This window comes from Myotis nattereri (genome assembly GCF_964212035.1).
Source record: "Myotis nattereri genome assembly, chromosome: 6".
In the NCBI taxonomy this organism is placed as follows: domain Eukaryota; kingdom Metazoa; phylum Chordata; class Mammalia; order Chiroptera; family Vespertilionidae; genus Myotis; species Myotis nattereri.
The window spans coordinates 47,251,083-47,526,699 of NC_138081.1; the positions used below are offsets into that span (position 1 = coordinate 47,251,083).

A 275,617-nucleotide genomic window follows, 5' to 3' on the forward strand; every position below is an offset into this window, starting at 1 on the left:
AGCCAATGCCCCCCCCATGGGGCCCGGCGGCCGGCCCACACAGGCCCTGGTCCCCCCGACCGGGCCCCAAGGGCCGCATGGACCCCCGGCCCCAGCGCGGGCAAGCGGGGAGCCGACCACGGGGGGAGGGAGGAAAGAGCCAGGCGGTGAGGCCTTCCGCTCCCATGACCTCCCCCGTGGTCGGTTGCCGCCCGGCCCCACCCCTCGGCCTGCTCCGGGGAGGCCAGGCCCTATGGCGGCGCGGAGGGATTTCAGAGCCAAGCGGCCAGACTCCTCCTCCCGCACCGCCCGGAGAGGCGGGCGGCGCACCTTTCAAGAGCTGGGCTGTCTGGGTCCAGGCCCCGAACCTGAAATGGGCATTAACCAGCGGGCCTCTTGATGGCAGCTGTCCAAAGAAGGACTGAACCACAATGAGCAGGGAGCTCTGGGCAGCCCCACTCTCCTCTCCCTCCCGCCTCACCAGAGAGTTCTGTGGGGTGGACTAGCTCCTCCCCCATACTTCCTCCAGGGAATGTTCCCTTGTTGGCATATGCCTGGAAGAACCTGCTTCCTGGCTCTGAGCTGGCAGGTAAGGTGGGCGTGAGTACCCTGGGGCTCAATCACGGAGTCCCACAGGGGCCTTCTGGGGAGGGGCTCCCACCGGTTGGCTTCTCTTATCTACCTCCTCTTTACAGTTCCCCAACTGTATGCTGTTAGGACATGCGCACTTGTCCTAATCTCTTCCTTCTTCTCAGCCTTGGCATGTCTGCTGGATTGTGGGGGCCCAGGAAAACCTTCCCTAGTTATCTGCCCCCGCACTCACCCCTCCAGCTCCCCGCACATCCTGGGGCTGCTGGGGCCCAGATCCCCTGATGCTGACTGAGCTGCCTTCCAGCCCTAGTGCTTTCCTTTCCTAGTGGAGTGCGTGTAGCTATTCTCTTCCTCAGATTCCCCAGAGCAGCCGTCCAGCTCCTCGCCCCTTCTGGGCCCACTGAAGACCCAGGACTGGAACCAGAACAATGGGCTCAGCCGCAGCCTCCACCTGCCCCGTCCAGTTCCACAGAAGCCACTGGCCTCCAAAGTAATGTTAAAAACACTTCTAGTTGGTTTGTTTATTTTGTTCATTAGAGTCTATATATAAGTAAAATCATATATTTGTCTTTGTCCAAATGACTCATTTCATTTAGCAAATACTCACCAGGCCCATCCATGCTGTGGAAAAGGTAAGATTTTCTTTCTTTATTTTTGTTCTTTTTGATCAGCTAGCTACAGAGAACAGACTGATAGCTGTCAGAGGGGAGGGTGGTTGGAGGACTGGGTGGAACCCGAGTCCCTGTGCACACACACAAGGGACACAAGAGGCACCACTTGTCCTTGACCTCAAGGCATCAAGCATCCAGAAGGAGGGGCAAGACCCGCCAACCAGCAGGCACACGAGAGACAGGTGGACCTGCGGTGGCCTTCTTTATACCTGCTCCCCGCCCCCCCCCCCCCCCGGCTCTGTCCCTACACTGCCCAGCAGGGGCTCAGCTGTCTATGAATGTAGGACCCTCCCAAGTGAGTCTGGTCATCTGGGCCATTCCTTCCCTTTCAAACTCTTCCCATGATGGGTGTATGGGCTGCAGACCTTTCCCACCTGGTTCTCCCCCTGCCGGGAGAACTCACCTTCTCCTTCTTGCTTAAAAGCACCTCTGCCTCACTTGGTCCTTAGATGTTGCAGGTCCTGCCTTCCCGCCTAGACTCCCGTCTTTCTCTCTATTTGTCTTTTGCTCATTGCTTTCCACTTGCTATTGTTGAATGTATTCTCCTTGCTGTCCATGGTCTGGGAGCCTGGCCCACACAGGCTGCATTCCTGCCTCCCTTGCCCTCTGGCTGCAGCTGGGATAGCCAATGGGGGGCACTGGCAGGAGAGGGGAGAACCAGAGGAGAGTGGGGGGCATGTATGACCCTTGTTGAGATTCTAGTGGACCTCATTTTTTTTTCCTGAGCCCCTCTTTCATTTTTGCCATGGCCACCAGGCTCCAGTAACACTGCCCCTCCCCCCCTCTGTCTCTTCATGTCTAGAGACAGGAATGGCTCCTCCTGCTGCTATTGCCCAAGGACTTTACCATCTTTTATTGGTTAACGCTGCCCTGTCCACGCCTCTGTAAACAGCCACTTCTAAAAACTCTCTCCTTTTAGCTCTCTTGCATGAACCACCTGTGTTTTGCCAAGACCGCATGACCTAGCACTCTTCTTATCTGGAGCAGGTTCTGCTTATCTATTGCTGCATAACAAGCCAGCCCAAACATGGTGACATAACACAACAGTGGTCATGTATTACTGCTCTTTCTCATGGTTTTGGATATTGATTCGGCCCAAGTAGGTGGTTCTCACTCTAAGCCTCCCATGAGGCTGTGGTCAGATGGTGGTGTAGGCTGGAGACATCTCAAAGTCTTCCTCATTTGCCTGGTCCAACCATCCACTGGGACCTCAGCTGGGGCACCCACCTATGGCCGTCCCATTTGGCCAAGGCTTCCCCACAGAATGGGTGCTGGGTTCCAAGGGCAGAGACTAAAAAGGAGCCCTGCAGAAGCTGAATGTTTTATGGCCTGGTCTTAAAAGCCACACAGCACTACTTCTGTGGCATTGATTCATGAGAAGTCAGTCACTAAAGCAAATCCACATTCAAGATGGGAATAGTATTCAAGAATTTGGGGGCATGTTTCAAAATCAGCACAAATGGTAAATTCCAAATCCGACACATTCTCCTCCCGTTGCGATCTTGATCTCTGTCCTCCACACATCCTGGGTCCGCAGGGCTGAAATGAAAGCATGTCCCCAGACTCTTGTCTCCTCACCCCACACCCACTGGGTGACAGGCTCCATTGACTCACCTCCCAGGTTTCTCTTGGACCCCTCAACTTCTCTCCCTCTCTCCGCCATTGCTTTGGTTGGACATCCATCATGTCCATCCTGTTCTCTGGGTCACCACCAACCTCCTTCCCTTCCCCAGGGGTACTTTGGTCACCATTGAAATGTGCCTCAGACCCCACTACAGCCCTTCACTTTCCTGAGCAAGAACCTGAGTACCAGAGACGGGAAAAGCTTTGCCCAAAGTCACAGAACTGACCAGAGCAGAGGCAGGTACCTTCCAGTGCCCTTACCGCCTGAGGTCAATCGTTATATGTTCTTGGAAGGCATTCTCCCAAGAGAGGCCTGAGACAATTTCTCTGCCTCTTCATTCCAAGCCCAAAATATGGTCTCTATTGCTGGATTTTGCAACAAAATGATTGCTAAAGAAACAAATGTCCACTTTCATTATTTTCTTTACTCCATTTTACCAATTTGCCATTAAAATAGGCATTTCCAGATTTCTGAGTGCCATCATCTCATGAAAGAACTATTCTTGATCTTAAGGAACTTCCATTCTAAAATTATACATGATACAGGCAGAAGGGATAGACACACACAGAGACACTATGCTCTTCTTTTTTTTTTTTGGTAAGAGTAGGGAATGCGCAAGAAGGGAGAGAAAATAGAAAAGGATAGAGAGGAGAAACCAAGATGGCGGCGTAAGTAAACACTGGAGTTTGCTGCCTCGAACAACCACTTCAAAAATACAACTAAAAGACAGAACAGACATCATCCAGAACCACAGGAAGGCTGGCTGAGTGGAAGTTCTACAACTAGGAGGAAAGAGAAAAACATACCGAGACTCAGAGGAGGCGCAGTGCTGAAGTAAAATACTAAGGTGCGGAGTGCATGTGGAGCGGGCTGGCGGCTGAGAGCACGGTTGTCGTTTTCAATCGGGAGGGAGTCTCAGGCTCTGAGCTCCAGTTCCCGGCGAGTCTCTAGGGACCCAGACTCATACGGGAGAAGCGGGACTGTCTGTCATTGCTCAGAACCCTAGGGAAGCTTTCTCTCCGCGGGGCTTGCAGTGATTACTGGGACACTGAGAAGTAGAGCCTCTGAGGGCAAGACTGAGAGCAGCCATAATTGCTAACCCCGCCCTGTTGATCCCGTGGGACCCGCCCCGCCCAAGCCCTGCAGGGAGGCTTTTGCTGGATAGCCTCAGGCAAAGGCTAGATTAGCACCTCCCTAGAGATCCAGGAGCCATGAAGCCCAGAGGTCAGAGTGGGACCATCCAGTTTGCAGCTCCATGGAACCATAAAAGACTCACTCAGGGGGCAGACTCAGTGAGCACCAAAGCCCCATCGAAGCAAGTCTAGCCCCAGAGGGGTGTCTCCAGCACAGAAGCTCTCCCACTGCAGACACAGCTGATTCTCACAGCCAATTGGCCTGGAGGTCAATTCCTCACAGTGATAACTACAACAATCAAGGCTTAACTACAAGACTGTGCACAAAGCCCACAAGGGGGTGCAACAAGAGTGTCTACCTCAGGTAATTGGGACACTTAGCACAAAGGCACTCTATCGACACAGCGAAGCATAAAAAATGCCGAGACAAAGAAACAGGACACAAACGACAGAATTGGAGGAAAGCAAACTGTTGGATATAGAGTTCAAAACCACACTTTTAAGGTCTTTAAAGAGCTGTCTAGAAGCCACTGATAAATTTAATAAGGCCCTCAAAAAGACTGGTGAGACCGCCGATAAATGTAGTGAGATCCTCAAGAAATCTAATGAGACCCTCGATGTTGTGATAAAGAACCAACTAGAAATTAAGCATACACTGACTGAAATAAAGAATATTATACAGACTCCCAACAGCAGACCAGAGGGTCGCAAGAATCAAGTCAAAGATTTGAAATATGAAGAAGCAAAAAACACCCAACCGGAAAAGCAAAATGAAAAAAGAATCCAAAAATACGAAGATAGTATAAGGAGCCTCTGGGACAGCTTCAAGCATACCAACATCCAAATTATAGGGGTGCCAGAAGATGAGAGAGAGCAAGATATCGAAAACCTGTTTGAAGAAATCATGACAGAAAACTTCCCCTACCTGGTGAAAGAAATAGACTTACAACTCCAGGAAGCGCAGAGAACCCCAAACAAAAGGAATCCAAAGAGGACCACACCAAGATGCATCATAATTAAAATGCCAAGAGCAAAAGACAAAGAGAGAATCTTAAAAGCAGCAAGAAAAAGAAAATCAGTTACCTACAAGGGAGTACCCATACGACTGTCAACTGATTTCTCAACAGAAACTTTGCAGGCCAGAAGGGAGTGGCAAGAAATATTCAAAGTGATGAATACCAAGAACCTACAACCAAGACTACTTTATCCAGCAAAGCTATCATTCAGAAGTGAAGGCCAGATAAAGAGCTTCACAGATTAAGAAAAAGCTAAAGGAGTTCATCACCACCAAACCAGCATTATATGAAATGCTGAAAGGTATTCTTTAAGAAGAGGAAGAAGAAGAAAAAGGTAAAGATACAAATTATGAACAACAAATACACATCTATCAACAAGTGAATCTAAAAATCAAGCGAATAAATAATCTGATGAACAGTATGAACTGGTGATTGTAATAGAATCAGGGACATAGAAAGGGAATGGACTGACTATTCTTGGGGGGCGGGGTGTGGGGGTGAGGGAAGAGATTGGACAATAATCGTGCACCTATGGATGAGGACAGTGGGTGGGGAGTGAGGGCAGAGGGTGGGGTGGGAACTTGGTGGAGGGGAGTTATGGTGGGAAAAAAGAGTAACTAATGTAATAATCTGAACAATAAAGATTTAATTGAAGAAAAAAAGAGAAAAGGATAGAGAAAGATCAGCACTGTTTGGTGCGTGAAAATAGCTAGAGAGAGCAGGAAACTTGATGGGGTCAATCCCCAAGAAGAAGGAATTGTGAACCTCTGCAACTATTTATTTATTATTGCATATGAAACCAGCCATTTTATGCAACTGACAAAATCAAGGACAATTAGACCAAATTGAGCTTTAATTTTGGATTGAAAGTGTGATGCTTCCACCAAGAACTCCCTCCCACAACGTCTGAAATTACTCACTGGCTGCGGAAGGAGGCACCCGGAGCCATCAGCCTAGATAAGTGTGAGTTTATTGCTTGTCAAAAATGTAGACACTGATAAGATCCCTGCTCCTGCAGGGGCATTAGAAAGTCTAGACGAGATGCAGATTAAGGTCGCACCTCAGGGAGCATTATTCAAAGCATTAGCTTGTTTCCAGATGATTCAACTTTAGACCTGAGGAAGAAAGAGGGACCCCACAACCCTTGAAGTGCTGGCTTGGTTTGGGAGAAATGAGGGTGGGAGATGTTGGTGGGACACCCTCCTCTCAAGAGCTAGATTTCCCTCACAATCTAACTCCCCTTGCCTTTATAAACAATTATCTATCACCTTTTCTCTTCTCTATTTCTCCCTTCCTTTGCCAACCTGGTCCATAGCAGTGGAACAGCCAAGTTCAAAGTTCAGACTCTGAGTCCAGACAGTCCTGGAATGGGAGCCCTTTTCATCTTATACCTCCATGCATCCTGGACAATGAATTCTCTCTGAGCCTCTGGGCAGTGCGGCATCTACTTCACCGAGTGTTGACGAGACAAGTGAGGTGATGTGTGCAAGGCATTTGGCGCTGTGCTGGCCCAAAGTCAGAGCTCAAAACTGCTTGCCAACATTTTACTCCCAACATCACTGGCCTGCCCTGCAGGTAGGCCCCTTTCTCCAGGCGCCTGCTGCTGCCGACAAGATACCCTTCTCTCTCGCCGCTCTTCCCTTTGGAAGGCTCCCTCCCTCTCAGGAAGCTTTTCCGAGAGGCAACAGGGCTGTGTCCAGCTGAGGTCAGGGAGGGGTCGAGGGCAGAAAACCAAGCTTGTTGGTCAGGAGATGTCATGGGTGAGATGTAAGACTTGTCGCTTCCTGGAAAGGCTCAGGGAACACGAGGCTCTGCTTAATGAGAGACCACCACGCTGGGTGAGCACCTGAACGTGACCAGGCCTTCCCTCCGGGCTCTAGGTTAGTGTCTGGGCTCAAAAGTCATGACAAAGCCTCGCATTGCAGGCCTTTCCCTCCATCCTGAGTCTCCCTCCCTCAGGGACCTGATTTCTCTTTCCTGCCGGGGAGGGAGAGCCAAAGGCCAAGTGGGCTCTGAGGACAATGCCTTGTTGGCAAGTGGAACTGGACGGAGGAGGGAGAGTAGGGTGCGGTGAAGGACTTGCTCTCAGCCGTTAGATAGCTTCTGGAGCAGCCATACTCATTTGTGCAACTCGCACTGGGCACAGTTCCTGCTCGAAGGGGCTCATGAGATGGGGAGAGAGGGACTGCTCATAGGTAATGTGCGATGTGCACAGGGTGTGCTGGCCACCCACCGGATAGGTCAGTAAAGGCTTTCAGGAGAAGGATAGGTCTGGACTAGGACGTCAAGACTACCTGCGCAGGAGTTAGGGGTTAGCTAGGTTATAGGGTGATGGAAGGACAGTGTAGCATGGTATGGGGGTGTGTACTACATACAGTGCACCAGCCGTTAGGGTGGCTGGAGCTGCAAGTGGAGGGGGGAGTGGGAATGTTAGGAAGGGGAGAGGTTTTGGGGGCCATAACACAGACGCCCTGAAAATCGATGTTACAGAATTGGGATTTTCTCAGGTGAGCGATGTGTAGCCCCTGAAGATGCTGAGAGAGGTGAGTGCCACTGTAGACCGTATTTTACATCAGCCAAGACTTTCCCAGCAACACATGCTTGGGTCTCGGATGGTCACACACTCAGCTGCTACATTTCTGCTTTGCTGAGCTAAAGAGACTGGAGGCAACATTATTTGCTCATGCCTTTGCTTAGCAATGGAAGAAAACTAGTCAGCAGAGGCCCTTTAAATGATCTTTAGCCCAGCCTGTGTGGCTCAGTGGTAGAGCATTGACCCATGAACCAGGAGGTCGTGGTTTGATTCCGGGTCAGGGCACGTGCTCAGGTTGCGGGCTCTATCCTCAGCAGGATGTGCAGGAAGCAGCCAATCAATGAGTCTCTCTCATGATTGATGTTTCTCTCTCTCTCCCTCTCCCTTCCCCTTTGAAATTAATAAAATATACTAATAAAAAAGATAAAGTAAAATGCATTTTTTTTTTTATCAAAGTGGCATATGGGTTAAAAAAGTCAAACATGACTACAAAGTGTAAAATAGAACACACTGCCCTGGCCCGTCTGTCTCCCTCCAGTTCTCACTCCCCAGACAGTGTCTTCCTTCTGGCGTCCCCTCCGCACGTGCAGGCAGCACGCATGGAATGCTTCTCGCTTCAGATCTGCCGTGGAAGGCCAAGCCGTCTCTACTATACACGCACCCTCGTCTCCTCTCCATTTTCTCAACACGGTACCTCTTCTACACAGTAGGACAGCATTTTCTCTTGGTTTGCTTTTTGTTTTCCTAGAGTTAGTAATTGTGGGTTGGCTTGGTTTCTCCATGGCTGTCACTGACTGGTTCCTGTAGCCTGTCCAGCTGAGCCCACAAGCTCCTCTCACACCGTGGAGCACAGCAAACCCTCCGCGATTCCTTTCTGTCCCGAGACGTTCATTCCCCCTGCGCCGCCTCCTCTCCAGGCAGCTGCAGGCGGGCAAGGGAGGTTTCTTCTTGCTCTCAACCTGGAGAATCACTTTACTTTCAGAGGCCTTATTTGGGGACCCTGAGTTTTCATGTAGAAGACGCTATACAAAACTTTATTTAAAAAGCTAGAATAATTTTGGATTTTCTTTTTAATTATTGGGCCATATGCGAGCCTTGGCTTTCTGGGGGTGCAGTCAAATCCCCTCTTTGGTTTTAAGCCACCGAAGCCTCTATACTGCCAGGCGATGATACAATGGCTCACAAGGAGCGCAGCTGTTCTCGCTTCCAGGTGCACACACAGCAATTTAAACTATCAAAGCCTTTCTAAGTAAAAAAAAGCCTCCCGGGCTTGTTTTAATGAATAGATAAAGCTAATTTGTAATTAGTCCATTTAGTTGTTAATATGCAAATGAGGCCTGTTGTTATCTGTAATTAGCACCAAACATTTGATTGCGAAGGATATTGCTAAAATACATAGGAAAGGCTGTAACCCTCACTCAGGTCTCCGCCTACCCGAGGGCCTCCCAGACCTCACCTCCAGCCCAGACTCCCCACTCTATGGTTTTCTCAGGTGTTCCCGGCCTGCTGGACCCCTCTTCTCTGTTCCGGAAGCACCTTGAACTAGTCCACACCGAACCCATCAGGTCTGTTCCCTCCCTGTACTTGCAGTGCTTTCTAAGAAACCCACTCCTCAGACATGGCCATTGCCTTCCCTCCCTCCCCTCCTCCCCCTCCTTCTCCAGCTTGAGTCCTTTAACCCAGAAACAGGGGCCTCCACAGGAACACACTCCTGCCCGCCTCCCCCTCCCTCCCCCTATTCCCTGGAGAGCCGCAGTGGCCTTCCCTTTCTCAGCAGCCCCTTCCCTCCCCACGTAGCAGCCAGCACGATTTCTCCAAACCAGCCCTTCACTTCACAGCTTTCGGGGCTCAGTTCCCACACAGCATCCACTGGGAAGAGGTAGAGGTCCCGGTTCCCTCAGTCCTCCATAAGCACCCTTCACAGCCACCCTTACGATCTCGGGGAGCATTTCGGCTCCCAGCATAGTATCTGCCGGCTGTCTGCGTCACTCCTTAATAACAGAGATCGGTGCTGCAATCCTCATAACTGCCAACTGTGGACCATCAGCACATACGTGTCAAAAGGATGACTGAGTCATGTCCTGGCCAGGTGGCTCCACTGGTTGGAGCATCATCGCACGTACCACAGGCTGCGGTTCAATTCCGGTCTAGGCACACATCTAGGTTGCAGGTTCCGGACGCGTATGGATCGATGCTTCTCTCTCCCCCTTCCTCTATCACTAAAAATCAATAAACATATCCTCGGGTGGGGATTTAAAAACCTTTGAGTATTAATTAGGCAGTCTCGTTGCTGCCCCAGGTAAATGCACAGTCCACTCTGGGAGGGCTGGGTAGCAGAGGGACTGGGGCCCTGCCCTGGGAGTGGGGAGGTTGGGATCGTCCCACTGCTGGGCTGTGACCCCTTGGACAGAGGGCCTCCACTGTTTGGCCTGGGTGTCGTCAGTGGTGTGGGTAGGGTCAGCAGTGTGGGTGGGGTCAGCGGTGTGGGTGGGGTCAGTGGTGTGGGTAGGAGATGAGGAGATGGGTGAGGAAGGGGAGAACCCACCCGCTCTGCCATCTCGTGTGTGTGTGTGTGTGTGTGTGTGTGTGTGTGTGTGTGTGAGATTCTCCAGGCTCCAGCGCTCACATCTGCAGCCACAGACCCCCAAATGCAGATGACGTCCTTTGATGGCAGGCTCTAAAATCACCAGGGAGATTTTCTCTTTGGTAGGAACATTTGAAGTAACATCTTTTCAAGTGTGTGGAAGATCACGATATGAATAGGATGGGGGTGTGGTTGGAAGGGGCTGTGAAAGGAGGAGGCTGGGTCTCTTCTGAAAGGGGTGGTGGTGAAGCTGGCTTTCTTTTCTCCACCAAGTGACAAAAATCACTGTGGGGACATTTACAGCCGGAATCTCTCTGACATTTTTAAATCTCCGAAATCATCAAAAATAAAGCGCGATGCCGTGCGCGTTGGCGAGGGAAATGCTCCAGGCCGCGGGGTTGTCTAAAAGACAGCGAGCCCTGTGAGCTCCGTCAAGATCGCGCTCTGAGTGTCTGGACCAGGGAGACCTCAGTTACGGTTTCCAGCGGCACTTAGGGGTGGGGAAGGTGGGGAGAGAGGTCTAAGCTCTTCCTTACAAATCCCTGGGGCCGGGCCAGCATGCTAGGCCCGCCCTCCCTCTCAGAATGGCAGGAAGGGACGGAGGGAAATCACTCCAGGTGGAGCGCTGTCCAGCCACCACTCAGACCTACAGCAGCCCCCACGGTGGGGTTGGAGGCCAGTTCCGGACCCACAGCTCACCCCTAAGGGTCGAGGGACATGGAGGAGCCTCGGCTCTTCCTTCCCGAGGACGAGGAACAGAGCCCAGCATCCCTGGGAGGTCCCAGAGCATTCGGCTCCCCCCACACACACGCTTGGGGGGGTGAGTCATTGGGCAAAGCCCTGGAGGCAAAGAAATACTGACCCTGAAGTCCCGGCGAGGGGCAGGCCTGGAGCCTCCTAGGGCCCAGAGCAGGGACGGCGAACCATGACACGTGTGTCAGAGGTGACACGCGAACTCACTTTTTTGGTTGCTTTTTCTTTGTTAAATGGCATTTAAATATATAAAATAAATATCAAAAATGTAAGTCTTTGTTTTACTATGGTTGCAAATATCAAAAAATTTCTATATGTGACACGGCACCAGATTTTAGTTAGGGTTTTTCAAAATGCTGGCACGCCGAGCTCAGAAGGTTCGCCATCACTGGCCTAGAGCCTTCGCCGTCTGTAAAGAATGGCCCACTTGCCCTGTTCTCCACCTGCCCTTCCATCGTGGTATGGGCCTCAACCGTTGTTCCCGTTAGTTGTCCTTCAGGACCCGTATGATGCAAACAGCCAGCAACCCAGCAGCACTTAGAGCAGCGGTTCTCAACCTGTGGGTCGCGACCCCTTTGGTGGTCAAACGACCCTTTCATAGGGGTCGCCTAAGACCATCCTGCATATCAGATATTTACATTTCGATTCATAACAGTAGCAACATTACAGTTATGAAGTAGCAACGAAAATAATTTTATGGTTGGGTCACAACATGAGGAACTGGATTTAAAGGGCCAGAAGGTTGAGAGCCACTGACTTAGAGGCAGCTGCCAGCAAAGGTGCTGACCTCAGGGGCACCTCCCACACTGTGGAAGATGCTACTCCTCATGAAAGAGGCGACAGGGAGGGCGAAGGGGCTGGGGCCAGGTGGGCGGTGCAGCTGGGGCCTGAAACAGACTCTTCGGCACAGCGTACCCTGGGCCATGACCTTCTAGGAAGCTCAGGACACACGGCTGGTTCGGAGGCAGCGATGTTGAACCAGCAACGCTGTAACTTCCTACTGAGAGAAGCATGACCTCCACACCCAACCGGGGCCCTGAGTGGTGGAACCCTACGCGATGAGTGCGGGTTGGTCCTTTCATTTGGCAACAGGAGATGAGGTCAGCTGGGTGTCTGGGATTCCTTCTCTGTAGTCTTTACAAGTGCACACAGAAAGGCCTGATAACTCGTCAGGTGTCATGAGTAAGGAAGTCGCCAGCCCGGACTCATCTTACGGCCGTGGCTCATGTGAGGGGCAGTCCCGCGCTGCTGGACAGGTGTGCACACAAACCTCAGCCCAAATGTGTCCAAAAAACTGTGTTTGGTTCTTAAACTTTTGGGATTGTAAAAACCTTTGAGTATTAATTAGGCAGAAGCTCTGAACCTGAAGTTTCAGGAATGAGGATTCCAGAAACGATGTACATATACAGCAATTTTGCCTGTAACTTCCCCTAAAAGCAGACACCTTCGGAGCCCATTCACAGGAAGGTCATTTACTGAACACAGTATGAATTATTGATTTTACCAAAATTTGAATTATTTACAGCTTTTCAGGAATGCCTCTGCAGATAAAGCAAATGCCCCTGTGGCCTGGGGGAGAAGGTGGTCCTGGGGGGGGGGGGAGGTGCCTGGGAGGAGCAGGCTTCCCTGGAACACACATCGGCCTCGTCCCCATCGCCTCGAGGTCGAGGTCGTCTGAGTTGCAGTGCATCACTGAGGTTTTCTTGGGCGTCTCGCCTGCTTCTGATAATTTATCTGAGCGGCGACTGTCTAGGGTGCGCTTTGGGGCAGGTTGGCAATGAATTCTGCGCAGGCTTGCTGGCCCTGGAGTGATTTATTGCCCACCGGCTGAGCTGTGACGGGTGCGGCTGCAGCGTGCATTCCCCCACTGCAGACCGGCTCCTCATTTCCATCCCTGCACTGCCGTTTCCTCCCCAACGCCCTACGTGCACGCTCTGGGGTGGTCATCAGAGCCAGAGGAATCACTGTGCAAACCAAATTCTTAGCTGCGATCATGGAAGTGCTGGGTGTTGGGAAAACACTTCTCCAGGCGCAGCTGAAAGGGTGTGAGCTGCCTGGCTGGGTATAGGCTGGCCCGGGAGGAGCCCTGAGGATGACCGGGCACCGGGCTCACCCCTCCTGATGCAGTCAGTGCCCTGCTGCAGGGGGGGGGGGGCGGGGGAGGAGGGGGAGGGGGAAGGCTGAGAGCCATCTCTCTCTCTCTCTCTCTCTCTCTCTCTCTCTCTCTCTCTCTCTCTCTCTCTCTCAGCTGAGGAAGCTACGCAAGGAGGCGGTTTTCCTCATTCCGGCAGACACTGTCTGGGTGCGCAGGGCCCGGGAATGACCCCTCCTGGCGGGGTGATGAAGGGCCAGGTCAGAGGGAGAAAAGGAGGGCCCTAGGAGTGCATCCCTGTCCGACAGCTGTCCAGCCCGGAGGCTCTCCAGTGAGGACAAACAGGACAGGGCCGCCATCTGTGTGCATTAGTATTTGGGACAGGGGTTCGCTGTCGCATCAAAGAACTCTCAGGGGAAGCTCTGCTCCCTGCCAGGAACACTCGAGTCGGTGGCAGATGGGACTCAATATTCTTCCTGCTCACCAGTTGCCACAAATCATTTTCCAGGGTTTTCACACTGGGCACATCATCCTCTCAACCTTGCGGCAAGTTCCGGGAGAGGAACTGGGTCTTTTATTTTTTCATTGTCCACACAGGACACCAAACCTGGCCCTGAGCTTGTAGAATTCAGTGTCTCTGGGCTCAGGAAATGTGTGTCTGACCACCAGTCAAATGTGAAATGATCAGAACACTCCCCACCCTGCAGACCCACATGGAACGCTACCACGGGGCCACCTGAAGGAAGTCCCAGCTCCACCTCTTCCCGGCCACAGGGCCGTGGCCGTGGCCGAGCCACCTGCCCTCTGGGCTCCGCGTCCTCCTCCGACAGGATGCTCACCAGCTCGTCCCAGAGCTGCTGTGAGGTTCAGTCGTGGGCTAGACGTGCCGGGTTCACTATCACGTTCTCAGCAGTTTGCCAGGATCATGGCCCTTCCTCCAGAAAGCAGCTTCCTGAGGCCACCCCGCCGGCCATCTTCCCGGCCTTCTGCGCCCCCAGAGCAAGGTGTCCCCTCACAGCTCATTCTTCCTCTGCCTGGTGTCAGTTAGCACTCACCTGGCAGCATCTACTTGCTGTCTACCCCACCCCTCACCCTTGGCCCTAACACGCATTCACATTTTTGTAACCTGAGGGCCCAAACCTCCCGCTCACATTAGGTTTAAACAAATACGCTTGGATTGAAACCCTCACTGTTGTGGGACAAATATCCAAGTTCTAAGAAGAAGAGTCCCAGAGACACACACAGTGGCGAGGTTCAGACTTGAAGATTTCCTCCGCAAAGAGGCTGTTTTTCTGTCAGCAGCAGGCTTAGCCAGTCATGTGAGTAATTTTAAACAGCCTGAAAAATTACCATTGATTTCAAAGCATTGATTTTCTGCACAGCAGTAATACATTAAATCTCTTTTTGGGAAGAGACAAGAGAGAACTAAAAGGATAAAGTTTCACTCCAAACGGTGGGGGTAAGGGGCTGATTATACAGCAAAATTAATTAAGTTGCCTATTTTTATAGCGGATGACCTGTGAAGGGCATTTCCCTCCAGAAAACCCTGTTCTGTAAGTGAAAGCTCAGCTGTGCCCCAAAGAGAGGAGTGATGTGTCTCTGGCTCCCAGAGTGGATGGCTTTGTCGCAGGGGCCACAGGGCGCCTCCCCGAGGCCCTGGGACCTGAAGGCCGGTGGGAAGAGTGAGGGACTAATCCCCCCAATGGCTATCCGGGGTAGGCGGATGTTGCCTCTCCAAATCTGAGTCCTAGGAGTCGGGTCATCCCGGGGTTTGACTTGTTTTGTTATTAAAACTAAAGGTTTCAAAAGAATGTTGATTCTTCAACTCCTCGGGCATGTCTGTGATGACTTAAATGTATAAGCACCATTCATAATTTTTTCCCAGGCAACCTTGTTTCTGTGACCTTCAGGAATCTTGCTATTCCCAGTAGAAAATGCTCAGAGCTAAATCAGCCCGGTACGATTTTGTCTTTACATTGAAAAAAAAAAAAAGTTTTTTCTCACTGTCCTTTATTTCCCCTTTCCCTGACTGTTCCACCACCCAAGGAAGGAAGACCCTGAAACGTCAAGCTCAAAGCAGATTTTATTTATTTATTTTTAGAACACATCGGTTAAATCTGTTCATCTTTTTTTGAGTTGAGGGACTGGAAGAAATCACACATCGTTTCTGATGTGATATACCCATGGGCGGTTTTGCATCCTACCCAAAGATAGCTCCACTTCATTTTAAGATGTTTTGCCTTCTATGGCAATCAAAATCAAACTTGCCTAAGTAGACGAGTGTGGGTTATGCAATTGCGAGCACCCAGGAGCGGTGCCTCTGGTCTTTGCCTCCCCCTGGATAACCTCCTCAGCCCTGGAGTGCTGCGATGCTCCCAGGGCAACCGAGCTCCCCAGGAGGCAGAAGGTAAAGGGCAGTCACCTCTGGGACACGATGGGCTTTGTCAAAGTTCAAATTGTCTCCCTAATTGGAGGCAATTTTTTCTTCACTCCCACTTTTATCTCCACAGGGAATAATGCCAAATGAGCTGGGAGCCAGAGTCAGGGGACTAGCCGTGTTTCCTTATTAACGTCACCTAGTACTTCTGGGTCTCACTTTGCTTGCCTCTAAAATGGGACGAGAAGCTCTCAAAGGCGGCTTCCAGCTCGAACTCAGTCTCCTGCTTTTCTTCTCTGGGAAGATCCCAGGAGGCATAGTGTCCAGAAAGTAGCTTCCTCCTCTTCACACCTCCCCCATCCATCGAGTCCCCTGCTGGTTGTAACTCCTGTTCTGCACCATGAACAGCAGCTCTGCTTGTGTCCCCAGGGCACTGGCGTCCCTTCTGCCCAAGCCGCTAGCCCTGGCCACCCAACAAACACCCTCCACTGGGTCCCATCAACAGTACACCTGAGGTAACACACTTGTAACCAGGACAAACTTTAGCTAAACCTTGGTCAGTGCTCATGGCCAATTTGATTGTGTCTATTATCATAAACTCCCTAGAGCAGCGGTTCTCAACCTGTGGGTCGCGACGACTTTGGGGGTCGAACGACCCTTTCACAGGGGTCGCCTAAGACCATCGGAAAACACATATATAATTACATATTGTTTTTGTGATTAATCACTATGCTTTAATTAGGTTCAATTTGTAACAATGAAAATACATCCTGCATATCAGGTATTTATATTACTATTCATAACAGTAGCAAAATTATAGTTATGAAGTAGCAACGAAAATAATTTTATGGTTGGGGGGTCACCACAACATGAGGAACTGTATTAAAGGGTCGCGGCATTAGGAAGGTTGAGAACCACTGCCCTAGAGTCTTATCAGTTTCCTCAAACTCGCTGCTTACCTCTCGTCCTTAAATGAAATTTCATCTTTCTCCAACTTTATGCTTCCTTTGCAATCTTTTTAAAGTAAACCATTTTATTCATTCATGTAGAATTATTCAGGAACTTCTATTTCTGGGCTCAAAAAATTCTTGTTAAATGAATAAGTGAATGCACAAATGCCTTGTTAGGTGATACAGGAGATTCAGAAACAAACAGGCTTAGGACAATGGTCCATCTATGGTGGTGGAAAGGATTAAACATGCAAAAACAGCTGGATTACAAGCAGTGTCGATATGCATGACATAGCAATACTACTTGTGAATACTGGAAGACCATAATGATTGGATACTAGTTGGGAACACTAGGATTTGAGAGATGGGAAGTCCCCGGATCAAGTCATTCCTGAAGTCACTTCTGCTTTCTGGGCTATTCAGTTATCTAAAGTAGGTGAGTTTGTGTTTCTGTCATTTTATAGCAAAAAAGTCCTGATACTGGGATGACGTAGCAAAGGAAATACAAGTATAAGGGAGGGATGGAAAACGCCACCTACCATTCCCAGTTGCCCCTCTCTCCGCTGGTTGGAACTAGCTCTACACTCTGATCCTAGGATCCGGTCCCCTTCCTCTTTCCCATTCACCCAGGCCATCATCCCTTCTGAATTATCCTGGGCCATCGGAACAATGCTCCCAGCCATGGCAAACACAGAAAATGTCAGTCTTTGAAGGACACCTTGGGGGAAACTAAAGTATAAGAGTGGCTCTATGGGTCTTGGGGATAAAAAGTCAATTACATTTTCTTTATATTATAAAATTATAAGAAAAAGTAAAATACAAATTCCCAGAAAAGATATAGCTTTGTAAGAAACTTCAAAATAACATCTTTTCAAAATGTGAAATGAGAAACTTGAGCCTGCTTCCATGAACTTGCCCTTTTTTATATCAGATTTTCATGCTTCAAATGTGTCCTTAAATCCTGATAGAACATTTTAATGATAATCTCTTTTAATGCTTGGGAGTCACTATCAATAAGAAACCTTGTACATGTTAGGAATAAAAAATTGGGACCTTTTTTTTGCAACCTTTCAAAAATGTCAATAGTAGAAATTATACAGAATTAAAAGTTTTCTTTTTCATTTCTATGTACAAATTTCTTGTGATATCTTGCTGACATCTCTTGTGCTGAAGCAAATGGACTTCTAAGTCCAATAGGATTATTTTTACATCAATTATTTCCAAATAATGATGACGCTCTAACGTGCACAATGCATGTTGTGCATTACTAACGCAGTCTCCTTGTACCGAAAATGATTACCACCACACAGTTCGTCAGCCATCACGGACACGAATATCTGACATGCATGAAGGCGGAGCCTTAGCCCTCAGCAGCCTCCCAGAAGCTCAGCAGCTCCAGGGGCAGCGTGTCTGGGCCGGGCAGTGTGCGTCTCCGTGGTGGAGCAGCTGATGCTGGTCCTTGTGCTTTCCCTGCGGGAACCCAGAGCTGCTGCTTCTCATGAGTTCAGGAGCATCATCTCTCCGCGGGAGGCCACAGTCCAGGCCCCACCCGCTGAGACGATCCCTGGCCACACAGCAGGGTGGCTTGCAACAGCGGCTGGGAAGATCCCTGGACAGCTCAAAGGTGTGCCGTCAGAATGAACACGCCTGTGTCATCATTACACTTGGGAATGTCAACTCATCTGTTGACACAGATTAAACCCCAAACTGCACCACCTTCATCCCCTCCTATTTTCTCTTGTTTTTCCCTTGACTCCAGCCATCCCCACAGTGCTTTTGAAAGTTACTGACAAACCAAATTCAAGGCCCTTTTCTCAGTCCTTGGCTCTGTGCCTCCCAGGAGCAGCCAAAACTATTCTCTGCTTCTTCCTTCAAGAAGCATCTCTCTCTCAGCTCCTGTGGGCTCTACCCTCATAGGCCTCTTCCTACTTCTTGGCCTTCCTTTCTTTACTGGTTATTTTTTCTTTCCATGCATGGAAACCCCTGACCCTCTTGTTTATTCTATACCTTCTACTCACCCGTTTTTGGATGCAGAAGGCACTGGAAGGTTTGGAGTACTTGAGTGACATGTTCTAAAATATATTACACACCAGTTTTTACGATCACTGGTGTGTGGTCTGTCTGAGCATCAGTCCTAAATCCCTGCCTTCTCTTCCGATGGCTCCACCTGAATCTCCTGAGAGCACCTCCAGCTCATCGTGCTGGGAAGCTCCTTCTTCAACCCAGCTTCAAACCAGCTGCTCATTTCTGTGAAGGGCACCGCCATTCATTCCCTCACCGAGGCTCCAACCCTTGAAAGTACTTAGCTTTTTAACTGATTATTGAATCTTGATAATTCTGCCTCCTAAATGCCTGTCACATCCATCTCCTGTATTTTTTAGATACCACCTTGTCCTAGCTTCTTTACTCTGACCTGGATTATCACAAGAACCTCCCAACTAGTCTATTAATTTTCTTCTTCTGCCACCTTAGACAAATTAGAGTTTATTCTTGCAAAGAACTCCCTTGTTTAAAAGCTTTCAATAGCTCTTTGTTGTTAATTAAATTTAGCCTAACTTCTTAGGCAGACATTCACGATCTGTCCCCAGCTTAATTATGTAACCTTAGTTCACTTATAGATTCTAGACATATTTGTTGAATTCCTACACTTTGTGCCAGACTGGCCTAGATGCTGAAAATACAGCAATGAATGAAATCAAATTCTCAGTTCTCACAGAACTTACATTCTAGAAAAGAGAGCCAGACAACAGGTAAACAAATAAACGTATGTTAGCGCATAAGCACTCGTAGAGAAATTATGCAGGGTAAGCGCATAGGTGGTGATGGGAGTGGCATTTTAGATGAGATGTTCAGGAACTCCTTTCCGATAAGGTTGCATTTGTCTGGAGACTTCAATGAAATGAGTGAGCCTTGTGGATGGGTATCCAGGGGAAGAGCATTTCCAGAGAGAGAGAAGAGAAAGTTCAAAGTCCTTAAAGTGGGAATCACTTTTTAGAATCAAGGATGATTCTAAAGCAACTGGAAACAATGCAATTGCCATTAACTAAGCTCCATAAGAAGAGTGTGGGAAGGGAAGGGAGTCTACAGGAGGAGGAAAGTGCAGTTTTCAACGTATCAAGTTTGAGATGACAGACATCCAAGTGAAGATGTCAGGTTGTCAGCTGGATGTTTGAGTCTAGAATTCACAAGAAAAACCCAGGCTAGAAATAAATTTGGAAATTGTGTGTAGATGATATTAGTGCTCAGAGATCAGGAGAGGCTGCTGAGAGACAGTGCAGACAAGGCCAGTGGACTGGCCCAGGCCACTACAACACGGAGAGGTTGAGAAGGTGAAGAGGGCTCAGCAAGAGAGACCAACAGGTATAAGGAAAGAAAACCAAGAGACTGTAGTGGTCTGGAAGCCAAGTGCAAAAAGGGTTCAACAAGGAGAGAGTAGCTTGTGATCTGTTTTAAATCAGTGTGTGTGTGTGTGTGTGTGTGTGTGTGTGTGTGTGTGTGTGTAGGAGAGTCGGGGATTAGTTGGTGTATAAATAAACAAGAACTACCACAGATTGATCACTGCTAAATCTGGGTAGACAGGAGTTCATGCTATCATTTTCCTTACTTTTGTGTGTTTGAAATTTCTCATTAAAAAGAGCAAAAACAAAAGCAAAGAATCAACAACAAAACACAGGGAATGAGAAACTTGTCAAATCTGATGGTGCTGACAGATTAATTAGGAGAGTGGATCTGACCCTGTAGAGGGCACTGGTGGCAGTGACAAGAGCAATCTCAGCAGAGAGGAGTGCCAGCTGGCAGTGGGTTCGAGAGAGAATGAGAGGAAAGGGTATGGCTTGAACACGTGAAATCATCCTCTTCTAGGAATTTTGCAGGAAAGGGGAAAGAGGAATGGGTCAGTAACTAGAAGACCAAATGGCCAAGGATGGTTGCTTGGTTGAAGAGGGAGTGATTACAGTCATATTTCCTACCACTGTCCTTCACACAAACTCTAAACCAGTGATGGCGAACCTATGACACGCGTGTCAGAGGTGACACGCGAACTCATTTTTTTGGTTGATTTTTCTTTGTTAAATGGCATTTAAATATATAAAATAAATATCAAAAATATGTCTTTGTTTTACTATGGTTGCAAATATCAAAAAATTTCTCTATGTGACACGGCACCAGAGTTAAGTTAGGGTTTTTCAAAATGCTGACACGCCGAGCTCAAAAGGTTCGCCATCACTGGTCTAGACCAACCCTCCAAGGCACCCTTCCCCAGGGTTTCTGTCCGCACCACCCCTTCCCCATCCAACCCACCATCCACCAAGGCCTAGGGCACTCCCCACCCCCTGCATCAGCCCAGCTGTATATGTCGCCAGGTGTGCAATTTCTACCTACATGCAGTTTTTTCAAGACATTTTTGTAGCAGAATTTTGATTGTGGTGCGGCTTAACTGGGGTCTCTGTAGCCCTCATCTTCATTGTGTATCAGAGCACACTGTGTGTTTAAACTGTAGAGCAAAACTATGCAATGTTTCCCTGGCAGCTTTCAGGAGGGAAGCAGAACTTCTACAGAAACTGTACAGTTTCTTATTCCTTTAGATCCTGGAAAGCAGCATTCTTTAGTAGCAACAAGAACATCATCTTTCACTTGCCTTCTCCACTCCACTAGTAAAGACATGGCTAGAAGCACCAACTCACACCAAGTATTTATTTTTAAAAGTAACAAAGGCCTCAGCAGTTATCAAAGGACTTCTCTAGAGCAACATCAGAAACTGGGCGGGAGCAGGTGGCTAAGGGAGAAGCAGCCTTCTAGTTTAAGATGCGGCAAGCTCAGTGAAGCGGTGTTAAAAAATGAGACGTGATTAGAAACACCCCTTGCCCACACCTCCCTCGGTGTATCACAGGCACCACCTGCTTCTGATTCTTCTGTGAGACGTTTCCCTCTGATGTACTCATTTTCAGTGCAAAAGGCAAGGGAAGACTGGATGCTTCTAATCAGGATTAAATACAAATGCATCAGCGATGGCCTCTGAAGAAGTCAGAACTGTGATTGGTACTTCAAGTGTGATGAGGCTACAACTGAGGGAGACAACAGCAAACACATCTGGACTGAGTCTCAACAGCACGTACAAAAGGGCATTTGAACTTACTGCCCTAGTGACGACCGAGTGCCCAACATTGTCAAACCCCGTGCTCTGGGTCACAGAGATGATACAGTCCCTTGTCTGGAGGGGAAACTGGGGGAGACCATCACAAGTCAGTAGGGGATTTAGGAGGGGATCTATGATAGGAAGGCCCCCTTGATCCTGAGGTTAAAGGAGGTTGAGGGTTTCTGGGTATAGAGAGTAGGCATTTTGGAAAATCAAGGAGTCACACAGCTGTATCACAAAGCAGACATGAGATCGACATCTGCACATACAGGCTGAGGCCTTTTAAAAAAAATGTTTCCATTGATTTTAGAGAGAGAGGAAGGAAGAAGAGAGGGAAGGAGGGAGAGTGGGAAACCTTGATTGGTCGCCTGCATGCACCCCTGCCAGGGACTGAACCCGCAACCTGGCCATGTGCCCCAACCAGGGATCGAAGAGGCGACCGTTCAGTGCAGGGGACACCACTCAACCAACTGAGCCACCTGGCCAGGGCTCGAAGGGCCTCTGCTGTCATGGGCCGGGACCTCTCCCTAGGGAGGAAGGCAGGAGCAGGTTTGCAGTGTTAAAGGATCATTGGGTGGCAGGGTCTAAGGCAGGGGTGGGCAAACTTTTTGACTCGAGGGCCACAGTGGGTTCTTAAACTGGACCGGAGGGCCGGAACAAAAGCATGGATGGAGTGTTTGTGTGAACTAATATAAATTCAAAGTAAACATCATTACATAAAAGGGTACGGTCTTTTTTTTCAATAGTTTTATTCATTTCAAGCGGGCCGAATCTGGCCCGCGGGCTGTAGTTTGCCCACGCTGGCTAAGGCAACGGTTCTCAACCTGTCGGTTGCGACCCCTTTGAGGGTTGAACGACCCTTTCACAGGGGTCACCTAAGACCATCAGAAAACACATATATAATTACATATTGTTTTTGTAATTATATATTACATAATGATAGTTCATGCTATCATTTATATATATGTAACATATAATTACATATTTTGTAATTATATATTACTATGCTTTAATTATGTTCAATTTGTAACAATGAAATTGAGGGTCACCACAACACGAGGAACTATATTAAAGGGTCGTGGCATTAGGAAGGTTGAGAACCACTGGTCTAAGGGAAAAACAGTCTGTCTGCCAACCTCAAAGTTATGAAGACGAGTGACTCTCTTGGTGTGATGTGTTGTCAAATTCTGATTTTCTGTGTTGTATTTGGCTATGCGTATTTCGGTACCTCGCACAGCTGAGGGTTTCATTCTATTTGGGTAGCTTTAAGCATTCGGACCATTTCATTTTTCACCTACACACCTTCTCTCACAGGAGCACAATGTGATCACGTTTTGTGAGGTAATCTTACTGTGGTCACCTCTGGCTATAAATGTGACCTGCGGCTATGGGACCAGGGCGGCTTCTTCCCTGAGGGTCTTCCTGCCCCGCTCCTCTTGCAAGCCACTGCCCGGAATTTCAGCTACGCAGTGATCCCGAACGCTGGCCCATGACAAAGTTTCCACCTGTTTTGGGGGAAATGCAGCTGCAAAGGACAGTGTAGCAAGTCTTTCTTAAATCAAAATTTGTTCTGTGTAAAGGTGTGTCCTTCTAAATTACGCCCTCCTTCCTCTTTGGTGTTAAGATTACCTTTATTTTATGAAATGATGGCAACGGAATTTTTGGTAATATCCTTTAACAGAATAGCAAAACAGCTGCAATCCCAGATCTGTGCACCGATTTTTGGAAATGTGAACTCTCTGAACACCCTCCCACGAGTGCCCACCACCACCTCCCTCCCAGTGCACAGCGGTCACCTGACACCAGAGTCCAGCCAGCGGAGGGTACACCCGGTTCACCTAGACTGACACTGCCTGCCAGAGCGGGCCGCTAACTATGCAACGACCAGGACAATGCTGGCCCAGTGTGTAATTTTATCACTTGTTTCATCCTCATTACATCTTTGGAATTTAGCATGAAAATTTTACATCTTTCATGGCCTCCACATCATTCAGATTTAAATATTGTTAAGAAGGTAGTTAGGTAAGGTCCTAAAAATGTAGTTACTTCCCGTTTCCCAACTTCATCTCCTTATTTGGGAGAGAGGCGTTAGGTGCCTATTACCCAAGAAACAACTCCAACAGGCAGGGACCCTGGCCTGAAAGATCCTCACGCAGGGGCCGGAAGGAGCCTTAGGTGAGTCCTGTGTGATTCATCAGGCGCTGGAGGCAGGAAGACCTGTGCTTGTGTCTCATGCACAACTTACTAGCTGTTGCCTTATGTAACCCTCTGAATCTCAGGTTCCTCAACTACAAAATGAGGTTTATAACAGTACCTACCTGCAAGGGGGGGTTGTATTTAGGGTAGTCTTGGTGCTTGGTAAATATTCAATAACGGCAATATTGCTTTAATCGTGAATATAGGCACTTAAAAAGCACTGTCTTTTACACAATCATGTTAGACCTGAAAAGGCTCTTTTGGATCATCTGGCCCAATCTTGGCATCCTGTAGCTGGGGGAGGGAGAAACGAGGTCTGGAGAAAACACAGAGCCAATGCGAGTCACAGCCTAGACCTGGTCTCTGGGTCTAGCCCAGGGTTTTCTCCACCACATTCATTTTCTCCACCTGAAAGTATTTGGTCTTTGACTTTCCAGGTTTTTTGGCCAGAAAGAACTACATATGTGGTTCAAAACAGTGGCATCATTTAAACATTTAAAAAATGACAAATATGATACTACAAAAATGCACAGTCAACAATACAAATTGGTAGGTCATTACTTCATCATTTTAGAATATTCATTGCTGAGCGTTCTGAAAGAATTAAATGCATTAAAAAAATAATGTAACAGAATATCTACCATATAACAGAGTGCTAAAATAAGGTGGATGAACAGATTACACTTAAAACCACATAAAGATGAGTTTTCCCACACTCCCCCACACTCCAAAAACAAAAGATGCAAACTATATCCCCCAATGCCCTTCAAATTTCTTGGTCTCTCAGAAAGGAAAATAGAGGATTTTCCAAGTCTTATGCTAATTTTTAGAATGTGACACAACCACATAGATTATGTTGGGTCTGGCTGACAGCAGCAGAATCTGATGCCAGTAATAGAAGGGGCATAAAAGCATCAGTTAAATAAAAAGATACAAAGACATCATCACAAGTAACACAAAGTAGATACACTTTCTGTTATTTTAAGTCAGTAGTTTTATTACAATTCACACTGACACACATCAGAGAAGGAATGTCCTGACATTTTCTGAGCATTTCACAGAAAGCAAATGTAACCATCCAGGTAGTCGAGTCATCCACATCTTTCCAAACACAATGCAAAAGCTTTTATATGTGATAACTCAGAAAAGCAAAATTCTCTTATTCTTATCTACAAAACTTCAGTGTCAAAAATGGGTACTGTGAAGTGAGCTGAGAAGGGAAGTGTTTCCCTCCTGATGTTCCAAATCCTGGCTCCAGGTCCTACCACTCCCCTCCACGCTGACTTTCTAGATGACTCTTTATGATACTGCAGGTGGTAGTGTGTTCAGGGGCCACATGGGTTTACGTATACGGCCAACTACTACATTTCACTATCACTGAAAAGAAAGGAAAGACTAAGGGAGTTAACTGCGGGAAAATGCACAAAGGCAAGGAGAAAATATCTGGGTGTATTAAAAATGAGATGCTCTTTTCACATAACTCATTTAAAAGGTTACAATTACCATAAACATTTAACTCCATTAAAGATCACTGGCAAAAGTTTGCTCTTACATCAGCAGAAGGGCTCTGCATTTACCCAGGCTCGGGAGAAAGCAACATATGATGTGAAAAGTCACTGATCCTGGTGAAGGAGCCATCAGATTATTTGGAGTTGCATAGGCGTTTTTTAGATCCGTTTTGTAGAAGACACTATGGAACCTTGACAAATTTCCATCTTTCTAGTCATGTGACAGTTGGGTGTTTTAATCCCTTTAGCACCCAAACACACAAGAGCATACCTAAAATGACATTTTGGATAAATTCACTATACATTACATAACTCGGGGACAACAAAGGAGAACACCCGAGCATGACGCTGCTACTTCACACAGAAAAGCACTGCAGAGAAAACTTCGTTTAAAAACATTTAAACCCAGGTGAATGTAAATACATTTTTGGTTAACCTGTGCTATCACATATACAAATCCTGTCAGATATTCAGTCTACTAGGTCAGTCATTTGGATTTTCATTTCTGACTGCATTAGTAGAAGAATATACACTGCTGCATATACTCACATATATATATACATGCAGAGACATGTATAAAATTCAGGTCATGAAAAAAATTTAAAATACACATACTTAAAACCTGTATCTCTAAAAATAAATACATTAGCCTCTAATCGGCTAATTCTCAGTTCCTTCACAAACCAATCAGAACATGGTTTCTCAACAATGGCAGATGACCAATTAGCTGCTCTTTAAATCCATTATCTACCAGTAAACGTTTTAAAATTCAGACATACAACAGAAATAACATTCCCAGAAGAAAATGTACATAGAATCCTGGCTTCAAAAAGAAATGTCTTTGCTTCCTTGATGTTTAGTTCCTACAGGTGCCTGCTCTGTGCCTCTGCGTTACATGGCTGTGGGAGAGGAATTGTGGTGACAGCATGCTCCCTTCTCCACTCACACCACTTCCTAATCATGGGAGTCAGCTGGCATTTCTTTTGCTGTTCTGATCGCGGGAACTCACACAGCATTGCTTGTGTTTGATATCACTCCTATAATCACAGTGAGTTTCGTGTGTTCATGTAATTTACAATGTGCTGAAACCACTGAGGTAAAGCAGTAGCCCTGGCGTTTAAAAAAATGTCTCCCAGGGAACAACAGGTAAAGGGTCTGGTGGTGTAGACCTAGGTTCTATGAAGAGACTCAAAGCCACCGCCAGAACGGACACACTGGCGCTCTGACACTGCAGCTCAAACAGAGGCAAATGCAGAGAGATACCCAGTGCTCTTCCTTAGAGAGGACGCAGTTCACAGAACGGAGCTTTCCTTTTTCCTTCTACATGTCCACAAACAATTCTTAAAACGATAAAGCCAGACCACGTTGTTTAATGTATGCATTACCTAACAACCTTGTCATTTGTATCTGAATACAAGAATGTCAGATATGGAGAAAATCCATGATACAGGATAGGAAGAATGTTAAATGCCACTGCCTAAATTTTTTAAAAGGAAAATTTACCATAGCTGAAATACAACTTCTAAAAAATACAGTGTTCTAGGCGCTCACAGTTCCAGATTGATAACTTTATAAGTTAAAGGTAGAAGTTATCCATATATAAACAAGGCCTCTTTTTCACTGATTTCAAACTTGTTCAAACCTTTGGATATTTCAATCTTCAGATTCCACAAGGTAAGGCTGGGTTTATCAAATATAAATAAAATGTTTAAATCCATGATGTATTTATTGTAGCACTAAGAAAACAAATGAGTCGAATATTTACAGCCTGGCTACAATACTTTTCTTTAAAAAAAAAATAAATTCAAATGTGTATCAACATCAAGCCACACTGTTTGCTGAATTTCTCTGGCTGCAAATGGGGCGACAGCATTTTTCCTCATTCATCTCTCCTCTCAATCCTGAAGTCAGAGGCAGGACTTAGGTCAAAGGGCGTGGTCTTTTGGGAGGTGGTGGAGGCATGAGCTCCGTGTCAGGATCCAGATGATGCTTTCGTTTCTGTCCCTGAGAAGCTGCACATCTGTCAATGAACTCAAACAGAATCTCCTTGGTGACAGGGTTTGAGATGCTGTTGCACACAGCTGTGGACAAAGGGAGACACATCTCATGTGAGGGTTAATTAAGGCAGTGGACTCACCACAGGGAGATGAGAAAGGGGACAGGTTTCCCTCCCATTATGCTAAACACCTCCACTTTACTGACTTGAGTGGCATGCTTCGGATTAAACTATTCTCCTCCCTCTCCCACCCTCCAAAAGAGTTTTTCCAGTAGCTATTCATTACTATACTATTAATTTTAAACCAAAACTTTAAGTACTTGGGTTATAAGCATGTATTCACTATAGTTTTCTGTCCCCCCAAATAGTTCTTACAGGATCTTAACCTAGCATAGTGCATCACATTATAGACCATACTCAACTAAAATTTCTACAAAAAATATGTTTTCTCATAAGCTTATCGTTAATCATCACCACCACTGACTGAGCACTCTAGAAGTACTCGATTCTACTGACCTTTAATCTTGGTTTTTATATTTTTTTCCAACTCCATTAAAAATGCAATACAGGGCAACAACAGCCACTACTAGTTTACCTAATGAAGTTGTGTTGTTGCCCACGACAGAAACTCACTATTCTTAATTCCCAAAGCATTCATACTGTGCCCAAAGAACATTCTAAATGATCGCAGCGCAGGTGCAGCGGTTGCCAACTGGTTGGTGACTGCTGGTTTAGGGTGTTGTTTTTTTTAGCAGCTTTCATTTACTTTGTTCTCCATTGTTTGTAGAGCTATTTTAGGAGCTGGAAATTACTTTTCCCCTTGCTGATTTAGTCTTTTACCATCTGGTAAACAATGGTTATAGTTTTGAATAGAACTGAAATTATCATGACTCTTGTTGTTGTTGTTGTTCAATAAATTCAACTTGTATACAGCCCATTATCCTGCCCTTTAAACTTCCCTCTTGGACACATGGCACAAGCCCACAAGTCTATCTAAAGAGGAGAACCTACAAACCAACCAGAGCCGACCAGGGGGCAGGCCTGGCACAACCTGATCCCAGCGAGCAAGGACAGGATCCAATGATTCTGCCCATCAAGAACAAGAGAGACAGCGCATTTTGTTGGTAATGTAACAAGCATTGGTAGGTTGCCACACTCACCCATGGCAGTGTTGTAGGCATTAGGAAAACTTTTGTCTGTTCTCTGTCTCATGAAGACCCAGCTGTTGTTCTCAAATTTGCATTCTATAATTTTGTTGTCATACTGTTTTAGGTCTTTTGTCACCTGTTTTAAAAGAGAATTGAGGATAATATTTAAAACGTTTGAAAGGATTTTAGCTTCCACTATGTGACAGGCACATTAGGAAATGCCAAAAAATCTCAGGAACTCTCCATGCAGACCTCTTCGTCATCTGAGAAGTCTAACCAAACCTAAGGCTATGGTACATACTCCCTTGTACATATGCTCATTAATCCGACATTTTATAAATAAGTGTGAAAAACAGCTGTCAATATATAGTAATTAAAGGAAGCTAAGCAAAAACCAGCCACTTTGGGGACAAAGGCAAATGTGTTACCATAGAAATCAATGTCTTCAATATTGTCTGTTTCCCTATGGCTTTCAGAAATTGAATCTGTTGCTTACATTTCATCAACTTTCAGAAAGGTCTTACCATCTAAATTCCTATGTCAAAACCTAAAAAATGCCATTTAAAAGGAAAAGTTACACATAAAAAGTAGCACTGGAATCACATTCAGGCAATGTGCATCCTAAATATCTTGCTTTTCAAGCAGCGGTAATTAACCAAAAATCTAATCTTTAGGCTATTTATTACCCTTTCCAAACTAGTATGAGGTTAGAGATGAAGCTACTTTTGATTTTACTTGGTAGATTTTTTGGCTACTTCACCTCAGATGATTAAATATGGATTACAACTTACTCCATCAAAGCTAACAAGTATCCATGGTAACTATAAAACCTTTTAAAAGATATTTCATCAGGCTGTGAGGATGGTTTTCATAAATAGGAACCTAAGCTTATCTTTGCAGTTTTCAAATCAAATGCCAGTCATGGTAATATTTTAATTCTGTCCTCATCTTTCCCAGCTAACAACTTTTCCTCACAATATGGTAGATTGCAATCATTTAACTTCATTAGCATTATTTGAAATGCTCTCATTTTTCTACCCACATATTCACTACCACCTAGGAATATGAAGGGAAGCAAATTTAAAAGATGCTTTCAATTCACAGATTAGGCAGTGCATGTCTTCATAAAAGCTTTCAAGTTGTATTCTTCTTCCCTTAATGAGTATTACACTTGATTGGACTATTTGCATTTTCAACAAATCCAACAGGTCCAGTACATTCAGTGGCTCTGGAACCAGACCTGCCCAAAACAGTGATATTCCACTTAACAAACTTGCTAAATTAATTCTCAAATATTCATTGTTCTAGTCTCAATTCTCCCCTGGTCCTTTGTAGGGATCCATCTCTTTTAATTTGATACATTATCTATTTCAAGTATTAGGCAACTAATTCAGTGAGGAAACCCAGTTATGTTAAACCATATGCAGGATCAAACAGAAATAAGTTTCTAAACATTTCATAGTTTCCATTTTCTAATTTCTAAAATGGGCAAAGGATTCCTAATTTACTGAGATTCTGGAAAAATAGTAAGTGAAAGTGCCTGGCACAGAGTAGCCAACCGGTCAACTTCATCATTGAATATGAAATCGGGAAGTGAAACATTGCTTACTTTAAAAAACTACCTTACAAGGGAATGCATGAAAGAAACCAGGATGACATGGAAAAGTACACTTTGGAAACAGCTGTCAAGAACACTGTACCATATGCATTCTATAAGAATGGTTTACTACCCACAATATGCAGTCTGTACTTTTACTGACTAGCAATTTCAGTCAGTCTTTATCATTGGCTAATCATTCTTGTGTTCCTGGTTTCAGAACTGCTACAAATTATGTGTTGCTCAATCTGACTACAGCAATTAAGCACTATTATTAAGTGTCTGTGTATGTACTTGGGCATGCAGTAGAAAACAGAGCTTTTCAGAAAATGCGTACACCTCCACTACAGTAACCTAACCTTATTTCCATGTTCAAGAACAGCACATTGTCCTTCATGATCACACCAGTGATATTGCCAAGACAAACACACTGCAAGGTACTCAATTGGTCAGGTGGTAAAATATATTTACCTGGTAAAAGTAATACCTCCCGTAGGTGCACAAATTAAGCCAGTTTTCACTAATGGTCAGATCAAGACAATAATTGGCATACAGAGGAGGAGCTTAACTTTACTATCCAAATTCTAATTTGTTACTATGACAATAATCATCCTCAGCCTATTACATATTATTATTTACTAAAACAGAACTCCATTAGGACTTCTATAATAAACTCTGGTTATCCTAGTCTGAGTTAATAAGAAATTGGAAATAATAAGAATAAAATATTTATAAATCAGGATTTCATATCTGTACCTATAATCACATCTAACTAATTATATTTTATTGTTGTTTTAAAAAAGAAGAGCAATAGACAGTGTATTTTATATTGAAAAATGTTTTTTCATGTGCCCATTTTATTGAGTACCACACTTTTAATACTATTTGAATCTACCAATAACCTGGGGTTAATAGACAGTCAGATGAAAGTGAATCTAATACCTCTCAAGATTTTAAATTAGCAGCCCAATGATAATACCTAGAATGCAGGGTCTAAGGCAGGTAGAATCACAGTTGCTCCACTCTGCACTGTTTTACAGAATACTTTTTGTAGTCTAGGTGGCTGGGCACACTACCAAGTCACAAAAGGCAAACTATCAGTGTGGGCTACACTGACCTGTGTGGATCCTGAGAAAGAAAACACCTACTAACAAGGGCTCCCGGTAGCTAGATAACTGGGCTGAAATAAAAATAAATAAATAAATAACCCCCCCCCCCCCCCCCCCCCCCCCGCGTGCTAGCCATTTCCACACAGGGGCCTTTCATGCAAACAGCACTTTAGGGAGAAGGCTGCACTGAACTGCCCACCTGCAGTGTTTCTGCCATCTGATTCCGCCCTTATAAAGAAGTTCTGGAATCCTTTTTCAACCAATAAGACTGAGGCTTTTGCTATCCATCAAAGCTACACAACTCCCACCAGCTTCTTCACTGACCAATCAGAGTGCCTCCTTTCTGACCAATCAAACTGTGAGAATTTGGAGAACTCATTTGCATGAGGACAGACCAATCAGGGACCAGGGTTGGGGACTTCTGTGTATATATGTCAGCTCCCCTTTGGCTCTGGGAGCATACTTTCCCTTTCCACTGAAGACTGCATTTCCCTGGCTGGAGCTGAAACACCAAAGATGTCTCACTGAAGCAGGGCAGAGCAGACGAGCATCGAGCAGAGTAGAGCTGTCTAGCTCAGTGATTTTTAGTCATTTTCATCTCATGACATATATAAACTACTAAAATTCTGTGGCACACCAAAAAAAATGTATTTTTTTGCCAATCTAACAAAAACAATAGGTATAATTTTGATTGTGTTGGTTGTTGCCTTTTTTTAATTTGATAATCTAAGGGAAAAGAGGTCAGTGCCCCTGACTAAATAGCCAGGTTTTACATGTTTTAAAAATTCCTGGGGCACACAAGTTGAAAATTGCTAGTTTAGCTAGAGAGGGGCCTAGCCACAGGGTTATCTCACATGTATCACAATTGATCTGCTTGCACTGAATAAAGTTTCCTTCTTCACTGCACCCCAAATTGGGGATTCTTGTTGGTGCTGAATTGGTGCCAACAACCATGGGTTGGCACCTGCACAGAGCAGGCAAAGACACGTTGCTATTTCTAGTGGGACAGAAGCCTCTGGAACTTACTGCCCTTGCTCTGCGCCAGCTGTTTTCTTATCAAGAGCTCATCCTTCTTTTAGAGAAACTGCACAGAGGCTTGAGGGGAGGGAGATTTCTCTGAACTAATTTGCTCTGGAGACACTTTAAAATAATAAAAATCCTTAGAATTGGAAAGGCACCAGTAAGTTGTGGTTGTTGTTTTTTTACTTTCAATTTTGAAATAATTTTAGAGTCACAGAAACGTTGTCAAGGTAGTACAGAGTTCCAGTATTTCAGTCACACCTAATGTTCATATTTTACAACACTATTAACTAAACTACAGATTTTATTCAGACTTCATCAGTTTGTCCATTAATGCCTTTACTTGTTCAAGAATTCAGCCCAAGAAACCTCATTGCATTTAAGTGATATGTCTCCATGTTCTCTTCTAATCTGTGATAGCTTTTCAGACTGTCCTTGACGCTCTAGGAGAGTACTACTCAGATATTTGTAGGATGTTCCTCAATTTGGGGTTTTCTGATGATTAGACTGAGGTTATGGATTTTGGGAGAAAATGCGAGAGAGGTGAAGTGCCCTTCTCATTGCATAATATCTGGGGGTATAGGTATCAACATTGTTTATTACTGGTGATGTTTATCCTGATCACTTTGTTAAGATGGTATCTGCCAGGTTTCTCTACTGTAAAGTGACTATTTTTCTCCCTTCCACACTCTATTGGTTAATTACTAGTCACCATGCCCAGCCCCACTCAACAAAAAGGGAAGTAAGCTCCACCTCCTGGAAGGAAGGGTATTAATAAGTTTCTCTAGAGCTATTTTAAGGCTATACAAATATCCTGTTTCTCCTTAAAGTTTCACTCATTAATTTGAGCATTCATCCGTGAATCCTGCCTACAGCAGTCTTTACTGTGGTATCCTAATGGAATATTCTCCTTTATCCATTCCTTATACATATTTTACCTAGACTTTCTGTAAGGAAGATCTATCTCTTCTCCCTCATTTATCTGCTTATCTATATCATTACTGACTCATAGATATTTATTTTATTCTTTAGTTTATAATTAAATACTATTGTCATTTATTTTGTTGCTCAAATTGTTCCAGTTTTGGCCCTGGCTACTCTCTCAGGTTGACTCCTGTGTCCTTTTAACTTGCTTCCACTTTCACTTACAAAATAAATATGTTTTTGGCATTTACTTTCTGTCAACACAAGATATTACTCCAGGCTCATCTGGTGTTTTCTCTGCTCCCAGGTCTAGAGTCAGGCCTGGGGTCCTCTGCCAGAATTTTATAGTCCACTACAAAACAGTCCACTACAAAAGTATTGCCACTACTTGTTTTAATCAGAATTTAAAATTATTTTTGAGAGAAAGAGAGGGAGGGAAAAAAGAAGGGATGAAAGTGAGAATGAGAAGAGAGAGAGATGGGGGGAATGACAATGAAACATATGATAGATATGATATGTTTGTATTTAGAGGTTTCCAACTCATCTTCTGTGAACTGCTCTCTGGAGCTAAGTTACATTGGCCATTTCTTTCTTTTCTGAAGTTATAATTTTACATTTTGATAATTCAAGTTCTACCTCTATAGTGTGACAGGAAGTATATTTTTTAAATGTATCCTGATTAGATGAACTCAAACAAAACTCTTATTTTTATGTAAATAACTTCAATTTCTAGTACTAACGAAGGCAGAGAAAATAAAACAAGTGAGTCAGAAATAAAATGGAATTATATGTTTTCCTTATGGTATAAGACTAATACAAACAGATTAAATGTGAATTATTAGACAAATAATCTTTTACAAAATTAGGGTCATGATATATTATGTTTAGAAAGTGTATCCATTTACTGGAAAAAGTAGAGCATTTGACTAGTTGCCCTTTAAAAATATGCCAGACTCGATCCATCACTTAAAACACAAGTCCCTCCGCTAAAATGTAGTTACGCTTGTGCCTCCAAATGAAAAGGTACTGTGTAAACAACACACCTTGCGTTTGCTAAGTTAGAAACACAGCAGCAGGGCGTCTCTACCTCATGTATGGAGGGAGTCTTCAAGCAAGTGTTCAACTAATGAAAATAGCCAATAAAAAGAAAGCAGCTAAAACTCTGTCTTTTTTAAATCCTAAAAATAAGTCATAACTTCTGGATATGAAACTTCGAGTAAGCTACAGGTTATTACCTTCTAATAAAATCAGTTAGTCACAGTTATTCAAAAATATAATAAATCTTCATATAAAATAACTGGACAGCCCTGGCCGAAGTGGCTCAGTTGGTTGGGCATTGTCCTGTGCACTGAAAAGTTGCTAGTTTGATTCCCGTCAGGGCACATGCCTGGGTTTGGGGCTCGATCCCTGGTGGAGGGTGTGCAGGAGACAGCCGATTGATGTTTCACTTTCACATCAATGTTTCTTTCTCTCTCCCCCTCTTCCTTCCTCTCTCTCTAAAAATCAATGAAAAAATATTTTTTAAATCCTATATAATAAAGAGCTAATATGCCAATTAGACCGAACAGGAGAACAACCGTCCGGATGAAGCCAGGGCTGCGAGGGCCGGCCAAGGTCGGCCCCCTGCATGAATTTCGTGCATTGGACCTCTAGTAGACAGATAAAACAACACGTTAGTAGTGGTTATTAGCGGATGATGGAATGAGGAATGACTTATTTTCTTCTTTGTATTTTGTTGTGTTTTCTAAACTTCCAAAAGTATACATATTTAACGTTAAATTTTTTAATAATAAACTATTCCTAAGATAAATCATTTCAATAAAAATGATAAACATAAGGTTGGCCTTCTTCCTCCTTTTTTATTAAATTTATTGGGGGGATATTGGTTAATATGATCATATAGGTTTCAGGTGTGGGTTTCTATGTTACAAGATCTGTATATTGCACCAGGTGCCCACCATTCAAAGTCAATCTTCTCTAATCACCATGTATTAGGACCTACCTTTAGCCCCTACCCTCTTCCCTCTAGCAACCATTACACTGCATTTGTCTTTTAATATCCTAGATAATAAAGAGCTAATATGCTAATTAGACCAGATGGCAGAAGGACCAGTGGGCAGAGGTCGGGGTCGCGGGGCCGCAAGGCAGCTGGGGCTGTGAAGGCCTACTCTTGCACGAATTTCGTGCATCAGGCCTCTAGTAGAGGTATAAAACAATAAGAAGAGATAAACATTTAAATAGAAACAAAAAAGTCTTGGGAAAAGGGTCTAAGTCCACAGTTCACAAACTGTGCAATGAGAATGCAAGGCGCTGCAACAAACTCACAGAGGCACTGTGGGGTATTTTAAATTTTTAGAGAAAGATGCGTTGGACACCATGCAAACTACTAGCTGAAAAGAGTTCACAGTTTTTATGTGAGATTCCTTTAGATGGCACTATATCTTTACAAAGCTGAGTGTTTGACATTTATTGTGATAAAAATCAAGTATCACAAAAGTCAGTGTGGAACAGTAAATGAGACTGGTGGTGTAGGTTCTGATCCCAAGGTTTGAGAAGTTATGCAGTCCTTAACATGTGCTAAATAGTTAGGACATAAACACAAGCGGATTGGATCTATCCACTTCATAAATGGCACCTGTTAGGTATTTCTTGTGGTTTGAGGTGCTGTGTATGAGGCAAAATCAAGAAAGTTTGACAACCTCTGACCTAAATTCTCTTCATTCATCCTTTTCCAGATCCTAGTCTCTAAACTCACACATAGCCTTCTAGCACTTAGTAGAAACCAAACAGAGTAGTAAAAAACCCTGCTTAAGGTACAGAAAATAGAACTAGTACAGAATGAGAACTTCAAGTTAATTTCATTAGTTTTAGATCACTAAAATATGTGCACCTCATTGATCTCCCCATTATCAGCACAGCACCCAGTCCAGGGTAGATCCTCAGGGAGAGTGTTTACTGAATTCAAGAGAATCATGAGCCTCTGGTTTACCAACCAGTTTTCCTGTCGACGGCTGGTTAAGTAAAGTAAGCTAGCACTAGCTCTGGCCTTACTTTACCTCCTTCCTTCTTTCTACTCCTCCCCTACCCCCGCCACCCCCCAACAAACAAAAAAAAGGTTTAAATATCTTAAATATCCTCAATTTGTCATTTGAATAAACACAATGCATTTGTACTCTCTATTTCTGGTGCCTAAGGTTGAGGTGATGCCATGACCACTCTTTGCTATCATGGTATTAAAGGCAGCATATCCCCTTTGGCAGTGAAGAACAAGTAGAAGAAAGGGAAAGATAAAGGAGGATTTCGTGTCCTCATCCCTTTATTGGTCAGGCAATATCAACTATGTCTAGAACTGTATGATTCATCTTTATATATGTGAATATTAATAGCTTACTTATTGAGCACTTAGTATGTGCAAAGCATTATAAATCCGTGATCAACACACATATAATCTCATTTAATTTGTACCACAACCTTATGAGGTAGGAATTATATTGCTGCCCTTCGAAAGGTATGGAGACTAAAAGCTTAAAGTAGTTAAATATCTCACTGAGAGTCATAGACCTAAAAAATGAAAACAGACAAGTCTCAAATATAGGTCTTCCTGTCCAATGTCAAAATGCCATTTTACATCCCACTAGCTATTACAGAACCTGGCACTCTGTGGACAATAAATACAGAATGAAACAAACAGGGTTATTTTCCTATCCAGATTTTGTCTGATATTGGGTACAGAAACTTCTGCACATATAAGCTTAAAAACAGTCATGTGAAAACACAAGACACTGGACCTAACTCAGCCACCATACTAAGTTGTAAAACTATCCTTCCTGCCATGTGATAAATACTGAGCAGCCATGTGCCAGGCACAGGTTTGCAGACTGGTGATACAGACATAGTCCCTACTCTTTAAATGCATAGTCTAGGAATTAGTAAATAATTACGAATTATGATAAAGGCTATGAAAAATAGGCTATATAATAGAGACTGCTGCAGGGGGAAAGGTACTTGATTTTAAGCAGAGTAGTCTTGAGGAGATGATATTAAGGTTGAGATTTACAGGATGATAAGAAGCCAGTTTATAGGAAGAATGAAGGTAGGGAGAAAGAAGGGAGGAAGAGGGGGAGGGAAATAAGTAGGAGTGAGTGGAGGGATACACACACTTCAAGAAGTGATTAACAGGATGTCTGAAAGCCTGAGGTGAAACCGTTCTTAAGATATTAAAGAAATAAAAAATAATATTCTGTAGAAGCCTTTGAAAGGTGTCCCATATAAGCCTCACTCATTCCCAAACTATCTTATACCCTTTTATATCACACTAGGGGCCTGGTGCACAAAATTTGTGCATGGGCAAGGTCCCCAGGCCTGGCTGGCGATCAGGGCCGATCAGGACCTTTTGGATGCGGGCCGGGGCCTCGCTTCCCTGGCTGCTGGCTGCCGGCCGCCGGCCGGGGCCTTCCTTCATTCTGCGCCACTCCCTGGTGGTCAGCGCATGTCACAGCGAGCAATTGAACTATTGGTCTCCCGATCAAACTCCCAAGGGGACACTTTGCATATTAGCCTTTTATATAAATAGATGTATAGAGTCTAGCTGCCTATATGTCATCTTTATTTGAATGTCTCATAGACTTCTCAAGCCCGACATGTTCAAAACTCAACTCCCCATCTTTCCCCAAATCTATTTCTTCTCTTGTCTTCTCTACCTTAATAAACGGTAGCTCCACTCACTCAGCTTCTCATGACAAAAACTTTGGTGTTTGGCTGATCCCTTCCCTTTTATTTTTCCTCATATTCAATCCATTACACGAGCCTACCAATTCAACCTCCAAAATTTATTCTGCATGTGTCTTTATGTCCCCTCTCATACTGCCATTATCATAGTCCAAGCCATCACTGTCTCTCAAACTCCTGCAAAAGCTTCCACATGAGTCTCTTCTACATTTTCCCATCCTGTCTATTCAAATTCTAGGCTTTTGTGAATCAAAAACCTGTGTTCTCCTTTTTCCTAAGAATCCAGGCTCTAAGTTGAAAAAATATAAAAGGAGGCAAAAGCAGACTACACTTGTGGATGCGTTTACTTCTTGTGTAATAAACTGTAATTAAGGAATTACTTCCATGGATTGCATTCCACTTGGGAGTCGGTGAGTGGAAGATGAAGTGATATGTGATAGGTGAAGGACAGAAGGGCATAACATATTAGGACAAGCACAATGTCTATCAAGTTTCTTTTCCTTCACTTTCCAAAGGCACTCCATTCTGACCTGCATCATCACTGCTGTTTACTATTCTTGTTGCAGCACAAACCACAAATTATAGCAAATTGCAGAATTTCTCAATCATTAAGGATTTACAATAGGTTAATTTTAAAATGGGCTGCACTTCACAGCTGCAAAGCTTTTGTCTGATTTCTAGACCAAATGAGAAGTCATTATTGGATTGAACAATCTTACCATGGACATGACTTACAAAAGGAAAAGGCCATGTGGACAAAACAGGTAACTCTGCCAGGTAAGGTGAGGTAATGGTAATGGCTTACTAAATAGACTATCAAACAATGGCACAATGCACCGCTCCCTGTCTGTTTAGTACTGAGCATGATGAGAATTACAAGTAGATCATGGATTCAGTGCGTGCCTGGGATAACAAAAACAATACAGAACCAAGGAAAGCTTTACAATCTACAATTAACACGGAGAGATTAATGTGCAATATGTATATCTAACACTTTTTTTTTCTTTCCAGATGGTTTTAAGTGTGATGCCAAACTTCCTGATGTTGCTTGTTTTTTTAAGATTTTTTTAAAGGTTTTTTGCCACAACCAAAGCAAATAAATAAGTCATAAAGTGTATCTGTCAGATTGAATTTGATAAATGTTCTATCTACCTTTGGGAGTAACAAACACCTATCTTAAAGTCATTTCAATGATCATGAAATAGCCAGCTTAAAGTTCACAATATACTGAATCTAATTTTTGAGCTAGGCAATTCATTAAGATATCAATGCATAGTTCAAATTTACCTCACTGAGTCCTTCATTTACTTTCTCAGGACTTGCTAACAATTTGAATCCAATAATGTTAATTTTTAAATTTCTTTAGCAATGTGCCCAGTTATATATAACTTTATCTCCTTCCTCTCACCCATTTTAAACCCAACTATTCAACTAGGCCCCTGTTAAGAGACCTCAAGAGAACTGTCCTCTAGATAGATCTACATGGTATGTGGCAATAAACCAAATGCTACAATAGTAAGTGAAGATTTCTTTCCTGTTCTGCCTACCACTTAGAACACCAACAAAAATGCTGAAGTTCTTCCCTTCTGATCAACGACTCTACAAGATGACTCAGTTTGCTCTAGCAGCACTAACAGGCACCAAAGCCCACAGACCCATTCACCTTTGAATCTTAGTGTGGATACACAGAACTGCTTGGTTTAGTAATAAAGCTCTGGTGGTGACTAGGACCTCCCAGGATTCCTTTCTCTCAGGTCAATACAGGCTCCCACTGTGATCTTCTAAACACAGTGACCTGACTATGTTATGTCCAATTGGCAATTTAGTCATTCTTTTACTCTTTGCCATGCACAATGCATTGTAGTTTCAGATATGCTTTCTCAACAACTATATTTCTCCTTCTTTGAGAAAGAAGTCCTGGAGTTATTGACAAAGTCATTACATAAATACAGAGTGATAATAGCACTGCTCAGAACCCTAGGAGACCCTATTTTCTGTCTCCATGTACTCTTTGAAAGACATTCACAATGGGATTTATTTAAATCTGCCTCATCAGCTTCAGGTATTGAGGATGTCAAAAACCATTCAGAAGATGTTGAAAGTTTGAAAATGATTATAATAAATTATCTGCATCAAGTTTCACACTCCCTAAATGCCTTCTTCAAAAAAAATTTTTTTCCAAAGCACATCACAGTTGCCCTTCTAAAAATTCAGTATTTCAGAGCTGATAAAAAAACTTTGAACTCATCAAATCAAACACTTCTACTCAGAAATATTCAAGTACTAAATGTATCTCCCATTATCTTTATTAATTAGTGTATCTTTATTGGTGAACATTCATGCACTGAGAAGATATAAAACCAGGGGGAAGGAGCAAATTCATTATTTTGGTGACTTGTACTCAAAACAAACTTAATGTTTTTACCCAAGCTATTTATTTTCATCCTTTTAAAAGAAAATACTTACTTTTAAAATTATTGACTGAGGGGTTTTTTTCCTTCATGGGAAACGGAAGGGGAGAGAAGTGACATTTATTAACTATCTGCCATGTAGCCTGCACTGTGCAGGGCACTTTTATATACATTATGCTTTTTCTAATAATGAGGAAATTAAGGATCAAAGTATTTAATTGTTTCAAGGCTGTGTTTGGATCTAGAACTCTAAATCATACTACCTCTTGGTAATATCTAGGAAATCAACATACTAGGGGAAAAGGAAAATTTTATTACTGTTCACTCCTAATCAAGAAATTACTAAATAGTTACACCAAAGAGATAATGGAGTTAGCAGTCACCATAATGTAAAACAGATATGTGGACTCTAGAGGTCACATTAAGTTTAATGCAATATAATCTTCTAAAACAGAAATGAGCAGAAATATAGGCTGCATGTGAGAAAAACAAGCAGACAAAAAACAAACAAACAAACACACACACACCAGTCTAAAGTGCCACAGGTTTGCTAATACAGTCTGAAGAAAGAGGTCTGGAAAGAAGTTAGGAGGAACAAAGTGAGAGAAATCTCAGAATTGGGCAGGAGAAGACAAAGGAAGTGAGCTCTAAGTGTCCTACACAGAGCCTGTGAAATGGAGATAGAGAGCTTTTCAGCTGAGTAATAGTCAACAAAGAAAGATACCCAGTGATGATTAGAGCTGTGTAATTTTTTAGTATGCTCTAGCAATTTGTAAGTCTTTTCTGTCCTGGTTTATCTGCTTTTACTTCCAAATTTGGGGGGGAAAAGGCATCTTTGCAAAGAATTATGTATGTATCTAACATGAAAACAAAACAAAACTGGCTATTATCTAAAGATTTCTACATTCAAATACCTGATTGCCCAATTTTTGAGAAATCAGAATTGTCCTAATTCCCAACTCCTGGAGATTTCATTGGAAACCAGCTTAAATTTCTCATTTGGTTTCCTCCCTCGCCCACCCCCCACACTCCCTTAGATTATTGTCCTATCTTTGGTGAGGATAATGAGAATGTCTCCTAGTGGGAATAAAGAACAAAAATCAAAATAACATGGGCAAAAAGTCCTCCTATCTTTGCATGTTCACCACTCAACTGTTCTTATCAAGCCTTCTGAAAGTCTATTTTAATAAGGTGGCTGTGGTTACCTATCAGGAAGGAAATTATTTTCTAGACTATAGTGCTAAAGGACTTGGAATTAAGTCTGAGGATAAATAAGGTAGGTAGCTTTACATCTTTTCTCTAAAAATAATCTAACACAATCTTGGTGCTTAATAAAAATAATATATCAAGTAAGCAGTATGCTTGGCAGGGATGCTTTTAAATCATCAGTATTTTATGAGACATTTTCACACTAGCATGTCTCCCTCTAATGTTTAAAAGTCAGCTCAGTTCCATGACCATCAGAAATCACTGCGTGGATCTTTGAAAAGTGCTCCTCTCACCAATGCCTTTGCTGTCTGTGCCTTTGCCGACTTTTAGGCCAGTACACCTGTGACCCTGAGCTCCTGTATTTTCCACTGTGGTGGCTGTCGTGCCAGCAGCGCACTAGCTACACAAGGGTCTGCTCTCACCAAATGACAGTACAGGAAGGATGTTTGTTTTCGAGTTTATTTAAAATCGGAGAGAGCGTTGGACAGTAACAAGCTGGGAACAGTACAGCATCTCCTCTGCTCGCCAGCTGCCACCAGAAGACCTGGTGATCACCTCTCGGTACTGCGCTGGGCCCAGAGGCTCCAAATTATCACGGCTTTAACTGTCTTGCCACCACACTTCAGATGTTACCACTATCATTTCCATTTTTGCTTTTGGAATATTCTAGGAACAACAGTCTTTCGAATCCTACCATCTAATTGGTGCTAAGTTTACATGTGGTCATGCTTCCCCAACTTTGGTGTTAAATGGGTATTCTAGTCCTTTTCTGTCCTTAGGAAAGGGGTTGGGGTAAGTCCCTGTTTTAACTATCACTAGCACTTGATAGCTGTGTAGCCCCACTCCATAGCCTACTGATACCAGAGAAAGAGCTGGATGTAATCCCAAATTAAATCATGAAATATGAACTCAAGTTACACTGGTTGATAATGGTTTGGCAAGTTAGAGAACATGGCAGAATGAACATTGGGACTTTTTTTTTCTTTTTTAATCTGCCATGAAAAAAGGAAAAGTAGCTTATTCTTAGTTGCATTTCTTTTTGCTGGTTTTGTTTTGTACCGACTTGGTTTTTTGTGCTTAACTAACTCTTTAGAAACCAAAACCCAACAGTTGAGAACAATTATGTTGATAATGCCAGGAAATTTGTTTGCTTTGTTAAATTGAGCTTCAAAAGCACTTCAATTGAACATACATTTGTGATCACAAGTAAGGCCTATTCTTATGTCCATTTAAAATGTTTACTTTATTACAGCTTATTATAAATGTGAGTCTGAAATGCAGCACCATGACTGCTCAATTTCCAGGCCACAATTTTATGATAATCATATGAAATGTATTCATGTGTCAACAGACGGCCTAACAATGCCCAAATGGGGTTGTTCTCAGCTCTGTATTTCCAAAGGCCGCACAGTTCTATGCTCCATAGCATTAAGACACTGCTATAAGCAGCACTCTGAGAATTTTAACTTAGTTTATAACATGTACTATTTGGCTATACTTACTCAGTTTAATTGTTACTATCTCAGAATACAGGTGAACTTCTACAAGAAAACAGATCCTAAATACCCAAACGTGAATGGGATAAATTAGTTCATGACTTTACTTTATGGTTGGATTTATCTTTTTAAGGCAGCCTTCAAGAACCAGAGGGAATGACATTGGAGAACTCCTCTCTACTTGATGTTACTACTGTACGTGTAAATACTGGAAAATACCTTCTGTCCCCCTGGCCCCTCACAAGAGTAAGCGAGCACAGATGCAGATCCAATAAGGGAAATGGATAATGCATCTAGAGGTGCCCTGGCTCTTAAGTACTGGTTTCTCTGTAGCTCTCATGAGGAGGCTGCCCTGGGGCAGGCAAACCCACTCATCTATCTCTTCCATAGTCCCCCTTAGGCACCACATGCTGGCAGAGAAAAGCTTAGGCTTGATTTAGTAATTTCAGGTGACATATTTCTCTAGAGAACTGAGTCTATTTTTCCAGCTCCTGAAATATCAAGATACATTGTTTTAGAGTATAATTCCTTCCTCTTACCTTACATGATAAGCTCCTTGAACAAACAAAACAGGGGCCCTTGTTTTGTTCACTGCCACATCCCACTGAACACATAATAGGTGCTCAATAAATAAGTGTTGAAAGAAAAAGCTTTGGTGAACAGTACACAGATAAATTATTAGAATGACATCAAGATTTCAAAACATTCCAGCCACTATTAAATTATTTTCATCTCCTGGACTGACCAGGCTCTCTTGCTACACACCTCTAATGGCAGGTATGTCATCTTCTCTTCCCTTCTGGCTAGCCACTTCTTTTTACCAGGGCCACTCTCTCTGGGAGGCCCTCTCTAATGCCACCGATTCTTATGCTTCTTTGAGACACTTTCATACTACCTTATTGTTTCATTATCTTAGAGGGATGACCTATTGAAATGTCTCCTGCTTGACAATAAAGCTCAATCAAAATGAACTTTAGTAGTGTAGCATATAGTATTAAAATTGAAATTTTCATATGCAAATACATGTAAAATTATGTACTTTGAGCCTGAAAACCAAGCCAAACCAAAAATAGAATAAGCCCAAACTAATTACATAGTCATATGGGTAATTAGTAGTTGAATCAATCACAGCTCTCTGAGTAGAAGTCCCTCTAAACCAGTGGTTCTCAACCTGTGGGCCGCGACCCCTTTGGGGGTCGAACGACCCTTTCACAGGGGTTGCCTAAGACTATCGGAAAACACATATATAATTACATATTGTTTTTGTGATTCATCACTATGCTTTAATTATGTTCAATTTGTAACAATGAAATTGGGGGTCACCACAACATGAGGAACTGTATTAAGGGGTCACAGCGTTAGGAAGGTTGAGAACCACTGCTCTAGACCATGCTGCCACATAAAATTAGGCTCCTCCTACCTTTTTGGATGTGGTTATGATTTCCAGTAAAAAAAGGACCAGGATGTTAGCAATTGGTGGAAATGAAAGGGGAAATAGGGAGCAGAGAGAAAGCAACTAAACTGTCTACCAAGCACTTTTATGTCAGACAGGACATACAAATGGACAGATGAAATAGTTAATGCATGCTACTGCATCATCTATACTAATAATAGAGGAATATGCAAATTGTCCAGGACACGGTCACTGTAACAGTAATGACCGAACAGCAGGCTGCATGGGGCAACAAGGCTGGCGGGGGTGGGGCTTGGGGGGGTGGGGTTAGTGAGGGACAACTAAACGACTGAATAGCAGGTTGCAATGGGGTGACCAGGCTGGCAGGGGGGCCATTAGGGGCGACCAGGCTGGCAGGGGGGGCAGTAAGGGGTGACCAGGCTGGCGGGGGGCTAGGGGAAGGGAAGCACTTAGGGGTGATCAGGCCAGCAGTCAGAGGTGGTTAGGGGTGATCAGGCTGGCAGGTGAGCAGTTAGGAGCTAGCAGTCCCAGACTGTGAGATGGATGTCCGACTGCCAGTTTAGGCCCGATGCCCAGGATCGGGCCTAAACTGGCAGTCGGACATCCCCCCAAGGGGTCCTGGATTGGAAAGCGTGCAGGCTGGGCTGAGGGGACCCCCACCCCCTGCATGAATTTCGTGCACCGGACCTCTAGTATTCATTATAAACCAAGAATTTTATGCTTCCTAAAACATAAAAGATAATGACTCATTCACCCAGCATTTATCAATACTGTTCACAGTAAGAAAAAGAGATAAATGTGTTATTCCCTTTTGCATCAAGTGTCCAAGAAGAAGCACTATAAATATGCAAATTTTAAATGTCATTCATTTACATAGTTCCACAGATAGGAACTCAAAGGTCTTTATAAGCATTAACCCTTCACATTCTTGTGAGATATCTGCGCAAAATTCCTATTTTAAACAGTGACTTAGGACCCTATAAATAAAAGTGAAAATATGATAGGTTCCAACCTTCCTGTCTGCCACTCTAAAATGAGCCTATATTTCCTTCTTAAACAACTGTCCATATATTTTCCACAAAACAAATCTTAAGAAATATCTCCATCAAAATTTCCCACCAAATTTGCAAATAGAATTGGCAAACTGTCTCAGGAAATATGATTTGCTAAATCAGTTCAAAGTGACCTCAATAAAAATATTCTATAGGACTGCACAAAGCTGAAAGGCTACAGACCAAGCAAAGTCATATGACATGCCATTGAGAGTCTGCCCTGAGCGTACAAAAGGTAGGCTACAAGTCTCTAATAATTTACCATTTTATTAATGATCCAACAGATGGCTTAATGAATAGCCTACTAATAAGATGTAAATTCAAATTTGGAGGTTCTTTTGAAAACCCATTAGGGAAAGTAATATAATGCAACAATTACAGAGGAGGTATTTTTGCAAAAAAAATTTCAGAAAATAAAATATAACTTGGAAATACATAAAAGATTAACTCCTGATCAATATTTAATATGTAAGGGAAATGAAAAGCTATAATCACCATGAAGAGGAAAATGACAGTAGACAGATTATCAGGACAAGAATTAAAATGAGACATTCTACTACATTTATATATTATTGTTATTATTAATAGTTCTCACCCCTTTTAAGAGGGAGGGGGGTGCATATATTACTGTAGCAAGGGTAGAATTTGAGTAAGACACTTGACAGAAGAAAAATATATTACTGAAAAAAAAAAAAAAGAAAAAAAAAAGAAAAATATATTACTGGTGGATGTAGAACTGGGGTTAAGTTTGAGTAGTAGTTTACTAGGCTCACTTATTTTTTCCCCATCCTTTCTCTCTACCTTCACCCAGAAAACTATAAAATGCCTAAATAAAATAATAGGGATGAAATAAACACAGAAGCAATAAATTCATTTGTATTTGTTTTCTGTGTTTGGGTGATGAATGGGCTTACAAGTATCTTTATTTATATGATACAATTGTATATAATGTATACATTTTTTTCAGGTTTTAAATATCAAATCCAGAGCTTGTAGAAGCACGTAGAAAGTAGAGCGAGGAATAAATCAACCCCTCCAACTGAGGTTAGGATAGGAACAGAAAGCTTGTCTTTCATTTTCGAACCTTCCAAGGCCTAGGAAGATGAACCCTCAATGCACACATACACAACTGCCTGTGTGATTAGAAAATGACAGATTCAGGAACAGAACCCTACAGCTTGATGATCAGTTCTCCAATCTTTCCTCTATATTACACTGCCCAACATATACTTTAATTCAGCATTTGGATGTTAAGTGATTATTTTTATTTAAAGCCTCCATATCTGTTAATATAGGACTTGTGGTTTCTAGTACCCACTCTGGTACCTAAAAATGTATCATTGATTCAACCTTCTCCTGCTCCTGGTATAGAAATGGGGTCATATTCTACTTTTTAAGAGATATAGGTCATATATACAATAAAATATTCTTCAGCTCATATTATTGTGCGGTCGTATTCTGATGAATTTTCCGGAAAAGGTCTCTCTACCACCACCTGGGGGGAGTTAGAAGTATATTTGTATCAGAAAGAAACCAATCGCAGTGCTTTTATGGTCAGGGCCATCTCTGCCCTGCCCAATGAGGAGGAAGGCCTCATCTGACCTCTCTGATAGACACCTTTGATGACTATTTTGGAGTGAATCCAGTTCTTTAGGAAAGCAGTATGGTTGCAGCCTCTGATAGGCCTAACTTATTCTGAATTCTGCTTTATGAGAAAGGCATGTTTTAGAGTAGTTTCAATTCATTATTGCTAATTAATTTATCATCATGCTTTGGTAAACTACATACAAATTTATGAGGAGCAGATATAGGTTACTATGAGGTCACAGTGTTTAAAATTCAGACAGCTAGTCACTGAAGGTTTCAAATTTCCTTTCCTCTCACTCAAAAGATCTTACCCATATTATCTAAATAAAATTCTCAAAGCATTTACTATTTTGACTCTGAATATTTTCACCTTTGTTTTAGAAATCCTTAAAAGTCAAATAATCATAAATAATTATATTTTAAATTTTGGTTAAAAAAACAAAACTAGAAATGATCTTGAATATGAGTTAATAAAAAATTACATTTTTAATTTTTAAAAAATCTGTTTAAAAAAAAAATCTGTTTTAAGACAAAGATGAGAACCCCAAATCTCACACCCAACATATCTCCTTCCCACACACCCACTGCTTCCTTTTTACTTCTTCACATATAATTACATGGCATACAATTCAAAGACAATTTGATATAGCATCTTTCTCATTTTGCTAGACAATTGAGACAACTTAGGAAAGAGCACTACAAGAGAATACAAAGAACTCCGGAGTAGGCAGAACTGGATTAAAATCCTGACATAAGTGCTTTTAAACATGTGCATTGTGCTCCATGCTCCACAGTCATGGGGCCCTATGCTATGCAGTTTGTAAGCTATGTAGCCTGGAGCACAAGGCTGGGATCTGCCAGATGGCTGCTGTTGGGACCGGATGTGTTAACCTATGTAAACCATTTGGCACTCATCGGGGGAGGGCAACTCTGTTAGTCTGCTTTGCTATTTTTTTTCCGGGGGTTATTCTGCACTCAATTTATATAGAAAATTATGATAATGTATTACGCAAACAGAAGAATTTTTCTTCCATTTCATTTCCTACAACTTCCATTTTAAATAAGAAAACTAAATAAAGTGAAGAAACTAAACCCTATGTGGTTCATTCTTATTCAATATATGCTTTACCATAAGGCTATTAATGGTAGTAAATGAAAGGCAAGTAATAGACTGCTTGGTTTATTTTAATTTTATTCTTTGTCAACCTAAACTGGAAAAGGCTGGCTATTCCATGAGGTTATTTATGCATTAAAAGCAAAGTAAAACCTGGCTTTGAAACAGAATACCTTGGGCTCAAAATGTCTCCTTAAGTTGAAATTCTTTGTCACATACATGATCCTAATCACAGCACACCCATATATCCAGGTGTTTCAGGTTCTAGAAATCCCAAATACCTTATAACAAATATTTTTAATGTGATTTTAGTTATTTGCTCACTTAGTTTCTCATGTCACAATTTCTCATATAAAAGGACAATGTAAAAAGAAAGTACATCTGATGATCCTAATGATCTGGAACCCGAGAGGATAAAAGAATAAGGTCTCTATTTGTAATGGCTTATTAGATGCTTTGAGGGAGGGTGACAGGGTAGAAGGAAACACCATTTTTAAAAATGACCTTTTAAGCCTGCTATTGTACTAGGTGCTTTATATCCATGCTGTTCACACAATTCATACAATTTTTCTAAGAAGCAGACATTGTCATTCCCATTTTATAGATGAAAAACAAGGGACATCCACTAAGGTGCATAATTGGCTGAGAATCCCTCCAGGTTGTCTAGTTCTAAAGTCTATCCTAAGGTTCAGGGATTAGTTTGCTTTGCAATTGAATGGCAAATCATCCTCATGCATTTTAATAGATTCATGAAAAAATTTCCATAAAGATTTGTACAAACTAATTATGAAAGTTAATCCCACACCCCATAAAGGGCATAAACATGTCTCACACACCAGCCTGCCACATTTCTACAATTAAATCTAAGCAAAAAAAGCACAAGAACCAAAACAAACTAAAAAACTGAAGGGTTCTAGTCTTTTGGATAAGATATACTTTTTCTTTCATCTGCCAAATTCCTAGATTAGTTACATAGCATGAGCAATTTTCTCACAGGAAATCTCACACTTATAGCAAGCTAATTACTCTCTAGAAGTGATTGTCATACATATGTGGATGGTTTCAGGGTTCAATTTTGTCAAAAGCTGGCAAATTAATTCATACATCATCTGATACAAGCCTTATGTTTTAAGAGATTAAATGCTACTGCAAAGACCTATGACCAGCGAATTTCTGAACACTACCTTTAACTAAAAAAATCTATTAATCTACTTTTGGGGGGGATGATATAATCTACAAGACAGTTTATTTGCAATGATAAATTCAATATTCCACCCAACTGTGAAGAACATATCTGTGTACTAAACTGAATATTTTTTGTTTTCAAGTTTATACCCCCAAAAAACTTACATATTAATCAAGAATGTACTGTTAAAACATAAAAACAAAAGATTCCAGAAAAAAATGCTAATTTTCTTTTCTCGTAGTAAATCAGATATATAGGTAATATTGGCTCAGATGTTTACACTAGTTTCTACCAGTTATGTAGAGTCACAGTCCCATCTTTACAGATGTTTTTAATACACACTTTTCTTACAGCTACAATATGCTATTTACTACACAGTAAGTTTTCTTTCAAGAGAGAAATGTAAGCAACATTTTGAAACTTCAGTTTGTTGAAATTTGTAACTATCTGTGAGCTTCTCATTTTGTATCAGCATAAGTGAATTATGCTTTTGCTACTGTCAAACAAAAATACATTTAAATGATTTCAATTTTTATTTTCACTCTTAATTTTTCCAGTTGCATATGGTAATACAGTTTAAAAATGATGTCAAAGATGCCACTTTATGACAGCAAAGTATTAAGAGACATTTGATGGACTCAACATATGGTGCATCCCTGAGGAATATGGGGAACATTTTTATTTTAGAGAAGGCAACATCTATTTCTTAATCAATACAGAGTCTCCCTAAAGTATGTGATATTATTATTAAAAAGGTCTCCAGCAGTTATAAGGCTTTTGTATAAGCAACCCTATAAAGTTTAACAGGTTTCCAAGACTACATTAACACACAAAGGACCTACCATTCATATACTTCAGTCTGTGAAGTTTACACTTTCTCACTTTAAATGTGCAAAGTTTCAGTGGCAAGTAAAGGTATACAGAAGTAAAATCTTAGAAGCTAAATACGAATATAGGCAAATATAAGATTTCACAGGCAGTATACAAGTATTTGCCAAGAGGTGACACAAATCATACCCCACTCCTAGAAAGAAAGGATTGCTCCTTCCCAGAAATTAGTTCATACCTCCCTTAGGGTTACTTCTGTATTATTCTTTGCTTTTTTGCTGATGGATATATATCTTAAGTTTCTAGAGAGGAAAGATTTTATATTTTCAGTTTTGAATTCCACCACAGTACTAAAAAATACCTAGCACCTGGTACATGCTCAATAAATGTTTGAATAGCAAAATAATAAATGATTGCTGGTATTGATAAAGATAATGAAGACAGCAGCCTCACTCAGGGCCAAGCACTGTTCTAAGTACTTCAAATGCATTAGCGAATTTACTATTACTTTCTCTTGGTATCTCCACTTTACAAACGAGGAAACTGAGGACACAGAGAACAAATAGCTTGCCCTGACTCTAACTCCTTCATGCCCTTCCATTCTTGGCCAAAGAAGTAAGTGACTTGGCCTAAGAAATAAGTGACTTCATTAGGAAGGTCTTCCTTAACCCATTAAACAAGGCTAGCTACCCTTGCTATCCATCCAAATAACTCACTTTCCCTATCATTACAGCCATCACTCCTAAACTTATTCAACCAGCAAAATTGTACATTATACGATAAGCCCCAGGAAGGTAGGGACTACCTCAGTCTATTCACTACTCTAATTTCAGTCCCTATCAAAGTACTTGGCACATGATGGGGATTAATGAATATAATTTTAATGACTGAATGATACATAACATATGGCAGGTATTCATTAAATGTTCATTTAAGGAATAAATAACAGAAATAAATGAATCTGAAGTGATCTTGAAAAAGTCAATGTAATTGCCCAGTAATTTGAAAATGCAAAACAGATTTAAGAGAAAAATGAGGATTCAAGATAAAGATTTGAGGATCATCTATAAACAACTATTCCGCAGTTATAAGTAACTACGACACAACTTTGACATTATGGCTGACCCATTTCTGACACATATTATTTGTGTATTCAGGAGAACGCAACATCATATTTAGGTTGTAAACCCCCAAAATAAAAATTCAGAAAGGGTCCTCGTTAATTGTAAGATAGATGAAACCACTCAAGTGTTTCATCTTAATAATATATTGCTTTCATGAGGGTGCCTGGAATCTGCCACTAGCAAGTTTCTGGTTGGGTAGAAGAGCTCCCAGCTCATATGAAATCTACAGTGTGTTTCTTGAAGATGACTCTGGTGAGGCTGCAGTACACTGCCAGCATGATTATACACCACAAACACTCACACAGTAGAGATGAGCTCTGTGTTGTAGAGATGGAGCTAAGCCTAGTTAAATTTGCAGATTAACTTAAAAGAGGAATATGGATTATAAACCACACTGGACTGCGACTGCACACAAAGGTGAAAACTGCTGGAAGGCACTGACTGACAGGCAGAAAGCAGAGCAGGTTTAGTCATTTTGCTCAAGAAACTTAAAAATATGCAAGTGCAAGTTAAATTTAAGTTTCAACCCTGTTTTACATCATTTGGTATGGCCGTGAGTAGCAGTGACAGAGACATACATCAGCCACTGCCACAGCAAAGAAAATGAGGCCTTGAGTAAAGGCAGCAGGCTCACAGAAGAAAAAAACCCACTGCAAATGAAAAAACATTCTTTCTGAGCATAACTGCTGATGTTTTTTGCTTTTTGGGCTGTAGTCACACATACCTAGCCCATAAGCAGAAACACATTAAAATATTTAGAATCACAAGAGCAATGTTTGCAATTAAAAGAAATATAGGTTTAATATGAAGGCCCTTTCAACAAATAAAAACACTGTTACTGGTGTAGTACTGCCTTAAGGAAAACACAGAAGAATTAGTACCCTCTCATTTAAAAAAAAAAAAAAGAGAGAAAGAAAGACATGAAAACAAAAAATAGAAAGCAATGTCAGTGAATTAAAGTACTGCATTTTTCCTGAAGGATGTAGCAACACCTTTGGACCCACTGGTCAAAGCTTATCTACACTAATAAAAGAGAAAAATGGTAATTGGCGTACGGCGATACCGTTTTCATTGGCTAATCAGGGCTATATGCAAATTAAATGCCAACTAAGATTGGCAGTTAACTGCCAACAAGATGGCGGCTAATTTGCATATGTAGGTACAATGCAGGGAGGCGAAAGGGAAAGCAGGAAGAAGCCCCCTGCCACTGACAGTGATCTGAAACCCAGGGGGGAGCTAAGAGCTGAGGGGCAGGGCAAAGGCGGCCCTGGGGCCGCCTTTGCCCTGCCCCCCAGCCATGATCGGAGAATCAGGCGCCTTTGCCGCCCTGGCCAGTGATAGTAGGAAGTAGGGGTGGAGCCAGCGATGGGAGCTGGGCACGGTCGAAGCTGGCAGTCCCAGGAGCTAGGGGTCCCTTGCCTGGGCCTAAAGCGAAGCCCACGATCGCGGCGCCCCCCGCTGCCACTGCAGGTCCCCGCTGCCTGGGCCGGACGCCTAGGCCAGAGGCGTTAGGCCTGGGCAGGGCGGAGCCTGCAACCGCGGGGAGCTGGGGGTCCCCTGCCCAGGCCTGACACCCCTGCCGGAGGCCTCAGGCCTGGTCAAGGGGCCGATCCGGTGATTGGTGATCGGAGGGTGATGAGGGTCAACTCCTCTGGCCGAGGCATCAGGCCTGGGTGGGGGGCGGAGCCGGGGATTGGGGGGATATGATGGTTCCCTTGCCCAGGCCTGAAGCCTGGGTCAGAGGCGTCAGGCTTGGGCGGGGGGTGGAGCAAGCAATCAGAGGGAGATGGGGGTCCCCTGCCCAGGCATGATTCCTGGGCCAGAGGCCTCAGGCCTGGGCGGGGGCCAGAGCCAGTGATCGGGGGGGGGGGGGGGAGATGGGGGTCCCCTGTCCAAGCCTGACAACTCTGGCGGAGGCGTCAGGCCTGGGCAAGGGGCCGATCAGGCGATCGGAGGGTGATGGGGGTCAACGCCTGAGGGCTCCCAGTATGTGAGAGGGGGCAGGCTGGGCTGAGGGACACTCTTCCCCCCCCCCCCCCCCAACACACACACACACACACACCCAGTGCACGAATTTCGTGCACCGGGCCCCTAGTGGATACATATAATTGGGTATAAATTGAGGCTTTTGTTTCAACATGTTTAGCTTCCTGATTTTCTCTATAAACGTTGGTACTTAAGTTACTGACAGAAAAAAAAACAAAAAAGCAGAAGCATGAAAGAAATTGCCAGACTTTGACTTTGAAAAATGACAGTAGATAGCAAATCACCATCCCAAAAGCACAGTAATCTTAGGCCACTTTCTGAGGCAGTAACTAGCCTAAGAGACATTAACAATTTCTGAGGCTGTACTTTATTAAAGCACTAGAGGCCCAGTGCATAAAATTTGTGCACGTGTAGGGTCCCTAGGCCTGGCCAGTGATCAGGGCGAATCATGGCCTTCCGGCTGCCAGCCAGGGCCTTCCTTCATTCTACGCCACCCCCTGGTGGTCAGCACACATCATAGTGAGTGATGGAACTCCCGAGGGGACACTTTGCATATTAGCCTTTTATATATATAGATAGGCAAAAAGCCCAATATGATACTCAAAATAAAAGTTATATATGTTACAGAGCACTTTAAGATGGTAGGAATACTTCTAATATGTCAAAGAAAAAACATTAACATAAATGCTTGCTTTAAAAAGCTACATGGGAAATATTTTATTAAATAATAATGATATGGGACAATCGAAGTTTTTAACTGTCTTGTACATCTATAAAAGTTGTTTATTTGTCTTTCCATGCATTGTCGTATGGGCTGATCCCTTGAAATATGTGCTCAACATTCTTGAACGAAAAATTTAAGTCAGCAATATTTATACAAAATAGTGTTGTAAGAACAAAGAGAGTGGACTTAAAGAGTCAAAACACCTGGGGTCCAATTCCAAATGTATCATTTATTGGCTGTTAGCCTCTCTGTGTCTCAGTTTTCTCATCTAAATAATATAATACATGTCAAACCTGAAATCTGCGAATTCTATTATTGTGTGGTATATCACTAAAGTACAGGTTTCTGCTTCCTTATTACCAAGCAGAAACACTGAAAGGAATGTTTAACGATAATGGTACACTATAGCAGCTAGATTTTTATATTTATTAATTATTAATAATTATATTTACTTTTAACTCAACAATAGACTCCTGATACTGTTTTTAAAGTCACAATTTTGAAGATAACTCCCCGAAGAAGCTGTGAATGAAACAACAAAGGGTAGTTATTACCTTCAGTGGGGAAACGGGTATAATGAACTGATTTCTTTCTCACAATAAAAAATCTCTATTGAACAAACTTGAATTAATCAATCTGTTGTTGTTTTTTAATCCAGAACACAATTCTGCAAAAAATAGGCTTAATCTTAACTTCCCAAGAACGTATAAAAAAAAGACAAAAAAACCCAACAAAACTATAGGAAGGCAAGCTCTTCCATGACTTGGACTGTCAGGTTCAAAGATGTAACTAGCCATATTAAGAAAGATTCTCTAGTGCAGGGGTGGGCAACCCCTGGCACGTGTGCCAAACATGGCATGCCAGTAACTTTTGCTGGCATGCGAAACCCTCTATTATAATCTTCCATTTACAATTTTTTTCTTAATATCGACTTTTTTATTTTTCAGATAAATTCAGTGTAGGTGCATTTTAGATAAATAAATAACTTTACATAACAAGTTATCTTAAAGACCATAGACATGGATTGACAAGAGAGGGGAAGAGCAATTTCTATGCCTCTGCCTTAACTCTCCCTGCCTTCCTAGATCCGACCAGTGTTTTGGTTTCATCCACATACGCTTGTGAATCTTTGTTCTCAGTGATGAATTTTGTTAAGTCTCGTAATAGGAGTAGCCTGACGGATGAAAGTAGTAGGTCGTGCATATCTCTGAAGGTCACGAAATAAAAACCTGATGTAAAATCTCTGTCATCAGTGATGCAGCAGCAAAAGTCCCACTGATAATATCAAACGAGTCATAAAGTTTTCTCTCAGACTATCAGTGTACATGTATACATTAAAAAATAAATGTATTTTTCATCATCACATACTGTGTTTTTGTAGCTCAAATGAATTTTATTATTTCTCCAAGGTTCTTCACATACGTATACCTTAAGAGATATCAAGTAGGCATAACATGGTCTCAAAAAATTAGGGTTGGCATGCAGGAGAATTTTGAGTCAGAGATTTTGCTGGTTTTGGCACGCACTCACAAAAAGGTTGCCCACCCCTGCTCTAGTGCATTCAATTCCGGTCACAAATAATAGCTCAACTTCAGCAGCAACAAAATGTAAGAAAAAATAGAAACATTAATTTGAACTATTTTTCCATTAGTTCTACATTTTTGTTTCTCTTCAAAACAAACACTTCAAATAATATAAAGAAAATATAAAAATAACTTACTACCTGACAGCTATGAATTTAGGAATCCAGGACCCTTTGGTTATTGTCCATGTCAGTGACCACTATGATTCGTTTCTTTACCTGGGGCCTAAAGGAGCCATGTGAACTATTGATGTGAATTATTAAGAAAATGTCCATTCTTTATGTCAAATCTGATTCTGACCTAAATTTTTGATGTTTCTCTCTTTTTTTAAATCCTCACTCAAGGATATGTTTATTGATTTTTTTATTTTTTTAGAGATAAAGGAAGGGAGGGAGGGAGGGAGGGAGAGGGGAGAGAGAGAGAGAGAGAGAGAGAGAGAGAGAGAGAGAGAGAGAGAGAGAGAGAGAGTTCTATACACTAAAGAGGAGTGGGAGTAGGGAAAATAAGGGTACATTGGGATGGAAAGGCTGATGGAAGGAGTTTACATTTGCTACGGTGGGCAATAGGAAGCCACTATTGGTGATCATTTAAAAATGAAAACAAAAAACAAAAACCCACAAACAACTAATATATGGCAAACTTACAAAACTTATGAAAGGTTCTGAAGGCCATTTATAGGAGACTAGACTTATGCTAGAGAGTGTCAAAATGCCTAAAATAAAGACAATCAAGGAGTGGAAGGTTTTGAGGAGGAAACTGTTGTGGATCTGCCTCAAGTCTACAGAAGAGGTGGATGTTAACTGTCCTGGTCGACAGAACAGAACAAAACTGAAGCAGAAACCTGGCTTCAAGGAACATGGCTCTTTTAAGGCCCTCTGGAACTCTGCCAAGAATGCATGACTTCAAAACAATAGATTTGTCTTTACTTTTGTTCTCCCAAACTATAATTTTTTATGATTTTATTGATTTAATAAGCCATTCAGGATAGTAAAAACAATAACTTATCCTCATCAACACAATTCCTATCTTTTCCTTGTGTGGCTTTATTCCACTCCAGAAATCTCCATGTTGTGACATCTAATGGCCTGAATCATATGCATGTTGCCATATTTCATTCATGCTTTTGCTAAGCCATAACCATCCTGAGAACACCTCCATGCTTATTCCGTCACTGCCTTTTTCATCATCCAATTATCCTTGTGCTATGCAACTAACCTACTCATCCTGAATCTTAAAAACACATCTGTTCCTTCTTCTTGCAATTCTGATATTCTTTTTTCAGCTAAAATCAGCCCTGTGTCAACAAAATGCCAAATACACTGATCTTGAAAAACATTGTGTTTTTATTCCAGATATGCTTATAAAGCTTACTTAACTTTGAGCCAGAAATAAGAATCTGCTTTTCACTATACCTAGCAAAACTGCCACACCTGGTTGAAAAAAAAAAAATGTATCGCAAATGAGATATTAACTTTTTCTTTCTGAGCTAATCAGAGCACTTAAGATGTTCAGCTGATTTGTTTATATACCTGATTTTCTATCAGCTGGTTCTTTCTTAAAGAAATAAAGTAAAAACAAAAAAAAGAAATGAAGTAGATTTCTAGAGACTGTTTCAAATTTATAAATATACAATACTTTCACCCAAATCTCTTGGATATTAAGAAGTAATAAATGTAGCCCTAACCGGTTTGGCTCAGTGGATAGAGCATCAGCCTGTGGAACGAGAGGTCTCAAGTTCGATTCCGGTCAAGAGCATGTACCTTGGTTGCGGGCACATCCCCAGTAGGAGGTGTGCAGGAGGCAGCTGATCGATGTTTCTCTCTCATCGATGTTTCTAACTCTCTCTTCCTCTCCCTTCCTCTCTGTAAAAAATCAATAAAATATTTTTTTTAAAAAAGAAGTAATAAATGTAAAATAAGCATTTAATGCAAGAGAAAAACTACAAGTAGGATTGGTCCTTCCAAAGGCTGAGGAGAAATATATGACACAATAAACTTCAAAACAGATGCTCTGGGAACAGAAAGGAAACTTTCTGTTTTTGGTTGTAATTAGAAGCCTTTTAATATCTCAGAGATTCACAAATGTTCCCAATACAAGAACTCTCAGCTCTTGCTATTAACAACTGATTAACATAAATACACAACAATGACTAAATAGTAGCAGAGGTGAGATTATAACTTTGAGCTCTTTATACCCCCCCCCCCCCATCTCTTTTTATGTAAACAAACCACAGCCACTATCTTAATCCTTATGGTGGGACCACATTTCCTTTGGTCAAGTCATTTAGCCCAGTCAGTGTCTTAACTATAGGGGTAATTTTGGCCTTACTGTGCAAACAAAACTCAGAAGGGCTTTAGGGACTATATCAACATACTGCACAGGATAAAAATGCAACATAAATAGTAACTAGTATACACTAAATAGTAGACTCTACAATACTACATCATAGGAAGCAATGTACTATCTTTTGACAGTAGACCTTGGGTTTGCCACTCAGTCTTGTATGCCTTCCTGATCTGTTAAGCTGGAAAATGCGAAGGGCAGGTACACTTTATAGGTTGCTTAAAAATTAATTAGAACAGTGCCTGACTTATTGTGCTCAACAAATGTTGGCTATTATATCTTTCTATTTGATAACATTACTAACTATAACTGTTCACACTTTTGGTTTTAAACAAATTATCCTGTTTTCTTTTTTTATGTTAGAAAGTTGTCAAATACTTAAAAGAAGAAAAAAAAATATGAAATATCCAAAGCAATATCAATGTGCTTGTAACATTTGATGATAAAAATAAAAAATTATTATACAATAGGGATATATTCAATTTAAATATTTTTATATTATTTGCTTTTCAAATTTTCAGTCTCCCTTAACCAAAAGAAAAGTTTTGTATTAAATGAATTTTTCATTAGATAGCCACTTTTATTAACTAAGACTTGGAAAGTCAAATCTGATTCTAAAATATTGCAATTTAGTCTGGATAGTCAAATGATCTCAAATGCCATTATTGAAACATTATTAGCCAAGATGACAAGTGCATATTTCTTCATAACTGACTATTTACTGGAGAAATTATTTTTCTCCTTCTGTGGGAATAAAATAAAATACATATAACTTCTAGGTGTCTAACATAAATCTAGATAAAAAAATTGTGGTATTGTTTGTCAGAAATATGACCTCAGCAATAATCATTTTAGATATGATCTTTTATATTTGCATGGTTATCAGTGCCTTTGAAATTCAAGTCAGAGAACCACTTCTTTTTCAAAGTAAAATATTGGTAGGAAAAACACAACGGGATATTATTTCCTTTCACTAACATAGGAGGGTCATTGCATTATAAATAACTAAGTAAGTATGACACCACCTATTTTTTTTTTGAGAACATTACAAAATTACAAAAAGAGTAATTGTTTATTCTTTTTTATTTTCAAACTATGTTTAATAAGAACTCTGCTTGATATAAACCTAGTTTTCTAAAAAACTAGAATATGCTAAAATAATTTATAATATTTTTAAATAAAGTGTTTAGATCAAGAGAAATTGAAAGCTATTGGAATTTTCAGCTAAGAAAAATGCTAACTTTGTTAATCGAAAATTAATTTGAGGACTATAATTAAAATGTTCTCAGAATAATGTATTCACAAAATCTACATTGCAAATAAAGTTACTCATCTTTAATTTACAACCACAATCTTAAATTAGAAAATAAAATTAATTTATACTGCCTCAAAGATATCCCAACTCAAGATGTAAAAGAGATCAGAAAATAAAGTTTTAAGGTAGTATATTTCCTACCTTATAAATTTGTATGTAACTAGAACCAGAGTTTTTAATACTTTGATGAACTTTATGGTAAATACTTAATGACTTAAAAAAACCCCAACAAACTCACAGAGATACAAAAGAACAGATTGGTAGTTGCCAGAGATGGGGTGGGAAGTGGTAAAATGGGAGTGTGTGGGGGAGGGTCACAAGGTACAAACTTCTAATTATTTAAAAAACACACAAGTCATGCCCTGGCTGGGTAGCTCAGTTGGTTAAAGAATAGTCCAGATATGCCAAGGTTGCAGGTTCCATCCCTAGTCAGAATGCATAAATAAGTAGAACAACAAATCAATCAATCTCTCTCTCTCTCTCTCTCTCTCTCTCTCTCTCTCTCTCTCTCTCTCTCTAAAAATCAATTAAACAAAAAGTCATGGGGATGCAATGTACAGTACGGTGACTATACTTAATAATACTGTATTTACATATTTGAATGTTGCTGAGAGTACACCTTAAAAGTTCCCATCACAAGAAAAAAAAACTTTTTGTAACTATGTAATGTGATGATGTTAACTAGACTTATTGTGATGATCATTTCATAATGTATACAGATATCGAATCATGTTGTACACTTGCAATTAATATAATGTTACATGTCAATTATAGCTCAATTTAAAAATACCACTTGCTTTTCTAGGCATTCTTCAATAATAATGTTAAATGTTTAGTGCTTTTCTCTCTCAGGCAAGACGCTCAATGCACAGGAAGTGCATAAGACACAGCTCAGCCTCTCCGAAGCTTATAATCTTGTAGCTACGTCTCCTAAGGAAGTGAAGATACGAATAATGAAACTGAAACGTGTGACTTCAGGCTCCAAGTGTTACTCAGTTTTGACATTAATACTGCCAAAAGCACCTTGGTAAAAACGGCAGAGCCACTGCTCCAGAATACTTTGGAACCCTAGTCTGCAATTACTCTATGACTTGTAAACAGTGCGTCCAAGTTACAGTATGGGCTCACTAAGAGCCCAGCAGACCTTGAAGCACTCCGTCAGCAAGTGTGCAGGCTAAAAGGGTATCAGAAACTGACCAGCTACTGCAGAGACGCAGGCTTCCACTAGGACTTGTGTTTTGGTTGTTGTTTAATTTCTTTGGCTTATGAATCTGTATTCAACAAAGGGATAACCACATCCGCCCTTATCACTGCAATATGAGACACTGAAAATTGGCCTCTTACTTTATAGTATTACAGAAAACTTAGCCATAGAATATGTCACACAAATCAAGATCTGATTCTATTGCTTTCTCTCAATTTCTCACTCATCTCCATTTCTTTCTTCCTTTTTTTTTTTTTTTTTTTTTTTCATTTAAGGGAGGCGATCTTACCTTTATTTATTTCTCTAGCCTTAAAATACACAGAATCATTTGGAAGACAGAGTAGGTTCCCTTCTGTTCTTAAAAATTAGGATTTTTTTGAAACAGAAAACGGATTTTTTTGGCTTTATAAAGTATCTTCATTTGTTTCTCATTTATATTTCCCTGTACTTTCCTCCTCCCTCTTCCCAGGAACTATGACATTTCATCATTTTCTTCCCCTCCAAAGCCACGTCCAGGGCTCTCATCGGCTCAGGAGCAGGAAAGCTTCCACTATCATCTGGGCTGTGTGAATATGGCATTCTCCTGCCAGAGCATATGGCAGGACAAGTCTTACCCGGCAGCAGTGGCTGCCAAACTCCTGAGTCGTGACCCATTTTCCAAGACAGAAGTTAATCCAGTGGGTTGAGACTAGCATTTAAAAACCAAACTATCTGACAAGTAAACAGAATAGAATAGAAAAGACAGCTATCGCATCATATTTATTCTAAAACTTTGGTTTTACATTTTGTGTGTGGAAATGTACTGTATATGTAGTGGATTGCAAGAGAAAAACATTTCTTACAGTCCCACAGGTCATGGTCAAAAGTTTGTAAGCCACTAAACTAGAATACTAAGTTCTAGGGAACTGCATCTTTACCTGATGAAATACTTCAGATATTTTAGAAATTTAAAATATGAATGTTATATAATTTATTTCAGTAAAAAAGTGTTGACCTAATAAGCCACATATTTTCTAAAAGCTGGTAAACAAATCAAATCAGTTTTCCCCTTTTTTCAGTATTTCATAATAGATGGAACTCAAATGAATACTTTATCTATAAATTTAATTTACCCCAAAATTAAAATTGAATAAGCCCTGGCAGGGTGGCTCAGTTGGTTGGAGAGTCATCCTGTATACCAGAGGTTGCAGGTTCAATCCCAGTCAGGGTGCATAGGGGAGGCAAGTGATAATCTATCTCTCTATCTCTCTCTCTCTCCCCCCGCCCCTTTCCTCTCTCTCTAAAAAAAAAAATCAATAAAAAAATAACCTCGGGAAAGGATTAAAAAAAAAACAACCTGAATAAGTCATTAGTTATCTCAACAATATTTTTAAGTAATAAGTAACCATCTAAGTTCAATATACCTTAAAGGAAAAATATTCTAACTCCTTTTTAATTGAAAAAAGTCTGAGGGGTGATTTGATGAGTTTTCTAATATGAAATTAAAAATAAAGAAGAGATCATGATTTCTTTACATCTATTACATATGTATATGAATACAAATATCAATCATATTTCCTTGGTTATAAAGAGATTTTTAAAAATTCAAGCTCAGGAAGCTTACTGTATGACACTGAGACTAATGACACCCAGGCTCTCCACAGACAGAACCAGGCTCTGGGGCAGAGAATAACTCAACCGCACAATAGTCTCTCTTATGTACAGTTTTGTTTTTCCATGGTTCGTTACCCTCAGTCAACTCCAGTCCAAAAATATTAAACAGAAAATTCCAGAAAAAAACAACTCTTAAGTTTTAAATTGTAAGCTGTTCTGAGTACCATGATGAAATCTTGCAAATTCCTACTCTGTCCGGCCCAGGACACGATATCCACTCTGTATACACTACCTGCTCAGTAGTCACTTAATAGGCATCTCAGTTATCAGACAATCACTGCTCATATTCAAGTTACCCTCACACAGGCATTTTCATCTCACATCATCCCAAGAAGAAGAAAGGTGAGGACAGAATATTAAGATATTTTGAGAGAGACCACATTCACATAACTTTTATTACAGTATACTAGAGGCCCAGTGCACGAATTCGTGCACCAGTGGGGTCCCTCAGCCTGGCCTGTGGGATCAGGCCAAAACCAGCTGTCCAGCATCCCCCAAGGAGTCCTGGACTGCGGGCCTCTAGTAGTAAATACAGGGTTTGGTGTTATCCTTATTTTCAGACATCCACTAGGGCAGTGGTCGGCAAACTGTGGCTCAGCAAACTGCAGCTCGCGAGCAACATGCAGCTCTTTGGCCCCTTGAGTGTGGCTCTTCCACAAAATACCGACTTCTGCGCATGGGCCACGAAGTTTCAATCGCACTGTACGTGCGCGCCCGCACGTGGTATTTTGTAGAAGAGCCACACTCAAGGGGCCAAAGAGCCGCATGTGGCTCACGAGCCGTGGTTTGCCAACCACTGCACTAGGGGTCTTAAAACATATCCCCCATAGATAAAGGAAATCTACTATGTTGATTGAAAAATAAATGCCTCAGAATAATGGTTATAGTCCTTACTTTTCACATATGGTAGCTGCGTGGAATTTATAGTTAAAATACAGACGACATTTCTTAGCTGTTCTGCAGTGTCAAAGTGGAAACTGTCTGACTCAGCCTTGCAGTCTCACACACTTCTTTGGCTGTCAGAACTGGAAGAGGCAACTAATATCAAGCCCTGCGGGGAGGACAGCCCTGTGGCCTTGAGATTGTTCATAACAACCCCTGAGTTGATTAAAAGTGATGTTGACAGGCTTCAATCCCTCTTGGTTTTATGGATTTTGGCTGCTAAGTGAAGCCTTCAGGACTAGAAACCTATGAGAATAACATTAATATTTTTACTAGACTGTGAAATGTTCTAGAAAACAACATAGAAAAGTGGATCTAAAATGTAAACTATTGCTTAAACTTGAACATTTCTTTAAAAATAAACCATGAATAATATGAATAATATTACACACACACACACATACACACACACACAATTAAGATAAAGGTATTATTCAAAGATAGGCAGAAACAACCCCTCTCCAAAATTAGGGACTTCTGAAAAACTTCTGACAGCTTGAAATAGGAATTAAGCAAAATGTTATTTTAATCAAAACTTCCCTTTTGAATTTCAGATTGCATATAAAGGTATAATAAATCATATATCTTAAGAAAAGCCTAAGTCACATATAGCCCAGTACAGTTAGAATCAATATCTCAATAAAGTTGAAAGAAGTTAGTCTTGAATAAGGGTGAAACCTGCTTCATTTATTGCACAACACTAGCTGTAGGTATGTGAAGCAATTCCTTTCTTACTCTACATTGCAACTTATTATAAAATGACTATGCTTTATTTAGTTTATTATATTTTAGGACAAAACAAGAGAATACTCTGCATGTTCAAAATCAGGTTTTTTTCAGATGACAAATTTGCCCTAAAAACTTAAATTTGTTTTCAATACCCTTATGGTTAACAGTAAAGTTTGAGAAAACATTGTATTTACTTTTTAGGGTTCTTAAACTGGGGCCCTTAAATGCCCTTCAGTGGGATCCATGAACTCTCTGAAATTTTAAATAAAAGTGCGTGTCTGTGTAAATTCCTGGGATTTTCAAAGAGATCGATGATCTGAGAATAAAGTTACTGCTTTGGGTGAAAGTTATATATAAAAAGACTGAGTTTATTTTAAAAAGAACCTTCCAGATGACTTATAGGAGATGTTAAAAGATAAAAGGTAAGTTGGAATCATTTAGCTAAAAGTAATGAAACCTGAAACGAGCATGAAGATGTACTAGTCTGAAGCTATAGTGAAGTTCTGTGTTTGTACATACTTGCATCTTTATCTAGGGCTTTGACAGAAAACTTAAACTAGAAGATGGACAATAATGGAAGGATATTTATATGTATGTCTGCAGAGTGATTATAATGACTCATCCTATATACTAATAGTACAAATATCTACTATCATGCTATAGCAAATTTATAAACTCATTTAAGATTTGTCCAAATATCTGTTATCCTTTTTGTTTTTCTTTTCCCGATCTTTATAAACTGGATTCCTTTTTAAAAATACAATTGTAACATGTCTTTTTAACAAACAGAGCCTCTAACACCAAGCCACTCATACTAAGTCCTGTGTGTTAATGCATGAGAATTCCTTTTCCTAAATATTTCAGTGAACAATTTCCTACCTTGATTTATTCAAAAAATTTCAACCAATATTCCTTAAGAAAAGCAGTTTCCATTTATTAAAGGTTATATCTGATGTCTCTGCCACAAAACATAGTATCATTACATTTAGTTTAATAGGGGGGGAGGGGGAGTGAATATACTAACAAATAGTGGTATTTCATGACTAAAAGAAGTCAGGTATAAGGCAAGGGAAGAAACGGACCTTAAGTTTCTAGCCTAACTTAAAGCATTTAAACTATGATTTTTTATTATTATTCAATTAACTTATAAGTACCTAATTAGATAAGAATCTATGCAGCATTTTCATAGAACCATAGGAATTATGAAGGAATTTAAATAATTAATAAGGATAAAAAATCCTTTCACAGTGTCTGAGAGAAACCTTTTCTAGAGCAACATCAAAGGAAAAAGATGGCCTAAAATGATGGGCATTTTTCTATTGAGTTGATTATCCAGGAATAAAAGGGTTGACAAAGGACTGACCTCTGTCACTAGGCTTGCTAGGAAAGGCCTGGATAAAGAAAATGTTATGTTAATGAATCAGATGAGTGATGGAGGAATTATCCTCATACACACACTTAGACTATGTTCTTAGAAAAACATGTAAAACACACACATGAACAAATTCTACACTTCCCTAAATATATCAGATATATCTCTCACTTTTTAGTTGTTTCAGTTCTAATAAGGAAAAACAGGATTTTCCAAACCAATGGACTGAAAAACAAAAACAAAAACTGGGCTTTCAAAAATATTCCTGCTGAAACTTAATAGGATCCTGGCTACACAAGGAATTTGGTGAGCAATATAGTGAAAGAGCTTTATGAAGAGACTCCTGACAACTTCACTCATGCTCCAGATATATTAGAAATAGAAGAAAAATACTGTATATCTGAATGCATGTCATTAAGGAACCAAAATTTTAAGAAAGTCCACAACTTAAGATCCTGATGATGGACTTTTAAGAATATTTCGATTTAATGGAGATATTTAGAGGTGCTAATGCTATGGTAGTGAAGATTTTTTTATTAAGATTTTTCATTTAAAAATGTCAACAATGTGGCTAAACCTCCTCAGTATTAAGTATCCTGAATATTCAGGTTCAGTCTAATCTGAAAAATTCTCCTTTTTCAAACCATAAATACATATGTCATAAATGCAGTGGAAAGAAATTTAACTCACACATCTCAAATTCATAGGAGAAAAGTAGTTCATGGAGCCAAAAATCAAATGTGAAGAAAAGTCAGAAAGTTAAACAAAATACAAATTTTATAGGCTACTCAGAAAACATTAACAGAAAGCTATAACAACAAAGAAAAAGGATGATCTCAAACCTTTTTTTAAATAACTATCTTGGACATTCATAGTATCATTTTTCCTTGCAAGAAGGCCTAGATGGAATCTATGATCAACCCTCAACTAATACTACTAAAAAAAATTATTTGTTAAATGCTTTCCAAGATCAGGAACAAGACAAGGATGTCTATTCTAATCATTTCTACTCAACTCTGTACTGTAGGTTTTAGCCAGTGTAACAATGCAAGGGAAAGTAATAAAAGGCATCCAGATCAGAAAAAAAGAAAACTATCTTTATTAGATGACATAATCAATTATGTAGACAATCCTATGGCCCTAGCTGGTTTGGCTCAGTGGATAGAGTGTCAGCCTGTGGACTGAAGGGTCCCAGGTTCGATTCCGGTCAAGTGCACATGCTTGGGTAGCGGGCTCGATCCCCAGTAGGGGGCATACAGGAGGCAGCCAATCAATGATTCCCTCTCATCATTGATGTTTCTATCTCTCTCTCCCTCTCCCTTCCTCTCTGAAATCAGTAGAAAAATATATGTTAAAAAAAGAAAATCCTATGAAATGTACAAAAAAGCTACTAGAACTAATAGAGTGTAATAAAACTATATGATTGAAATACAAAATTTAATCATATTTACATACTACCAATGCAAATATTAAAATTGAAGTACTTTTAATATTTATAGGTGAATTTATTTTAAAATTTGCAAGACCAATACACTGAAACAACACATATTGCTGAGAGACAGTAAAGATCTAAATAAATGGAAAAATATATAGTCTTCATGGATTAAAACATTCAATATATTGTTAAGATGTCATTTCTCCTCTAACTGATTTATAGATTCAACATGATCCAAATAAAAATTCTAGCCAGCATTTTTATTAAAATTGATAAGATGATTCTGAAATTCACATGGAAATTAAAGGAACCTATAAGTTAGCCAAAACAACTCTGAGGAAGAACAAAGTTGGAGGATTTATGCTACCTGACTGCATGACTTATTATAAAGCTACATTAAGATAATGTTTGTATTGATGGGAGTAAATATATGCAAATTGAATACCTGATAAAGGACTTATATCCACAAGATACAAAGAATGCTCAAAACTCAACAGTAAGAAAACAAAAAAGCGAGTTTAAAATGGCAAGATTGGAACACATACTTCACCAGAGATGTGCAGATGGCAAAGAAGCACATGAGAAGATGCAAATTAATACTACAAATACCACCACATACCTACAAGAATGGCTAAACTTAAAAAGACTGACCAAATGCTGATGAGGATGTGGAGGAACTAGGACTCTCACATCCTGCTGGTGGGAAAATAGGTTGGTAATTTCTTAAACATACAACTGTTATAACCCAGCCATTCCCATCTTAGGTATTTACCAATGAGAAATGAAACTATATACCTATACAGAGACTTGTATACTAATGTTGACAGTAGTTTTATTTTAAACAGCCAAAAAGCAGAAACAACCCAAGTGTCCATCAACAGGTGAAAGAATAAAAAGATTGTGCACTAACCACATAATAAAATATTACTCAGCAATAAAAAGGATTGAACTATTGATAAGTGGAACAACATGGATGAATAACAAAATAATTTTGCTGAGAGAAATAAGCCAAGAAGGGTGGGGCACAGAATTCTGTATGATTTCCCTTATATAAAACTAGAGGCCCAGTGCATGAAATTCATGCACGGGGGCGGGCGGGTGGGGGGCGGGGGTCCCCTCAGCCAAGCCTGCACCCTCTCCAATCCGGGACATCTCTCTTGCAATCTGGGACCGCTGGTTCCTAACCGCTTGCCTGCCTGCCTGCCTGATTGCTCCTAACCACCTCTGCCTGCCAGCCTAATGTCCCTAACAGCTCCCCTGCCGACCTGATCGCCCCTAACTGCCTCTGCCTGGCCCCCGCCACCGTGGCTTTCTCCAGAAGGACATCCGGAAGATGTCCAGTCTAATTAGCATATTACCCTTTTATTAGTATAGACTAGAGCAGCCGTGAACAAGATCCGGCCCATTTGAAATGAATAAAACTAAAAAAAAAAAAAAAAAGACCGTACCCTTTTATGTAATGATGTTTACTTTGAATTTATATTAGTTCACACAAACACTCCATCCATGCTTTTGTTCTGGCCCTCCGGTCCAGTTTAAGAACCCATTGTGGCCCTCAAGTCAAAAAGTTTGCCCACCCCTGACTAGAGGCCTGATGCACAGATTCATGCACCGGTGGAGTCCCTTGGCCTGGCCTGCACTCTCTCGCAATCCGGGACCCCTTGGGTTATGTCAGAGAGCCGATTTCGGCCCAATCCCCGCAGGCCAGGCCGAGGTACCCCCATGCACTGGGCCTCTAGTACACATATAAGACCTTTGGTTAATCTCTTCCCGCCCTCCCCCTCCCCCTTCCCTCTGAAATTCATCAGTCTGTTCCATGTTTCCATGCCTGTGGTTTCCACTCCTGCATTGAGCATCTGCCCCTGGTGGTCAGTGCACATCATAGCTACCAGCCGGTTGCTTATGCTTTTATATATAGAGATAGATTCTAGAGAATGTACATCCTATCTAATAAAAGAGAAACATGGTAATTAGCGTACGTCTGCTACCCTTCCCATTGGCTAATCAGCAAGATAAGCAAATTATCTGCCAGCCAAGATGGCGGCCGACAGCCAGGCAGCTTGAAGTTAACATGAGACTTGCTTGCTTCAGTGACGGAGGACTCCAACGTTCCCCGCCTGCCGCTGCTGGCCTCTGAGCTTGCAGTTTGAAACATTGTTACAAATATAGAAGCTAAACAAAACCCCAGAAACCTGCTTTCAGTGAGCCCGGATCTCAGAGCTGGAGTTGATACAGTGTTTCGATTATAGAACACAAACAAACCAGATACCTGCTTTCAGCAGCAGAGGCCTCAGAGCTGGAGCCAGAGCTAAAGCTGGCCCAGAATAAAAAAGAAAAAGAAAAAAAGGAGCAGTTGGGAGCTTCAGTCACCCACCAGCCTGAAAACAGCCCTCAGCCCCTCACCCAGACTGGCCAGGCACCCCAGTGGGGACGCCAACCCTGAAGGGTGTGTGACCAGCTGCAAACAGCCATCATCCCCTCACCCAGGCTGGCCAGGCACCCCAGTGGGGACCCCCACCCTAATCCAGGACACCCTTCAGGGCAAACCAGCCGGCCCCCACCCGTGCACCAGGCCTCTATCCTATATAGTAAAAGGGTAATATGCCTCCCAGCACTGGGATCAGCGTGACAGGGGGCAGCGCCCAAACCCCCTGATCGCCCTGCGGCTCTGTGTGTGACAGGGGGCAGGGCCACAACCTCCCTATCCACCCTGCTCTGTTCGTGACAGGGGAAGGAGCCCCAACCCCCTTATCGCCCTGCTCTGTGCCTGATAGGGGGGAGCTCCCCAACCCCCGATCGCCCTGCGGCTCTGTGTGTGACAGGGTGCAGCGCCCCAACCACCCGCCCCCCAAACGGGCCCTGCTATGTGTGTGACGGGGTAGAGCGATAACCTCCCCATCAGCCCTGCCCTGAGTGTGAGAATGGCAGTGCCCCAACCCCCTGATCGGCCCTGCTCTGTGGATGATAGAGGGCGGCGCCCCAACCCCCTGATCCACCCTGCTCTGTGTGTGATAGGGGGGAGCTCCCCAACCTCCTGATGGGTCCTGCTCTATGCATGACAGGGTACGGAGCCCCAACCCTCCTGATGGGCCCTGCTCTGTGCGTGACAGGGGGCAGCGCCCCAACCCCCTGATTGGCCCTGCTCTGTGCGTGACGGGGTGGCGCCCCAACCTCCCCATCGACCCTGCCTTGAGTGTGATAGGGGGCGGTCTCCCAACCCCCCAATTGGCCCTACCCTGAGCATGACTGAGGGTGGCATCACAACCTCCTGATCCGCCCTGCTCTGTGCATGACAGGGGGCGGCGCCCCAACTCCCCAATCAGCCCTGCTCTGAGACCGACCAGGGGCTGCACCTAGGGATTGGGCCTGCCCTCTGCCACCCGGGAGCAGGCCTAAGCCAGCAGGTCGTTATCTCCCGTGGGGTCCCAGACTGCGAGAGGGCACAGGCCAGGCTGAGGTACCCCACCCCCTCCCGAGTGCACAAATTTTTGTGCACCGGGCCTCTAGTTAATCTATAATGATACAATCAGATCAGTGGTCACCTGAGGACTGAAAGGGAAAAAGGAAAGGCAGGGGAAGGAGAATGATTTCAAAGGGGCACTGGGAAACTTTGGGGGTGATGATTTCAGAAATGTAAGCATATCAAAATTTATCAAATTGTATACTTTATATATGTACACTTTTTTGTATGTTAATTACCTCAATAAAGCTGTCAAAATTTTAAGGGCAAAAGGAGTAATCTAAAAATTAATCAGTGGCTCTAAATTTGACTCTTCTTCACTAATCACTGAAGTACTTTCATCAAAATCAACTCTACTATGGGCAAAAATATTTAAATAATTCTTCACAAAACTGATTTACTTCTTCAGCAGAGATATGCAAAAGCAAATATAAGTCACTGTTCACAAACACAATATATTTTATATGTTGATGGTTATTTGCAGATTTTTAGTGAGTTCTGAATAAGTGAACTACATCTAGGAAAAGTATACTGGAAAATGAACAATCATACCTTGATTTGTGCAAAGGGTCTTTCATAACCTCCAACATAAAGAAGTCCAACATTCTGAGGCAGCAACCTGCAAAGAAATAGAATGCATTATTTTAAAAATACTCTTAAATGTAAGGTTGCATAATCATCAAAGTTATAAAATAGATTAAAAATAAAACAGATAGTGAAAAAATGAATATCTATGCAATTATTGTCTTTTGGACAATTATTGCACTATGGGATAATAACCAGCAAAGAAATAATTCTTTTTTTTTTTTAATCCCCACCAGAGGATAGTTTTTCATTGATTTTTACAGAGTGTGAAAGGGAGAAGAGAGACAGAGAGAAACATCGATGTGAGACACATCAATTGGTTGTCTCCCACACATGCCCCAACCAAGGCCAGGGATTAAGCCTACAACAGAGGTATGTGTCCTTGACCAGAATCGAACCCAGAACCCTTCAGTCCGTGGGCCAACACTTTATACTGAGCCAAACTGGCTAGGGTAAGAAATAATTCTTATACTTCAGAAAATAGTGGATACATGTTGAGAATGAAAACATAAATGTAGAACAATCTAATATATTACTAATTCTAGGAAAATTAATACATAGTGTCTCTGGGGAAGCATTAAATAAAGTAATACATATATTTAAAAATACATAAGGATTCTACTCAGAACACACTCATTGTATGTCTGTACTTTGCACTATAGAAAATAATACAATCCTAAATAATTAGGTCCCAAAATCTAACAGGAAAACCAGACACATAAATAATTAACCCTAACAAAATGTGGCCTCTAATAAGTGCTATTTATACAGGTATTTGCCATTACAAAGTAGTGAAGTAAGAGGAACTTACTATGGAGGGAGCTGAAAATGTTTAAATAGGTGGGATTTGGGCTTAGCTTTGAAGTGTGGGTAAAGCAGAAGGAGAAATTAAGGAAAGTTTTGAGAATGTAGAAGACAATTTTAATTAATACAAAGAGTAGACAAGTATGGCTGGAGTAAGGGATAGTTTAGTTGGAGATGAAAATCCAAAGAAAGTTTGGAATGGACCATGAAGAATGCCAAATGCCCTATCTCCATATAAGCAATATGAAGTCATATTTTATAAGATGTACTTATTTCTTATAAAAATAATAAATGCACATGAAAATAAAAATAAAACTATATAGAGCTTAGGAAAAAAAATAATGGTTCCCTTCCCTGCATCATCCCTCCCTTTCTATTCCTACTGCAAAGCGGTCAATCATTCTAAACTGCATGAAAACACTGTGAATGAAGAAATACCGTCATTAGAACTGTACTTGTGGAATGGTGCAAGGTAGGAGAAGAGCATACTTAAGTATCCTTATCACAAATCTTTTCCTAATGGACACTGTGGGTAAATAGACACAACATCAGACTTAACACTGTACTACATAAATACAAAAAAAAATTTTTGCCTATACCCCTGCCCAAAGTAACTAGGCCAACATACATCTTCTCAGAATCTAGATAGTGAAAGTTAATAGCCTTTTATATTACATAAAAAAGTATCTCTCAGATGAATGTAAATTCTATTACATCAATCTGAAAACTGAACATTGAATAGTATCTAAAGTGAAAAAAAAAACAACTGCAAACTCAAAACAATCAAATGGAAAATTCTCAGTGTACCGTATTAGTCTAATCATAGAAAATTTGAACACATGATTATCATAGCTGTCCTTTTAAAGTTAGCTAATGACTTCAAAACCCTACTTCAACAATTTCAAGGTATGCATTTATTCGTATTTAAACTTCTCTGAAATTATAATTCCCCTGATACTCAATGGTGCCTTATAATCATTGTCACCAGGTGATGCTGTGAGGTGGCTGTGTGATTACCTCCCACTGACTCAGTTTACTAAGACTAAGAAAGCACACTCGCAAAGCACCTTAGACTTTATGAAATAAGGTAGATATTCAGTCTCCTGGGAACAACCTATGTTCCCAGACATTCTTTAAAGGCCTACAAAGCATTAACGGCCACTAAAAGAATGTTAAAAGCTGATAAGCACAATCTGAATTAAAGCAATTTAGCAAAAAACCACTTAAGTTTAGAATATAAATGATACTTATAATAATTCATTTTAGCATGTTGCTGAAGGTTATAAACATGACAAAAAACATTTTTTGTTCACTGGATGCAAGTAGAAAGTATAGAAAATGTCCCCAAATCTCAACTGTGAAATGGAGAATTCCTTAGCCATCAACTGATAAATTAATTCAACCAACAAAACTTTAAATCTCTCACAAATCATTGCTAAATGTAACAGTGGCAATTTATTTTCCATATAACAAATATTCACAAAAACCTTGATAAACCCCTCTTAGAAGTATAAATAGTCACTGTTCATACAAGTAGATGCTAGAAAAAGATATGAATAAAGTAGGCTGACATTTAAAACTCAATATGCCTCTAATTATTATGCATATGCATTTCAGGAAATGTGGCAAAATACTAGTATGCCCCCCTTCTTCTAACTTGCCTATCTAATTACCTTTCCTAAACAATAAATTTCTTAAATATATCAATTACATACCACATATATATTTCACTTTTTAAATACTGTTCTTTCTCATTCATGTATCTATTATTCCTCACCATAGATTATATTACCACCACCATTTGAGTGGGTTTTAACATGTATCATAATTTAAAGTCCTGCTTGCATAAAATACTTTGGGAACACACATTCACATTTTTAAGATGGGAGATTTCTTAAAATGTTTTTACCTTTCAAAAAATTATTTTGCCAAATTGTATACATAATTATTATCAAACTAGAGGCCCGGTGCACAAAAATTTGTGCACTTGGGGGGGAGAGGGGGTACCTCAGCCTGGCCTGTGCCCTCTCGCAGTCTGGGACCCCACGGGAGATAACGACCTGCTGGCTTAGGCCTGCTCCCGGGTGGCAGAGGGCAGGCCCAATCCCTAGGTGCAGCCCCTGGTCGGTCTCAGAGCAGGGCTGATTGGGGAGTTGGGGCGCCGCCCCCTGTCATGCACAGAGCAGGGTGGATTGGGAGGTTGCGATGCCACCCTCAGTCACGCTCAGGGTAGGGCTGATTTGGGGGTTGGGGCACCGCCCCCTATCACACTCAAGGCAGGGTCGATGGGGAGGTTGGGGCGCAACCCCGTCACGAACAAAGCGGGGCCAATCAGGGGGTTGGGGTGCTGCCCCCTGTCACGGACAGAGCAGGGCTGATCAGGGGGTTGGGGAGGTCCCCCCTGTCATGCACAGAGCAGGGTCAATCAGGGGGTTGGGGAGCTCCCCCCTGTTACCCACAGAGCAGGGTGGTTCAGAGGGCTGGGGAGCTCCCCCGTGTCACGCACAGAGCAGGGCCCATCAGGGGGTTGGGGTGCCGCCACTGTCACACTCAGGGCAGGGCCAATGGGGAGGTTATATGGCTCTACCCCATCACACACAGAGCAGGGCCCATGGGGGGGCAGGGGGGGGCGCCGCCCTCTATCACCCACAGAGCTGGGCCAATCAGGGGGTTGGGGCGCCGCCACTCTCACACTCAGGGCAGGGCCGATGGGGAGGTTATGGCTCTACCCCGTCACACACAGAGCAGGCCCCGTGGGGTGGGGAGGTTGAGGCACCGCACCCTGTCACACACAGAGCCGCAGGGTTATCAGGGGGTTGGGGAGTTCCCCCCTATCAGGCACAGAGCAAGGCCGATCAGGGGGCTGGGGCGCCTTCCCCTGTCACGAACAGAGCAGGACCAATAGGGAGGTTGTGGCCCCGCCCCCTGTCACACACAGAGTGCAGGGCGATCAGGGGGTTTGGGTGCTGCCCCCTGTCATGCTGATCCTGGTGCCGGGAGGCCTCTCAGATCCGCTGATCCCGGTGCTGGGAGGCATATTATACTTTTACTATATAGAATAGAGGCCTGGTGCATGGGTGGGGGCCAGCTGGTTTGCCCTGAAGGGTGTCCTGGATTAGGCTGGGGGTCCCCACTGGGGTGCCTGGCCAGCCTGGATGAGGGGATGATGGCTGTTTGCAGCTGGTCACACACCCTTCAGGGTGGGGGTCCCCACTGGGGTGCCTGGCCAGCCTGGGTGAGGGGATGATGGCTGTTTGCAGCTGGTCACACACCCTTCAGGGTGGGCGTCCCCACTGGGGTGCCTGGCCAGTCTGGGTGAGGGGCTGAGGGCTGTTTTCAGGCTGGGACTGAAGCTCCCAACTGCTCCTTTTTTTCTTTTTCTTTTTTATTCTGGGCCAGCTTTAGCTCTGAGGCTTGGCTCCAGCTCTGAGGCCTCTGCTGCTGAAAACAGGTATCTGGTTTGTTTGTGTTCTATAATCGAAACTCTGTATCAACTCCTGCTCTGAGATCCCGGCTCCCTGAAAGCAGGTTTCTGGGCTTTTGTTTAGCTTCTATATTTGTTACAATGTTTGAAACTGCAGGCTCAGAGGCCGGCAAGGCAGGCGGGGAACGTTGGAGTCCTCCGTCACTGAAGCAAGCAAGCCTCATATTCAGTTTAAGCTGCCTGGCTGTCGGCCGCCATCTTGGCTGGCAGTTAATTTGCATATTGCCCTGATTAGCCAATGGGAAGGGTAGCGGTCGTACGCCAATTACCATGTTTCTCTTTTATTAGATAGGATAATAGGCACCATTTTATAATGAAAGGGTACTTGTGTATAACATAGCAATCACATTTTAAATGCCCAGAGTAAGGCATTAATTCAGCACTGATAAATGCATGTATGTATATGAATATGTTAAGTTGGAAACCCTGACTCTTTTAGTATCAGGTAATTGTTTTGCCCTTAAGTTACATGAACATTAACATAACCTTTATACAAAAGCTAACAAGTCCCAAAATATTTGCTTATAATTAAATGTTTCTATAGTGTGGCTACCAAATAAGCTATTTTGGGCAAGTAGTAATAAAAAGGCACTGTTGGGGGGTAGGAGTGGAGAGAATCTATCAGGACTAATGTTCATTTTGCTTCAAGTTCCGAAGTACAAATATAAACAAGTATCTATACTGGGAAGAAAGTCACAAAATTATTTCCAGAAAACCTCCTTATATAAAGGAAAACTAAAACTTGTCATGTAATCAAATAAACATTATTTAAAAGAGCCTCATTCATCATAAACTAATGCTCTATCAGATATGGAAATAATGCTTTAAAAGAACTATTTCAAACTGAAAGTTAAAGAAAAGGGTATCTTTAAAAAAATAAGAATGAGCTAAATAACTCAAAATGAACTGCAACAAAATACCTTGAAAAAACATATGGTATCTCGAATACTGACTTACATAAATCTCACTTTTTAGCCAAAAAACAAGTTCTCCAAAGAGCAGGCTACATATAATATATCTACCTGTAAGGAGGGTGGGGTGGGGGAAGACAAAATGCATGCACTCAATATGGGATCAATAGTGTCCTTTGAATTTGAGAAATGCATATTATTGAGAAGACCTACATTCTTTGAGACTTCCAGTACAATGTAAGTAAAAGCAACATGTGCCTTAGGCTCAGAAAAACTTGGATAAGCTAATGAGTGAATTAGTATCCTTAGAAACTTCCATAGCCTACTCTATTCTGCTTTGCTTTCTAGACCCTAGAAAGCATAACACATGATCTAAACTTTTGTTAAAAGAAACAACAACAACAAACTACCACCATCACCAATAACATGTTTAAATAATATGTGTGCCAATAGAAATAAACTAGCTGCAAATGATGTTTGGTTAGGTGAAATATGTATGGAGTGAAATAAATAAGACTGGAGAATCATAAATAATAGAAAGCTGAATCATTTTTGCAAAGGTATATAAAAAGAAATGCTGAGCTACCAATATTCAGAGAATACCCTATCTTACATCACACACAAAAATCAACTCAACATGGATTAAAGACTTGAATGTAAGACCTGAAACCATAAAACTCCTAAAAGGAAGCACTTCCAGCCAAGATGGTGGCATAGATAAGCAAGGTATTGCCTCCTCCCACAACCACATCATAATTACAACTAAACTATAGATCAATCATCATTCTGAACCACCTGAAATCTGGCTAAATGGAAGTTGTACAACTAGGAAATTAAAAAAGAAGCCACATGGAGACCGGTAGGAGGGGTGGAGATGAGGAACAGGCTGGCCCCACACCCACACACCCATATGTGGCAGATAATCCTGGCTGCAGAAGTCCACTCTGAGGAGAGAGGGAACCCAATCCCACATCAGGCCCCCAAGCCCAGGGTTCCAGTGCTAGGAGAAGTTCCCATAACTTACACTGTAAAAACCAGTAGGAATGGAGGCTGAGTGAGACAGAGGGCTGCTGGAGTCCCAAGCAGTTCCTCTTAAAAGGCAGACACTTACTCAGACACACTCCCTCTGAGCTCCAGTGCTGGGACAGCAGCTCAAAAGGCACCAGGGATATACAGGGAGGAACTGAAGTGTCTGGCATGACAGGAGGAATTCAGGGGCAGCTTTCTCCCAGACGAAAGTGCTGGAAAAGGCCATTTGTTCCTTTGATGAGCCTTACTCCCACATAGCCTACAGGCAGGCACCATATCTGACTCTCCATCAACCTGATTCACACTGTCTACTCCACCCTGGTGATTCCCAGCGAGGGATCCTGCCCTACCAAACTTTCAAGCCCACCCAAGCTGTTTCTAGTGGCTTTTCAGATTTTCCTAAAATCTCTCAAACAGCAACATCTGGAGCATATGGTCTCAGTGTGCCCTGTACCTCTTACTAAGTGGCTCCAGGCCCAGCACTAGCAGCAGCTGGACATGGTTCGTAGCTTGGCCTCTTCTAAGCCCAGCACAAATAGCAGTCATCTGCAGATCACTTTGTAGCTCAAGCTGGTGGCCCTAGACAAAACACAAGTGGCAGCTGACCTTGACCTGCACCTCTCAGGGGGTACCAGAGCCAACTTCAGACTACGTCAAAACACCACCCAACCACCTCCACAGCAACTACTCAAGAGGTGAAGTCAGCAGGCACCAGAGCTCAGCTGAAGTAAGTCTTGCTCTGTGGGGTAGACACCAAAAGCAAAGGCAGCAAAAGCAAGCAAGCAAATAAACAAACAAAAACAAGTGGGACTATATCAAACTAAAAATCTTCTGCACAACAAAGGAAATCATCAACCAAATGAAAAGGGAACTACTGAATGGGAAAAAATATTTGCAAATCATATATCCGATAAGGGGTTAATAACTAAAATATATAAAGAAGTTACATAGCAAAAATAATAATAATAAATAAATAAATGAACAGATTAAAAAATGAACAGAGGAACTAAAAAAGTATACAACTAGCCAACTGGTACATGAAAAGGTGCTCACATCACTAACCATCAGGGAAATGCAAATCAAAATCACAATGAAATATCACCACTTCACAACTGTTAAAAGACAAAGGTAAGTGTTTGCAAGAATGTGGAAAAAATGGAACCCTTATGCACTGTTGGTGTGGATGTAAATTAGTGCACCCATTATTAAAAACAGAGCTACCCATTTGACCCAGCAATTCCACTTCTGGACATAAATCCAAAGGAAATGAAATTACTACCTGTAAAAGATACCAACACCCCCATATTCATTGTAGCATTCTTTATGATAACCATAAAAAAGGAGGACATCATATATTTTGCAACAACATGGATGGAACTTGTGAGCATTATGCTAAATAAAGTAAGACATACTAAGGTAAATACTGTATGACCTCATCTGTATGTGCAATATAAAAAACGAACTTATAGAGACCAGATGGATGGTTCCAAAGGTTGGTGGAGGTGTGGGGAGTGAAAGTAGCCAAAGTTACAAACTTCCAGATATAAGATAAATTAAATGTACAGCATGGTGACAAACGTTAACAATACTGCATTGTATATCTAAAAGTTCTCATCACAAGAAAAATTTTGTAACTACATGAGGTGATGAATTGTTAACTAAACTTAACATGGTAATCATTTCACAATTCTTTGTTTATACACCTTAAACTAATACAATATTATATTTCATCTAGAGGCCCAGTGCATGGATTCGTGCACCGGTGGGGTCCCTCAGCGAGGCCTGCGCCCTCTTGCAATCCGGGACCCCTCGGGGGATGTAGGACTACCCGAGGGATGTAGTAGTGCATGAAGCAGCAGGCGGCCAGGGAGGAGCCCGAGCCAGGGCCGGGCACCGCTCCCGCTCATCCCGGCCCCACTGCACCTGCCACTGCTGCCGCTCAATAGCGCTGCCGCAGAGGCGGGAGAGGCTTGCGCAGCTGCGCTCGCCAGCCATGAGCCCAGCGTCTTGTGCCCATTGGTCAGCTGAGCAGCGCTCCCGCTGTGGGAGCACACTAACCACCAGGGATCATTGTGCGTCTGCCCCCTGGTGGTCAGTACGCATCATAGCAACAGGCCAAAAAGTCAACCGGTCGAATGGTCGACCAGTAGCTTAGGGTTTTGTATATATAGATTATATCTTAATAAAACTGAGGACAAAAGAAATACTAATTTTCAAAAAACATTATTCAGATACTGTAAGAAGCCACTAAGTAAAAGAAATTTATAACATGTGCATTATCTCCTAAATTGAACACACACATAACCTAAGGACCTGGCAATTCCAATTTCAGGTATGTACCCAACAGAGTGTGTGTGCATGGTCTAAAACACACAAAAAATGTTTGGCTATTATAGCTGACCAACATAGTACTACAATCCATCCAAAAAAACATTATGTTTTGTGTGTGTGTGTATTTACATATATATATATACATATATATGCATATATACACATATATACACACACATACAGAGAGAGAGAGCGCGCGCAATTAAATGAATTCCACATCATGGATGAATTTCAAATTCACAACACTGAGCAAAAGAAGTAAGGTAAAACAGGCAAAACCAAATCCTACTGTTTGGAGATGCAAATCTAAGTAATAAAAGTATAAAGAAAAGCAAGGAAGCAAACCACAGAAGTCTGGATAGTGGTTATCTCTGGTGGGAGGAAGAAGTCTGTGAATCAAAAGAGGCATGCTGAAGGTATCTAAGATGCTATTTCTTCCTTGTCCTGAATACATGTGTGTTGCTTACATGAAATTTCATTAAGCTGTACATTTGTGTTTTGTGCACTCTTCTATATGTCTATTATATTTCATAATATAAAAGATCTTAATATAAAAAGCACTAAGAAAAAAAACAACATAAGCAATCAGTAAGATTGCTCCTAACTTAGGTGTATAATATTAATTGCTACATTAACATTTTAATATTCCTGTATAAATAGATGAGTATTTTAGGAGATAAGCTACTAGGGAATCCAAAAGTCACTCAGCCCCTTCTTTGTATAGGAACTATATGTTCTATGGCATAAATATAATCCTATGGCATAAATATAATATAAAAACACAATACTCACATATCTAGGCATAATGGTTTTAAATACAAAGGCATTAAAATTGAAAAAAATAATCATTACATTAAAATGTATAGACAAATTTTCCACTCCCAGGCAAGACAGAGTAACAAGGACTACACTAGACCCTACACTGGCTAAACAACTACATACGCAGGGTGATATAACCGTTTTCAGAAATTGGACACGAGGCAGCACAGGTCAGTGGTACCTGAGAGAAGGGAAGCAATGAAATGATTCCTACCATTGCCCCAGCTTACTTACTACCTGGCTTTTTAAATCACAATGCAAGGGAGAATCCAGGCATATAAAGTTTAAAATATTAACCACCTGGTCCTCTAAAGAAAAAAATTGCCAACACCTACCCTAAAGAAATGAAAGAATATGTCCACAATAAGACTTGTACCCACTTTCACAGGTGCTTTATTCCTAATAGCCCCAAACTGGAAACATCCCAAATGTCCATCAACAGGTGAATGGATAAGTAAGTTGTCATCTATCTATACAATAAAATACTACTCATCAATACAAAGAAATGAACTACTGATACATGTATAAATTTAATATGGGAAGAAGTGCGGAGGGCAAGAGGAAGACATATTGTATGCTTCCATTTATATAAAATTCTAAAAATTACTACTTCCATTTATATTAAATTCAAGAAATTACTCCTCAATAAAGCTATAAAAAATGTACAAATTTCATTTTCCAAATTCTGTTAATTCTATTAGAAAAAGAAATTTTACAGCTGTTCATAGGCCATACAGTGAACTAAGTCGATGAGTAATTATAAACTGATCCAGCCTGACCATTCCCAATGGACATTTGATTCATTATTTGAAGAACTGACTGTGTAAAAACAGAGCTGAATAGGTTGGAAGGTGGATTTTAATAGGGAAATCATTGAACACACATAATTCTCTGCCTTATTTGTTATCTAATGATCTCAAGAATTATTATATGGCTTACTTTTACCTACAAAAGAAGAAAGGGGAGAACTATTTATATAGGGGTTTAGCCTCAAATCTAAATATCTGGAATCCCCCAAATCATCAGCATATCCATAAATTTTAATCACCTTGATACTGACCCCACGATGTATGTGTAAAGCACACTTGTTAAAAGGTTAAATGGAGTAAAATTTTCTTTCCCTGTATTGGGAGATTCTGAATCTTATTTTTCCCTCTATTTTTGTTGTACAAGTTCCGTGTATACTTCGAACAAGAATTTGACTGTGAAGTCTTCTTTTCCCCTGGGAAAATGTAGGAACATTAAGAAGCTGTTTCTGCAGAAAAAGAAGTACAAAAGATGCCTTGGAGAATAGAAACAGAAATTTAAACTAAGCGAATGTAATTCACAATTCAATTTTTTTTAGTCTAAATTATAGCACCATGTCACATGTTACCAGCTATTTCAATAATAGCTATGATCAATCAAAAAGAAAAAATGTTGTTTTATACAATCACAGACCCAGAATGACTGAGAGTATTATATTCTATGTTGAAAAGAAATACTGCAAATCTGAATTTCAGCTTCATAGAAAGCTCCACAATGCTGACTGACACATGAACTAGGCAAAAATACAGAGAACTGCCTAAGTGTCTCACTGATAGAATACACATTAAATTGGTCTACTCTTTGCTATCAATTTTAACTTGAATACTCCTCTAGTAAATACTATATATGCATCCCTTTTCTTAAAATATGGCTTGTGTAGCAATTGAATTATTATTCATTCATTGCTAGGCATGTACTAGCTATCTTTATTTTTTAAAGTAATTAATTCTTTATCTTTTTCATGACTTTATTTCTAAACTAGAGGCCCAATGCACAAAATTCCTGCACAGGCAGGGTCCCTAGGCCTGGCTGGTGATCAGGGTTGATCAGGGCCTTCCAGCTGCCGACCGGGGCCTTCCTTCTGGCTGCCGGCTGCCAGCGAGGGCCTTCCTTTGTTCCACGCTGCCCCTTGGTCATCAGCGCACGTCATAGCAAGCGATAGAACTCCCGGTCTAACTCCCGTGGGGACACTTTGCATATTACCCTTTTGTATATATAGATATGAATCAGCCTATTTTGAGTTAGCCCAACAGATTGTTCCTGCCTTAATTGAATCATTATATTCCATTGTTCAGAGTAACTGCTGACTGGTTGTAGTTTTTCAACTCCTTAAAATAACTTTTTACCTAGCTGAATAGTTCATGTGAAAGAATTTGAACTATGACAATTCATTTTATCCTTTATTTTGATATCTGTTCCAAGCACATTTATGTATAACTCATTAATACCAGATGTATTTTTTAACTACTTCAAATTTAGAAGTGACTGATTATACTTATCTTTGATATATGCCTTGCTCAACTAACAATTAAAAGTCAACAATCCTGGCCCATGTGGCTCAGTTGGTTGGAGCGTCATCCTGACACACCAAAGTTGTGGGTTTAATCCCTGGTCAGTGTACCTACAAGAATCAATCAATGAATGTATAAACAAGTAGAACAACAAATCGATGTTTCTCTCTCTCCCCCACCACCCCTTTGTCTCTCTCTCTCCCTCTCTCAAATCAATCAATAAATTTTTTAAAAAGAGGGAGGAAAGCAACAACAAAGAAGGAAAATTAGGTCAAACCTCATTCATCTTGGCTCTCCCTCACCTTCTCCCTCTATGGAAACTGAATCATTTATTGTATTCCACTGATTTATAGTCTATGCCAGATTCTAGACCAGGAACCAGAGACCATCCCTGCCCTCAAAAGTTCAAAGCCTTAAGGAGGCAGCATATTTGAGTAAACTACAAGAAACTAACACAAGCTGGCAAATTCTAGTACAGACCCACATGAACTATGTACAGCAGTCATCTTGTGACTACTACAGACTTTAAACCCTGAGAGTTGAGGCTTACATGTTAAGTGCAATCTCAAGTGCTGCTTTTTAGAGAATTCCTTTAGATACGTTATGACTCAACACTGGAACAACTAATAACAGTATTTACATTCAAATGCCATGAAGCATCATCATATAGCATTTTATATTATAACTAGAGGCCCAGTGCACGAAATTCGTGCACGGGGGCGGGGGGTTCCCTCAGCCCAGCCTGCACCCTCTCCAGTCTGGGACTTCCCTTCTCACAATCTGGGACCGCTTGCTCCTAAATGCTCACCTGCCTGCCTGCCCGATCACCCCTAACCACTCTGCCTGCCAGCCTGGTCACCTCCAACTGCCCCTCCGCCAGCCTGGTCGCCCTTAACTGCCCCCCCCCCCGCCAGCATGGTTGCCCCATTACTGCCCCCCCCTGCAGGCCTGGTCACCCCCAACAGCCCCCCCAGCCCCCCTCTGCTGGCCTAGTCACCCTTAACTGCCCCCCCCCGCCAGCCTGGTCACCCCTTACTGCCCCCCCTGCAGGCCTGGTCACCCTTAACTGCACCCCCCTGCCGACCTGGTCACCTCCAACTGCGCCCCCCTGCCGGCATGGTTGCCCCTCACTGCCCCCCTCTGCCGGCCTGGTCACACCTCACTGCCCCCCCTGCTGGCCTGGTCACCCCACACAGCCTGCTGTTCGGTCATTTGGTTGTCTCTCACTAACCCCCCTGATGGCCTGGTTGCCCCACAGAGCCGGCTGTTCAGTCGTTTGGTCGCCCCTCACTGCCCCCCCGCCAGCCTGGTCACCCCACGCAGCCTGCTATTCAGACATTTGGTCATGCCTCACTAACCGCCCTGCCGGCCTGGTCATAGGCAGCCATCTTGTGAGGGTGTGAGGGTCAATTTGCATATTACCTCTTTATTATATAGGATAAATACACTTTATAGCTTCCCTCACATTAAAAAAAATAACTATATGGAATCCATCATTCTCTTCCTAATTTTATTAGAGGAATATAGTCATTAATGAAGAAGAAAATGACAGTGGCCTTATTTAAATAATACTAACTTACCTTCTCTTGTTAAGCTTACTGTGCACCCTCCCCAGCAAAATTCAAAACTTATATTGTCAAACAAAAGATCCCAAGATCACGAAACTTAGATAAAATTTTAATTAAATCGAACAGTCCTTGTTCAATTAGGGAATGGGTAAAAACTGTTTCTCAAAAGTTAGTTCTATGAAATATGGGGTTGCAAACTAGGTCAATTCCTAACTGACATCACATTTTTCTAATTTAGAGAGGCTTTGATGGCAATCCTTTTCCAAATCATGACAAATGCTATATTGTCTAAAGCATTCACACCCTCTCCAAAGCACAAAAGGCCTTTGAGGCCATATGTATTATGTTTTATGTTGGAATAATAAACTCTATCCTCAAAAATATTATCTTTTGAACAACCAAGATGGCGGCATAGGGTATATACCTGTATGTGCCACTCCCCACAACCACATTAAAACTACAATGAAAAGACAAAATGGCGATCATCCAGAACCACGGGAAAGCTGGCTGAGTGGAAATTCTACAACTAGAAGGAAAGAAAAAAGCGCATTGAGGTTGGGTAGGAGGTGCGGAGGCACCAAGAGCAGAGGTACGGAGGCGCGCGAACCGGGCTGCTCCTGGGTACACGGGAAGGGAGATACAAGCTCCCGACTGCACTGACCTCATTTCCGGCGAGTCTCTAGGGACCCAGACTCCTACGGGGAGAAACTAGACCAGGGGTGGGCAAACTTTTTGACTCGAGGGCCACAATGGGTTCTTAAACTGGACCAGAGGGCCGGAACAAAAGCATGGATGGAGTGTTAGTGTGAACTAATATAAATTCAAAGTAAACATCATTACATAAAAGGGTACGGTCTTTTTATTTTTTTTAGTTTTATTCATTTCAAACGGGCCGGATCCGGCCCGCGGGCCGTAGTTTGCCCACGGCTGAACTAGACTGTCTGGCATCGGGTCGGAAAGTGAGGGTGGCTTTCTTGCAGAACTGCTCGCAGGTATCATTGTTACTATGGGGGCACGGGACTCAGGGACACAGAGGCACTGAGACGGAGACACTGAGATGCAGAGATGCGCGGAGTCGCGGAGACGGCTGACGACAGCCATCACTGTTTGCTCCGCCCCGGTGATTCTCTGAGACCCCACCCCACCCAACCTGTGCACAGCGGCGCAAATGAATCACCTGCCCTTTTGCAGCGTAACCTAACAAACTGCAGCTGGGTCAGAGAGCTCCAAAATTTCCAAACCCCAAACTAAAAGGAGAAATCTGCAGATCTCGTGGTAGCTCCTGCTGGACGAACTCACACAGTGGTTGAATTTGCACCTCCTTGGAGATCCAGAAGCCAGTCAGTGTACCCAGTGGTCAGATACCAGATTTCAACTCCTCACATCCATAAGTGACACACTCAAGAGGCAGACTCAGTGAGCACCAAAGCCCCACTGAAGCAAATCCTGCCCCATAAGGGTGTCTCCAGCACAGCAGTTTTTCCACTATAGACACAGCGGGTCCTCACAGCCAATTGGGCTGGAGGTCATTTCCTCCCAGGGATACCAACAGCATTCAAGGCTTAACTACAACAAGACTGTGCACCCAGCCCACGGAGGGGTACACCAAGAGTGTCCACCTCAGATGATTGGGAGGCTGAGCCACTGGGCCCAGTGGGACACCTACCACACAAAGCCACTCTGTCAACACAGGGAAGTGGCCAAGAAGCAGAGACAAAGAAACATGTCACAAATGGAAGAAACAGAGGAAAGCAGATTACTGGATTTGGAGTTCAAAACCACAGTTATAAGATTACTCAAGAATCTTCTACAAACCTCCGAGGAACTTAGTGAGACCTTCAAGGATCTTAATGAGAATGCCAAAAAAATGGAAAAGGACCAGTCAGAAATTAAGCATACACTGACTGAAATAAAGAATAATATACAGAGATCCAACAGCAGACTAGAGGATCCCAAGAATCAAGTCAAAGATTTGAAATACAAAGAAGTAAAAAAAAACACCCAACTGGAAAAGCAAAAGGAAAAAAGCATACAAAAATATGAAGATAGTGTAAGGAGCCTCTGGGACAACTTCAAGCATACCAACGTCTGAATTATGGGGGTGCCAGAAGAAGAGAGAGAACAAGATATTGAAAACCTATTTGAAGAAATAATGACAGAAAACTTCCCCTACCTGGTGAAAGAAATAGACTTACAAGTCCAGGAAGCAAAGAGAACTCCGAATAAGAGGAATCCAAAGAAGACCACACCAAGACACATCATAACTAAAATGCCAAGGACAAAAGACAAAGAGAGAATCTTAAAAGCAGCAAGAGAAAAACAGTTACCAACAACGGAGTACCCACACGACTGTCAGCTGATTTCTCAACAGAAACCATGCAGGCCAGAAGGGAGTGGTAAGAAATATTCAAAGTGATGAATAGCAAGAACCTACAACCAAGGTTACTCTACCCAGCAAAGCTATCATTCAGAATTGAAGGTCAGATAAAGAGCTTCACAGACAAGAAAAAGCTAAAGGAGTTCATCATCACCAAACCAGGATTATATGAAATGCTGAAGGGTATTCTTTAAGAAGAGGAAAAAGGAAAAAAAGGTAAAGATAAAAATTATGAACAACAAAGGAACAACAAATACATTTCTATCAACAAGTGAATCTAAAATTTAAGTCAATAAAAAAATCTGATGAACAGAATAAACTGGTGAATATAATAGAAGCAGGGGCATAGAAAGGGAGTGGACTGAAAATTCTCAGGGGGAAAGGGGTGTGAAGGGTATGGGAAGAGATTGGAAAAAAATCTTACACCTATGGATTGGACAGTGGCCGGGAGTAAAGGCATGGGGTGGGGTGGGAACCAGGTAGAGGGGAGCTATGGGGGGGGGGGGGGGGGAGAGGAACATCTGTAATAATCTGAACAATAAAGGTTAAAATTATATATATATATATATATATATATATATATATATATATATATAGTTAATATTTTAGTGAAAGACACACACAAAAATCAAGCTCCACAATTCAATGTATTAAGTTGAATGCACAGAAGGACCAATGGACTCAGATGCAAGGGATCCACCAAGTAGGACTTCATCCACCAGTACATTTTACTTCTTTCTCATCTTTTTTTCAGTAATGTATTTGAATTGATGCCATAGCAATACATTTTATAATGGTTGAGATTTTTCTGGACTAGATAGATGTTCCAGGAAAGGCAGGGTAGGGGAAAGAAGGCAGCATTTCAGACTGTGCAATCCAAGGGCTCTGTTCTATGCCACAGTGATGAACTATTTCTTTTAAATTCTCTTTTTGCATCACTGGATAACAGGAGGGTTTCTGTATTCAGCACAGTTCCTCCTAGTTAACTGGTTACCTCACTGACCCCTGTCCCAAGGGTAGCAGTTCTGCTTTCTAGGGTCACCCCTAAACTTCAGAACGTGCATTTTTGCTTGCATGCTGAGATCTGCTACTATTAGACACTTCCACACCTGCTTATTTTTCCTCCTTCCCTGCCCTGATAGCTATTGCCTAATGTCAGGTGTCAGCTTTGGCCACGGAGACTCCAGCTCTAGCTTCTGGACTTTAGGACTGGTGCCAACCTTCAGTTAGTCCATTAGTGCTGGTGCTTTCTGAACTCTATCAGCACTCTGGCCCTTTGGAGCTTCCCAGCATACTCTAGCAGAGTATGTAATCTGGCTTTGCATGCAGATTTGCAATCTGGATTAATCAGTGGTTGTTACCATCCACTATTACTTTAAGACCACCACATCTACTCATCACTGTATAGACCAGTATGAGGTACTAAGAATTATATAATATAAAAAGTGGGAGTTGAATACTCTATCGATGGAAAAATTAAAACTGACAACTACCTTACATATATTAAATTTGCTGTCAAGTGGTTAATTTGTCAATGGAGAAATGAAATCCAACTGTCAACCAGTTATTTCATCTTTTACAGTAAAACTGGCTAATTAGTTATGCTGCAAAAACGCTTGCAGTAAAGATATTAATTGGTGAAACTACCTAGAACCTGTATTAAATATCAAGGTTAGCCGTAACCGGTTTAGCTCAGTGGATAGAGCGTCGGCCTGCGGATTGAAGGGTCCCAGGTTCGATTCCGGTCAAGGGCATGTACCTTGGTTGCGGGCACATCCCCAGTGGGGGATGTGCAAGAGGCAGCTGATCAATATTTCTCTCTCATCAATGTTTCTAACTCTCTGTCCCTCTCTTTTCCTCTCCATAAAAAATCAATATATTTTTTAAAAAATAATAAATATCAAGGTTATTATTGAGATAATTAACTTTTATTGTTATTGTACTAAGTCTTCAAAATCTGGTGTATGTTGTATACTACCAGCACATCTCGCTTCAGACTAGCCACATGTGGCTGGTGGCTACCATACTGGAGAGCGCAAATAAAGAGTAAGCAAACCATCTGTTCACTTAGAGATGTGACGTGAATACAATTTCTCAAAGAACTCTGCTGAAAAAGGAAAACAATTTTGCTGCATCTCAAGGGGGAACCTGTTGTACCCATTGTAGCCAAAAATGGAAAGTAACTGCTTATATACTTCCTGCCCCTGTGAAAACTGCCAAACAAACCAGAATAGGCTTGAGCCTGGACACCGTTCTGGAAAATTAGAAGATGGAGATAATATGAAATAAGTAAATCCAGAGATCATACTCTCTTTGTAGAAAAAGATTCTATACTAATCTTATCTGTTTGATTGAAAACAGACAACGTTGTCATTTGGGTAACTTAAAATTTTATAATTTACAAGATATACACATATACACATGTCTCATTACTTATAATTCTGATTTGGAAACACCTAAAACACTAGCAAAAGTATATTTTGACAATCTATAAAATCCAGCATATATGCTCAAACATACATTATGTATTATAAGAAATGTATTTATGGTACAGTAGTATTTTTTAACATGTATTACTGGTTCCATATTAATAATAAAAGCTTGCTTAAAGAACAGACTAACCTTTGGGTAGTAGTTTATAATCTACAGACTCCTTCCACACACATTATATCTCATTATAACAATTTTACGCAATGGGCCCTATCAACTTACTTTGGATAACTATTAACCTGGTATATCCTAATAAGTTAACAGGTTTCATGTAGAATGTTCATGCAGAGAATCAGTCTGTAACACTAGGAGACTTAAATTAAAATTAAGAATTGGGTGTTGGGGGGATAGAAGGAGGTAAAGGGGAGAAATGGTGATGGAAGGAGACTTGACCTGAGGTGGCAAACACAGAATACAATATACAGATGATATATTGTAGAACTGTATACCTGAAACCTGTATAATTTTATTAACCAATGTCTCTTCAACAAATTCAATTAAAATAAAATACATTAGAAAAAATTGAGAACTTTTAACAAATACTTCAACATAGTGATCTTACATGTAAATATCTATATGGATCAACTATTAAACAGACAGGTTATATGAACCATTCATTAGTTCTCTCATTCATCCATTTATTAATTTTTTGAGCACCTACTAAGTATCAGGCACTGTGATTAGATTAGACATCTAGATGGTATTTTATCAGAATGGAATTTATGCTTTAAAATAACTGAGCAATAAGACTATACTTTCAGGGGTCATTTCTATAGTTTGTTACTAGAGAAGTTCCTCTGATCGTGTAGAGCACCCGAAGCCACGAGGAGGAGGTGCAGCGTTCTCTCCTGAGCATGAAGCCAGCTTTTGGTGTTGCTTATGCAACTGCCATTAGCCATTGATGATCATTCTTCTCTTCCTTTGGGAGAGCAAGACGGAGGGCACAGTCTGAGTGGTTTTTTTAAGGTTCAAATAAAGCTTTAAAAAATAAATAAAATAACTGAGCAATAATTATCTCAACTTTCATTATGGGAATTAAAAGATTACTGGGAAAACAAAATCGTAATAACCTAACCAGGTAAAAAAAACTAACTATGAGCAGAAAATAAAACAAAAAAATATATTATTTGAAAGCCCAATGAGAAGCAGGCTGAAATAGAAACAAAATCAACATATCCATATTTAAAAACCAAATATCAGAAAGGGGTCAAATGTTTCACTTGTCTTCAGGAAACTGAATTCAATTCAAAGCATGTACTTGAGAACTGGCAAAGTGTTAATTAGGTACTGTGGGGGTCAAGTTAACAGCTCACTATTATACAAGGCAAATATTATACACACACACACACACACACACATACACACACACGAGGCCTGATGCACAAAAATTTGTGCACTCGGGGGGGGGCCCTCAGCCCGGCCTGTGCCCTCTTTCAGTCTGGGTTCCCTCAGAGGATGTCCACCTACTGGCTTAGGCCCACTCCCTGGGATCGGGCCCAACCTGGCAGTCAGACATCCCTCTGGCAGCCTGGCAGCCCTCGGGGGATGTCCACTTACCAGCGGGGAGCAGACCTAAGCTGCAGTCAGACATCCTTAGCGCTGCTGAGGAGACGGGAGAGGCTCCCGCCACCACTGCTGGGCTGGCAGCCATCAGCCTGGCTTGTGGCTGAGCAGAGCTCTCCCGCTGTGGGAGCACACTGCCCACCAGGGGACAGCTCCTGCATTGAGCATCTGCCCCCTGGTGGTCAGTGTGTGTCATAGTGACCAGTCATTCCCAGTCATTTTGCTGTTAGGGTCAATTTGCATATTACCCTTTTATTATATAGGATAGAGGCCTGGTGCATGGGTGGGGCCGGCTGGTTTGCCCTGAAGGGTGTCCTGGATCAGGGTGGGGGTCCCGCTGGGGTGCCTGGCCAGCCTGGGTGAGGGGCTGATGGCTGTTTGCAGCTGGTCACATCCCCTTCAGGGTGGGGGTCCCCACTGGGATGCCTGGCCAGCCTCAGTGAGGGGCTGAGGGCCGTTTTCAGGCTGGCCTAGCCCCCGGCAACAGAAGCTCCCAGCCTCTCTTTTTTTTTCTTTCTTTTTTTTATTCTGGGCTTTATTTGAAACTTTGTAGCCTTGAGTGGAGCTCAAGAGCCAGCCAGGGCGGCGGGCGGGAAGCATGGCTTCCTCCATCACGCGGGGCAACCCAAGCCTCCTGCTCACTCCAGCTCCGTGGCCACAGCCAGCTGAAAGAAGGTATCTGGGGTTTATTTATCTTCTATAACTGAAACTCTGTTGCCTTGAGTGGAGCTCAGAGCCGGCTGCGGCAGGCGGGAAGCTTGGCTTCCTCAATCACTGGAGCAACCAAGCCTCCTACTTGCTCCAGCTCCGTGGCTGCCGGCCGCCATCTTGGTTGGGTTAATTTGCATATAGTCACTCTGACTGGCTGGCGGGTGTGGCTTAAGGCATAACGAAGGTGCAGTCAATTTGCATGTTTGTCTTTTATTAGTGTAGATATATAAAAAGCCAGCAACTGGAATGCTGGAATGACTGGAACTGGAACGACTGGTCGCTATGACACCCACTGCAGCCAGTGAACTGGCCCAATTGGGGGTGGGGCCAACGGCCCCTCCCCCTGGCCAGCCCCACCCCCAATGGGCCCTCACCACCCCATCTGCCCGCAGCCCCTCCCCCCAGCTGGCCCTGTCCCTGATCATTCCCCTTACCCCATTAGGGGGTAGGGCCGGCCGGCCAACCTCCTGCAGCCCCTCCCCCCACCTGGCCCCATCCCAGATCAGCCCCCACCACCCGAATCGGCCTGTAGCCCTGCCCCCCAGCCCGCTCCATCCCCATTGACCCCCCACACCAATCAGGGGCGGGACCTGCCAGCCAATCGCCCACAGCCCCTCCCCCGAGCCAGCCCAGACCTGATCAGGCCCCCATCAGGGTGGTCGGCCGGCCAACCTCCAGCCGTCTCCCTCCTCTTGACAGGCCCAGCCCCAATTCGCTGATTGGGTGATTGGGGCTGGGCCGGCCAGACCCCACCCATGTATGAATTCATGCACTGGGCTTCTAGTAAATATGAATAAAAAACTACAGGACTACAATGGTAGAAGAATTACTTTAGACTTGTGGAAAAAAATTATGATTATTTGTTTCATCATAGGCATTCCTAATCTTGGACAGCTGAGATAAGGGCTTTATTTTTAAACTTTTTGAGTATCACCACAAAACAAGTCATTTTAAAGAAAATACCCAATGAGCAAAATAAAAGCACTGAAAGGAAAAGCCATACATTTTTACCCAGATATATCTGTATATCTGACATTGACTAGAATTTTAACAACAGAATGCCAAAGAAAATCTTAGGAATAGGAGAAAAGGAGGGGGAAAAATTAGCAAAGGAGAAATCTCCAATATTAATCAATTTACATCAGGATTTAATTCCCAAAGACAATACTGAAAATGTGCTTCCATAACCAATATATTTATCAAAATAATAGCTAAATCTAGACCCTAGACCTTTACGTTTTAGTGATAAATTCTTCCCATCAACACATTTCTAAAAAGAAAGTATATCTACATTTCATATAAATATTCCAAACTAACTGAGAAGACAAATATGGCATGAAATTTAAGTAAACCATTTTCCAAATTCCAACTTATTTTACATAGTAGTACTCTTTAACATGATAGCATTGATAGTTTTTAAACCTACCACAAATTTTCAATAAGTTTACACTGCATATGTGCAATATATAAGGTGTAGATATGGAATATATTTAATGTACTATATGTTTGTTATACATATTTTTTCAGTTTTTCTTTAAATTATAAAAATTCAAATAATTCATATTTCTTAAGAAAATATTTTTTGAAATTACTGTCTTGTATTATGGAATTTTTATTATGTTGCATTTGAAAGAATATGATGATGAAACATTGATGCATCAGACTGAAAAATTAGATATTTACAGACCATGTCTGATGTTAACGTTCTAATTGGATAACCCTTTTTCCTCCATTGCTCTCATTTTGAAAGATATATAAATTTAATTTGGTTACTGGCATGGTCCACTGGACTGATGGTGGTAAAAAAAAAATATTTAAAGTTCCAATCTTGGTCTATTGCTCCAGTTATTATCTCAATTCACTGAATGCTCTTGGATAAGTCATAAACTAAATGATATTTTTCCATTTCCTTATCTGTAAAATGGATATAATGGTCTCTCCTCATGAGATACTATTTACTGGGTAAAATAGTGTGAAAATAGACAATGATATAAACGATCAGTCAAATTAAAATTTAAACTTTTTAAAAGGTGCTTTTTAAAATCTGAAATGAAGCCTGGCCGGGGTGGATTAGTGGTTGAGTGTCGACCTACAAACCAGAAGGTCAAGGTCACGGTTCAATTTCCGGTCAGGGAACATGCCTGGGTTGTGGGCTCGATCCCCAGCAGAGGGGATGTAGGAGGCAGCCAATCAATGATTCTCTCTCACTGATGTTTCTATCTCTCTCTCCCTATCCCTTACTCTCTGAAATCAATAAAAATATTAAAAAATAAAATAAAATCTGAACTGAATACTCTAATAGTATTTGTTGAAAATCACCTGACACATCTGACTTTCACCTTTCAAAGGGCATGGAGTAACTTCTAATTATAAGAGACAACTTATAATTTAGAATAGATGTTTTAACCAGCTCACCAGCTCCAGAAGTGATCTATGGTTTTGTAAGAAAAGACAGGCCCATTTAACAATCCACAGCACAACAAAATTTAAATATAAATGATTGCCCAAAATGAATTTAACATAATAGAACCAGTTTCCAGTTAACAATAGAAATCATAAAAAGACTGAAGTTATTGTTCAATACAATACATTCTATCTTTCCTAACCTAAACCACAAATGATGTTTACTAAGAAGTACATACCCTGATATATTTGAAAACTAACTTAGTAGAAATGTTGCAGGTATTTATTATATTTGCATCTTCTTTTTCTCAATTCACAGGTATCATAGATTAAGACTAACAGGTTTCCTAAAGACATATGCATCACTTTTGATTCAACTCAATAAGTAATTAGTGAGCAACTACAGTGTCAACAGTTATTAAAAGGTTATGCTTAAAGTTCTGTAAATTAAATGATATGTTTCTGGGACTTCTTCCAGGAAGATGGAGTAGACAAACTTTTCTCTATTTCTACCACTAAGTATAACTAAAAACCAATGACATCTATAATAATAAAACGGTAACATGCTAATTAGAAAGGACATCCTTCCTGATGAAGCCAGGGCGGAGGGAAGCCAGCCCGAGTCCCAGGTGCCTGTGGGTGGCCGGAGAAGGGAAGTCCGGGTGCCAGAGGGAAGCCAGTGCCGGCAGCCGGGAGAAGGAAGGCCTACTCTTGCATCAATTTTCGTGCATTGGGCCTCTAGTTTATATGTAAAAAATATATAAAACTCTAAAAGGTAGAGAGAAGAAGGCAGTCCAACTACAGAGCTCAGGGCCCAAGGAACAGATGGTAATGAGCTTGGGTGTTCTTTTTGTTTTATGTATTTCAGACTGAGTACTAGAGAAAACAGGAAGCCATAAATGTCAATGGGACATTGCCCAAAAAAATGCCCCCAGAAAGCCTTCTCTCTCTATCCAGGAAAGAGGCAACCTAGCCAAACAGAAAACTTTCAGATATTTACCACTCTACTCTAGTGCAACACCACATAAAAAAACTGCCCATAGCCCTGGCTGGGCGGCTCAGTTGGTTGGAGCATCAACCCATTAACCAAAAGGTTGAGGGTTCGAATCCCAGTCAGGGCACATACCTCGGTTGTGGGTTTGATCCCCAGTGGGGACACATACAGAAGGCAGCCAATCAATGTTTCTCTCTCTCTAAAATAAAATTTAAAAATCAATAAATAATAGAAATTATAGGAAAATACTGAAGTTATTGTTCAATACAATACATTCTATCTTTCCTCGGGTGAGGATTAAAAACCAAACAAAAAAAAGAACACCTGACCATTCCCAGCCCTCACAGCAGAAGCCAAGTGAGAAGCCTAGACTTCCATCCTCACAGACTATAACAAAGAATCCCAAATCCCGGCCAGGATATGAACAGAGAAAGCTGATTGGGGAGCCAAGGAGTATGAAACACCCCCAACCACAATGTAAGAGAAGACCATGAGACGTCCACACCCACCCTGCAATAAAGAGGCACCCTTCCATCTCTCGTTGGAGTGGTCTAGAAGGATCAGGACTTTCACCACCAACCAGGCTAACCTGCTACCCTGCTTCCAACACAGTGTCAGTGGAGGGGCCAGCTGGGGATTCTGAAACTTACACCCCTGCCCAGCAGAAACAAGGGGCACCCTCCATTTCCCCCCACTCATGTTTTACAAAGGGCCTCACTCCCACCTGGCAATAACAAGGCAGCATCTCCTTTCCCTGCTGGAGAGTATCAGGGGAGGCCTGCTAAAACAGGAGGCCTAAGTAAGACAAGACCCAAGGTCTTACAATGTCCAGCAGGTCCAGGTTTCAATAAAAAACCCATACCAAAACTATACTACTTCCTCAGTCTAAAAGCTAAAGTCCATTAGGTGAAATAATGCCGGGCCTGTAACCACTGAAAGAGTAACCACCAAAAGAGCAAAGTTTCAAATTGAGCAGGGGAAAAAAGAGAGGAAAAAAATCTAAATAAAAGAAAGGAAGAAGTGAAAAATAAGTATAGAAAACATAGGACATCAAAACAACAATGAGGTACCATCTCACACCTGTCAGAATGGCTATCATCAACAAATCAACAAACGACAAAGTGCTGAAGAGGATGTGGAGAAAAAGGAACCCTCCTGCACTGCTGGTGGGAATGCAGACTGATGCAGCCACTGTGGAGAACAGTATGGAGTTTCCTCAAAAAACTACAAATAGAACTCCATTTTTATGTGCAGTGTAATCCATTTATGCTTGTATATTTGAGATATTTGATTTACATAAACAATATGGCAAAGCCAAAAAAAAAAAAAAACATAGGACAAATAACACAAAATAAGATGGCAAAAAAATTCATATATATGAATAAAATTAAGTACAAATAAACAAAATACTCCATATCAAAGATACTGGTAAAGCATAACCAAAAAATAATAAATCTAGTTAAATACTATTTACAAGAGATAAACCTAAAATATAAGGAAAGAGATTAAAGGATAAAACTATATATACCAGGTGTATTAGGTTCCTAAGGCTTCTCTAACAAAATATGTACCACAAATGGGGTGGCTTAAAACAACAGAAATGTATTGTCTCACAGTTCTAGAGGCTAGAAGTCTGAAATCAAGATGTTGACAGGGCCATGCTCCCTCTGAAACCTGCTCAGATAATCTTTTCTTGCCTGTTCCTAACTTCTGGTGGTCTGCCAGCAATCCTTGGCATTTCTTGGCTTATAGTTGCAGCACTTCAATCTTTGCCTCCATCACCCACAGCATTCTCTCCTCATGCATCTCTGTATCTCTTTTCCTCTATGATCTCCTTTTATTACCCCAGTCATACTGGACTAAGGGGCCCACCCAACTCCAGTATGACCTCATCTTAACTTACACTTTAATTACATCTGCAAAGACCCTATTTTTCAGCAGGGTCACAACCACAGGTGCCAGAGCATTCATCTTACCTTTTCGAAGGACTCAATTCAACCTACACTAGACAAACAGGAACCAAAAACGCATTCTAGTAATGCCTACTAAATATTGTCAAACAATGTACTAGATGAGAAAAAGGGTAACACAGTAGGACTAGTTAGAGATTACTGGAGTAGTTAGGGTAATATAATGCTAGTTTGATCATGTCTATGGAACAAGGGAATGTCAAAATTTTAAGCAGTAGGAAGTAAAACTGACAGAATTTCATCGGATAACCAGACAAGGGAGACAAAGATAACTTAGTAGGTTTCTGGCTTGTGAAACTTATTGGAATATTGGCAACCTCTATCTTCTAGCCAGTTATTTTCTAAAATATAAATATCAATTCTTTTTATAATCTTCACTAACTCTACAAGTTAGTCCTAATTATTTACTCTGGCTTTACTCTTGATACTCTTTACTCTTGATCTATTGCAATCTGGTTCTGGCCTATTTATTCCAACCTCCAGTGCCACACGGTAAACTCTAGTTATTCAATAAATGTTAAATGTGATTTCATAACCCCTTTCAGATTATATTTTATGTCTTGAATGCATGTATTTACAAACTTCTATTCAAATAAACCATTTTCTTTGGAAACTTCTTAGTGCTATAACTGACAATTAAAATATTTTTATATGTAATATAAGATTGTCTGGGCTCCTGGAGTATTTTATTCACACTGACAATGCAGCACTTGCCACTCTGGGCACTCAAGCTACTTATATCTTCAGAGTAGGATTTATCCATCTTTTTATCCCCAGCACCTACCATCCTAGTTTACACATAATGGTTTTCAGTAAATGCTTACTGAATAGTGATTAATCAGTTATAACTAGCACTGCTTCTTACTATGCTGAAAATCTAAAAAGTAAATGGAAGACAAGTAGGGTAGTGATTACTTTTATAAATTAGATCCTGAAAAAGATGAATAAAGGTCTTTGTTTCTTAGTAATGAATTCATGTAATTTACAGTTAATTTATTCTAAAATCCCTTGGGACTATGTAATATGGCCGATACTCTCTCAAATATACCCATATTCAGACGTCCAAGCAATTTTTAAATTTAAATAATACATATTCCAGCTCTACTTATAAAAATTACAACAGTACCCATAAGGGGTAAATTTGATATTTGAGAAGCTCATAAAATTGTATAATGGTAAGTGAAAATATTCTTGATACTTACATATAATTTAAATGATCAATTTTCAAATAAATTAAAATGAAAATATAATGTACATTTATAAAAAGCTGCATAATCTAGACTGCCTTTGATTACTAAAAACCTGCCTGATACTTGCAATGGCTTCTGTGTATCAATATAAACATGAAGTATCTTTGAGCTGTAGATATAGAAAATTTCCAGTTTATGGAGGTTTCTAATTAAAAGAATATAAGGTGGCAATTTATTATAAATACAATTGTTAAATCTGCAGCATTTACATTGGACAATGATGATATAGTATATGTGCATTTAGAAAACGTAAAGCTTAAATTGCTGCTACACAGTGATATGCATTTCCTACAATTTATCATTTTTAAAACAAAGGTAATAATAGGTGCCAATGTAATAAAATTAAATATTGAAATCAACCACTAATACCACTACTATATGTAGCTTTGCAAAAAACCTTGGATCATTATTGTTCATACTATCCCATTATTTAACACTTGGAAGTCCAGTTTGCTAAGATACTTTTCTGATGAACACAAAGAACAAGATAAGCTCCCCCTATACCCCCCCCATATTTTCTCCCATGAGATTCAAAGCTTAATATGAGTTCCATTTTCTAGAGATAAAAGGACTGCCTTAACAATGATGTGCCCTAGCTTTCTTTTTACAATAAATTACCATATTTATATTTTGAAGCTGTCATATGCTAGAGGATATTAAATATCCTGCTGCCATAATTAACTCTTTAAACCAAATTAAATGGCTTGGTTCAAAACAGACTGTGAAAGTTAAAAGAATGTAATTTTATTACTAATTTTTTTGCAATTATTTTAATAATCAAAGCTAGTTAATTTATTCCATAATTGATTTTAACTGAGAAATGCACAGTTGCTCAAATCTTTCCTCTTTTTACCCTTAAGATATAAACAAAAATTTGAATGCACAGTGTTTAGCAATAAATACGTGGTAACTTCATAAGTACCTCAGGCCAATCCTAACACAACAAACTGTAACAAATTGCTAATTTAAAAAATTCCATCCATAATTATGTCAGATATAGACCACTGGACTACAACGTAAGTGTTTCATTTTACTAAGGCTTAGTAATAATTTAATTTAAACAAATGTTTCTGCAGTAGACTAATGTAATATCACAGAAAATAACTCCCCTTTATGAATACAATACAAACTTAGGAAATCTCTATTTTTCAAGGACAATATATAGGTTTCTGATGATCTAAAGACATTATAAAAATTCTAAAAGCAAACATGTTTCTTATACTATCTAAAAAAAAGTTTCTTAGAAAAAAATAGAAATAACAGCATTAGTAATTTTTACAATGTTAATAAATACATAAATCCATGACAGCTATTGTAATGTCACCTTTTATTTCCCCCCAACATTAAGGTAATACTTTTTTTGCAAATTAATCCATAACAAAAAGATTTCTGGTCATGAAAAATGACTACAAAAGCATACTTGTTAAAAACATTATGTGAAAATACACTTGAACTGAGAGAAAATTTCTGGGGGAAAAAAATAAAGTCAAGGAATCAATAAGCACCAGAGCCAGTTAAAATAGGGATGAGTTTAATTGTTAAAAATCTGATTTTATAATTAAAACAAATTCCAACAAACTGTTTGAAATATATGTAAAGAAAAAATAAAAACACAATGCACATTACTTATATCCAAAGTCACAAATTATACTGACAGAGAGCAAGAGAAGCAGGCGGATGACTGAAGAGCAAACTGAATCTCTAGTCTTATATACAGGAGGCTCAAAAGACAGTCTCACTCTAGGTCAGGACTGCAGGAGAATATGGGTTTAAAGGCCTTTGACAAACTTAAGGACGAGACAAGATAAGTTAAAATAGCACATACACTATTAGACCACAAGGAAAATCTCTACTCCTTCTGTTACGGAGTGGATGTTTAGGTTCTCAAAGTTCTTATGTTGAAATCTAATTCCCAATGTCAAGGCATTCTGAGGTAAACCTTTGGGAGGTTTTACCCTCATGAATAAGTTTAGTGCCCTTATAAGGATACAAGGAGAAGTGAGCAATCCAGAAGAGGCCCTTTCCCAGAACCCAGCCAGGCTGCCAAGCTGACCTCAGGCTTTCAGCCCCCAGGCTGTGGGAAATACATCTGTTAAGCCACCCAGTCTATGGTATTGTTAAAGCAGTCCAGCTGACTTACGGGGGAAGGGGAAGGGAGAAGGATTATTCAGGAACATTTTTGTGATCAAAATTTATAAAACAAGAAATTAAATAAAAAACAAAAATAAACAAATAATGAAAGTAAAAAAAAAAAAACATAAGAAAAAGACTACTTGAACATTAAAAAGATTAAGGGTCTTAGGAAGGGGATGATTTAAATATGTCTGACTCCTTATATGGAACTCCAAATTAGCAGCTTTTTAAGTCAACTGTCTTCTGAGGGTAAAACCTCCCAAAGGTTTACCTCAGAATGTCATCATATTGGGAATTAGATTGGGAATTAAGGGCTCCCTAGCAAGAGAAGTGATTTGTGGTTTTCTTCTCCATACCCTAGAGAAAGAGCCCCAAGATGAAGACTAAAAATTAGCAAATTCTGGGAAGAGCACACCCCGCAAAAACCTGTGAAAATCCTAAAGATAAGGTGAACTGGACCAGGTGAGGAGCCTAACCTTCCTGGCCTGCTAGGAGCTAAGGCTGAAATGTCGGAGCTCTGAGATGGGAGAATGTACAGAGCAAGCACTGCAGGGAGGTTTTCCCCAGGTGTTTATTGCAGGAACCTAGAAGCTTCTACCTAACTCATGCACTGAGATAAAGAACACCTATTTTTCCATCTTGTGTGGACTGCCACCATTTACAGCACTCCAACAACCAGACTTGATCCCCAATCCCATATAATAAAACTGTAGTATGCAAACTGTCCCCTCGACCAGGAGTTCATCTGGGAGTTCGACCAGGGGGCAGGGCCGGCCGGGGGAAGGGAGGGAGTATCCAGCCCACAGTCAGCAGCTGCTAGGGACCCCACCAATGCATGAATTTTGTGCACTGGGCCTCTAGTAAGCCAATAAAGAAAAATAAGATCAAGGTAACCCAAAAAGGGATTTAAAAAACTACAAAAAACACCAAACTGACACTAGATTTCTCATCTTTATTACTGGAGCCAAAAGGCAATAAAAAAAGAGAAAACAACTGCACCTCAAGAATTCTATACTCAGGTAAGACATATTAACCTGTCAAGAAAAAGATATTTGCAGATATGCAAAAATTCAAAGTAATAACCTATGTGGCTCCATCTGAGAAAAATACTTAAGAAATTACTATCCAGTTTCAAGCAGGAGCCTAAAGAAATGTCTTTCTATGGTCTGTTGGCCATTTCAGAACTTAGGAAATGTAATGGTCAATTCTTTAGAAAGAAACATCTGAGAAAAAAAAAGAAAAAGGAAAAAAAAGAGAAGAAAAAAAAAAGAAAAAGAAATTTCTATCCAATGAACAAATGAATCTGAACAAGAAAGTGAAAATGAAGGAAAAGAAAAAATGAATCTTGTAATATATAAATGCTGTTAAATTTAAATTAGATAAGGACAGAATAACTGGAAATGTTTAAGACCCTCCCCAACAAAAAAAAATATTCTTGAAATAAATCATGCATAGTTATAAGAGAAATTCTAAACCCAAAGCTCTGTAAAAAAAAATCACTAAAAAAGACTTGTTTGACCTGGCCAGTGTGGCTAGAGGTTGAGTATTGACCTATGAACCAGGAGGTCATGGTCCGATTCCCAATCAGGGCACATGCCCAGGTTGTGGGCTTGATTCCCAGTAGGGGGATGTGCAGGAGGCATCTCATCAATGATTCTTTCTCATTATTGATCTCTATCTCTCTCTCTCCCTCTCCCTTCCTCTCTGAAATCAATTTGTTTTTTAATTTAAAAAAAAAAAAGACTTATTTGCAGTTCTCTCCACCCACCCCTTAAGAGAGACCATAGTCAAATACTGTGTTAAGTTATTTGGATTAGTTCTCTCCCCACCACCTTCAATATGATTCAAAGTAGAAATTTAACTGGTATTTAATCCATACAATATTCCCCAGAGATATCTACCAGGTAACAAGCTTCTCAATCATAAACTTAGAGAAACTGCAAGTTTCTAAGGAAAACATAGATTAAAACAAAGGACACAAGCAAAATGTTTTCACTATAAACAATAATTTAAAATGAACAAATATAAAAGCTAAACTCCAAAGAACCAAACGGTGAAACAAAGGTGATACCAATTTCTCTTTAGTAAATTAATAAGTGAAAGAAAGTAATTTGACTCCATTGAGGTCATAAGCACATGTTTTAAAACCATTTGCCCCTCTTCTCCTACTACTCGCTCAGGTGCTTTAACTATGGTGTTTATTTTTGGTAAATGGTCTGGGAAAGCATTTATCTTAAAATATGTTTGGATGGCGAGAATATTTTCAAATAAGATAACCAAAGCAGTTACTCTGGGCCAGTTGCTAAAAGATGAAAATAGCCACTGTTAAAGCCCCAGCTATAGTTAAACAGCTTAGTCATTAGGCATCAATACTAATAAAAGCCTAGGTGATCATCATGCCCTCACGTCATCACAAGGTGGCCGCCCCCCACATCGTCACAAGATGGCTACAAGATGGCTGCCCCCACATTGTCATAAGATGGCCGCTCCCGCCCTGACCAGTTTGGCTCAGTGGATAGAGCATCGGCCTGTAGACTGAAGGGTCCCAGGTTCGATTCCGGTCAAGGGCATGTACCTTGGTTGCAGGCATATCCCCAGCAGGAGGTGTGCAAGAGGCAGCTATCGATGTTTCTCTCTCATCCATGTTTCTGACTCTCTGTCCCTCTCCCTTCCTCTCTGTAAAAAATCAATAAAATATATTTTAAAAAAAAAAGATGGCCGCTCCCATGTTGTCACAAGATGGCCACCACAAAGATGGCCGGCAAGGGAGGGCAGCTGTGGGTGATCAGGCCGGCGAGGGAGAGCACTTGGGAGCAATCGGGCCGGCAGGGGAGCAGTTGGGGGCGATTGGGCCGGCAGGGGAGAGCAATTGGGAGCGATTGCACTGGCAGGGGAGCAGTTAGGCATCAATCATGCCGGCGGGGGAGCAGTTAGGAGCCAGCAGTCCTGGACTGTGAGAGGGATGTCCCAGATTGGAGAGGGTGCAGACTGGGCTGAGGGACACCCCACTCCCCCAGTGCACGAATTTCATGTATCGGGCCTCAAGCAACACATAATAATATTGGTTACATTGGTGTTTTATCTCTAGTTTCACTTATTTAAAATAATTTTTAATAAAATGTAAATATAAATAAAAGTCAAACATTTCATTCCAAAATAGAGGCAGAGGGAGAAAAAAAGAAAAAGGCTTTGCTCAGAGAAGTAAGACTTTTCCCTCATGAAGTTTTTATTAGCTCTATTCTTGCTGACTCAATCTTTTCTTATGCAAGAACATTTTTTTCAACACTCTAGATATTTTACCACTATAATTTCTTTCTTAAAAATAACAACACCAGTTCAAATAAGCATGAGAAATAGAATTCACCATTCTATCTTTTAAATAAACCTGAGCAAAAGAAAAAAAACTCTAGTCAGCAGAGTTAAGAGGACTTTTTATTTCATAGATTTTCTACATAATGTAAAATTATGTAGTCGATTCTACTTATTTCGTCATGCTTACTATTAAGCTAACATTTCTCAACTTCAAGTGCAACCTGATTTTGTTAAGATCTGAGCCCCTTGACAGAAGGAAAAGAGGCCAAGTCCCCTTGAAAAAGAACCTCGAAACACTGCCACAAGTATAAACAAGGATTATTGCATAAATTTGCTGTTGGCAAACTACAGCCCACAGAACATATCTCACCTGACACATTTCTGTAAGTAAAGTTTTATTGGAACACAGCCACGCTTATTCATTCACATATTGTCTATATACATTTTGCACTAGATTGGTGGAGCCCAGTAGTTGAAACAAAGACTATATGGCCAGCAAACCCTATAATTACTATCTGGCCTTTTACACCCAAAATGTGCTAAAAATTTCCCTCCAATTGTTCAAAGGACCATCAGCATTTGCTAGAGTGATGGTACCCTGGAAAAAGGGACTACTCAAACTTCCCCAGAGATTACCAGATACTAACTTTAAACAGACACTAATTGCCAAGGACCCAAAATGCCAGCATGGTCTGTCAGTCAAAGAGTTTAGGGTGACCAGGTCATAAATGCATTTCTGGCTCGAGGTTAAAACTAAGTGGGACGGTATGTTTATGGCTATAACCTGTGGTTATTTTCTGGTTCCTGAATGTATAACTGGAGGAGAAATACTTGGCAACTGGGAGAATTTCTGACCCACGGAGTAGGCAGCATTTTGCTAGGAAAAGCCAAATGAAAGCTCCTAGTTTGTACTCCCTGCCAAGGATGTAAAGCAAAAGTAATAATACATCCCCACCCCCAAGAGAGGTGCAGAGATTAGTGCCACCATCAAAGACTTAAATAGATGCCAGAGTGATCATATTGAACACATATCCATTCAGTTTACCTCTTTAGCCTATACAGAAGGTGGGAGATCATGAAGAATGGATTATGAATTATCACAAATTTAATCAGGTTGTGAGATCAATTTATAGCTGCTATTTCAGATGTGCTTCATCTTTAATGAAGCAAATCAACACAGCCTGAAATCTTATACACAGCTACAAGGTGGCAAATACTTTTGTCTCTATACCAACTGAGGTATTGTCAGAAGATATCTGCCTTTGCCTGGCATGATTAATAGTATACCTCATGGCCGTATACCTGCACCAATTTACACTCTTCAACATCAACTCTCCCACTCTCTGCCCCAGTATAATCCACAAAGACAGTGGTCATTTTTCTTAATAATTAATATGTATTTAGTAGTTGTTATGCAACATGCAGTGGTCTAAATGTTTTATGTATTCTCATTAAATTCCCATAAGAGGTAGGCACTTCTATTATCCATATTAAACAGTTGTAGAAAGAAGCAACACAGAGATTAAGTAACCTAAGTAAAGGTTGGCCGATCTAGAACTAAAATCCAAATTATAAAATTCCAGAACCCCTTTGCATAATAGGATCCACTACACTAGTCTGGTGAATAAAAGAGCTATTTTGTTTGCATGTTTACCCATTTGTCAGTTGGTAGATATTTGGGTTGTTTCCAACTTTGGCTATTATGAAAAATGTTGCTAAAAAGAATCATGTATACATTTTTCTGTGGACATATATTTTCATTTCTCTTGGATATTTATCTGAGAGTAGAATTGCTTAGTCATATGGTAAGCCTATCTTTAACAATCTGAGGAACTGCCAGAGTGGCTGAAGGCTCCAATTTCTTCATATACTTACCACTTCTTATTATCTGTCTTCTTTATATTTTCAGAGATAGTGGTCACTTTGACATTACACAGAACAAAAATACTGATCCACAATGCTGATGACTTTAGACTCAGGCTTACTGGAAGTGATGAGGAGGACGTATAAAGCTGTTAATGGCCTAACCGGTTTGGCTCAGTGGATAGAGTGTCGGCCTGCGGACGGTAGGGTCCCAGGTTCGATTCCGGTCAGGGGCATGTACTTGGCTGCGGGCACATCCCCAATAGGGGGTGTGCAGGAGGCAGCTGATTGATGTTTCTCTCTCATCAATGTTTCTAACTCTCTGTCCCTCTCCCTTCCTCTCTGTAAAAAAATCAATAGAAAATATATTTTCAAAAAAAAAAAGCTGTTACATGCCTTAGTAAGACACATGTTAAGACAGAAGATGAGAAAATTCACACAAATTAAGGGACCCATTACTAAAGTAAGGAGTCCAATGGCCTTTGGAAATAAGACTTCACTTAAAGTCTTATTTCCAAAGAACAAAACATATTTTAAAAACATACTAAGAATAAAAGCAAAGCTAGATGCCAAACTAGTAAACTGAATTACATTTTACAATACTTAATAGCAATGCACAATTGCAGGAAAAATGTTAATATCATTTTTGCTTGGTAGAAAAATGGACATTCTACATTTAGCCACATGTAGCATTTAAGTACTACTAAGAATTATCTGTAAGAAGCAAAACAAATGATTTTTCAAAACTCAATGAAAATAATCAATAAAAACACACAAAGGTGTATACACTTTAAATATTATAAATATAGCATTAGGCAAAATAGAGGAATTAGCGATGAAGCAATTTAATAAATCTTACTTCATTTAAAGTCTTATTTCCAAAGAACCATATTCATTTGTGTCTTTAAAAAAAAATTAAAAAAGGATGTAGCCGAAACCGGTTTGGCTCAGTGGATAGAGCGTCGGCCTGCGGACTGAAAGGTCCCAGGTTCGATTCCGGTTAAGGGCATGTACCTGGGTTGCGGGCACATCCCCAGTGGGAGATGTGCAGGAGGCAGCTGATTGATGTTTCTCTCTCATCGATGTTTCTAACTATCTCTCTCCCTTCCTCTCTGTAAAAAATCAATAAAATATATTTTAAAAAAACAAACAAACTACTTTATAAAAAAAAAAAAAAAAAGGATGTAGGTGGCCTCCTCAGAATCAATCCTCAGCCGCCACTGTTTTAGAAGTGATGTGCACTTCACTAAGGCACTTCCAGAAGACATATCAAGACACTCCACTGAAGTACAGGTTCCACAGTAAACTGGCAACCCAGAACATCTACTAGTATGTACCAGATACTTTGTCAGAAAGAATAAACTTAAATTTACTACTTACCAATACTTTTCCAAAGATTTAAAATACAAATATAGTTTTGAGGCAGTTTCCCAAAAATATTTTAATATTTAATTATTCATATTAACAGTACATTACTATAATTGCTATATCATATATACTTCATTAACTACTCATTGATATCAATATTTATCCAAAGATTAATTAAGAAAAATTATATTTTTGGATAAGTATTGATGAGTAATAAACCCAAGACTCTTCTCCCTGACAAGGTATCTGGTGTACAGATGTTCTGAGTTGCCAATATTATTTATCTTATCTAATCTTTTATATTACTTGATGAAATATATATATATATTTCCATAAATAGTCAAAAATGTATCTATCTATCCTTGGATTAAATCAGACCACACAGAGCAAGATACCTAAACACCATTTGGGTCCCACATAATTGTTCTGACTAAACTGTACTTTGTTGTTAAGTCACAAACTCGTATTTAAGTATGTAAAGTATTAAACACTCTATTTCTTTAAAACTGACACCTATGTGATTTATTAAACTCCCTCTTTTACTTAAGATTCAATACAGTGCAAAGTAATCTTTATTCAAAAATGCACAGTCACTTAAGAGACAATCTTCTGGCATTTGGATTCATATAACTGATCACATATCCTTCATTCCATTAGCTACAAAAAAAGCAAATATATGGTTTACCTTTGGCAAGTAAAAAGGATTTCATAGCATGCATGGGTAAACTTTTAATCTATCTGCCAGTGTCATCTTACTTTCTCTTTATGATTTCCTTGATTAAACACTTATTATGTTGCTATTATGTATTTACTTACACAATATATAATAAAATTTTAGGAACAAGGTGAAATAAAGCAATAAAGTCATTCAAAAAAGATTAACCAATAAATGAAAAAATTAAAACTAAATTAACATTATGAAAAATTTTAATAAAATTCAACAATTAAAACTTTACCTTAATAAAGCATGGATAAATATTTGCTATGCAAATGCAAAGAGAAGGTAGTTTCTTCAAAGTAAAAAAGGCTATTTCAAAATATTTAATTATAATAATGATATCTTATTTATAATTCACTTGGCAGGATTACTTTAAAATAAAATCTATTTCTACTTTTACAAAGTTAATTTTTTATTTTAGAAAAAACTACTTTTTAAGACTAAATTTAGTAAAGTTAAAAGGATGCTACAAATAAACAGAGGGGGAAACCAAGATGGCGGCATAAGTACACACTTGTACTTGCTGCCTCTCACAACCACATCAAAACTACAACTAAAAGACAAAACGGATATCATCCAGAACAACGGAAGGCTGGCTGGGTGGAAATTCTACAACTAGAAGGAAAGAGAAAAGCGCACTCAAGCTGGTAGGAGGTGCAGAGGTGCGGAAGAGCAGAAGTACAGAGGAGTGAGCGGGCAAGTGGGTATGCTGCTATCTTTTTTAATAGGGAGGAAGATACAAGCTCCCAATTGCTCTGAACTCCAGTTCCGAGCGAAACCCAGGGACCCAGATTCAAACGGGGAGAAACTGGACTGTCTGGAATCGGGCCGGAACGCGAGAGCGGCTTTCTCGCAGAGGTGGTTGCAGTGATCATTGTGCCTGCACAGGGCTGCAGGACACAGAGACCTCTCTGAAGCAGAGCAGACTGGCAGCCATTGTGGTTTGCTCCACCCTGATGATTCCCTGAGACCCTGCCCCACCCAATTTACAACCCCACCCAAGCAGTGAGCAGAGGCTTTTGCATATGAATGGCCTGTTCTTTTGCCATCTAAAACATAACAAACTGCAGCTGGGTCAAAGAGCTCCAAAGCCTCCAAAAGAAGGCCTAGAGCAGCTTTTACTGCTTCACAGGGGGGCCTCATCTGGGCACTTCCAAACCCCAAACAAAGAGGAAGAATCTGCAGACCTGTCTATAGCTCCTGCTGGGTGGCCTCAGACAGTGGCTGAGTTTGCACCTCCTTAGAGATCCAAGAGCCAGTGTACCCAGTGGTCAGAGTGAGACCATACCAGAGTACAACTCTTCACATCAGGGGGCAGACTCAGTGAGCACCAAAGTCCCACTGAAGCAAGTCCTGCTCCATAAGGGTGTCTCCAGCATAGCAGTTCTCCCATTGTAGACACAGCTGGTCCTCACAGCCAATTGGCCTGGAGGTCAATTCATCCCAGTGATAACTACAACAATCAAGGCTTACCTACAACAAGACTGTGCACACAGCCCACAAAGGGGTGCACCAAGAGTGTCCACCTCAGGTAATTGGGGAGGCTGAGCCACTGGGCCCTATGGGACACCTAGCACAGAAAGCCACTCTATCAACACAGGGAAGCAGCCAAAATGCGGAGACAAAGAAACATGTCACAAATGAAAGAAATGGAGGAAAGCAAACTACTGGATATAGAGTTCAAAACCATGGTTATAAGGTTACTCAAGAATCTTCTAGAAATGCCTGAGAAATTTAGTGAGAACCTCAAGGATATGAAAAAGGACTAATTAGAAATTAAGCATACACTGACTAAAATAAAGAATAATATACAGAGATCCAACAGCAGACTAGAGGACCCCAAGAATCAAGTCAAAGATTTGAAATATGAAGAAGCAAAAAACACCCAACTGGAAAAGCAAAAGGAAAAAAGCATACAAAAATATGAAGATAGTGTAAGGAGCCTCTGGGACAACGTCAAGCGTACCAACATCTGAATTATGGGGATGCCAGAAGAAGAGAGAGAGCAAGATATTGAAAACCTATTTGAAGAAATAATGACAGAAAACTTCCCCTACCTGGTGAAAGAAATAGACTTACAAGTCCAGGAAGTGCAAAGCTCCCCAAACAAGAGGAATCCAAAGAGGACCACATCAAGACACATCATAATTAAAATGGCAAGGGCAAAAGACAAAGAGAGAATATTAAAAGCAGCAAGAGAAAAACAGTTACCTACAAGGGAGTACCCTTATGACTGTCAGCTGATTTCTCAACAGAAACCATGCAGGCCAGAAGGGAGTGGCAAGAAATATTCAAAGTGATAAATAGCAAGAATCTACAACCAAGATTACTATTCTACCCAGCAAAGCTATCATTCAGAATTGGAAGTCAGATAAAAAGCTTCACAGATAAGGAAAAGCTAAAGGAGTTCATCACCACCAAACCAGTATTATATGAAATGCTGAAGGGTATTCTTAAAAAAGGGGAAAAAGAAGAAAAAGGTAAAGATAAAAATTATGAACAACAAAGGAACAACAAATACATATCTATCAACAAATGAATCTAAAAATCAAGTGAATAAAAAATATGACGAACAGAATAAACTGGTGAATAGAATAAAATCAGGCATAGAAAGGGAGTGGACTGACAATTTTCAGGGGGAAGTGGGTGTGGGGAGAGGGAAGAGACAGTACAAAAATCATACACCTATGGACGAGGACAGTCGGGGGGGAGGGTAAGGGCATAGGGTGGGGTGGGAACCGGGTGGAAGGGAGCTATGGGGGGGAAAAAGAGGAACAACTGTAATAATCTGAACAATAAAGATGTATTTAAAAAAAATAAAAGGATGCTACAAAATGTTAACTGTAATAGGTCAAAGAAGAAATGTGTAAAAATGAGGTAGATGTATAGATATGTGTATAAAGGATATTGTAATATACAGCATTTTAATTTTTTGTAAAGTATATGTCAAATGTCGAGTAAACAATGTAGCCTTAAACAACTAGTATTAGTTCACATAAAAATGGTGGGGGAACAAAGGTGCATATTTACCCTTCTCCTCCCATTCTTGTTATCTTTAGGCGAAAATCCACAGAATTCAGACTGGGAGGCTTCCATTTTAAAATATCATCACATCGACCAGGTTTGTATTTCTAAAGAGAATTGAAATGATAATAGTTAATAAGAGGATAAGAAATTAACATTTGACTTATTCAATATAGTATGTTACTTTTTAATAAGCAAAATTACTATTCTTTTCCAAATATAATTTTTGTTATGTTCAACTGATGAGTAAAGCTAGATATCTACCTTCTTATTGATGGCCTTTCCAATTTTCCTGCCAAAGTATTTGTGAAAGTCCAAAAAAAGAACGAAACTTGTTATTCTTTCTAATTTTTCTATGGCTTACAGTAAGTTTCATCATTTTTAAATTTTGGGGTTTTTTTATGTTTAACTTCACTGTAGGCTCATTTATAATAAAATTAACCAATGAAATTAGCAAAATGGATACAATTATGTAAACCATCACCAAAATATTCTACATAGCATTTCAATCACCCAAAATGTTTCCTCCTGACATTTGCAGTCAATTCCCCACACCAATTCTAGCAATAATGGCTTTTCTATCGCTATAGTTGTGCCTTTTCTAGAATTCCTAAGAAATTTTTAACAAAGATTTTTTAAATTTATCTATGCTGGTGCACATAATGATAGTTTGTCCCTTTTTATTACTGATAGATCCCATTTTATGTATATACCACAAACTGTTCATGCATTTATAAGTTGATGGCTATCTGGGTTGTTCCCAGTTTTAGGCTATCATGAATAATGCCGCTCTGAACATTTTTGTGAACATGTCTTCATAACTCTTGAGAAAACAGCTCAAAGTAGAAAGGCTGGGTCGCATGATAAATGTATGTTTAACTTTATGAGAAATTGTCAAATTGTTTTCCAAAGTGGCTGTAACATTTTCTATTCCTATGACTAATATATGAGAGGTCGATTTGCTACTCATCCACCTTAGGCCTAGGTATTGTAAATCTTTTTAATTTTTAATTCTAAAGTATGTCTCATAATTTTCACTTGTATTTTTCTAATAACCAAAGATGTTGAAGATCTTTAATTTGCTTATTTGCTATCTGTGTATGTTCTTGGGTGTAGAGTCTATTCAAATTTATCCTTGTCCTTACTGGGTAATCTCATTATTCACTTGCAAAAGTTGTTTATATATTCTATATAAGCAGTCTTGGTTGAATACATGTACTGCAAATATTTTCTACCAGTCTTTATCTTGCCTTTTCATTTTCATAACAATCTCTTTTGAAGAATAAAGTTATTGTTTATTTTAATGAAATAAAAATAATTTTTCTTCCAGCCTTATTGAGGTATGATTGAGAAGAATTTAAGGTGAACAACATGTTTTGACATATGTATACACTGTGGAATAATCACAATCAAGTTAACTAACATATCCATCTTCTCACATAGTGCCTTTTTCTTTCCTTTTGGTAGTAAGAACATTGAAAACCTACTTTCTTACCAAGTATATATTATCACTATTAATTGTAGTCACCATGCTATACACTAGATCTCCAGAACTTATTCATCTCATAACTGAAAAGTTTTTACCCTTTAATCAGTATCTCCCGTTTTCCCCTATCTCCCAGCCTCTGGTAACCACCATTCTATTCTCTTAGTTCGACTTTTCTTTTTTTTTATGATTCCACGTATATGTGAGATTATGGGACATCTGTCTTTCTGTGTCTGGCTTATTTCACTTAGCATAATGTATTCAAGGTTCATCCATATTGTTGTAAGTGGCAGGATTTCTTTTTTAAGTCTGAATAATATTCCATTGTGTGTGTGTGTGTGTATACGCGCGCATATATACCAGATTTTCCTTTATCCATTCATCTGTTGACATACACTTAGATTGTTTCCATATTTTGGCACAGTGAATAATGCTACAATAAACATGGGAATGCAGATACTTTTCCAAGATACTCGTTTTATTTCTTTTGGATATATACCGAGGAGTGGTATTGCTGGGTTATATGGTAATTCTATTTTTTAATTGAGAAACCTTCATACTGTTTTTCATAATAGCTGTATCAATTTACATTCCTACCAACAATGCACATTCCTTTGCTTCCACATCCTCACCAACATTTATCTTTTGACTTTTTGATAATGACCATCCTGACAGGTATGAGGTGACCTGACAGGTATGAGGTGATAGCTCACTGCTTCTGACTTGCATTTCCCTAATGATTAGTAATGTTGAGCATCTTTTCAAAATCATCAATTTTTGTAATTTGTGCTTTCTGAGCCCTCTTTAAGGAATCTTTACTGTAATCTTCTATGTTTTCTTAGAGAAATTTTATAGTTTTAGTTCTTATGTTAAGGTATGCAATCCATTTGAGGTTAACTTATTTATATGGTGTGAAATAAGGACTAGGTTCACTGTTTGACAGACAGATGGATATCCAATTGATCCAGCACCAGTTGTTGGCACCACTGTCAAAACCAATTATTTATAGATACAGAGCTATCTCTATTCTCACCAGTGCACTGCATTGATAAACAGGCCCTTCCTCCTGCTAGCAACACACTAGCTCGACTACTGTAGCTTTATACATTTTGAAACCAGATTATTTATTCCTCAAACTTTGTTCTTCTTTTTCCAAACTCTCTTACCTAATGTAGCATTTATATTTACACATAAATTTTAAATCAGCTTGTCAATTTCTATGAAAAATAAGTCTACTAGGATTTTTATTAGGATTACACTGAATCAATAGGTCACTTAGGGGAGAAATAACATCTTAATATTGATTATTCCAATTCATGAACACTGCCAATCTACTTATTTAGGCCTTCCTAACTTTCAGCAAAGTTTGGTAGTTTTCAATATACAGTTCTTACACAACTTTTGTTAAATAATTTCTAATAATTTCATTTTTTTGTGGTATTATCAACATAAAATATCAGTCAAGTTCCTATAAAATAGCAATCAATAATCCAAAAAAGAAATTAAGAAAGCAATTCCTTTTACAATAGCATCTAAAAGCACAATATACTTAGGAATTAATTTAACCAAGGAAGTGAATGATTTGTATAAAGAAAACTGTAAAACATTACTGAAAGGGATAAAGACTTGAAAATGTAAAGATATCCCATGTTCATACACAGGAAGTATGATATTGTGATTAATAATAGGAAATAATTAGGGTCCTCCTCCCTCTTTCTGATACAGAGCTCCTAAAACCCTTGGAATTCCCTAAATAATGAGAGTAATAAAGTTATTTTCTTATGTTCCTGAGGATTTTTTAAACACGTAAGAATAGGGGCGGATGGACAAGGGAGCCGACCTTGTGATTAGAGGGTTTGAACTTTCAGTCCCACCCTCCTGAATTCAGGGGAGGGAAGAAGGGCTGAAGGCTGGATCCACGGCTTACAGGTAATAATTTAATCAATGCTGTGTAATAAAGCTTCTGTCAAAAAAACAATCCAAGTTGGTGGACACATGGAGACCAGAGGAGAGTAGCATGGCTGGAGAAGACATAGAAGCTCCATGCCCCCTATGCATCTCTTCCTTCTGGCTGTTCCTTTTACATTAAACCCCCAATTTAGTAAGTTAAGTGTTTCTCTTAACTGTGAACCACTCTAACAAACTAAACAAACATTAGGAACCTCTGATTTATGGCCAGTTACTAGGAAGTACAGGAAACAACCTGGACTTATAACTGGCAAATAAAGTCTAAGGAGAGGGGTCATTAGAACCTCCAATCTACAGCCTGAGCATGAGACTGATGTAGGAAGTGGAAGTGTAGGGAGTCTTACAGGACTGAGACCTCAACCTGTGGAAATTGATGCTATCTCTGGGTAGATGGTGTCAAAGAATTGCTTGTTGGTGCAGAGAAAACCCCTGTCCCACACTGGAACTGATCTCAGAACAGCAATTTAGGGATACTTAATATTTCTAAAATGTCAATACTACCCAAAGCCACCTACAGATTCAATGTAATCCCTATCAAAATTCTAACAGCCTTTTTTGCAGAAATAGAAAAGCTGATCCTCAATTTCATATAGAGTTGCAAGAGACCCTCAAGAGTCAAAACAATCTTGAAAAAAGAACAAAGTTGGAGGACTCACAGTTCCCAATTTCAAATTTAGTACAAGGTTACAATAATCAAAATAGAATTATTGACATAGGATAGACATACAGACCAATGGAAAAGAATTGAGAGTACAGAAATAAATCTATGTCGACAGCCAACTGATTTTTTAACAGGAGTCCTAAGTCCATTAAATGGAAAGAGAGACTACTCTCTTCAACAAATGATGCTAGAACAGCTGGGTTTCCACATGCAAAACGAATGAAGTTGCATCTCTACCTCCCACCTATACAAAAATTAACTAAAAATGGACTAACAACCTAAATACAACAGCTAAAACCACAAAACTACTAGAAGAACACAGGGGTAAATTCTCATAATCTTGAGTTTGGCAGTAGATTCTGAGATATGACACCAAAAGCATGAGTAGATGTTTTAAAAAAGATAAATTGTACTTCATCAAAATTTTAAAAACTTTTGTGCATCACAAGACATTATCAAAAAAGTGAAAAGGCAACCTATAGAATTAGGGAAAATATATGTAAATCAGATATCTTATAAGACCTTAATATCTAAAATAAAAAATTTATTAAACTCAACAACAAAAAGACAAACAACCCAATTAAACAACTGTCACAGAACTTGAATAGACTTTTCTGCCCGGAAGATATACAAATGGCCAATAAGCACATGAAAAGATGCTCACTATCATTAGCCAGGAGGGAAATGCAAAACATGCAAATCAAAACCACAATAAGCTACCACTTCAAACCTGCTAGGGAGGCTATCATTTAAAAAAACAAAGGAAAATAACAAGAAATAACAAGTATTGGAGAGGATGTGGCGAAATTAGAAGCCACATACTTTGCTGTAAGGAATATATAATGATGCAGCCACTCTGGGTAACAGTTTGATAGTTTATCAAAAAGTTAAACATAAAATTACCCTAGGATTCAGCACAATTACCCCACTCTTAAGTTCAAATCTAAAAAAACTGAAAATGATATTTACATGCTTATATTCACTGCAGCATTATTTACAAGTCGAAAGGTGAAAACAACCTACATTTCCATCATCATATAAATGGATAAACAAATTGTGGTATATACATACAATAGAATAATATTCAGCCATAAAAAGGAATGAAGTTCTGATACAAGCTACAAAATGAATAGATCCTAAAAACATTATGCTAAGTGAAATAAGTCAGACATAAAAGGACAAAAATTGTATGAGTCCACTTATAAGAAATATCCAGAATAGACAAATTCACAGTGATAGAAAGTAGATTAGAAACATTAAGGAGCTGGGGGGAGAAGAGTTATTGCTTAATGGTTCGAGAATTTCTGTTTGGTGTGATGTAAAATTTTGGAAATAGTGGAAATGGTTGTATAACACTGTCTATATAATTAAAGAGACTAAAGGAAAAAAATGTTTAAAATGTATTCTAGAAACATAGTAAAAAGAAAATACTTTATTTGTGTGGCTTAAGGACTGACTATAGAAGAGCAAATCCTATAAGCCTTAAAAAATATTCACTCATGCAGACTTGCAAAACATAGGAGTAGGAAAATATAGGGTCTACTGAAGGAGAAGCAAGTATGTTGATTCAGCTAGGGCATTACGGGGAGTGGGACCATATTATGAAAAGGATATTAAGGAAGGAAAAACTGCTAAGTGTTCTCATTACTAATACATTCTTAAAATATACACGTCAAACTACATTCTAACAGATTTTTATAAGTTTGAGAAAAAAATGCATAAACCCTAGTCACAGGATCACTTATTTCAAATAGAAGTCCATATAATAACAAATTTAGTATAACTTTAGTTTTGCTAAAAAAGACAAATCACTGGAGTTGATAGGAAAGATATCAGTAGCAAATTTAAGAACATAATATATGCTATTATCCCCTACGTCTTATGTTTAAACATGAATATAAAATCAAAAATATAATATTTCAATGGAAGTTTTTACCCTAAAAGATTCTTTTAGGTAACATACATACTTCAGGATGATCACAAATAAATCTTAGACTTGCTTTATATAATTTTTTTATAAATGCTAAAATTGAAAAATTTTCTAATTGTCAACCTATTAATGAAAATAATCTGAAAAAAAATTCTTTTTTTTTTTTTAAGAAGTGTACCTGACAGAAACGTCACAGACCTTTAATAAGAGTGGTTCATGATGGTAGTGAGGGGGGAAAAGAGTAAGGGGAGAAAGGAGTGTTAATGGTCCCACCACAACCCCATTCACAACCTCTGCCAAGGGAATGTCATACTTACACACAACCATCATTTATTTCTGTTCCTTATTTACTTCTGACGATGCATATGAGACCACTTAGAAACCACTATTAATCTAAGTTACAAAATTAAGGAAAGATTAATGATTGTATAGTTTTAAAATACTTTGTAATAGGTAACTAACAAACCCTAAAATAATTTTAATATGTGATATTATTTGCACAATTAATGTTAAATATCTTTTACATTCTTCTCTCTGGAAATCAAGATTCCATCTTGACTAATGAAAATACAGCATGTAAAAAAAAAAAAAAATACAGCATGCACCAACCAACTCTTCTGTTCATATAAGCAATAATTCAGAAACTTAAGTCATTCCTCTTCTCACACCACATTAAATCATTTATTTTAATTTGAAATTCTGGACTTGATTGGGAATTTCAAAACACATTTATGAAAATTAATAAAATGTATAAAAATGTTAGAAAAGTATATATTTAAAATACTAGAGTTCTCAATTATTGAATGTAAATTGAGAACAATAACATAGATTCCACAATTAAAATATATTTAAACACCTATTAAAATGTAAATTCTACTTCAGCAACAATTCCATCTAATTATATGCCTACAAAATACCTAGTAAAGTGTTCCATAAACACTTAATAATAAAAATAATAAAATGCAAAAGTTTAAAATGTACTACAAAATATTAGTCTCAGGTATAGTTAACTTTATTTTTAAATGAATTATTTTAGATTATGAAATTATTTAAATTAGCAATATTCATGAAACATTATATATATCAATTATTAAAAAGATTCCTTTTTTTATAATCTCCATAATAATAAAGGCAAATGTATTACATAATACAGGGATTTAAGCCTTTTAAAAATAAGTACTTGTGAATTATCAAATGAAATGCAGAATCTTGCTCAAATATAAACAAGGATACAAAAACATTCTTTCAAGCTACATAATTAGGGAGTAGTGCATTTCAATTTCATTAAATTCGCTAGCATATATCTAAATAAAAATAATTATAAAAGCTATATTTAACTGATACATACAATACTTAGTTCTATAGAAATAAATCTGATTTTATCAGATGAGCTCTCAAATAAAAATTGGGGATAGGTTATGTCTAAAGACAATTACTACTACAACCTGTGATGTCCCATTATCATAAAAAATGTAATAAATGCAAATGTCAGGCAACAAAAAAATGTTTAGGAAAATGTTTACCAAGTAAGAGTAGAGCCTGGCTTTAGAGGTAGAGAATGGCCATGTGCCAAAGAGAAGTCTCTAAAACAAAAATAAAGAGAAAACAAAATGGAGGCATAGGTGATATTATTCTGTGGAATAAAGCAATGATTCTCAACTAAGAGGCACTTTTGCCCTCCAGGGAATATTTGGCATTTTTTAGTTGTCACATCGGGGAAGGGAGGGAATGCTACTGCCATCTAGTGGGTAAAGGCCAGGAATGTTTCTAAACATCCTGCAACATACAGGCAGCTGGCCACAACAAAGAATTATCCAGCTCAAAATGTCAATTCTACCAAAGTTGAAAAACCCTGATGTAAAGGAAGATAACAGTAATAATAGCAATAATAGCAAGATATTTAGTTCCTCTTTGTCTCTAATAACTACCTACTCCATGATTTTAAGCAGTTCAAAATGTGGGCTTCATCCAGCTTGTAAAAATGTAATACCATTTTGCTTGCCTAAAACAGAACGTCTACACCAGAAATACCTAAAATGCTTTGCAGCCCTACTCTACAACTTCCACTAGTGACCAGGTATTTTAACATAATACATATTCCAGGCCCTACACTAAAACCATAATGCTTTCTTCACAAGGATCACACCCTGAAGCTAAGAAAGATCCTTGGCCTTACCACAATATTAATTTTATTATTGTTGTTGTTCTAGCATTTTGTTTTAAAGAAAACAGAAGAAATTCTAATTATTAAGGCTACTAAATAGAAGAGTAAAACAACTCTAGATTTAGTGACTTGAGTGGATCTTTTGTCTACGTTTCACTTAGAAGCAAACAGCAAATAGCTATTGTATAAAACAAGACAGAAATACCCTCCTATATAGAGGGAAAGTCATTCATTCAATACTAAGTATCTACTATGTGCTTGGTACTATACTAACTGGAGAAGATATGAGCTGAACCACATGAGGCTTTTTAATCGACTCCTCAACAAATATCACAGAAGTGCAAAAATGAACACACGAGTTGCTAAGTAAGTATAACAGAGAAACATCAAAATCAGTGGGACGGGGTAAAGAAAGTTTTCTTGAATAAGAGAAATGCATGGGTTAAATTTTGAAGAACAATACCTTACAAAAAAGTTCCAGGAATGTATTTGAGCTAAGGAGGTATGATCAAGTTTTCTGAGACTAAGTTGGCTCACTACTCTATCCTGTTAATGACATAGAGAGGGAAAAGCCATTCTAAAAAAAAAATACGTCAAATCAATCATTTAAATTCCATTCTGAAAAGTCACATCCTTGGTAGAAATAGTAGAGAGAGGTATCAGGGAAAGAAGCAGGGGGCAGGGGGGAGGGGGCGCAATGGAGAATTCCACTTTCAAAAGCTTGTTGACATTTCTCATTTACTTAAAAACATTTTCCTGCTAATTATGGAAACTGAGGTTGTGATTTGAGAGTAAAATTACTAAAGAACTGATGAAACTTCTTGGCTTATTCAAGTTGGAAAAATTACTCAAAAATACATTACTATTTTTATTATCTCATTCACAAGTCTAATTAATTTGTCCTGGCTGTTGTTTCAATATAAAAAAACCTATGGCTTACATTTCTAATTAAACAATTTTTTAAAAAATATATTTTATTGATTTTTTACAGAGAGGAAGGGAGAGAGATAGAGAGTTAGAAACATCGATGAGAGAGAAACATCGATCAGCTGCCTCCCGCACATCTCCCACTGGGGATGTGCCCACAACCCAGGTACATGCCCCTGACCGGAATCGAACCTGGGACCTTTCAGTCCGCAGGCCGACACTCTATCCACTAAGCCAAACCGGTTTCGGCTAATTAAACAATTTTTTAAAACTATAGTTACACAAAGACTTCTGAACGTTCAGCTTTGGTTTCTATATCTGGGTAGTTTCACAGAACTATAAGTGATTTTATAATTTAACCAATTAGGAAATTGGGGTAATGGAAAGTTAAATGAAAATACCTCATTAGTATCAAGACTAGTTACTAGACCTGGGTAAAAATACTAGAAAAATGTGAGGGCCCTGAAAGCATGCAGTAAATTCCCTCTTTTTATAGATAAAAAACAAATTGATACCCAGAAAGGTTATGACTTGTCCAAAATGTTCCCAAATCACTGAAGCACAGAAATCTTTCTACAACAATATCAAAATAAACTGTATCATTTATCCAAAGAAAATAATTAAAGACTAAAAAGGTTGGGTTAGATGATCTCATGAGTTGAGAATATAAAACTGTTCCAAAGGAAACCAATTTTAAGTCCATTGTCTTCTAGTTATTCTTAGTCTAGCTGTGTGTGGAGCTGTAAGTAGGATGAGAAAACAACTGGTAAGTGGCCTGGCTAACTTGCTGGTAAGAGAGAGCTCAGGAAACCTAACAACTTCTTCAGCAGCTAGACCATCTAGCCTGTCTCTACCCCTGGGGCACAGGGAGAGCCTTCCTAAACCAGGTATCCTGTCTTGTCTTTAGCATATGCCTAATCTCGCAATGCACCCTGACCCTACTCTCTGTGTCCACTCTAATGCTTCCCCTAGTCCGGTGATGGCGAACCCATGACACCTCTGACACGCGAACTCATTTTTTTGGTTGATTTTTCTTTGTAAAATGGCATTTAAATATAGAAAATAAATGTCAAAAATATAAGTCTTTGTTTTACTATGGTTGTAAATATCAAAAAACTTCTGAATGTGACACGGCACCAGAGTTAAGTTAGGGTTTTTCAAAATGTTGACACGCCAAGCTCAGAAGGTTCGCCATCTCTGCCCTAGTCCATCAGTGGGCACACTTTTACCTTACACACCGTAATGTAATTTGCTGCTATGCCAAGTTTCTTCACAGAATGCTAAGCCCATTTGAGGGCAGAACTCTGTCTTTATTCATTGTTATGATTTCTAAAACTCAGCAATGTATATGACATACAGATGACACTTATCAGATGAAAGGGTAAGTTAATATATTCCACAACCCAAGATTAGCTTTCACTCAGTATCCAAGACTACTGTCATCTGGTATAAAATTCACTAACTTTTCAAGCTAGCCAACTCATAGTTTCTCCTCTTCTCAGGTAGACACATGTCTAAATAAAAGCAGCCTACTGCTAGGTGATCAACTCTCAATACAAGTAACATCTGAAGGCTAGCTACTTTACACATCAACTACATTAACGTCCTATTTGCGAATTTGTACTACATAGTATCACTAAAATAACTGTCTATGCTCCTACTGCTGGTATGTAGAGCATTATGGGAAAATCACACTCACCTAGTCAGACCATCTTCCCCAAGAAAACAACACCAATATCTAATTTATTATTCCAAGGATAAATGGGGCTAATACAAAAAAGAAAATACTTTGACACAGGAAAAAAAGTTTGTGCAAATATGCTCTCATTTATACAATGCTAGAGGCCCAAAGCACGAAATTCATGCAAGGGGCTCGAAGCACGAAATTCTGCAAGGGGCTCAGCCCTCACAGCCCGGCTGCCTCGCGGCCCTGTGGCCCTGCCCACTGGTCATTCTGGAAGGTCGTTTCGCCATCTGGTCTAATTAGCCTATTAGCTCTTTATTATATAGGATTCCAGTTTGTAGCTGTTACAAAATTAATTGGTCTATCAACAGAACGAGCTACTAATGGTATCAGTAAACTCTGACAACAAAAGGAGAATCCATTTTTATTATAAATTGATAAAATGTATGCTTTTAAATATTTCCTTCTAAAATTCTGAATTGTCATAACCATAAGGGTTGGGAAATGTCAATAATAACTCCTTATCTTTTTGCTGATTCCAGTATGTCCCCAGATGCAAAAATGGTATCACTAATAAAATATACATTTAAAAATATGGCTGGGACAAATTCTGAAAAACAAAGTGCAAAATATGCTACTTTTCTTGAAAAGTGAGATGGGAATAAGAATGTATTATTAAAGTTTTTGTATTTGTTTATAAGTGCATAAAGAAACTATAAAGAGATAAATTTTAAACTAACAGCAATAGATAAATGAGGGAAAAGAGAAGTGCAAGAGGGAGACTTTCTTTTTATTTTTTCACTACTTGTTAAAATTTCTGTATTATCTAGTTAGAAATTAAATTATACCACTATAGCCCTAGCTGGTATGGCTCAGTGGATAGAGCATCGGCCTGAGGACTGAAGGGTCCTGGGTTCAATTCCAGTCAAGGGCACATGCCTAAGTTGTGGTCTTAATCCCAAGTACGGGGCATACAGGAAGCAGAAGTTCAATGATTCTCTCTCATCATTGATGTTTCTATCTCTCTTTCCCTCTCCCTTCCTCTCTGAAATCAATAAAAATATTTTTTTAAAGATTTTTAAAAAGCATTTATTGAGGTGATCATATGGTTTCTCTTTTTAAAAAAATATACTATAAAACAAAAATTCCAAAAAATATCTACCATTAATGCTTCTATATTAATGCAAGTCATCACTAGAAAGGACTATCCCTATTCATTTTATTTAAAATGTATCACTGATATGAGAACTTTTGTACTTTATATATTTACTCTCTTAGAATTCATTGATTCTTTCATTTTTGTGAAGTCCTTAATCACATTTATTTACCCTTTCTCTGCTACCAATATATCATCATTAGCAATGTCTTAGTTGTGTGGTAACAGTATATATTTATATCCAGCTGAGACTGATTACAAATTATTCATCTTTAGCTATTTATTTTGTCAACAAAATTCAATGGAAAAGCAAACATTTTATTTATTAAGAAAACTAGAAAAATGACTTTCTCCTTTTTCTTCCCTACACAAAGCAAGCTAAGAGTATTTTGCTGTGTTCCAAAAGCTGAACAGGAAAAAAAAGAAAAAAGAAAATAAGCAAGGTGTAATTTCTTTCTTGGCACTTAGCTATTACAATTCTTTGGAGATTATTGTATATTTCAATAAAAAAATAACACATTTTGGGAAAAGACAGAATGACACTTTTCCAATCTGCCAGGAAACAGAGCCTTTCTTCAACTGAAGACCTATCAAAATATGCAAGCTAATGTCATGGCAACAGAAGCACTCACCATGGTAACATCATCCCCGCTACAGAGGAAAACCACTCTAATTCATCATGTACTTCAAGACAAGACATTAGACTAATTCCAATTTTCATTTTACAATCTATACATAACATTCAATATACCTGGAAGTAGTAAAGATTTAATAAAAACATTAATATTTCACAAGAAAGCAGTATTAAAATCAAAGCTGACTCAATTTACATGCAAACTGATTCATATAAGAGATATAAAATCAAGCTAATCCACCTTACAAAAAATCAAGATAGTGGTGAAAATATAAAAGAAAATCAATTATATCACTATTGCTTAAGAGTAAATAGACTCAATACAGAAAGTTATATAGTTTACTAATCACAGTATAGCTGGTAGATAAAACAACAACAGTCTTTTTAAAAATAAAGAATATACTATCAAGATTTTTATTATTACCTGTTTTGTAAATTATTATATATAATTCTGTTTTTATTTCATAGTGATAGATTAATGGCACAAAAACTCTTTCTAGAAACATGTCTCCAGATGATAAAAGTAAAATCAAATAGGACTTTTTAAAACATTAGAAATTAATCAGTCATTTCCACAAATAAAAATTTACTATGCTACATAAACCATTAAAACCCTCTTATAAAAGCTCATAAATAAGTATTATCAACTTTTTAAATTAAATTAAAAGATCTGTTATTAAATGAAAAGATCTACTACCTACAGCATATTAAAATGCCAAATGGCCATTTTAAGATATTCATTTTTAGGTGACAAACCATAAAAGATTAGCAATTCAAAATGTCAATGAAATCATAAAATTGAAAACAATATATATAAGGATCTAATATAACCTAACTGCCTTCTGTGTAGACTAATAACCAAACAGAAAATTCAATTTGAAAATGCTTTTTAAAATTTATCAAAGTTTGCACCTTAAACCTTACAAAGAATATAGGCTTATTAGTATATTAAAATAAACAGCTAATTTTTTCTTTAAAGAAAATACCCATTTTTCTCAAAATATTTAAATATTTTGTCATGTATAGCTTATGCTTCAAATTTTTAAGACCATTGTTTATAAGTAAAAATATCAGTTATTTTTGCATCAACAGCAAAACATATGGAGAAACCAAGCTGTGATCAAGAAGACAATAAACCAGCTTCAAATCTAATTTTGGTCTTTACCCTGAAAGCAAGGGGAAGTCACTAGAGATTAAGGAAGATCACTCCAGATGTTGGAGGACAAGTTAGGATGCCACTGCAGTGGTCCAGGCAAGAGGTAATTAATGACAAGTCAAATTAGAGTTGTGGCAGTGATAATGGAAAGAAAAGGAAATAATTTAAGAGATACGTTCAAGATGCAAAGCAAGACTTGGAGAAGGATCAGAGGGATAAAAGAGGAGAAAATGTCAAATATAACATCTGGATTTCTCATTTAAGGAAGGTAGAAAATGTTGGGAAAGGATTGGTTTATATAGTTTGGGGAGTAGAAATGAAGTTCAGCTTTAAAATGTATTAAGTTTCTGGTGTTTTTGAGAAATTCAAAAGGCAATTATCAGAGTAGGCAATTAGATAAACAAGTCAACTTTTAAAAACCAGCTTAAGCCCCAGTGGGGGGGGGTTGCTGGTTGAAGAATGGTCCCTTGCACCAAAAAGGCTTTGGGTTCGTTCTCAGTTAGGGGCATACCCAGGTTTCCAGTTCAATCCCCGATGGGGGTCTGTGTGTGTGTGTGTGTGTGTGTGGTGTTGGGGGTGGGGGGCGGGTGTTATGCAGCCTATCAATGTAATCTTTCTCTCTCTAAAATCAATAAACATACCAGTGCGTGAGGATTTTTATTTTTTTTAATGAGCTTTTAAAAAATCTGAGTCACTGATTGTTAGTTAAGAGATAACTAAAGCCATGACTGTGGATGAGATTTCTAGAGAGAGAACAGAGCATGAGAAGAATGAAGGTCCAGGACCCTGGGTCTTGGGAAACTCCAAACTTCAATGGCTAGTAGAAGACCAAGAACTTGAATGACACAAAGATAAGAGGTAAGACTAGAAGAAATCAGGAACACATGGTGTCACAGAAGCCATGGAAAGAAGGAGTTTAAGAAAGTGAACAGCAGTATAAACTACCACTAAATGGATGAGTAAGAAACTAGGTGAAAAATTATCTTTTTGCAAATGAAGGGAGATCACTGGTAACTTTTCAAAAAAGCAGTTGATTCAAATAGTGTAAACTTAAATGAAATCCTTTTAAAAACACAATCTTATCTAAAAATACAATACATCGCTTCTCGGCCTTTTGGCTAAGATCAAGTGTATTATCTGTTCTTATCAGTTTAAAAATACAATACAAAAGAAATAAATCAGGGCTCCAGTAGTATAAAAGGAATGCTTATCTATTAATGTATCCCTCCATGTGGTCCCTAGAGGCAATACACAAAAACCTCAAACTTTGGAAATTAATATTTTAAAACCATTGAGCTAGATAATCTTGGAAGTACCTTTCTCAGCTCTGATTTTCTCTAATTCTATAAATGCAATTTAATCTAAGTTGAGGCTTTCATGATAATTAATGATTGTTCTGTGTTTTAGTAAATATTAGATACTGGTGCATTTCTTTATAAACACAAAGAAATCTCCTAAGCTTTATTTTTCTGAATATACCATCCATCAACTTTGCTTTTTCTTATAAAAGTAATGAACTATATGCATTTCTGGATATGTTACAAGGTTATGTCTCTGAAAAAACAGGACATCAGATCAAAAGGTTAAAAAAAAAAAAAACATGTTCTTCTAAGCTGGTATTTGGGGGTTGTCCTCAACAGAACTGTCACTTTAATACAGTATTTTTATCACTATTTTTCAGTATTTTTCCAGGATTCAAAATATATTTTTTAGCAATGTCGTATCTTTTACATTTTATTCAACTTTAGTTAGCTCCCTATAATTAATGTAATGGAGCAGAATTAACTTCTTGCCAAGTTTTAAGTAAGTAGCACCAAACAAATGTAGGCCAAAGAAGTTTTCCACAAGTAAATGTATCTTCTGCCATTCATTTGCCTTTGAATATTTCTGTGGTATCAGATAATAGATTGCAAGGGACAACCAAGATGGCGGCATAGGTAAACACCTGAACTTGCTGCCACGTACAACCACATTAAAACTACAACTAAAAGACATAATGAATATCATCTAGAACCATGGGAAAGCTGGCCGAGTAGAAATTCTACAACTAGAAGGAAAGAGAAAAGCCCACTGAGTCTGGTAGAAGGTACAGAGGTGTGGAAGTGTGGAGGTATGGAGGCACGTACGAAAGGGGCTGGCAGCTGGGTATGCTGTTGTCTTTTTCAATCAGGAGGGAAATACAAGCTCCCGACTGCTCTGAGCTCGAGTTCCGGGTGAGAATTTGGGGACCCAGACTTATAAGGAGAGAAATTGGACTCTCTGGCATCGGACCGAAACGTGAGGGCGGCTTTCTCTAAGAGGTGCTTGCAGCAGTCATTGTTCGTGCACGGGCCTCGGGACACAGATCCCGGGACCTCTCTGAGGCAGAGCTGACTGGTAGCCATAGCAGTTTCCTCCGCCCTGGTGATTCCCTGAGACCCTGCCCCACCCAATTTACAACCCCACCCAAGCTGTCTGCTGTGGCTTTTGCATATGAATGGCCTGGCCTTTCTCCACCTAAAAACCTGGGCAGGCTCAATGAGCTACAAAGCTCCACTGAAGCAAGTCCTGCCCATAAGGGTGTCTCCAGCACAGCAGTTCTACCATTGTAGACACAACTGGTCCTCACAGCCAATTGGCCTGGAGGTCAATTCATCCCAGTGATACCAACTACAATCAAGGCTTACCTACAACAAGACTGTGCACACAGCCCACAAAGGGGTGCACCAAGAGTGTCCACCTCAGGTAACTGGGGAGGCTGAGCCACTGGGCCCTATAGGACACCTAGCACAGAAAGCCACTCTATCAACACAGGGAAGCAGCCAAAATGCGGAGACAAAGAAAATGTCACACAAAAAAGAAATGGAGGAAAGCAAACTACTGGGTATAGAGTTCAAAACCACGGTTATAAGGTTATTCAAGAATCTTCTAGAAACCTCTGAGAAATATAGTAAGACCCTCAAGGTTATGTAAAAGGACCAATCAGAAATTAAGCATACACTGACTGAAATAAAGAATAATATACAGAGATCCAACAGCAGACTAGAGGACCCCAAGAATCAAGTCAAAGATTTGAAATATGAAGAAGCAAAAAACACCCAACTGGAAAAGCAAAAGAAAAAAGGAATACAAAAATATGAAGATAGTACAAGGAGCCTCTGGGACAACTTCAAGAGTACCAACATCCGAATTACAGGGATGCTAGAAGAAGAGAGAGAGCAAGAAATTGAAAACCTATTTGAAGAAATAATGACAGAAAACTTCCCCTACCTGGTGAAAGAAATAGACTTACAACTCCAGGAAGTGCAAAGCTCCCCAAACAAAAGGAATCCAAAGAGGACCACACCAAGACACATCATAATTAAAATGCCAAGAGCAAAAGACAAAGAGAGAATCCTAAAAGCAGCAAGAGAAAAACAGTGAGTTACCTACAAGGGAGTACCCATAGGACTGTCAGCTGATTTCTCAACAGAAACTTTGCAGGCCAGAAGGGAATGGCAAGAAATATTCAAAGTGATGAATACCAAGAACCTACAACCAAGATTACTTTATCCAGCAAAGCTATCATTCAGAATTGAAGGTCAGATAAAGTGCGTCACAGATAAGGAAAAGCTAAAGGAGTTCATCACCACCAAACCAGGATTATATGAAATGCTGAAAGGTATCCTTTAAGAAGAGGAAGAGGAAGAAAAAGGTAAAGATACAAATTATGAACAACAAATATGCATCTATCAACAAGTGAATCTAAGAATCAAGTGAATAAATAATCTGATGAACAGAATGAACTGGTGATTATAATAGAATCAGGGACATAGAAAGGGAATGGACTGACTATTCTTGGGGGGGAAAGGAGTGGGGGAGATGCGGGAAGAGACTGGCCAAAAATCGTGCACCTATGGATGAGGACAGTGGGTGGGGAGTGAGGGCGGAGGGTGGGGCGGGAACTGGGAGGAGGGGAGTTATGGGGGGGAAAAAAAGAGGAACAACTGTAATAATCTGAACAATAAAGATTTAATTAAAAGAAAAAGAAAAAAAAAGAAACTATGCAGGCCAGAAGGGAGTGGCAAGAAATATTCAAAGTGATAAATAGCAAGAACCTACAACCAAGGTTTACTCTAACCAGCATTACTCTACCCAGCAAAGCTATCATTTACAATTGAAGGTCAGATAAAGAGCTTCACAGATAAGGAAAAGCTAAAGGAGTTAATCAGCAGCAAACCATTATTACATGAAATGCTGAAGGGTATTCTTTAAGAGGAAGAAGAAAAAAACGGTAAAGATAGCCAAAACCAGTTTTGCTCAGTGGATAGAGCATTGGCCTGCAGACTGAAAGGTCCCAGGTTCGATTCCGGTCAAGGGCATTTACCTGGGTTGCGGGCACATCCCCAGTAGGAGATGTGCAGGAGGCAGCTGATCGATGTTTCTAACTCTCTATCTCTCTCCCTTCCTCTCTGTAAAAAATCAATAAAATATATATTTTTTAAAATAGGTAAAGATAAGAATTATGAACAACAAAGTGACAACAAGCACATATCTATCAACAAGTGAATCTAAAAATCAAGTGAATAAAAAATCTGACGAACAGAATAAACTGGTGAATATAATAGAATCAGGGACATAGAAAGGGAGTGGACTGAAAATTCTTGGGGGGAAAGGGATAGGGGGGTGCAGGAAGAGATTGGGCAATAATCGTACACCTATGGACCATGACAGTCGGTGGGGGGGAGTGGGAACCGGGTGGAAGGGAGCTATGTGGGGGAAAAGAGGAACTGTCATAATCTGAACAATAAAGATTTATTTTTTAAAAAAAAAAAAGAAAATAGATTGCAGTTTAAAGTCAAGCTGTACCTACCCTTGATCAGGGCTTCCTCCTCAAGTTACACAGACTGGCTCAGACCACTACCTTTCTTCTTGTATTTGAATTATTGGCTTAAGGGGCCAAAAGATAAACCACCACATTGTGAGAAGTTCTGAGGATTTTCTGATAAATGTGGTGGACTTAACATGTGCATTTATATCTATTTTGATGTGAGACCTCACTAAAATGAGAGTTACAGAAGAGACATCAACAAAAAAGGAAAATGGGAAGATAATAGCAAAAAACAACATGTCAATATATTTTTGAAAGATAAGAAGTAGATAGAGAAGTTAATAGTGCAAGAGCAAAGAAAACTAGATAGTAAGAGAAAGATACCAGTGCAAAGCAATTCATGCTGCATGCTGCAGTTCCCCAGAAAGGATCAGGTAATCTGTTCCTTTGACTGCAATGGTTGCCAAGGGGCAGAAGGCGATGCACGGTACTGAAAACAAGGAAACTGGTTGAAAATTTGTATAAGGTGCATTTACATCTCTAGGTCCACTCCTCCATCCCAGGCAAAACCCAGGAGATATTTTTATTCTGTGAGAAAAATAAAGGACAGAAGCTCCAGTCCAAAAGATTCAGGAAACAGAAGAGGAAAACTGAAAACTGAAACCTAGAGAATTAAGCATTATACAAAGCAAAATAAATCAGTCAGAGAAAGCTATATATCACAGGATCTCACTCAATTGTGGATTATAATGAACAACATAAACTGATGAACAAAAACTGATCCAGAGACAGAGAAGCATCCATCAGACCATCAAACCTCAGAGGGAAGGCAGGGGAGGGTGGGGGGAAGAGGGAGCGATCAACCGAAGGACTTGTATGCATGCATGTAAGCCTAACCAATGGACACAGACACTAGCGGGGTGAGGGTACAAACTGGGGGGTGGGGTATGGCAATGAGGGGTAAGGGCACTATGTAGTAGGTGTACCGGTTAATAATGGCGGGTTTTGTAATCAAAGAAAACACGGTAATTTCTAGAGAAACATCAAAAGTGCTTTCTTCTAAGTAATGTCCATCGCTAGCTACACATTTCCCCATCTTTCAGGTAATTTGTGGATACCGTCCCAATAGAACTTTTCTTGTTTTGAGGCAAAACATTCAGAGACCCAATTTTCCACTTCTTCATACGTTTTGCAATGCTGCTCAGAAAGTGTGTGTGCCATCCATCAGAACAGTGGTAATCTGAAGGAGCAAGGTCTGGTGAATACAGAGGGTGGGCTAATACTTCCCAGGCAAGATATTTTAACGTGTCTTTAATTGGTTTCGAAGTGTGTGATGGTGCATCATCATGAAGCAAAATTACAGCCGTGTCTTCTGGCACATTCTGGTAGTTTCATGATCAAAGCGTGGTTCAAATTGATTATTTGTTGTCAGTAGCGATCAGTATTAATGGTTTCACCTGGTTTTAGAAGCTCATAATACACCACACCTTCCTAATCCCACCAAACACAGAGCATTGTCTTCTTTCCGAAGCGATTTGGCCTTGCAGTTGATGTTGATGGTTGACCTGGACCAACCCATGATTTTGTGCATTTGGCATTCTCAACATAAATCCACTTTTCATCGCCTGTCACGATTCGATGCAAAAAAAGACTTTCTTTTGTGCCGTTGAAGCAACATTTTACTGATGACTTTTCAGTTTTCCATTTGTCTTTTGTTCAGTTGATGTGGCACCCATTTTCCTTCGTTTAAAATCTTCCCCATTGTTTGTAAACGATTGAAAATTGTTTGCTGAGCAATGTTTAATCTTTCTGCAAGTTGTTTTTGAGTTTGACACGCACCTTCATCCAATAATGCTTATAATTGTTGGTCTTCAAACTTTTTCAGTTGACCTGGATGTTCTCTGTCTTTCTCATCGAAATCATCACTTTTAAAGCGTTTAAACCAGTGTTCACAAGTATCTGGAGATGAGCATGTTCACCATAAGCTTCCCAAAGTATACAATAACTTTTTCTTCAAAATAAAGTAATGAATTAAAACTTCCCACAAATGTTCTTTTTTGGCATGGAAGTTGACATTTTTAAACATAAAAATATCTATGATGTTAACACCTTCAGCAAATTTGACATATGAAGTTTTGAAGCTTGCTGTCAATACAACAAAATAGCACACGTATCAAATCGCATATATGTGCAACTCCATCTACTGAAAAAAATCCGCATTAACTGGTACACCTAGTAAGTGGTTTTAATTTGCATCTCTCTAATGATTAGTGACACTGAACATCTTTTCAGATGTCTATTGGCCATCATCTATATGTCCTCTTTGAGAAAAGTCTATTTAAGTCTATTTAGATCCTTTGTCCATTTATAGTTGGACTAGTGGCCTGGTGCACGAAATTCGTGTGTGTGTGTGTGTGTGTGTGTGTGTGTGTGTGTGTGTGTGTTGGGGGGGAGAGGGGGTGTTCCCTCAGCCCAGCCTATACCCTCTCCAATTTGGGACCTCTCAGGGGATGTCTGACTGCCGGTTTAGGCCTAAACCGGCAGTCAGACATCCATCTCTCAATCTGGGACCGCTGGCTCCTAACTGCTCACCTGCCTGCCTGCCTGATTGCCCCTAACCACTCTGCCTACTGGCCTGCTTGCCCCCAACAACCCCCCACTTGCCAGCCTGATGGCCCCCAACTGCCACCCCCCCCACCAGCCTGATCGCCCCCAACTGTCCCCCCGCCAGCCTGATCGCCCCCAACTTCCTCCCTTGCCAGCCCGATCACCCCCAACTGCCCCCCCCCACTGACCTGCTCACCCCCAACTGGCCCCCCTGGCGGCCTGCTCACCCCCAACTGCCCTACCCTCCTGGCCTGATCACCCGTAACTGCCTCTGCCTCGACCTCACCACCATGGCTTTGTCCAGAAGGACGTCCACAAGGTCTCCTGGAAGGTCTCCTGGTCTAATTAGCATATTACCCTTTTATTAGTACAGATTATTTGGGTTTTTTGGTGTTGAGTTGTATAAATTCTTTATAAATTCTGGGTATTAACCCCTTATCAGATACATCACTGGCAAATATGTTCAAAGGAGATTTTTTTTTTTTTTTTTTTTTTGCTTAGAGAAAAATCATTTAAGTGACCTGTTTTAGTCCTAAAGATATTTGGCAATTAAGTAACAACTGTTCAAGGAGAAAGATAGAAAATAACATTAATTTTGGCATCATAAAAGCAAACCAGCCCGCCCTAACTGGTTTGGTTCAATGGATAGAGCATCGGCCTGTGGACTGAAAGGTCCCAGGTTCGATTCCGGTAAAGGGTATGTACCTTGATTGCGGGCACATCCCCAGTAGGAGGTGTGCAGGAGGCAGCTGATCGATGTTTCTCTCTCATCGATGTTTCTAACTCTCTATCCCTCTTCCTTCCTCTCTGTAAAAAATCAATAAAATATATTAAAAAAAAAAGAAAAAGAAAAAGCAAACCACTGCTCCATAAGTCCTGTGGAATAGAAACCAGGGGAGACCGAGTATGCACAGAAATCCTAGATCTCATTAGGGCCCAAACTGTTGCTCTTTTCCATCAAAATGTTATATCTCTCTTGGTCAGGAGGCCTCAGAATAAGATCAGCTGGTATCAGAGAACCCAAGAAACTCCATGTCAGGGAAAGAAAAGATATGGATTGGTGACCAGGACTTAGACTATCATGAGAAAGACAAAGGTGTGTATGAAGATAGAAATCACTTTGACCAAGCTGGTCTAAAATTAATTAAATCAGCCGTAACCGGTTTGGCTCAGTGGATAGAGCGTCCGCCTGCGGATTGAAAGGTCCCAGGTTTGATTCTGGTCAAGGGCATGTACCTTGGTTGCAGGCACATCCCCAGTAGGGATGTGCAGGAGGCAGCTGATCAATGTTTCTCTCTCATCGATGTTTCTAGCTCTCTATCTCTCTTCCTTCCTCTCTGTAAAAAAAAATAAAAATAAAATTAAATTAAATTAATTAAATCATTTTGTGATGTGATGTCTATGTGTGAGTGTTGCTTAAAGAGCTGTGAGATTAACTGTCCATGCCTAAGGTAACATGGAAGACACTTCACAACTACTTTTCCATTTCCTTTATACATACACCCTAATATATTTCCATCAGACTAACAGGGGTAACTTAGGAATACCTATCTTTAACACTGTCTGTGTGTAGTAATGAAAGCAGCAGATGCACAAAAAGTGGAATCAATTATGAACTCATCAGAATTTCACCTTTCTGGAATCAGGACATGGAATAAGTTAAAAATCTCAAGGAAGAACCTAAGAAGTAAAAAGGGATCTCTGCAATATTGCAATGTGCTGTGATTTAGAAGGGGGAGACAAAGTGAGGGCTTCAGAAGGAATGCCTTCAAGTAAAAACTGGACTGGATATATTATCATTTACCAGGTAATAAAAATTTAACAGTTGTTTTACAGAGTTTAAGAAAAAAAGTAGTAATAATCATAACAAGCGACTAAGCAATTCCGAACTCTAGGCAAGAAAAGTTTTCTAAAAAAGAAAAATATACTAGTTGACTCAGACATGAACAATATTTATGTTACCATAGAAATACAAATACTGAATATTCATTTAACCAAACATGTGCAATAATTATAATTGTATAATACAGAGGAGGGTGAGGGAGTATTGGTGGAGTTAGGAAGCTCAATCCTGTTCTAGTAGAAAGTAAGCAGATCATGTGCAAAACGAAACACCAAAAGCGAGCAGCATAAATAGATTTTGCAAATAACGGAAGAAAAAAAGCAGCAAAAACAACAAACAATGATTACCTCCTAGGAGTGCACTTTGGGTCTGGGGAAGGGTAGGAGAAGGAACTACTCTATTTTCCAGTATAAGCCATGATATTTTAATTGACTTTTAATATCATGGCCATGTATTATAAGAATGTTACTTGGAGCCTATATAATTTTTCCATAATATTACCTCTTTTATTTTGAATATATTTTAAAAAAATAGAGAAAAGAACTGTAAGAAATAAGGTAGCAAAAATTCTCAAAAAACTACTACAACCAAATCCAAAGGTATATTAAAAATTATATATATCATGATCAAGTAGCATTTATCCCAGAATGCAAGAATGGATCAACATGAGGAAATTACTGTAATTTACTACATGAATGTCATAAAAGGGAAAAATGGCATGATACTCTCAACAGAAAAGCATAGATAACAGGTAACAGAAAAGACATTTGTTAACTCCCAAAATCTACCTCTGACTGGGGGGAGAGAAAAAAACCCTTTGTAAAAACAAAAATTTCTTAACATGATAAAAGATATCTAACAGAAATCTACCAAAAGCATACTTAATGGAGAAAATTTAGCCACATTCCCTTTGAGATTGAAATAAAGGATAAATGTCTCCCTTTCCTCCATCCAATGAGAGTCATTGTTTAAACCAGTATTAGAGGTTCTGGCCAATATATAAAATTATATAATTATTAGAACTAACAATGTTCAGCAAGGAGGTGAGCCAATTAAATAATCAACAGTGTGACAGCACACTAGAAGTAGCAAATTCTTCTAAAGTCACTGTTTACTATAAAAATGGAAAATATTAAATATTTAGAAATTGGATTAAAAACAAAAATTTCTACTCAATTAGAGAGCAGAAAAAGACCTGAAAAGAGCTATACCATATTCATAAGATAATTTAACACTGTAAAAACATCTATTTTCTCCAAATTCATCTAAATTCAAATCAATTCCAAATAAATGCCCAACAGAATTTTTGGGTAATATGACAAACTGATTCTAAACCTTATATGTTAAACCAAATATCCACAAATATTTAAGAAAATCCTGGCAAAGAGCAGAGAGTCTAGCCTTACCAGATATCACTTACAAAATCATTGTAACAACAAAGTGTGGTTGCTAGAATGGGAATAGACTAATAAATCAACTGACTATACTAGACATCACAGAGACTCACCTGTCAGGCCACTTCTTTTACATACCACCAAAATCTCACATATGCATGGGTCTGAACCGTGAGTTTAACACAATGAAATTTACTGTAGTTATTGTTATATTTAGACTTTAAATCTTTCCAATGGAGATTAGGCCTAGAGAATACTGAAACTTAAAAGATCTACCTTCCATATTTCCTAAGATAGCATTTTCTACAATTTCTGTCCCCAGCGTCTAACTCTCCTCCATCTCCTCCTCCTTAGACCACAGAAGATGTCCCCCTCCATCAGTTTTGGCAAGGGCAGCTGTTAGTGAAAGCAAATAGCACATGACCTCACTTATATGTGGAATCTAATGAACAAAATAAACTGACAAACAAATTGGGTCCAGAGGAATGAATGCATGGAACAGACTGACAGATTTCGGGGTGGGGGGAGAGGGGGTGGGGTTAACAATTAACCAAAAAACATATGTGCATAAATGCATAGCCCATGGACACAGATAATAGTGCAGTGAAGACTTGGGGTGAGGTGGGGGCTGGGTGGAGGGAGCCAAAGGGGGGAAGAATAGGGGACATTTGTAATACAGTCAACAATAAGTAAAATAAAAAATTTTAAATGCAACATATGCTGAGGGACAGCACATGAAATACAACCGTTTCCTGTAGAGTAGTGGTTCTCACACTTGAGCATGCATTAGTCACTTGGAGAGCTTGTTAAAGCACAAAGTGCTGGACTGCATTCTCAGAGTTTCTAATCAGCACATCTGGGGTGAGTGACATTGCTAACAACTTTCTGTGTGGTGCAAATGCTCCTGACCACAGGTCACATTTAAGAAACACTGCCCTATAGCGCACAGGTTCGCAAGTGAAGGCAATTTTATTCTCCAGGGGAAATTAGACAGTGAATGAATTATTTTTGGTTATCACAACCTAGAGGGATGGAAAGGAGAGGTAATACTGGCATCTAGTAAGAACAAACCAATGAAGATGCTGATAAACATCCTATCATGCACAGGATAGCTCCCCACAGCAAAGAATTACCTTGTCAAAAACATCAATAGTGCTGAGGTTGAGAAACCCTACCATAGAGTAAAACAAAACTTACTCCAAATATATGATTTGACTACTAAGTTGTTGAAAGTCCTTTAATGAGTTTCAGAAATTTGATATGGAATAAATATTCAAAGAATTATATTTTTCTTCAAGCAGCGATAACTCTAAATTTTATTCATCTACAGCAAAATTAAGTTTTAGAAATATTAATACTTAAAGGTATACTGGCCTACAGCAAGAAATAAACATTTATATATTATTGGTAGATTTATAGTAAAGAAACATAAATTAACATTCATTTTATGATATTATATTAAAGACTAACTTTCTTGAAAAGTAACAACCAGCTGTATTTATTTCTTACACTGAATGAAAAAGCAAAAAACTATTCATTTCACTATTTTATATATTTAGTATAAATGAAATCTTTTATAACAGTTTGTTTTAAGGAAAAACAGTGATTACAGGAATAATACTAAATAAATGTGTCTGAGAAAAATGTACTTTATAGATACATGCATGTATGTACATGTACATACATATCTACCACACCACCACCACCACCACCACTACCACCACCACCCCACACACATAAATGAACTTACTCCAGTAGGCTGAAAAATAAGTCCATCCATTTCATGGCTAACTTCTTTTGCAAAATTTCCTTCAAGTAGCTATAAAATAAATATATGTATTTTCAGAAATACAATAATACAATAATCACTTTAATTAACGGTATTTTAAATTCTGTAAACTTTATAAAAACTTTTCTTAAGTTTTAAGAACTGAAATGCAAAATGAGAGAGAGGGGTTGACCAGAGGAATATAGGTTAATACATTATAAGGTGTTTTTTTTAATATGTGAAGATTTCCATTCTATGGCAGGCTAGATATCTTGAATAACAGTCCTAACTACAATCAAAATGATGGATAAAATATTTAAAACATTTTTAAATGCATTGCTGAGTCAGGATGAAAGGAATTTTAATATGGAAAATTCAATGTGGATTTAAAGCATTGGTCTCACTGACAAAATAAAAGGAGAAACTCTGGGAAGTAATAAATAAAGGGAATAAAAAATAAACACATATAACAAAGAAGACAGCAGAGAAACCTGCTTGGGGATGGAGTGTGTGGGAGAACCCCCTGAGAATCTGTAACCACAACTAACTCAGACATAGGAAACACAATCCGGAAATACATCACCTGTGTTTTTCCAAAACCCTCAAGCAGAAAAAATTTTAGCCTTACTTTTTTTTTGTCTTACTGTTTCTTTTCTTTTTTGGTTTTTCCTGTATTTTTTTTCAAGCAAAGAACTGCAGTACAAGGGATGCACAGTACAAAATACAAATAGCAGTTTTCTCAAAGCCTTATCTGCTAAACAGCAGAGTTATAAGAGCCAATGCTCTCTAATTAGTTCTGAGCAAGTCATTTTAAATTCTTCCTTTTCATGGACTTTTATTATTTTGAAGAACTGAACATGTGTATCATGGCCAGAAATCCTAATATTGATTTCTGCATTTCAGGGAAGAGAACAAAATATACTTTCACAGAGCCAGATAGGACAGTTTTGGGATTCATTTATGTGTCTTCAAATTTTAGGATCTGTTGTGGGTTATCTAATCCAAATCTTTTATCATAATCACATCCTCTTAAAACCACTACACTCACTTATAGGGAGATTTACATTCCAATAGCAACAACCGAAATTTCAAGTGTATTTCACATGCAACAAGATTAGTGTTTCTCCTCGCCAACTGTGACCTTTACCTTCTCTGCCATTACTTCCTTCAAAATCTGTAATTTCTCTAAACTGGGGGCAGTGAGCAAAATTAGAGCGATACTAGTTCCTAACTGCTTAAAGACCAATTTGAGTTTGAATATCTACAGTCCCTTAAAACTGTAATGCTCCTTAGTCAAATTCCTAAGGACAGAAATTAGAAAGGCTGGGGTGAGGGTAAATGAGTTAGTGTTTAATGGGTAGAGTTTCAGTTTAGAAAGGTAAAAATTGATCTGGAGGTAGATGACAGTAATGGTTACACGACAATGTAAATGTATTTAATGCCACTGAAATGTATGCTTAAGATTTGTTAAAATGGTCCATTTTGTGCTATGTATATTTGCCTCAACTTAAAACATATGTAAAGAACTCTTAATATTTCCTGTTTTGTTTTGTTCTTTCCTCTCATTATAACACTATGAAAGTGGGGAGCTTGCCAACTGGATCTCTTAGAACCATGTTGATGAGAGTTTAGCCAAATAGGCAAAAATTTCAGGACAGATCTGAGATTCATACATTGATCTCCAATTTACTCAAAGGTTCAAATGACCTAGCCATCTGAGGAGGAACTCTGTCTAACTAAAAATTCAATATGGATTCAAAGCACTGATTTCTTATAAATTTCTTTCAAGAGGTAAAAATAAACTCCAACCATCAAAATGTCAAAAAATATCAGCTGACACTCTTGCTGTAACTTTGGAAGGCAATGTTAAACTAAAAGCTTTGTTTCATATTTATTATCTATTCACCCTGGAGAAAAAATATTTTTGAAACCTATGCTCATATTTAGTATAGGTATATATATATGACCTTTATGTTCTGTATCAATGTTTTTCAAATCTATGAATGATGAATAAAAGTTCAAATAAGAAAAAAAAAAGATAAAAAAAAAAGTTCAAATAAGAAAAATATATATAACTGGATACTTCATGAACCCCATTATGTAAGAAAAAGTAACTTGCTACATTCATAGCAGAGTCCTGCTGAGGAATGATGTAATAAAAACCAAATATCACAATCATCTTTTTAAAAAACACTTTTAAAAGGTTAAAGAACTTGTTCTCCTTTTATTGTAGGTACATCATTTAGAGCAAGTAAACAGCTTTTCCATTCTTAGACCAAACTTCTCAACTTCATACACTGGGCCATCCCTAAACATAAAGTATGTAATAAAGTAACAGTATAAAAATACAGAGTTGGCAAGACTAAATAACACAATGTCATCTGAGAATAAAGTCACCTAGATATATAGCAGCCAAAAACAGTCTTGGGCCAAGGATATTCCATTGATAAAAAGCAAAAAAAAAAAACCTGCTCCTGCCAAAACATCCTGCCTATGCAGGGCAAAGTTCAGTCTCCTATAGGGAGAGAGAGAGGCAGGCTCACTGAGGGAAAACCCATCCCTGAGACTAGGGGCTAAAGGTCTAAATACTACTATTAATACTAAGACTTTAGGAGGAAAACTAAGAAAACTGTGGTTCCCACAAGTCAGGCACTGAGTGACAAGAAACAGTTGTTTATAGATGAGGGAGAGCACAAGAGCAAAAAATAGACCACTATGTGGTATAAGCAAGCAGAGTCTACTGAAAGCTAAAAGTGAAGCTGGAAAAATGGGGCAAAACCACTTTATACCCATTGTTAACAGCAGTCATCTGCTGAAGGAATGCAAAGTCGTTGAGCACTGAAGATAACTATAGCAATATAAACCCATCTCAAATACAGAACACACTGATTCAACCACTAACTCTTCTCCCCAAAATGAGGCCCATTAAACTGAAAGAAGAGGTATGTCCACACTAAGCACAAAGATATTTACCTCAGAAAAATAATGAGTGTCCAGCATCCAATAAAAATGTACCACACACACACATAAAAAATAAGAAAAATAATGACTACATTTAATAGATAAGGCAGTCAATAGAACAAGACATAAAGATGGCCCATAGGGCAAAGGACCTAAATAGACACTTTTCAAAAGAGGACATATAGAAGGCCAAGAGACATATGAAAACATGCTTAAAGTCACTAATCATCCGAGAGATGCAAATCAAAACGACAATGAGGTACCATCTCACACCTGTCAGAATGGCTATCATCAACAAATCAACAAACAACAAGTGCTGGAGAGGATGCAGGGGAAAAAGGAACCCTCCTTCACTGCTGGTGGGAATGCAGACTGGTGCAGCCACTATGGAAGACACTATGGAGTTTCCTGAAAAAACTAAAAATGGAACTCCCATTTGACCCTGTGATCCCACTTCTAGAAATATATCCCAAGAAACCAGAAACACCAATCAGAAAGGATATATGCACCCCTATGTTCATAGCAGCACAATTCACCATAGCTAAGATCTGGAAACAGCCTAAGTGCCCATCAGCTGATGAATGGATTAAAAAACTGTGGTACATCTACACGATGGAATATTACGCTGCTGTAAAAAAGAAGGAATTCTTACCATTTGCAACAGTATGGATAGAACTGGAGAGCATTATGCTAAGTGAAATAAGCTAGTCAATGAAAGAAAAATACCACATGATCTCACTCATTTATGGATAATAAAGACCATTATAAACTGATGAACAAAAATAGATACAGAGGCAGAGCAGCATCGAACAGACTGTCAAACTACAGCAGGAAGGCCAGGGAGGGTTGGGGGTGGGGAGGGGGGAAAGAGATCAACCGAAGGGCTTGTATGCATGCATATAAGCATAGCCAATGGACACAAGACACTGGGGGGTAGGGGAGGCCAGGGGATTGTCAAGGGCAGGGGAAAAAAGGGAGACATATGTAATACTGTTTGTAATATTTTAAGCAATAAAACAAAATTTTTAAAAAAAGAAAAGAAAAAAATCACCAAAAAAATAAATAAATAAATAATTTAAAAATAAAATAATGTGACAGAAAAAAAAAAAAAAAAAAAAGATGGCCCATATTTTGGAATTATCAAATGGACTTTAAAACAGCCCTGCCAAAACCGGTTTGGCTCAGTGGATAGAGCGTCGGCCTGCGGACTCAAGGGTCCCGGGTTCGATTCCAGTCAAGGGCATGTACCTGGGTTGCGGGCACATCCCCAGTGGGAGATGTGCAGGAGGCAGCTGATCGATGTTTCTCTCTCATCAATGTTTCTAACTCTCTATCTCTCTCCCTTCCTCTCTGTAAAAAAATCAATAAAATATATTTTAAAAAAAAAAAAAAAAAACCAGCCCTAACATTTTAAAGAAAAGGGTAGAAAACATGTCTGAACAAATATGGAACTTCACAGAGATAAAAATAAAAACTATAAAAATGAGACAAATGGAAATGCAAGAAATAAAACACAGTATGGGGGAAAATGCTAATCAATGAAAATAAGCCCTAGAGCCTCAGTGGTTAGAGCGGCAGCCTACGAACTGAAGGGTTTTGGGTTCAATTCCGGTCAAGGGCACGTACCTCAGCTGCAGGCTCCATCCCTGGTAGGGGTGCATGCAGGAGGCAACCAGTGTGTCTCGTTCACATGGATGTTTCTCTCCCTGTGTCTCTCCCCTTCCCTTCCACTCCCTCTAAAAATCAATGGGGGGTAAAATATCTTTGGGTGAGGATTAAAAAAACAACAACAAGAAAAAATGATAATCAATGGATTATCAGCAGACTGAATATAACAAAGGGAAAAGAAATCAATGAACTTGAAGAAAAAAATGTGTAGCACTTTTTCCAACTGAAATAAAAAAAAGAAAAAGATACAACACTGAAAATCAAAAAGCAGGCATAAAGATGTCTTGAAAAAACTTACAGAAAACCAGTAAAAATATGAACACTGAAACAATCAGACCTAATTGAAAATTATAAGACATTCCACTCAACAACAGGAGAAACACTTTTTTTCACAAGTGCATACAACACATTTATAGGTAGGTCAAAGTAATACAAAGAATGTCTTCTGACCACAATGAATTAAATTATATATCAGTAAGAGAAAGATATCTAGAAAGCTCTCCAATGTTTGGAAACTTAATAACAAATTTCTAAATAACCCACAAATAAAAGAAAAAAATCAAAAGAAAAATTTTAAGTATTTCATACCAAATGAAAACACAGTAGGCTGAGATTTGAGAGATGGAGCTAAAGTGTACTTACAGAAATATTCATTGCACCCTAACCAGTTTGGCTCAGTGGAGCATTGGCCTACAAACTGAAGTGTCCCAGGTTCGATTCTGGTCAAAGGCATGTACACTCCAGTAGGGAGTGTGCAGAAGGCAGCTGAATTGATGTTTCTCTCTCATTGATGTTTCTAACTCTCTATTCCTCCCCCTTCCTCTCTGTAAAAATTCAATAAAATATATAGTAAAAAAAAAAAGAAAAAATATTCGTTGCACTGAGAAAAGTAGAAAGGTCACAAATCAATATTAGCTTTCACCCTAAGAAACTAAGGAAAACTCTAGAGTATTTAGAATCACAGATATAAGGGAAGAAGCCACTTGGGCTGAGATTGCATAACCAATAAGGAGGACTACTTTCCCTAAGGCTAAGTAAGACCCAGACACTGTTGAAGAGGTTCATGACTCACTGAATGGCAGAGAAGTTGAAATGTATTGATGAAATGTCTCACTAGTTTTAAAAGATGGAAGTTGTGTTTAGAAAGCAGTATCGCCCTAGCCAGTTTGGCTCAGTGGATAGAGGATCGGCCTGTAGACTGAAGGGTCCTGCCTGGGTTTGATTCTGGTGAAGGGCACATGCCCAGGTTGCGGGCTTGATCCCCAGTGTGGGGCATGCAGGAGGCAGCCGATGAATGATTCTCTCTCATCATTGATGTTTCTCTCTCTCGCTCCCTTTCTCTCTCTCTCCCTTCCTCTCTGAAATCATTAAAAACAAATAAATGTTGAGTCTTTAAAATAGAAAGCAGTATGTCTAACTTAAAACTTTAAAGTAGGAATATAGCCAGGGATAAGTTGTCAAAGTCAAAGTAACTAAATCAGAATAAAAAATTTCCAAGAAATGGAAAATCCAGGGTTTATAAGTAGGTCAAACAAAACATAGGGAAGTTGTATTAAGTAAGGATGATGGGCAGCCCTTGAGAAAAGAGTTTTAAGTCAGGCACAGTCTCAAAGGAAGAAGTAGTTACCAAGGAGCCAAAAAGAGTTAGTTAAAGACTTCGTTTAAATACCATGGCTTGAAAGGTCAGGTTTTATTTCAATAATTTAAATACCAAATAATGTTAAAACTCACTTTGATATTTTTTTGGCTCTAATATTATACTCCAAAATAGACTGTCCTATACTTTTAAGCTACTCAGTTTTTTGCCTCTTCTATATTTTAAGTAAAACTAATTTATGAATTGCACTGGTATTCTTATGTAAGATGTGCTAAGGTTTTCTTAGATAATTTGTTGTGGTAACATCACAATAAAAATAAAATCACATTCAGTATTGATTACGGTAGATATTTTCTGACTGCCTATTTATGCTATAAACCCAGTTAACAGTTGGATACTGGGGACCCAATGATAATATAAGCCTACATATGCCTAAATAATACCTTAATTTTAATTTAACAGTAAAAACATTAAATGCAAAGATGTAATTAGCCATTTCTCCCTCTTAATTTTTCTTCAGAAACACAGTTCTATTTAAATTAACCAAAATGTTTGTTAAACACTTCTAAAAACAACAACAAATACCTTACTTTAAAAATATTTAACTGTAAAACTTAGGAGAAGCTATTAAAGTGGAATATGGGTGAATTATTCTAAAAATCCTAGGGTATTATTTAGAATTGTAACTTTCTTGATTATTTTTCCCCAAATAAAATTAGAAGATAGTTAAATAAAATTTAAGATAGTAGACATAATATGTAGAGAACACCTGGGAAGACACATGAGCATTTCTTTCATTATTGTCAGCTGAATCCAGTGGCGTTGGCAAAGCCACATCCTGGAAACACGCTTTGCCAGAGGCAGGAGTGTTATCAGCTTGACCTTCAACCCAGGTGCCAGGGAGTGGGTTTTGTTATTTAACCCTTTGCGGTCGTATTAAATTTGGACATGGGTGTCATACTGGTCGGAACTAATTTCCATTGAAAGAGCAGTGATACATAACATGAAAGATTATGAAGGATAAACAAGATTTATTAATTCTTTTTTGGAACTACGTCACTATTAGTAGAATCACTACAAACGTTATCACTTTCTACGTCAGAGTCAGTATTCAAGGTGCCAAAATAAAACTCTTCATCGTTACTTTCAGATTCGCAGTACACTTCTTTCGGTAACTTTGTTTTTGCCATTTTGGAGTATTATTTTGAAATATCTTAACAAGCGAGAATGCCTAATTACAGTTAAACGTAATTTGTAAAGCTTTATTTGAAATTCTGCGAAGTATCTCTGAAGCTTGTCGATTTCTTCATTCTCAAAAGGCGACTGACTCGCCACGGTGTTTTGCATGGCGAGTGTGGAACGACCGCGTTTGTTTATATTGAGTTTCGATATCTCTGATTTGTCGGGGCAATGTTTTGGTTCCTGACAAGGTCGCTTAGACACTTAAGAGCTTTCAGAGAAATTATGAACTGATACATGAATGGAGTTAAGATTCGTACGGTTCCTTGCTGTGGTGGCTGAGAGCAGACATACGACCGGAACGGTAAAAAAGCTTTGGTGGCTGAGAGTAGACAAACGACCGCAAAGGGTTAAATCCAGCCAAGCACCAGGAATGAATACGACTAGGGCCTACCCAAGAATGCACATAATCTCCTTTGTCTTGACCTTTAGTAAAACTTCCTGGGTTTTGCTGTATAAAATAAACACGCTGATTGGCTATGGGTCCCTGTCTCTCCATCAGAGGACAGCGTTCCCACCCAGCCCCAGCTTTTTCCTTCCATCTCAGTGTCCGTCTCTTTCTTTCATTTTCTCAATCCCCAACCGCCCCTACTCAGGAACCGGACCACTCTCTAGCCACACTGGATGTGGAGAAGAGAGAAATATTTACAATAATATATCAAATCATCTGTAATAATAAAAGCGTAACATGCTAATTAGACTGGACGTCCTTCCAGATAACCTTCAGACGAAGCCAAGGCTGTGAGGGAAGCCCAGGTCCTGGGTCCTGGGTGCCAGAGGGCAGCTGGTGCCGGCAACTGGGGGAAGGAAGGCCTACTCTTGCACGAATTTCGTGCATTGGGCCTCTAGTTATTAATAAAGCATGATAGTATTTTATAAAGCTTTACCTATAAAATCTGCTTATCTATGAATACAGTAGCATCACTTGAATACCATCATACAGCCTACAGAAGGCATGTAACTTTCCATTAGGTTATACCAGGTGACTGAGTAGAATTGACACTTTACATATCTATAGATCAGAAAGTAATTGGAAACCAAATCATTATAAGTGCATAAGCAGAGAAAGATAATGCAAAAGGGCTTCAAATTAGAAACATTATAAACAAAACAGAAACTATAAAGTTACAAAGGCTAGAAAGGAACCTTTTAGAAATAAGCAAAATGATAGCTTAAGACTACAAATAAAGAAGAAAATGAATCTGCAATGTAACTGGGTATGGGCATTGGCAACATCAATTCATTACAGTACAGAAAAATAATACTTTTCTTAAATGAGAAAAGAATATCTCTACCTTTCTGTTATGGACTAGTTCACTCACCTCAGATGTTTTCTGAGCAAATATTTCCACATAGCCTCAACTGACTGCCTGAGAACACTCAATATAATAGCTTATATCTATTGATTTTTTATGTGCTTTCATGACTCCCCTAAAATTCAAGATTTAGTTTTTTCAATTCCTCCAAAATGGAAATTTCCATTCACCTACATTACTCTCTAGCCTTTTTTTATTTCCAAAGTTTAACTTCTGGCTTAGACTAAGATTATCCAGTGCTTCTGTACCCTCAATATTCCTCTAATCAGTACAAAATCATTCTACAAAACTCATCCTTTCTCCTCGATAAAAAGTCAATATCATTATCTTCTTTTATCCCAGGAAACCAGAAACACCAATCAGAAAGGATATATGCACCCATATGTTCATAGCAGCACAATTCACCATAGCTAAGATCTGGAAACAGCCTAAGTGCCCATCAGTAGATGAAATGGATTAGAAAACTGTGGTACATCTACACGATGGAATACTATGCTGCTGTAAAAAAGAAGGAACTCCTACCATTTGCAATGGCATGGATAGAACTGGAGAGCATTATGCTAAGTGAAATAAGCCAGTCAATGAAGGAAAAATACCACATGATCTCACTCATTCATGGATAATAGAGACCATTACAAACTTTTGAACAGTAATAGATACAGAGGCAGAGCTGCCTCGAACAGATTGTCAAAATGCAGCGGGAAGGCCGGGGAAAGTTGGGGGGCAGGAGGGAGGGGTATAAGAGATCAACCGAAGGACTTGTAATGCATGCATATATGCATAACCAATGGACATGGGACGCTGGGGGGTGGGGGAGGCCAGGGGATAGTCAAGGGCGGGGGGGTTGGGGGCGAGACACATATATAATACCCTTTGTAATACTTTAATAATAAAAAAAAAAAGATCATTGGGAAGCTTAAATGAGAAAATGCATATTTAAGCTTTACTTTGATTAAGCATGACACCAAAAAAATAAATAAATAAATAAATAAAAATAAAAACAATAATTTGATTTCTATTACTGTATTTACCAATAATGCTTAAGCAACTATAACATTAAAATTAGCTAATCAAAATATAAATAGCCTCTGGAATATTGTCATTGGCTCTTTCATTAAACCCCTATCACTGAAATTAAAATTAAGCATAATAATTCTGGTGAAACCCTCTTGACAAGTTAAAAAATCTAAAAACAACATTTATCTAGAACATATAGTTTATTATTTTTGGTCGTTGTTAGTCTTATTTTGAAACTCATAATTGAGGTATCATTCATCAAACATTCATTTAGTGCCAGTAACTGATAGCCACTCTACCAAGTACATGAGATTTAAAACAAATCAACCAGTCTCTATCCTGGAAGAACCAGTGTCAGAGTTTCAGAAGTTACTAACTCAAATGCTTATAGGTGCCAGGCCTGAACAGGACTGGATATAAGATAATAGGGATGAGGAGAACTATGAGAAGCTGGAGAGGGCATCCTCACCTACAAGCAATTTCATTATTTTTTAAATATTATATAAGCTTAAACTTTCTGAGACCTACCAGTTTATGACTTTTGGTTAATATGGACCTAACTACACACAAAATAGTTATTTTACACTACGTGTTTTTAATATAGATGTTTAAAGGCTTCTCAGAGAAAAGTAATTATAATTTCACTATCATTCACAGTTTTACTCAAATATTACTGAGTACTAATTATGTATCCATTTTAAAAAAGAGACAAACAAGAGGAGGAAAAGGTAATACATATAACACTATGTGCCAAGCACTGTTCTAAGCACTTTACATACATTAATTCATTTTAGCCTCATAACAATCTTAAGAAGTAGGAGCCACTATTATCCCCATTTTGAAGGTGAAGTTTAGAACTTAGTATAGGTCACACAGAAAGGAAGTGAAACCCCAAAATCATTCTGGCTCCAGAGTCCATGTTCTTAACTGTTCTTCTAAAGAGTCTATGTTCTTAACTGTTCTTCTAAACCAGGGATTCACATTCCCAGTCTAAGATGCATATATATATGCATCTCCTTTGGCATATTCCCATAGCACCCTGTGCTTCCCTCCATCACAGGATTTTCCTGTTTAATTGTCTACCAAACTGAGCTGTGGACTATTTAAGGTCAAGAATCACATCTTATTATCACTGTATCCTCAACATCTATTACAGTAATCTCGCATAGAGTAAGTTCTCACTTCAATAAACATGTGCTCAATAAATATAAAGTGAATAGCACCATGACAGAATTGATAAAAACAGGCTAATATGTATCAGTTAGGTAGAATACACATGGAATATATTATATCCCCAAAACTTGTGTAAAATGAAAACATTAAAAATTATAAGACGTTTAAAGGCTGTTGGTTTAATTAATATACAGATTATTAAAGGGGTGAGATATTTTTTAAATATTAAAATCATCATTCATAGGTAATAACTTTATCCAAACTACCCCATATTACCTTCATATCGCCAGTGGGGACAACAGTAAAAGGTTCCTAACGGGTCTTCTTGATTGTAGTTTAATGTCCTTTCTCTAAACTATTTCTACTCACTACTGCTAGAACTGACTCTAAAACAATTTGTTGTGTAACAATCACATCTAAAAACCCTCAAATGTTCCTCACTGCCTACATGTAATCCAAATTTCCTTAGCATGTTTTAAGTTGGGGTTTTTTTGTTTGTTTTTTGTGTGTTTTTTTTTTTCAGGGAAACCTCTCCTAAATCTTTTCTAAAATGTTTATCCAAATTGCAGCTGGTAAGAAGTATAGGTGAGTATTTCCTTTATGGGTAGAAAAACATGACCTACCCGTTTGGAAGAATGCTAAGCATTTTTGGAAGGAATGCAAGGAGAGAATGAATACTTAGCCATAAACACTTAAGTGATGCAATTAAAAAAAAAACTAAACTACAAGAGTGGCTGGTCTGAATGTCACAAGAAAAACGACAAAAATTACAGAGATAAAGAAACCAAGAAAGAACTTAAATATTTTAATTTGAGCATAAATGGAAATCATATTTATTTGTAAAATATAATTCAAGACTTTCAAACAAAGAACATTATGGTAAATTGCAAAACAATCTACCTCATTGAATACATCCTTTGGCCCTGGCCAGTTTTTCTCAGTGGTTAGAGCATCGCCCCGTGGACCAAAGGGTTTGATTCCTAGTCAAAGGCATGTACCTGGGTTACAGGTTCGATCCCTGGCTCTGTGAGGGAGGCAACCAATCAATGTGTCTCTCTCACATCAATGTTCCCCTCCTCACTCCCTTCCATTCTCTCTAAATATCAATGGAAAAAAACATCCTCAGATGAAGATTAAAAAAAAAAAATCCTTTGAGTAAGTGTGTACTGAAAAAGTAACTTTACAAAAAGAGAGGTCTGGCCTATGCCCTCCACTACTGGGAGGTGAGCTCTAGCCCCTGGAATGTCCTGCCTGATGAAAGTATCTTTGCTTGCCAAAAAGTTTAACAATATGATTTATGATGGGGGCTTTCGATTGTGCTGTATCAGTTCTGACGTCCAGAGGAACTGGAGACTAAAGGTATTAGCCAAACCTCTGGGAGGGGCTGCAAACTAAAGGTCAGCCATGCAGGTGGGATGTGACAATACAAACTTTGGATCTCAAACACTTAGGTGAGCTTCCCTGGTTGGCAATATTCTAATATTGTCATACATACTAGCCAGGAGCAGGTAACACCATCCATGACTCTTCAGGGACAGGACAACCAGAAGCTTATCATTTGGGCACCTCACAGATTTGCCCTATGCAGCTCCTCTTTTGGCCTCCAGTTACAGTAAAACTATAATCATAAGTATAGTGCTTTCCTGAGTTCTGGGAGTCTGTTTGGTAATTTATCAAACCTAAGGGAGTCCCTGGGGACGGCAGAATTTGTAGCCAGCAGGTCTGACGTGAAGGTGGCCCTGGGGACTCCCATACTTGCACCTAGTGTCTAAGTAAGGACCATTCTGTAGGGGACTATGCAGTTGGCCTGAATTCATTGCAACAGAAGTTTTTGTCATTGTGTTTCTATAGTTGACACAATTTAGACTATCCTCCAAGTCACAGGCATCAGCAGGAAAGCATATGACTTCCTTGTTGGGCATTATTGTCAAGAGGCTGTTCAAGATGGGGCAGACTGTAGAATGATGCCATAGTCGCTTGGGTAAAGTGACCCAGTTAGCCACCACAAATGAGATCTTTAATAGACAGTGAACATCTCTGGATGAGGACAACCCATACTGAGATACCAAATGGCATTTATCTGTAAACTAAACATGTTTTATAGCCTAATAAAGTACCAGGAATAAGGAATGAGACTTTAAGAAATAAACTATGTTTTCTACAATATAAGAAGCACATAACATTTCCCTTGTTCTTTGTATCAATTTGAGCTACTGTAGAAATAGTTCAAAATCATATAAAAATAGAACCTAAGATTTATATCTAAACTACTATATAAAGTACTTCATTTTGCTGTATAAAATAGCAAAATATATCTCTGGTATAGTGATTGTATTTCTAGTACTTAAAGGTAAACATTTATCAACAATTTAATGCAGCAAATAATTACATGGTTCACTAGGCTTTTATATATACCGTTAAAGAATATGTGCTTTCATCAGCTACACTGTCATTAACTTCCTATGTGCAACTTAAAATTCTTACTACTTCTCTTTAATATGTCTACCTTTACATTCTCTCCCAGAAAGGCCCCATCCTACTTCAGCCTAGTGAGTCACAGTCTTCTCACAGGGTATACACATATGCCTAAAGTATATGTGGACATGTATGTGCCCTCAGAGTCCCTAGGCTAAGACCGGGAATTCTAAGAACATGCCAAAAAATAAAAATAAATAAATAAGGCAATCTATAAAAATATGGAAAGAAATGAAAATCCTTGTGAATAAAGAAATAGACAGAATATATGCATATTTCTCTTCTTTTTAAATATAACTTATAGCATATTTTCCATTGTTTTTTGTTGTTGTTTTATTAAATTTAATGGGATGACACTGGTTCACAAAACCATACAGGCCTCAACAAAACATATGCGCACCGTATCGTGCGCCCATTGCCCAAAGCAAAGTTTCTTTCCGTCCCATCCCATTCCCTTTCCCTCTGGCTGTCACCACATTGTTGCCTATGCTATGTGTTAAATATATGTGGATTTTTTGCTTAATCACTTCATCTTCTTTCATCCAGTCCCCTAACCCTTCTCCCCGATAGTAGCTGTCAGTCCGTTCCATGTATCCATGCCTCTGTTTCTATTTTGTCTGTCAGTTTAACTTGTTTATTAGATTCCACATATAAGTGTCAAAAGAATATATGCACCCCTATGTTCACTGCAGCATTATTTACAATAGCCAAGATCTGGAAACAGCCCAAGTGCCCATCAGAACATGAGTGGATAAAAAAGCTATGATACATTTATACAATGGAATACTACTCAGCTGTAAAATGAATAAATAAATAAAAATGAATCTTTTTTAATTGGCCTTCAAACTAGAAACTCAAATAAAATTATTATTTAAGAAATTGCTTCTTCTTGTTACTATTTTGTATGCTTTATTTTAAGTATGTATATTCAGTTAAACATCGAACAACTCATTATCCCTGCATTGTGTTTGATGGATCTAATTACATAAAAGGAAAAGGCTAATAGAGCTATACTAATAAAGTCCTAAAATCAAAATTATCTTCAAAAATTTAAAGGTATGCAGAAATGAAATGTCTATAAGTATGCATTTTTCCACAGTTATAAACTATTTAAAACCACATAAAAAATGTCTTCCCTCATAAAAATGACATGTACTTCCATGACAAAGGCTTTATCATTCATAATATCACTACCATTCCCATTAGCAATGGAGGCCTGTGGAAGAGGCAGGAGTGGGGTGAAGGGGGCCAATGGGGGGTAGAGGGGACATCTCTAATACTTTCAACAATAAAGATAAATTTATTTAAAAATTCATAATAAAAAGAAGACTCTCTAGAGCAATAACCTGTCAACTATGGCTACTATCCCATGTTTGGTGTTACTCGTTTTCCCCTTTAGACCAACTCTGCTGTAAAAGGTGCTTTCCTTCTGTATTCAGCAACCAAAAAGAATTTCAAGAGAAACTAAGAACAAAGAAGTAACAGTAAGAACTGAAACGGAGGGAAAATGAGACGAATAATAAAAATTCTAAATATTAGGACTTCTTTTTTAAAAATCATATTGTTTAAAAAGGGGGTTAAATAAGCTGAGTATAAAGAAAAAAAGGAAGAGCATCACGGTTCTCTAATGAAAACTACATTGAAAGTTGTTCAATATAACTGCTTCAGACTCCTAAAGAACAATTCTTATAATTATCCACTGCCAAATATTTCTAAAAAGTACTGATTCTGACTAATGAAACTATACTAAGACACATTTTCTTCAGTGCTGAACTTTGAATTAAGACAGCACAAGCTGTCAAATTTGTTTTTAAAAAACAAATGCAAACGGAAACAATTTGGCTTCTGCCCAAATTTACACTCGATTTATAATTTAGAAAATATTTCCGCAAGAGTACATAGCTGCAATTAGCAGATTTCCACCAAGGGTGTGGCCCACGTTAAGTGCCAACGTTATCCTTACTCTACCAATTGGGCAGAGCACAGAAGTGTAGAGGCTCCTGTAAGCAACCCTATCATATGTCTGCTGTCAAAAGAGGCACAAAAGGCAAGCAGTGAACTGTGAGAAGAAGACAGCAGATGAAGTCTACCAACAGCCCCATGCCAAGAAGGCATTATGCAAAATATTAGTGAAAAAAGAATAACTCTATATTTGTTTTTTTCTATAATATATTTATATATTGAGAAGAAAAAGGCTCAATAGTGCTGGAATAATCGCTAATATTATATCCAAGAAGAAATACCAAATTGAGTGGACACGAATAGAAGCAGGTAAAATACAACAAAAACTTCTTCTATCATCTACCTTATGAGACTGTATTAGAAAGGAAATTAAAACATAATTGTATAAGTTGCTATATTGTCCATATTATTCTATCATATCATAACCATTCCTCTTCCCAAAAATAACTTCATGGTGCATCTTTATTGTCAAATAGTATGCAGCAGCTAAAAAATAATGTTGCAAATCCCTATGCATTGACATGGAAATATTTCTAAGCCACACTGTTAAATAAAAAAAAAAAACAACTATCCCAGAATATTTAATATGATGCATTTTAAGTGTCCAAACAACAAAAATAAAGAAAACTTTCCATGTATATATATATATATGTATATATATATATATATATACACACACATATATATGTAACTGATTAGTTTAAAATAGACTATGTACTAAAAACTGCTGATTTCAAAAGGCCTGACAAGTTATTTTCACTCTTATGTAACTCTACACAGATTACAGCTTTTTAAAAAACATAATAGCTATCAATCAAAAACTATTATGAGAAACAAGAAAACAACCTAGTTTAAGTTTCCATCACTGAGAATCTTACTAAAGAGGAGAAGACCTGGTAACTGTACATGTTTATCCAAAAGAGTACTATATTCAAGAAATTTCGGGGAAAATCAAGACAATTCGGCAGAAAAATATCATTCATATTCCTCTCCCAAGCTGAATTAGGATACATTATAAGTGTTATTTTAAAAATGTTACCTTTCTTGAAGTATAAATGTCAAAAAATGGCTTATTTCTGACACTAAATGGTTCCTGTGTTTTGTCAATGAGCCCAGTCTTCATTTTTTCATGTCGTGGATTTATTATTTCTCGTTCTATACACTGAAGACGAACATTAAAATCACAATCTCCAACTGGTTGTGCCTGAATTAAATGAGACAGTTATTTAAATTTTAACTCTAAAAACTATTTTTTCAGCATAACTATCAAGGCTTTCACTTTGTACATAGTAGTTTATGTAAACTGCATCCTTTGGAGTTCTCCAATATAGAGCCTGCACAACCCCACATGCCAGCCCTGAAAATTAATTTGACTAATGATGGAAGCATATCTAAACATACACACACACAGTTATTTCAAAATTATAAATGTATAAAATAGTATGGGGAAAGGGTATAAATCTATTAACAACTGATCCAAAATTTTCACATCTGCATTAAAGTATTAATATACTCACTAATTGTTTTTATTATTTATATATTTATATGCATAGCCCATGGACAGGGGCAATAGGGTAGTGAAGACCTGGGGAGAGGGGGAAGGTAGGGGTTAGGAGAAAGGGGGATGGGGTGGGGGGAAGTTGGAGCTATTTGTAATACTATCAACAATAAAAAATATATTTGAAAAAAATTTTTTTAAAAAACTTCTGTGGCTCAATGGATACTAATATGGAAAATATATTGTTTGCCACATTTATATCCAAGAAAGAATTAAAACAGAGAAAAGATAACTAGTTCCTATACATTGTGAAGAGCATGATTGGCAACCAAATAGAAAAATTAAAAGAACAGACCATTGGAACCTATAATAAAATCACAAAAATCCAAACAAGTAAAAGCAAACATAAAAAACGCTTTACTTTGCCCTAGCCGGTTTGGCTCAGTGGATAGAGCGTCGGCCTGCAGACTGAAGGGTCCCAGGTTCGATTCCGGTCAAGGGCATGTACCTTGCACATCCCCAGTAGCGGGTGTGCAGGAGGCAGCTGATCGATGTTTCTCTCTCATCGATGTTTCTAACTATCTCCCTTCCTCTCTGTAAAAAATCAATAAAATATGTTTTTTAAAAAGATGAATCCTTAAAAAAAAAATTACTACTTCATTAGTAATTAGGAAAAATCAAATTAAAAACAAGATATCATTTCACACATAGCCATTTGGCAAAAATTAGGTAAGTATTACCAACTGTGATAAATTGGTACAACTACTTCTGAAAGGAATTTAGCAAGGCAGCTAATAAAGCTTAATTAAGTTGCTAAATTAATTAGAATCTCAATGTTGTAGGAAATGAGGGACTGGACTTCTTAAACACTTCCCAAGTGACCACATCCCAAGAATGAGAACTGTCCAAGAGAAACTATGACACAAGTGCAAAAGAAAAAAATTTATAAAACTATTCAATACAATAATTAAACAGCAAAATATGGAAGCACATATGTTAATCAAGAGGAAAAAAGATAAATTCCATACATTTCTACAATATAATAATTAAGGGTAATTAAAGTGAATGAACCAAACCTACATGCATTAACACAGATAAATCTATACAAAATAATGTGGAGCAAACGTTGTGCACTACAGTACAGTACTATGACATTTATGTAACACTAGAAATCCTACAAAAGAACACTACATATATTTTACAGACATACATTGATAGTAAAGGTATCACAAACACTCATGGGGATAATAAACACCAAATTCAGGGTAAAGGCTGTTGCTTCTGGGTAAGAGGGTCAAGGATAAGAAGACAGAGGTATACACAAGAAACTTCTGATATTATACATATAACTAGTGGCCCAGTGCACAAAATTCATGCACTCAGGGGTTCCCTCAGCCCAGTCTGCACCCTCTCCCAGTCCAGGAGTCCTGAGTGCTGCCTGCCACCGCTGCTGCACTTGCCAGTGGTGAACTGGGCTTCTGGCGCACTGACCACCAGGGAGCAGCTCCTGCATTGAGCATCTGCTCCTGGTGGTCAGTGCACGTCACAGCAACCAGTTATTCTGCCGTTTGGTCAATTTGCATATTAGTCTTTTATTATATAGGATGATTTATTTATTATTAAAAGGGGAGTGGAATAAAAAAGATAAAGCTAAGCTTCAACAAATCTACTGGTAGTAGGTATATAGTATTCCTTATATTATTCTCTATACTTTTACGTATGCCGAAAACTTACTTTTTCTTTTAAGAATTAGAAGACTATTGTCTAAGACTAAGTTCCCAGGCTAAGAAATGAACCTGCACTGAACGTATTTTAAAGCAGAGCTCAATATCAAGAGGCAAAGGAGATAGCACTCCCCCATTCACGAAGAAACAAAGCCACACCCACCCTTTGTCTTGTTAGGGGCCAATGAACATCATTCCAAGATCTGTGATATGAGTAAGTCAATTTTGGAAAGCAGTACTTTTGAGGAATACAGTAGCCACAAACAGAACAAGACTAAAACTTGATGGTTTCTGACCTTGAGTTTCCTAGGTTTGAAATAGTTTGAAATATACGTAATTCAACAAGTGAGATATATACACATTGAAAATTTCCTGGAGAAAATAAGTCATCTGGATTAATATAAAATCTTGAATCTTAATACTGCCATTTAAAATATACAATCCCACCACCCAAAAAAGGTTTTTTTAACTTTTATTATAAATCCTCAAAATCTTAAAACTTAACACTTTTAATTCCAGAATTTTTAACTGCTTACAGTCTGGTTGGAATACTAAATGATTATGCAATCTGAATAATATATTTCTAGAAAATAATTATACCTTTTCATAGATGTACACTATTGAAAGAATTTCTTCCATTTACTGAATTCATCTTGTACTGTCTAAATAATTTCAACACTGAATTAAACATTAACAGGCAATTTGATTCTTGGCTAGTCTAAAACTGTAGTAAATGGGTAGAAAATATAATTTCACTTTTTTATATCTATTCAAAAAAGATTTATATTTTGTTTTTAGGTTTACTTAATAACATTTTACAATATACTATCTTGTATTACCACAGTTAAACTGCTTATCTTTAGTCACTTGAAATAACTAAATAATCTAAAGACAAATGTGCAAAGTATTAGGCAGTAAGGGAAAGAAAAATGTACAAGCATTGACAAAAAAAAATCAAATGAGTAACTTGAAAGTGTCACAATTTTTCTTTCCTACTCTAAGGCAATAATACTTTTTATTTGTTAAAAACATCTATTATCTCAGTGACAATCCATTTAGAAATTATAAAAGGTACTTACATTGAATTTAATTATGTCGTAAATCAAATATCTAGGTACGGCTTGTCCATTTACTTTATCAATAATCATTTCCTTAAAAGAGAAAAAAAGAAAAGTTTCTTCATTCTTTAACAATTTGTTTAATTTCACTGAAATGTAATAGACACACAGAAAGTACATAAACCATCAAAATACAACCTAATGAAATTTCAAATGAACACACTTATAATACCCAGATTAAATCAATATTCTCAGCACCCCAAAAATTCCTATCATGAATTCATTCTGTATAAAATAAAGTGATATTATAATATCTGCTCATTATATTTTTATATTTGAATTACTATGCTATGTTTTATGTTTGAATTTACTAAGCAACTATTAGGATAAAAAAAGACTACAAATTTTAAATGCCAAATATCAGGAACATTTAAAAAATAATTTGTTAAATCATTATTGCTTTATATTTTGCTATGTACCAATTACTTTAATCATAAAATCTGTAGATATAAATGGTACCCTTATAATAGATACAATCCCCATACTACACATGTGGTCTTTCTTGGTTCCACATGCCTCTACTATCATCAAAGGGAACAGGAAAAAAGAACATGATACCACATATCACAGCCATTAAATGAAAATAATGTAAATTCTGCCCTCTCACAGAAAAGAGATAAAGGATACTAAAGAATGATTATAGGTATATAATGTAGTATTTTATAAAATTTTAACTTTTAATAATAGGTTTGACCTAAAATTACTTTACTTTCCTCATATTCTTCCTAGGAAATTAAATGGGTTTTTTAAAATAATTTCATGCCCTGACCGATTTAGCTCAGTGGATAGAGAGTCGACCTGCGGACTGGAAGGTCCCAGGTTCGATGCCAGTCAAGGGCATGTACCCTGGTTGTGGGCACATCCCCAGTAGATGGTGTGCAGGAGGCAGCTGATCGATGTTTCTCTCTCATCGATGTTTCTAACTCTCTATCCCTCTCCCTTCCTCTCTGTAAAAAATTAATAAAATATATTTAAAAAAACATTTTAAAATAATTTCATGACACAAAATCCACATATAACCATCTAAAATTACAAAGAACACACTGATTTAAGACAAATATATTTTAAGAAACTATTAAAATTAACTTCTTTCTCAAATATGTGTTTTGTTAAGCACAGACACTTATTGTCTTGAACACAACTCTTTTTTTAATCTTTATACTAGAGGCCTGGCGCACAAAATTCGTACAAAGAGGGGGTCCCTCAGCTTGGTCTGCACCCTGTCCAATCAGGGACCCCTAGGGGGATGTCCGACTGCCGGTTTAGGCCTGCAGGATGGGGCCTAAACTGGCAGTCGGACATCCCTCTCGCAATCCGGAATTGCTGCCTCCTAACTGCCCTCCCCTGCTGGCCTAGTCATCCCTAACCACTCTACCTGCGTGCCTGATCTCCCCTAACTGCCTCTGCCTGCTGACCTGATCACCTCTAACCGCCCACCCCTGCCAGCCTGATCGCCCCTAACCGCCCTCCCCTGCCAGCCTCATCACCCCTAACTGCCCTCCCCTGCCAGCCTCATCACCCCTAACTGCCCTCCCCTGCCAGCCTTATCACCCTAACTGCCCTCCCATGCCAGCTTGATCGCAAAATATCAGGTCTATCTGGTCTAAAGCATATTACCCTTTTATTAGTATAGAGAGTACTTTATTATTTGAGATTATGCTTGACATAAATTATATCACTTTCATTCTTTTAAACTGTTCACTGAAATATTTTAATTTAAATACATGTATCTAAGAATTTTATGAGCCAATGAGGTGGTATCAGTAATAGGTTTCAATTAATTATTCTTTACAAAACTGGGTGGACAGAAATTAAGTGGCACTCCAAGTTCAGACAGCAGATATCACAGAATTTCCCTCCCAAATTACCTGACAAAATGAGCAAAAACATACTTTTCTTTAAACATTAAAAAGGGCAAAAAATAAAATGTATTACCAGCAAACAAAACAAATAAAAAGGAATGAACAAATGAATAAGCTTTAAAATTGACAGCCACAGAAATTACCAAGATTCTGGTAAAACAAAAAGGCACAGCAGGGTTCAGCTCCAAGCTCTACTTGTAAAATGACAGTCTTAGTAATTATCACTATTATACTCAAATATAGAAAGATACAAACACAGTGGTTATTCTTGTCTTCTTTTTTCTACCTCTTCTAATGTGTAGAGTAATAAAAATAGCAGACTATTTCTGCTCCCAGACTTCATGCTGAATTGAAGAAATAATCTGAGCATTACTGGAATAAAATATGGTTCCCGACTAGCCAAAGAAAATATTCACCAAGGTTTTTAAAAGAGAACAGAACCCAGATATTCTAACAAAGACCCAATACCAAGAATGATTCTTTCCAAGGAGTCCCTCAACACCATGTACTCTTCACCACAGCTGCCATTGTCATAAGCTACAGAAAAGTAAGTGGACATAAAATACATAAGCTTAAAACTTAGTTAATCGGAAACCGTGTACACTGTTGGTGGGATTGTAAAATGCTGCAGCCACTATGGAGAAGAGTATGGTAGTTCCCTCAAAAAATTAACAATAGAACTATCATATGATCCACTGATCCCACTTCTGGGTATACATCCAAAAGAACTGAAAGCAGGGTCTTGAAGAGATATTTACACACCCATATTTATAGCACCACTATTCCAGTAGCTAAGAGGCAGAAGCACCCCAAATGTCAGACAGATAAATAAATGTGGTATATATATAGTGGGATAGATACTACTGAGCCTTGAAAAGGAAGGAAATAATCACCAGCTATAACATGGATAAACCTTGAGGACATTAAGCTAAATGAACTAAGCCAGTCACAAAAAGACAAATACTGTATGATTTCAGTTATATGAGGTATCTAAAGAAGTTAAAGTAGTTAAATTCATACAAATTAAAAAGTAGAATGGTGCCCTGGTCGGTTTGGCTCAGTGGATGGAGAGTCGGCCTGCGGACTCAATGGTCCTGGGTTCAATTCCGGTCAGAGGCATGTGCCTTGGTTGCGGGCACATCCCCAGCAGGAGGCAGCTGACCGATGTTTCTCTCTCATCGATGTTTCTAACTCTCTATCCCTTTCCCTTCCTCTCTGTGAAAAATCAATAAAATATATTAAAAAAAAAAATAGTAGAGCCGAAACCAGTTTGGCTCAGTGGATAGAGCGTCGGCCTGTGGACTGAAGGGTCCCAGGTTCGATTCCGGTAAAGGGCATGTACCTGGGTTTCGGGCACATCCCCAGTGGGAGATGTGCAGGAGGCAGCTGATTGATGAAAAGTTCCTGAAAAGAGCCTTACAACTGTTCCAACTTATTCTTAAGGAGAGTTTCTGGAATTTGATGCAGGAAGGGGGATCCAAGGAGGAGCCCATCTAGGTGATGAAAATATTCTGGAATTAGTATTACAGTCACACAATCTTTTTTTAAATATATTTTTATACATTTCAGAGAGGAAGGGAAAGGAAGAGATAGAAACATCAATGATGAGAGTCACTGATTGGTTGCCCCCTGCGTACCCGCCACTGGGGATCGAGCCCACATGATCTGAAATCAAACACTGACCTCCTGGTTCATAGGTCTCTGCTCAATCACTGAGCCATGCCAGAGAGGCACAATCTTTTGAATATACTGAATTTAATTATACTTTAATTTTAAAAAGTAAAACTAAATTTTTTATCCTAAAATCAGTTCTTCAGAATAAAGAAAAATGATGGAATCCCAGATATACAGCACATATTAAATGTCAGTAGAGCCCTAGCTGGTTTGGTCAGTGGACAGAGTGTCAGCCTGCAGACTGAAGGGTTCCGGGTTTGATTCTGGCCAAGGGCACATGCCTGGGATGCGGGCTTGATCCCCAGTAGGGGGTATGCACGAGGCAGCTGATCAATGATTCTCTCTCATCATTGATGTTTCTATCTCTCTCTCCCTCTCCCTTCCTCTCTGAAATCAATAAAAATGTATTTTAAAAAATGTCAGTACATACATGTTGATTATACATGTTTTATTAATATAGATACAACAAAATTACTAAAAGAAAGTACACCAAAATGTTAAAATGTAATCTATTCATAATAGTTGAACTTTTCTACTTTACAATGTACTGACTTACTAAAAACTTTTAAATGAGCATGCATATTCCTTTATAAAAAATTAACAGTTGAAAAGACATACCATTTCCCCAGGATTCTTGCAATTAACTTTAATCTTTAACTATCATATCCTCCTCTTAACCTCAATGTAAAATTGATTGAATTTCACTGATTTATGTCAAGTGAATTAATGCTGTATTTCTGAACTCCTATTTTCCATATTTTGTAGGTCAAAGAACATCATTCAGAGAGCAAAACAAAAGCTTTCCTACTCACATCTGACAGCCGGACAATTAGATAGTTTGAGTTATTCTTGGATTTGAAATTTTACAAAGACAATTTGCAAATGAAAATGTGGAAGAAACAGGAAACTACAGAGGACTGTTTTAATTAACTGGAAAAAAAACGTATGGCAACTACTAATCTGGTCCAAGCAAACTGACATCATGAATCACATTGCTGTTTTAAAACCTCACAAGAGTCTATTATGCTGCTCTCAGTTATCCAAGTTTGGGGTGAAAATAAATAGTATTGCTAAGTTAAATCTGCAGATGGTTAAACATCTAATTTTTAAGCATTATTTCCTACCTGGAATGTCCTAAGCCCATGTCCAACATAAATCTCTCTATAAAAATCTTTCCATATCTAATGCCAATTCCTCTATAAAATATCTTTAATTCCTAACTAACTAAATTCAATGTATTTCTCTTCTAAACCATCACAGGACTTGTTTTAAATACCAATCTTCAGGTTATCGTTTTATCCATTACCAATCATTCTCCACCCCTACCCAAAAAAGTAAACCGTCTCAAGAGTGAGACCTTCTCCTCAACCCTCTGAGTAATGTCTTCACTCTGGCACAGCAACTTGAACATGATAGGCACTCAAAAAATATTAGTTCAATTATAAATTATACTAAATGTTTACAAATGCTATAACTCGAGTCTTTTTCCCTTTTATTAGTTACAATGCTAAAAGAAACTGTATCTTAAATAAACAAAAACTAAAATGTTCTTGCTGTTCCTTTAAACTAACTATCAGGGCTGCCGCATTAGCCGTGCAGTATATGTGCAGCACAGCCCCAGGAGTGCCAGTCACATCAACTACAAGAACGGCACACCCTGGGGATGTGCAATGAGCAATACTTTCAACCTTATGCAGTGGCTCTGTCGACAACAAAGGGTTGTGTGTGCATGCACACACACACACACACACACGTTACAAAAGTTTATTATATACATACTAGAGGCCCGGTACACGAAATTCGTGCACAGGCGTGGGGTTGGGAGGGGTCCCTCAAGCCAGCATGCAACGACGCAAGCTTTCTGTGCCCGGCCTGGCCAGAGGCCCTCCGCAGCCGGTCGCAGAACACTTGCCTCGTCATCGCAGTGATGAAGCAAGCATTCCATCAGGCCGCTCATGCTGCCCGCTCTCAGCAGCCGCTCCCCCCCGGGACTGGTAGACTCCAGCGGGGCTGAGAGGACTGGGTGTCGCCATCTTGTGGCTATGGGCGCCACCATCTTTGTGACAGAGTGACAGTTAATTTGCATATTATCCTTTTACTAGATAGGATGTATATGTCACTTTTATTACAAAATGATATTTTACTACACACCCTGTCACAGTAATGAAGATATACTAGTAGCTCCACAGGATACACACAGTATAGTTAACTCTGTTTTGTGACTCTATAGTTACTCTTTGCTCAGTCTCCATCCAACTATACTACCTTCTTACCAACTTTGTAATCTTTAGTACCTAGTTCACAGTCATCCTGGTCTCTTACCATCTCTCATTATGACCCATCTACCATTTCTTTGATCTCGCTTCCACTGCTATGGTTCACACAACCTCCACCTCTCACTCTCTCTAGGTCACATCCTGAACCTTCTCATCACTCAAAACTATACCTCAGACTAACTCAAACATGCTATTCTCCAATCACAGTGAGATAGAATACTGCACACTCCAATATTTAGTTGGCAAATAAACAAGAACAAGGGATGGGAGCAATAAGTATTCAGGTCACTTTGAAAGTGGTATTCCCTCTGTTAAACTAATAAATATATATATTTATATATGTGATTTTCATTAGGGTAATTCCATCATTGAGAGTTTAAGTGAACATTTCCAAGCCTCTCTCTATTGTCCCAATATCTGTCCATTTAAACCAGAAATAGAGGAGCAAATTTTATCAGAAGACAGGAAGAATTCTCACGTAAATTCCAGAGAATATTAGCCAGACACAATTCAATCTGGCTCGTGAAAAGGTTCAACTCCCATTTGACCCAGTGATACCACTTCTAGGAATATATCCTAAGAAACCTGAAACACCAATCAGAAAGGATATATGTGCCCCTATGATGTTCATTGCAGCACAATTTACAATAGCTAAGATTTGGAAGCAGCTTAAGTGCCCATCAGAGGATGAGTGGATTAAAAAACTGTGGTACATCTACACAATGGAATACTACACTGCTGTAAAAAGGAACTCCTACCATTTGCAATAGCATGGATGGACCTGGAGAGCATTATGCTAAGCGAAGTAAGTCAGAGAAAGATAAATATCACATGATCTCACTCATTTGTGGACTATAATGAACAACATAAACTGATGAACACAAATAGATCCAGAGACAGAGAATCATCAATCAGACCATCAAACCTCAGAGGGAAGGTAGGAAGGGTGGGGGTAAGGGGGAGAGATCAACCTAAGGACTTGTATGCATGCATATAAGCCTAACCAATAGACACAGACAGCAGGGGGGTGAGGGCATGAGTGGGGGGGGGGGAAAGAGGAGGGCAAAGGGGGGATAAGGACACATATATAATACCTTAACACGTTAAGTGCCCAGTTGGTCACTGGTGACTGACACCATACTTTCCGTCCAGAAGACAAAACAGGCTGGGTGCTTAACGTGTTAATCAATAAAAATAGCCCTGGCTGATTTGGCTCAGTGGATAGAGCGTGGGCCTGCAAACTGAAAGATCTCAGGTTTGATTCCAGTCAAGGGCACATGCCCAGGTTGTGGGTTCGATCCCTAGTGGGGGACTTGCAGCCGATCCATGATTCTCTCTCATCATGGATGTTTCTATATCTCTTTCCTCTTCCTTCCTCTCTGAAATCAATAAAAATATATTTTAAAAAAATAAAATTAAATTAAAAAAATCTAAATGGCAAACTTCAAAATAGTCAGAAGATTGGAGGTACTTAGGTTGTCAGACATTAAATTGTATGTTAAAGTCACAGTATTTAAACCAATATAAAACTACCACTAGAAGATCAAAATTTAATGAAATGGAAAAATGAATCAGGAAAGAAACAATGACATATAAAGGAACCCATCATACAAAAAAAAGGATATAGCCAATTAAAAAGGAAAAACTGATTAGCTGAATGATACTAAGGCAACAGTTTAGACATCTGGAAATAAATAAAATTAAACTCCTATTTTATTCCTTTTACCAAAATGTATCTCAGATAGATCAAATATTATTTTAAAAACTATATAAATTAAAACCATAAAATTACTGGGAAAAAATACAGATATTATAAAATTCTGAAGTAAAAATATCTTTCTACCCTGGCCAGTGTAGCTCAGGGATTAGAGTGTCAGCCTGCACACCAAAGGGTCATGGGTTCGATTCCCAATCAAGGGCACATACCTGGGTTGCAGGTTTGATCCCTGGTTGGGGGTGCATGAAGGAGGCAACCAATCAATGTGTTTCTCTTATCTCTCTCTCTCTCTCTCTCTCTCTCTCTCTCTCTCTCTCACTCTCGGTCCCTCTCTCCCTCTCCCTCTCCCCCACTCCTCCTACACTCCCTCCCTTCCACACTCCCTGAAAAGCAATGGAAAAAAAGTATCCTCTGGTGAGGATTAAAAAAATTAAATGAATAAAAGCATCTTTCTTAAAATGACACATATTAAAAATCAAGGGGTTTATAATTTTTCCTACATAAATTTAAATATATGCCACAAAAAATACCAGGAAAAGTAAAAAAAAAAATTTTCAAAATGTTCATGAATATCCCCTATAACAAAAAATTCTCATAAATCAGTATGAAAAAAATATGAACACCCAACAGGAAAATACATAAGGATTTGAATGGTCAACTCACAGAAGAAATGCAATAATTCATAAAGAAGTGAAAAAATGATAACCCCCTTAACTATTCACATAAGTGCATATTAAAAGAGATAAAAAATTCATTTTACGATATGCCAGACACTATGATCAGCATTTTATAAATTATCCAACTTAGAATCTTCACAATAGCATCAAGAACCAAGTACTGTTATTAGCCTCACTTCACTATAGATGAGGAAACTGAGAAAATTATATAAGGTCCCTCATGTAATAACTGATGGAGCCAATAAGGCACTATCAGAGTTAGGGCTCATAACCACTATGTTACACTATCCCTTAAAATGGAAAGGTCATTCTTTCCTTCACCAAACGTTAAATTTTCAAAACTCAGTGTTTAAGACAATATACAGATCCTTTACATATGGTTGTTAGAACTGTACATGTGTTCAAACTTTCTGCATTATATACACATCAATATTTAAAACTAGAGGCCTGTTTTCTTGGGATATGTTCCTAGAAGTGGGATCACTGGGTCAAATGGGAGTTCCATTTTTAGTTTTTTGAGGAAACTCCATACTGTTCTCTACAGTGGCTGTACCAGTCTGCATTCCCACCAGCAGTGCACTAGGGTTCCTTTTTCTCCACATCCTCACCAGCACGTCTGTTGATTTGTTGATGATAGCCATTCTGACAGGTGTGAAATGGTACCTCACTGTCATTTTGATTTGCATCTCTCAGATGATTAGTGACTTTGAGCATGTTTTCATATGTCTCTTGGCCTTCCTTATGTCCTCTTTCGAAAAGTATCTATTTAAGTCCATTGCCCATTTTTTGATTGGGTTGTTTATCTTCCTTTTGTTAAGTTGTATGAGTTCCCTGTAAATTCACCACTTAGATTTTGCTCTCTCTTTAGCTTTTGGGTAAACAGGCTATTTGAGAAGTTAGCTCGATTAGTATTTACACTTTATGTGCAAAACTATACACCAATAAGATTATATTTTTCTCTGCAGAGTAATCTCTGATAGGCTTGTTTCCAGTCCATTCTGTTTGCTGTTTGGTTGTGGGGTTTATCTTCTTGTCATACCTTCACTGCCTTTCCTTGGAGGGAAAGGGGGCTCTACATCTTTCTTATAGCTTCCTACAATTTCAAATATCAGTTTTTACAATTTCTTAACTTTCTACAATGCTGAACCAGAATTTACTGGGACTGGAAGGAATCAACTCCCTGAAAAACTGACACCCATTCTGTTTAAGAATCCATGCTGTGAATTGCTATCAGTAGTATGAATATGTTACATCCCTCAGGAGCAGACATAAGGTTGAACACTCTGGAACAAAGAAAAGTCTAAAACAATATTCATCAAAATGGTAACAGAAGTTACTGCAATGGTATGAGTTCAGATCATTTCTACCAGCTTTTTGGTAATTTTTTATATTATTTTAATTTTTATTTACAATGAATCAATATTTTTAGAATTGGGGAAAAGAAAGCTATTTGCATGAAATAAAGTAACAACATTTTTAACCAAGTAATTTTATGATCATTAAATATAGATTTTTCTGAAATGGAAAAATTCTTATCACCTTTCAAAATTAAAATGTAAAAGTACAGTGATTGCTTTAAAAAGCAGAGTTTCTTAAAAAAAACAAGAACTAATAGTCCATATAGCTAAAGAACCAAAGGAGAGTTTGCAGCTCTGTGGAACCATAAAAGACACACTCAGGGGGAAGACTCAGTGAGCACCAAAGCCCCATTGAAGCAAGTCTAGCCCCAGAGGGGTGTCTCTAGCACAGAAGTTCTCCCACTGCAGACACAGCTGATTCTCACAGCCAATTGGCCTGGAGGTCAATTCCTCACAGTGATAACTACAACAATCAAGGCTTAATTACAACAAGACTGTGCACAAAGCCCACAAGGGAGTGCACCAAGAGTGTCCACCTCAGGTAATTGGGACACTTAGCACAGAAAGGAACTCTTATCAACTCAGCAAAGCATAAAAAATGCCGAGACAAAGAAACAGGACACAAACGACAGAATTGGAGGAAAGCAAACGGCTGGATATAGAGTTCAAAACCACACTTTTAAGGTCTTTAAAGAACTGTCTAGAAGCCGCCGATAAACTTAATAAGGCCCTCGAAAAGACTGGTGAGACCGCCGATAAATGTAGTGAGATCTTCAAGAAGACTGGTGAGACCGCCGATAAATGTAGTGAGATCTTCAAGAAGACTGGTGAGACCGCCGATAAGTATAGTGAGATCCTCAAGAAATCTAATGAGACCCTTGATGTTGTGATAAAGGACCAACTAGAAATTAAGCATACACGGACTGAAATAAAGAATATTATACAGACTCCAACAGCAGACCAGAGGAGCGCAAGAATCAAGTCAAAGATTTGAAATGCAAAGAAACAAAAAACACCCAACCGGAAAAGCAAAATGAAAAAAGAATCCGAAAATACGAAGATAGTGTAAGGAGCCTCTGGGACAGCTTCAAGCATACCAACATCCGAATTGTAGGGGTGCCAGAAGAAGAAAAAGAGCAAGATATTGAAAACCTATTTGAAGAAATCATGACAGAAAACTTCCCCTACCTGGTGAAAGAAATAGACTTACAAGTCCAGGAAGTGCAAAGCTCCCCAAACAAAAGGAATCCAAAGAGGACCACACCAAGACACATCATAATTAAAATGCCAAGAGCAAAAGAGAGAATCCTAAAAGCAGTAAGAGAAAGAAAATCAGTTACCTACAAGGGAGTACCCATACGACTGTCAGCTGATTTCTCAACAGAAACTTTGCAGGCCAGAAGGGAGTGGAAGAAATATTCAAAGTGATGAATACCAAGAACCTACAACCAAGACTACTTTATCCAGCAAAACTATCATTCAGAAGTGAAGGCCAGATAAAGAGCTTCACAGATAAGAAAAAGCTAAAGGAGTTCATCACCACCAAACCAGTATTATATGAAATGCTGAAAGGTATCCTTTAAGAAGAGGAAGAAGAAGAAAAAGGTAAAGATACAAATTATGAACAACAAATACACATCTATTAACAAGTGAATCTAAAAATCAAGGGAATAAATAATCTGATGAACAGTATGAACTGGCGATTGTAATAGAATCAGGGACATAGAAAGGGAATGGACTATTCTTGGGGGCGGGGGGGAAGGGGTGTGGGGTGAGGGAAGAGACTGGACAATAATCGTGCACCTATGGATGAGGACAGTGGGTGGGGAGTGAGGGCGGAGGGTGGGGTGGGAACTGGGTGGAGGGGAGTTATGGTGGGAAAAAAGAATAACTAATGTAATAATCTGAACAATAAAGATTTAATTAAAAAAAAAGAACAACAGAAATCATTAACAAAAAAAAAAAAAAGAAAGAAGAACCAAAGGAAAATTTATTAAGTGTTATCACATAATTAAGATTCAACTGATAAGTAAAATAATAAAATAAAAGCAGTATTTTTCAACAAAATGTCTTTCAATCATGAATAACAAAAAAAAATTTAAGACTTAACTTCATTCACTTACTCTCATACCCAAATAAGAGGAAAATAGAACTTAGCATCCTAATAAAAACTAGATTCAATTCTCTATATGCCAGTTATACCTCAATTTAAAAAAACTTTTAAAAAACTAGATTTTATTAGTTACTATTTAATTAATAAAAATACACTTTTACTTATAAGAGAGAAAAATGGCAATATTTAATTTCTTTAAATGATAAAATATGACTTACCCCATCCAACAGAGTATTTGATAAATGTATACGGAGATCTTTACGAAATGGGAATTCCAGATTTGAAACATGGAACACTGAATTATCTCTATCAATCATAAAAACTTCATTTGTGCCATCTATCAACATCATATACCTGTAAATAAAACATAAAAGGTAACATTAACAGCATAATTCAAGAATAGGTTCATAAGAAATAATAGTTAAATTGTTTTTCCTTAGGCCTATTTCCTTTCCTTATAGCTGCATGAAATAATGTTCACTAGATTTCTCCCTATCCCCCATCATTCAGATTAAAGTACCACAAATAACGTATTTTCTTCTTTTTTTAAAAAAATGGTTTCCTATAAAAAACACATGGTATAGAGAAATCAAGCTTTTTTAATAGTTTATTTACTTTTTATGTTTTTATTTATTTCAGAGAGAGGAAGGGAGAGGGAGAGACAGAAATATCAATGAGGAGAGAGAATCATTAATCGGCCGCCTCCTGCACGCCCCCTACTGGGGATGGAGCCAGCAACCTGGGCATGTGCCCTAACTGGGAATTGAACCATGACCTCCTGGTTCATGGATCAAAGCTCTGGCTGGGTGAGAAATCAAAGCTTTTAATAGAGACAATGTGACCTTATGAACCATCTTAGGAGAGAATAGTTCTCTAATTTTTATTAGATCTTAAACATCAGAGTTTACAGAACACACAAACACATATATATGCAACTAATTGCATTTTATGTACTCTTTCCCCTTTGTAGTGCAAAAAAAGAAAGTAAGTGATTTGCAAATGGCCAGACCTCTCAAACTATCCAATGCTCTACCACACTAGTTAGCAAAACAGCCCCTCTCCTTGAATCAAAATTTCAATATAGCCATTTCAGGTACAATTCTTATGTATTACTATCAAATTAAAATATGTTTAAACTCAAGCTCATGAGAATTCTATTAGCCCTTTTCTTCTCTTTAAATTCAATCAATATATGAGGAAATTTGTGCATCTTTCTTCAAATGATCAAGTTTATAAGTGATTCCCACCAGTGGATCATCAAGAATGAAGCTCTACTTCATATCATATATAAAAAAATAAATTCCAGATGGGTTCAAGCTCAAGAAATTACAGACTGATAGGCAAGGCTACCAAATATATAATGGCAAGACTTGGGGGGGGGGGGGGAATTGGAGATCATATCCGGATACCAAACTCTTCAAAGAATGAGAGAAAATGACAGCAAGAAACTAGTAAATTTAAAGGCACAGGCTTCAAGGTAACAGAATCATTTTGTTAAGTTGTTTTTCTTTGTTATTAAATGAAAGAGTACAAGGAGAATAATCTGGAGGAATCGCTGAGAATGGAAAAGAGTGCTAATAGGACTGTCCAATCTCCTACCCACAGGGTATGTCCAGGAAAAAAAAACAAAAAAGGGCAACAACTGAAAGAGCTGAATCAAGTTAATGCCAAGGAATAGAACATTAAATGAAGAGATGGAAGCTAACATAGTACATGACCCTCATACAATACAAGGTAATTTGTATCCCATAAACAAGTGTTCTACAGAGCAAATAGACGTTTTGGCTAGGTGAAGAGAAATGAGACAGCTGACTACAGTAAAAGAAGTGTGCGACAGCAGGCTGAAGAGCAACAAGGGAGACTGAAAGGGCCGCATTTTGGGAATGGATTGGAAGCATGCTGTTACAACGTTTCCAAAATAATTAGTCCCAGCAGGTCCCTGGGGAGGAGGTGGAGAACTCGGGCCCTTGCTCCATATTGAAAACAGCTGTAGCCCTGGTAGATCTGGATTGTGGCGACTCAGATTTGACTAGGAAAAATAAAATAGAATCAGCCTCAGTCTGGACTAAGTCTGCATCTGACAGACTCCTAGACCAACTGCCAGGTCTCACAGACAACAGGTATACTCAGTTCCCAAAACCCTCCTGCACATGCTTTTCAAACACAGCAATTCTGGATGGATAGGGAGAATCTAGGTTCTTAAAAGAAGTTATCCTTGCCTTGGATTGTGTTTCAAAAGAACTTAAATCAACATAAGGAAAGGTCAAATAAAAAGCAATTGTGATATATTCTGCAATAATGGTATTGAAGACACAATCCATCATATTAAGGACCTAGACCAGCATCTTGCAAAGCTCAGTATTTACTTTAAAAAGCATGTCATGGCCCTGACCAGTTTGGCTCATTGGATAGAGTGTCAGCCTGTGGACTCAAGGGTCCCAGGTTCGATTCCAGTCAAGGGCATGTACCTTGGTTGCGGGCACATCCCCAGTAGGGAGTGTGCAGGAAGCAGCTGAATCGATGTTTCTCTCTCATCGATGTTTCTAACTCTCTCTCTCTCTCCTTCTCCCTTCCTCTCTGTAAAAAATCAATAAAATGTATTTAAAATAAAAAAAAAAGCATGTCATGGCAAAATAAATTAGGGAAATACTTTATCTTTCTTTAAGAAAGTGAAGATAAGGAATACTTAAGGTTATGAAAAAAAACATATAATAAGTGGTTTATCTTATTTGGCCGTTTTTACTAAACTTAATCCTGATATATTAATATTTAGCAGAGTAATTGTTCTATATTCACAATTTGAGGAAAGCTGATTTATACTGAAAACCTTAGAATTCAGAAAAAAAGAAGTGGTTTGTCTCTTCTGATCATATTATGATGACAGAACTTATATTTCCCTTTTCACTGGGTGACCAGAAGCTCAGAATTAAATAAAATATTCAAACAGAATGCACATTAAATCCCAGGGTGCTGGGATATTTGCTTTACCTGCCATACTTGTTTATTTTCTATTCAGATTTTGACACACTTATTTGACATATATGTGATATCAATTAAGAGAAAAATACTGTAACTAGTTTGCTAAGTAGTTAGAGCGTCAGCCTGCAGACCAAAGGTCCCAGGTTCTATTCTGGTCAAGGGCATATACCCTGGTTGCAGGCCAGATACCCAGTCAAGGTGTGTGTAGGAGGCAACCAATGGATGTGTCTCTCTCACATCGAGGTTTCTCTCTGTGTCTCCACCCCTCCTTTCCCTTCTCTCTCTCTTTCTCTCTCTCTTTCTCTCTCTCTTCTCTCTCTCTCTCTCTCTCTCTCTCTCTCTCTCTCTCTCTCATCATAAAACAAAATAAACAAAAAATGTAAAAAATATCCTTGGGTGAATATTAACCAAAAAGAAATAAAGAAAATGCTGTATTTATATACTTACACAAAAGCAGATTAAAAGGCCAAGGAAGAGAGACCTTTAGTAGGTAACATTCTCTATAAAGGATTGCTCGTGGGAAACACCGTTTGCATCTACAGAAATACTAGAGAAATTATCTAGCAGCTGATATTTAAGGATTCTTCTGCACATACAAATTTTCAAGCTTTAGAACACGTTTCTGGGATATGATATATAATTTGAACTCCAGTCTTTCCAAAACATGTGTTCTTTTGTTATATGATACCCACAAAAAGTAAGGATCTATTCCATATTACAGAAGAAAGGTAAAAATGTGGAAATATTTCCACATCACTTTACGTCTCTAACCACGGCCAGATTCTTTAAAAAGAGGCAACTATCCCATATACTGTCAGATGCTGGCTTAGTATATAACTATACCTTCAGGTGATAGAATCACGAGTATAATATAATTTCTTATTAATTAGGAAATTACCTCAACTGCAAATTCAATATTCATAATTACTAAGTTGTTTGTATTATATCCATCTCATTGAACGATCAAAATTAATTTAATAGAAGTTTCACTGAATTAGAAAACGATTCACTTTTTATATTAAAGTACATATACCAAGGAGCTATATAAATTACAGAAAAGACCAATATATAAACTGCTTTACTTTAAAATGCTTGTTTTCCAGCTTTAACTAGAAACAATCTTCAGGGAAATCACTGAGACGTGAACAGCTAATCAAGTAAAACCACCAAATACACATTAATGAAACTTAGCAAGTACATAATTAAAGAAGAGAAGAATTATTTTAAAATATTGGTGACTAATAGCATCTGAGTCCTAATTCACATTCCTAATACTAGTAGTCTGAAAATAAAATATAATTTAAAGATCTTAAATTTAAGTTTATCACCAATGCAGACCAAACTTCACCATTAACTACATTTCTAGGAATTTATCTTACACTCTATGAAAACAAAGATCTTATCAATTTTATTCTTTCCCACAGACCACGTGCCTTGCATATTCTATTTGAACACACACAAGGCACCCATAAATACTTGTTAAGCAAAGCTACATGTATAAAGATATTCATCACAGCATTTTATAACAGTGAAAAAGGAAAACTCAAATGTCCATCATTCGGTAGATCAGTTAAATAAATACTACATAGCCATGTAAAAGCATAAGCATTTTTAAATAATGATAAATATGTTCATTAATATGTAGAGAGACTCACAGAATATTAAATGAAGAAAAAGCAACTTAAAAACTGGAATACATAATATGATTACAGAGAATAAGGAGATAAAACTTTGCATATTACAGTAAAGAAGACAGAAAAGCCTATACCAAAGTGTTAAGAACTGTCATCTCTACATGGAATTATCAATATTTACTTTCCTCATATATTTTTTTATATTTTCAGAAATTTTATAAATCAGGGCAAACTGTTTTTACAAGCCAGAGGGAAGAGAGATTAAAGCTACAGGATAAAAAGAAATAGAAATACAGTCTAATCAGAGTCCAAAAAACATTTCTTTTTGGAATATGGCAATAGAAGAGAAGATGGGATGCTAAGTCTTGTTCATCATACCACAACAGCTTCAAAATTAGCAGGTATTTCTCCTCTCCTATTATAGTGTCCATACTAGAGCTTTATAGCAGAAATAAAAATAGAAAAGTTTATCATTTAAATTGATTCATTTCACCACCATCTTCATCCATTTGTAGTAACTCCTATCAAACTCACTATTGGGTTTTCTTTGAAAATGGTTAATCAATTTTTAAAGCATTTATAAAGATCCAACCAGGTATCAGGCAGTGGTAGATACTAGGGACATAACAGTGGACAGCACAGACTCCTCATGTAACATCATGCACTTTATACCCATAGCAAGAAAACAAGACATTAACCAATAATCCCAAGCACGGTAAGTATTAAAAAGGTGAAGTACAAGGTGCTATGGGAGCATTCAAAAGGTAGAACCTGTCACAGTTTGGAGATCGGAAAAGACCCAGAGGGATTCTCACATACTGATGATAGCAGCAGGTTATTACCGCTTATTTAACAACTCTGCACCACGCCATTACTGTACAATAATTTACCTAAGCCTTACCAACAAGCTTACCATGTAGATAAAATTATTATCCCCATTTTCCAGAAAAGGAAACTGAAACACATTAAGTAACTTCCCAATGTCATAAAGCTGGTAAAATAACAAAGCTGATATTAAAACCTAGACAACAGCCTACATCTATACAGCCTTTGACATCATTATGCAAGAGTTAGCCAAGCAACCACTGTGGAGAAGAGGGTAAGAGGAAGGGGGTGGGGGGATATTAATGATAACCAGTCCTTGGTACACAATCTACCAGGTATAAAATGTGCATACTCTGGCAACTTAAAAAATTTCAGAATACTGAAGCATAAAGAAAAGGGAAATGGCATGGCTTTAGACTAGAGTAGGAGTCAAGGACTTAGGAAGTAATGAACACTTTTATTTTACGTTATCCTAGAAAATGGAGGGGAAAAACACAAAAAACTTGTACGTGACAAATAGAAACCATAATAGGTAATTCAAACACAGAAGATTTAATAGAGGAAAACTGGTTACACAGATATATGAAAGCTGAAAAGGTAAAAAGGGAAGGTTTGGTAATCAAGAGATAAATAATTGCAGGAAGGGCGAGGGGAACAAAATGAAAAAGGTGTACTATCAGAAGCTAGAAGCCTGCAGGAAGGGCACTGTGGAGCTATGCCTGGAAGGGGGGGTAAGGGGGGGGGGAGTCCATGGAGCTGGGTACTCAAACCTCTAAGGACAGGAGACCTGCAATTCAAGCTTGAATCTATGGAAGAGGAACACAAGGGAGGATGCTCAAACTGCTAAGCGGACACAGTCCAGTGGGTAAGGAAATGATGCAAATGGCACTTTATCTACCTAGAATGCACCACTCAGAAACTGATACCTCTGAGAAGCAGCAGCAAGGCTGGTGATGGGAATGCCAAAAGAAGCTGGAGAATGAAATAATAGTTGTCAGTGGCTGCTGAAGGTATAAAGAAACTAGAAACAAGAGAAGTCCCTTCTCTCGCCTCCCAATTTCCTGTCGGTGCTCCTAAAGATAAAATCAAGCAGAAAGCAAGCTGGCAATGGAGTTGGAGAACTGTAATTTGCAGAGTCCCAGTCCTCCATCACAATTTAAAAGGATGTACTGGAGCTGAGAAACAGTAGGTAAATAAACGGCAGACGACTGAAAGGTATTTAGCAAACTTAACAGTATAATCTGACCTGCATTTTTAAAAGTTCACTTCCACATAGGGTAGAACCAATCTGTAGACCAAAGAAATTGTGAGGCTTCTATAGCACATCATGTGGGACTAAAGTGGCAACAGTAACTTAGAAGCAAGTGGATAAATTGAAGACATTTACGAAGCAGACTAACAGGACAATATGCTATTGATTAGATATGGGGCTGAGGGAATAGGAGTAATCAAGGATGACTTCCAAGCTTCTGGCATGAGGAATGGGCATTTGATTTACTAAGCATTTATGGAGCATTTAAGGAGGAAGGAGCTCAGTTTAGTTTGGGAAAATAACAGGCACCATGTATTGGATATGGATATGGATAATTTCATTTTCACATTGGAAACCAAAAGGTCCAGATTTTCTCTATCCCTGTTCTTAGCAGGTTGAAAATAAGCTCAGGATTAAGCCAATCAAATGCTCCTTTCTCAAAACTTTTGGCTTGAGTGACTGACAGAGAGGCAAAGATAGCTGAAAAATTATTCCGAGAAATAGCAAAGGCATTATCAGCAGGTGGCAATGGCGGCTTTCTACTCAAAATGCCGGACCTTGACGCTGGTCCTTGCTGCCTGGCTTTGATTCCTACCCATTTTCTGAGACTGGTTCTCCTTAGAGCCTTCCAATTTATTCCTTCGCTTAAATTAGCCAAAGTTGATTTCTGCTTATATTAATGTAATGCTAATGGGTATGCTGGGTTTTATTTTTATTTTTACCCACTATATATACAGCTTAATTCAAGTAAGCGAAATGTGCCTATGCCATAATTCACTGTTACGTTCCCCAAGATATCCTCAATACCAAGGGTTACATGATACTAGCTCTTTCCAAAATATCTTCATACTAAGAGACATGCCATTTATTCCTAGCCTCTAACAGAGATATGTAAGTGTATTATGTTAAGTCCAGAGTTTTTTCCCTTTGTATCTTCTCTCTCATAAGAAGTCACTGCCAAATCTCTAATACTTTTATACCAGCTACATTTCCTCTCATTTCTACTCCCAATAGAATTGGCACACAAGTCCCTGAAACCTAATTCTTAAGTTTGTAGAGATCCCAAAATAAACTCAGGTGTACTGAAATGTCTTATAAAGGAAATTCAGTTTGGAGCCACTTCCCCAGATACAATTATAAATCTTCTTGACATAAGTCCAGTTTTGTCAGACTCTGCCCCCTACCCACCAACACCTGTCACACCGTATCTTATTCTAAAAACAATGTAAGAACAGCCAACTTGCCAAACTTCCTTCCCCATGAGGGTTATGCACACTGTGTCTTTTACTCTCACTAGCCCACTGGTCAGCAAATTTTACCTTTGGTAATCTCTTCTGGAAAGTTTAACAATGTCCTCTTTAACCCATTTTTTTTTCCTTTTCTTTAAACTTTAAAAAATGCATTATGTATATTTTTACAATTTTTCAATTCAAACTTTTTTAAATTTTTAATTGATTATAGAGAGAGAGAAAAATCAATTTGTTGTTCCACTTATTTATTCACTCACTGGTTGATTCTTGTATGTGACCTAAGCAGGGATCAAACCTACAACCTTGGCATATTGGGACGACACTCTACCCAACTGAGCTATCTGGCCAGGACTTATCTTTACAATTTTTTAAATTAAAAACAAAAACAAAATCATTTTCTTCCTTCTTACCTCACTCACTTAGTTCCATTAATGAGCCTAAGAAAACTCTGACCAAGGCTAGTGAGTGACACATCTGTATGAAGCAATATTAAAAGTCATGGTTTTTCATGCTTCTTGACAAAATAAAGCATCAGTGTCAGAATCCTCTTCACAATCTCCATAATACTCTCAATCTCTCTCTTCCTTATTTTATAAAATCAAATCTATTTTCCCTACCAGGGTTTTTTAACTGGTCAAAAAGGATCTGTATTTACTTCTTACATTTGTTGCAATTATTATTTACTTACCAGTGTTAGAATAGCACATTTTATCATTTTTCACAGCAGACATACACAGTAAGTAATTTAGCTACTTTAGTAATTAAACAAGCTTTATAGTCTAGGTTGGAAGCCTAGCCACCATTTGGACTAGAAATCTATGGAAATACAACCTAAAGGTGTGTCTAACGTACATAACTTAAGGAACCTCAGAAAAAGACTTCAGATAACTTTAAATATCATTGTTTGCATCACTTCCACAAAAAGATCAGTATTTGATGCTCAAATAATGTAATCCCACATGTAAGCTTTACTTTCAAATAGCTATTGTCTGTTTATATAACACAAATACAGTTCAATCCTTGAAAATAAAAATTATTTGAAGTAATGCTTTACCTTATTTCATTTTCCCAGAAATGCAAAGAATTCATATTAAGGTCATTCCTATTTTCACATTAACAAATTAAAGAGAACACACACACATACCCCCTAACCTTTTAAAAAAATTTTAATGCTGATGTTAACAATCACTGAAATGAACACAGTTTTAACATACTCTCTTCATCAAAAATGATCAAAAATTTTATTCAGTATTATGAAAGATTCCAACAGGTATTTTCATTTTGATTTACTGATTCCATAAGCACAGCAATCTTCTTCAAAAGGATTAGTTCTTTTTTAACCCTCATATCACATCAATTGAAAGTCATGAAGCAAATGTGATTGAGATTTTTATAGGCGTAAATTCACTGTAAGCCCAGAGCTTCATGCTATTATGTGATCACGTACATACACACAACAGTGATTAGGCAGACATTGCGTATTATTTAATTTTAAATTGCCAAGCCCATTCACTTGCCCACCAACTTAATTATCAAAGTTGTCTAACCAACCTTTAATCTTAGAATGCTAACTGCACATTAAATGGCAGGAAAGAAGCATGCCATTGAACATTTGGACAATTTGACAACAGTTAAATGTCTTCTACCTAAGCATAGTCATCTTTATTTTATATATTGTTTATACATCAAATTTCTACTATGTTCTGTTCGTCTAAAGTTTTATTTAATGTTGGTACTTCGTAAACTGTGTCTATGGAAAAGTCATAAAAGACTCTTAAGTTTTATTTCAATTTAGGCAACTCATCCACAAGTAAATCTTAAGGACTTAAGGGTATCTACCATTTTAAAAAATTACAAATTCCCAAGCCTTCTCATTAAAATATCATGTGTGCTTATATCTATTAACAGAATTAATAATTTCAAAGTATAGATATTTCTGTTTCAAGAAACCCCCTTCAATCAGCAAGACTTAGAGTCTTGTACAAAGCTTAAAAATCAACACTATAAAAAAATTTGGCAAGGCGTAGGAGCAAGTGTAAGTTTCTACTTTTTTCCCTCCCATTCCATAGAATTAATAATATAAGAGAGATAATCAGTGTATAATAAAATATAGAGCAAATTTATTCTAAACCACCCAACAATAAAAAAAAGAAAACAATTTAATTTGCTTATTTTGTTTACATGAAGTGTCAATGATAGCAATGCTATCATTATGGGCTTTAGGAAGAAAAATCCAGTTTCAGAGCCTGTAATTCCAGACTCAATCATGCTTTTATCTAGACCAGCCGTGGGCAAACTACGGCCCGCGGGCCGGATCCGGCCCGTTTGAAATGAATAAAACTAGAAAAAAAAAAGACCATGCCCTTTTATGTAATGATGTTTACTTTGAATTTATATTAGTTCACACAAACACTCCATCCATGCTTTTGTTCCGGCCCTCCGGTCCAGTTTAAGAACCCACTGTGGCCCTCGAGTAAAAAAGTTTGCCCACCCCTGATCTAGACCCTTAAAAAGCAGGCAGGCAGGGTAGAGCTGAAAACCTCAAATATTATGAGATGAGCCTAACTGTCCAACTCCTAAGCATATACTTTAACTTCAGAATTACAACTTCCTTATCCCTTTTTCAAGTTCCCATGCTCCCCTACTCAAAAATTTGTATCAAGCTTGTGCTAAGCCTATGTATCTGTACTATTACACTATCTTGTCCTAAAATGTGTATCTTCAAGCTCTTACTCAAAATCCCCTTCCATAAAAATCTCTCATACTCCAAATAACATGTCCTATTCAAATCAATCTATTACTCCAAGTTTTCCAAAAATTCTAAATCTATTACGCCTCTGGTAGAAGAGAGCATACAGGGTTGGAGCAAGTAGGAGCCTGAAAATCCTGTTTGAATTTCAAATTTACTTTGTAATTGAACTGATTTTTGGTTAAAATGCAACACATATTAAAAAATAATCTAGCCCTAACCCGTTTGGTTCAGTGGATAGAGCATCAGCCTACGGACTGAAGGGTCCCAGGTTCAATTCTGGTCAAGGGCATGTGGCTGCAGGCACATCCCCAGTAGGGAGTGTGCAGGAGGCAGCTGAATCGATGTTTCTCTCTCATCGATGTTTCTAACTCTCTATCCCTCTCCCTCTCCTTTCCTCTCTGAAAAAAATCAATAAAATATATTTAAAAAGTTATAATAATAACATATATATATATATATATATATACAAGCTCAGCAACCGGAACAGTGGAACGACCAGAATGACCAGTGACTATGACACACACTGTGGCAGCCAACCAGCCTGATCTGGTCCCGATCAGCGCCCCCGCCCCCCACTCCAGGCCAGTGCAGCCCCCAATCATCCCCTCAGGGGCAGGGCCGGCTGGCCAATCACCTGTGGCCCCTCCCCTTCACCGGCCCAGCCCAATGGGCCTCCATCAGGGTGGACGCCACCCATATTCGAATTCATGCACCAGGCCTCTAGTATACTATAAGTTCACTTGCCAATATTAGCATTAAAGGTGTTTGTATTATATACCATTTATTATATAGATTAAGATATAGTAAATAGGAGTGAAGATGTCTGTAGACAAAAGAGAAGGCACCAACATAGAAAGATATTTTGGTTAAGAACAGGCATTCCAGATAGGCTCTTCCTAGCTGTTGACTTTGCACAAATCACTTCTCTAAGATCACTTTCTCATCAGAAGTCTCCACCTCCTAAGGTAGGTGGAAGAAATAAATGAAACAGCGTAACATATCTCGATGTGGGGTTGTGAGGACAAGATAAACCAAAGGACTTATATACTTACTAGAGGCCCAGTGCACAAAATTCATGCACGGGGAGGGGGGGGGTGGTCCTCAGTCCTGCCTGCAATGATGCCAGCATCCCTGGCCCCGGCCTCTTGTCCAAGGCCCCTCCCCTCCCTCCGCACGGCCAGGGCAGGGACGCTGGGCTCACATTGATGGGCCCTCCCCTCCCCTCCCTCCACACGGCCAGGGCGGGGACGCTGGGCTCACGTCACCACGAGCCCAGCATCCCTCACCCCAGCCTCCAGCCCAAGGCCCCTCCCCTCCCTCCACATGGCCGGGGCGCAGATGCTGGGCTCGCATTGCCAGGGCAACACCGCCAGCATCCCACCCCGGCCACTATGGGCACCGCCATCTTTGTCATGGAGTGACAGTTAATTTGCATATTACTCTTTTATTAGATAGGATGTGCATAGTCCATAGACACGGGCAATAGAGTAGTGAAGATGTGGGGGAGAGGGGCAGATAGGGGCTGGGAGGAAGAAGGTAAAGGGAGGAAAATGAAAGATATCTGTAATACTATCAACAATAAAAAAGTGTTTAAAAAAACAAATAAATCAGTACACCCATGTTCATAGCAGCATTACTCACAATAACTAAAGTGTGGAAGCAATCCTAGTGTATCATTGAGAAATAAATGAAAAAACAAAATGTGGTATATATTCCCAATGGCATATTACTCGTCCTTAAAAAGGGAAGAAAGTTCTGACATATTCCACAACATGAATGAACCTTGTGTACATATGAAATAAGTCACTCACAAAAAGACAAATACTGTGTGATTTCACTTATATGAAGTAGCTAGAGTAGTATAAAATCAGAGAAACAGAAAGTAGAATGGTGGTTGCCAAGGGCTGGGGGAAGAATGAAACAGAGAATTATTGTTGAATGGCTACAGAGTTTTAGTTTTACAAGATGAAGAGTTCTGGAGATGAATGGTGGTAATGTTTGCAAACGATATGAATGTATTTAATATCACTGAACCATATAGTACTTAAAAATGGTTAAGTGTAAATTTTAGGTTATGGATATTTTAACACAAGGAAAGAAATTGGGGAAAAAATGAGTTAATATATTGAAGGGTACAGAATAATGCCTGCAGGGCACATGGTAGCAAAAACATCAGCTATTATTATTATTATTATACTAGAGGCCCAGTGCACAGAGCCGTGCCCTAGTGGGGTCCCTCAACCTGACCTGTGGGGATCAGGCCGAAACCAGCTCTCCAACATCCCCCGAGGGATCCCGGATTGCAAGAGAGCTCAGGCCAGGCCGAGGGACCCCACCTGTGCACGATCAGGGCTGGGGAGGGACCAAAAGAGGGCTACAGGGCATGTCCAGCCCATCTCACCCAGTCCCGATCGGCCGGACCCTAGCAGCAAGCTAACCTACTGGTCGGAGCATCTGCCCACTAGTGGTCAGTGCGCGTCATAGCGACTGGTCGAACGGTCAAACAAACAGTTGGACACTTAGCATATCAGGCTTTTATTATATAGGATTAAGTCCAAGGCATATAGTAATTACTTAATTAAGGCTGAATATGATTATTAGTAATACTACAACTACTGCTTTATACAATCCAAAAGAGTTGAACTTACTGATAAAATAAACCCTGGATAAGACAAAAAGGATTAGTTTAAAACCCAGAAGGCAGAAAAGAGAACAACCCTTCTAAACAGACAGGAGAAAGATACGTGTGAACATAGACATTCTGAAGTATAGAATAATAAACCCGAGGTAATTCCCTGTAAAGGTTACCCACAGCCCACAAACTCAACCTTATAAGCATATTTACACAGTAAAAGACAGACAACTGAGTAAGTAGTTAATTCATTTTTCCATGAGTCAGTGTAAGCCAAGTAAATTTTGTAAAATCAGAAGCTGCACTATTTGAGTGAGCAATAACTCAAAACAGAGAACTCAAACAATAGAATTTGAATCAGGTGGATCTCTCAATCTGTCTAGGAAACTGTTTCCTAAACACTATAAAGATAAAAACAAAACTGAGCCTAAAATATTTTAATGTACTGAAACAGCTTCTTAAGATTTACTAACAACAATGATACATACAAATACACAATAACTTCAAAAGCTATTGGACACAATAGAAAATTATCATGTTTTTGTCCCACAATCTAGCTTATTAAAATAAAAATTAGTAACTGCATAAATTAAATAAAATTATAATTAACTCTATATACTAGTAAGTTCATATTCCTCTTACCAACACAAAAGAAACATTAATTATTATTGTAACAATAAGAGTTGACTGATAAAGTCCCTTCCTATATACAAGTTTATACAATCAACAGAGTTCGAGGAAAATGTAAGGTAGAATACCAAACCATACCTTTCCACTAATGAAAAGAACTGTCAAAAATCAGGACTGAATTTATTTGCTCAGCAATATGCATCTTGCTAACTGCCACTTCTGTGAGCTTAGAGTACGCTTCCTCCTCCTTTCCACCAATCTACAAAGAATTAGGGAATTATGGAATCGTAAAGGGCTGGAAGAGTTCTTACGCAGTCCCGCCATACTTAAGTGGTGTATGCACATACATATGCATTCATACACATATACCCCACCTCCAGCCCAATAACAATACTAACAGTACATAAGGCACAAGAAAAACCAGCAAGCCCTAGCCAGTTTGGCTCAGTGGATAGAGTGTCGACCTGCAGACTGAAGGGTCCTGAGTTCAATTCTGGTCAAGGACACATGCCTGGATTGCAGCCTCAATCCCCAGTAGGGGGTATGCAGGAGGCAGGCAAGCAATGACTCTCTCTCATACTGGATGTTTCTAACTCTCTCCCTCCCTTCCTCTCTCAAATCAATAAAAATATATTAAAACCTGTCAAGCCCTGCTGGTGTGGCTCAGTGGATTGAGCATCATTCCATGCACCAAGAGGTCACTGGTTTGATTCGCAGTCAGGGCACATGCTTTGGTTGCAGGCTTGATCCCCTGTAGGGGGCATGCCTTCTATATCCTTATGAAAAACACTCTCTTACCATAGTGCTATAGAGTATTTCAAAAAATACTCTCATCAATATTTCTATCTCTTGCTTCCTTCCTCTCTAAAAATCAATAAAAATATATTTTAAACTTGAAATTAGAAATTTTATTTGAAGCAAGCAACATCTTTTTTCATGTTATTTCTACTAGAACAATAAATATTTTTCTTAAATTATTTTAGTGAAAGAGACCAACCTAATCTACAAGAAACTTGAAGTAATTTTACGTTTAACACATACTATACTCTCCACAAATAATTTACTATAAAGATCCTGTTACTTTAAATTTATAAATAAACAAATAGCACAACTAAGAGGTTTTTTTTAAAGAAAGATAATTAAAAACATATGGAAAATGCACAACATGATGATACATGATTCTATATAATACTGCTTCATGCAAATAGGAAAAATGTGAATAAAATTTTATCTAAATGCACTAAATGTTTTAAATAAGTTTTAATTTCTCCATTTATTAGCACATTATGTTTAATGGGTCACACTATTACAAATTAACTAGTTTCCTTCGTGTTCTCAAAAAAGTACCAGGAGAAATTCTAGAAGCACCAATCTCAACAGGTAAATACTAAATACAAGTGGCTAAATACTAGAGACCACAAAAGTAAGTATAGTATGCACTCATAACATTAAAGAAACTGCCAAGGCTAAATCACAGAGTAGACTCAATGCGCAGTTGCTTAAAGTCTACAATTTAAACACCAATTTTATTTGTCCTAGATGTACAGAGTGGGGCAAAAGTAGGTTTACAGTTGTTCATATGGAAAATACAATAATCTATATATATAAAAGCCTAAGCGACCATTACAACGGAATGACCAGAACAACTGGAACAACAGAAACAAACTGGAACGACCAGTCGCTATGACATGCACTGACCACCAGGGGGCAGACGCTCAACGCAGGAGCTGCCCCCAGCCCACAGGCCCCGATTGCCAATGGGGCGTGCCAGCCAACCTCCTGGTCCCTCCCCATAGCCGGCAGGTCCCGATCACCCGATTGGGGCTGGGCCCTGGGCTGGGATGGGGAATCGGAGGTGGGTGGTGGTGGACGTGGGCAGCAAGGGAAGGAGGAGGGGGGAGGCAGGGAGGCGGGGAACTGCGCAGTGATGGTGCACGGGTGGCGAGGGAAAGAGGAGGCAGGGAACCTGATCAGCCCTGATTGCCAGCCAGGCCTAGGGACCCATGCACGCATTTCGTGCACTGGGCCTCATCTAGTAAATAAATAATAATACAAGAATATACTGTGTTTCACATATTCAAAACTATAAGCCTACTTTTGCTCACCCTGTATACTGTGTTTTGCACCTCTAGCCAGTGGTTTACATTTTATCAGGCTAATCTACATATATAAAAGCCTAAGCGACCATCTGACCAGCCAACTGGCCGGTAACTATGACACACAATGACCATCAGGGGGCAGATACTCAACGCACAGGCATGGAAACATGGAACACACTGATGAATCTCAGAGGGAAGGAGGGAGGGGGAGGGCGGGAAGAGATTAACCAAAGATTTTAAATGCATACTAGAGGCCCGGTGCACAGATTTGTGCACTGGTGGGGTCCCTCGGCCTGGCCTGCACCGGGCCTCTAGTATAACACATAAAAAGCTTAAAACCATTCTTAATAATTCACGAGGAAATAAAATTTAGTTATTTTTTCAAATGCAAAAATATTTTAAAATTAAATTTTCTAAATTGTAAGATGTTACTAAAATAAAATTTGTCCAAGAAAGCTCACCTGGCTTTGGCCGGGTAGCTCAGTTGGTGAGAGCGTCATCCTGATATGCCAAGGTTGCAGGTTTGATCCCCGGTCAGGACACATACAAGCAACCAATGAATGTATAAAAATAAGTGGAACAAATCAATGTGTTCCTCTCCTCCTCTCCTCTCTCTCTCCTCTCCCTCTTCTCTCCCTCTCCTCTCCCTCCCCTTCCCTCCCCTCCCCTAAGCTCAACTGCTGGCAAAAATATCAGCAGCAAGCAGCAACCATAGAGCTGGGCTGAAAGCTAGAGATATACTGTACTAACATGGGCTGCCTATAATATCTTCAAGAAATCAAATTTCATAATTTAAAAAAGAGCTGTCAAAACTACTCATTTTTTATTTCTTTACCTAATTTACAGGTACTAATTTGGAAAGCAAATTACCATTAACATGCAAAAACTGAATATACTTCCTCTAGAAAATAAAAATACTACATGATATAAAAATACTGTATGATATACTATATGAAATACTATATGATATACTTTCTTAAAAAGAAAGTATATGGTTTTATTAGTTTCTTTTCCAAAATATAATTGGAGCGTATACATCAAAATCACTGTTCACCCTTGCCAGTGGCTCAGCTGCTTGGGGTGCCATCCTGTGCACCAAAAGGTTGTGGGTTTGATTCCCGGTTAGGGCACATAACTAGTTTGCGGGTTCAATCCCTGGCAGGGGTGCATATAGGTACAATGTTTCTCTTCTCTCTCTCTCTCCCTCTCTCTCTCTCCCCACCCACCCCCCCGCCTCCCCCCCCCTTCCTCTCTAAAATTAATGGAAACATATCCTCGGGTGAGGATTAAAAATAATAACTATTCTTCATATGCAGTACCGTATATAATATCAAATGACTTTTCTACCCTATGAACCCAAATTTCACTATCTAAAACTGAGTTTTTCTATTAGACTCCTTTGCTCCCAGCATAAACCACTGGGAGGTAAAAACCTATATAAGTAAAAGAGATGCTTAACATTATTCTTTCACACTCTGAGAACACCAGTTTCCAAAAGCAAATAAGTCTCTTTTAGGGACTTTAATATAGCAAAAATCATTTTTACAAAAACAGTTCCAAAATGATACTGCGTGGTCATCTACAAATAAAATAATTCAGATGCAATACCCAAAATAACACATTGACATCACAATTGCTATGTTTTCAATACTGTTTTATACAGATGCCCTTAATCCTTATTAAATTCTTAATAATCCCAAACTAATATTTTGGGATGTATTACATGTACAATACACTAGGAATAAGTAGAATACTGCTTTAGGAAAGCATCTTGAACTGAAGCTGGTCCTCTGCTGCCACCTAGTGAAGTCATAAAATGCCAAGACTAAACCAAAAGTGACTGGAGAAAATATTTCAATGATGAATCTGTTTAATAAGTCACTAAAGTATATAGTTTAGATTAGAACATGGACCTTATAATATCACTGCAGAAAATGCTTAAAAATATTTAATATACTGAATATTTTTACTTTAAAAAATATGTATTCCCACAAATATATTCTAGAGCACATAGAATACAGCATATAGAATATATAAATTATAATAATTGTCAGATGAATAATTTACTGATATGAAATATGTTATCTAGGATATATTATCATAAAAGCAAAATTTTCAAAACAATCTAAATTTCCAACAATACAAGATAGTGTCAAATAAATTATGGTGCGTTATACAATGGAATATGATTATCCAGTATCCTTTTCCTCCCAATAATATCAAGATGATAACAAAGCTGTTGGGGTATTGTACGTAGAAAGCCATCTGTGGGTTTTAAAAGTATGTCCACAAGTCTCCAAACTCTTTGACGCTCTTCCCTTCAAAGAGGTGGAGCTTAATTAATTTCCCTCTCCTTGCATGTGGGCTAGATTTCTATCTCACTTCCAACAAAAAAAAAAAGATTATGGCAGAAGAGATTATAAGTAACTTTCTGAGATGAGATTAGATTATAAAAAGACTAGTACTTCCAGCTTGGATATCTTAGAACAGTGATTTTCAACCTTTTTCATCTCATGACACACATAAACTAATTACTAAAATTCTGCAGCACAGCAAAAATATGTTATATTTTTTGCCAATCTAACAAAAACAAAAGGGTATAATTTTGATTCATTCACACCAGACAGCAACTGCTGTGTTAGCTGTTGACATTTTTTTTATTTAACAATCCAAAGCAAGCATGTCAAACTCAGAGGCTAACACGGGCCAAAAATATAAGGTTTAAATTTATGTGGGCCACAAAAAAAACAAAAGCTTCAATTTTCATAGAAACATAGGTTTATTTCGATAGAGACATGCTGAATACAAAAGGCTGAAATAAGTGAGTAATTCTTAACATAAAATAATAGGACATTTTAATAAAAATTAGTATTTTTTCTTGAACATGAACTTACCAGACACTGAATAACCGCACAAATTAATAAGCGTACACAAATAAACCTATTTTTTCTTGTTCTCCGAAAGCAAAATATTTCCTGTTGCGCACACCAAACAAGTCAGTGCAAGACTAATGACGCGGCAATCGGCTGCTGAAATGTTCGCTGCTAGTATTAGTGGAGAGAAATGGTGTGCCTGCGCATAAGGAGCGTAAGGGAAATGAATGCAAAACAATTATAGTAATCAGTGATTAGTGAATGTTGTAGTTCATTATTAATAATTATGTATAACAAGATATTGTAAAAATTAAGTTAAGAAAATTTTATTAAAACGTTTCTTACATACCGTTATATTGGCTGGGCTGCAAAAATATTCATTGTGGGCTGCGTGCAGCCCGTGGGCTGCGAGTTTGACATGCTTGATCTAAAGGTAAAGAGGTCAGGGCCTCTGAGTAGTCAGTATTGCATGTTTTAAAAATTCTTGCAGCATACTGGTTGAAAATCCCTCAGAATACCTACTTTCTCTAATCATATGCTCTGGGGGAAGCTGGCTGCCATGTGCTGGGGGCACTCAGGTAGCTATGGGGACCCACTTAGCACCCCAAGAGTTAGTATGATTATTTTAAGCTGGAGACCTTTGAGATTCAACATATGCAGAAAGAAGCCCTCTCAAAGCTTCCCTTATCTAAGAGCAGAAATTTAGGAAATGAGGCTGCCATAAATCTCCTTTTGGAGGTGGCTTCACTCCCAGGAAGATTAAGAGTGAAACTATCTTAAATCCCCTTTCTGGGTTATGGCCATGAAGAAGAAGAAAAAGAAAAAAAACATTAGCATCATCATAAACAAACAGTATCATAAACTTTCTTATCTCCCCTTTGTTACCCTAAAACCCATTTGTCTTTACTAATAAAAATCTTTGTTCTCTATGCATTAAACACCAATTATTCAAGAAAACAAATGATCTTACATATTTTAATGCATGTAACATCATATTTAAAATTGTTTTTCTTGAGATTTAATGTTTATTGCATGTAACATTGTAATATTTAAGATCATTTTTCTTGAAAAAAAAACTTTAAAAAGCTTGTCACAAATCTGGAAAAAGAAATTTTTGTTCGTCTCATAGAAGCTTTTTCTCCCCACCTTTTCCCCTATTAAATAGGTATAGAAGCCCATAACTTCAGCCATTTAGTAAGCCACTTCTTTTGTGCACTCCTATATGCATATGAATAAACTTGGTTCTTTTGTCAGCTTAATTCTCAGGTCCACAAACACTAAATCTAAGTAGGTAGATGGAAGAAAAGTTTCTCCTTCCCACAGAGGTCCACAAGGCCAGGAATGGAGGCTTCAGGCAAAAAGCAAGCGAGGAACCTGTAAGGCCTGCCATCAGCCACATGAATGAGCTTGGAAGTGGAGCCGTGAGATGACAGCAGCCCTGGCCAACAGCTTGCTGGCAACCTCATGAGAGACACTGAGCCAGAAGCACCCAACTAAATTGCTCCCCAAAACTATGAGATAATAAATGTTATTTTAAGCTGCTGAATTTGGGAGATAATGAGGTAATTTCTTAAGTAGCAAAAGAAAACTGATACACCACACAAGGAAGATAATGAAGGGAAGGAAAGGAAAGGAGGGAAGAACATCAGCAGATAAACTATTTCAATACATTTCTAGTTAACAAACAATAGATGGAAAAGCACTGCACAGAGATAGCAACACCCAAAAACAGAGCTGCCTGTTTTTGCAAAACCCCAAAGATCCAACCCAGAAATATCAACTACAAAGGAATAAGTAATTCATTAAAAAACATTTTTTTTTAATGAGAAAACTTCCCAGAAAGCTGTAAAAGAGACAAGGAAAGGAAAAGTATGAAGACAAGATCAGAGAGATTAAAAAGAACCTAACAGGTATAACAACCAATAATAGTTCTAGAAAGAAAAAATTATGGGGGAGAAGGATTTGTAATACTTTAGAGGGAACTCTAAAGTCCGTATCTTAAAAGACTTGACAAACATTACATAGCGGTTATTAGGATAAAGGGAAGATTAAATACACAGGCATGATCAATAAAGAACTAACAATAATAGTCCTATATAATAAAACCCTAATATGCAAATTGACTGAATGGCAGAACGACCAGCAGAATGACCAATCACTATGATGTGCACTGACCACCAGGGGGCAGACACTCAATGCAGGAGCTTCCCCCAGCCTGCAGGTCCCAGGTCAGCCAAGGCAGGTGTGAGCGGAGGGTCCCCAATTGCCCCACCAGTTGCCCCGCAAAGGGAGGTGACCAGCAGCAGCAGCAGGGGATAGAGCTGGCGAGCGAGTGGCACCAGGCTGGCCAAGGCAGATGCCAGTGGGGGGCCCCCTCAATTGCCCCGCCGGTTACCCCACAGATCAGCCATGATTGCTGACCAGGCCTAGGGACCCTACCCATGTACGAATTTTGTGCACCAGGCCTCTAGTTTAACTATAATGAGAAACTAGAAGAAAAGGCAGACAACAACATTTTGGTGAGCTGCATCCTCAACGAGCACACTAGGAACTCACCTAAGGTTGATTAATAAACAGTAATATAAACGTATTATTTAGAGATTTGGGGATAACCACAGAACAAGTAAAAAAATAGAAAGGGTTAAAGTGATTGCCTTAGGGATCAGAACTGATAGAAAAAAGAGATAGGGAAGAGTTATAGTGTTTTCCATTATAAGCTTCTAGTATTATTTGATTCATTTAACTATAAACAATTATTACCTTAATAAAGAAATATTATTTTTAGTCTAGTCATCTAATTGAAAATATTTAATGAAATGGGAAAATACTGAGGATACATTAAGTAAAAATAGATTACTAAACTATAAATCATAGATACTAAACAATTTATGTAGAAGATCCAATACAGCAGGCACCACCATAATTTCCAGCACTTAGAATGGTACTTAGCACAAAGTACACACTAAGAAAATGTTGTGGAATGAATACACTTTCATTTAGCTAAACAGATATACAGATAGACTGGAAGGTCTGAAAGCATATACATCAAAGTCTAACTGGTGATTACAAATGTTTTTTATTTTTGTCCTTTTCCTTATATTCTTTTTCCAAATTTTCTACAATGAATATACATTACTTTTATAATGGGGAATATTTTTAAAGATACTATCATTTCTTCATTATTACAAGACCAGAGTCACAAGAGAAAAAAAGACATTTTTACTGAAATGTATATCAAGTCCAAGTTAGAAAAGTCTCAACTACCAATAATGGAAGGTATAGACATCATTGATCTTGACCTAATTAAGAGGATTTGAAAAACCTCCAGGATAACAGGAACATAGAAATATTGTAAAAAAAGAAAAAGAAAAGAAATATTGTTATCCATTGCATAAATCAGGTATTAAATTCCACTACTGGTAAACAAATTTCATTAAATCTACCAGTTCTGTAGATAAAAAGACTGTTGGTTATTTTGGTTTCTTTTACATTAAGTAGCTCCATTCATAATGAGAATAGAGAATATCTTATCAGACTTTAAAGTGTGAAATCAAGTGATATATCCATTTGTACTAATTAGCATGAATATTACCAGTTATGCTTTTTAGAACTTCATAGCCACACACAAATTAAATATGAAAAATAGAGTATCCTCTTAGGTGCGCTTCCATCAGAGAGGGGAATGGCATATCGATTATTCAGATTTACATTGGTCTGAAATAAAATTTAAATACCACTTAAATTGATTTGGGCAGCACTTATATATCAAAGGGGTGAAAAGATGTGAAAAAGATTTTATTTTTATAAAATAGTCAGTATTCATAAGAAGAAAATCTCAAAAGAAATATTCCAAAAGTTGTTTTATTTTACATTTGCCCCTGACATGGCTGACTACTTTCAATTTTCTTTTGTATAAAGCAAACACTCTTTTTTAAAAAATCAATTACAATTCTTGCAATGTTTCACCAATTCACAAAGAGGAACTGGTTTGTTTTCTCTCTTTTACCCTGTTGGGGAGCACAGGAGACTTGGATGGAAAGTTTGTAAGGAGGACATTCTGAGAAAAAGGGAAGTGTGTGGAAGGTCGCCTGCCCTGTTTATCAGAATTCTGACTTAACGGGAGTGCCGAAGGCGGTACCCCTAATTATTCCTTGACCTTTCCAAATAAGTCTGTGCATGTGCAGACCCCCACGTGTTTACTGGAATCCTTATCTTTGGGTGTCTTGCTTAAACGACACTACAAACACATGTGTCCTCCCAAAATTACTTGCCCTACTGATTGTATCTAAAAGATAAACTTTATCTCAAACTGCTGTTACAATAAAAGCCTAATGAGGCAGGCGATGGAGGCTGTCTGGTTCCTTTAGCAGGCAGTCCCTTAGCCCTCTCTTTCACAGCAAACGCTGTGTCAGAGTAATCCATTCATCCGTCATCCAGGGTCTGCTGGTTAGCCCCGGAATTACTCAACCTAGTACCTGCCATTGCTATAATCACACATACTGGACTACAAGTGAGTAAATAACCAGTTCTTTAAGTATCATGGAATTGTGCTGCTTACTTTGCTACTATCTACTTGTATAATTGAAGCAAGTAGTTTATTTTCTGGATTCTGGCTCCTCAGACGTCTCTATAAAAACTCTGTCTCCCTAGAACAGTATAAAAACTAAATTTTTTTTTTCCCAGCTTTGCACAGTGGCAGTATCATTGCCAATGAGGTTTATCCGAGGCACGGTTATTACTAAAAAAAAAAAAAACTAAATATTTTTCCAGGTATAATTTTATGCAATAGTGAGTTTCTAAATATTAGATATGATGTTATAGCTATAATTAATATAGCTATAATTAATATAGCTATAATTAATAATAAGACAGGAAATAAGTTATTTGATACCAATATTCAGTCAAGGTTCTTATGTTATATACCATAAGGAACTATTTGCTGTGAAAAATAGAGCTAAATAGAAATTTATATTTGCGCTGATCTCTCCCCTCATGTGGAGTTGAAAAACAACTAAGTGAACAAGTCTAAATTAAAATAGTATATGCATTACTTAATTGATCATAATTTAACTTACTCATTCTGTTCCTAATTGCATAAAAAAGTTTGGATTTTGTACTCCACTGAAAATTATTCCAGAGACATCTAAAACCTCTTTAATATTCCTCAATATGTAAGATTTTTCTAGTCTAGCGTCTCTTTACCTTATCCACCCTATTCCTGTCTGAATATTCCGCTCCAGTCATTAGAATAAGTATCTGCTGCAAACATTATTAATGAGATACATATCAAGGGATCCAAGTAAGCTACTAACTACCTGAACATTATATAAATCAAGCAGCCTGTTATAACGAAGCCATGGGGCATGATTTAATGAAAGGAGGGGAAAGGCTTAATTTACCTCTTAAATTTATGTATTTAGTGAATTACTTAAATTAAAAAAAAAAAATCCTGTCAAAGCACCAGGAATCAGCAATAACTTACAATCAATGAGGGAAAGACATTTCAACTTTTTAATTTACTGAAGTAAATTTTAAAACAAAATGTCTTATATTAAACTTATGTTTTCCTACCTTAAGCTCACTTTTACCCTTTCTTATAAAGAAAAGAAAAACATTTGAGATGTAAATACAGTCTTTTAAGGAGAATGTTTTCAATCAACTTTATAAGTTGACAAACTGTCTTATCTTTATAAGTTAATAAACTATGACCCAAGGGTCAAATCTGACTGCTACCTGTTTTTGTAAATAAAGTTTTATTAGAACACAGTTATGCTCCTTTGTTTATATAAGAGCAGCAGAATATAGCTGCTTTTGTGTTATAATGGCAGCACTAAATAGTTGAGACAGAGACCACCTGGACCACAAAACCTAAAATACTTACTATCTGCCCCTTATAGAAGACATATGCTAAACCCTGCATTAGACAAAAAACTTATAAGCTGGGGATTCTGTCTTCAGCACTACTAATCCATTCAGTACCTGACATAGAGCTGGAGGTAACAAGTTTTCAATATAATTTCTGGATTAATGAACAAAAGAGATTCCCGGACCAAAATTCAGGAAGAGTCAATCTGTCTACAATTCCCTCCAAGAAGCATTATACAAATATATCTTGCTTACTTAAACAGATGAGTTATAAAATCTGACTTTAACTTAAGATTTTCATAAGTGCCTAAGTAGCTTTTCTTCAATTACTAAAATAATTTACCTTGCATATTTAGTTTGATTTTTGTTTTTTTAAGTAGGGTATGTCTATATTCATGTGTATTTTATATATATATACACACGTGTGTGTGTGTGTGTGTGTGTGAATGTAAGTATACGAAGGTGCAAATCAGTAGCTACCTTTTACTGAGTATCCACTGAATGCTAATTGCTCTTAATTACTTCATTTAATCCTTGTATAACAACTCTTTGGAGATAACAGATCATCCCTACCTACCAAAGTTCTTTTCTTTTTTTTAATTTATCTGTATTGTTGAAAGTATTACAGATGTTCCCTTTCTTCCCCCCACTGACCTGCTCCCACCTCGCACTCCCGCCCCAGGCCTTCACCACACTAAAGTTCTTGCTTAAATTAACTCTCTAGCTTTAAATTCTGCCCTACTATATCCTTTTTATTGAATTATGTGTGTTTTTTATTTTTCTAAATGGTTTATATTTTTGTTTAGAAAGTAAATGTGACATAGAGTTGTAATTTTTTACTTTTCAAAGTTTTCATAACCACAATAAGTGTCTCCACTTATTTTACTCAAAGACATTTGCAGCTTTACAATGACTAATCCAAATGAATCAGTATTTACTGAGTGCCTACCATGTGGCAGGCACCATTCTAGGCAATGGGGACATAGTGGTTAAAAAGACAAAATTCCCAGCCCTCAAAAGGAGCTTACTCATATGGTTATCAATTCATTACAGCGCTTTTGTTTGTCTATTACAAATTATTCCTATAGCCTTCCATTTTTCCTATGTCAAAGTCTGAATTATTATCACTTATTTCACTATTTGCATTACAATAGTAGTTATAAAAAATAATTTGGTTTTTAACCTGAGTCAGAAACAGCTGAAATTAAATATATACTATCTAATCTCTAGATTAAAAAGAAAAAATAAAACAATTTGTGAGATTAATTAGATTAATTCTAAAATTTCTACGAGGCTCTAAATCTTCACCACTTTCACATGGAAGCTGAATTAATTTTGAATGAATAGATTTTGAAGACTGATCCTTTCTTTTTTTCATGAAGGGTGATTTACTCCTTTTTAAAAATATATTTTTATTCATTTCAGAGAGGAAGGAAAAGGGAGAGAGAAATAGAAACATCAGTGATGAAAGAGAATCATTGATCAGCTGCCTACTGCATGCCCCCTACTAGGGATTGAGTCTGCAACCTGGGCATGTGCTCTGACGGGAAATCAACCATGACCTCCAGTTTCACAAGCTGATGCTCAACCACTTAGCCACACCAGCTGGGCTGACTGTTTCTTTTTACTGCATAACAAAATCTACTAATAAACTAAGTACATAGAGAAATTCTATCATAAAAGTTCTAATTATCTTTACCCAGAATATTCTACAGAATATGCGAAAAAGCAGTATTTCAGAATTGCAAGACAGTTCAATTCCAACTGTATCCACAGTACCTTTATTATCACTTCTCCTGGTATTGCATTTACACCCATGAGGTCCCTCCTTCTGTATCTCCTCTATGACCAGTGTAGATTATCTTTCTAGATTCTATGAGTCAAGCTATATGTAGTCCCTAGATATATCAAACTATATGATGTTTGATTACTATTGTATTCTTTCAGTTAATCACTTACTTTATTAGTCCCTCCCACAGTAATTTACTTATTCATTCACTCAGTCATTTATTCAATTACTCGTTACATATCTTTGTTGCATTCTTGAAAGGAGAGAAGAGAAAAATAAACAGTAGCTATCTTTTACAGAGCCTAATGTATGCTAAGCAGTTTTCTAATTGCTTTAAATGAATTGCCTCATTTAAGCCTTTTACAACTTTATAAGAGTAACAGATTTTCCCTATCCATATATATAAAAAAGCCTAAGTGACTGTCCGACCGTCCAACTGGTAGCTATGATGCACACTGACCACCAGGGGGCAGACGGTCAACACAGGAGCTGCCGAGCTGCAGTGACTTGGCAGCTGTGTTTCTCAGGTGATGCACCCAGAACCAGAGAGCAGGGGAGCCAGATTCCAGGGTGCATCACCCGAGAACCATCTTCTCCCAATCCAGGACCCCTCAGGGGATGTCAGAGAACCTGTTTCAGCCCTATCCCTGCAGGCCAGGCCGAGGGAGCCCACGGATGCAAAAATCCGTGCACCAGGCCTCTAGTCTTATATAAATGTTCTAGATACACAAACAAAAGGAAAGATCTCTGATTCATTTTTAAGAGACTAGCATAAGCTTCCTATCAAAACCACACAAAGATAATACAAAAATTAGACCAATCTCACTTATAAACATAAATGCAAAATGTATCACATTGAATCCAACATCATATAGAAAAAAGATAATTCAACTTCAGAAAACCATCAGTATACTATACTAAGTGAATTAATTGATTATAGTGAAAACTCATGACTTATTTCAACAAATGGTAAAATGCACATGATAAAATTCAATGATGATAAAAATTCTTAGCAAACCAGGGATAGCAATTTTCTTAACCAGGTAAAGGCTATATAGTAAAAACCGACAGCAGCCCTAACCAGTTTGGCTCAGTGGATAGAGCGTCGGCCTGCGGACTGAAGGGTCCCAGGTTCGATTCTGGTCAAGGGCATGTACCCTGGTTGCGGGCACATCCCCAGTAGGGAGTGTGCAAGAAGCAGCTGATCGATGGTTCTCTCTCATCGATGTTTCTAACTCTCTATCCCTCTCCCTTCCTCTCTCTAAAAAATCAATAGAATATATTCTAAAAAATACAACCTACAGCAAATAGCATACTTAATACTAAAACAGAAAATCATTCCCACTGAAGTTAAAAACATGACAATACCCAATAACATATAATTTCATTGTCTAGAAGTCCTATTATAATACACATGTAAGTATGCACGCACACATACATACACTAATTATGACTGAATAGAAATAGAAATATTTTCAGATAATATATTCTACATAGCAAATACAATAGATTCTATAGTCACACTATTAGAATTTATAAGAGGGTTCAGAAAGATTGCTAGTACAATATCAACATGCACAAATAATTAAGTGTCATACTAGAGTATGAAGCCATTTGCCATGGGTGAGATGGTATGTCCAAATTCAAAGCAATGAACCTTCTCTGACTTTAGTAGGTACTAGAATTTTCTACTTGATTTTCCAAAAAAATAATTTCAAAGTTTATTATACAGCCTCCTTTCAGGACCACATGCAAACAATCAGTTAATTACAACATCAAAACATAGGTTTTTTTTTAAATTTAGTAAAAGACATGCCACATCTCTACACTGAAAATGACTTAAATAAGTGGAGGAAAATACCATGTTCCTGGGTTAGAACACTCAGTACTGTTAAATGACCATTTCCCCCAAACTGATCTCTAGATTTGAAGCAAATCAAATCTACATCTCACATAAATGTTTTACTCCCAAAATAAAGCTCCCTAAGACAGAGTGGGTATTCAAGTAAATACTTGGAGTCTTCCTTTTGTTTTTGGTAGAGCATGGTTCTGTAGTAAATGAGATATTTCCATTATCAGTCAAACACATATTGGCTCAAATTACTTCACTTAATCATTTAAGGGTCTAATAGTACTAAGACACAGATGAAAAGGGGTATACAACAGCACAGGAGGGAAAATAAACAAAAGGAAGATGGCAAAATACAAGTGACAAATTTTGCAGACTTTATTATTTTGCCCAAAGTTTGCCATGATCACAGCCTTGGATACTATGGAGAAGGCAATGTAGAAAGTAAAGAATATCTATAATATGAAACTCATCAGATCAAAACTCTGCCTCACCCCCAAATCCCCAAGCCATTTTGTAGTACAAAGCCTAGAGATAGGCACTTTTCCTCCTTACCTTTTCTTTTTCTTTTTTTTTCACTCTTTCTTCACTCAAAGAAGTAGGTAATAAACCCATCTGTTAAGACACTGTAGCCCTAGCTGGTTTGGCTCAGTGGATAGAGCATTGGCCTGAGGATTGAAGGGTCCCAGGTTCAATTCCGGTGAAGGGCATATGCCCGGGTTGTGGGCTCAATCCACAGTTGTGGAGTGTGCAGGAGGCAGCCGATCAATGATTCTCTCTCATCATTGATGTTTCTCTCTCTCTCTACCTCTCCCTTCCTCTCTAAAATCAATAAAAATATATTATTTAAAAAAAGACATTGTTACATATCTATTAAAAATATACATCTCAACAAAACTCAACTTAGGCTGATCCTTACTACCAATTTAATAGATTCTGAAATTAAATATTATTTCAACATTCTGAAAATAAGCAATGAAGCTAATTTTTACTTATTCTTCAAAAAATACATATGCCCAGGAAAGAGGGCATAAAGAGGCAAGGCATTCATATCCTATATATCTGAATCTTTAACTATATCTATCCATGCTTATAGATTCATCCATGTAGAATGAATATTCCTAGAAGAACATAAGGCAAACTTAAATTTTTAATTTTATTTCTTTATACTGTTTGAATTTTTTATCATACATTTATCTTAGTTTTCTGAAGCTAGTTCACTTTTAAAGTAACTTCAAAATACTGTGAACAGCCAGCCCAGCCAGTGTGGTTCAGTGGTTGAGCATCATCAACCCATGCACCAAGAGATCACTGGTTCGCTTCCTGGGTTGCAGGCTCAATCCCCAGTAGGGGGCATGCAGGAGACAGCCAATCAATGTTTCTATCTCTCTCCCTCTCCCTTCTCCTCTCTAAAAAAGATCAATAAAAAATATAAATGGATAAACACTGTGAACAAATGAGCATCTATATGTAAATATATAAAAAATACATGTAAGACATACTTTATTTGAACTCACTACACCAAGCATTAATATTAAAACAATAACTATACCCAATAGAATAAAGTCTCAATACCACAATGATAGTAGTGATGATAAATCTTTAGGTGATAAAAATGACTATTTTTATTTTCTTCTTTTTGTTATTTTCTGAATTTAATGAATTTTGTTATCTACAAAATAAAATTTTTAAAAAGCTAAAAATTACTAAGTTGAAGAGACTTTACAACAAATGAAAGAAAATGTGATGATATATTCCCAACTGATAAAAATATAATTACTAGAAAGTATATCATGTTGAAATATCATTATTATTATAATCAAGTTGTATCTGCCCCTCTACATATCTCCATATGTATCTTTTTATTTTTTAATCCTCATCTGAGGATATTTTTCCATTATTTTTAGAGAGAGTGGAAGGGATTGAGAAAGACAGAGAAAGAGAAAAACATTGATGTGACAGAGAGACATCAACCCTTGGTCAAAGCTCTATCCACCGAGCCAAATCTGCCAGGTCCATGTGACTCTTCAAGGTCACCACAAATTAAATGTAGATGAAGAAAGAATAATACAAAAAGTATAATTGCCACGCTGACATTCAAAAACTGCTCATAAAAATTAAATGCAATCTATATCATCTTCAAAATAACATCTAAAAATTAAAATATAAAAGCAGGATCTTAAAGATATATCTACATTCCCCTTTTTTATTGCAGCATTATTCACAATAGCAAAGATATGAAAACAACCTAAATGTCCATCAACAGATAAACAGACAAAGAAGACATGGTATACAGCACCCCCTTTTATCCAGGGGGGAATAGGTGCCAAGACCCCCTGTGGATGCCTGAAACCACAAATATTACCAAACCCTATATATACTATGCTTTTTTCCTATATATACATACCTATGATAAAAGTTAATTTATAAATTAGACAGACATTAACAATAAATATTAATAAGATAAATACTGTATATCATTTATACATGAAATCTGAAAAAGCCGAAATCATAGAAACAGATACTAGGATGGTGGTTACCAGAGACTGAAAGGGTGATGGAAATGTGGAGATGTTGGTAAAATTCCAGTTGTAAGACAAATAAGTTCTGGTGATCTAATGTACAGTATGGTGGTTATAGTTTTTAATACTGTATTATACACTTGCTAAGACAGTAGATCTTAAATTTTCTCATCACAAAAAAGAAATGGTGATTATGTTAAGTGATGGAGGTGTCATATGCTATGACAGTAATCATTTTACAATATATAAGTACATCAAATCAACATATTGTACACTTTAAATTACCCAAGATATATCGATTATACCTCAATAAAGCTAGCGGAAAACTAAAATATATGTGCACTCTTAATTATTCTAAAACATTTTTCTTTGTTATGAAAAAGTTAATAGGACTCCTACATTAATATCTGAAAAATAATTATTTCAACTATCAATGACCAATTGCTAAATGAAGATTTACTACATACATATAGATATCAAAGCTGTAAAAATATGGATTATAAAACAGAAAGAAAGAGTTAAATATTATTGAGGAAACACAAAACTTATATTAATATTTTAAAACTTAGGAATATGAAATTTGAAACTAAGCTTTTGTTGTAAGAATACAGCCTGAAGAGTGTATAAAATTACAAAAAGAATTAGCAAGGATTAAAAGAAAATGAAAAACCTATTCAAAGAAATAAAATATAGAATGAATCAAGGAGAGCTGGTAATATTTAGATTATAAACTGACAGCACATCTGTTAATTTTTTTTGTTTTGTTGTTATTAATGCTCAGCCGAGGATATTATTCCACTGACTTTTAGAAAGGAAGGGAGGGGGAGAAACAGAGCGAGAAACATCAATATGAGAGAAGCATCAATTGGTTGACCCCTGGCACATGCCCCAAACCAGACCAGGGTTCAAGCCCTCAACTGAGGTACATGCCCTTAACCAGAAACGAGCCCAGAACCCTTCAGTCCTCAGGCTGATGCTCTACCCACTGAGCCAAATCAGCTAGGGCACATCTGTTAATTTTAGGAGTTCCCAGGAACCATTAAAGACAAGGTGGGCACCAGATATACCAAATAGCACAATATTATCAAGGGGAAAAACACTTTCAAACTTAAATTTGGTATGGATTTATGTTAAACTAACAGAACTCTAAAAGCAAAAATTTAGCAGAATGAGAATATTACATAGCTAAGAATACTAGCAAAAGAAAAACTATCCAAAATTTGAAACATGCCTTATTTTGTTGTTCAAGTCAGAAATTCACACTCCCCAGAGTGCAAACCTTCTCTAACAACAAAGCAATTTTCTTCAAGCATTAGGGTTATTTGTATGACTATTTCTAGAAGCAGAACTTACCGAGTACCATCTGCTTTCCAGCTTACTTTATATGGATTCTGCTCTAAAAGTTTAATATTTTGCTTGTCCATGGAAACAGGCTGTGCTCCAGGGAATCCAGACCTTAAAGAAGAACATTTTATTGTTATGGCTGGTATCCACAGAAAACACTGCATGTCTGAAACCAACCTCAAGAGTCACATTTTTATACAATGTTCGCCCTATCATGAGATTAATGTCAATTGGAAAAATATTAGATTTCACAAGAATACTAACTAACGGTTATCATTTTCTTGACATTTTAGAACATAAGTTATCAAGATTCTAATGGCCACTACTATACCTATTGAGCTAATCCTATATAATAAAGTGGTAATATGCAAATTGACCATCACTCCAACACACCAGGTGGCCGCCACAAGATGGCCTGCAGGGGAGGGCAGTTGGGGGGACCCAGGCCTGCAGGGGAGAGCAGTGGGGGCAACCAGGCCTGCAGGGGAGGGCAGTTGGAAGGAACCAGGCATGCAAGGGAGGGCAATTGGGAGTGACCAGGCTGGCAGGGAAGGGCACTTGGGGGGGACCAGGCCTGCAGAGGAGGGCAGTTGGGGGGGACCAGGCCAGCAGGGGAGGGCAGTTAGGGACAGCCAGGCTGGCAAGGGAAGGCAGTTAGGAGTGACTGGGCCAGCAGGGGAGGGCAGTTGGGGGCAACCAGGCTAACAGGAAAGGGCAGTTGGGGGCAACCAGGCCAGCAGGGGAGGGCAGTTGGGGGTGACTAGCCCAGCAGGGAAGGGCAGTTAGGGGCAATCAGGCCAGCAGGAGAGCGGTTAGGCATCGATCAGGCTGGCAGGGGAGTGGTCAGGCTGGCAGACAGAAGCGGTTAGGGGCAATCAGGCAGGCAGACGAGCGGTTGGGAGCCAGCAGTCCCAGATTGTGAGAGGGATGTCTGACTGCCCGTTTAGGCCCGATCCCTACAGGCAGTCAGACATCCCTCAAGGGGTCCCAGGTTGGACAGGGTGCAGGCTGGGCTGAGGGACACACACTCCCTGCCCTGCACAAATTTCGTGCACCAGGCCTCTAGTTTTTAAATATACACATGATCTAAATAGTAAAACAGGTACATTTACACGTCTTTTAAATCAGGAAGAAGTTTAAATCTTGCTTTAGTTATTCTACATTATTCTAGACCTCATATTGCTCCATCATGACACTGCCAGCTTGGCATAACTATACAGGGTTGGCAAGTTTCTCCCCAAAAGATGCCCAGAAGTGACAAAACCAGAGAAATGTAGATCAAGATTAAAGGACTCTGGCAAGGGTTTAACACAACACTAAAATCAGTATTTCTTCATCATCATTTTCATCTTTTATTTAAAATTATTTCTAGGTGATTGACCTGTATATACCAGTCAAAAAGTTACTTATAATAGGAATTTTTAGGCTGATAGTCCTGTTTCATCATGTCCCAGCTGTATTATAATTTTCGCCATCAGACAGCAACAATCAACAGTAATGTTCACAGACCAAGATCAGAGAACAAGAGATAAGAGCAGTGACTTCTCTCCTGAATCCTACTGAATGAAATATGGGCATATTCAATTTTTATGTCTTCTCCCTTAATACCATAAGGGCAACCCAAACATTAATCTGCAACAGTAGATTCAAACATACAAAACATTTTGTACTATAGTAACTTTCTAATCCTTTAGAAAGACATGTGAGTCAACTAATTTTTGACTCAACTGTCTATTACACTGCTTGTCTTGAGAAAAACTCTTAAATCTTTGTAAGCACTCTATGTAAAAATACAAATTTCAAGAAGCAAAGAAACTATGTTAATGTTTGCTTCAATGTTAAGTGTTGCAAAGTAAGAATAAATTTTATTTAAAACAGTAAAATATTTATTACCCTTCCCAGCCACAGAATTGACGACACTTCTGCTGTACTTCTCCTAACTTCGGTTGAGTTGTTACTTGAGTTACACCTTTAACCGTTATACCTTCTAAGAAAATAGCACCCTTAAAATAAAAGGAAAATGTTTTATTAGAGTTTAAATACATTTATGAAGATTAGAATGAGAGACAGATAATTTTATAAAGCATTTGTAAAATTTTCACTAAATATTTAATTGGAATTTCATAATACTTTGCAAAGAAATAGTAAATTCTGAGTCCAATGTATAAGAGATCCTTGGTTTACCCAAGAAACAAAAACAGGATGAATTTACGTAACAAACTTTTCTTGTAGAAAAGGCAAGGAGTCATGGCTATCAAGAATCTTTATAAATAACTAGAATGAAATAACCTCACATATCTAGTAAAAGAAAATAGTCAACATTCCATTTTCATAAATCTCATGAAGATTTTCATAAATCTGATGAAGAAAAAAGGTAAAGACTATAATATTTTTATTCATTACCAGTTTTAACCGTTCTTTTCTCCTTTTGCCAAAAGAGGCACTTGACCCAGGTTCTGGTTCCTTCTTTCCATCCTCATCCTCATCTTCCTCTTCATCATCCTCAAAACACCAATCTGGCAATACAGGTGGGGCTGGTGCTTCCTCTATATCACCATAGCGACGAAAAAGTTCTTTCAAATAATCACCCTTATAAATTCCTGGTGGTCTTGCTTGAGCAAAAGTGGCAACTGCTGCTTCAATACTATGGAAAACAAATACCATGCGATTTCCTCACTACTCTCCATTTATGCAGATTTTTCAAAACTTACTATAATAATAAAAGCACAATATGCTAATTAGACCAAACGTCCTTCTGGATGACCTTCCGGATGAAGCCAGGGCTGCGAGGGAAGCCAGAGTCCCGGGTGCCAGAGGGAAACTGGTGTCAGCAGCCGGGGAAAGGAAGGCCCACTCTTGCACGAATTTCGTGCATTGGGCCTCTAGTTTATTATATTTAAGGCACCATATGATTTATAATGGACAAATCAGTCCCACTCTTAAGGCATTCAATCTATTAAGGGACAAATTCATTCTGAAACAGTTTGAACATAAGGTACATTGATAATTCCTAACTCTAGAAGTAAATTGCAATGAGTGTATAGAAGAGACCTGTATTAAGTCTGTGAAGAATTTAAATAAAGCTTTAAAGATTGAGGTCTTTGACTGAGGTTTCCTGACTCTTAAGGAAAAATGTCAAAAAAATTTGAAGAGCAGTATCAATAAAAGTTAAAAAGCATGCTGGTTTTTAAGGAACTTTCAACAAACCCAGTTAATATGAGCATAAGTCATCAGAGAAAGGTTAAGCATAGGCTGAATCTGACACAGGATTCTGAGGTTATTGTATAGAGTAGCAATTTTCAACCCATGTGCCATAAGAATTTTTAAAACATGCAAATACCTATTTAGTCAGGACAAAGACATCTTTTCCCATAGATTGTTAAATTTAAAAAATGACAACAGCCAACACAACAATAGCAATTCAGTGTGAATGAATCAAAGTTATTCCTATCTTTTTGTCAGATTGGCAAAAAATATATTTGTTGGTGTGCTGCAGAATTTTAGTCATTAGTTTGTGTGCCATGAGATGAAAAGGTGGAAAATCACTGGTGCAGAACATCTGAAAGGCCAGAAAGGCTGCCCTAGAAGTGCATGCAGAAGAGAACCACTAAGGATGCATGACAGGGAAATAAAACATACAATCTGATGTGTACTTCTGCTGATTATATTCAGAGAAGGACCTACTGTGTGGAAGGCTTTGTAAACAAAATAATAACCCTCAACGGGTAAATGAGGAAATTAATATCCCATTCTCTCAGGAATTTTTGAGTAACTAACGTTCTAATGTCTCAAGATTTAAAAAGGTATTTCACTAAAATAAAAACATGCAGATTGGTTTAAATAGCAACACTGTCCCCAAAATAACCTCTCTACAAAATCTTCTGTTTTTCCTAGTACTTAACAGCTATAAAAAGGTACTATTAAAAATTATTAAAAAAAACAACAGCAGGAACTTCCAAAGGTGAATATGAACATAAAATATTGGAAGAATTTGTGTCTCATAAGAGAAAAACATCTGGAAAAGAAAATACATAGAATATGGGGTCCATGAGCACTCAACTAAAGTGCTACTTAGTAGAAAAACACCAGTGAATGGTATTCTAAAGATTAACCAAACTAAAATGAAAAAAAAATCAAATTATATTAATCATGACTTCACCAAAGATTTGGCAATATAAAGCACTAAAACTAAAAAGAAAATGAATGAGCCCGGCAGTGTGGCTCAGTTGGCTGAGCAATGTCCCATGCACCAAGAGGATGCTGGTTCCATTCCTGGTCAGGGTACATGCCCAGATTGCAAGCTCAATCCCCAGTAAGGAGCATGCAGGAGGCAGCCGATTGATGTTTCTCATCAATGTTTCTAACTCTCTCTCTCTCCTTTCCTTTCTCTCTAAAAAAAAATCAATAAAAACATATTTTTTGATATCAATGAAATTTTTTTATCCATTACTAAATATGTCTCCTCCCATTATTACAAGAAACAAATACCTCCAATCCATTTTCTCCACCAAAAAGGCACATATGAGGAAACCGGTACGATTGAAGCCATGGGTACAATGAACACCTAGAAAATAAAGTAGCATTGTTTTAAAATTTTTTCACTTCAGAAGTCACATTTTACTTTAAAACTCCAATCTGCAATCAAAACATTTCAATCATTTTATAAAATATCTACATTTTAAAAAAACTCAGCCTCTCTTATAATTATTACTAACTTGTCAGTTGAAGTTGCTTCGAATCTAATTTATAGCACTAGCTAGAAGTTTAAATGTAATACATATTGATTTATTATAAGGTACTGACTTATTGGTTACAAATTATCTAGATCTAAAGACTTCTCCTAACACAAAGATTTCAAGCATTTTAAATAAGGGGGCATTTTCATCAAGCACACAACTCTAAGGGGACACACACACACACACACACACACACACACACACACCCCTACCTGACTGAATACAGAAAATAACTGATATACACTAAAAATAAAACTACTTTGAAGTTCTCTAGAAACCATCTGACTGTATCTTTATATTACGTTATAATCTTTCAAAAAAAACTTTTAGAAGAAAACCTGCTGAGAAAAAAATTTTCTTTTTCTTAAACCTCTTTTCAGGACATATTTGAGATCAGTGTGATCCTACCTCCATGTTCTGAAAAGCTGCAAATGAGCTTCATAAATTCTAAAAATAATTGCATTTTTAAGTCATTTTAACTACTTTGAACAAGTAATAATAACAGGTTGATGGACATTACCAACATGACAACTTTACTGCCAGGGTTAACTCACTCTCCTGAAAACCTCAAAAAAAAAGGCTTTCCTGTAATTTCTGTTTAATGGTAGGCTACCCAGGTATTTAAGACTACGTCTTTTTACTTATTTTTTAAATATATTTTTATTGATTTCAGAGAGGAAGGGAGAGAGAAAGAGAGATAGAAACATCAATGATTAAAAAGGATAATTGATCGGCTGCCTCCTGCACAACCCCTACTGGGTATCAAGCCAGAAACCCGGGTATGAGCCGCAGGGCGATCAGGGGGTTGGGGCGCCTTCCCCTGTCAGGAACAGAGCAGGGCCGATAGGGAGGTTGTGGCCCCGCCCCCATCACACACACAGCCACAGGGCGATCAGGGGGTTTGGGCGCTGCCCCCTGTCACGCTGATCCTGGTGCTGGGAGGCATATTACCCTTTTACTATATAGGATAGAGGCCTGGTGCATGGGTGGGGCTGGCTGGTTTGCCCTGAAGGGTGTCCTGGACCAGGGTGGGGGTCCCCACTGGGGTGCCTGGCCAGCCTGGATGAGGGGATGATGGCTGTTTGCAGCTGGTCACATACCCTTCAGGGTGGGGGTCCCCACTGGGGTGCCTGGCCAGTCTGGGTGAGGGGCTGAGGGCTGTTTTCAGGCTCGCAGGTGACTGAAGCTCCCAACTGCTCCTTTTTTTCTTTTCATTCTCGGCCAGCTTTAGCTCTGGCTCCAGCTCTTGAGGCCTCTGCTGGGTTCTATAATCGAGACACTGTATCAACTCCAGCTCTGAGATCCCTGATCACTGAAAGCTGGTTTCTGGGGTTTTGTTTATCTTCTATATTTGTTACAATGTTTCAGACTGCAGGCTCAGAGGCTGGCAAGGCAGGCGGGGAACGTTGGAGTCCTCCGTCACTGAAGCAAGCAAGCCTCATGTTAGTTTCAAGCTGCCTGGCTGCCGGCCGCCATCTTGGCTGACAGTTAATTTGCATATCTCGCTGATTAGCCAATGGGAAGGGTAGCAGTCATACGCCAATTACCATGTTTCTCTTTTATTAGATAGGATACTACTATTTCTGCCAAAAAGCCCCTTCAAAGCCCCCCCACCTCCCCAAACTATACCTTTCTTTCTGTTGTATATTTTTCCTCCTGACTTTTTGAAAGATTGATACTTTATTCTTATTCACTTTCTTGCAATCTGGAGCCCTGCCTCTGCACTCTTAAATCACGGCTTTCAGTTCTAAGCATTATGTGACATTTAAACAACCAAGCTCTAATGTCTTGAATCGTCCTTTTTTCTTTGTTTTCTGACACAACCATCTTTGTTTATGGTTGCTCTGTGTGTGACAGGGTGCGGCGCCCCAACCCCCCCCCCACCCCCCCAACGGGCCCTGCTCTGCATGTGATGGGGTAGAACCATAACCTCCCCATCGACCCTGCCCTGAGTGTGACAGTGGCGGCGCCCCAACCCCCTGATCCGCCCTGCTGTGTGTGACAGGGGGCAGTGCCCCAACACCCCTATCGGCCCTACTCTGTGACAGGGGGGAGGTCCTCAACCCCCTGATCAACCCTGCTCTGTGCGTGACAGGGGGGAGCTCCCCAACCCCCGGAAGGGCCCTATTCTGTGCATGACAGGGGGGAGCTCCCCAACCCCCTGATCAACCCTGCTCTGTGCGTGACAGGGGGGAGCTCCCCAACCCCCCTGATGGGCCCTGCTCTGTGTGTGACCAGGGGGAGCTCCCCAACCCCCTGATCGAGCCTGCTCTGTGCATGACAGCGTAAGGAGCCCCAACCCCCGACGGGCCCTGCTCTGTGCGTGACAGGGGGTGGCGCTGCAACCTCCCCATCGACCCTGCCTTGAGTGTGACAGGGGGCGATGCCCCAACCCCCCAATCGGCCCTACCCTGAGCGGGACTGAGGGTGCTCTGTGCATAACAGGGGGCGGCGCCCCAACTCCCCAATCGGCCCTGCTCTGAGCCCAACCAGGGGCTGCACCTAGGGATTGGGCCTGCCCTCTGCCACCCGGAAGCAGGCCTAAGCCAGCAGGTCGTTATCTCCTGAGGGGTCCCAGACTGCGAGAGGGCACAGGCCGGGCTGAGGGACCGCCCCCTTCCCCCCGAGTGCACAAATTTTTGTGCACCGGGCCTCTAGTCTATATATATAAAAGGCTAAGTGAACGACCATCCAACTGTCCAACCAACCAGTACATATGACGCACATTGACAATTTAAAAATAAACATTGACTCGCACAGATGCAATACATATAAAGCTCTCACTGGTGCCAGTGTAGACAGAGTAGGAAAATTCCTATTTGAACCCATTTTCAGACATGGTAAGTTATGTTGCTGTCACTCAAGTTCGAAAGGGCGTGTGAAGTTAAAGTTGTAAATACTTCATCACAAGGGAAATTAGCCTCCAATCAGAAGCCACTGCCCATCCTTCTGAAAAAACTCTCACTATACCTGAGGACGATTGCCTGGGGGCAATTCAAGTCAGAATACTATTAGTCTGTAGGCAAGAGGCAGTCTCTGGAGGCTTTGAGTCTTTGTCTGATCCAATTAGCCCGAAACAGCCTTTACCACTGTCCTGCACTAGAGATTGAGAGGTGTAGAGGATCTACCTAATACATAATCACAAACACAAACAGACAACCAAAATGAGGAAACAAAGAAACAAACACCATATGATAGAACTAAAGAATTCTCCAGAAGAGATAAATGAAGCAGAGATAAGAAATTTAACTGAAACAGAGTTCAGAGTAATGATGTTAAAAATGCTCAATAGTATAAAAAAAGATATAGTAACTATGAAAAAAGAATAGTCTGAGATAAAGAATGACATAACACAAATAAAGAACACATTGGAAGGAATACACAGCAGATTAGGAGAAGCTGGGGATCGAATCAGTGAATTAGAAGACAGAGTTGAAAATATCACTCAATTAGAGAACCAAAAAGAAAAACCAATTAAAAAACAGGAGGACAATTTGAGGGAGCTGTGGGACAATGTGAAACATAACAATATTAGAATAGCAGGTGTGTCAGAAAAGGCTGAAAGGGAGAAAGGAATAGAGAAGGTGTCTGAAGAATTATGGTAGAAAACTTCCCTAACCTGGTAAAGGAAAAAGTCACAAAAGTTCAGGAGGCACAGAGAACCCCAAACAAGAAGAACCCAAACAGACCTACACCCAGACACATCATAATTAAAATGCCAAAAATTAAAGACAAAGAGAGAATCTTAAAGGCAGCAAGAGAAAAGAAAACTGCTACCTACAAAGGAGTTCCCATAAAGCTGACACCTGATTTCTCATCAGAAACTCTACAGGCCAGAAGGGGATGGCATGAAGTACTCAAGATAATAGAAAGCAAGGATCTGAGACTAAGATTACTATATCCAGCAAGGCTATCATTCAAAATAGATGGTCAAATAAAGAGTTTCCCAGACAAAAAAAGGCTAAAAGGAATTCATCACCACCAAGCCAGCATTACAAGAAATGCTAAAGAGGTTGCTCTAAGGGATTGCTGAGAAGAAACAGAGAGAGAAACCTAGCCATACAGAAATAAAATGGCTATAAATAAGTACCTCTCAATAATAACCCTAAATGTAAATGAATTAAATGCTCCAATCAAAAGGTGTAGGGTAGCTGAATGGATTAAAAAAAAACATGACCCAACTATATCCTGTCTACAAGAAACCCCCTCAAAACAAAAGACACACACAGGATGAAAATGAAGGGATCGGAAAAAAATTTTCCATGCAAATGGAAAAGAAAAAAAAAGCTGGAGTAGCAATACTCATATCTGACAAAATAGACTTTAAAATGAAGGCCATCACAAGAGACAACAAAGGTCACTATATCATACTAAAGGGGTCGATCCAACAAGAGGATATAACCCTGGTAAACATTAGGTGCACCTAAATATGTAAAAAAAACTTCTTGAGGACTTTAACGGAGAGACAACAATACAATCATAGTTGGGGGCTTTAACACCCCTCTGACTTCCCTGGACAGATCTTCCAGACAAAAACTTTAACAAGGAAAGAGAGATTCTAAAGGAACCACTGGATCAGATGGATTTAAGACATTTATAGAACATTTCACCACAATGCAGCAGGATATACCTTCTTCTAGTTATTCACAAAAGTATGGAGTTTTCTCAAAAAAATTAAAAATGGAACTCCCATTTGTCCCAATAATCCCACTTCTAGGAATATATCCCAAGAAATGAGAAACACCAATCAGAAAAAATATATGCACCCCTATGTTCACAGCAGCACAATTTACCAGAGCTAAGATTTGGAAACAGCCTAGTGCCCATCAGCAGATGAGTGGATTAAAAAACTGTGGTACATCTACACAATGGAATACTATGCTGCAGTAAAAAAGAAGGAACTCTTACCATTTGCAACAGCAAGGATGGACCTGGAGAGCATCATGCTAAGCAAAATAAGCCAGTCAGAGAAAGATAAATATTATATGATCTCACTCATTGGTGGCATATAATGAACAACATAAACTGATGAACAAAAATAGAACCAGAGGGGGGGAAAATTTACTAGAATATAACAAAAGTAATCCTGTTATTTGCAGATTTTTAATATTTCCTACAACTTTTGTGATATCATACTATGTTAGTACAGTTTTGGTAATATTATTATACTTAAAATCCTTTTATTCTTGAAATGTTAATGTTCATTGCATGTAGTAATATTATATGTAAGACCATTTTTCTCAAATAATTGGTTTATTGCATGTAGCATATTTAAAATCATTTTTCTTGAGCTATTAATGTTTATTGCATGTAACTATTATATTTAAGATCATTTTTCTTCAAATAAAAAAAACTGAAAAAAATAAATGAGTTTAATTTTCCCATGTCACAGATGTTCACTGTTGTTCACAAGTATGCTGCAGCAAGAATGTGTGCAAGGCTAATGAAAATTCCATCACAGATACTAAAACACAATTAAAATATTGTAAAAGCAGGCCAATACTTTCAGATCCTAGGGACACTTAAATTGATTCTTTACTACCTTTTATTTCAAAAGGTGTTACCAGCAACCAGCTCATTTTGTCTTCAGAGCATTACTATCATAAATAATTGCCAACATAACCTGTGCTCCAAAACTTGGTAGGCCCAAAGCAAAGGCTTCCACTTCAATCCACATGAACAGAACCACTACCCATGATATAAAACATATATAATATATATTGTAGCAGAGTTCTATAATTTTTATAACCTGTAAAATACTCAATATAGAAATGTTTCCTATCAGTTCTCCCAAGAATTCAACTAGACAATTTATAGTAAGGATTTACTTCTTTTTCTAAATGTGTTAATTCTGAAATCATGACATCTGATTCCAAGTGCTAAGACTTCTTGACTGCCCTCCTTTGAATTCTTCAAGTATATTCAGCATATACTGTTATAATGGCTGCTCTCAAATGAGAAAACAGTTGTTTCTAATCATTCAAATAAAGGCCTCAGTGTTACTTTAGGCTATATATCTTCTAGTCATATACCTAAATATATGTGCATGTATGTGTACTTGTTGCACATATTCATGTGTGTGTATTATGTAAACATACATATCACAATGCTATATCATATATTCCCATATTATTGTTCTTCTGTTAAATAGCAGATGCATACTGTACAACGTAAATGACTGCTTTTAAGAGATATGCAAGCTGCTTCCAGTTTTTTTATTACAAACAAAGCTGTGATGAAATTCCTTTCTCATAAATCTTTGTATTCATATCTGACTTCCTTAAAATAAAGTCTTAGATGTGGCCTTGATGAATCAAAGTGTATAAACACTTTTAATGATATTGAGAAACATCATCAAATTGTCCCTCCAGAAAGGGTGTGCCAATAAACACTCTAATTAACAATATATGAGTGCACCCATTTTATCCAGTTCTTTATAATTTTTTAGATCTTTGCCAATTTGATGGGGAACAGTAACATATATTTTAATTCGTATCTTTTATTAACAAATGAGAACCAAAAAAAATCATGTTTCTTGACTACTTGTGTTTCATCTTTTAAAAATCATGTTTTCATTGTTTCCTATATTTTTTTATTGAGGAATACCTCTCTTGCCTATTGGATTATAAAATTTCTTTATATGTAAAAATACTAATTTTTTTATCTATCATATATATGTTGGATCTGAGCCCCTCTGCCAGAGACTGGACCTTCTTGGACGCTGGGTATTCGACAGAGAAGCCATAAGAAGTTGTGGGTATATGAGGGAGTCTTTATTGTAGAAGCTAGTGGCCATGTAGCCATTGCTAGCAAGGAGCCACTAGACAAAACAGTTCTTCAAAGCAAAGCCCCATACAGTAGCCACATACCGGCTGGCTGTCAATACCAACAGGAGAATGAACATGCTGTAGTATATCCAGATGATGGAATACTACACAACGGCAAAAACGAACAGTTACATACATATATCAGCATGGTTCACTCTCAAATACTGAATGGAAAAAAATTCAGTATAATACATATGGTATGAAATGCACAATTATCAAAAATAAATATGTAGTGTTTAGAGTTTCCCAACAGTACATGCAAAGAGGGGTAATTAGGGCTTTATCTTGAAAAATATTAAAACTACAAAAATTCAATTATTTTATAGCCTGCAAAATTTAGTCTTTTACTTAACTGGCGATTACTTTAAAAGGAAAGCATACCTTCACATCAACTCACTTGCAAAACAGAGAATGAAAACCCAATTACAAATAAACTATTCAACAGTGGTAAAGTCAAGTCAAACATACCTATAAGTTCAGGTGGGCTTCTTTCATTAAACCGCTCACACAGACGAATGAATGTCTCGGTATTCTCAGTTGTAGGGCACTCACCATGTCTAGCAATATGAAAACACTTTTTTTAAAAAAGAAATTACACATTTCAGCAAAAGGTTTCAATATTAAAGAAACCTAATATATGACTTACCCTTTACACTGAAGTTTTATATATTTGATTCCTTCTTTTTCTATGTCGTTTCTGTCATAGAACCTCGAAGTATTTGTCAAATCCACCAGCAAGCCCATTTTAACCTTATTAAGGGGGGGAAAAAGGGACAGATTTACTAGTAACTGAATTTGTTCCAAAACAAGTTGACTAAATGGCAATAAGCCAGTTTGTCCATCCACACTGGGAGGTTTTATGCTCACTCTGCCAATGAACTATTAACAACATACGTATCACTTATCCAAGTCTTATTCAGGGCACTAGAACTTAGCAGGCAATACATGAAATAAATTAAACCCCAAACTAATGATAGAACATAAACATAAGCAAAACAGACTCCAATATCACAAAAGCCTACCTGCATCTGCTGCTCCACCTATGATTTACTAGACAAGAGGCTAGTGCAAGGGATAGCATCTATCTGAAATACACCCCAACCCAAACCCCAGGCACACATCAGCCCAGCATTCCAAGCAACCATCACAGGAAGCAGCTAAATTCTAAAGTGAGTATATAAGGTAAAAACTGTGTATGGCTGTAAGTCCCTTATAAATCTTTTAAATAATCAGGAAAAAAAAAAAAAAAAAAAACAGAACACATGGCCGTATTTGTGAATCTCTTGGACAACTTAATCTCTCAGGCAGTTTTTCTTTCTGCATTAAAACAAAAATCATTATTTCCTCTGTTGAGCACTAACTGGTGTAGTTGCACTCAGCCTGGCAAGATAGTCCCACTAAGAAATGCACACCTGAACTGAAACAAGAAAAAAAGTTAATCATACATCTTCTAACTCATTCTGAAGCCTACATTCTCCAGAGAAAAATAACCTGTATTTGCTAAATTGTTATTTTCCTCTCTTTTATTATTTCACCTATTCAGTACCTATTGTTGGATTTGCCTTAAGGAAACTGGGCTACATGATTCCAATTCCATTGTTACAGGGGGGAAATAACAAAAAGATTTCAATTTCACACATGACAAAATAGATAAAATTGTGTGCTTCTAAAATATGACTAGCTGCCATAATGTGCTCTACTGATTTTTCCACATTCCTTAGCTTATGTGTAGACAGGGCTATCAATCAGGTGAGTTCTTCCTTAAATGAAATGTACTGTTTATGGTATTTTCTGCAATCTGCCACCACTAGGCCTGCTTCTCTTTTCTTCCCACATAGTTTCTGCAGTGATCTTACTTCCTTCAGAGGATATATACTGCCAAATACAAAGATTTAGACACCATATTACAGCTTCTCAGTGAGTTAGAATTAAAATCCATGATGTCTGTCTCCAGGTTCAAAATCAGAAGTGAATGTAAAGTGGGCTGAGCAAAAAATAATAAATTATCTAAATATATAGGAATACTTTAGCCAAGAAAATTGAGAAAGTGTACTGTGTGACTTAATTGCCAAGCCACATATATATGTAGAAATGTGTGTTAATATATCTGTGTGGATAATGTGTCTGTGTGTGAATGTATCTGAGTACATAACATATACACATACATATATTACATAGGCATACGTATTTTTCATAATAAATAATCCCAATCTATGAGCAAAGCTAATAGTATTATCTCATAGAATTATAAGGTTTAAATAAAGTCCTTACTTTGTGCCAAGCATTAGTCTACATGCCTTATTTTATTTACTAATTTCATTTACAAATGAGGAAACTAAAACATGAATATGTTATGTAACTTGCCCACAAAGCAGTAATTGGTAAACCAGAATTCAAACCCAAGCTGGCTTCTAAACCCAAGCTCTTAGCTCACTGTCTAGGAAATAGTTAATGCTTTATAAATGTTAACTATGACTTTCAGTACAATTATTGATAATGAAAATAAAAATTAAAAGTTTATAAGCTAAAATAAAACATATAAACAAATATTCAAAACTACACCAAGAAAATTATGAGTAAAAAGTTTTCAAAATCTAAATAATGACTCTTGCCCTGGCCAGTATGGCTCAGTGGTAGAGTGTCAGCGCTAACAACAAAGGGTCACAAGTTCGATTCCCAGTCCAGGATGGGTCCCTGGGTTGCAGATTCCTTCCCAGCCCTTGTCAGGGTGCATTTTGAAAATCAATGGAAAAAATATCCTTGGGTGAGGATTAACCAAATAAATAAGTTAAAAAATAGATAAGCGGAGAAACCAAGATGGCGGCATAGGTAAACACCAGAGACTGCTGCCTCACACAACCACTTTAAAAATACAACTAAAAGACGGAACAGACATCATCCAGAACCACAGGAAGGCTGGCTGAGTGGAAATTCTACAACTGGAAGGAAAGAGAAAAGCATACCGAGACTCAGAGGAGGTGTTGTGTGGAAGTAAAATACAGAGGTACAGAGGCGCATGCGGAGAGGGTTGGCGGCTGAAGACACGGTTGTCTTTTTCAATCGGGAGTCTCAAGCTCTGAGCTCCATTTCCGGGCGAGTCTCTGGGGACCCAGACTCATACGAGAGAAACTGGACTGTCTGGCATAGGTCAGAACTTGAGGGCAGCATTCTCTCGGGGGTGCTTGCAGCGATTGCTGGGACACTGAGAAGCAGGGCCTCTGAGGGCAGGACTGAGAGCAGCCATAACTGCTAGCCCTGCCCTGTTGATCCCCTGGGACACCGCCCTGCCCAACCCAGGGAGGCTTTTGCATATGAAAGGCCTGGCTCTTTGCAATCTGATAATTACCTAACAAACTGCAGCTGGCCCAAGACCCCAGGGCAACTTGCATTGCTTCACAGCTGGCTCCTGCTGGATAGCCTCAGGCAGAGGCTAGATTAGCACCTCCTGAGAGATCCAGGAGCCACTGTGCCCAGAGGTCAGAGTGGGACCATCCAGATTGCAGCTCCTCGGATTCATAAAGGACACACTCAGGGGGCAGACTCAGTGAGCACCAAAGCCCCATTGAAGCAAGTCTTGCCCCGGAGGGGTGTCTCCAGCACAGAAGTTCTCCCACTGCAGACACAGCTGATTCTCACAGCCAACTGGCCTGCAGGTCAATCCCTCCCAGCATTACCTTCAACAATCAAGGCTTAACTACAACAAGACTGTGCACAAAGACCACAAGGGGGTGCACCAAGAGTGTCTACCTCAGGTAATTGGGGAGGCTGAGCCACCGGGCCCTATAGAACACCTAGTACAGAAAGCCACTCTATTGACACAGCGAAGCATAAAAAAATGCAGAGAAAAAGAAAAAGGACACAAATGACAGAAATGGAGGAAAGCAAACTACTGAACATAGAGTTCGAAACCACACTTTTAAGGTTTTTCAAGAATTTTATAGAAACTGCCGATAAACTTAATGAGACCCTCAAGAAATCTAATGAGACCCTCGAGGTTGTAATAAACGACCAACTAGAAATTAAGCATACACTGACTGAAATAAAGAATATTATACAGACTCCCAACAGCAGACCAGAGGGGCGCAAGAATCAAGTCAAAGATTTGAAATACGAAGAAGCAAAAAACACCCAACCGGAAAAGCAAAATGAAAAAAGAATCCGAAAATACGAAGATAGTGTAAGGAGCCTCTGGGACAGCTTCAAGCGTACCAACATCAGAATTATAGGGGTGCCAGAAGATGAGAGAGAGCAAGACATTGAAAACCTATTTGAAGAAATAATGACAGAAAACTTCCCCCACCTGGTGAAAGAAATAGACTTACAGGTCCAAGAAGCTCAGAGAACCCCAAACAAAAGGAACCCAAAGAGGACCACACCAAGACACATCATAATTAAAATGCCAAGAGCAAAAGACAGAGAGAATCTTAAAAGCAGCAAGAGAAAGAAAGTCAGTTACCTACAAGGGAGTACCCATATGACTGTCAGCTGATTTCTCAACAGAAACTTTGCAGGCCAGAAGGGAGTGGCAAGAAATATTCAAAGTGATGAATACCAAGAACGTACAACCAAGATTACTTTATCCAGCAAAGCTATCATTCAGAATTGAAGGTCAGATAAAGAGCTTCACAGATAAGAAAAAGCTAAAGGAGTTCATCACCACTAAACCATATGAAATGCTGAAAGGTATCCTTAAGAAGAGGAAGAAGAAGAAAATGGTAAAGATACAAACTATGAACAACAAATACACATCTATCAACAAGTAAATCTAAAAATCAAGTGAATAAATAATCTGATGAACAAATAAACTGGTGATTATAATAGAATCAGGGGCATAGAAAGGGAGTGGACTGATTATTCTTGGGGGAGAAAGGGGTGTGGGGGATGCAGGAAGAGACTGAACAAAAATCATGCACCTATGGATGAGGACAGTGAGGGGGGGGGGGGTGAGGGCGGAGGGGGGGGTGGGAAACGGGTAGAGGGGAGATATGGGGGGGAAAAGAGGAACAACTGTAATAATCTGAACAATAAAGATTTAAAAAAAATAGATAAGTACCTAGATAAATAGATACAGATAGATAGATGATAAAAATAAATAAATCGTGACTCTTCTATCCCATGATAAGAGCCTTGCATACAATGGGCACTAATATTTACTCAATGTACTAATATACAGCATACAATAATAGACTATCAAGAGTATAAAGTAGGAGAGTTATAAAGATTAATGTTATGAGTTGTATTATGTCCTCTCAAAAGATACATTCAAATCTTAACTCCCTATGAATATGACTTTATTTGAAAAGTAGAGGCCCGGTGCACAAAAATTCGTGTAGTCAGGGGGTCTCTCAGCCCGGCCTGTGCCCTCTCGCAGTCCAGGACCCATCAGGGGATGTCCACCTGCCAGCTTAGGCCCATTCCCCGGGGAACTGGGCCTAAGCTGGCAGTCAGACATCCCTCTGGTAGCCCAGGAGTCCTCAGGGGATGTCTGACTGAGGCTTAGGCCCACTCCCTACAGGGAGCAGACTTAAGTTGTCAGTGGACATCCTTAGTGCTGCAGAGGAGGAGGGAGAGGCTCCCGCCACCACCGCTGCGCTTGCAGCCATCAGCCCGGCTTGTGGCTAAGCGGAGGTCCCCCTGCATTGAGCATCTGCCCCCTGGTGCAGTGCACGTCATAGCGACCCGTTGTTCCCAGTCATTCCAACGTTAGGGTCAATTTGCATATTACCCTTTTATTATATAGAATAGGGTCTTTGCAAATATAATCAAGAAAAGATGAAGTCATACTGAATCAGGGTGTCCCTGTAAGAGAAAAATGTGGACATAGATACATACAGGAAGAATGTCAACAATGAAGCAAAGACAACTGAAGGAGCTGCAAGCCAAGAAATGCCAACAATTGCTGGCAATCACTAGAAGCTAGGAGAAAAGCACGGAAAAGAATCTCCCTCCAAGCCTCCACAAAGAATCAAACCTGCCAAGACTTAAATTTGGAAGTTTTAGCATCCAAAACTGTGAGAGAATAAAGGTCTGTTTTTTTAAAGTAATTTTTTATTTTTCAATTGCAGTTGACATACAATATTAGTTTAAGGTGTACAACCCAGTGATTAGACATTTACATAACTTACGAAGTCATTGCCCCAATAAATCTACTACCCATTCTGACACCACAGTTATATTATCATTGATTATATTCCTTACACTTACTTTATATCCCCATGGCTAATCTGTATCTACCAATTTATACTTCTTAATCCCTTTACCTTTTCACTGATCCCAACCCCCAAAATGTTCTCCGTTATCTATGAGACTTTCTGTTCTGCTTGTTTTTCAGATTCCACATATAAGTAAAATCATCTGACATTTGTCTTTCTCTAACTTATTTCACTTAGCATAATACCCTCTAGGCCAAGAGTGGGTACACTTTTTGACTCGAGGGCCACAATGGGTTCTTAAACTGGACCAGAGGGCCAGAACAAAAGCATGGATGGAGTGTTTGTGTGAACTAATATAAATTCAAAGTAAACATCATTACATAAAAGGGTACGGTCTTTTTTTCAATAGTTTTATTCATTTCAAACAGCTGGATCCAGCCCGCGGGCCATAGTTTGCCCACGGCTGCTCTAGGCCCATCCATGTTGCAGATGGCAAAATTTCACTTTTTTATGGCTGAATCATATTCCATTGTATACATGCACCATTTCTTCTTTATCCATTCATTTATTGTTGGACACTTACGTTGCTTCCATATCTTGGTTATAGTTAATACTGCAATAAACATATTGATGCATATTTCTTTTCAATTTAGCATTTTTAGTTTCTTTGGGTAACCCAGAATTGAAGTTGCTGGGTCCTTCTTTGTCTCTTGTTATAGCCTTTGTTTCAAAGTCTATTTTGTCAGGTATAAGTATTACTACCCCATCTTTTTATTTTGTTTCCATTTTCATAAAATACCTTTTTTCATCCCTTTACTTTCAATTTGTGTGTCTTTTGATCTGAATTGAGTCTCTAGTAGACATATGTAAGGGTGTTGTTTTTTTATCCATTCAGTCACCATATGTCTTTTGATTGGAGCATTTAACTCATTTCAGTTAAAGTAATTGTTGATAAATATGTATTTATTGCCATTTTATTATTCATATTTTTTCTTCTTCCTCTTAAAGAAAACCCTTTTAGCATTTCTTATAATACTAGATTGCTGGTAATAAACTCCTTTAGCTTTTTCTTGTCTGGGAAGTTCTTTATCTGTTCTTCTATAGCTTTGCTGAGTAATCTTGATTGTAGATTCTTCATTTTCATCACTTTGAATATTTCATGCCACTCCCTTCTGGTCTGCAAAGTTTCTGCTGAGAAATCAGCTGACAGTCTTATGGGAGCTCTCTGGTAGGTAACTAACTGCTTTTCTCTTGCTGCTTTTACGATTTTCTGTTTGTCTTTAATCTAAAGTTCTGTTGTTTTAAGCCACCCAGTTTGTGATAACTTGTTACAGCAGTCCTAGGAAACTAATACAATCAGCATTGTGTCAGAACATAGAAAACTGCAATTTCATTTAGGAAAATAGTTTGGCACATTCTTGTAAAATCAACCATCCACTCAGCAATCATATTCTTGGGTATTTGTCCCAGAAAAATGAAAACCATATTCACACAAACACCTGTACATTAATGTTCATGGCAGCTTTATTCACAATACCCCACAACTGGAGACAACTCAAATTGGTTAAAAGATTATTTAACTATTCAACAGGAGAATGGTTTAATAAATTCTGATACATCCATACAACTGAATAGTATTCAGCAATAAAAAGGAATAAACTTTATTAATACATGCAACAACTTGGATGGAACACAAGGGAATTATGTTTAGTGAAAAAAGTCAATCCCAAAAGATCACATACTGTTTTATCCCATTTATATAAAATTCTCAAAATAGGGAAAACAATATGTGACTTTTGGGGATTGACATCTTATATACAGTGGGGCCTTGACTTATGAGTTTAATTCATTCCGAGACCGAGCTCGTTAAGGAGCTCGTTAACTCAAATTACTCTATCAACTCAATGCAAAAAAATCGGCCGAGAGACGGTTGGTATCTCAAAAAACTTGTTAGTGGGGACATTCGTAAGTCAAGGCCCCACTGTAATTGTAGTATAATATCAAAAGCAGGAAACTGACATTGGTACAGAACCATTGAGTAGGTTGCAGATCTTATTTAGTTTTTACCAGTTTTTATATGCATTCATTTGTGAATATGTGTGTATTGTTCTTTGCAGTTTGATCCAACGTATAGATTCATTGTGGTGGTTGCAGAACTGTAGCAGACCCCCTTCCCACTCCCAACCTTGTATAGATAATAATTCTGTACCAATGTTGATTTCCTGCTTTTTTTTATTTTTTTTAAATATATATATATTTTATTGATTTTTTACAGAGAGGAAGGGAGAGGGATAGAGAGTTAGGAACATCAATGAGAGAGAAACATCGATCAGCTGCCTCCTGCACACTCCCCACTGGGGATGTGCCCGCAACCAAGGTACATGCCCTTGACTGGAATCGAACCTGGGACTCTTGAGTCTGCAGGCCAAGGCTCTATCCATTGAGCCAAACCGGTCAGGGCAATTTCCTGCTTTTGATATTGTACAATTACATAGGATGTCACCAATGGGAATAAATGGGAGAAAGGTTCATAGATCTCTGTACAATTTTTGCAATTTCAAATAAAAAGTTTTTTTAAAAGCCACTTGAAGAACAAGAGGAAGATAAAGTATATTAAATCAGTATAAAAAATGTTTTGTTTCTTACCTTCAAACTCTTTAGATAATTTGAGAGCATACTGGGATAGAACCGATTTTCTTCAGCAACTTGACTATCATATCTTGGTCCTAACATTGTCTTCAGAGGTAAGAATCTTCCTAAACAACATGAAGATGAGTAACAATTTTCATTTAAAAAAAAAAAAAAAAAAAAAAAAAGGTCCAGGTTAAAACGCTCTACTTAGCAATTCTCAAAGTCACTTTCTTAAAATGTTTTAAATGAACTATTAATGAAGCATTCTCAATGTAAACTATACTTTTAAAAGATACTGCCTTGGAACTTTTAAGGACAACATAAACTCTAGAAACTGACAAAGAAATGTAATAGAAAAAGAGAAATTACCAGGTTATAGAACTTCTATGAAGACTCTTAAGTTCTAAACCACTACATTAAAAAATTATTGCCTTAAAACCTTTAAAGATATGGTACTAGAAAATTGATAAAGGAGCAAATTAAATCAGTTCTTTAAAATTCCTAATTATACCTTCTTTTTTTGTTTAAATATATTTTATTGATTTTTTTACAGAGGGGAAGGGAGAGGGATAGAGAGGTAGAAACATCGATGAGAGAGAAACATTGATCAGCTGCCTCCTGCACACCCCTTACTGGGGATGTGCCGGCAACCAAGGTACATGCCCTTGACCGGAATCAAACCTGGGACCCTTTAGTCCGCAGGCCGACGCTCTATCCACTGAGCCAAACCGGTTAGAGCTATACCTTCTTAATATAAACTTGAAACTCTATCTTATGAACCTTATCCTACATCTAAGGATAAGGATCATCCTGAGAAGCATGCCAACCAAAATCATTCTCCAAACTATCAGTGATTATAATTCAGCAAGACTGACTGACCTTTTTGGCCTTTATTTCTGAATCACAATATAAGCATAGGAGAAGTCACCTTATATAAGCAATTTTTAAATCACCCATTTTAAAATTTTTATATGTTAAAACACAATAAAACAATAAGAATAAATATCTACCTAAAACAACATCTGAGTAAAATCTTAACATCTGCCCAGAGGCTTTAACCTAAATTTCATAAAAGGTAACTTTAAAAAAATTTTATTTTCTATAAAACTTCTCAACAATAGAAGCTTTGGCCAGGTGGCTCAGTTGGTTGGAGTGTCATCCCATACCCCAAAAGGTTGTGGGTTTGATTCCGGGTCAGGGCACATACCTAGGTTGCGGGTTCAATCCCAGGCGCATGTACAGGAGGCAACCGATCGATATTTCTCTCTCACATCAACATTTCTCTTTCTCTCTCTCTCAAAAAAAAAAAAAAAATCAATAAAAACATATCCTCAGGGGAGGATTTAAAAAATCACCAATAATCTCCACATTGCTAAATCCAATGGTCAATTATCAGTTCTCAAATAAGCCCGCTGGTGTGGCACAGTGGTTGAGCTTGGACCCATGAATCAGGAGACCACAGTTTGATTTCCGGTCAGGGCACATGCCCAGGTTGTGGGCTCAATCCCCATTAGGGGGTATGCAGGAGGCAGCCGATTGATGATTCTCTCTCATCATTGATGTTTCTATCTCTCTCTCCCTCTCCCTTCCTTCTCTCTGAAATCAATTCTTTAAAAAACATTTTTTTAAAAAGACAACGTAAATGACTGGTCATTTTTTAATTTAAGAGGGAGCTCATGAATCACTTTTTCATTGGCTTCCAGGACACTACATCCTCCTGGTTTTCCTAACTCTCTGGCCTTTCCTTCTCAGTCTCTTTTACTGGCTCCTCCTCATCTCCCTGGCCCCTCTATGTTTTGTCCAGGGCTCTGTTCTTGGACTTCTTTCTATCTACACTCACTCCCCTGACATCTTATCTAGTCTCATAGCTTTTAAAGCCACCAATGTGTTAATGTCTCACAAATGTGTATCTCCAGCCCAAACATCTCCCTTAACTCTAGTGATTATCAAACTCCCTACTTGATTTAGTCTCTACTTGAGGTCTTACAGACATCTCAGTCTTTTATTTTATTTTATTTTATTTTTTTCAGAGAGAGTGGAAGGGAGGAGCGGGGAGAGGGAAAGAGAAACATGGATGTAAGAGAGACACATTGATTGGCTGCCTCCCAAATGCACCCCAACCAGGCCAGGGATTGAGCCTGCAACCCAGGCACGTGCCCTCGACTGGAATCAAACCGAAGACCCTTCAGACCACAGGTCGACTCTAATCACTGAGCAAAACCAGCAGGGCCAGACATCTCAGTCTTGATATCCAAATGATATCTCAATATTCAAACACCAAAACCTGGTCCTCTCATGGTCTTCCCTGTCACAGCAAATGGTAACACATTTTTTAGTAGCTCAGGCCAAAACCTTTGGAGCTATCCCTGACCTTGACTCATCTCTTTCTAGCACATCCCATATCTAATCTTAGCAATTCCTATCAAATCTTCAAAATACATCCAGAATCTGACCAACTTCTCACCACCTCTACCATTATTTCACCTAGATTATTATACTTCACTGAGCTTATTTAACAATGCCTATTAAGTACCAGGCATTGTTCTAGGTGCATGGAATATATTGGGGGGGGGGGGGGGGGGCGGGAATAGACAAAAGTCCCTGATAGAGCTTACATTCTACTGGGAAATATAAACATAGTAAGTTAATAATATGGTATGTTAGAAGATTCATGCCATTAGACCCTCTCCTCTCCTCCAACCATCTATCTAGCAAACTTCCATTTTTTCAACATAATTCATGTATCAGCTCCTCTGGGAAGCCTTCCCTGATCCCTTTTTTCCTCCCCATCTCCTCTTACCCAACCTCAAACAAAGAAGCAGGTTCATTACCTCTGATATTCCATAATATTCTATAATAGTCATTACTGCATTTATTACAAAAGAAAGGTATTTTAAAATAATGGTTTGCCACTCCCATGAGACTATGAGCTCTTTAAGGTGAAGAACTATATCATAATCATCTCCCTAACCCCAAGGAGTAGCACAAAGTAGGCACTCAAATATTTGCTATGTAAAATAACTTCAAAGTTACCATCACTATCACAAGACTGTCTCATATTTATATTCCCAGTTAGTGCCTAATAAGTTCTTAACAAAATAATTTTATGTTCAAAGACCTTTAAGAAATAAGAAGCTTGTTTTCTTTAAAGTGTTCAAATGAAACCTATCATTCAGAAGGAGAAAAGAGAATTCTTCAGACATAAAGTTTGGCCCTATATACAGGAGCTCTCTCACTAGTCTGGTTTAATTAGAGAAGGAGACTTCATAGTGGAACCGATTATATATAATTAGCACCATCTTCTTTCTGATCCAGGAAAATTACGAACTTCTGGTCCTAATAAAATGCATCCTAATGTCTACAATGAGAAAATTTAAGCAAGCACAACACATTTTCCTACATATGTAAAATACCAAAGAAATTATACAGTAAGCATAGAACTTTTATAGTTAGAAAACTTAAGAAAAAAGGAAGTAGAAAATGGGAATGATTCCTTCTTTTTCACTAAATCTTGCAAGAATATAGCTAGTATTTTTTGCTCTGCTACTATAAAACACTGCTAACCCTTTACTTCCAAAATACACTATGCAACATGAACACTTCTAGAACACAGACATAACTTTAAGAGAACTTCAGAGAAACATCAAGAATCCTACGCTGCATTCACTTTACTTTCTAAGAAGCATTACAAGCTGAAGCACTATTTATTAGTAAGTAAAGATCTAGTTTGGTTGTCAGGACGCCTGGGGGTTCCGTCCAGGGACTACGTACAATCTATCAGATAGGTGAGTTTAGAGACTCGCTAAACCACAATAATTAAGAATCTAGCCAAAATATTCCAATGCTGTAAAGGAAAAACATTTTATTCTTGACCCTTCATTTCCAACAGAAGGATTTTTTAAAAAGCACACAATTCTGTTTCTCGGAGAGGTATAAAGCTGCCTGGAGCTCAGCACCTCACCTGCTGCTATCAACCCCCAGTCAGTGCTACATTTGTCCCATTTTTAATCTAATAGTAAGTCAGTGTTCTGATATTTGTCACTGCCATCCTGCAGACTATTTAAAATTCTGATTTTAAGCTATTTTTTTAATTCAAAACATTCACTTTGACAAGAACGTCTTTATGATTTTGCTTTTCTTGAAGTGTAGCAGATAACTCTAATGAAAGGATCCAGGAAATAATCTCCAGGCTAGAAAAGACACCAAACATACAAGTTCAGAAGTTTCTCCATAACTTTATAGAGAAAACCAATATAAAAAGAAAAAAAAAAAAAGAAAAAAAAAGAAAAGATTCACCAGGCCAGTGTAGCTCAGTGGTTGAGCATCGACCCATGAATCAAGAGGTCACCTGTTTGATTCCAGGTCAGGGCACATGCCTGCAGTAGGGGTCGTGTGAGAAACACCCCAATAAATATTGATGTTTCTCATCGATGTTTCTATTTCTCTCTCCCTCTCCCTTCCTCTTTCTAAAAAAGGATTCAATGTTAAGTTAGAAATGATAAAGGAAAAAGTCACAATGGCTAGAGAGCAAGACCTATAAAGAAAACGTAAAGAGTTCTGATCAATTCATTTGAATAAAGTATAGTGATTATCAAGTACAATTGTTTCCATTACAACCGAAAATGTATATAAAAGTGATTAGAACATAAACAAAATTATTTCATTTTTGTTGAAGAAAAACATTTCCTTACCCTAAGACTTGGTTAAAGTATCTTTCAGTAACACTTGTATACATAGTTTATATGGCTTTATTGACTAAAGATTTTATATGGAATGTGAAAAAAGCTGACAAACTAGAAGAATCAGAAAATTAAGTTAGCCCAGCCAGCATGGCTCAGTGGTTAAGAGCATCGAACTATGAACCAGGAGGTTACAGTTCGATTCCCCAGCAGGACACATACCCAGGTTTCGGGCTCAAACCTCAGTGTGGGGAGTGCAGGAGGCAGACAATCAATGATTCTCTCTCACCATTGATGTTTCTATCTCTCTCTCTCCCTCGCCCTTCTTCTCTGAAATCAATAAAAATATTAAAAAAGAAAATCTAAATTAAAAATAACTTACAGAATCTCCTCTTCCAATAATTTTATATAACTAAACATAGTATAAATATGTACTCATAGGCCACTACAAAATCCTTTATGTTTTGTTTCAAAACACACTTCTAGAAAAAACACACATCCAATGAAAGACTTGTATTTACAATAGTCAAAGAACTCTAACAATTTTAACACAATTTTAAAATCAGCAAAAGATCTGGACACTTCACAAGATACATGAACTGCCAAACAGCACATGAAAAGATGCTCAACATCAAACCACAATAAGATGATAAAGTGGGTAAAATTTAAAAGCCTGATCACACCAGGTGTCGAAGAGGATGTGGAGCAAATAGAACAATCATATATTGATGGTGGAAATGTAAAATATTCAGATTTTTGGGGAAGAGTTTGGCAGTTTTTTAAAAGGCTAAATATACACCCACCATATGATCCATTTCCATTCTAGAGGTTTACACAAACAAAATGAAAAAAATATGTTCATACAAAAATTGTAAATGAATGTTCCTAGCAAGTGAATCCGCAATAGCCAAAAGCCGGAAACAACCCAAATGACCAGAAACAAATGAATGAAATAAACAAATTGTGGTGTATTCATAACAATAGAATACTACTCAGCAATAAAAGGGGATGAACTATTGCTACATACAGGTACATGGGAAAATATCAAAATAATAATCCTGAGTGAAAGAAGCCAGATACTCCCCCAATAAAGAGTACATACCAAACTATCCCACTTATTTTTTTTTTAAATATATTTTATTGATTTTTCACAGAGAGGAAGGGAGAGAGATAGAGTTAGAAACATCGATGGGAGAGAAACATCGACCAGCCGCCTCCTGCACATCTCCCACTGAGGATGTGCCCGCAACCCAGGTACATGCCCTTGACCGGAATCGAACCCGGGACCCCTCAGTCCGCAGGCCGACGCTTTATCCACTGAGCCAAACCGGTCTCGGCAAACTATCCCACTTATTTAAAAAATATATAGAAAATGCAAACTGCTCTATAATAACAGAAAGCAGATCAGTGGTTGTTGAAGAGGGAGACATTAAAAAAGGGCAGGAGGGCCGAAACCGGTTTGGCTCAGTGGATAGAGCGTGGGTCTGTGGACTGAAAGGTCCCAGGTTCGATTCCGGTCAAGGGCATGTACCTGGGTTGCGGGCACATGCCCAGTAGGGGGTGTGCAGGAGGCAGCTGATCGATGTTTCTCTCTCATGGATGTTTCTACCTCTCTATTCCCTCTCCCTTCCTCTCTGTAAAAAATCAATAAAATATATTTTTAAAAAAAAAAAAAAAGGGCAGGAGGAAGCCTAGCCGGCTTGGCTCAGTGGATAGAGCGTCGTTGGACTGAAGGGTCCCAGTTCGATTATGGTCATCAATGTTTCTCTCTGTCTCTCCCTCTCCCTTCCATTCTCTCTAAAAATCAATGGAAAAATATCCTCGAGTGAGGATTAACAACAATAACAAAAAAGGACAGGAGACTTTGAGAGGTGATGAGTTATGTTGACTATCTTTTGTTTTTATATATTTTTTATTGATTTCAGAGAGGAAGGGAGAGAGAAAAAAAATCAATGATGAGCCCTAACCGGTTTGGCTCAGTGCATAGAGCGTCAGCCTGCGGACTCAAGGGTCCCAGGTTCAATTCCAGTCAAGGGCATGTACCTTGGTTGCAGGCACATCCCCAGTATTGGGTGTGCAGGAGGCAGCTGATCGATGTTTCTCTCTCATCGATGTTTCTAACTCTCTATTCCCTCTCCCTTCCTCTCTCTAAAAAATCAAAAAAATATATTTTTTTTAAAAAATCAATGATGAGAGAGAATCATTCATCAGCTGCCTCCTGCACACCCCCTTTGGGGGATCCAGCCCACAACCCGGGCACGTGCCCTTTCAGTCCGCAAGCCTACGCTCTAAAGTTGCCTATCTTGATTGTGGTGATGGTTTCTTGGGTTGCTTCATAGGATGTGTGTGTGCGTATAATAAAAACTTATCAAGCTGTACACTTTAAAGTTTGGTGTGTGTCCAACTCAATAAAAACGAGAAAAAAAATACAATTAAGTGATTTAGAATTATTTTTAAATTCCAGTCTCAGGTTGATCCATTACACCGCAGAAAACTGCCCCTCTTCTTTAGCCTACCCTCCTCTATCTCAAGACCGACACTGTCCCTTCCCCTTCTAAGGACCCTGAAAGGTGCACAAACGTCTCACTAAGTTTCAAGACACTGTCCACTGTACTCCTGGGTCCTCGGTACCTGCCACACAAACCTCCCGTCCACCTTCCCGTCTGCGATCCTTAGCCACCGACCCCACCCCCTCCGGTGCAAGTTTCCAAACACTCATCCTCATCCCCGAAGCTTCATCCGACCCAGCACACCCCGATCCCGATCCCGATCCCGATCCCGATCCCGATCCCGATCCCGATCCCGAAATGCCACCAACAGGCGCGCCAGCTCCGAAAGCTGCGCCCCTCGGATGGCCCACCCCAGCAGCCGCCGGTACGGGGACTCGAACACCCCCGGCGGGTTACCTGCCACCGGCTGGCCGCGCCGGGGACAGTTGAGCCACCGAGGCGGGATCTTGTTGTGAGCCATGCCTCGGAGCCGCGCAGCGCCGCCCCGCTCCGCCAACGCTCGCCGCGCCTCCGCCGCCGCCGCCGCCTCGCGGGCCGCTCCGCACGGAGGTGCGCGCCCGCCGAGCCCCAGGCGAGGTCCGGATTCCAGCCGCTCCCAGCCGGATAACGTTAGGGGCTGCGCACCACTTTCATTATAGATCGACTCCACGGCTCCAGGCGAGCCCACAATGCACTGCTCCTTCCGCCCCCAAGCCCCGCCCCCTCCTTTCCGAGGTCAGAGGGGAAGAAGCTCGGCGGGTTTTCCCTCGCCCCGCCCCGTCCCGTCCCGCCCCGCCCGGAACCCGGCGTGCGCGTGTCAACAGCTTTGCGCAGGCGCTGTTGCCCTCGTTCGGGGCCGGCCGAATAACATCGGTTTTGTTTCCCATCCAGGGAACAGATAGAAACCAAGAGAAATGAGAAGGCAGGCCCGTTTCCATGCGTAGCTGGTCCGCAGCTTCCCCAAGCGCATCTCTGTTACGAATGAAAGGGCATCACCGCGCTATCGCAGCCCTAGAGCCCGATCGCCCTTTTGCGGCCAAGCTTGCGTCCCGCCGGATCTGGCCTCGATGTGGGCTTTGGAAAGCTGACGCGGGTCAAGAGGAGGCGCTTTAGAGAAATCCTAAAGGCGAGGGATTGGAGGGCCGGACATGAGGAGCTTCTCCTCGGGAGGTACTTCTGCGGGTCCATGTCGTATGTGAAACTGATCCAAAAACATTCGTGAAGACTTGTTTGTACATTTCCAGAGCAGAGTGGCAAAGCACAGGAACCTCAGAGGGTCCCTGACTCAAAGTACTAAGTAACGTGTGCCTTGGCCGAGGCAGGAGCCGCCCGGTGGGGCGCCGCTGCGGGCGGTGTTCTCCCCAGGCAGGAGGTCTTTCCCATTCAGCTTCGCAGAGGCGATTGGAAGCGTTTTGTAACAGCCACCTACCTGGTAATCACACTTTCTTTAGGTGACAGGCTACGTTAAAGTATGAAATATAAAGCTGGATGATGGCAAATTACCTGTAATGCAGCAGCTTGGCTTTAAGCACAAATTCTTAATTTGAACTGCAAGAGTGTGAGTTTGAGGGAATATACACATGGTGGTTTTTTATCCTCCCGCGAGGACATATCTTGATTGGAGAAGAAGGGAGAGAGAGAGACTGGTTGGCTCCCGTACGCACCCGGACCTGGGATCGAACCCAAAACCGAGGAGACTTACTCGGAGTCCAACCCGCGGCCTTTCAGAGCACTGGGCGATGCTCCAACCAACTGAGCCACAGGAGCAGGGCCTGCGGGAATGTATTTTAAAGAGTCGGTGGGAAACTTGCAGGGCAGCTCAGCACCCTGTATGCCTGGACCCTCCCGGTATTTTTGCATTGAGAGGGCCCAAAGGCTACCTCCCTGAAAGAGCCTAAATCGCACTCCTGGTCTGTCCCACTGTTATGTCTGCTGAGACCTTCTAGTCAGTGGAAAGTCACTCCTCCCTTGACAGGACAAAATAAGACCGTTTCCTTACTGGGCAGCAGTCTGCCTAAACCATGCCCAATTCTCTGCTGGCAGAGAGATCATGGCCCTGCCTACACCTAGATTTCAGACATCTAGCCTCCGAAAACGTAAAACATTTTGAGCCTCTCCAATTTGGGTACATTTTTACAACAGCTCTAGAAAATTGATACAAGGCCCCACAAAACCTGAATCTGCCCGTTCTAACCCATGCTCTCCGGTTCTAAAGCTCTTGAAGTCCTTAGCCCTTGTAAGACTCAGACAACTTTTCCCAAGCTCTTTTGAATTTATCTGGTACACACGAGGTTTTAGTGCCCAAGTGTCTGTTCTAGAGAGCTCAGATGTTCAGCCACAAACACTAGTCACTGTTTACTGTAAGAGCGCTGACGTCTTCAAGGGCAGAAACCTTTAGGTATCTCCAGATGGCAAGCATTCATTCAAGTATCTGCCAGCACTTCCATCGTCCTCAGTGGCCAGGGGCCTACTGTCCCTGCTCCTGAGATGGGAGCCCACCCCCAGAAAATGCCCTGAGCCCAGAGGTTCATCTTCCATCAGAGGTCTTCCCCATGGTATTAGTTTCCTAGAGCTGCCGTAACAAAGGGCCACAAACCAGATGGCTTAAAACAACAGAAATGTATTCTCTCAGTTCTGGAGGCTAAAAGTTTGAAATCAAAGTGTTGTCAGGGCCATGCTCCTTCCAAAGGCCCTAAGGAAGGATGCTTCTTTGCCTCTGCCAGCCTCTGGTGGTTCCAGTCATTCCTTGGTTCCAACCTTTGCCTGTGTCTTCACATGGCATTCTCCTCTCTCTCTATGGCTGTGTGCAAATTTCCATCTTGATATGACATTAGTCATATCAGATTAGGGCCACCCTAATTTGGTATAACTTATTTTAACTTGATTCCATCTGCAAAGCCCCTATCCCAGTGGTTCTCAACATTCTGGCCCTTTAAATTCAGTTCCTCATGTTGTGACCCAACCATAAAATTATTTTCGTTGCTACTTCATAACTGTAATGTTGCTACTGTTATGAATCATAATGTAAATATCTGGTATGCAGGATGGTCTTAGGCGACCCCTGTGAAAGGGTCGTTTGACCGCCAAAGGGGTCACGACTCACAGGTTGAGAACCGCTGCCCTATCCTATATCATAAAGAGCTAATATGCTAATGGTCACGACTCCCTCATGCCCTAACACCCGATCAGCAGGAGACTGTGTGTAGCAGGCACGGGTGGGCAGGGCTGCATGCACAGCGAGGTGCGTGCAGGTGGGCGGGGACTTGACCTGGCGGGGATTGCCGGGGGTGGTGCCGACCAGGTCTGGGTCTTGCCCAATGGGGATGGGGCCGGCCAGGTCTGGGTCTCGCACAATTTCAAGGTGCACATGGGTGGGCAGGGAACCTGACTCTGGGTCCCACGGCGCACCCCAGACTCTGACAGGAGGAAGAAGGGAGCCGAATACCTGCACCCAGTCATTGTTTGTATCAATGTTGTTTTTATATCATGTTTTCGTTGTTTTTATATCATGTTTTTTGTTGTTTTCATATCATGTTTTTGTTGTTTTTATATCATATCTTTGTTGTTGTTATATCATGTTGTTGTAAATGTTTCCCTCCACGTCCCGCGTGGTTCAGGGTTCAGGATCTGGAAGAGGAGCCGCACACAAATGAAAGAGAAGAGACAAGAGATAATTTGGAAATATTGGGGGGCCAGGCGGGTAAGTCCAACTCAAGAGGAAGGACTTCCACTGGTGCTCAGGCCACACCAACCTTTTATTTGGTTTGGGATCCACCCATAGTATAGCGCTTAGGCAGGGAGTTTCCAGTGACACACAGACTATTCTTATCAATAAGGATTTGCATGACTAAAGGTGGGGAGGTTACTTCAGCTACCATTATCTGGATTAACAGAGGTGGTGCACAGCTCTGACCTTTGCTAGGACTTCAAAGGTCACCAGCCTTCCAAGTTCTCTGTCTACACCTCTCTGCTAGTGAAGACAATAGGCAGTTTCCCACATCATGTTGTTATGGTTTATTTATTAATAAATTTATATATTATTTTTATATATATTTTACTAATTTTCTTTTATCTCTGACACTTCTATTATAGAGAAAGGGCAAATAGCAATATTAAAATATTTCCTCTAATCAATTCCCTTTTAATGTGTACGAATTTCGTGCACTGAGCCACTAGTTTTTAAACAAGGTCACATTCACAAGTACCAGAGGTTAGAAGTGCAACATATCTTTTTGGACAATTCAACCCACAACATCCACCATTACCTCTGGAGGCATACCTAGACTTGCAGAAACACAAGGCAGAAACACAAGCTTTTCTGAACCCCAGGAATTTGGCTGCTGTTTTTCTCCCTTTTTCAGAGAGTCATTATGTCATTCATAAAATCAAAGACTGAGACAGAGGCCTTAAAAATCACCTTCCATGTCCCTCCCTTTCTTTGTATATGGCTGGGAGCTACAGAGAATGAAATATGAGCAAACTCAAATTCACCTTCTCTTCCTTGTTTTTATCAACAATGCTGAGCCTGCTTGAAGAGTTTAATTCTTCAGTGCACTCTTTCAAACCTGCTCTCAGAGGCTCCTCGTATTCCCTCAGTGAGTCTTTTGTTTCTCAAAAATAATCAATTTCCCAAAAGGCATATTTGGGGTAGCAACTCTGGTCCCTCCTACTGGCCACAAAACTGTGCAAAGAAGGATATTTTATCTCTATTTTCTGTAAACCAACTCAAACTTGATTCTGAATTCCATTTCTGCGAAATAGGAAGTGTAGGGGAAGAAAAACAATTTTCTTTCTACCCTTCTGAGTTCTTAGCTGAGAACCCCTGAAGTAAGACAGATTAACAAGCAAAAACAAATGGAAGTTTATTAGCATGTATATCTATACCATGTATAGATGGGAGATACCCAGGGAAACTGAGTAAATCCCCCAGATGGCCTAATTCACCGTCTTAAATACCACCTTCAATTAAAGACAAAATAAATGTGTTGAGGGGAGGTCAGTTATGCAGATTTAAGTCATTCCCTTATCTGTTGATAAGTGTCTCCTGTAATTTGGAGTTATCCTTCTCTTCATGGTACAGAGAGGGAATACCCTCACAAACAGAGATTTCCTTTATATATGAAAATTTCCCTTAAAGGATATTGACTTCTGTATTTTCAGAGCAACTACTGTCTGCTACTTCTCAAAAATAGTCATCCAAATAATTCTTATGCCAAAGAAGCATATTAGGGGGTAGAAAGAATATTCTGCTACCCTTCAGTAGGAGATTCCAGCTCTGGCATTCTTGGGGCTTCCTGACACCATTTCTATGCCTAGAATTAAATCTTGGTTCCAGGGGCTCAGACAACACATCCCTAAGAAAAGGGTGAAGAGAAGGGTTGGCCACCTGTTTACTTAGCTTGCACTGATCTTTGGCAAGGCTCCCTCTGGTCCAGCAGCCCTCTGCTGCTCCCCAGCCACATTGTGAGGAAAGGGGATCTTTTGTGAGTCTGGAAACCCTATTGCTCAGGCTTAATGTTTTGAGAAATTACTGGGGGTTGGAGGGATGACAGAAAGAATATATCAAATGAGGAAAGCATCAAAGATGACTTCAGTCTTTCTTTTCACAATAGGAACATCTCCAACTTTTCAATCAGCTCCAAGAACCCTCAGCCTATAATTTTAAGTACTAAGACAGCATAAAAAGTGTATATGTTGGATTGATTCTTCTGGAAAGTGAGAAGTTGGATGCATTTCGGTTACAAGATAAAACTAGAATTCCCCATATTAGCTCTGCAACCGAAACCCAAACCATGTGTGACCACTAGATGGCGCTAAAACCCAGGTACAGTAATCCAATCTCGGATTGCTTTGGTAACCAAGAAAGTAGGTCAGTGAGTCAGGTTCTTTAGTTACACATATGTATACCCATTCCAAAGGTTCAATTTGGCCCTGGTTCATCACATTCATAATAACAAACATCAGCCTAACCTACACATAATTAAATAACAGTTACTAGCAAAGTGCCTCTGCTGTGCAGTTTGTATGAGTTTCTTCATTGGAAAATATGAACGATTAAAAGGAAAAACAAATATTTGCTTTCAAAGCATTACTGTCAATGCATGGAGGTAAGTAACTATCTGCTTCTGTATGCCATAAAAAATTACTTGTTCCTTTTTTGTTGTTGTTAATCCACACCCAAAGATATTTATCATTGATCTTTTAGAGAGAGGGAAAGACAGAGAGAAACATGGATTGGTTGCCTCCTGCATGCGCCCCTAGCAGGGCCTGGGCCAGGGAGGAGTCTGCAACCAAGGTACCGTGCCCTTGACTGGAATCGAACCCAGGACCCTTTGGTCTGCAGGCCAATACTCTATCCACTGAGCCAAACCTGCTAGGGCAAAGGATTACTTTTTCTGTTTAAGTTATGAGGAGCATTGTCTGCCTTTTTGTATGTGATGCTGGAACCTGCCAGCAGAGGCAGGAAACCTTTATTCCGATCCAAGCTCTGCCGCCCGGGTGTATTAAACCTTGATGGGACAAAAATCACCCTAAAGGGCCTGATTGTTTTTTACCATTTGACAAATAACTAAATGATCCCTGAAACCATGCGCCTTAAACTCAATCCCTGGGTACTTATTAAAGTGCAGATTCTGACTTAATAGGTCTGGGTAGGTCTGAGATTCTGCATTTCTAACAAGCTCTCCAGTGATGTCCCAGCTGCTGATTGGAAAACAACACCTAGTCTTCCTGTTGTGGGAAGCTAATCCATAACATATGCAAGGGGAAATCTGTCCCAACACTAAGAAATGGGCAAACCGTATACCTGCAAAAATGCTTGTATTTTGAGATCCTCACTAGTGGCTGTCTATTTGAAAGGAACTCTGTTACTAGGTATTGATCTAATTCTGACATTACTTTATGCTTTTAGATTAATTAGAGCCTATTAGATATATTGAGGAATGAAATTTTGTTATTCTAGTTATCAGCCATCAATATATCCTTACTGTTGTTTCAATTGACAAGATCAGTTGTGTGTTTTTTTAATTCCTGACTGATAGCACATCTGCTATCTCAGATGGAACCTATTTCCTATGTAACATCTGATAGGAAGCTAATATTTTGTGTCTTTGCTATGCAAAATCATAATATTTACCTGATTATATGCTGCAAAACAAGTAAGGCATCTCTCTCTTTCCCAAATAACCCCTGTATTTCTATACCCTCTTCCTACTGGAATATTCTTTTTATCCCCTTACAGATTGCACTTGTTTGCTAGGGAACTATTAAACTATACCATGTGCTTAGGATCGATTTGTCTGAGAGATTTTACATTTACTCTGTGTAGTGTTTTACAGCTTACAGAACTATTTTTAACTATGTTAACTCATTTGATCCTATAAAAAATTTAGTAAATCATCTTTCTGAAAGTTTTTTTTAATTTTTAATTTTTTTCATTTTTATTTATTGACTAGTGGCCCGGTACACAGATTTGTGCACATTGAAAGGAAATTAAGTAGAAGAAATATTTTAATATCGCTATTTACCCTTTCTCTATGATAGAAGTGTCAGAAATAAAAGAAACTTAGTAAAATGTATATGAAAATAATATATAAATTGTTTAATAAACAATGACAACATGATGTGACAATAAAGACATGATATAAAAACAACAAAAACATGATATAAAAACAACAATGACTGATAAATTGATTAAACTTATTCTAATATCTCCCTGTATACCACATTAAGAGAAAAAACACTTTCAGAGTGCTTGACTAATTTCCCTTGTGATGAAGTATTTACAACTTTAACTTTAATGTCACACGCTCTTCGAACTCGAGAGAAAGCAACATATACCTGACATGTCCGAAAACGGGTTCAGGTAGGAATATTCCTACTCTGTCTAGAGTTTATCCTTGTGATTCATTAATAGTCATCACAAATGCTGGCATCACGGGAAACTGTCTTCGAATTAATTTAAATGGGAGGCCATTGTCAGACGGGAACAAATCAATTCTTAGAATCAGAACAACCTCTCCTTCCACAGATCCTGTTAATACTTCAGCTTCGATTACATTAGGTTGCAATCTTTTGATAATCTAGTTCCATTACAAAGACCCCATTTACTATTAAGATTTCTCAGTAGCATGCTGATTGCACCTACTTTCAATTTTAATTTATGACACAGCATTCCTGAAGGAGTAATACTAATAAGAAAATCATTGGGAAAATTTTGCTTTTCGGCATCCATTGAATCAATGGAATCATCACTCAAATAGGTGTGAAAATCTCCATCAAGTATATTCAGAATATCAACAAAAACAACCAAATTCATGATTGATAATGACAGAATGAAACACACGTGCAATTGGTGCTAGTGAGAGCTTTATATGTATCCTGCATGCACGAGTCAACGTTTATTTTTAAATTGCCAGTGCGCGTCATATGTACCGGCCGGTTAATCGGACAGACAGACAGATGGACAGTCACTTAGCCATTTATATATATAGATGTTAGACAGAGAGAGAGAGGGAGAGAGAGAGAAACGTTTTTGTTGTCCCTCTTATTTATGGAGTCATTGGTTGATTTTTGTATGTGCCCTGACCAGGGACTGAACCCATAACCTTGGTGTATCAGGACAATACTCTAACCAACTGAGCTATCTGACCAGGGCAAAACTTAGTAAATTAGATATGGAAGATAATCGTTTTCTGCATTGCAGATGAAGAAATGAAGACTCCAGAAAGGTTGTGACAGACCAGAACACAGCCAGTGTCTCCTGACCTAAATCCCAAGCACTTTTCGCCTCACCACACTGTTCTGCCTTGTGGTTCACTGTGCATATGAATCTGTGAGCAAAGAGTGTGTCCATGTAGACAAAGAGGGAAGGAGGAAGTGGGATAAGCTTGAGACCACTTTGTTAGGAGAAATGAGGAACTAAGAGTAGTAAACTGAGGCAAGTTGATGACACTGGAAAACCTTAAGTTTCTGGTGACGTATTTCAAAACTTCAGGTTTGGATTCCATAGAACCGTAACATCAAAGGTCATTGACTCACTTCTGGAATGAGTATTTTAAACTGGCCCCTAGTTTTAGGCTCAGATAAAGTATACTGAAGTCTAGTTCATTCATTCTGTTCACATTTCTACTGAGTATTCACTGTGTGTAAGGAAATCCAGGGGATACGAAGGTTAAGCTATGTTCTTTAACCTTAAAAAGCTTATTATTAAAATAAATAAATAAATAAAATTTAAAAAAGCTTATTATTTAATAGGGAGGGTTTATTATATCAATTACTCATGTATTGATTCATTTTGAAATGTGATTCAGCACCTTGCTATGTGCCATACCCTATCCTAGGTGGAGAGCAATGGCAATGAGCAAGACAAGATCCCTGACCTCAAGGACTTTACTTGGCCAGCATAGGATACAAAATAAATCAGTATAATAAGTACAGCAATGGGGGCTGCCCAAGTTACCATGGAATCACAGAAGGGTATCTGTCCCAATCTTGAAGCGTCAGGAGGAGCTTCCAGGAGAAAGTGACATTTAAGCTGAGCCAAGTGGGGGTGCAGTGGGGACCACATGTGCAGAGGCCTGGAAGCAATGGTGTGTGGTAAAGGTTAACAACTACCTGAGGGGATGCCAGAATGCCCTAATTGGTAGATTTTGCCAGTTTCTTTGATACTCCCACTATGGCTGACTTTAAGCTACCAACATGACATCTGAGGTCGAAAAAAGGGCCAAGTACTAAACCTGACAAACTCAGGGGAGGCCTGCATTGTAGCAGACGTGGAATTTCATCCAGGTCAGTGTGATTCAGAGCTGTGCTTTTAATAATGCCTGTAATTCTAAGTGTCTGGCTTTTAAACATTCTATCACTTTGCAGATTATCGTATCAGCTAAGTACTCATGCTTTAACCCACTCCAGACCAATTGAGTAGAAGCCCTGCTGGTGGACCCTGGTGTCAGTATATTTTAAATCCCTCTAGTAGCCCTGGCTGGATAGCTCAGTTGATTAGAACATCGTCCTGATATGCAAGGTTCTGGGTTCGATTTCTGGTCAGGGTACATACAAAAAGAACTAATGCCCTGGCCCATTGGTTGGGCATCAATCCATGCACCAAGAGGTCGCTGGATTCCTGGTCAGGGCACATGCTTGAGTTGTGGGCTCGATCCCTAGTAGGGGGCATACAGGAAGCAGCCAATCCACGATGTTTCTCTGTCGAAGTTACTATCTTTCCCCTCTCCCTTCCTCTCTCTCTAAAATCAATAAATAAAAAGAAGCAACCAATGAATGCATGAAAAAGTGGAACAACAAATAGATTTTTCTCTCTCTAAAAATCAATGGATAAGTTAATTTTTTAAAATCCACATGATTCCAATGTGCAGACAAGATTAGAAACTACTTAATTAGATCACTTACTATTTTGAGATTATAGATATTATGTACCTGCCATTTATTTTTAAGCAAAATATTTGCAAATACGCCAAGCAAAACATTTCATCTTATTTTCCTTGGGTAAAGTATGGGTCACACAGTGAGTTTCCTATAATTGAAAAGTATTGGCAAACGTAATTATCCAATATCTTTATAGAGTAATTATACACACACACACACACACACACACACACACACACACACATATAGGAATATGCAAATTATCTGGGACACCGTCACATCGACCATTCACAGGGTGGGTGGGGCTGTGGGGCCAAGGGGCGGGACTCGGGGTCTAGCGCGATTTTGTCCCTCCCAGGCAGACTCCCCTGGGGCCCCGCAGCGGAATCCTTACACGGACCTGGGGTTTACTAAACTTCACTGGAGCTGCTCCCCACACCCCTTCCCCCTGCCCCAGGACTGCGCTGCCCACAGCAGGGCGTCCTGGCAGCCTCCTGACAGGCGGGCGGCCGGGGAGAGCTGAGTGGGGCAGGGGCTGCAGGGAACCATGGAGGGACAGGGCAGCCGGAGCCAAGTTCCTGGGGGTCTGAGAAGAGTGCTTGACAGGAGCCTGGACTGCAAAGAAGGAAGAGGAAGCGGCCACCGGAGCTCTTCCAATGCTCCTGCACGAATACCCTACCCCAGCCCCCGCGCCCCCGAGGCCCATGGCCTGTCGCTGCTGGGCCCCCTCCGCTGGGGCCAGGCACGCCTCTCCTCCCTACAACTCCAGACCCGGGTCAAGGCAGGCCTAAGCGGCCCCTCAGGGTCAGACTCATCCCCACCCCCCACCCGCCCACAGCAGTGGCACTGTCTCCGCAGCAGAAGTGTACTGAACCTTGCCGGGGGTGTGGCAAACCCACCCTCCTAGCCCGCCTGGCCCCACCCTGGCCCGGCCCCTGCCCTGCTCCAGAAGATTGGAGCCCCGCCCAGAGCACACACAGCTGCGAAAAGACCACTATAATTTAAAGAATGGCGCCAAGTGGGGAGGTTTGACAGTTACTCCCCCTTCGGCCGCGCCGCCGCCCTAGTGCCCCCCTACCACCCCTGCCCCCACCAGCGCCTCCAGGGACGACCACCTCTACAGGGCTGCTGGCCAGAACCTGCCCCTCCGAGGCCTGCGGAACCCTCTGCAAAGCTTCATAGCTACAGTCCCAGGAAACAATCATGCCCTCCTCCCCTAATCAGCACCTGCTACCTACAAGGGTACCCGTGAGCTTAAAAATAACAATCCCTTCCCATTTAGACACCACTTACTTAATGAAACATTTCTAGGTGTATTAGCTCAGAACCTCCTCATGACAACCCAGTGAGGTAGGCGGAGAAGAGATTACAATTCCCATGGTATATGCATATGTATTCAGAAATGAAGGTCCGAGAGGAAAAGTGTCAAGTCCAGTGGTTCCCAAGGTGCAGCACACGCCCCACGGGGGCGGGGGGGGGGGGGGCAATTTGGTTTTAAGTGGGGACAGTTCCAGAATGAGTTAACAGTGAATTTTTTGCATTTCTTACGGTTCAAAGGGGCCTCATCTACAGTGTATTCTATATAATGAAAGGCTAATATGTAAATAACCGAATGGTGGAATGACCGGTCACTGTGATGTGCACTGACCACCAGGGGGGCAGACACTCAATGCAGGAGCTGCCCTCTGCTGGTCAGTGTGCTCCCACAGGGGGCAAGCCACTGAGCCAGAAGCCAGACTCACAGCTGGCGAGCACAACAGCAGTGGTGGGAGCCTCTCCCGCCTCCGTAGCAATGCTAAGGATGTCCGACTGACAGCTTAGGCCCACTAAGCCATCAGTTGGACATCCCCCCAGGGTCCCAGACTGTGGGAGGGCACAGGCCACACTGAGAGACTCCCCCCCCCCCAGTGCACGAATTTCGTGCACCAGGCCTCTAGTATTACATATTTGAAGTAAAAATGGAAAATAGTTGAGAAAGAAAAACGAAAATTTGTATGCCTTGCATCAACAGAATAAGTAGAAATGAGCTAATTACAGAGGAAAAATAGCACAGCAGTTAAGCATGCAGCCTGTGGAGCCATAAATTCCAACCCTAATGCTCACTGTGTGACCTTCAGCAAGTTACTTAACCTCTCTGTGCCCTGGTTTCCTCTCCTATGAAATGGAAATGATGATAGTACCTACTTCATAGCATTGTTAAAAGAATGAAATGAGTTAATATGTGGCAAGCACAAGGGCACAGAAGCATCTGTGTCAGCCCAGGTTGTTACTGCCTATCTTTCCCACTTGAGAAGGATTTTGTCTGGATTTTTTTTCCAAACATATCTCCAGTTCTTAGGACAGAGCCTGCCTGTCACCAGGCGGCCTCTCTATATGCCTATTATTGTCATTTTTGAAATGAGATAATTATGTAGCATGAGTGTCCAGCTTGTGTATGCCACTCCAAAAATATTCATTGAATCTGAAGCTAAAAATACAAAATTTGCTTATAACGTGTTTCATCATCATACTTTCAAAGGAATTTGGTAAGCCACTATAAAATAAAGGAATTGATAGAACCATTTTAAAGATATGGTTAGACAGTTGAACCTTAAATTTTACATATATCATCATCCAAATAATATCGACCTTAGATTTGAATTAAAATATGCAAAAATTATTATAATTAAATATTAAGGATATAGAATTATAGTGACTTTACCCTTTTTCTTGGCTTTCTTTTACTGTTATTACACCATAATTTTTTTGCTCTATCCTTTTTTCCTCCTGAGAGCAGATTCATCTGCTCTTGAGAAAGGAAAAAAACACAGGAAATAGTCCAAAAATTGAACTGCACTGAATAGTTTACTGCTGCCCTTCTAACAGCTGGAAATTTTTCATGGAATGGTTCCAGCACCCTCGACTTGTGAAAAAATCAGTTAGGAAGCTTCTGCCTTATGAACAGTTCATAACCCTTAAGGAAGTTGGGTCAAAAAAAATGTACGCTGTGCCTATGAGTCATCTGGCATTCCCCTCAATAAGCTCTGTAACGGGGAAAATTATCATTCCACACAAGCTTCTGAGGCCTGTTCTCACTTGGTAGATTGAGTAACCCTTGGAGACAAGGCAATCTACTGGGCAGACAGCCTAGAAACAGCTTCCAGACCAATCAGCTGCCTGGCAACAGTCCTTGGACCAATCTACCACCTAGAAACAGTGCCTGGACCAATCGCTGTCTTCTGAGAGCTATTGTTCTTCCAGTATCTGCTAAATGTTGCCTTGCAAACCAAAACCAGAGAAATAAAGCATTACTGAATTATTCTATACTGACTTCACTTGTGCCAGCCCGTCTATGGCCTATGTGACAAGTCTGTGCCCCTCAGTGGAATTCATTCTCTCCAGAATAATTATTAATTATAATTATTCCAATCCTTTATGGAATGAAGTAAGAAATAAATATATTTCAGAATATGTTATTGTGTACATTAGTAGTGGATTTTTATGTTATTTTATTTTCATTTTTTTGTTAATCCTGACCTGAGGATATTTTTCTCCATTGATTTTTAGAGAGAGTGGAAGGGAGAGGGAAAGAGAGAGGAATCAATGTGAAAGAGACACATCGATTAGTTGCCTCCCCAACATGCCCCGATCAGGACCTGGGATCAAACCTGCAACTCCCGTGAGTGCCCTAGACCGGGAATCAAACCTGCCACCCTTCTGTGCCTGGGCTGATGTTCTAACCCCTGAGCACACCAGTCAGGCCTTGATGTTATTTTACATGAGTGTTGGTTTTTTTCCCATTCAAGCTAGGTTGTTCCCAGCCTTGGCTGCACATTAGAAACCTAGGGAGTTTTAAAAGACCTGATGCCAAGGCCTCACCACAAACCAATCAAAGCAGAATATTTCTTAAAGTTTCTAAGATGCTTCTTCTAATGTGCATCTTAAGTTCATGACAACTGCTTCACTCTAGCTTATCTAGATTAGTTTGTCAGAGGCATGGCAGTTTCTTCCATTTTTCTTGATCTTGCTCCATGCTGCCTAGTACAGTTCTGCCTAGACTAGCAAACACACGGGGAGTTGCGGGAAGGTGCCTAGGATTTGAGGTAAAATCAGGAGGATGCATCCTCTGAGTTCGGTAAGGGACTGTGGAGTAGTTGACAGATCTTGTTCTTGTGGACCCAGATCTGCGTTTGAGGTCCAGCTCTATCACCACTAACTCTCTGTCCTAAAGTAAGGTCATTGTAAAATGGGGAAATAAAAGTATCTATTTGAGAGGGCGCCATAAGGATTACATTAGATCATGTGAGTAAAGTTCTTAGTTTGGCCTTGATGCATGCTCCATCAATAGCAAACTATGAAGAAAGACAAAATGAGATGACCAGCTTGCAACAATAATCCTTCCTAAGAGATGATCTGTAATATGAGTGGGGGGCTTGGGAAGTGACCTGCAGTGACAGTGTTCAAAGTGTATCCTCACACGTGTTATTTAAACAGAAATGTGATCTAATCAACCGTCCTGTAACTTGAACATTTCAAGTAACATTATAGTAATGGAAGTGTCATTGCCTGCAGAGATAGGCTATAATTTTTAAAAAATTAAAACACCACTATAGAGGTGGATAGGAAAAAATTAAAGGTAGAGTTTATGGCGCATCTCTGGCACCGTTTGGAAGAGAGAAGATTTCTTCCCTGTTGGGAGCATTTTTGTTGCAGCTTTGGGAGAATTTCCTAGATTATTGGAATGATAAGAAACTGTGCTGCTACTCCAGCTGCAACTTGACTCTTCAGAATCAAGAGGTCCTTTCTGAGACAGGAACTCCTTGGAGAATATCAAACCTTACCCAATTACAAAGCCTCCTGGATGTGGGGGTAGAACTATATAGCAGCTTGATCTTTTGTCCCTAAGAAACCCCTCTCAAAACCCAATGTGTGGTAGGAAAATTTTTTCAAAACTTAATTATATTTACATTTCAGTGTGTTAAGGCAGAAACTTCTCTTTTTTACTAAGATTCACTAGTCACAATAATAACACCAGCTCCCATACACATGAAGGACACACAGTGAACTTGATTGTCCCGGTATCTAAAAAAAAGCCTTGGAAAGAAGTTGATAATAGATCTATTGACTTTTTCAAGCTGTTTAGCTATTGGCTTAAGAGATTTCACTTTTGCAAGTTGTAGCACCTGTCCTCCATTCCCAGCTAGAAGTCTCACACATATCTATCACTGATCATAAATGAAATTAAAAATTTCTCCTGCTAGGAATGCAAAGAGAGGATCTAAGTGCATTCTAAAAATAGGTCATTTTTATTATATCATCCGGAAAGTAAAGCATTATTTAATGAATTCAAACGATTTTCTAAATGATGCCCTTGTGTCCTCACTGTTATGGCAGCCCTTTAATTTACTTAATAGTGATACTCCTGGGGTTTGAGACAGCTAGAATAGCAGTAACATGCATAATTTATTTCCCAGGATATGGAAAACATAGACTCCAAATTTTAATTTGTCGTAAATATATACTACAGATGTAATATACAATGATATTTTTATATAGATATCTAGTTATTCCTATCTCATTTGTTGACAGGCCTCTCCTTTTCCCTATTGAATTTCCCTAGCACCTTTGTTGTAAACCAATTAACTGTACATGTGTGAGTCTAGTTCCTGATTCTATCCTGTTCCATGGATCTAGTTGCACCAGTTTGACACTGTTTTGATGACTATAACTTTTTGGTAATTCTTGAAATCAGGTAGTTAAGTCTTTCAACTCTGTCCTTTTTAAAGATCGTTTTAACTATCCTATATCCTTTGAAATTTCATAGAAACTTTACAATCAGCTTATAAATTCATTTTTAAATAATCCTGCTAGTATTTTGACTTTAACAGTATAGATCAATGGCTTTAACAGTATAGATCAATTTATGGAGGGTTGGCATCATAATACTATGGAAGCTTCCAATCCATGAATTATTTGCCACTCCATTTATTTAGATCTTTAATTTCTCATGTTAGGTTTTGTATTTTTCAGAATAGAGTTTTGCACATTTTTTATTAAATTTATCCCTAAGTATTTTATGTTTTTATTTATATGGTATTATTTTTAACTTTTATTCATGGCCCAGTATCATAAAGTATATCTTAGTGAATGTCAGTATCCACTTGGAAAGAATGTGTACTCGGCAATTACTCGATCATCTAAATACATCAGGTCCAGTGGGTGAGAGCGTTATTCAGATCTTCTGTATTCTTACTGAATTTCAGAGAGGAAGAGATAGAAACATCAATGGTGAGAGAGAATCACTGACTGGCTGCCTTCACATGCCCCCCCACTGGGGAATTGAGCCCACAACCTGGCCATGTGCCCTTGACCGGAATCGAACCTGGGACCCTTCAGTCCAAAAACTGATGCTCTATCCACAGAGCCAAACCAGCTAGGGCTCCATTTCTTTGTTGTCAATTTTTGCTTCTATATTCTTTGAAGCTCTGTTATTAGGTGCACACACCCTCGGGATTATGTCTTTTTTATTAACTGACCTTTTTATCATTAAACTAGTGTTCTAGAGATACTCTTTCTTTAAATCTACTTTGCCCAATATATACAAATACTGGTTTTCTGATGCTTGGTGTTTGGAAGCATATTTTAATATTCAAACTGTATCTTTATATTTAAATGAATCTCTTTTAAATGTCTTACTTTTTTATCCAACTGACAACAGCCACTATCTTTAGTTGGAATGTTCAGTCCATTTATGTTTGGTACTAGAGGCCCAGTGCACAAAATTCGTGCACAGGTAGGGTCCCTAGGCCTGGCTGGCGATCAGGGCTGATCTGTGGGTCAACCAGTGGGGTCCCCACTGGCACCCGCCTCGGCAGGCCTAGGGACTGCGGGCTGGGGGTAGCTCCTGCATTGAGCTTCTGCCCCCTGGTGATCAGTGTGCATTATAGCAACTGGTCATTCCACCAGTCATTCTGCCATTCAGTCAACTTGCATATTAAGCTTTTATTATATAGGATACTTATGTTGCAGGTGAATTTAAGTCTACCGCCTTGCAATTTATTTATATGCCCTCTCTGTTCTTTGTTACTCCTTTTAGGTCTTTTTTTGTGTTAAGTATTTTTTGTATTCCAGCCTATATGCTCTATTGGTTTTTCAGATAACATTTTAAAAGTGGTTACTTAAGACTCCAATAACCATCCTTAATTTATCACAATCTACCTTGAATTTATATTATACCACTTCATGTATAATGTAAGGGCCTTACAACAGTATGATAATAACTAGAGGCCCAGTGCATGGGTGGGATCCCTCAGGGTGGCCTGCAGGAATTGGGTCCCAGCTCGCGCCCCTAGCCTCGCAGCCCCGCAGCTCCACCTGGCACCCCGCCTTTGCCTGTCACCGCCTTCTCACCTGCTCCACCATCCAGCCTGTGGGGTAATCAGAAGGGGCCAGGCCCCCTGCCCGGCTCTCTCAGCACCTGGAAGCCAGACGGCAGCCCTGCCCCCCTGCACCGCTGCTGGTCACCGTCTATGGGGTGGTCGGCAGGGCAATCAGCCCCCCGCTTGCACCCACCTTGGCCTAGCGCCGCCCGTTCACCTGCTCCACCATCCCACTGCAGTCCCGCTCTCATTGGGGCCCCTCAGGGCCAGCAGCACCTCCACTGCCACCCACTGGCAGTGCCGCGTCACCAATGCCTGACAAGTTCCATGCCATCCCTTGGTGGTCAGCGCACGTCATAGTGAGCAGTCAAACTCTCGGTCTTCCAGTCAAACAACCTCTTGAGGGGACAATTTGCATATTAGGCTTTTATTATATAGGATTTTTTTATGTTTTTATTGATTTCAGCGAGGAAGGAAGAGGGGCAACAGAAACATCAATGATGAGAGAGAATCATTGATCAGCTGCTTCCTGCATGTCCCCTACTGGGGACTGAACTTGAAACCCAAGCATGTGCCCTAACCAGGAATCGAGCTGTGACCTCCTGGTTCATAGGTCAACACTCAACCACTGAGCACACTGCTTGGGCAATGATAATTTTTGATACAAGTTGTAACTTTTTTGAAGCTTCAAATTTTTATATACATACTAGAGGCCGTGTACCAGTGGGGTCCCTCAGCCTGGCCTGTGAGGATCGGGCCAAAACTGGCTCTCCAACATCCCCTGAGGGGTCCCAGATTGCGAGAGGGCACAGGCCAGGCTGAGGGACCCCACCGGTGCACTATCAGTGCTGGGAGGTATCATGAGAGGACTCCAGGCTGTATTCAGCCCATCTCGCCCAGTCCCCATTGGCCAGACCCCAGCAGCAAACTAACCTACCAATCAAAGCATCTACTCCCTGGTGGTCAGTGCGCATCATAGTGACTGGTTGAATGGTCGGACACTTAGCATATTAGGCTTTTATATATATAGATTTATCAAAACACATCAAATGAAACACGATTTCACTATATGTGACTTTTACCACAAAAAATAAACAAACAGTAAGTGCTAGTTATGACTTGCATACTGAAGTGTCCAGGAATTAAGTTTACTGATGTCTGCAACTTATTTTGATACACATCAAAAAATAAGTAAATGGCGAAATGGCCAAATGGATAAATATGTGACAAAGCAAATATAGCAAAAAATTAATTGTAAAATATAGGTGATTCTTTCCATTATTTTTCTTTGAGAAGCTTTCATAACAAAATGTAAATAACAAGATAATCTTCTAATTCAACATGAAAATTTAATCTATTTTGTAATGTCAATTAATTATTGAATGAAACCTTAAGAGCAGTAAAGAATCATGCACATACATTTTGTTCTGGTGATGACCTTCTTTATTTCAGACCTGGTCTGAATCCTAAACTGACAACACTGTCTGCACGGCTGTGCAAGTTCTCAACCTTGCCTACATTTCCAGTCTCACTAAGCACCCCTCTTCTCCTTACTTTCTCCACACCAGGCATATGAGACTTTCAGTTCCCCGGGTTCCTGCTTACCTGAGGCCTTGAGGCCTCCACATAAACTATTTTCTTTCCTGGAATGCTGCCTTCCCTAAGCCTTTCGTTCTTTTTTGAAAAATCATGCTCATCATTTAGGTTTCACAGACTATCATTTCCCCAATGAAGCAATCCCTCATCTCCCAAAGTCGGTCAGGTTCCTAGCCTGACAGAACTGTGGGAAAACACCTCCCAGGGCCTGAATTGCTCTGATGCCAGCACAGAACCGTGGAATTTTCTTCTCAAGGAAAGCAGATGTCATTAACAGGCTCGTGACCTTTGTAAATTGTCCCTAAGTAAGGCACTCCCCTTCTTAGAAATAAGTAGGAGTGCATGTAACATCTAAAAATCCCCAATCAAAAGCCTATTTTGGTGTAGAAATCATGCGTTCTTGCTTGTTACGTTACATAAAAAGAAAAATATGGCCCTTCAGTGCCTTAATGAGAGCTAAGAGAGTTGTGATTGGATATTACCATGGAACCACAGCTTCTGCCCTCGAGAAGCAGGCCAGACTACCAGTATGGGCGGGACACACACACCCAGAATAGTAGTCAGGCAGCTTGTACAGCAGCTCATTCAGCAGACTACGGGCAAAGTCCCCGCGCTGCTGGCCCCCGATTTCTACCATCTGTCCACAGTCTGCCAGCTCTCACATGCAGGACTGTGTAAGCAACTACTGAGCTCCACCTTCAGTCACAGGTCTAGAAGCAGTGCCATTATAACTGAATAGTGATGAACTGGAGTACCAGGGAACAAAAACCAGGTAAAAGCTTTGGCTTGGTCTCTGCCTTTTGGTCCTGAGCTGTCTGTCTCATTGTAAGCAAAAGCTGTAGAGTAAGATCTGATTCTGGTCAGAAGGGAAGCAGCTCCAAGTTCAACAAAGCTTAGAGCAACCCTCAACTACACATTGCCCAAAACTCCCTGCACTTCTCTTTGTAAAACTAACTCACAGTCCTTTCTTCAGTGTTTCTCTTCCCATCAGGATCTAAGCTCCATGAGCGCAGAAACATACCTGTCTTGTTCCCTGTGGTATCTTCAGCAGGTCATGCATAGTCAGACCTCAATAACGATTTGTTGAAAAAAGTAATCTCTATCCCTTTTTTATTATAATATCATTTTGTATGTTCCATGACTATTCTAACTACCATCTTATTGTGTGTATTTTTCACTGTATTTATTCATTTATTAATCTATTCTGTCATTGAATCAGTTATTTAACTGATATTTATACAACATCTGCTAAGCACTGAGGAAGTAAATATTAGTATTACAGAGTCCCTACCCTTAAGAAGCTCATAATCTATAAGAGGCCCACAGATGAGCATATTACCACCGTACAATATGGAAGTGCCACAACAGAGTGTATGAAGGAGACTATAGACATGGTAGCTGAAGTAGCAACAAGGAACCATTTCCTCTACCAAATTAGCAAATATAAAAAAAAAATTGTTGCCGTAACCAGTTTGGCTCAGTGGATAGAGCGTCGGCCTGCTCTATCCTGAAAGGTCCCAGGTTCGATTCCGGTCAAGGGCATGTACCTTGGTTGCGGGCACATCCCCAGTAGGAGGTGTGCAGGAGGCAGCTGATCGATGTTTCTCTCTCATCGATGTTTCTAACTCTCTGTCCCTCTCCTTTCCACTCTGTAAAAAATCAATAAAATATATTTTTTTTAAAAAAAGAAAAGAAATTGTTAATAGTCCCTCCCACTACCCCCACTTTGTTCATTTCTAACAGAATCCCAATTTTTCTTCCAGGATATATGCCTCATCAATGCAGTCATGTGACTCAAGACAAGCTGACTTCATCCTCAGCTCCAATGGTTGATTCCAAATAAACCAAAGATCATAATCCCATCCAGTGGAATTGCCAGTGATTGGTTCAAGAGCCCAAGTTTAAGCCAAGCTGAGGGTTAGGGTTAAATTTCCCCAGGAACTATTCTATGTCTAGGAAGGAGCACATGACCTAAAAAAATCAGACTGAGAAGTGGAAGTTTATTTCATTGTTAGGATAGCATTTTCCCCCCGCTCTTGCCGGCCATGAGCAAGGAAGCAGGCAACACCAGCCTGTTATCTGCGGGTGTCTGAGGACAGGGTCAACCCTTAAAAGAGATGAAGGTGTGGGGAACAGATATGAGATAATTGTAGAAAATACGGTAGACACGCAAATTATAGCATACCCGGAGAGTGCCCTACTTTTGTCACAGCTGTTATAACAATAACAGTGATTATCATATATTCCTTATTGTTTAAGACCATTTGAGTTGTTACTTGTATCCAGAGTAGCCCTTTTTTTTCTTAAATTTATTGGGGTGACATTAATCAATATGATCATATAGGTTTCTATGTTACAAGATTTGTATATTCATCATGTGCCCACCACCCAAAATCAAATCTCCTGTCACCTGGAATATACTAATTGACAAAGCAAAGGTATTGTGAAACTGTGTAATAACATGGAGAAATGTTTATGTTAATACTACCAGCCAAAAAACATTGAATACAGAATAAAATATACATAATGGTTATAACAATATTAAAAAGTCTGTGGGAACAGTTACAAAAATACTAACAAAGATTGAATTTAGATAGATGTACTATTGAGCATTACTTTTCTCGATCTCCCAATTTTCTATAATAAATATATATTATTACTATGGTGAAAAATATTTGAAAATGTCATGAAAACATAGAGGGATGAATACCCAACTCCACCCAGAGAAGTCAGAGCAGGCTTTACCAGGAAGTGATGGGACTTGACCCTGTAAGGAGTGCGTTCGCCACAGGAAAAAGAAAATTCCAGGTCACACTTACTTCCTTTGTTAAGTTTGGGCAAAGTAACTTCTATCAGCCTCAGTTTCCTCGTTTGAAACTAGGGATAATATTACCTACCTCAAAGAGTTTGTTGGAGTTTTGAATTATTATTATTATTACTATTATTATTATTACATTGATGTTATTTTATATCAAAGGCAGTCATGAAAACTCATGGCCCATTCAGGGACCTATGAATATTTTAGTATGTTGGAGTATAGGACACATGGCAGAGATGGAACTGAAAGTGAGGTAGCAGGCAGATCATGAAGTGCCTTATATGTCATATGAGGGATAGAGCTTCAAATAATCCTGAAGCCTTACCTTGTTTGGGAAAGTCAGATCCAGAGGTCATCTGGGATTGTTCTTGGATTCCACCTGGGCCCACGCTTACACATGTACTGAGACTGATTCACACTATCTCTAATAGCAAATGCCTGAAAAAAGGCAAGTAGGTAAGTATCCCCAGGGTGGGTACATTCCTACCCTGAAAAAGTTAATTTGTGCTTTGCACCAGCAAGCTATCAGGGAGACAGAACAGCTACAAGCTTCTCAGGACAACTGGGAGAGGCCATTCTGAGAGGGGCTGGGATGGCCTTCCTCAAAGGACCAAAGGACCATGGGAGCATCAGCATAGGGTGCCATTATGGAAACTTGAAGGCAAGGAAAACTTGTCTGTCCTGTAGGGAGGATGCTGCCAATTCCCATTTTGTCCTGCATAGCAAAGGAACTTGTACCTTTTGCCTGCACTGTTTATAGCATCTTTTCACCACCTTCATTGCCCTTTTGATAATCATGTCACATGCCAAGGTATTTGTTTTTCTCCTGTAGGCCACTGGTTCTTCCTTCTTGTTGAGCCATAGACCTTTTTGAGAATCTGATGAAAGCTATGGGCCCTCTTCCACGAAATGGACCATATTCACTTGTCTATGGACCATATTCACATCATTTGTCTCCACAACTTCAGAGGGTTTCTGGCCCTTTGTCCATTTATCTGCTAAATGTATGTGGACCAGAGGTTACCTCTGCTGTGGAGAATGGTGAGTCACAGGAAGTTTTTGAGATAAGGAGTGCCTGAGTGACCAATTCCTCCAGCAGTATGGTGGAAAATGGATTTTGAGGTAGATGGAGTGAAACTGAGGCTAAAGGCAGGAAAACTGTTTATGAGGCTACCATGAAAGTCCAAAGGCCTGAGCTAAAGCAGTGTCAATGGAAAAGGAGAGAAGGTGACAGCTTGGCAAGGGAGAATGTACAAGTCTTTGTATTAGATATGTAAGAAGTAGGTGAAGGGCACTTGAGTGAGAGGATAGGCTATGGGAATCCCTGTTTATCTTCACTCACCATGGGTGAAGCTTTGGGATGCCAAGACAATAAATTCTAAGGTGCATTATATTTAGGACTCCACAGGCCATCTCCCCACAAGTACAGCAACCAAAAATATTTCCAGTCTGGCAAATGTTTATGATGTAACCCAGCCGGCATGGCTCAGTGGTTGAGTGTCGACCTATGAACCAGGAGGTCATGGGTTCAATTCCCGGTCAGAGCACATGCCCAGGTTGAGGGCTCGATCCCCAGTAAGGGTCGTGCAGGAGGCAACTGATCAGTGATTCTCCCTCATCATTGATGTTTCTATCTCTCTCCTTTCCTCTCTGAAATCAATACAAATATACTTTAAAAATAATAAAAAATCATTTAAAAATATTTATGATCTATGATATCTTTAAGCAATGAAAATAACTCAGAATAAATGTATTAAAAGTTCTGGTCCTCTGAAAATACCCTCCATAATAAATCTCCTGCGTCAACTTTTACCAAAACATAAAACCAGGAACAATTTCTCAGAAAGCATCATTTTATATTATAACAGAAATCTATTCTTTTCATAATGGTGGTTGAAGTAGCCACCTAGAAACAATCAATTTTTAAAAGAACATAGAGTACTTCTACAAAGATTTATTACTGTTATGGATTTTCTGTTTCAACTTAATGACTCACCACAAAATCCTTTAGAACTGGAAGTCTCTGTACTTTGTAAGATTGCCAAAGTCAGTCACAGATTGATTCCCCTAAGTGTACTTTGAAAGAACCTGCTGTGTAAATCTCCATACTGTAAACCTTCAAACCATGAATCTTTTCCAATCTAGTTTTCCTATTAATGTTGCCTAATGCTCGAAAGTAGAATCACAAATTGGGAAGTGAGGGAAATGCAGGACCGTTACTGTCCTAAATTTTGGGGCAAAAACTTTCTACTGAACCTACATTCAGGGGATCGGCCACACATTTAGCAGGATGGAAGCAGAGAGCCAGGTCCCTGGGCAGGCAGACCTACCTTCATAACCCGATTACCAGGATGGGTGAGTTTGAGTTGGGTAAATATTTCTGGAGCTCTTGAATTTATCACAGGAAGGAGACCCTGAAAAAGAAATCTTTCTTGAGTTAAGTGCATCCTTATAGGTTGTGATAAGTGTTGTGAAGGAATGTGTATAGTTCTGTGATAATGTCTCATGGGGGATTGACTTGGCCTAGGAATGTTAGAGGAGTTTTCTTGAGGTGATTCATTCAGTTATCTATTGCTGCACAACAACCCACTCCAAAATGTAATGGCTTACAACAACCACCTTAACAAAGAAGAACCGCCCTGGCCGGTTTGGCTCAGTGGGTAGAGTGTCAGCCTACGAATTGAAAGGTCCCAGGTTTGACTCCAGTCAAGGCCCCTGCCTGGGTTGTGGGCTCGATCCTAAGTGAGGGACTTGCAGGAGGCAGCCAATCCATGATTCTCTCTCATCGTAGATGTTTCTATCTCTCTCTCTTCCTTTTTCTCTGAAATCAATAAAAATATTTTTTTTAAAAAAGAAGAACCACCATTTATTTCCTCACAATTTTGTCATTTGGGCACAGCTCCGTTTCTTTGCTGGTCTTGACCATCACTCCTGTGGCTGTATTCAGCTGGCACGTAGGGTGAGATACTGCGACTCTCTCCATTTGGTCTCTCCAGTAGGGGAATCAGGCCATTCACATGTGGGCTCAAGAGCACACAGTCAGAAGCTGCCTAAGTCTTCCTTAAGACTTAGGCTTCAAACTGGCACAGCATCATTACGTGCTGAATCCAATTGGTTACAGCATCACAGGGCAAGCCCACAGTCAAGGGGAGGAGACTACACAAATATCGGAAGGTGTAATTCATCCAGGGCCACGTTTTAACGAACTACCAGAGTGACGTTAGACAAGACCTGGAAAATGAGTAGGAGTTAACTAAGCAGAGGGTGGAAGAATGCTTCAGGCAGGGGCAATGCTACATGCAAAGCGATTATGGTAGAGGGGCACCAGGAGCTTCTGAGTGAATGAAAGAAAGCCAGTGTGGTTGGGATGCACAAATCAAGGAGACACTGGTTACCGTCAGGAAAGGGCCAGGTCATGCCATGCCATTGCATCCCTAAGGAATCTTCTGTGTGCGGGTGGTAGAATCCCAACAAAACTGGCTTAAGCAATCAATATAAGCAACACAAAAAGAGAGAATTTATTAGGTCATATTCCTGAAAAGGCCAAGGCACAGTTCCTTTCAAGTATGGCTGTATCTGGGGCTTCCAATGATATCACCAAGAATTTGTCCCCCTCCGTCTCTTAGCAGTATTTTCAGACAGTTTCTGAAGTTCTAGGCTTATGGCCTCACAGACTTAAGTCCTATAGAAAAGAGAGTTCCTTTCTCTGAATGAACACTGTTCCAGGATGGTGTCAGTATCGGCCTGGAATCCATAGGAATCAGATAGCACATTCAAATTAGTATAATTTAAAAAGAAGCTCTTTACCAACGCGCCGTTTCAGTGGTGTCCTGGAGCTGCCTCACAACAACTTACGAAAGCTGACTCAGCATTTCCTCCCAACTCTGTGTTTAGTGACTTCAATTGGTAGCTTCAAATAGGCCATGTTGGGAATAGTTACACCACAGCAAGGTTCTTTCCTTTCTCCTCCCTCTTCCCTCCCACCCACCCACCCCCACCCCCACCCCACCCAGCTATTTACCAGCACACCACTGGACTATTTACAAAGGAGCAGGAATCCTACAAGAACCCAGGACTGATGGCAGCAGAGGTCCAAGGTTACAAGGGAAGAGAGAGGTTACTAGAGGTACAAGAATTCAGGGGGAACAGTGACCTTTAGTTAAGGGACACCAGTCATCTGAGGAGTGTTACGGGAAAGGACCTGGAAGATAAATATCCTGACCTTCATTTTTTGGGGAAAAAAGCTAAAATGACATAATCAATTGTTAAAGCAATTAATATTATTAAGAGGTGGAGCATTTTGCTGCCAATTTATTTGCTTAATACTAAAAAGTACAGTGCTACCTTTGGAAAGTCCCCATGCTTTCCTTGCTGGAAATTCCCATGCCAAACAGTTCTGTTGTCATGGACTTCCTCCTTCTACTAGTTTCAGATTCACTTCTTTATATAAGTTTAAGAATTGCCATTGATATGGGAATTCATGAAAAAAATGCTGTTTCAAAATAGTTGAGAAAAGATAAAGTATTCAATAAATAACACTGAAACAATGATCTAGTCATTTGGAAAATAAAATACCAAGATCATATGTTTACAAAATTGGCAGGAGAGGAAAGCCTTAAAGCAAAAATCATAGAGTAATGACTAGGTAGGAAATATCTGTATATGTAAATAGATGTGCATATAGATAGTTACATAGGTACTTATTACACAAAATACATATAAAGAGCGTCTAAATATTTTTTTTTAAAAAAAGGCAAACACTCCAATAGAAAAAAAAGGGGGGGGGGAAAGAATATAAAAAGCCAATCCTATGAATAGATGTCCAATTTCATTAGTAATTTATGGAACTAGGAAGCTACTATCCACCAACTTGCTTGGTAAAATATAAACATTTGTTAATTGAAGTATTACACCAAATATACACATATATATGTCAAGGCATAAGGAAATGGATAGTCTCAGCCACGGCCAGAAGGGGTATGAGCTGTTATAGCCACTTCAGCAGCAATCTGACAATACTTTTAAAATTAAAATGTGCATATCTTATGATCTGGCTATCCTACTTCCCAGTGTCTACCCAGGAGAAATGATGAGACACATATACAAAGAGACATCTGCCAGGATCTTCATCCCTGCATTTATCGGAAAATGAAAAACTGTAACCAACCTAAATATCCATCAGTAAGAAAATGCTAAATAAACAAAGGTCGGTCTATACTATGGCAATTAAAAGGAATGAGGCCTACCTATATGAACTGGCACAGAAAGCTCTAAAGATGGAAAAGAATAAAGATATAGAGTAAAATACGGTATGGCAAAGGAAAAATGAAAGATACAAACAAAAACCTACACACACACACACACACACACACACACTATATATATATATATATATATATATGTATTTCTTTAAGAAAATGGCCTAGAAAAATGAGTTGTTGTTCATCTTTGGGGAGTGTAAAAGAATTGGTGCTGTTTATCAAGGGAGAATTTAACTTTATCTGTGTTGTTTGATTTCTTTATGATGAGAATAAATTATTTTTTGTATAATCACAAGTTTTCAAAAATATTTTTTAAATGTCATATTTTATCTTTTTAAAATGGCTTTATTGAGATATAATTCACATACTATACAATTTATCCATTGTATAATTCAGTGGTTTTTAGTATATTCATAGAGATGTGAAACCGTTTGCTACTATTTAATTTTAGAACATTTTTATCAGCACCCCCGCCCCCCCCAAAAAAATAGTCACTCCCTATCCATTACCCACTGCACCATCAACCCTAACATATCTATTTTCTATTTCTACATATTTTCTTTCCTTGGACATTTCATATAAATAAAAATTATATGATATGTGTTTTATATGTGTCACTGGCTTCATCACTTAGCATAATGTTTTTAAGGTGGCAACATGTATCAGAATTTTTATTCCTTTTATATAATATTCCATTATATAGCTACTAGGGGATGTGAGGGCGATCTGGCTGCGACATCTGTCACCCCATTGATCGGCAGGGTTGATTCGGCTGATCTGGCTGGCTAGGCGGGTGTCCCCCTCCTCCCTCACCGATCCATGTGCGTCCCTCCCGAAGCTGTGCGCTGGGTCGAAGAGGACGACCTTCCCCCCCGCCCCCCCCAGGAGAGGACCGGTCTTCGGTCAAGGGTATACAAGTAGCTGCGCTCCCCTGCTAGAACCTCCAAACAAGCTCTCTCAAGGTCTATATAGCTACTAGGGGCCCAGTGCACGGACTCATGCACATTGAAAGGAAATTAATTAGAAGAAATATTTTAATATCGCTATTCACCCTTTTTCTATAATAGAAGTGTCAGATATGAAAGAAAATTAGTAAAATGTATATGAAAATAATATATAAATTAATTAATAAACAATAACATGATATTACAACGAAGACATGATATAAAAACAACAAAAACAAAAAAACATTGATAAAAACAATGACTGATAAATTTATTAAACTTATTCTAATATCTCCCTGTATACCACATTAAGAGTAAAAATACTTTCAGAGAGCTTGACTAATTTCCCTTGTGATGAAGTATTTACAACTTTAACGTCACATGCTCTTCAAACTCGAGAGAAAACAACATATAACTGACCATGCCTGAAAACAGGTTCAGGTAGGAGTATTCCTACTCTGCCTAGAGTTTGTTCTTGTGATTTATTAATAGTCATCACAAATGCTGGCAACATGGGAAACTGTCCTCGAATTAATTGAAATGGGAGGCCAGTGTCAGGCGGGTACAAATCAATTCTTGGAATCAGAACAACCTCTCCTTCCACAGATCCTGTTAATACCTCAGAGTTTTATATGTATCACGCATGCGCAAGTCAGCGTTTATTTTTAAATTGCCAGTGCGTATCATATGTACCGGTTGGTCGGTTGGTCAGTCGGTCAGATGGTCAGACAGACATATGGTTGTCACTTAGCCTTTTATATATATAGACTAGTGGCTCAGTGCATGAAATTTGTGCACATTAAAAGGGAATTAGAGGAAATATTTTAATATTGCTATTTTCCCTTTCTCTATAATAGAAGTGGCAGAGATGAAAGAAAATTAGTAAAATGTATATGAAACTCTTCCTCCTGTCAGAAGCTGGGGCACGCTGCAGGACCCAGAGTCAAGTCCCCACCCACCCACATGCACCTCGAAATTGCACGAGACCCAGACCTGGCCAGCCCCATCCCCATTGGGCAAGATCCAGACTCAACTGGCCCTACCCCCGTCAAACCCTGCCAGGTGGGGGGCGCAGCCTCAGGTCCCCCATCAAGTCCCACCAGGTGGGGGACACAGCCTCAGGTTCCCCAGCCTGGTGCCAGGCAGGGGGCGCAGCCTCAGGTCCCCCATCAAGTCCCACTGGGTGGGGGACACAGCCTCAGGTTCCCCGTCAAGTCCCGCTGGGTGGGGGACACAGCCTCAGGTTCCCCGTCAAGTCCCGCTGGGTGGGGGACACAGCCTCAGGTTCCCCGTCAAGTCCCGCTGGGTGGGGGACACAGCCTCAGGTTCCCCGTCAAGTCCCGCTGGGTGGGGGACACAGCCTCAGGTTCCCCGTCAAGTCCCGCTGGGTGGGGGACACAGCCTCAGGTTCCCCGTCAAGTCCCGCTGGGTGGGGGACACAGCCTCAGGTCCCCCATCAAGTCCCACTGGGTGGGGGACACAGCCTCAGGTTCCTCGTCAAGTCCCGCTGGGTGGGGGACACAGCCTCAGGTTCCCTGTCAAGTCCCGCTGGGTGGGGGACACAGCCTCAGGTTCCCCAGCCTGGTGCCAGGCAGGGGGTGCAGCCTCAGGTCCCCCGTCAAGTCCCGCTGGGTGGGGGACACAGCCTCAGGTTCCCCAGCCTGGTGCCAGGCAGGGGGTGCAGCCTCAGGTCCCCCGTCAAGTCCCGCTGGGTGGGGGACACAGCCTCAGGTTCCCCATCAAGTCCTGCTGGGTGGGGGACACAGCCTCATGTTCCCCGTCAAGTCCCGCTGGGTGGGGGACACAGCCTCAGGTTCCCCGTCAAGTCGCACTGGGTGGGGGACACAGCCTCAGGTTCCCCATCAAGTCCCGCTGGGTGGGGGACACAGCCTCAGGTCCTCCAACCTGGTGCCAGGCAGGGGGCGCAGCCTCAGTTCCCCTGGTACACCCTCAGGTCCCCCATCCCAGCCCGGGGTGGGGTGCACAGCCTGAGATCCCCTGGCCCGATGCCAGGGCAGAGGGTGCTGCCTCAGGTCCCCTGGCCCGGGGCAGGGGGCACAGCCTGAGGTCCCCTGTTAAGCCCCATCGGGCAGGGGGCGCAGTATCAAGCCCCCCAGCCTGGCACCAGGGCAGGGGGTGCAGCCTCAGATCCCCCTGCAAGCCCCGCCGGGTGGGGAGCGCAGCCTGAGGTCCCCTGTCAAGCCCTGCTGGACCGGGTGCGCGGCCTCAGGACCCCCGACCCGGCACCAGGTCTGAGGTCCCCTGCACCAGCCTGGCACCACGCAGCCTCAGGTCCCTGCTGATCACTCGTTCCGGCATTACGGGAACCCTGCGTCCGCTGTGGGCGCAGCCATCTTGTGTTACAGGAACCCTGCCTCCACTGTGGGCATAGTCATTTTGTGACAGCATGACAGAGTGAGGGTGAATTTGCATATTACCTTTTTGTTATATAGGATACCACATTTTGTTTTTTTACTCACCAGTTAATAGACATTTAGATTATCTCCACCTTTTGCTATTATAAATAACTAGAGGCCCGGTGCACAAAAATTTGTGCACTCGGGTGGGGAGATTCCTCAGCCCGGCCTGTGCCCATTTGCAGGCCAGGACCCCTTGGGGGATGTCCACCTGTCGACTTAGGCCCACTCCTCAGGAGATCAAGCCTAAGCTTGCAGTCAGACATCCTTCTGGCCGCCAGGGAGCCCTCGGGGGATGTCCGACTAAAGGCTTAGGCCCCCAAGGGATCTGGTCGAAACCATTAGTTGGACATTCTTAGTGCTGCCATGGAGGTGGGAGAAGCTCCTGCCACCACCACTGCGCTGGCCAGCCATGAGCCAGCTTCTGGCTGAGTGGCACTCCCCATATGGAAGTGCACTGACCACCAGGGGGCAGCTCCTGAATTGAACATCTGCCCCCTGGTGGCCAGTGCACATCATAGCAACCGGTCATTCTGCTGTTCAGTCAATGTGCATATTAACCTTTTATTATTATTATATAGGATGTCCCTATTTCCCCCCTTTTATCCCCTCTACCCAGCTCTTGCCCCCCACTTCTCTCTGGCCAGCACCATACTGTTGTCTGTGTCCATGGGTTGTGCATATATTTTCTTTGGCTAATCTCTTCTTTAAATTCACTTCTTTAAATTTGTATTTTCAGATAAGTGCTTATAACTGCACTATTATATATTTTCTATTATATCATTTAGAATTAAGATATTTTTTAATTGAACCCTTGTAAATTTTAGCACAATTTAATAAATTATGCTAGAAGCAATTAGGAGATTTTTCATGTAATGCAGATACATTTCAATTAATATTTTATTAATTTTTAATATTTTAATTTGAAATAATCTCATACATGTAAAAAAAACTATAAAATACTACAGCATATTATATGTACCCTTCATCCAATTTCTTAGGTGTTAATAATTTAAACATAACCATTATACAACTAACAAAATTTGGAATATATTTTTCTTATAATCTCTTTAATGTTACTTAATCCATTTACTTTGTTTTTGTTAATCTTCACCCAAGGATATTTTTCCATTGAATTTTAGAGAGAGTGAAGGGAAAGGGAGACACATTGATTGGTCGCCTCCTGCACATGCTCTGATAGGGACTGGGGATCAAGCCAGCAACTGAGGTACATGCCCTTGACTGGAATCGAACCTGGGACCCTTCAGTCCATGGGCTAATGCTCTATCCACTGAGCAAAACAGGCTGCAGCTTAATTCATTTACTTTTAATCTATATGTGTCTTTATATTTAAAGTGGGTTTTGTTTTTGATTCACCCTCATAATCTGTCTTTTAATTGGTGCATTTATGCCACTAACTTTCAGAGTGCTTACTGATAGAGTTACTACCATATCAGGCAGCTTCTGGGGCTTCTGGGGCGGGGCTGCCTTGCCATCTGGGACCTGCCAATCGGGTCCTGGCGGCAAGGCGGGGGTGGGCCTGCCCTGGATGGCAGTGCGCTGGCGGCTTGCACTGTCCCGCCCTGCCTGCAGTATGCAAATTAGCCACCATCTGTGTTTGCAGTTAATTTGCATATCGTACTGATTAGCCAATGGGAGGTGTATTGAAGGTATGGTCAATTACCATGTTTGTCTATTATTAGATAGGATACTGACTGCTGTGAACATCTGTATACAAGTTTCTGTGTGGACACAAATTTTTGTTTCTCTTGGGTTTGTTCCTAGGGATGAAATTGCTGGGTCATAAGATAACCCTATGTTTAACATTGTGAGGAAGTGTCATACTCTTTTCCAAAGCAACTGAGCTATTTTACATTCTCACCACATGATTTGTCTTTTGAAAATTGTATTTTGGGGTAGATTATGAGAGGCAATGGTTATTGCCCTTCATTTAAACTACCTCAAAAAAAAGTTTATATTTATATATATTAAACATTATGTATTTTAAATTTACAGTAAAGAGCAAAACCCTAGGTAAGTACCATATTGGGAAGCCCCTGGGCTGGGAGGGGAGGAGAGGGTAACAGCTATAATCTGGCAGTCATTGGCTAGAGCAGTTTGAAAGGGCAAGGAAATGACCCAAGACAACTCCAGCCAAAGCATCTCTCTAGGAAGGCTCTCTTATCTGCAGGATGGAGGAGATACTCATCTCCAGTCTCCATCTCGGAATCCTGTTTCTCTGCTTTGTTTGGGGTTCAGCAAGGTAATGACTCAGGAGGGCCTGGGGCATAAGAAAGATGATTACAGACAGGGCCAAGTTTCAGGGGAAGGGGCCTGCTGGGAATGAGAATCAGGTGCAAGGTTGGTAGAACCAGTTTTGACAGCCTATCAGCCAGAGTTCAACCCAGGCTCTAGTCCTTGCAGCCTGGGCTGCCGAATACCCAGCATAGAAGAGATGCCCTCACAATCATGATGGGAACTGGGTGGCTATCAGGCACCAGGCATGCAGGCACAAGGGACCATTTCCCAACTACCAAGTTGGGAGGGTCACTTTAATAGACCAGGCCATAGCTTCCCTGTGACTGGGACAGTCTGGTGATATCCTAATCAGCACAGCACGTAGGTGGGATGGAGCAGGAAGAGGCCAGTAGTATATACATAGCACAGCAGTGACAAATTTCAAAGAACTTTCACACACTCCTGCTCATTAGTTCACAATCTGGTAGGCTGGCTTGACCAAGGATTGCTATTATCTAGAAATTTCTAAATTACCATTTATAACTTGGTATGAATTTTTGCAAGTCTTTCCTAAGCCTACAGTTAGGATATAACTGAGAACTTCAGCTCTCCAGAATGGAAGCCCTTCAAAACAAATATTCTTTAAATAATTGTTCAACATTCCTAAATGGAAAATGTATTAAATGGTAGTTTATCAATAAAAATTATTTACTTAAGATTAATTTGGTCTTTCATTTCCACTAGTCAATGTAAAGTTACCTGTCCTGGACAAAAAATCAGCCCAATAATTTCCACTTTTCTATGGTTCTTATTCTCTCTACAGTTTCCTTTTATGGTTTGTTTGTTTTTTAACTAGAGAACTTTATGTAATATATATTACAGAGATAAAAATGTAGATAAAAAATAAATTATTTGTTTTTGGTTAACTAAGGACATCCCTTTTATTCAATCCAGGAGTTTAGTTGATGAAGCCACTTATATGTGCAATCCCAAAGCATTCCAAAGGTGAGTCAAAGTGGTGAGGAGATTTTTGTTTTTCTTGCCTTTAAATTCCACTCGAGTGCACTGTTTACTTTAACAGGTCAAGGCAAATTTTACAGATGTAAAATTGTAAAAAGCTGCATGTGGAAAACCTGAGTTTGCAAACACCATATTCTAATGTCTTCAGTGATGATTTGTGTCTCTCAGAGACACCTTGGGCAACTGCCTGGCTGGCTTGACCCTTAATGCAACTCTGCCTGCAATATTCACATTTTCAGTAGGCACAGCCTCTTGGAGTCACGGATTCTATATCGTAATGCATACTATATAAAAAGGAATTTCCTTTTATTTTTGTTGAAAGGACTGTCAGGCTTCAAGTAATGTTACCTATTTCTATTTTTTTCTGGAGTTGAGAAAATAATCCATGATTATTCTTTATGAGTTTAAGACTAACTTTTTTGCAAACTGAATCATTTTTTTTTATCACCCTACATAATTCTCTCTGCCTTTGATCATTTTTAATGTCCTTCTCTGGATCTTTTCTAGCTCTATCATATCTTTGAGAAGCAGAGACCAGAACCCAATGAAATATTCATCATACAAAATATTCCAGGGCCAGGAACACCTTCAATTATAGTCACTTCCCTTTTTCTACAACAACCCGCAAACCTGTTTTCAACCATTTCTCCTGACACATCTCCCATACCCTTCCATGCTTGCCAGAGACAAAACATTATTTGAGAACCCATGACTAGTCCCTCCATTTTGCCATGAGCTGAATCCAATCAAAACAAAAATCACATCTGAGACCATACTCTTTCCTTCATCAAATATGAATTAGAGTTTAAGAATGTTCCAGGAGCCCTGGCTGGTTTGGCTCAGTGGGTAGAGCGTCGGCCTGCGGACTAAAAGGTCCCAGGTTCGATTCCGGTCAAGGGCATGTACCTTGGTTGTGGGCACATCCCCAGTAGGAGGTGTGCAGGAGGCAGCTGATTGATGTTTCTCTCTCATTGATGTTTCTAACTCTCTATCTCTCTCCCTTCCTCTCTGTAAAAAATCAATAAAATATATTTTAAAAAAAGAATGTGTCAGGATTTGTGTTTAAGAATGTAGAGGTGGGGATAGGCAGTGGTTTCAAATATTAATAAGCAGCAGCAGCTCCTAGAAACACACAGTCTAATGAAGGAGACCTGTGAATTAAAAATGACATACCTACATGTAAGTGCTATGGGATTCAGCCATCCTTCTAGGAAGTTTTATCTGTGTCTTATTTCTACTATAACAAAAAAATGTTTTCCCATTTCAGGTCCTCCATTATTATTCCCTCTGACCTTCTTGTTGTTGTTCATGCTCTTACCCAAAAAGGGTCACTTTCTTGGACTTCTGTGGAGTTCTCTGGCTTCCTGACAGTCTCTCCTTCTTTCATACTTTTTCTGAGTTTTCTTCAGTTGTTTGAAGAAGCTGATTGTTCTTGGCCTATTTTAAATCCATTGGAGAGGGTATATGGAGAGGGAAATAAAGAGAAGGTATGGCCCTCAGAGTACAGATGCCCACACCACAGATCATAGGCTGTTTCTGTTGGCAGCAAAATAGCACCAGAATGTTACTGGCAATTGGACCTCAGTTCAGCAACCTCATATTTGAGTTCTGGCTAAGAAAGAACTCAGATCCAAAACTCAAATACAAGCAAAATTGCATTTAGAAAGACACAGAGATAAAAGAAATGAGCCATGGAAGAAGTGAGCCAGCTGGGCTGTGTGGGCTCACGAAACAAGTTACAGAGGTACTTAGGAGAAAGGAAGCGAGGATACATGCGCCTGGAGGAAGTAGAGTGGGAAAAGCCCTGGTGTACTTCAGAGAGAGTGAATGCTGAGGAAAGCAGCGGGAGGGGAATGGTGTGGCCATGAGAGAGAGAGAGAGCGAGAGAGAGAGAGAGACCCATTGCTGTAACAAATTACCGCATACTTAGTGTTTTAACTCAACACACATGTATTTTCTCACAGCTATGAAGGTCAGAGGTCAGAAATGACTCTTTAGGGTTGAAATTAAGCTGTCAACAGGGCTGGTTCTTTCTGGAGGTTGCTGAGTAGAATCCAATGCTTCCCCCTTCCAGCTTTCAGAGGCTGCCAGCATTCTTTGGCTCATGGCTGCATCACTCCAATCTCTACTTCCATCATCACATTACTTTCTCCTCCTCGCTCTCACTGCCCTGTCTTCCTCTTATGAGGACTCTTGTGATTACTTTGGACCCACCTGAATAATGCAGAATACTCTCCCATCTTAAGATCCTTAGTTAAATCACATCTGCAAAGTCCATTTACTATGTAAATAACATATTTATAGGTCCAAGAATTTAGGGTGGATACCTTTGGGGAGCCATCCCTGTGCCTATCACAGAAGTCAAGAGAGCAATGACTTCAAATGACACTTGAATTTCAAGTGGTAGCAATAGCTAACATTTATTGGGCCTTCACTCTGTGCCAGGTACCACTAAGTGTAACACATGTACTTTCTTATTCAATCTTTACACTAGCCCTTGGAGGTGGTAGTTATTATCTCCATTTTATAGATGAGAAAAGTGAAACTTGAGAGGTTGAATAACTTGCCCAACATCCTAGTTAACAGGCAGAAGACTCAGGATTCAAATGAAGGTGTCTGACCTAGAGTCTTTGTTCCAAAGCACTATGTTGTCCTGATAAAAAGAGGAATGAAGAAGGGCATTCCAGGACAAAAAACAAACAAGCAATATATTTAAAAGTATGGAAGCTTGAAAGAGCACAGAGCCTGCAAGTTATAACTGGCACGAGGGTGTGAGGGGGGAAATGATGGGAAGGGAGATAGGGATTTGATGATGTGGACTCCATAGGGGAGGGGATTTTTTTTTTCTGTCAGTAATGGTGAATCATTAAAAGATTTTTAAAAGGAGAATAACCTAATCAGATGGTTGTTTGACCAGAAATATAACAGGCAGCAGCAAATAAATTAGTTATGAAGTTATGAAGATCCAGATAAGAGATGATGGAAACCTGAACTAAAGCCCGGAGTGGGAGGAGAATCCATCATGGAAGAGGAAGAATCTACTGGTCTTGCTGACGATATCAATATAGGTGTGAGGGAAGCAAAGGAAGAAGAGTTAAGGATGTCTCAAGATTCTGGCATGGCAACTGGGTGTTAGTAATCGAGATGAGTAACAGAAATTTCACATATTAGACTGCACGGAAAGCCCTCTGTTTTGATTGATAAAGTAATTAAGGGCTTTCCACCTTCTGAGAAACTGAACTCATGATGCAAGGAGGCAACCCCCACACAGCGGTCAGTCACAGTTACACAGATCCAACCGCCCAATCAAAATGTCCCTACATCCTAGTCACCTGGCCTGAACCTGTTACCACAACCTAATGGAACTGAAAACAGTGATGTCAACAAACCCAACCGCCTACAAACTATTACATTCAAAACCTGTGTGGTGTTGCTCTATGGGCCAGTGGACATTCAGAGAGACTAAAGCCTTTTCTCTCTCTCCTTGGGGGGTTTAGGCTAACTGAGGATCTAAGACAGCCACCACATGAAACCATGAGCAAAAATATAAGAGAGTCTATAAGTGCTAAATTGTGAAATGCATTTCATTCAGAGGAAAGGGAATGGGATTTTTACTCTCCTAAATAGCCAAGAACAATATTAATTTTTATTGAGCATGTAATGCCAAACCACCACCCCGAGAAGTATTGTTGCGTTTCTGGAGAAGGTAAAGGAACTTCCCTGAGTCACATGGTTGGTTAAGGGGCAGAACCAGGGCGTGAACTCAGGAGAGATTGCCTCAGAGCTGGAGCTCCCTGCCCACCCACCCCCAGGCGCAGCAGGAGCCAACCTGGGAGGTGCGTGGGGTCTGGTTGGGTCAGGCCACCTCTGCAGCATGGAGTGGGGAGAATCACGTGAGGAAAAGCAGGGAGGACGGACTTGGCACAAGTTATTATTACAGAAAAGAGACATTTTGACTTGAGATTTTCAGATTGCCTATCCTGTGTGTTTTAAGCATTTCTGTTTGGCAATAAACACTGTAAGTTTAGTAACACAGTTGTTACTAAGCCCGGAATATTCAGTGACTGCTCACTGCCATGAGTAATAATTATTACAAAATACAATGTGAGAAGATCATGAGGCAGCGAGCCCCACGTCAGTGCACTTGTCCTAGCTAAGAGCTTTCCATAATCTGCAGAAACCAGGCCAGCTGAGCATTCCAATTGCTGCTCCAGTCACACTCCAGATATGTAGATTAATTGGTGGGAACATTGGCCTAACTAGCAGACTGATTTACATGCAAGTTCTTACTTGGCCTTTTCCCTGTCAGCAAAATTTACATCTCCTAGCTATCTTCCCACTGTAGTATTAAAAATTGTTAGACTTCTGGCAGTAAAGCACACCCAGCAAAGAAATTTGAAGAGAAGCAGGTAGCGGGGAAGGAGGCTGACAATAATGTAGATGCAGAAGAGGAGGAAGCTGGGAGGGAGAGGATGGAGATGGAGATGAGGAAGCTGAGGCAGCTAAGGGCAAACAGGCAGCTGAAGATGATGAGGGTGGTGATGTTGACACCAAGAAGCAGCAGACGGATGAGGATGACTGGACAGCACAAACCAAAGAGTTAAACTTAAAAAAACACAAAAGGCCACTGTGACCTATTCACTCTTCACTTCCCTTCTTAGAATCTGGTCATTTTCACGTAGAAAGTCCCCCCACTCCCCTCCCCCATCAAAGGCAGCGTCTCCCACAGATGACATGCGCTCTCCTCACCCAACCAAAACCACAATATGAATTTACAAGAGGAGGAAAAGACCAAAACTTCCAAGGTCTTGCTTTTTTAATTCTTAAAAATACTTTTAAAAGAAAAGTTTTGTTTGTGTTTTTTACTTACATTCTATATTTTTGTACAAATTGTTAGGGGGTCAGCCATTTTTAATGATCTTGGATGATCAAACTAGCCTTTGGAGCCTCCTCTGTCCTACTTTACCTGTGTGCAACCATGTTCATTATAATCTGAAAGGAGAAAAAAAAGCCAACCTTGTAAAAAAAGCAAAAACAACAGCAAAAGTTTTATTCCAAGCATTCCAGTAACATTTTGTATGTGTGCACCTAGTTGTACTATAAGTAGTTGGTTTGTGTGAGATGGTTGAAAAGGCCAAAGATAAAAGCGCGCACCCAGCCCCACCCACCCCATTTTTAGTCTATGAAGTTGCTGTTTGTTTGTTTTGGGCCTGTTTGATATCTGTGTGAAATAATGTTGTCCAACAAACAAACCAAAAGTTTATTTTGCTGAGTTGTTCTGAGAGAGAGAAGTACGTAGATGATATGGGCGGGACTTTGCCAGGAAAAACAAGAGCACATACTGGCCAAGGAGTGTTGCAAGGAAGGGATTTCTAAGCCTTACACAAACCCCTGTTGTTATCCTGGGCACTGCTGCAGTTTCACTTCTGGTTTATGTTAACTCATAATGAGTGACCTAATTCTTTTCCAATGGATTTTTCTTTTATCAGAACAGTGGCTTGGTTGGCTGCTTAATTTAATACATTTAAAGATCAACACTGTGAACTTACAGAAAGAGAGATTTTAAAAAATCCTATTTACCATCGCACCAAAAAAAATTAAGCTACCTAGGAATAAGCTTATCTAAGGAGGTAAAAGACCTGTACTCGGAAAACTACAGGACACTGAAAAAAGAGACAGAAGACACAAACAGATGGAAGAACATACCGTGTTCATGGATTGGTAGAATCAACATCATTAAAATGTCCATAGTACCCAAAGCATTTGATACATTCAATGCACTCCCCATTAAAATACCAACAGCATATTTCACAGACCTAGAACAAACTCTCCAAAAATTCATCTGGAATGAAAAAAAAGACCCCAAATAGCTGCAACAATCCTGAGAAAGAACAAAGTAGGAGGGATCTCAATACCAGATATCAAGCTGTATTACAAAGCCACTGTTCTCAAAACTGCCTGGTACTGGCACAAGAACAGACATATAGACAGACCAATGGAATAGAATAGAGAACCCAGAAATCGATGCAAACCACTATGTTCAATTAATATTTGACAAAGGAGGCAAGAACACACAATGGAGTCAAGATAGTCTCTTCAATAAATGGTGTTGGGAAAATTGGACAGATACATGCAAAAAAATGAAACTAGACCACCAACTTACACCATACACAAAAATAAACTCAAAATGGATAAAGGACTTAAGCATAAGATAGGAAACCATAAAAATATTAGAGGAATCCAGAGGCAGCAAAATCTCAGACATATGCAAAGCAATATCTTCACGGATACAGCTCCTAGGGCAAAGGAAACTAAAGAGAAAATGAACAAATGGGACTACATCAAAATAAAAGGCTTCTGCACAGCAAAAGAAACCATCAACAAAACAACAAGAAAGCCCACTGCATGGGATAACATATTTGCCCATGTTATCATCGATAAGGGTTTAATCTCCAACATTTACAGGAACTCATACAACTTAACAAAAGGAAGATAAACAACCCAATCAAAAGATGGGCAACGGACCTAAATAGATACTTTTTGAAAGAGGACATAAGGAAGGCCAAGAGACATATGAAAACATGCTGAAAGTCACTAATCATCCGAGAAATGCAAATCAAAACGACAATGAGGTAACATCTCACACCTGTAAGAATGGCTATCATCAACAAATCAACAAACTACAAGTACTGGAGAGGATGCGGAGAAAAAGGAACCCTCTTGCACTGCTAGTGGGAATGCAGACTGGTAGAGCCACGGTGGAAAACAGTATGGAGTTTCCTCAAAACACTAAAAATGGAACTCCCATTCGACCCAATGATCCCACTTCTAGGAATATATCCCAAGAAACTAGAAACACCAATCAGAAAGGATATATGCACCCCTATGTTCATAGCAGCACAATTTACCATAGCTAAGATTTGGAAACAGCCTAAGTGCCCATCAGCAGATGAGTGGATTAAAAAACTGTGGTACATCTACACAATGGAATACTATGCTGCTGTAAAAAAGAAGGAATTCTTACCATTTGCAACAGCATGGATGGACCTGGAGAGCATTATGCTAAGCGAAATAAGCCAGTTAGAGAAAGATAAATATCACATGATCTCACTCATTTATGGAATATAATGAACAACATAAACTTATGAACAAAAACAGATCCAGAGACAGAGAAGCGTCGATCAGACCGTCAAACCTCAGAGGGAAGGTAGGGGAGGGTGGGGGTAAAGGATCAACCAAAGGACTTGTATGCATGCATATAAGCCTAACCAATGGACACAGACACCAGGGTGGTGAAGGCATGAGGGGGGGAGGGGAGGAAGGAGGAGGTAAGGACACATAGGTAATACCTTATTAATAAAGAAAAAAATTAAAAATAAATAAAAATTTAGAAAAAAAATAAAAATTGAAATCAACACTGAGTACTATGTTAAGTGTGACCCTGACTTAAATTTTCAAATATGGCATTCCAATATTTAATAAATATAAGTTTAGTTTTTAAAAGCTTTTTGAGGTGTCATTTTTTATTCCATGAAAATCACCCATTTTAAGTGTACAATTCAATAACTTTTAGTATAGTTATAGTATAACCATCACCACAATAAGAATTTATTTTTAGCTTATTTTCTAATTTGAAATTTTCTAGAGATGATTATTTTCAAGAGTAAATGATAAGATCTCAAATCTAAGTAACTGAATTTTTATTGAGTTTTATTTGAGTAGCCAGAGGAGTTTCCTACACTGCTCTTTCAGATTCCCGTGTTTGGAGAGAAACACTGTGTCCAGATAATGTGGTTTATTATTCCAATTCATCCTGTGGTTCCACTGTTACTGGATGTCCCCCAAAATAAATGACTACTCAGTAGTCATTGTCCTCTCTCGGAGACCTGCATCTCCTCATCACACGTGACAGCCCGTGAGCAAACAACTCCCAGCTTTCTCCCTGCTTCAGGTAGTCTTCCTATGTTTCCTCCTTAATTCCAAAGGCATAAAAGAAACTGTAAAACTGTCATTCTTGGAGCATGTGATATCTTGCTTCCCTACAATGTCATCAGTTGGGCTCAAATAAATGCATAAAAATTCTCTACAGATTCTGAATCTTCTTACATTGATAAAGGCATTCAATAAATATTTATTGAATAGCTACTGTGTCCTAGTTTAGACACTGACAACATAAGAGTAAACAAAACATGACAAGGTCAAACAAATTTGGCAAATGAACATAATATACTAGTATAATGACCAGTAGTGATAAGTGCTATGGAGAAAATAAACCATTTAAAGGGATAGGGAGTTTGGGAATGCCATTTTTAAGTGGCATGTGAAGGGAATCTTTCTGAAACACTTGACAAGAGCCTTGAATATAAAGTACAAGAGTGAGCCCTGCAAAGGCCCAGAGGAGAATGCCAGAAGCCGGTCCATCCTTGCTGCTTGACACAGTCGCTGCAGGGAAGAAACATCTGCACAGAATATGTTTCAAGGGAACAGGACAATAAAGACAGAACCTGGCTGGAGAACCTGGCTAAAGAACCTGGCTATGCTGATCAACTGAACGCTCCCTCCATGTCCTTCATTCTTTGCCGGCTCCGTCCACACCTTTGGGAACCCCTGGACCTGCTGGGGCAGGACCCCAACAGGAGAGTATTGTCAGGTACAGAGTCCAGCAAATACAGAGCTCCCACGACCAGGCTAACTTGGCATGATCAAGGAAAAGCAAAGCCAGTGTGTGGGGCTAAGAGAGAGTGAGAGAGGATACAAATGGTGAGAGAGGGTATCAGAGGCCATGGTGAGCACTTGGCATTTTTCTCTGAGAATATGGGAAGCCATTAGAGGGTTTTGAGCAGGGCAGTAATAGGATCTGATTAATAATTTTAAGGATCTATGTGTAGAATAGAATGTTGGAGGGGTGGACATGGTAGAAGGAGCCCAATTAGGAGTCTACTAAAGTATTAGATGAGAATTAAACTTAGGTAGTGGCGATGAAGATGGGATAAATGGTCAGACTTGAAAGCACATATATCTCAGATTTGCTGGTGAATTAAATAGGAAATTGTGAAGAACAAGATTAAAGGACTGTCCAAGGTTTTGGCCTGAGCCACCGGAGGAGTGTCATTTAGTGAAATGGGGAACATGCAGGGATGAACCAATTTGAGGAAGATGATATTTAAATTAAGATCACCTAAGAAGTGGGATATAGATAGAGAAATCCAAGGATTGAACACTGGGAAGCTAAGAAAATGAAGAGGATTAGGCAAAAAAAAATGGCTAAGAGAGGTAGGACAAGGTGGGGAGCTAGAGACCAAAGCAGGAATAAGGAGAGGTGTTTAAGGAAAAGGGAGTGATCAATTGCAGAAAGGTCAATTTCAGTAGTCCCCTTACCCACAGCTTCCCATTCTGTGGTTTCAGTTACCCAGGGGCAACCAAGGTCCAAAAATATTAAATGGAAAATTCCAGAAATAAACAATGCATACATCATAAATGGCATGCCATTCCGAGTAGCATGGTAAAATCTCTTGCCATCCCAATCAGAATGTGAGTCATCCCTTTGTGCAGTATCTCCATGCTGTATGTGCTTAGTTACTTAGTAGCAGTCTGGGTTATCAGATCGACTACTTTGGTATCTCAGTGCGTGTGTTCAAGTAACCCTTATTTGACTCTTACAACAATGCCCCCAAAGCACAATGAGTTATCCTCCGTATCTAGTCCTTTCTCCTCTGCCACAGCCTCAGAGGAATCCACCATCATTATGCTTTCCCCATATCTACGCTTTTGTGTCCTCGGGGACAGCAAGAACGTAACAGCACTCCTAGTTCACATTTTCACACAGGGACATGAAAGCCTGAGATGAACACGTGACGTGCTGATCAGAAGCCATGAAGGTCCAGTCAAGTGAGGCTGGGATGAGGAGCTGGATCACTTGGTCTCCAGGCCAGTGCACTTCCACCACTCTGTGCAACTGTGCAAGGCCGCAATCAGTCTACCCCCGGCATGTCTGGTTTCCCACCTCTAAAACCACCCTATCTGAGAGGGTGACTCTAAAGAGAAAGTGTCACCAAATCATGGAAGGGTTTTGGACAAGGAAGAGAGATGTCCAGAAGCAGCGGGAAGAGAAGGTTTAGCATTTGTGCTCAAAAGTGTACTTTCTGGAACAAAAGTATACATTTGTACTCAAAAGTTCTGAAACAGTCTTTAGATCTTAGTTCTTGGTGGAAACCCCCTGTCCAGTTTGAGGTAGCTTACTTCCCCCATCTGTGTGAGAAAAAGTTGTTCCTTAAAAATAAAGCACAGCCTCTGAACCACGAGATGGTTTTGAAAGATAAGTCTGCGTTGGGCTGGTGGGCCACTTCCTCTCAGAAAAAGCAGGGGAGAAGGCCCTGAGGTTGAGGAAGGAGATAATGTTCAAAGACTTTCACTAGAAAACAGTATTACAAAGTGCCAGGGTAGAACCTACAGAACCACAGAGCAACTATACAAGTTGTACAAATTGGTACCAGAGTAGTGTGTGCACCTGGCTAGATTGGTTAACATGTCTTTGACAGAAACCCTATCTTGATCTTTTTTAAAAAACAAAAACTCCCAAAAGGTCATCTTATCTAAAAATGTTACAAAGTGAGTGTTGACTTTCTCTAAAATACGTATTTAAGATCTAGATTGCAGTCAGACATAAATTTAGAAAGATTCTGAGCACTGATTTTACCAATAATAATAAAAGTGAAATGTTCAGAATCACATATGAAAAGTTAAATGAGTTATTTCCTTTTCTAGTTCTATCTGTTTTTTTATATTGGGTTCTACCTTTTTAAAGAAAAGGTGATGTTGAGTATCTCTTCATATATCTGTATGTCCTCTTTGGAGAAATGTCTATTCAGGTTCTCTGCACATATATTTGGTTGGATTGTTTGATTTTTGATGTGGGGTTTGGGGGAGTTGTTTTTGTTTTTTTGGTGTTAATTGTATGCGTTCCTTACATATTTTTTATATTATCCCTTTAGCAAATGTATTATTTGTGAGTATCTTCCCCCAGTCAGTAGGTTGTCTTTTCATTTGTTGATAGTTTCTTTCACTGTGAAAAAACTTTTCAGTTTGATGTAGCCCCATTTGTTTATTTTTCCTTTCATTTCCCTTGCCTACGGTGACATAACCAAAAAGATATTGCTAAGAATGATGCAAAGAGCTTACTGCCTATGTTTTCTCCTAGGAGTTTTATAATTTTGGGTCTTACATTTAAGTCTTTAATCCATTTTTAGTTTATTTTTGTATATGGTGTAAGGAAGTGGTCTGATTTCATTTTGTGGCATGTATCTGTCCAGTTTTCCAACACCACTCATTGAAGATATTGTCTTTACCCCATTATACTAGTATATCCTTTGACATACATTACTTGACCATATAAGCAAGGATTTATTTTTGGACTCTATTCTCTTCCATTGAGCTACATACCTATTATGCCAATGCCATACTGTTTTGATTATTGTAACTTTATAATATAGTGACCTCTTTCTCATAAAACTGTTAAAGAATAAAAGTTAATTGAGTAAATTTGTCCATCCTGTCCTCTTTGCCTTCTGGCATCTCTTTTCGCTAGCCTCCTATCTCCATTTGGCCAACTGCTAGTAACATTTATGTCTGGAAGGAAGGTCTAATTGAGTCATTCTTTCCAGAATTCCCTGCCTCAAAAGGTTTCACACACAAGCCCAACAACAATAAAATGTTAATGCAGCCAGATTGAAATTTTATCACACAACATCACAGATGTGCAAAGAAAATGTTGGAAATGAAACTCAAAATGACCAATTAAAGTATCTCACTCTCCTAACATAAGACAGTCTCATTCCAGGTAATCGCTCCCTATTAGAGCTGTTTCTCTTCCTGTTTTGTCCTAAGAGATGGTATCTGGAAGGTGGTGCTTAGGTGACCTCATGGTGGCTCAGAGCCCGTGCTCTTCTCTCGATTGTCACAAACCTGTGCTGCAAGTATGCTAGTACGGTCTTGTCCTGGAGCTGCCAATCCCAAGGTGTGCTCCCCTGGGTCTCTTCCTCCCCCTACTCCTGTGGTTGACAGGAACTTTTCTTGTATCATATTTGCCTCCTTACCAAGATGAAATTTGTAAACACCTACTTTCCCGGAGGCCTACCAGCAGAATGGCTAATGGAAAACATAATTTCCAGGCTATACATGCACACGTACAGTCACACACACAATCTTTGTCACATTACTTTGCTTTCCTTTTTCATTGTCCATTGTCTGAATAACACCTTTGGAAACCTTGTGGGAAAAGGATCCTGGAATTTGGGGTTATCCCAAATACTTTCTAAAGTCAAGCTCTTACAGATAATTTCTTATAATACTTCTACATATGGCTTTATTTCTCCTTATACTTTACTAGTAGCCCTGTGCATGAATCCGTGCGCCAGTAGTTCACTGCCGCCCTCCTGTAGCTCCCCCCGCCCCCCTCATAGCTTGCTGCCCTGCCCCCTCCTATAACTCTCTGCCGCCCGCTTGTAGCCAGTAGCTCACTGCCAGCCTCCTGTAGCTCTCCACCTGCTGTCCCACCCTCCTGTAGCTCCCTCCACCTCCCCCCTCATACTTTGCTGCCCTGCCCCCTCCTGTAGCTCTCTGCCGCCTGCTTGTAGCTCACTGCCCCACCCTCCTGCTGATCCATGATCCAGTCGTTATGGGGCCAGTCATTACGTAACAACCATTTGCATATTACATCTTTACTATATAGGATTATACTCTCCCAACAATACCCCAGTAGAATGTTCGGGAATTTTCTGTTTTGCTTATTCCAGTAAGCCCAGTGTCTACAATAGTACATGGCACAGGGTAGGTGCTCAATAAATATTTGTTGAATGAGTGAAAGGCTGATCACATCTGCAGTGTAGGGATTTATCCAGTTCAACTCTCAGGGCCAGTCTTGATTCCCTTACCTCCAGGTGCTTGCAGAGCGGCCCACAGAAATTCAGGTGCTGCCCTCAGCTTGGAGGTGGTAGTTGAAGCAATGGATCGTGGTGTGGTATCTTGAGAAGAGCAAGAAAGAAAACAAATGGGGGCCAAGAGCAGACCTAGAGCAGCAGTTCTCAAATTTTTAAATATCAGAATCCCTTTATACTTTAAAAATTGTTGAGGACTCCAAGGAGTTCTCTTTATATGAGCATATCAATATTTATTGCATTAAAATTCAAACAAAACTTAAAAATATTAACTTACTTAAAAATAGCAACAAAAAATACATTACATGTTAGCATAAATAACAGTTTTATCTAAAATGTAGCTGTATTTTCTAAAACAAGAGTTAACAAGAGGAGTGGAATTTGCTTTTTTTCAAATCTCTTGTGTCTGGCTTAATAGAAGGCAGCTGGGTTCTCATATCAGCTTCTGCACTCAATCTATGGAGATATGTTTTGGTTGAAAACATGTATTTGAAAAAGGGAGGATCCTGGGGACTCAAATGTACTGACCATAGGGAAAAAAATCCTCTGACCACATTCTGAAAACTGCTGTCCTACAGCGACAGTCCTTACAGAGTCCCCAGCCCTCCAGAGCCCCCAGGCCCTGATACTAGAACAGGATTCCTGTTTCTCATTCTTTCTACCTCCAGCCTCTTTGCTTAGGATTGTGCAAGTCACCACTAACGGATAAAACAGCTGGTAGCCCTGAGCAGGAAAACTGGGTAAGTTCCTGAGCCAGTGTGCTGGTCTTGGGTAGAAGGAAGTGGACTAGCCCTCCTAGAAAGGGGCTGAGGGAAAGAAATCACATCATGCGTTTTCAGGAAGGAGAAGAGGTTACAAAGTTCAGGCACATTTATGAACAAACATGTCTCAGTGCCAGGGCTGCAAAAAGGAAACAAACAAAGAAGCTCAACCTGCTGGGGTGAGTCCAAGGAGCGGGTTCTCGGAGCGGGAGGAGCTGGTGCACATAATTATATCTCTACCTCTGCATCTCCTCAGGCCTAACTGGCAGGGTCACAGCTTTGTCAACATTGAGAAACCGATGGGAAGATAGCAGAACCCACCAGGTGCAGCTCTAAGACTTGTACATTCTCAGCATGTTGGAGTGGCCTTGCTACCATGGTGGGAAGACTCCAGGTAAACACCTGTTTATAAACCCTTCACCATGAGCCAGCACCACTACTAACACCTTCACTGTGTACCTTGCTTAGTACCTGCTTTATAGAAGGTAGGTACAGGCAGCCAACTGTCAGTAGCCCTGGCCTGGCCCCGGATAGCACTCATCTTCCATCACAAGCAGCCCAGCTCTACCTGAAAAAGTGTATGTATATGTAGACATGAGTGATCTCATGGTCATCAGTGAGTGGACTGTGTGC

General features: G+C 39.5%; 1 protein-coding gene across 3 annotated transcripts; it reads right to left on the reverse strand.

Annotated features, from left to right (window-relative positions):
- Positions 1-24,616: 24,616 nt before the first annotated feature.
- RNGTT (RNA guanylyltransferase and 5'-phosphatase) lies at positions 24,617-227,918 on the reverse strand. Of its 3 annotated transcripts, none has more exons than XM_081094416.1 (16): positions 227,674-227,918; positions 220,104-220,213; positions 211,952-212,055; positions 211,774-211,862; positions 204,231-204,306; positions 202,146-202,386; positions 201,636-201,745; positions 199,752-199,853; positions 167,666-167,801; positions 155,732-155,803; positions 152,470-152,634; positions 136,005-136,073; positions 109,862-109,962; positions 70,383-70,449; positions 28,298-28,421; positions 24,617-27,222 (listed from the first exon to the last, which is right to left on the reverse strand). In XM_081094416.1, the coding sequence occupies exons 1-16, from the start codon at positions 227,735-227,737 to the stop codon at positions 27,062-27,064; spliced, it is 1,791 nt and encodes a 596-aa protein (XP_080950542.1). In that variant the 5' UTR covers positions 227,738-227,918; the 3' UTR covers positions 24,617-27,061. The 3 variants fall into 3 exon arrangements, with proteins under 3 accessions (XP_080950542.1, XP_080950543.1, XP_080950544.1); XM_081094418.1 differs by having other exon boundaries at positions 24,623-27,161; XM_081094417.1 differs by lacking the exon at positions 136,005-136,073.
- Between the last annotated feature and the right edge of the window lie 47,699 nt (positions 227,919-275,617).

Coding starts and splice junctions, on each gene's coding strand:
- RNGTT (XM_081094416.1), bottom strand. CDS start 227,737: ATGGCTCACAACAAGATCCCGCCTCGGTGGCTCAACTGTCCCCGGCGC. Junction 204,307..211,773: donor AAGCCCACCTGAACTTATAG/GTATGTTTGACT, acceptor TTTATTTTCTAG/GTGTTCATTGTACCCATGGC. Junction 70,450..109,861: donor ACAAGAATGGGAGGAGAAGG/GTAAATATGCAC, acceptor ATTTCTTTGCAG/GTTGCTGCCTCAGAATGTTG.